Source organism: Cetorhinus maximus, chromosome 7, assembly GCF_964194155.1.
Source record: "Cetorhinus maximus chromosome 7, sCetMax3.hap1.1, whole genome shotgun sequence".
NCBI classification, from domain to species: domain Eukaryota; kingdom Metazoa; phylum Chordata; class Chondrichthyes; order Lamniformes; family Cetorhinidae; genus Cetorhinus; species Cetorhinus maximus.
The window spans coordinates 112,249,268-112,537,625 of record NC_135885.1 but is presented as its reverse complement, the minus strand read 5'-3'; the positions used below and the strand labels follow the sequence as shown (position 1 = coordinate 112,537,625).

The 288,358-nt window shown below is 43.9% G+C and overlaps 2 protein-coding genes across 6 annotated transcripts; one reads left to right on the top strand and one right to left on the bottom strand.

Annotated features, from left to right (window-relative positions):
* Positions 1–45,168: 45,168 nt before the first annotated feature.
* On the bottom strand, positions 45,169–138,630 carry tgds (TDP-glucose 4,6-dehydratase). 3 transcript variants are annotated; one of them, XM_078545925.1, is made up of 12 exons: positions 138,536–138,630; positions 126,756–126,822; positions 126,555–126,623; positions 125,083–125,173; positions 121,498–121,640; positions 113,685–113,783; positions 112,188–112,247; positions 108,299–108,342; positions 100,814–100,979; positions 77,427–77,485; positions 52,880–52,977; positions 45,169–50,920 (listed from the first exon to the last, which is right to left on the bottom strand). In XM_078545925.1, the coding sequence occupies exons 1-12, from the start codon at positions 138,616–138,618 to the stop codon at positions 50,826–50,828; spliced, it is 1,074 nt and encodes a 357-aa protein (XP_078402051.1). In that variant the 5' UTR covers positions 138,619–138,630; the 3' UTR covers positions 45,169–50,825. The 3 variants fall into 3 exon arrangements, with proteins under 3 accessions (XP_078402051.1, XP_078402054.1, XP_078402052.1); XM_078545928.1 differs by lacking the exons at positions 45,169–50,920; positions 52,880–52,977; positions 77,427–77,485 and adding an exon at positions 81,779–82,461; XM_078545926.1 differs by lacking the exons at positions 45,169–50,920; positions 52,880–52,977; positions 77,427–77,485 and adding an exon at positions 81,779–82,468 and having other exon boundaries at positions 100,815–100,979.
* Positions 138,631–138,784: 154 nt separating this feature from the next.
* On the top strand, positions 138,785–283,758 carry gpr180 (G protein-coupled receptor 180). Of its 3 annotated transcripts, XM_078545922.1 has the most exons (9): positions 138,789–139,243; positions 189,924–190,082; positions 207,496–207,714; positions 238,435–238,615; positions 244,207–244,256; positions 252,916–253,073; positions 265,790–265,981; positions 278,374–278,451; positions 281,738–283,758. In XM_078545922.1, the coding sequence occupies exons 1-9, from the start codon at positions 139,105–139,107 to the stop codon at positions 281,897–281,899; spliced, it is 1,338 nt and encodes a 445-aa protein (XP_078402048.1). In that variant the 5' UTR covers positions 138,789–139,104; the 3' UTR covers positions 281,900–283,758. The 3 variants fall into 3 exon arrangements, with proteins under 3 accessions (XP_078402050.1, XP_078402048.1, XP_078402049.1); XM_078545923.1 differs by lacking the exon at positions 265,790–265,981 and having other exon boundaries at positions 138,791–139,243; XM_078545924.1 differs by lacking the exons at positions 238,435–238,615; positions 244,207–244,256 and having other exon boundaries at positions 138,785–139,243.
* The last annotated feature ends 4,600 nt before the right edge of the window (positions 283,759–288,358 follow it).

Here is a 288,358-nt window from a genome sequence, read left to right as displayed (position 1 = left end):
AGGGTTTGTTTATTCAGTTGTGCAATGAAATCCCATTATGAATGCTTAGTTGAGCTCTGAGCCCCAATAAATAGATTTAGCTCAGCATGGATTATTTACCTAGTTTGGAGGGGACTGTGATCTTTGTTTGATTGACAGCTTTATGACCAGTTAATAGGATTAAAGTGTTTTGAAGAGATTTTGAATGGCTGTTTGTTTATTTTAAAATATTTATAAACACTTGCAAGGAGTGAGGTTTTTTCCCAGGGGAGTTTGAATGGTTGTGTGTTTGACTGACAATTTTATGAGCTCCTAAGAGGAGCAATTTTCTCTTCAATTGGAGTGTGAATGGATGATTGTTCATTTTTTTATTCATGAGCATTTCAAAGACTTCCCAGTATTATCATAGGGTTCATGAGTTCTGTTCATGATGGATACTGGGTGAGTGGGTATGGAAGATGCAAGGGGGCATGGTAGAGGGTATGGAGGCAACATGGAGGGTGTATGGGTGTACGGAGATGGCATGAGGCATGGTAAGGGTACAGAGGGAATGGAGGGAATATAAGGGTTGGCTGGGAGCAAGGGAGATATGAGGGAGTATGGAGAGGGTATGGGGGCCGGTTGGGGGAGCATCAATCTGTGAGGGCTAGGGGGCCTAATAGTCATCCAGAGACCTGGGGTAATGTCCCAGCGAACAGAGGCAGGCCTTCTAAATGAACTGGCCTCAGCATCTGCACACCTCTGCTCCCACATTGGGCTTGCTTGGTGGCAGCCTCAACTCTAGCGCAGCCCGACACCCCAGGGTGAAAATTATATGTGCATGTGCGCTCATTCAGAACTCATGAACACAACATCAGGAAATGGTCCGATTTGTGATTTCTAAGTCAATGATGAAAGTCCAGCCCTTAGGCCAGGATTTTCCGGCTCTGTGGCGGGCGGCACCCAGCCAGAAGATCCCGGCAGCAGGTAGGTGCGGAAAATTCCGCCCTTAGTCTCTATAACCTGTATTCAGAATTTAACCCTTTGAGCCCCTGTGTTATTCTGATACATCTGCATTGAATCCCCCCAGGTTCAATGCCTCCTTCTTGTGGTGCACTGCCCAGAACTGAATCCAGTGTTCCAGATGTGGTCTAACCAGATCTCTGTTCAGCTGTAACATCCAACTCTCTATATTCCAGCTCCCTTCAGATAAAGTCCAACATTCCATTAGCCTTTTTTAATTATTGTTTGGATTTGTAATCTGGATTATAGTGATTTTGGCAATTGGAACCCTAATTCTTCCTCCTCCTCTACAGTTCCTGTCTTCCAACCATTTAGAAAAAACTTGGGACTATCTTTCTTGGATCTAAAGTGCATGACCTCACACTTTCCTACATTAAACTCCATCTGCCATAGTCTTGCATGCTCACTTAATCTATCAACGTCCCTTGGAAATTGTCTACACCTATCTGTACTTTTTACAATGTCACCTAACTTAGTGTTGTCAGGAAAATTAATTGTACAGCCCTCTATTCCTTCATCCAAGTAAATTATAAATATGGTGAAATGCTGAGACCCCAGCACCAAACCCTGGGCGACATCACTAGTTACATCCTGCCACATTTGAATACATATCCATTACCCCTTTTCTCTGTCTCCTACCTCCTATTGTTTTAGATTTAAAAGAAAGAGATAACTCAAGAGACTTTCTGCAACATGCACAGAGTGACACAAATGCATTGTAAATGTTTTTTGCTCAGTTCGGAGTTTTCATTCAGTAATCTGAGGGATACAACAGAACTCAAACCCTGATTTATGAGTGAGGGACCAGCTTCTGAATGGAAATGCACCAAAGACATTGCGAAAAAGAAAAATGAAGGAACTTGCATTAATTTAGTGCCTTTTATGACCTGAGGATTTCCTAAAGTGTTTTAAAACCATTGAAGTACTTTTGAAGGGTAATCGCTATTCTAATGTAAGAAACATGGCAGCCAATTTCTGTACCACAAGGGCCACAAAGGGTAATGCATAGTTAATGACCTGGTCATTTGCTTAAGGTTTTGAGAGATAGATGATGACCAGGACTAGGGAGAACTTCTCTGCTCTTCTTCACATAGTGTTGAGGGGTCTTATACATCCACATGCTAGGGCACAAGGTGCCTTGTTTAACATCTCATCTGAAAGATAGCACCACCAACAGTGCTTTGCAAGTATCCAGTAAAATCAGGAAGACTCCGACATGTTGGAATTGTGGGATGCTAACAAGTATAGAAAAACTATTGTTTTAATTTCAGTGGTACATTGGGTTGTATTGTCTGAATCAGTTTGCTTGAATGGACAATAAATTAGTCCAAAAGCAATTTAAAAAGCACAGTGCTCTCTGGTAGACTGGAGATAGTTGACTATTAAGAAATCTGTACATGGGACAAACAGCAACAATGAGAGTAGCCAATAGGGAGGTTGGATCGGAAGAGGAACTCAACAAATGTGTTGTTTATAATGAGTTCCCTTCAATGTCTGTGCAGAAGCAATGATTAAGGAAGAGTTTGAAGACACAATCTGGCATTAAGATTGGGGGAGTGTCAAATTATAACATCAATCAGATGACAAAGCATTCATAGCAAGCACAGAATAAGGATTACAAACACCAGTAGATAGACTAGTAACAGCAGGCATGAACTTTAGAATGAAAGTGAACATTGGCAAAACCAAAGTGATTCACAACTCAAAATCACCAAGAAATATTCAAAGGTTCACAGAAGGAAGAGAACTAACACAGGTACAAGAATGCGAGTATTTAGGAAGCACAATATCTGTAGATATCTGCGGACGGAAGATGCAACCAAGAAATTAGAGCAAGGATAGCAGTGGGAAAGGCTGTATTTGGCAAGAAGAGGCAGTTGCTAACTAGAGAGCTGAATGAACAATTCAAGAAACGACTTGTAAAGTGTTTGATTTGCAGTGTTGTTTGGTATGGATGTGGGAGTTGGACCTTATGGAAAGAGAAGGTGAACTTGCTAAATAGGTTTGAAATATGACTTAAGAGGAGAATGGAAAGGATCTGCTGGACAGAAAAAGTAACAAGTGATGGGAGTGCTGAGGAGAATGAACAAACAAAGGAATTTGCTGAATTAGGAAAAGGCAGAGACTGGGTAGAGCACATCTTAAGAAGAAACGGAGTAGCAAGCAACGTTATGGAGGGAAGATTTTAAGGAAAAAGAAGAAGACAAAGTAAGAGAATATCATTGCTCAATGGCTTGAAAATTGAAGGAAGTTATTGGCAAATGAAAAGAATGGCACAGGATAGAGAGACAGGGAAAGGCTATTATAAGCAGAGAAACCTGCCTTCAGGTAAAGCACACATGATGATGGTGATTATAAGTGTTCTCTAATGTAGGACTGAACCAAACAAAATGTGGAAAGCTCCAGATTTTAACATAACTCAGCATATTCCTCATTCTATCATTACCATTAAGCCAAGGGATCAACCCTGGTTAAATGAAGGGTGCAGGGAAGTATGCCAGGAGGAGCACCAGGCAGAACGAGGGATCAACAGTTGGTGTTTCTTTTGTGTTAGCACAATAGCAGTGGGAGCATGATTAATTACTACACATCACCACTCCTGGCTTAGGGAGGTAAAATGAGACAGGGTTTTCCTTGTGATTGAGATTCAATTACCTCTGCTCCAAAGTGCAATTATACGGGGATGAAAGTGAAGGTGGAATTGGACTCATCTGTGATGTGATCCACACTGAGCTAACACAAAGTATTGCCTCTTGGATGAGGTATTGAAGGACTGTCAGAAGTCATAGAACTGGATCCCTGCATGAGTCAGTGTCTTCAAGTGATAATGGAAGAAAACTGGAGCAAAACCAAGTTGTTTAAGGTTTCTCTGAATAGTTTCACCTTTTGGCCAGTCCCTTTCAAAATCTGGTAGCTGTTGACAGGATGCTGGCATGTGAGCTACAAAGTAGATTGCTTTAGAAATGCAGCACATGGAGATTATACTCACCTTTCCCTGCACATTCCTTGTTTGTGGCTGTATTTTCAAAACTGTATTCAGTAGGAGTAATTCTCGGATTTTGAGGAACCTCATTCACCAGCAGCACATGTCAACTGTGGTCAGAATATCAAGCACTGTGGCTCAGGAATTGCAAAGTTAAAAAATTACCCCAAGGGAGCTTGAATATTTGTACATCTCATAGGGCAGAATGCTCCCCCCTGTCGAGGGGGGTTGTGCGGGGGTGGGCAGGAGCGGGTGCGAATCGATCAGGCCAGCCCAGCGTGACGCACACCTGGAAGCGCTGTGTGCTCCCTGAAGTGCCTCAGGGAGATTAGTTAAAGTTTTTAAAAGCTAAATACAGAAAAGAAAACATTATAAGACATGCCCCCTCATGTGACAGTGTCACACGAGCTGGGACATGTCAAGGATCATTAATAGAAAACTTAATTTAGTTTATAAAAACTTCATGAAACCTCATCCCGCCCGTGAATGAGGTTTCATGAAAAATGCGCCTGGGCTCTTCGCCTGCCCACCAACCTTAAGGCTGGACGGGCAGCTCATTTAGCTATTTTAATTAGTTTTTAACAGGCCTTAATAGGCCTTCGACAGTTTGGTGGGCGCGCAGCCGAGTCGGTTGCACGCCCGCCGGACTGAAAATCTAAATGACGCGCAGTGACGTCAGTGCACCCTCCCAACATCACCACACGTCATTTTACACGTTGGTGAGTGGGCCCCACCCCTGCTTGCCAACCAGAAAATTCTTCCCATTATCAACACATAAAGGCCAGTTTTAGACTCAAGAGGGTGTCACCACACTGCCCTCTTGGCCAATGTAATTTACCTAACCTAAATAGAATAGGATAAATATAAATTAAAATGGGGACTCCTTTTTTACTCAGAGTTGAACTTCAAAAAAACCTCATTCTCCTCTGTGCAGCTTTCAGCTTCTGTTGCACAGTTATACTGGAGATTTGCGCTGCAAGAAAGGAAATGTACTGAAGATAATAACCCCTTGATGATAATCACGCGCATATAATATCACGATGTTTGAAGAAGGCATATTCCAAGATTTTTTCTGAGGACTAGCTTTATTAAGTTTCTGTTGTAAGCCATAAGTTTCTAACAAAGAAAATGTTACTTCATTCAGTTCAGATGTGCTGAAGTAGATCTTCAGGAAATACACCTTGTGAAATCTCATATATTTTAATGTCATTCTTCTTTTTGATGGCAATTAAAATATAATTTTCACTTTCAGGACACATCAAATAAAACGATCAGGGTCATTTCAAAGTTAAATTGTTTGCAGTATGAAGTGCACTCTGTTTCCACAAGGTGTCTCTGCAGTCTACTATATTGCATGCAGCTAACAGCAGAACAACAAAGGTTTTGTTCTGTATTTTCAGAATCACATAGTTACAGCAATAATTGCTACTGGCATCAAATTGGCTACTACATACTCTTTGCGGAGATGCAGACACACTGAGGACTTCTCCCATCATGCTGCATGGCATGACTACCATGTCAAATGGAATGGATTCACAATAGATCTAGCAGCTGTTCTGTTCTGTGAGCCATCAGCAGCAAATGAATTGGATTTAACCACTAAGGTAAAAGCAAAAAACTGCGGATGCTGGAAATCCAAAACAAAAACAAAAATACCTGGAAAAACTCAGCGGGTCTGGCAGCATCTGCAGAGAGGAGCACAGTTAACGTTTCGAGTCCAAATGACCCTTCAACAGGTATCTGCAGTGTGAAGGAGGGACTTTGTCTCCACAAGGACTGTGCGGTGGTCACTCCTACCAATACTGTCATGGACAGATACATCTCTGACAGGTAGATTGGTGAGGATAAGTTCAAGTAGGTTCATCGCTCATGTTAGTTCCCTCACCACCTGCTGTAGGCCTGGTCTGACAGTTCTGTTGAAGGGTTATTTGGACTCGAAACGTTAACTATGCTCCTCTCCGCAGATGCTGCCAGACCCGCTGAGTTTTTCCAGGTATTTTTGTTTTTGTTTTGGATTTAACCACAATGTGTAACCTAATGGCTTGGCATATTTCTCACTCTACCATATCAAGTCAGTGAACCAACCAAACACTAGTTTGGCCTCAACTGGGGTACTGCATCCAGTCCTGGGAACCACACTTTAGGAAGGATGTGAAGGCATTAGAAAGAAAAGATTCACAAGAGTATTTCCAGGGATGAGGAACTTCAGTTACGTAGAAGCTGGTTCTGCCTGGTGCTGCTCTTAGCATGGTTTTCTACACTCCTCATTGAACCAGTGTTGATCCCCTGGCTTGTTGGTAATGGTAGTGAGGAATATGCTGAGGCATGAGGTTACAGATTACAGCTGAATATAATTCTGCTGTTTTGATGGTCCACAGCATCTCACAGTTGCCAGTTTTGACCTGGTATCTATCCCATACGTATTGCCACATGACACAATAGAAGGTATCCACAGTGTGAAGGAGGGACTTTGTCTCCACAAGGACTGTGCGGTGGTCACTCCTACCAATACTGTCATGGACAGATACATCTCTGACACGTAGATTGGCGAGGATAAGTTCAAGTAGGTTCATCGCTCATGTTAGTTTCCTCACCACCTGGTGTAGGCCTGGTCTGACAGATTTGTCCTTCAGCACTTGGCCACCTCGATCAGTAGTGGTGCTACCAAGTCACTCTTGGTGATGGGCAGGATAAGAAGGAAAGAGAAGGGAGAGAGAAAGGGAAGGCAAGAAGGGAAGAGGATCGACAGGGGATGGGTGGAGAAGAGAAAGAGAGTGACGGAAAAAGGGATAGGAAGATGCAGAGGGGGGCTTGACAGGAAGGGAAGGGGTCAGAGATGGGAGGGATGAAAATAGATGGTGGTGGCACAAGGAAGGAGGAAGCCAGGGGATTAGGTCAGAGGGTGGACTGATAAATGGAGGAAAATAAGTGGAGGAAGGGGGTTGGCTGATTGTTGTTGAACATCCTGGAGAATTTTATGTTGGACAATTGGGGAGTTAAGGGTTAATGATTGCACTTGCACCTTGGAGCAACAAGCTTTCTAAGATAAACAGGATACCCTTGAAGCATCATGAGAAGAAAGCATAGCTTTTCTCCTGCTTTTAGTCGTTAAGTGTTGTATATGAGAAGTACTTGTGCAAAGGAATAGGTAACAGCAATGGTACTAGTCATGAGTAATAAAGGTGAAAGTTTAGTGACTTGGATAATAAATATAAGATAGAAAGATAATGGTTAACAAAACTACACTTCAAATGACTTGAGAACAGTCAAGTCACGAAGACTTGTTAGAGAGAAGTGTATTTTGTTCCGATCTCCATACAAACTGATAACTTTTAAAATAAATTGAAACTTCCAGTTAATAGCTGAAAGGATAATGCAAAGCATTTACATTTTAAGACTTTAACTGTAACAAAAGACTAAAAGGACTATTGACTAAACACTATCTTTGTAGGCAACTTATACTTTATACTTTAGATTATTCCCCAATCACCCCATGGCCACCACCAGCCTCACAATTGCCCCTCATCTCATGCCATAAAACAGAACATTTCCCTTTATTTTTAGCATAACCAAAAACACACTTCACAAATATACTTTACGCTTTGTAGGCATTCAATTCTTACGGAATCGGATTCTTAGCTCCCCAGAGTTTACTTCTGACCTTTTCCTTTCTCAGCCTGGAAACTTTTAATCTCACAACAGTCTTTCACAGTGAGTTTTTTTTTTCCCTTGGAGAGTCTCTCTCTAGCGCAAGTTGGGCAAATCATCCAGCCTCATTTCAAATCCTCATGAATTTAATCTTATCAAATCCCAGCATGAACTCCCACCCACATTCCTGAGTGAAGAATCATAGGCCAAAATTTTCCATTTGGCGGGCGGGTGTGGCAGGAGCAGACACAGGCAGGCAGGGATCCGATCGGCACCTGCGATCAGGGCTGCGCTGCCATTTTGCGCGGGCAGGCCAATTAAGGTCCGCCCAGCGTATTTCCGACTCCCGTGGATAGTGGGAGTGTGCGGGTTGCGGTGGGCATGCACAGACCACCGGGTCTAATGGCAACCCGGCTATCTGTTTAAAAGGCCTGGCAGCCTCCTGTAGGTTGCTCACAATGGCCACCTGGAGATCCAACCGCAGGGGGTCTGCTCAGCAAGGCACTCTGGAGGGAAGGGCAGAGGAGCAGGGCAGGCTGCAGGGTCTGGCCCAGGAGCAGGGCAGGCTGCAGGGTAGGCCATCAGGGGGCCAATGTGCCCCTCACTTTTCTGATGATTGCCTTGCTGCCCTCCTCGAGGAGGTGGCAGCGCGGCGGGAGTGTTGGTCCCACAGGATGGGAGGAGGAGGCACCCTTACATGACCAAATGTGCCTGGGAGGAGGTGGTGGAGGTGGTGAGCTCCCGCGACGTAGTGCGGCGCACCTGGATCCAGTGCCGCAAGCGCTTCAACGATTTGTTGCGCTCTGGCAGGGTGAGTACCATGTTGCCGTTGGGCATTTAACCCAGCAGGTAGCCTTAGCCTTTGAACCACCCCCCACTAAGTCTAACAGTCGTGACTGCATTGAATCATGTTGGGCATTTTTCCTTTGCTGGGTGGTCAAGCAGATAGTGCCCATGCTTACATCAGCCTGCGTGGTTCATGAGGAGATGGGTTCTCCCCCACACCATGTGTTACTCTTAGTCGCACATGACCAGTCTGGGGGCAACCTGCAGGAGATGCAGCTAGGCACATACTCAGAACTCCAACACATGTTCTATTCATGCTGATGAGATGGTGGAAGGGGAGCCTCAAGGTCTCGTGGCTAAGAGCCATCTGCTGCCCTTGGCGCCGCACCTAGTTGCTATGGGAGCTAAGACCGTGTGTTTCCTAAAGTGATGGATGCAGAATGTGTCCAAGGTGGCCATTGTGGGGAGTGCTGGGAGCAGGCGTACTATCTTTGTGTGAGTGATCAGCAGTAGTGTGGAGAGGAGGCACTGGAGGCCTGATATGGGCCACTGTGGTTGGGGTGCGGTATGCGCGTGCAGAGTCCATGTGTGATTGGCCGCAATGAATGGTCTTCTCTGTTTTTCAGGAGAAAAAAGCTCACAATGCCTGTGAGCGTTCGCGGACTGGATGCAGCCAGGCCCAGCTGATAATTTTAAGCTGATTCGAGCAGGAGGCTCTGGAGCTTGAGAGGCGCCATGTGCCCAGGTCCACAGGTGTCGGTGAGGCTAGGGTGGAGCGGCCAGGTATTTGAGGTCCACATCCCACCATCCAAAGCACTGATGATTGTTGGAATCATTAATGTAGCAACGCTGCTCATTCACAGACTGAGAGAGTCAGACGTGTGGGTCATAGACAAAGGTCCCTCGGCCCTTCAAAGATGCGCGTGTCCAGCACCTTCCAAAGTCGCTTTATCCCATTTCTGATCACTATCTTCATGGCCTTGTAGCCATGGCATCGCTACTGCACATCCAAATACTTGTTACATGTTAGGAGGGTTTCTGCCCCCACCACCCTTTCAGCCAGTGCATCCCACATTACTGTGTGCAAAAGTTCCTCATCACCTCACCTGTCAACCTCATGTCCGTTACCTTAAATCAATGCCACCAGGTTACACATCGCTCCGCCAAGAGGAAAATTTCCTTTCTATCTACCCTATCTGCGCCCCTCATAATGTTATAAAGCTCAATAATGTCACCCCTCAATCTCCTCTGCTCCAGGGGAAATATCCCCAGTCTATGCTGAGTCTCCTCATAATTCCAACTCTCCAGCCCTGCATACATCCTGGTCAGCGACCTCTGCACTCTCTCCACTCCAATCACATTCCTCCCGTGAAGAGTACATCACAACTGAACGCAGAACTATAGTTGTGGCCTAGGCAGCATTTTCTGCACTTGCAACATGACCTCCCTGTTCTGATATTGTATTCCTCATCTAATGAAGGCAAGTATAGCATTTACCTTCTTAAACACTTTATGTACCCGTCCCGCTACCTTAACGGGCCTGTTGACATGCCCAGCAAGATCTCTCTGATCCTCCTTACTTTCCACGGTCCTACCATTCCTCGTGTATTGCTGTACCTTGTTTGTCCTGCCCAAGTGCATCACCTCACACTTATCCACATAACATTCCATTTCGCATTCCTTAGGCCATCTGACCAGCCCGTCTGTATCCGCCTGTAAAGTTTGGGTCTCCTCCTGACTATTTGCCACCCCACCAATATTCATCTCCATAGGTTCTGGAAGGTTGAGCACATTATGAGCCAGGGGGAAAGGGATGAAGTGTGTCACTTTGTGGATGCAAACTGATCCACTGTCCTTGTTGTTAATTTCAGCATCATCAGAGCCTGTCCACCAGAAGCAATTGCAGGTGCCCCATCTCACAGGACCCTCAACTGTCACCTGCGTCACACCATTTCAGTGAGGCAGGCACCAGCGCAGATACTAGCACATTGGTGGGAATTGCAACATCGACTAGTGTCCTGGGGCACGGTAGAGAGGGCACTTCACAATCGCTGGAGGAGATGGCAGAGGCAGAGAGTGCCGATGGCGCCAGCTGCTGGAGGACTGCAGGGGACCAGGCACATAATGAGTCAGGGTGTGATGATGTGCCCCTGGAGTTGTCCGCGACACAGCAGCTGCAGGAAACATGGCCGGGTGTGCGGGGGCATCTGGGAGTGTTGCATGAGATGATGCTTTGTTTGATGATCCTTGGATAAGGAATCCACACGGAGCATCAGTGATGCAATAAGCCTCATGTCAGAGCGTCATGCTTCCTCCATGGAGAGAGTGGCGACTCACCTGGAGAGGGGCTTCCAGGAGAACAAGCAGCTTCTCCTGGGGTTATGCTCGGACCTGCAAGCCCTCACAGCGCCAGTGGCCACAGCTGGTCATTGCCAGTGTGGGAGATGGTCTGGGCTTCAAGCTTCCCAACTCGTTGCCCATCCATGCATGGTGAGCAGGGGGGTCCGGGGCGACTTCGCGTTGGCGGAGCAGCTGCCTGTCCTATCTATGGGTTCCTCTCATGGCGCTCCGGATGAGGGCAACAGCTGCTTCGCCCCTCTCCCAGTGACCGCTTCATCGGGTGAAGCTACGATGACTGGGTAGATGCCAGCTGTGGACCTGGCAAATCCCTCCCAGGCGGGGCCAGCACAGGGTCCACGGGCCAGAGGATGGCCTCCAAGGTCATCGAGGCCAACGGGACAGCAGAGTCAGCAGGCTGTCTCAGATGGCACTCCGAGCAATGGGGCGGCACCAATACGTAGCACCCGTAAACGTAAACATAAGGCACCTTAGGCACACCACAGGTTTCTCACTGGTGCTTTTGTGCTGGCCCTAGATTAGGGAATTATTATTTGTTTATGGTTGAAAAACATTTTGCTTTCATTTTGTGTGACCTTATGATGGAGGAAATTAAAACCAGATGTGTTACCATTGCTGAGGGTGGCTCCTTTGTGCTGCATTTGTATGTTTCACATACATGTCATGAGTGTTTGAGTGGACATTGAGGTTTATGTCCAAAGCCCTTAGTTGCAGCTGATGAAGTGGCAGAATCAGCACTTAAGTGCCGAGTATGGAAGCGCCAGGCAAGGCTGGTCCTCCTGATCCATTTGTGTGGAGCTAGCTGAAGGTTCATTGGATTAAAGTCTCCCAGATGTCCCTGCCTCCTTGGTGTAGACCTGGGTCAGCGTTTAGCCCCTCATCATTCCCCTGTGCTTCCTCATCCTCAAAATCAGTGCTGGACTCATCGTGTGCAGCCGCATCCGCTGCGTCAATGTCTTCATCGTCCACAGCGTCGCCCCTTTCCAGCGCAAGATTGTGGAGAGCACAACATGCAACCACTACCGCCGAGACACGATCTGGGGGGTACTGGAGTGTGTCCCCTGAGCGGTCCAGGCATCGGAAGCGCATCTTGAGAAGACCGATGGCTCTCTCCACCACAGCCCTTGTGGAGGCGTGGCTCCTATTGCACCGCTGCTCAGCTTCTGTTCTTGCATGGTGGAGAGGCGTCATGAGCCACCTTCTGAGGGGATAGGCCTTGTCACCCAGCAGCCAGCCGTCAAGCCGAGCCAGAGCACTGAAGAGCCCCGGTACTTGGGAGTGTCTGAGGATGTAGGCGTCGTGGGAGCTGCCTGGGTACCTTGCACAGACTTGTAAAATCAGCATCCTGTGATCACACACTATCTGCACGTTCATGGGGTGGAAGCCCTTCCTGTTGACGAAGGCACCGGGCTCACCTGCTGGTGCCTTGATGGCCACATGTGTACAGTCTATAGCACCCTGGACGCGGGGGAAGCCAGCAATGGCCGCGAAGCCTCTGGCCCGCTGTGCCTGACTTGCCTGGTCGCAGCGGAAGTGGATGAAGGTCAATGCACGCCTGAACAGAGAGTCTGTGACCTGCTTGACACAGGTGTGCACAGCTGATTGGAAGGCACCGCAAAGATCACCCACTGAGCCCTGGAAGGAGCCAGAGGCATAGAAGTTGAGGGCAACTGTGACCTTCAGAGCCATTGGCATGGGGTGTCCGCCCACACAGTTAGGAGAGATTTCAGGGTCAATCATCTGACAGATGTAGTTGACTGTCTCCCTTGACAGTTGGAGCCTCCTTTGGCACTGTACCTCAGTCATATTGAGGTAGCTGCTTCGCCACCTGTATACCCTGGCAGCAGGATCATGGCATCTTCTGTGGCCCTTTCCACCTTGGACTACCTCTTGTCCCTGCGCCCCTTGTGCCTGCGCCTGTACTCCCAAATGTGGCTCCCCTGGAGGCTGAATGTGCACTCCTGGCCTCCTCCTTATTCTAGTTCTTCCTTCCTCCTCACAGGAGCTGCTGCCAGTGGACATATCAGAACCCATACCTAGGCTAAAGGGAGGCCTCCGGAAAGCTGCAGGCCCGATAAAGATTCCTGACTAAAGAATGCTGACCTCAAGGTTCAAAGTACACAGAAAGCTGCTGAAATACGACAGATCACACAGGCAAATTTAAAACACTTTCTGCAATAAATACTCACAGGCCAGATTGACAACCCCACTGAGCCCTTTTATCCCACCCGTGGATGAGTTTCATTAAAAAGTCACTTACCTGCCTGCCCATTGCGCCTGTGCGTCGAACCGAAGATTGCACAGGCACCTGAAAATCGGTGTTGATTGCCAGTTTTGGGGCCTTGACTAGCCCGCTAATTAATGGCGAGTGCGCATCGAACTTCATTGCCCGCCCACCCAGTGAAATATCGCGATGGCGCACGGTGATGTCAGGACGCTCGCCCGAAGTCACCTTGCGTCATTTTACACGCCGACATGCAGGGCCCGCCCCCCTCATGTCAAGCACAAAATTCTGCCCATACAAACTTTCAGCCTCTAGCTGCTCTTTCACCCCCTGGATCTTGGCTGACAGCCTGTGTCTGTGAGTTTTAGGGATATCTTAGAAACCTGTTCTCTCTCGAAGCCTATCTCCAAGGCAAAGTGAATCACATGGGCCTTGTAACCAGGTAGAGCTGATAATTAGTTATTCTTTAGACCCCAATACTATTTTTTCTTAGAATTAAATGGACAATTTAAAGCATGTCTGTTTACAACCTGACATTATCAACAACCTCTAGGGGCTTTGAAGACTAGGGACTGGATTTTTTGCCAAGTCATATGACTTGGGAGCCCTTTAAAAATGGTAGGCAGGTTCCAATTTTGGATTCCTAACCCCATTTCCGGGGTTTCCGATTCTCGGGAATGCCTTTTAAGGGTATGGGCTGGTTTGGGTCAAAAGCCAACACCCTACACTCCTGACCAGGCCAGCTGCTTTGCAGGGACAGGCACACCCTAATGCTCAATAATTTTAATGGAGTTGGGTTAGCTTTACAGAGAGTCCTAGTTCATGGTACTTCGGGGTTGTCGTGAACCATAGTCTATATGTGGGAACCTTTTGAAAGATAAGTACAAAAGTTTTTCTTCATGCCCCCATGACAAACTGTGCCCCCTTGCCCCTTACACATCCCCATGACCCCTCATGCCCCCATGCGAGGCTATGCCCCCTCTACCCATCCTCAAGACCCCTCATGCCCTCCATGCCAAGGTATGCCCCCACCCATCCCCTATGGCCCCTCAGGCCCCACGATGTCAAGGAATGCCCCCACCCCTATGTCTCCTCATGCCCCCATGTCAAGCTATGATACTTCCATGCCTATTCACCCACTATACACTATATGAAACCAATGAACCCAAGAGTGACAATAAGATGTTGTGCATTATGCATTCTTGGCTGAGAACCCAGACACCCATTAGAGCATTGAAACAACTGAGCTCCAGGGAAAACATCGTTCAATTGACATCTCTGGCCCTCTGATCTCTTCTGTCAATTGTGCAATGTTTATTTATATAAGATAAAAATGTGTCAAGTGTTTTCAGTTTCAGCTATTGATACTTTAAAGGATCTGATACTAAAGAGATTGATACTGTTATTGGGCTGTAGTAAAAACTAGTTCTTTTTTAAGGAAGTTGCAAGTTATCAATGAATGACTTTTTTTTAAAGTTTATTTTACACATCCTACTGTTTCTATCAGGTTCATTGGTTCTGCACAGTGTATAGTAGGTGACTAGGCATGGAAGTGCCATAGCTTGGCATGGAGGTCATATGGGGCCATAGGATTTGTAAAAGTGGTCATACCTTGTCATGAGGGGCATGAGGGGCCATAGTGTGTGGATGGGTGAGGGGGTGTGAGTGGTGAGGACTAGATGGCCTTAGTTTTTTTTATTATAAATGGAATGAAGTCCCTCAGCACTGAGGTGGGCCTTTTAATTAGCCCACCTCAGCACCCGACAGACCCTGTGGCTGCCTAAAAACCCTTTACCGGGTCCGCTGGCCCAAATGCAGCCTGCTGTCACCACCCACTAGCCACCCACCCCCCCACCCCCACCACCACCCTTCCCCCCACACACCCCGCTCAACAATAATTCCTCTTTCTTGGCACTTTCTCCCAAGGTGGCCGAGCCAATCAGGGAATTTTCCCAACTCCTCCTACCTGCCTGAAAGATGAAAATTCAGCCCTAGCAGTCTAACCACTGTAAACACAAATGTTGCTGCCATTGTCTCCCAGTGTGAACACCTTACACCTTCTTCCCAGCAAAACAATCTGGGCCTTCCTTTAATCTTTAACAGCCCCTGACCCAGGCCTAGCTGTGTACAGTTTAGAGTGCTCACCTATGCTGGATATCAATAAATTGTGTTGTGTATACTCCAGTATCAAGAAGCATATTGTGAACCATAGAAGAAGAAAGATGACTGAATAAGGACCAATAATTGTGCACCGTGGAGCATAATGATTCTCCCTGCATTATTGACCAATGAGGCTAAAGTTGAATATATATTTCTCTGTTAAATGGAGATACTTAAGAAGAGAGCTGCAAAAATATTGCAGGAGTCCCTGAAGGAAAGTGCATTCAATATTGACTCGGATTTAGGAGGTTTAGCTCAGAAAATTGCAGGCTAGCTGGTGCTCACCATTTCTGTGGAGATAAGGATCACTTGCAACCTCATCAGTAGTGAATTTAACAATAGTTTCTATAGTCAGGAGATCTGGGCATTCAGGAGAGCACGGTTACATTTCTTATCATCAACACATTTTTTATTCATACTGCCAGTTTACCTATGGAAAACAGTCCCAGAGGGTACAGATTTAACGTGATTTGCAAAAGAAGCAAATGTGATGTGAGAAAAAACTTTTTCACACAGCGAGTGGTTCGAGTCTGGAGTGTACTGCCTGGAAGTGTGGTGGAAGAAGGTTCAATCGAGGCATTCAAGAGGGCATTAGATGATTATTTGAATAGAAACAGTGTGCAAAGGTATGGGAAAAAGGCAGAAGAGTGGCACTAAGCCATAATGCTCATTTGGAGAGCTTGTGCAGGCACAATGGGCCAAATGGCCTCCTTCTGCACTGCAACAATTCTGTGATTTGGTGATTCACTTCCCATCGCAACCTTGGATGTAAGCCATTTGAACCAGGTGACGTATCCACTCTAAACACAGCCTTTCCAGTAAATCCTGCCTATCAATTTTCACCCGATCCATTAGCTCCACTTCTCCCATCCATCTTCACTTCTACTAATATTTTGTCAGCATCCACTTCCTTAGTAGATACCAATACAAAGTACTCATTAAGTATATTAGCCTTGCCTTGCACCACTCAACACATATCACTTTCTTTGTCCCTAAAAGGCCCCACTCCACCTCTTACCTCCCACTCACTATTTACATGCCAGTAGATGATTTTTTGGTTCCCTTTTAAGTTAACTGCCATTAGGTTCTCATTTTCTCTCTTTGCCAGTCTAATTTTCCTCTTCTCCTCTCAACTTATTGTATTTGGTCTGGTTCTTGATTGAAGAATTCACCTGACATGCATCATACAACTTTTTTTGTATTGTTATATTTTCTATCTCCCTTGTCATCCAAGGATTCCTTTCTTTGATTCTCCTGCCTTTCCCTTGTGATGGAATGTAGCCAGCCTGAAACATCTTTTCCTTAAGGATCACCCATTGTTCACCCATACAGTTCTTCCTGTCAAATTTTGTTTTACACATATTCAACCCCCTTCCCCATTGAAGTTAGCCCTCTTCTAATTTAGAAGTTCTATTTTAAATTGGATCTTGCTCCTCTCTATTACTAATCTAAACCTTGTGATACGATGATGATCATTCTTACCCAAGAGTTCCCCCACAGACACTTGGGCTGAGATTTTCTGTGCCCACTGGTGTCGGGCGTGTTTGGTGGCACGTGCAGGCAATATGACAAGAAGGCCAAAAATAGGCTTCACGATGTTGCGAAACCAGTTTGCGATCGTCCACTCAGCCCGTTGATGGTGGGCCGTGTTTCCCGCCATCGGACATTGGGAGCCTCATTGGAATACATCAGCATATCATTATAAGGCCAGCCCGCCAGACTCATCCCCCTCACTGCTGGATTGTCCGCCCATGTCGGCGGGAAAACATACCAATGTGTTTCACAACAGCATATATAAGGCATGCACTTGGTGGACTGCACTTCACTTGGGACTTCGAGGTTTGTTTGCCTACCTTGCTTCGGTCAGCACTCGCAGTTATCAGCGCCAGACTTCACAGATAGCACCACATCACTTTTAGGGGGGCTCACAGCAGGTCTCTACCTATCAGGTCAGCCATTTGTGGGTGGATTTTCAACAGCTGCAGGGCCAGGGTTTGCTTGGGGAAGGGGGAGAAGTGGCCTCAGGCAAGGGAAGAGGCTGCAGGACAAGGGCTGTGCTGGGGAAGGAGGGTATTCCAGGGCGTGTGTGGGAGCACATGTTGATCTGTGCAAGTGGCCTCAAGATGTTGAGGGCTGAGGATGCAGTCTCCAGAGAAGATGGTGCCAGATGGACATGTGAGGGTATGTGTGTGAGAATGGGTGGTGATGCCCTTTGAACTGGCAGTGAGTGAGATGCCAGTGAATGTGTGATGGGCTGGAGTGTGTGAGTTTAGAGTGATGAGATAGTTGCCTTACGCTGGCTGCACAGATGAGATCATTCATCCTCTATCTGCATTAGATGGACAACCTCTTCTGTGCAACTTTAGCACGGATCATCACTGCCATCACCTCCAAGCCGGAGTGGTAATGTTACTGCCCCTCCTGCAGCCAGAGCAGGGGTAAAGGATATCACAGTGGGCCTCCATGGTGTCCAAAAGGTGCTCGAGAGCTGCAGTCTTCTTGCCTTTTGGGACCATGTCTTCTTTGCTGCGGTCCTGGGCTGGAAGCACTGAGCGCAGCTGTACTTTAAATTTGGTGCCTGGCGTGATGAAGTGGCGAGGTGATGGCGTGGCAGGTGAATTGGAGCCCACCTGCCATCGAAACGTCGTGTATCCTAGGAATGCATAATTAATGCGGTGGGTTTGGGATGATATAGCTTGAAAAGCCATCATTGCAGCCAACGGGTAAAACGTCATTTTTTCCACCCACTACCGCACTTAGTGCAAATCTGGGACGATTCCACCATTGGTCCATTTGACCAACCTCATTCCCCAGCACAAGATCTAGCAATGCCTCATTCCTAGTTAGACTAAGAGCATACGGGTCAAGGAAGGTCTACTGAACATATTTCATAAATTCATCCCTCTCTTTACCCTTTACTCTAACATTATCCCAAAAGCACCACTCTATAGTTCTTGTACATCTCTGTGATTTCCCTGTAGATTTGCTCCTCTACCTCTCTCTCACTATTTGGAGGCCTAGAGAATACTCCCAGTAGTGTGATCATACCCTTTTTGCTTCTCAACTTTAATCAAATAGATTCTGTCCTCACCCTCTCATGGGCATCCTCACTTTCCAACTCTACAATGTCTTCCCTAATCAATGCTAATCAGCACTTCCCTTCCTTTTTTCACTTTCTTTTCTGAACACTTTGTATCTGTGAATTTTAAGCAGCCAGTCCTCACTATTTTTAAGCCATATTCCGTTATTGCCACTACACCATATTTCCACAAGTCTATTTGTGCTTGCAGCTCATCAATCTTATTTACCATGCTTTGTGTGTTTACATACAACAGCAGCCTACATTTATATAGCACCTCTAATGTACTTTAATGTCCCAAGGCTCTTCATAGGAACATTATAAAAGCAAGTATGACAACAAGAAGCCTAAGAAGTTCTTAGTCCAGGTGCCTAAATGCTTGGTCAAAGAAATAGGTTTGAAGGTGAGTCTTAGAGGGGGAAAATGAGGCAGGGTGTAGGGAGGGAATACCAGTGCTTGGGGCCTAGGCAACTGAAGAAAGAGCCACCAATGGTGAAGCAATTATCACAGGAGGCCAGAATTAGAGGAGCATTGATATCTCTGAAGGTTGTGGGGCTGAGATAGAGAGGAGTAAGAGCATGGAGGGATTTGAAAACAAGGATGAGATTGAGCTGGATGCCATCAGCCTACCACTGCGAAAACTACCACTATGCCTTCGGATGATGTTGCTGAGGAGCAACATGAAAATGAGGAATAGGAAGGGGCCAAGAATAGATCCACCAGAGATAATGGTGCATGCACTCTAAACCCGTCTTTGTATTCCTTGTGGTCCTGCTTAGTCTGCTACTATCTAATATGATAGCACTTCCTTCTCTAGTACAATCCTACACTCTCACTCCTTTATTCCTCTTTTCAATTATGTTTAAACCCTCCACAACCACATTAGGGAATCAACCTGCAAAGACATTGGCCCAAGTCCTGTTAAAGTGCAACCTGTCCCTTTTGAATAGCTGCCTCCTGCTCTAAAGCTCATTCCAATGTCCCAAGAATCTAAAGCCCTCCCTCCTGTACCATGCCTCAAGCCATACATTGATCCTCCCTATTTTTCTATTTCTATTCTCGCTTGGTGCAATCCAGTGATTGTTATCTTTGGGGTTCTACTATTTAACCTCCTCCCTTTCTCCTGAAAGTCAAACCGTGGGACCTCAATACCTGTGCTCTTTATGTCATTGGTACCAAAATGTACCACAATTTCTGGCTCACTTTCTGATGAATATCTTGCACTCTCTCCATAATATCCTTTAACCTGACATCAGGGAGGTTACATACCACGTGGGATTCACAATGACAGTTACAGAAATGTTTGTCTTTCCTGCTAACTATGGAATCACATATAATGACCACATTTCTACTCCTTGTTGTTCCCATCTGTTCAGTCTCTTGCCAATTGGTGCTGTGGTCTGGACTGCACTCCTTCATGGTGTCATTACTCCCAGCAGTCTCCAATGTTGAGTATCAGTTTGAGAGTGACATGCACCCTGCATACTCCTGTATTTCCTACCTCTTTCTACTTTTAAGGATGGCCAACCATCTACTATCCTGAACTCGCCCTGCCTGTGGGGTGACCACTTCCTGGACCATATGATCCAGGAAGCTCTCAGAATCCCTGATGTTCCTTATGACTCCAATTCCCTCTCAAGCTGGGAACACTGAGGTCAAGCTCAAGTATCTTGAGACACTTCCTACTTGCCTCACCCCCCTCAAGATACATGATATGCCCTGAAGATCCTACAAGATCCAACTTACAAGCAATAGGTCTGAGCTGAACTATCAATTCTCTCTTTTATAATCTAGTTAGTACTTTGTTTAAATTATTGATTTTAATTAATGCCTCTAGACCTCAGCTCTCAGGTCTCATTTTCTCCCAAACCCTTCCTTGCATCTCTCCTTGTTTTTTTTTAAATATTAGAACTGTAACTCTCCCCTCAGTGCACTGAATTCCCTCATTCACCAAATACCCTGAGTTTGGTACTCTGTAGAGCAAGTACTCCACAGAACTGGACTCAATGCTACCCTGTAGATGCCTAAGGCTTCTGGCAATCAAATGTGCTTCTTGCTCATCCTTCCACTTGAAATAAACTAATTAGAAGGGAATTCCAAAAGGAACTAATGTTGTGGACAATATCTGCAAGCTTTTTCTAAGAGGTTGATTCAAATTTTTCAGGCCACCTTACAGCCAAAAGTAAACTTCTACCAGCAGTGAGCAAAATCCCATGGAAGGACATTTTAAAAAATGAGCCTCTGTACTTTCTTTCCAAAAATTCTGCAGAAGTGTTACAGTTAGAAATCCTGTATCCTATTCTTATGGGTGGACCAAGTCCTGACTTGTGACCAGCAGAGGTGCAACAAAGCTTGTTATAAGCAGGAGTGACATTTCCATCTCATTTCAATTGCTTGCCTATTTCATGCATTTTTAATGGCAGGTACAGCAGAAACAGGCAGAAAAATAGATTACTCGGGGGTGGGGCAAAATTCCAGGGCTGCCACTCAACACTGAAATTTCCTGGGTTTTGTATTCCCGAGATAATTGTACTTTAGGCGATGGCCTAACAAATTTGACCCTGCTATTGTGCTGAAATAGTTGCAGATGGTCGCCAGCAAGTACATTAACATGTGAAGAGAAAAGAAGAAAAGTTGGAAAGTGCAAAATAAAAGTTATAATACTTCCTCAGCAAGAACGAAAATTTCCAAAGTCAAGATTAAACAAAAATGAACTTTTTGGAGAGCCTGTGATGAACACATGGATTAGAATAATAATTGCTGTTTAGTTTGAATGTAACACTTGAACAAATGTAAAATTCCCATTATCACTGAAATTTAGTTGTAACCAGGTATACAGTATCACTCTTGGCTGGAAACTTGCATTATTTGTCATAATCTAATTGAAAGTCATATCATTATCTTTGATGGCACTGTATAGTTGAATCAAAAAGGCCTCTAGATAATCAGCTAGACCATCAGAAGACGTGACAGCAATACAAGCTAAGTGAAAATTGAATGTGTTATCTAGTGCATCTATATATAGCCTTTACAATCACAGATCTTCATTTCACTGATAATCAGCACAGACAAGCTAGTAATGAACCTGCCCTTCCCTACATGTTTTTGAGGTAATGTGCTAAATTTTCCTCTCCAAGAAGCAGATTGAAGAAGCTAGATATGGGAATTCCACTTTTGCTGACACAATAGGCCATTGATAAATAGTATAATTTGCTGTAGCAAGCAACAAACTATTATTTAGAGATTTTCACATATGCTATTAGTGCATATGCTGCATTTATTCTAATGTAGGATCAGTGTGCATTTTTAACCATTTCTGATATTATAAATCAGACATAATCCATTGGGTATCAGGTGTGAAAATCTTCAAATTAAATGGCTATGACCTTGGTTCAATGGATGTTTGAAGCAATTTGCAATTTCACAGAAAACGTATTGATATTGAATTGTAATATTTTTTGAAAGTGGATAGAATGAAAAAAAAATCAAAAATGGATTGTGGGAAGCAACAGAATGATTTTTTTCATTCAGGCAGATGATTGTCAAAATACCTCATAGATGCTATTCTCCACCCAAACAAGACAGCATCCTATAGGTGCTTGAAATTGTTCAGTGTGCAGTGGAATACCAATAGAAAGGCAATACCTTTTAACTTGATACTGCAGTGACGATGTGGAAGTTTTCTTCATTTCTTTAATGGCATAGAGGCCATACCACTACACTAAATAGAGTAGGAACATCTTGGAACAGAAGAGGTCTACGTGGACATTGTCCTAATTCCTGAACAACCAAATGACACAGTTGCTCTTTCTCCATTTATCCTTGTGAGAATTATTCCACTGTTCAGATCAGCAGGAGCAGCATTTGTTAGCATACTTTGCTACTTTCTATCTTATTCATCTCAGCTTCTCTTTGAGGGAATGCTTGAAATCTACGAAACTTCTTCTAAACTTCCTTTGGGGTTTGCAGCTGCTTAATTCTTCAATGAGGCAGTGAAGAGTATTACTTCCCATGGTGTGATACCCTATCATCACAAACCTTTTCTTAAAAATATTATCAAAAAGAAAGCATCTGGAAAATAATTGTTTCAGCTGTCCTGCCAATGTACAAATTAGCCTCGCATATTTAAGTATCTTACAGCATATCCTTACTGATCGTACTGGGTAACAGGGTCATTTGAGAGCCCAGGGGGTGGTTGTCCCTGTCCTTTGGTGAGTCGCTCCAGGCCCAGCCAAGGGTCCCATGCTCAGGGTTATGAGCCATGGCCAACAGCGGAACCAGTGAATTTTTGTTGGTGATGGGCAGAAGAGCTAGAACCTTGAGGGACAACAGTTGCTTACAGAAAGGGGATCCTTTGAGAAAAGGGCCTGTGGTTCCTTTAAGCACACATGAGGAGGGCAATGGGAAACCACCTCAAATGTTGTTTTCTCTAGTTATATTGCTCATTGAAATTAAAAATGGGAGGCTCTTGAGAGCAACTGAAGAGGAAAGTACAGGACTGTAAGGCATGGAGAAATGAACAGAGGACCTTGTGTGAGGAATATACCTTTTTATTTCTGTTGGACTGTTGTAAAGAACATATCTTTTTATTTTCTGTTCGACTGTAGTAGAATTACAATGGATGCATGTTGAAAAACATGTCCACAGGGACAGATATGTACAATGGGAAGGACTTTTCAGTCGGCGTGCGGGGGCGGGCCCGACACACTGACGCATAAAATAATGCGTGATGACGTCGGACGCACGCCTGATGTGACACAGCCACATGAGGCGACATGTTTAAATAAATTTTTAAGCCTTTCATTTCATAATTTCACGAGCCCTTCAATCTCTCTGAGGCAGCTCTGTGCCTCAGGGAGATCGAAGCGGTCTTTCGCGTGCATGCGTGAAAGAGCGCTGCCCTGACTCTCCCTCCTCCCCACAGATAGCGATTAGCACCACCAGTCATGTCTTACGCTTGCTGGGCCTTAATTGGCCCACCTGCGTAAAATGGCGGCAGGGAGCTGATTGTGGGCGGCGATCAGCTCCGCAATTGCCCCTGCCCACTCCCAGCAAGCCCGCCCGCCACCTGAAAAATTTAGGTCAATGTTGCAGTCCTGGAACAGAGTGTGCCATGAATGGTCCTGGGCCAAGAGGGCTGCCTGACAACAGCATTTTAATTGACTCCTGACCAGGTGACCAGGGTTTTGTGTGGTAACAGTGCAGCAGAAAGCTTCTGGCCTGCAAAAAGAAAGCATCTAAAAATCTCTCTTTCTCATATCTCTATAACCTGCTCTCTGTCTCTCTGAAAACCGCTGTCAAGAGGCAAAGGGGAAAATCACTGTTAGAGACATTAAAACGTTCTCAACCAGTGAACTAAATACTGTAATACTAAATAGTGCTGGAAGACCACCTTGCGTCATCAACAAGAACTGAAAGGAATTTGGAAGACATCGATCAAAATCAACCCATCGAATCCTGTGCTCCGGAATTGGTGCTATTGAGCTGTTTTACCCCACCCTTAAAATCCACGTTTTGTGTGTTTTATGTGTCTTGTGTGTGTGTGTATAGGAATTTAAGAAGGGGGTAGAGTTTAAGTTATAGTGTTAGAAGTTAGCAGTGCATATTTCTTTCTTATGCCACTAGTTGAAGACTATTTGTTCAATAAACAGTTATTTACTTATTAAGTATACAAACCTGGTGCTCGTATTCTGTTAGCCTAAATTAAACGGTTAGGTAGAATTGGGGTGATCTGGTGGTTTGATCAAACTTTTTCACATTTGTCACGGCTCGGGGAACAGTGGGGCTTGATATTACAGCGAACTATCCCCAGTGACACTTAGGAAGATCAACACTTCACTGATGATGAACAGCACACCAATGCTTAACAAATAGGAGAATGATAAACCGAGAAATCATGTACAGCACCATGGAGACATGGGCAGAACATTGACAACATGGCTACTCATGCCTGTGAAGAATCTTCACACTGCAGAAGAGGAGAGGTACAATACCTTCCAGTCCACCTGAACAACTGTTGAGCAGGCCGTGGGTTGCTGAAGATGAGATTCATGTGCCTGGATTGATTCAATGGAGCCTTCAGTATGCCCCAGTGAGGGTTTCTGTATATCATGGTAGTTGTTGTGATACTGTATGGATGCCAATGCAAACAATGACATGTACCTTTAAGAAGCTGCATAGGTGACATTGCTATGTGTAAGGCTGGAGGATAAAAGGTACAGCCTCCATGTTAAATGTTCACTATTGCCAATGATCTCCGCTGAAGATGTTCACCACTGTCTGTGATTCTGTATCAGTAAGATTTTATGTATACCTTATGAGTCAGGCATATAGTCAAGTAATCAACCTACATAACTGTTAGGACCCAGGCTAGATCAAGGCCTGTGCAGAGCTATATATAGTTGTTGCCAGTAATACACTTCATGTAATTATGTTTGACCAGGACCCTTGTCAGTCTCAATATCTTGCTTAGCATAGATCACATAGAGACAGATCTCTTGAGGTCTACATTGAGACCATCAACATATATGGTGGCAGCAGACCGTAAGAGACCACGACAGTGGTCAGCACTGCTCTTCACAAACTAGTGCTGCAGAGGGTGGAAGCATTGAATAACAAGGACATCATCGATCACCACCCTCATCCAATGAGGAGGATGAGGAGGAGGCTGATGAGCAGATGGCACAGATGAGGAACCCCTTGCACCAGAGGCAAGGGGAAATGAGAGATGCGCAAGGGAGGTTCGGGCGATTTCAAACTCTTTCTTATGACCCTCTTGCCCTTTCACAATCAGTACAATAAAAACCCACCATTATGTGGACCTGCTGTCATCTCCTTCATCTCACACTCCATCACCTAGTGGCTCAGGTTCACAGTGCACACTAGCAAAACTGAGAAGCAGACCATATGCGGCCTATGCCAACACTCATAGTCCATTGAGTTTCCTACTTTCTTGAATAGAAGTGTTACATTTGTAGTTTTCCAATCTGCTGGGACCTTCCCAGAACATAGGCAATTTTGGAAGACTACAATCAATACACCCACAACCTCTGCAACCACTTATTTTAAGACCTGAGGATGCAGGTCATCAGGTCCAGGGGATTTGAGTTCTTTAGTTCTTATGGTGAGTCTAACATTTATTGAATGGTACAATATAATCAAACCTTTACCTGTACAAAATTGAAACACCCGTGAACCTCAGTGCAATTAGGTGCATTTCTTAATTTGATTACTTGTGCTCTTACGAGGCACCACGCCTGTGCTTGCAGCTGATGTGAAAGTAGCCTGCTGATCGGGCTGCTCCTTGGCTTGGGATGACCTTAGCAGCCATCATCTGGCTGCCTAAGGCTTGCAGGGGAGAGCCACTGCATGTTGAGGGGGTCCTGCACAGGTACAGGGCACTCTTCTAACGTTGTGGCCACTGGAGGCACTGGGGTCACTGGCAGAGGCCTTGTCCACACTTGGAACAGCCAGAGAGGAGCCCCCAGATGTGGAAGGCAGCCATCTCTCTTCCCTTGTAAGGCACAATTGCACCTCCCTGCTCATCTGAGATGGATGAACACTTGGTGGATACTCCAGGTGCCTTTTTCCCCTTTTGCCTTGCTGCTGCATAGAATTTATGGACAAAGAGATGGTATGCAAATCTGTGTGCATCTCCGGCATCCATTGAGTGGTCTGCTGGATTTGCCTCTCCATGAGGGTCACCAATCTCTCGAAGAAGGAAGTCATGTGCACACATGTCTGAGACATGGCAGCGCTCATTGTCTGGATGGACTCCTCCATCGTTAGTGCATAACCTCTGACAGCTCCACCATACGTTCCTTTACTTTTTGTTGCACCTCCAGCAGGTGCTATGTTGCTGCTGACTCCAGAGGCACATCACAAGCCTGGGACTCAGCATGTGCCTGGCCTCCCATACTCCTCTGATTGTCAGTTGCGTAAACTGTTGAGGTTTGTATGGAGGTGACACTGGAAGCTGATTGGGCCTGTGTGTGATGTGCACACCAGCTTATGACCTTGAATCTACTCGCAAGCACATACCCACTAACATGAGAGTATCTGCCCTGGTGGAGGGTGCACCTGCTGAAGATACCTTCTCCTCCCTGGTGAATGGATGGTCCCCACTCTCTTCAGCTCTGCATACTTTAGGATTACTGAGACCTGCATTAGAGAACATGAACATTTAGGGGTCAAAGTCTTCCCATCTCCTCAACCAAAACATGCCTGATGTGGAGCTCCAGATGTCCTGTGATGGGCACTTGAGCACTATGCCTCATATGTGGCCCAGATGCACCTTTGTGCCCCTGTACCCAAGCACTTACTCTCTTGGGTTGACGCCCCTGTCTCATCATCAGCGATCAACCGGCTGCCCTAAAACCAATCAGGCCTTCCCCTCTGCCGGGGTCAGAATACACAGAACTGGGAAGCCTCCACTCGTCTTGGACCTCTCTTTAATATTGAGTGTCCATTTCTCCTGCAACCCCAGAAGAAAACATACTGGTAATCTCCTCATGAAGACTGGCACAACATTATGCTGGTATCAGCCCTTTTGCCCATGATGGTGGCTGACGAAGGGCTCCTCCATACGTCTGCTCTCAAGGGAGTGGATGGGGGTCAGAACCATGCATCTGACAGAATATACTGCTGGCTGACATCATGCTACAGGATGGATGTTCACTCCCTCCCCACCTAGCACACCACCTCACATTGCTACATACAAGCCCCAAAGAGGGGAGCATTATGGAGTACGCATCTTGACGGAACAAAGTAGGTCATTGATCTTTTTGTGGCACTGCACCCATGTTCAGGGGGTGACTCCATGCCTGCTGACTTTCTCTGAAATCTCCATCCAGGTTTGCTTGACTAGGGAGGACTGTTTCTTCTCCCCATCCTTTGGGATGGGGACATCCTACCTTACCCTTGCAGCCTGGAGTAGGACCAGCAGGGAGACATTCCTAAACTGTGGGGCCACCTGCTGCCTTCCCTCTGCCATGGTTGCAGCAGGCTCCCATTCAGCTGTTTTGATGTCTTCTGTACTGTTAGACAGGAGGAGGAATCTTCTGAACAGTAGGTTAAACAAACATTTAAAACGAGGCAGCAGTGAATGCAGGGCAGGCAACTCTGTAAATATGGTGCGAGCACCTGCCAGTTGAGTTAGCTGGAGCTGCCATCGACACCTCATTTTCCACTTCTGCTCTTTAATTAATTGGCCCCATGCCTCCGAAAGAACCATAGAAAAGTTACAATGCAGAAAGAGACCATTCAGCCAATTGTTTTCGCGCCGGCCAAAAAGAGAAAAAAGAAACTAGCCGCTCATTTTAAACCCACTTTCCAGCACCTGGTCTGTAGCCTTGCAGTTTACAGCACTTCAGAAGCAGATCCAGGTACCTTTTAAATGAATTGAGCATTTCAGCCTCAACCACCAATTTAGGCAGTGAAGTTAGTTAATCCCATTAGTCCCGTGAGTTAATTGTTTAGCCGCTGCATGATTGTGTTTGGGCAGCAGCATGACACTTGAGCGAAATGATACCTGCTTCTAATGTTACCACCAGAACCTGGCGGCCTCCATACAAACTTCAACCCAAGTGTGCCAATACTTTTGATGTTATGTCCACCAAAAGGACATGGTGCAATGGGAACAGGGGGATGTTGCAGACTTTGTTTACTTATTAAAGTAAAATAAATGATCTATCAAATAAATTCTTCCTTAGTGAAACCATTTAAAATGCAACACATCATATAATGTCTACAAATGTTATTTTATTGCACCATTGAAGGCTATGGTCTACCTGATATCCACAGCCTATAAAAGACTGGATCTTTTTGCTGCTTGGTTTAGTCATTTCAGTAATCACACTAATTTCAAGTGCAGAGGTCCAAAGATCATTCAATGTTACACGTTGTTGTAATTCTGAAGGCTCTGGCAAAAGAAATCCATTTGTTACTGATTCACAGGAATCCCAATACAGAAATGTAAATGGCAAATTAAAAGGCAAGATTTACTGAAGTAGAATTGAAATACTGCAACAGCACTTTCATTGTTCCAATCATCTTCAGTAGCAATGTGATCTTCCTCCCTCTTAGGTAGTTCCTCGGGATCTAGGATGACTTGATTCCAATCCAGTTCAATGGGTTCTAAAATGGCTGATAAGACCAATACATGGTCAGCAGACCTTGCCACATGTGGGGCAGGTGATGCTTGAAAGGTCAGGTAGAAGAGTTGTTTGGAGGTTTGTGTGTTTTCTCCGATGCCTCCAATTCATCTCTCCGTGCTCCTGACAAAGTCTCTCAATGTTTGCAGTACCTTCTCAAATAAATCTTTTCCATTTTGATCGGTCACAAGCTAGGGGCTCCCATGAGTTGGTGGGGATGTTTGACCTCTTTGATATATATTTGTGGATAACAGTGCTTAATGGATTTGTATTCTAGTTATTATATTGGCTATTAAACTGATCTGTGCTTTAAGATAACTATTCTAAGCAGCAACTGCAGATAGTCACAACTACTTAAATTGCTGAGGAAGGTTGGAAGTTGCTTAAAGTTCAGATACCAGATCAAAGTCTGGATTTCTACTTTTTACCATTGTTTTCCATCTGTGTGATGTATTGCCGGGTGGAATTTTTAAATATATTTTTTATCTTGTAAATTTGTTATGCGATATGCGATTTCTAAGCAAGAGTAAGCCTCACTCACAACCTTGCAATCTCTGAAATTTCATGATCTTCACAGTTATTCTGTAAATATGCCTTTCATAGCCGACAACATCCTACTCCTTCCACTGGATGGATCATGTGATCGCATCCAAACTCACAATAACTAGCTGAAGGTTTCCGTTGCATCACAGGGTGAAACTAACACGCGAACATGGATCTGCAGCAAGCTTGGTGGGTGCAGCCAGTGGAGTACTCTCCCAAAGCATCTTCCCTCAGCCGTGGTGTGAGGCAGACCTGGCAATTGGTATTGGGCAGTACTGAGCCCGAAATCTCAGCTCACAGCAGCAACTGGCACTCTCAGCAAAGTTTGGGTAAACTTTTGGCAAAGCTGAGAGCCCCTCCCTCTTTTGGTTTGAAATGCAATCAGTTCTACATATCCTATCTGGCTTGCTGTAGTCATGTGACTATGCCATGAGGCAATCTCTCCGGAGACTGGCATCTTGAGATCAGTTCAATAAAGACTTACAATGAGAAAGCACTTACGAAGTACTGCTGTCTGTAAACATGAAACATAGTGTTAGGAAGTGGACTAAATAGAGATTTAAAATCCTGAAAGAGCTAGAGAAGACACAGAGAACCCAGGCATGTAGAAATGTTAAAACCTGCAGAAAGCAGGAGAAAAAGGACGCGGAAATGCAAACAAACTGAAGTCTGCAAGATACTGAATGAGATAATATTGCTGCTGTAAACATTCCCCTCTCAGCTCTTGTCAAAATGAAAGGCGACATGTGGAAGAATTAATACTTCTTCCACTTGCAATGGCAAAACTGCGAGCTAGCAACAGATTTAATTAACAGACCAGGACTGATAAGAGTAGCCACGCTTCTAACACTGCTAGCGAAGGACTGCTAATAAGTGTATGCCACTCTAAAACCAACTGACAAAGAAAAAAGACAGCAGAGATTTTGGAAGCCTTGAATGAACGCTTTGAACCCCAAGCGAATGTCATGTATGAACACTATGTATTCTATACTAGTGAAAGTGAAACAGAAACCATAGATCAGTATATGATTGCAGTAACACAGCTTGCAGCATCATGTGAATTCGGGCAGCTAAAAGCTGATCCAATTAAAGGTTGAATAGTTTTAGGCCTACGAGACCCTCGCTAAGCGCAAGTCTACTGAAAGATGAGAAACTTACGCTCAAGAAAGTGATAGACATGTGTAAAAATGCAGAAGTTGTAAAACGTCAGCTAGAGGATTTATATGGCAGAGCAGACCAGGAGATACATTAAGATGAGAGACATCCCAGGCCGAAAGAGCAGAGCAATTGCTGACAAAGGTCAGGATGCAAATACTGCAGAGGATATTATACAAAGGAAAAGAAGGATTGCCTAGCGTGGGAAAAGCAGTGTTTTAACTGGAAGAAGCAGAATCATTTTGCACACAAGTGTTTGGCTGGAAAGAAGCAAAACAAGCTTATACAGATGGCAGCTGGAGAGATATCATAACAGTCTGATGAGGAACAATATATGATACAACAGGTTGGTTCTGTGAAGTCTATAGGTGATAAATGATTTGTGACTATTACAATGATAACTGCAGAAGCAGCGTATCGAATGACCAAGGAGTGTCGGATAGATACTGGTGCATCATGTAACATCATGATCTTCACAGACCTGTGCAAAGTAGCTCAACATGGCAATCCAAAAATGAAGCCTCGAAAGTTAGATTGAGGCCATGTGATTATGCGATACTCATACCGAGAGGACAAATTAGTCCAAGAGCCAAACGAAACGGCAAGAAGGAAGATCAAGAGTTCCAGATCATAGATGGGACGCGACAGCCAAACATCTTAGCAGAAGCAAATCTAAAATTTGGACTGGTAACCCTGAACATGCCAACAGAAAAAGGATAACAAAAGACCCCAGAGAGAGGGTGACAGAAAACCCCAGAGAGAGGGAAACAGAAGATTCCAGAGAGAGGGAGACAATATTCAAGTAAACCACAAGATGGTTGCCAACCAAGTCAGTGCAATGAAATGCACGAGCCGAAGGAAATGAAGCAGTTCTATAGGAAAATGTTCACATCAGAGCTGAACTGGAAGCGCAAGATTCAAGCTGAGTATATACCATTGAAAATGCATGATAAACTGAAGTCTTCAATGAACCAAGCTGTGCAAGAGCTGAACAAACAAATTTCAGAGACGACACATGATTTTGAACACCTTTATCAAATGTTCTCACAACCTTCTTCTCTAAGGAGAACAGCCCCAACTTTTCCCAGCTCCCCATCCCCAGAGCCATTCTTGTAAATCTTTTCTGCTCTCTCTCTAATGCCTTCACATCCTTACTGAAGTGCAGTGCCCTGAATTGGACACAAACTCCAGCTGAGGTGAAAGAAGTTCACCATAACTTCCTTGCTTTTGTATTCTATGCCTCTATTTATAAAGCTCAGAATCCCATATACCTATTTAACCACTTTTTCAATCTGTCTTTATACCTTCAACAATTTCAATGAAACCCCATGTTTCTTTGTTTCTGCATACACTTTAAAATTGTAATTTTATTTTATTTTGCCTCTCCTCATCTTCCCACCAAAATGCATCACTTCACATTTCTATGCAGTAAATTTCATTTGCCACATGTCCACCCATTTTACCAGCCTGCTTATGTCTTCTTGAAGTCTATTTCTACCCTCTTCATAGTTCAAACTACTTCCAAGCTTTGTGTCATCTGCAAAAATTTTGAAATGGTGCCCCTTACACCGAAGTCTAGATCAATAACATATATCAAGAAAAGCATTGGGATTAGTTCTGACTTCTGGGGAACGCCACTGTATAAGCTCCTCCATTGTTCACCATTACTCTCTTTTTTCTGTCATTCAGCCAACTTTGTAGCCATGTTGCTACTGTCCCTTTTATTCCATGGGCTTCAACTTTGCTGGCAAGCCTATTTTGTGGCATTTTATCAAAAGCCTTTTGGATGTCCGTGTACATCACTTCAACTGCATTACTCTCATCAGCCTGATCTGTTAAGTCATCAAAAAAACTCAAACATTCCCCAGTCTCCCAAGCCCCAGACCCCCACTGCCCAGTCTCCAGAGCCCCGACACCCATTCTCCTGTCTCCCTCTTTCATCCAAATCCTCATCTCCATTCCCCCTCTCTTACCCCACCAACTCCCAACACCCCCATGGATCCTGAGTGCACCCAACACATCTGCCTACCCCAACTCTCTGTAGTGGGGATGATATCACTGAGTTGATGACTTCATGGAGGTTAGCTGTTCGATGGGAAGTTTAAAGCACAACAATGTCTTGGGCTGCTAGTTCCGGCACCTGGGGAATCCATGCTTCATTCTGGGAAACAAATAGGAATCCAGTCAACATACCTATGAAAAACAACATGATAGTGTTACAAGAAAAACAGGGAACCCATTTCATGAGAATAGAGGAGGAGCTTATGGGGTGATTTGACAGAAGTATTTAAGATTATGAAAGAATGGAACAGAATGGACAGAAACAGTCTCTTTCTAGTGGTTGAGTGGTCCTAAAGAAGAAAATTTAATATGAGAGCTTGATGACAGAGAATAGGAGAATCCGTAGACTTTGAGGCTATGAAATGTTCTATCTGAGCTAGTGATTGAAGTAGTGGCCATTATCAACAATTAAAAAGAGGTAGATGGTTGAAGAAAGGGAATAAAGAGATATGGAATAGGGCAGGTACATGGGATTTGGAGTACTGCTTGTGGGGAGAATAAACTCCAACATGGACTGGTTGGGTTGAACAGTCTGTTTCCATGTTGTAATTCCTACATAATTCAATGCACCTTTATTAATTGCCACCAGACCACAATAGCAATGAATGCTAGTATTATCAACAATTCTAAATGCTTTTACAAAAGGAACAACTTTACAAATGCTTTTACAAAAGGAACTGTATTGTCTATGTGGAAGCAGACCAGGGACTTAAAGTGACAATTTGGCAGATTTTGTTACTGATACATAACTCCTAATGATCTTTGAGTGCCACTGCCATCAACAGCTGTTGCCATCTGTGTGCATATCATACTGACATGGAGCTAGCAGTACAGGAGGCAGCACTAACACCAATCTGAGGACCCGGAAAAATTACAGGGGTTAATTCAGCATTATCAATATACAGAACAATGCAAGAATCAAGGCCAGGATTTTACAGTTGCGTGCGGGGGCGGGCCCGACATGCATGTGCATAAAATGACGAGTGCCATCACGATATTTCGGAAGGCGGGCGCTATGAGTTAGGAGGTGCACCTGCCATTAATTAATGGTCCAGTTAAGGCCCTTGAGGCAGCAATTGATTTCCATTTTGCGCAGCCCTTGCGATTTTCAGGGCGTCGCACGGGCTCAACGGGTAGGCCACACTTTCAAAAACCTCATCCATGGGCGGGATAAGAGGGGTGAGTGGGCTCACTAATGCAAGTAGTTATAACTTTAGATTATTACTTACTGCTACTTGCTTGTGTGAACAGGACAGCTTCATTTCACTTCAGAGCTGCTTTGACAGAAATGATAGGCTTCAGTTCAGGACTCCAGAGGAGTCATAACATTTGGGACCTTGCAGATATTAGGCAGGCTTCCCTTACCCTGGGAATGGGGATTGTGGTCTCTGATGGAGGCACCTCGTCTGAGGAGGAAGAGAATGCCAGAACGGGGAGGAGGCCAGGTGTCCCTATTCAGCCTCCAGGGGAGCCACCTGTGGGAGGACAGGTGCAGGCACAAGGAGCTCAGGGCCAACAGGAAGTCCAAAGTGGAAGGGGCCGCAGAAGATGCCACTATCCTGCTGCCAGGGTTTACAGGTGCGATACAGCTACCTCAATGTGTCTGAGGTGCAGTGCCGAAGGAAGCCCCGCCTCTCAAGAGAAACAGTGACCTCCATCTGTCAGATGATTGGACCTAAGATCAGCTCCAACTGTATGGGTGGACACCCCATATCAGTGGCACTAAAGGTCATGGTGGCCCTCAACTTCCATGCCTCCGGCTCTTTCCAGGGGTCGGTGGGTGATCTTTGTGGAGTCACCCAATCAGCTGTCCACAGTTGTGTCAAGCTGGTGACAGATGCTCTGTTCAGGCGTGCATTGACTTTCATAAGCTACCGTACGGATGAGGTCAGCCAGGCAGAGCGAGCCAGAGGCTTTTCCACGATTGCTGGGTTCCCCTGCGTCCAGCACACGTGGCCATCAAGGTGCCAGCGAGTAAGCCGGGAGTCTTCGCCAACAGAAAGGGATTCCACTCCATGAACTTGCAGATAGTGTGTGACCATAGAATGTAGATTCTGCAAGTCTGTGCAAGGTACCCTGGCAGCTCCCATGATGCTTACATCCTGAGACACTCCCAGGTGCCGCGGCCCTTCAGTGCTCCAGCCAGGCTGGATGGATGGCTGCTGGGTGTCAAGGGTTTTCCCCTCAAAAGGTGGCTCATGACGCCTCTCCGCCATCCAAGAACAGAGGCCAAGCAGCAGTACAATAGGAGCCACGCCTCCACAAGGGCTGTGGTGGAGAGAACCATCGGTCTTCTCAAGATGCGCTTCTGATGCCTGGACCGTTCAGGGGGCGGACTGCAATACCTGTGTCTCTGATAGTGGTTGCATGCTGCACTCTCCAGGATCTGGCACTGGAAAGGGGGGACGCGGTGGAGGAAGAAGATGTTGACACAGCTGCTCTGGTAGCAGACTATGAGTCCAGTAGTAAGTCCGAGGATGAGCACGCTCAGGAGAATGCTGAGGGAATAGACGCTGACCTGGGCAACCTCCAGGGAGGCAGGGACACCCGGGAGGCTTTGATCCAATGCTCCTTCAGCTAGCCTACCAAAGGTGAACCACTACCTCGTGCCAGGGCTGCAGGCTCCATACTTGATACCTGACAGCAACATTTGCTTGGTCAACAACATGCACTATGTGCCATTTCAAAAAAGCTCAATGACAAACAAGTCACTCATAACATCATGGGTTCCCCTTCACCTGAAGAACTAATGAAGCACCCAGAGGCTTGATGAGGCAAACATATTTATTGCTTTGGAGCCTGGCATACAGAAATCAAAGTACATGAAAAGGTGTTCAATATCATATCAACTTAAAAAGAACTTAAACGTTAAAGAATAACACCAGTGATAAGCCCGTGTTGTGCCTAAGGTGATTTACATTAATGTTTGCGGAGGCTATGTCTAGGTGCTCCCCCCTCACTGGCACTGGCATTGGAGACAGCCTGCTCACTCTGCTGTCTTGTTGGCCTTGATGGCCTTGGTGGGCGTCCTCTGGCCCGTGGAGCCTGTGCTGGCCCCGACTGGGAGGGAGTGGCCAGTGGCATGGCTGACATCTCCCAGTTGCAGCAGTCTCAACAGATGCAATGGTCACTGGCAGAGGGGCGGAGGAGCTGCTGCCATCATCTGGAGAACCCTGAGAGGAGTCCGCAGAGATGACAAGCAGCTCGTGCGCCAACGTCAGGTCGCTTTGGACGTGCCTGCTCACCATTGATGGATGGTCACCTAGCTGGGATACTAGGTGCCCAATCCATCTCCCACACTGACACTGACCACCTGAGATCATTGTCGCTGTGAGGGCTTGCAGATCCGAGCGCATCCCCAGGAAGCCCTGATTAATGTCCTGGAAGAGCCTCTCCATGAGAGTTGCCATTCTCTCCATGGAGGAAGCAGTGAGTTCGACCATGAGGGTCATTGCATTGCTCACTCCTCCATCACGGAGACCATGGCACGCATTCTCTCATGTATCTCCGCCACCCTGCTGGACTTCCAGGATCTGCTGCCTCAGGGACAACTCCAGAGGCACATCATCAGCCACTGACTGAGCATGTTCCTGGTTCCCAGAAGTCCTCTGAGTGCCGGCGCCCTGTGCACTTTCTGCCTCTGTCTGCACCGCAAGTGAGTGTGAAGTGGCCTTACTGTTGTGCACCGAGATACTAGTCGACGATTTTATTCCCACTGAGGTGCTGGTATCTGTACTGATGCCTGCCTGACTGAGAGGGTGTGACGCCGGTGAGTTCATATCATCCGTGTCCTCAGGGGTGAGCGGCAGTCCTTCAGGCTCCTGGGACCGAGGGTGTTCTGGTGAGCCTGAAAGGAAGAACAAGGACATGTGATTAGTTGAAGTAGTTACACTGTTAATGTGCATGCCTGGCACCCGGATCAGAGTCCCTCGTTTTTCCATTATCAATGGGGATTTCATGTTGGAGGCTGAAATCAATATAAAGATAACAATGGAATGATTGCAATGACAAGCATTCTGACCTCAGTGCACTGCACCCATACCTCCCTGTGGTATCGCAACCTCACCATGGCCGGTTGATCTAGGCGCATGGTACCTCTCCAGCTCAGTGCCTCCTGCTCGTATTTGGTAAGGATTAAAAGGTGGGGCTGCCCTCTGCCAGTCTGCAGCCTCTCTACCTTATTGTGGGCTGTCTTCTCCTGAAAGGAGAGAGGAGCATTGATTAGTTCACCCTGTACCTGCATTGCCATTGCAGCCTTGCCACCCCCACCTGAGGAAAACCTTGCTGGGCTCAGCCGATTCGTGACCCTGGAACCACATAACACTCATTTCAAGCAGCCAGGGCTCATCCCCTTGCCCAGATGCTGCCTCCATTACATTTGCCACTCACACTCTAAGAACTCTGAGGTCCATGAGGGTGGGAGGGGCACCTAACTGCTGTGCTAAGTGACCCATGCCAACACAGTACCCACCCTTCCCGATTACAGGAGGTTATTAAACTGCTTGTGACACTGCACCCATGTGCGTCTCACCACATCATGGGAGCTGACCCGTGATGCCACCTCCTCCCAAGCATGTTTGGTTAGGTGGTGGGGGGGCCTCCTCCTCCCATCCCTTGGGACAAGGATATCTCCCCATGCTGCCACCTCCTCCAGGAGGGCAGCGAGGCACTTGTTGGAAAACCTCGGGGCCAACTGCCCCGCTGACCTGCCCTCCCGCCTGCCCTGTTCTCTGACAACGTTCTGCGTTGCTGATCTGCAAAGTCAATGGCAGCCTTAGCATGTCTGCCTGCGCTGTTATTGAATAGGCCACAGGGTCAACAGCTTCAATTTCAGTTTCGATTTTAGTTTGTTTCCCCAGAAACCTGAATGTCCAGTTTCCCTTTCAGATAAGGTCTGATCCAAAAAGTGCAAGCTTTGATAAACCAGGGCGAGTGCACCCAATGTGTTGCCTCTTTACCTCAAGGGTTGACAATTGACTTGCCTGCCTTACGAGACAAATGTGGGGACACTTGACTCTCAAACAGAAAACTTTTATATTTTTCTGCACCCTGATTCACTCTCTCAGTGAACATGGGAGAAACTACCTGCTTGTCATGAACTTTACCCACTTGGACATTATTTCCTGGGGGAGATGTGACACCTTATTTTTCCATTTCTAACAGTCGGCTTTCACAAGTCCTTTTTTATGATAGAAGTGGCATGTCGGTGCCCTCAACCCAATCTCATCCCCCAGGCTTTCTGTTTTGAGTGAAACCTTCATCGATCTATATCACCTATTGAACATCATTTCCTTCACTCTAGAAAATCCAACAAAGGTCTGACCCTGTTTCCTTTCCAAATTCCTGAATTTTTGTAGGCCTCTGCTACCAACTCATAGGTATTAAGAACAGCAGTCTTTATTCTGTCAAAGTCACCTTTGAACAATGTTGTACATGAATTTCAATGCTGGTGCAGCGCCAGGTACATAGGCCGTATTTCCCAATAATTGGCTGATCGAATCAAACAGCATCTTCCTTCAGTTGTTCGTAATAGGCAGAGTACAGGTCGTACTCAATCAGGCTGCACTTGCAAAACCTAAAACAAAACATCTACTATTAGATGTGATTCTGTGATTGGGCAGCACTTGCTGAAAAATCTTGAGTGTGCTAGTAGCTGCACCAACAACCAATTTAAGATAATCAGTCGAGCTTGTAATATGGCTCATTTACGCTTGCCAGAAGTGACATACATTCATATGCAGGGACCTGTTCTCTGCAAACATAAGGCCTCGTGCCTTTTATGAATTACCTGGGAGCTTGGGGAGCCCATTGCTTTCTCCATGGCAATGCCTCAGCCAATTAGTGTTGACTTGCCACCCAATCAGCACCCTTTTCTCCTGTACTATAAATTGTTGTAATCATTTGAAATTTGGTATTCTTTTGTTTGACCTGATGAGTACAATATGAAAAGTTTCGGTAACATGTTTCTCCTTTAGCAATATTCACCCTTCTCTTTTATTAACCTGAGGAGTGTCCGAGTCTTTAGTCTGCCATCTTTCTCAACAGAGACAGGCTTCTTTTCATTATTAAACTTCCTATCTCTCCAATTTCTGTGGAAGTCTCCAAACTGGGCCCTGTTACTAAAATGCTCGTGGGTCAATTCATAATCATTAGCCACCATTGCAGCTTACTTTACTTTGTGAACTGTGACCTGTGGTCTTCGTCATTGTCTTGATGATACTATGAATGGTGATGAAAGACAGGTCCCTGCATGCCAGTAGGCCTGCAATCATGAGATCTGTGGTATCCACAATATAGAATATCTGGGGTGACCAGGGTGAGTTCTAGCGACACTTCAGTGTAATAATGGATCCCAGGGATGGGATCTCTGAGCCATTATACACAGTAAGTTTGGCAGTAGTTAGCTGAACAATCACTTGCCAATTCCATGGTTACATATATTTTAGCATGCGAGGTGGAAGGATGTTTGCACCTGCACCAGCATCTAGTTTTGTGTATAATTTATGCTGTCTCTGCATCTGTGGGCATATAATCTGGGTGGTGGCAAAGGCTTATGATGGTACCACTATGCCAATACATTCTTTGATGGAATGTCTGTTCACTTTGTGTATTGATGTTCTGGTCAAGTCTGGGCAGTCAATTATTTTAATTAACAGAAACAACTGCAGCAATCCTGTATTTCTCTATTGTCAGCTCCTGGATCAAGCTTTTGTTTTCTTCAGCCTGCCTGCACTGCAACACTGGGTCATCTGAACTCAGAGGGCTCTGCGTCTTTTATCTCATTTCAACCAGCTTCAGTTTTAGTTTCAATTTTAGTTTTAGTTTCCCCAGAAACCAAAAGGTTCAGTGTCCCTTTTCAATTAGGGTCTGACCGAAAACATACAAACTTTGAAACCAGGGTCAGAGTACCCAACAGAACATTCGACAAGTCACACACACACTCCGACCCCCGGTCCTGCAAACCATGATTCCACACTACCAAAATGCATCAATTCATACTGCTTTGTATTAAATTTCATCTATCATGTTTCGGGTCGATTTCCTCTTGAAGTCTGTTACTATGTTTTTCACTGTTTATTGTATTTACTGTGTCACCTGCAAACTTTGAAATTTGGCCCTGTATACCTTAATCCAGGTAATTAACATGTTACAAAAAAGCAGAGGTCCTAATATTGACCCCTGGGTGGAAACCACTGTATACCTCCTTCTAGTCTGAAAAACAACTGTTCACCATTACTTTCTACTATGTGTCTCTTATAGAATTGGTAGAGTGGATACAAAATTGTCTAAGATTCTTGGACTTGACAAAGAAAGTCAACAGAGGGACAGATCAATTCATGGCAATTCAGGAGAATTTATTAAGAATAAAAATATATTAACAAACCAGGCAGAAATTTACAGGTCCCTACAGGCTTTACTCCTGTGTTAACCTTGGATGGGAGCATGACACTCGGCTCGGGCCTCGTTGCTTCTCCTTCTCTTTGTCTTGCATAGTCTTTACATGGTCATGAAGCTATCTGCTGTGGTGTTCCTCTTCTCCATCGTAAAAATCAATTTTTTGGCCATGGTCTTTTATCCTGCTTTGGAAGTGAGGGCTCCCTTGTACACAATACATTTCTACCTGATGATTAGTTCTGAAGGTGCGTAATAATTTTGTGACTGGTGCAAGTTGGCAAAGGTCAAATGAGCATAAGAAATCTCTACTAACCCCTGCGTCCTTGATCCCATCCATATGCAGCCCCGATTATAATCAATAATGGCTCCATAGTGTTTCAAAACATCAGGATCCAATATTCCTCTGCCATCCTGGGTAAATCATTAACATAGGTGACAATACTATACAGATGAAGCCTCCCAGCTGGAGATCGGAGGTCTTCTCTATATGCACAGCACCAGTATTTCCATGAAATCCTTTTAAATATTAAGGATCCTTTGCTCACTGCCACATAGCGTTCTGGTTGTGGGGTATGAATGATGGTAATAGTGGAGCTGGTATCAATCAGTATGATCTGTTGCCGTCCCTCTTGTAAAACAACAGGAACTATCAGTCTCCTGTCACATCACATCAGAACCCCACTTCCAACTAGATGGAGGGGACCAGACCCCTTCATTGGCACACTTCTGAGGGTCCAATTGCGGGAGGTTTTCTACCACCTGCTAGCACACATGCCTGTTGGTTTTCCTGCCCTGCTGTGGTTATTTGAGTTTTCATGAGGACAATAAGCTGGGCCAGTTGTTGCTTTATCCCTGAGGTCTTCTCTCAAGGTGTACTTGGATAGCAGTTCTCTTCTGAGTACCTGCTTAGATCTGTGCCATTCTCTTGCTACATGGCAGGTCTTCCCGCAGTTACAACAGAGGCCTGAAAGTCCTCTGGGGGGTGGTGGGGTTTATGCCTTGTCCCTCAACAACCACCACTGGTTTCCTAGGTGCTTGTGGCACCTTCACCCTCAAACCATCTCACACCATCTCCCATGCTCTAGAGGCATTGGACTCTATTTGCATTCACTGATTTGTGGGTCAAGTAGAAATCCATAAAGTTGTCTTAATCACAGTGTGAAGTTAGTTCAAAAATAGTGTCTTAAGTTTTTCTTGCTCTTTCCCTACCATGGCATTTGCCAGGGCCTGAGTTTGGGGGCAGTCATACATGTCAGAAAGGAGATCGGCAAAAACCTGAGGGGCTTGTCCGGGCGTGATATAGTTTGGCTCATTAGTGCAGGCAAACTTAACTCGTGAATTCCGAGAATATTAAGGACGTGGGTGGCAATGTCTGCAGGAATTGTAATGACTAGAAATACTGCATAATATAGTGTCCCCTTCAATGTATTGGAACATGCCTTGAGGACGAATCATTTGAGGTTCGCGTCCTCCAACTCTGGGGGGCCTCGCCTAAAGTCGGCACATCTCCTATTGACCTCTAATCATTCTTCATGATAGCCCTTAACTCATATTGACATGTCTCTGCCTCCATCTGTAAGGGGAGCATGAGCGATTTTCCCTCTCCTGTTAATGGCCTGCTGCAGTGCCTCGATATCACAGCCACTGGAAGGCCTCCGCAATTCCCTGTCACGTTCCATCCTGGCCAGTCATTGTACTTACCAATTTCAGCCCCTTTTGAAGATGGGAGAGCCGTTGTAGTTGGCAGAGCTACGGGGGCCTCATGACCCTCATTCCTTAAGAGAGGCACGGAAGGTGGGTTAGGGTTATCCCATTCCTCCAGCCAATTATCATAATGATTTTACCGGCCTACTTCTGGCCCTAAATGGTTCCAATCTATTGGCTCTCCGGGATCCATGTCCATGGCTATCCCTGTCGTTACGGCTGACACCACTGTCTGTTGCTTCCCCAGTTTTCCCTTCAATTCCAATATCTTAATGTTACGCAGAGAATGAGGCCATTTAAATGCCTCCCTCAAAGCCCCCCAGAATCTGCAAGATCCTATGTAAGTTTTTCATTCTCCCTCTGACACACTGTTAGCTCATGTTTTACTTGTCATACTTCCACCGGAACAGCTTACGTCCTCAGATTGGAAATACTCTTGTTGTAATGGGGTGGCTGACTGCTCAACTCCCCTCCCTACGATATGAATTTGCCGAGTTAGCTTGTCTATCTCCTGATCCTTCTGGTGCTTAAGACTTTCAGTTTCTTGTTCCTTTTGCTTAAATAACTCATCGTCCTTCCGAGTACAGTAATATCCTCCGTAGACAGGAAGGTTCTTCATCTTTTCGACCATTACCCTCCTGTTGTCTAGCCGTTCTTGGATAAACACAACTACTTCATCGAAGGGCGTGCGTTCACCCTTGATTTAGCATCCCGCTAATAACTCCTGTACCTTGCTATCAGGTAACTATCTAACTCCGCCCTAGAGGCTGTCACTATGCCTTTGGATGCCATACTACCGTTCTCGAGTTTAATAAAGCATCTTGAACTACCAACATGTTTCACACTGAGTCTCCACACTGTCTTAGGGTTCTCTTCCCAGATCGCATGTTGGCCAGGCAATGATGATCCCAAGATCCCTACTTGCTACGACAAATGAACCAACCTGTTTTAGTGAAGTCCAGTTGTTGTCACCACTTACAAGGGTTCTTGGACTTGGCAAAGGATATTGACAGGTCAACTTGTGGCGATTCGGGAGAATTTAAGTATAGGAAGGTATATAACTTAAACCAGGCAATCGTTTACAGCTCGCTACAGGCTTTACTTCCCATGTTAACCTTGGACACGGAGCACGCTACTCGACTTGAACCTCATTGCTTCTTTTTGTCTTGCTATGACATCTTTACGTTGTGAAGCTGTACGCTGTGGTGTTCCTCTCCTCTGTCATAAAGACCAGTTTTTGGCTGTGCTCTTTTATCTTGCTTTGGATATAAGGGTTCCTTTGTGCCTGATTCATTTCCACTTGCTGATTGAGTCTGAAGGCGCTTAATAGCTCTGTGATTGGTCCAAGTCGGCTTAATTCTGTCCATGTGACTGACACTCGCATACCATTTATGACCCCAATCGCTTTTTTTACATGATCCCTTGATTAATTTAAGCTGTCCTCCTGTGTCAGCAGTACTGGGTTTCAAAAGGTTACATTTCAAGCAAAGTCCACATAGCTTTTTGATAATAGTTAGATCAGGTTTGCAAATCATACTTTAGCAACTGTAGTCCAAACCAATACTTTGTCATTCTGGTTACCTGAATTCGTTATACAGACAAAACAGTTTAAAACGCAAAAATCTAATCACCCTGAGGTCCCTTAGTGGTCTCTGGTGGATGTTTTCCTCTGCCAATCCTCCAGCGTAGGTCTTCAGCTGTTACACCTCGGTATGGTGGGTTTACCCATATTGGGTGATGTGAGGGAAGGTGTACTGATGGTGGGTTGAGGATGTCATTGAATAAGGGTAGTAGCTTGCCTGTTACAATTACCATCCGGATGCATGTATGTGTGTGTGGGGGGGGCGGTGGCATTGGAGTGCAATGTTGCTCAGGACTGGGAGCCGGGGGTGGGGCGGGTGCTGGGGAGTGGGTTGGACGAAGAGTACCTGTCATGATGTGCACTGTTGAGTTTGAGTTGCATATCAATAAGTTTTGTGTGGACAGATTGGTACCACACTGGGATGCAGTATTCTGCAGTTGAGTACATGATTGCAAAAGCAGAGGTCGTTAGGGTCTTGGCCTGTGATCCCCATGAGGTACCGGTCGGTTTACTGAGGAGGTTGTTGCGGGTTTTATTTTTTTTCTACAGTCTTGATGAACTACTATCTGTACGTGAAGGTCCTGTCAAGAGTGACGCCTAGGTAAACAGAGTGGGAAATTGTGCTGCAGTCTCTGGCCATCCAGGGTGATGTTTAGTTTCCTCTTAGTGTTGGCAATGTGAAGCTGGAATGTGCTAGAGTTTTACTGGTGCTTGGTTGTAGGCATCATATCTTGCAGTAGTTGGCCAGCTTTGCAATATCATTGTTTAATGTGTCTTGCAGCTCCAGAAAAGTCTGAGCCTGAAAGCCACAGCAGATGTAGTCTGCATAAACTTCCAGGGCCGGTTTGGGGTTGGTCATTGGTGTACAGGTTTAACAGGGTTGGGGCTAAGACAGGCCCCTTGGGTAGCCCATTCCTCCAGGCATTCCTCCAAGTCAACCATATGCAACCTGAACTATCTGTCCTGGAGTAGCAGTTCAATGTCAGTAACCTAGGGAGGGAGAACTCGATATTTTGATGTATAGGCCAATCTGCCAGACTGCCGTGAAGTCAAGGAAAATTGCTCCTGTTTTGAGATTCCTTTGAAAGTCATTTTCAGTGAAAGTGGTTAATGTGAGGTTCTGATCACGTTATTCCTCCTTATTGAAAGTCTGTTTGGTCCACACTCAGGATGTTCTCCACTTCTGGCTTGATCCACTTGAGGATTAGGCATGCTGCCACCTTGAAGCATGGATATTGGCCAGTAGTTTGATGGTAATTTTGTGTCTTTGCCTGGTTTTGGGAGGCTGATGATTTTAGACATGTGCCAAGATTTTGGCAGTCTTTCCTCGCATGTGACCCTTGTAAAGAATTGGGCCAACGAGGAGCAGGCCTGTGGGCCTAGATGTTTGAGGAACACAGGGAGGATGTTGTCAGGGAGGAGCAGTGCCCAGCTTGATGGTTTGTAGTACTTGGTCCAACTCCAGGGTGGCAAAAGGTTCAGATCTGGAATTGTGCTGCCGATGGAAGGTTCTCCATTTGCTCCGGATTTGCTCCTTCATTCTTTTTCCAGTGGTGCCTTTCCCCTGTAGAAGAGGATGACTCGCTAATTGATTGGCATTTACAGATGGGTGGCTTGGCATTAGTGGTTGCTGGGCTGTTCCGAGGTGGCGTAGGAATTTCAAAAATGTCTGACTTGAGCGGGTGAAGTCCAGGTTCTTTGTTGTCTCTTCCCATTTGGCCTGGCGTGCACAATCCATGGATTCAATCAGATGGTCTGCCATGTCTGGGTCACTGGAGGACTCATATTATTGGAGTAGGGAAGCAGACTCCTTCCAGACAAGGTATATACACAGGGCAGTGCTTCCTTGGAATGGCTGCTTTATAGATGGCTCTGCAGAAGTGTCTGTATGCCAGCTTCATGGGGATATCTTGGGATAGTAGCATTATAGCACTTTGTTCCAATATCTTGCTGTATTACTCCCAATTGGCTTTTCGCAGGTTCCACTGCTTCTTCTTGGAGCTGGTGATGATTAGTAGTTGAAGTCCAATATAAATCAGAGATGGTTTGCGCTGATTGTGTGGAAAGTTGGGCAGGGCTTGGCATTATGCAGGAAATGGATTGCTGTGCACTTAACTGGCAATGGATCAGTGTTCCTGTCACGCCACCCATCAGTACGCGGCCTACACTGGGGAAGCCAATGATCCTCCAAGCAAACCAAAATCAACAAGTGTGCGCTTGAAGAATCCCAATATCACAGAACGAAAAAACAGCAGCAATATGAAGTCCTGTGGCTCCCATGTCATTGGATCCGTGCCCAGGGCAGTATGTGATTATTGCTATTTGGGGAGGGCAATAACATCAGCAGGGGACACAATCAAGGATGAATCTTATTTTAATTGAGAAATCAATGTAAAGGGCATAAAGGTTAAAAAGTGATGTTTATATAGCTTATCACATCCTTCAGAAATGTCTTAAAGTGTTTGATATACAATGAAATACAATGACTTTTATGAAGACAAAGGCATACAAATAAAGCAAATAACTAATTAATTGACTTTTGGTGATGTTGACTGATGGAGAAAAACTGGCTGCACCACCACATGAACTTCTTTAAACAGTGTCCTTTAAAAATCTAACTATTGAAATAAGCCAACAAAGCCTCCGTTTAGTGTTGCAGCTATAGGACAGCATTCACTAGAGCGACATGCAGCCCAGAGCAAGTGCTGCTGAGTATTGAGAGGGAAAAATATAGATTTTTAAAAATAAATCCACCAACCACTGAGGGCACTGGAACATCCTTTTCAGATTTAGTAGAGCTATGAAATGTGACAGTGGTAGTAGTCCAGATGATAGATAAGTTTAGTTATTTTAGGAATTAAAAAATATTTGCACAACCTGCTCTTCGGAAATTAAATAAATAGAATTAGAGTCATAGAGGTCTACAGCACAGAAAGTCTGTACCGGTCAAACAAGTATCTAACTATTCTAATCCCATTTTCCAGCACTAGGCCCATAGCCTTGTATGCAATGGCATCACAAGTGCACATCCAAATACTTCTTAAATGTTATGAAGGGTTCTGCCTCTACCGCCCTTTCAGGCAGAGAGTTCCAGATTCCCACCAGCCTCCGGGTGAAAAAATTCTTCCTCACATCCCCTCTAAACCTCCTGCCCCTTGCTTAAATCTATGCTCCTTGGTTATTGATCCCTCCACCAAGGGGAAAAGTTCCTTCCTGTCTACCCTATCTATGCCCTTCATAATTTTATATACCTCAACCATATCCCCCCCTCAATCTCCTCTGCTTCAGGGAAAATAGCCCCAGTCTATCCAATCTCCTCATAACTAAAACTCTCCAGCCCAGGCAACATCCTGGTGAATCTCCTCTGCACTCTCTCTCGTGCAATCACATCCTTCCTTTAATGTGGATTCCAGAACTGCACACAATATTCTAGCTGTGGCCTAACCAGCATTTTATACAGTTCCAGCATAACCTCCCTGCTCTTATATGCTATGCCTCGGCTAATAAAGGCAAGTATCCTATATGCTTTCTTAACCACCTTATCTACCTGTCCAGCTACCTTAAGGGACCAGTGGACATGCACACCAAGGTCCCTCTGATCGTCGGTACTTCCCAGGGTCCTACCAATCATCGTGTATTCCTGTGCCTTGTTTGTCCTGCCCAAGTGCATCACCTCACACTTTTACAGATTGAATTCCATTTGCCACTGATCAGCTGATCTGACCAGCCTGTCTATATCCTCCTGTAAACGAAGGCTATCCTCCTCACTGTTTACCACCCCACCAATTTTCGTGTCATCAGCGAACTTACTGATCAACCCTCCTACATTCAAGCCTAAACCGTTTATTTATATCACAAACAAGGGACCCAACACCAATCCCTGTGGAACCCCACTGGACACAGGCATCCAGTCACAAAAACACCCCTCGACCATCACCCTCTGCTTCCTGCCACTCAGCCAATTCTGGATCCAATTTGCCAAGGATCCTATGGGCTCTTACCTTTGTTATCAGTCTCCCATGCGGGACCTTATCAAAAGCCTTGCTGAAGTCCAAGTAGACTACGTCAAATGCATTGCCCTCATCTACATACCTGGTCACCTCTTCGAAAAATTCAATCAAATAGGTCAGATATAACCTTAACAAAACCATGCTGACTGTCTTTGATTAATCCCTCCTTCTCCAAGTTAGATTAATTCTGTTCCTCAGAATTGCTTCCAATAGTCTCCCCAACACTGAGGTTAGACTGACTGGCCTATAGTTCCCTGGTTTATCCCTTCTTGAATAACGGTACCACATTGGCTGTCCTCCAGTCCTCTGGCACCTCTCCTGTGGCCGGAGAAGTATTGAAAATTATTGCCATCACCCCTGCTATCTCCTCCCTTGTCTCATTCAACAACCTGAGATACATTTCATCCAGGCCTGGAGATTTATCTACTTTTAAGCCTGCCAGACCACTTAGAACCTCCTCCCTTTCTATGCTAATTTCTTTAATTATATCACAGTCCTTCTGCCTGATTTCCATAAACACATTGTCCCCCTCACTTGTGAACATCACACAAAGTATTCATTTAGAACCCTACCTACATCTTCCAGCTCCACACACAAATTACCACTATGGTCCTTAATGGGCCCTACTCTTTCCCTAGTTATCCTCTTACTCTTAATGTACTTGTAAAATAACTTTGGATTTTCCTTTATTTTATCTGCCAATGTTTCTTCATGCCCCCTTTTTGCTCTCCTAATTTCCTAAGTTCCCCCCTACACATTTTATATCCCTCTAGGGCTTCCAATGTTTTGAGCCCTCAGTATCTGCCATTAGCCTCCCTTTTTCTCTTTATCCAATCCTGTATATCCTTCGACATCCAGGGTTCCCTGGTTTTGTTGGTCCCACCCCTTTGTCTTTACTGGAATATGTTGGCCCTGTACTCTCCCCATTTCCTTCTTGAATGCATCCCACTGCTCTGACGCAGATTTACCTAAACATGGCTGCTCCCAGTCCATTCTGGCCAAATCATATCTGATCTTATTAAAATCGGCCTTCCCCCAATTTAGAGCTCTGATTTCTGGCCCATCCTTGTCCTTTTCCATGACAACCATGAATCTAACGGAGTTTGATCACTAGCTGCAAAATGCTCCCCCACTGACACCTCTACCGCTTTCCCGGCTTCGTTCCCTAAAATTAAGTGCAGGACCTCTCTTGTAGGACCTTCTACGTAAAGGCTTAAAAAGCTCTCCTGGATGCATTTTAACAATTCCACTCCCTCTAAACCTATCACACTATGACTAACCTAGTTAACGTTGGGGAAGTTGAAATCCCCCACTATTACTACCCCATTATTTTTACACTTCTCTGAAATTTGCCTACATATCTGCTCTTCTATTTCTCTCTGACTGTTCGGGGGCCTATAGTACACTTCCAGCAATGTGATTGCTCCTTTTTTGTTTTTAAGTTCTACCCATATGGCTTCATTTGAGGAGCCTTCTAAGATCTCATCCCTCCTTACTGCTGTAATTGATTCCTTGATCAATATTGCGATACCCCCTCCTCTTTTACCTCCTTCCCTGTCTCGCCTGAAGACCCTATATCCTGGAATACTGAGCTGCCAATTCTGTCCCTCTCTCAACCATGTCTCTGTGACAGCAATGACATCATACTTCCATGTGTTAATTTGTGCCAACTCATCTGCCTTATTTGTCAGACTCCTTGTATTAAAATAAATACCATCCAACCTTGCCAAACTCCCTTGTGCCTTAACTGGCCTATAATTTCTATGCCTTCCAGACTCACTTGCTCTCTCTTCTAATCTTGGCTGTGCATCTCCCCCTGCTGAACCTCCTCTCAGGATCCCACCAAGTTAGTTTAAACCCTCCCCAATAGCACTAGCAAACCTCCCTGCAAGGATTTTGGTCCATTCCGGTTCAGGTGCAACCCATCCGCCTTGTACAAGTCCCACCGCCCCCAGAAACAGTCCCAATGTCCCAGAAATCTAAAGCCCTCCCTCCTGCACTGTCTCTCCAGCCATGCATTCAGATGGACTAACCTCCTATTTCTATACTCATTAGCATGTGGCACTAGAAGTAATCCAGAGATTACTACTGAAGTCCTGTTTTTTAATCTGCTTCCGAGCTCCTTAAATTCTGCTTGTAGGACCTCATCCGCCCCTTTGGGGGGGTGGGGGGGAGGTGGATTGTGAAGTGGAAGAATGAGGTTTAATGTCCTGAATGTTGGTTCCTGTGCTATATTTTCAAGATGTTGAACAGCAAGGACATAGTATCAAGGTGTGAATTAGAAAGGGAGAGTGAGAGAAAGAGACAGAAAAAATGACAAATAGTAATAGTTGTAATTGAACAATAATGGAGAAAAGACCATGGGCTGGATTTTGTGGTCAGTAGTAAAGTGATGGCATTTGCTGGTGTTCTTGAAGAAAGTTTCCCACCTGTGGCATGGATTATACCTTTTCCAACATTAATTTGATTCTGGTGCCATCTATAAGGGACTCTCAACATCCAGCAACAGTGATATAATCAATCAGGCCAATCACATTGAAGAATTCTCACAGCTCAAAAAACAGGAAGTAAATTTTGTATTGATTACCCTTCTTAATCATTTTACAGAGGGCAAAATAAAGATTGGGACATACACATGGGATTATGGGAAATATCATAAACACTCAATTGGTACTACAGAACCTGAGTATTGTTGAAAAGAGAGACATGTGGCCGAAGCTTTTTGTCTTGCCCTCACCGGACAAATGCAAGAATGCCAAGCTTTAAATGATCACAACAATTTATACTCTAGGAGAAAAGGGTGCTGATTTGTTGGCAAGTCAACTTTGATTGCCTTCTCCATGGCAATACCTCGGCCAATCAGGGTCGACTTGCCAACCAATCAACATCCTTTTCTCCTGTAGTATAAGTTGTTGTGACTGTATTAAATTTGGCATTCTTGCATTTGTCTTGATGAGTACCAAACACTCAAAAGATGCATAACACCACAAAGCATTCATTTTACAAAGTTCATTTCCTGATTCTGCCCATGGTGGAACACCTGGCCTGCTGTAAGCAAGCTGCTGCCTGTGTTATTTCTACTGGGGCCATGTGCAGCTAAATTCTTAGTTCTTTAAAGAAAACACTACTTCCTTGAAATTATTTTGATAATTACTGGTTTAACAGAGCTCAAAATAGTACATTGATTTAAAATATAATAGATAATAAACTAAACATTCTACAATATATAAAGTACTAAATATTAAAATACATGTGATTCCTATCCAAAAACATTGCAACTAAAACAATTATATAATTAGATTTTATTTGGTAAACTATAAAATACAACACATTTTGTTTCCATTCTCAGGATGTGAGCACCACTGACAAGGCTGGCATTTATTGCCCAAGTGGGCAACACTGGCAGTGCTGCATCTACTGACCTTCCCTGGTGCTTCTAATGGCCTTAAAGAGCTAACCATGCAATGTGTAATGGACAGTCACACACTAGAGATGGCAGATTTCCTTCCCTGAGGAACATTATTTAGCCAGTTACTTTTTATGACAATCTAACAACTTCATGATAATTTTATCTGATGCCAGCCCACAAATCGTCAGGTTTTTAATGAATGTGATTTCCCACTTTCCGCAGTAGAATTTGAATTCTCTGGAGTGCTAGTATGGTACCATAACCATTAGGCTACTGCGCCCTTACAAAGCTTACAGATCACATTAGTAAAAAAGATTTTGCATATAAGGGCCCACCAATGCTAGTTGGTACTGGAGAAAATTACTCATAAAAATAGCATATATTTTAAAGGACTTAAATTGTATATCATTTGGCTAGGACAAGTCCTTCTTACACATGAAACCATAATAAATTGCTTTCAAGTATTAACTTATTTAATAATTTACAAAGTAGGGTACTCCCACGTTAATTATTTCTTTGCCCTTCTATGACAAACAACAAGGTCCATTTGAAGCTTCAGATGAGGTAGAGTTGCTGTGACCTTAGCCAAGGTACAATCACTGGCATCTTTTATAAAGTGCTGATGATGGAAAAGGAGCCAATGCTTTTTCTGCATTTGGCCAGTTGTAGAAGTTTTCTTCATACCATTCAACTAACGGGAAAAAGAACAAATTTATTGAAAACAATAAAAAAAGTCTGTACATGCAGCTGCCAGAATGTTAGCATCTATTCAAGAAAGAAAAGGGTGAAAATGAATTTAAGCCACCATAATAGATTGTTCTTTGAGACCTGAAAATTTTTTCCTATAATTTTGCTCTTGAATGCATATCCAGAATTATATGTGGAATCAAAATCCTTTCACTTTCACCACCTCCACTTTTATAAAACCTAAAGCATTCTTGTTACTTGTTTCTCTATTTCTTGGGTTCCACTGTACATTTTAAGGATGCAGCTAGCACTGAAATAAAAATAACCTCTAACTGGTTAAAAACTAACCCGAGGATACGGATTTTCGTGGAGGAGGCGGGAAGGTTGAGTCAGGAAACTTCCAGACCCAATAGACCAGTCTCCTTTAAAAGGGCCCCTGCCTGACATATTTTCATCCTGGAAAGGTAGGGTGGGATGAATCAGACCCACTACCTCTGGAGACAGGTCTGAGGCAGGCAGATGGCCAGGCTGACAGGCTGGAATGTCCAGCTTCCGTTTACAGGGCATTGGCCCAGTTTTAATGATCAATGTCAGGCACTCAAACTCTCACCCACCCCACATGCCACTCCATGGCCCCCATGCCCCAGTACTACCCATATCCTCCATGTCGATCCTGCCATGTATCCTCCATAGCCACTCATCCAGTGTCCACTATGAACAGAACCCAGGATATCTTTGAAATGGACATTAAAAGAAATTCTAACAATCCAATAGAACTGTCATATTGAAAGACATTTCATACTAAAAAAAACCTCTCATTCATAAAACCCATTCAAAAAATGTAAATCCCCACAAATGGGAAATCAGTCAAAAAAAGACACAACCACTTACAGCATCATAGAGATAATCCTTTAATAACCTTAAAACTATCAAAATGTGAACACTACCCTCACTGAGATAAGTAGTTCTGGAGCTTTTGATATTCAGTCAAACATTCATAATAACTCCAGCTATCTAAAAGAAGCATGGGAAATGTCAACAAGGGAGCCCATTGAAACTGAAACGCCAAACGATGATTTCTTTAAGATGAAGCTACTGACTCATTTCCATTTCAAAGCAGATTAACTGCCAATCAATGCATTGTAGAAGCTGCTTGAATTTTTTTTATGGTTCAATAGCAGGGCCGTTTTATTCAAAACCAAAATCATTATACATTTAAATCTCAGTTCAAAACATGACAGGATAGTTTCTCAGCACATTTTTCTACAGTTTTGACTGCATTATGGCACTTTTTTCCATTGGGAAAAGTACTGTAATGCATGTCAACACTTATACAATAGTGCTCAATGTAATGGTCAACTTACCGTTGTAGGAGAAAGTCCTATAATTAATCACTGCAGTGAAAACACATCTAACTTACAATACAGCATAGCTGAAAGAACAAATGTTTTTTTTGTATTTCAAAGCCTGTCAATGGAATAATTCCAGGGCAGCAAATGCATAGGAACACCACCACCTGCAAGTTCCCCTCCTAATTTGTTCCACCATCCTAATTTGGAACTGTATCTCAACTCCTTCACTGTCGCTGGTTCAAAAACTTGGAACTTCCTCCCTAATAGCACTGAGTGTACCTACATCACATGACTGCAGCGGTTTAAGAAAGTACCTCACCATCTTCTCAAGGTCAATTAGAAATGGGCAATGAATGCTGGTCTTGCTAGCATTCCATTCCATGAATGAAGAAAAAAATGACGTTCAATTTCTCTGTATCACTGAAAGTATCCACCATGCAATAATAGAAGCATGCTAGATAATGCATCAGTACATACATGAAGCTAAAATAATAAGATAATTGGAGTCATTTAATAACCAACTTAATTATCCCAGTTGTTATTTGGTTTAGCAAAATTGCGGGATGTTTTAATGTGTAGTAGTTAAAAAATATTTCAAAGAATAACCATACTTGTTTTTCTAATTCCTTCTTCCCAAGCTACTTTGGGTTTCCAACCAAGTCTGTGCAGTTTTTTTGAATTCATTGGATAATTCAAATCATTGGAAGGCCTAGGAAACAAAAATAAGTTTTAAAATAGCATCAAGGTGTATAACTGAAGTACAACATCCTATATTTAGTCACATTCCTGAATTCAATCAGATTATTTTATTAAATCATATAATCTGTGTTCCTTGTTGCTATTCTGTTGAACAAAGGTAAAAAGGTTTACCCAAGATTCTTTACTCCTACAAACTTGATCGATACAAGACATATTCTACAACTACAGCCAGTGCGTGGCATCTAGTTCCACAACTTATTGTGTGTGGCTTACAAAAATAGTTTAATGAACCAGTTTGTGCATGTAGAATTGCAGCTACACTCTTAGAGATGCAAAATATTTCCCAGCACAACCATTGTTCATCTAAGAAACATTCTAGCAGGCTAATTCTTAATGTTAAACAAAAACAGAATTACCTGGAAAAACTCAGCAGGTCTGGCAGCATCGGCGGAGAAGAAAAGAGTTGTAATGACCCTCATGACCCTTCAGCAGAACTGAGTAAAAGCGGGTTTTAGTAAACACCTTGTCAAACACCAGGAGAGAAATGGAAAGCAATGAAGGTGAACAAGGCAGAAGAGACAGGCGGAAATCCTGTCGGAGAGCAGAGCAGTACTTCTTCAAGGTAGGCATTTCTTGAAGAGGAGTGGCAGTCAATTAAACACAGAGATAAAAACAAAAAACTACTGCGGATGCTGGAAATCCAAAACAAAAACAGAATTACCTGGAAAAACTCAGCAGGTCTGGCAGCATCACTGAAGGGTCATGAGGACTCGAAACGTCAACTCTTTTCTTCTCCGCCGATGCTGCCAGACCTGCTGAGTTTTTCCAGGTAATTCTGTTTTTGTTTTGGATTTCCAGCATCCGCAGTAGTTTTTTGTTTTTAATTTTTAATGTTTTTGTGTTTGCATACAGATGACCTGCATTAATTGCACGCACAATTAATATAGTTAGAACTGAACCATTGTCAGAAACTATTACTACTATGACCTGCATTTATAGAATGCTGATAGTATTAAAAAAAGCTCAAGGTACTTCACACAAGAAAGAAAATGGAGCTGGAGCCAAGAAAAAGTAGGATGGGTGATAAGTTTTGAGATTTTTTTTAATGAGAGAGAATTGGAGAGATAGGACAGTTTAGGGCCTGAATTTCAATTGAAGCCTTTGCCACCAATGGTAGTATAAAGTGATCAGGTGCACAAAAGGCCAGATATAAGGGGGTGGTATGTTCAGTGAGGAATGTGTTGCTAAAGAAGGTAGGATGGAGGGAGATCATGGGAGCAGTGAAAGACATTGATGAGAATTTAAAATTTAAAATTAAGATGCAGAGTCTGGGAGAAAATGCAGTTCAGGGAGGAAAGGCAGGACTGATGGGTGAGTAGGACTAAGTGCAGAGTAGGATAAGGTCAGTAAATATTTGGATTTGTAAACTTCATGGAAGTTGGAGGATGGGAGGTCACCAAGAAAGGTTCAGAGCAGTCAAATCTGGACAATGACATGTCTCAGCAGATAAGGGGTTCAGGTTAGGGCAGTGACAGACATTCTGCAGAGGTGAACATTTTCGTAAAGTTGGATTGGAGAATCAAGATTATATCATGGAGGGACAGAAACAGTGCTGGGAGGTAACAGCGCTTTTAAGAAGCCTTGGGGAAGGAAAAAAAGTTGGAAAGGAACAACAAATGAGAGAATAAAGGGAATGATGGAAGGGGAGATGGAGAAAAGAGTAAAGATAATAAATGGAGGACACCTGGGGGAATTTTTTTTTAAGTTTGAGAAAATAGAAGGACAAAAACACCACTCATGACCTCGGGATATCACACAGCACTTCACAAGCAGTGATGTACACCTAGGGCAGAATTTTGCCCTTGGCGGGGGTGCTCAGCTGGGTGGTGGTGGGGTGGTTGGGAAGCAGCCGCCGCCCGCGATTGGCACCACACCGTGATTTTATGCAGGCGGGCCAATTAAGGCCTTCCCAGCGTGGAACATGATCGGCAGCACATAGTGCTGCCTGTGTGAGCGGGGGGCGGGGGGGTGAGCGGGCCTAGCATGAAATTTGTGCATGCGTGCACAAGAGCGCTTCAATCTCCCTGAGGCATGGAGCTGCCTCAGGGAGATGAAGCGCTGTCTAAAAATGCTAATGAACAAATTAAAAATGTCATAAAACATGTCCCCTCATGTGACTCTGTCACATGAGCAAGGGCTTTTTTTAAATTCAAGTGTAAAATTTTTATTTTATTTTTATTTACTTCAGGAAACCTCATCCCACTTTTTCGCTTGCCTGTTAACCGTTAAGTTGAACGGGCAGTGAAAAATTCAGCATAATTGTTAACTTAATGGTTTTAGTAGGCCTTATAATTGTTGGCAGGCATGCTGCCGGCTCCAGCACGTGCCCGCCAACCTATCGCGAGAGTGCGCGCTGACGTTGGCACGTTCGGCCAACATCAACACGCTTTATTTCACGCTCGGGCGTGTTAGCTACACGTGGAGCAAAGAATCCTGCCCCTAGAATGTGGTCACTGTTGTAGTTAGGCAAACATTTGCACAGGTGCAATAAATAGTAATGAGATGGATTATCAAATAATCTGTTTCAGTGGTGTTGGTTGAGGAATAATTTTTGTGAGGAGAGTTGACCTGTCCTTTAAACAGTGCCATGGAATTTAGTACATCCACCTGATCAGATTGTTGGGGCCTCAATTTAATGAGTCATCTGAAAGGCACCTCCATCAATGCAGCACTCCCTCAGTGTCGTACTGAATTCTGTCTAGACCAGGTGCTTAAATCTCTGGATTTAAACTTGAACCAATGACCGTTTAATAGAGACAAGCATGTGAGCACCGAGCCAAATGAAGAGATTCAGGCACTTAAGAGTTACATTTTGTGGAGGACTGGGGTTTCCTGGAACCTAGGAGTTAGGGAAAATGGAGGATTTAGCAGAGACAGCTGCAAACATGGTCTGGGCCATGGTGATCAAGATATTCTTAAAGTTCTCTCAGTTTTTCCTTGGTGAGGGTGGAGTGAGCAAGGTACAGGGATTTAAGGAGTCAGTTGGTTATACAGGAAAGAAGAAACCCAGCTCTCCATGTTGACTCTAGAAAAGAATTTGCTGAAAAACTGTGCATCTCTAATTTCCTTCAGTTCTGATGAAAGATCATCAACTATCATTAACTCTATTTCTCTCCCCACATGTGCTGCCTGACCTGCTGCGGGTTTCCAGCATTTTGTTTTTATTTTATGAAGAGATTAGGAAACTGGTTCAGGAATGAAACGTCAAAGCTTATGAAAATGTTGACATGTAAAGATCTGCTGGTCCGCCCATTCATCCAGCCTGTCTGAAACAGTTCTGATGCCTCATGTGTTTTTTGTCTGCACTGCTGTGTCTGGCTTCAGTAGAGTGCTTCAGTTGGAGTTTGGTGACAGGGGGTTCAGTGAGAAGGTGCTCCTTTCTTTTTCTACCTTTCCTCTGAAAGAAGAGCGGCGGCCTTGGTAAGTGGGAACTGGAGAGTAAATTAGAAAGGTGTAATGTTTTTAAAGTTGCTATACTTTGATTTAACTGAGAAGCATCAGGAATAAGGGAAATTTAGGGCCAATATAATCAAGTAATATAAATAATCCAAAGTAAAATAAAGTTAACGTAAGGGAAGTAGAGTTAAGGCATGGCAGGGCAGCTAAATCAAGTGGAATGCGTGTCCTGTAATATATTTTTTTTTATTCATTCACGGGATGTGGGCTTCACTGGCTGGGCCAGCATTTATTGCCTATCCCAAGTTGCTCATGAGAAGGTGGTGGTGAGCTGCGTTCTTGAACCGCTGCAGTCTATGTGGTGTAGGTACACCCACAGTGTTGTTAGGAAGGGATTTCCAGGATTTTGATCCAGTGAAGGAACAGCGATATATTTCCAAGTCAGGATGGTGAGTGGCTTGGAGGGGCACTTCCAGGTGGTGGTGTTCCCATCTATCTGCTGCCCTTGTCCTTCTAGATGGTAATGGTTGTGGGTTTGGAAGGTGCTGTCGAAGGAGCCTTGGTGAATTCCTACAGTGCATCTTGTACATGTTTGTGGATGTGGTGCCAATCAAGCAGGCTGCTTTGTCCTGGATGGTGTCAAATTTCTTGAGTGTTGTGGGAGCTGCACTCATCCAGGCAAGTGGGGAGTATTCCATCAAACTCCTGACTTGTGCCTTGTAGATGGTGGACAGGCTTTGGGGAGTCAGGAGGTTAGTTACTCGTTGCACAATTCCTAGCCTCTGACCTGCTCTTGTAGCCACAGTATATATATGGCTAGTCCAGTTCAGTTTCCAGTCAATGGCAACCCCCAGAATGTTGATAGTGGGGAATTCAGTGATGGTAATGCCATTGAACATTAAGGGGCAATGGTTGGATTCTCTCTTGATGGACATGGTCATTGCCTGACACTTGTGTGGCCTGAATGTTACTTGTCACTTGTCAGCCCAAGCCTGGATATTGTCCAGGTCTTGCTGCATTTGGACATGGACTGCTTCAGTATCTGAGGAATCACGAATGGTGCTGAACATTGTGCAATCATCAGCAAACATCCCCAATTCTGACCTTATGATGGAAGGAAGGTCATTAATGAAGCAGCTGAAGATGGTTGGGCTGAGGACACTACCCTGAGGAACTCCTGCAGTGATGTCCTGGAGCTGAGATGATTGACCTCGGGCAACCACAGCCACCTTCCTTTGTGCTAGGTGTGGCTCCAATCAGCGGAGGGTATACCCCCTGATTCCCAAGGACTCCAGTTTTGCTAGGGCTCCTTGATGTCACACTCAGTCACTCTCACCTCACCTCTGGAGTTCAGCTCTTTTGTCCATGTTTGAACCAAGGCGGTAACGAGGTCAGGAGTTGAGTGGCCCTGGCGGAACCCAAACTGAGTGTCAGAGAGCAGGTTATTGCTAAGCAAATGCCAGCTGATAGCACTGTTGATGACCCCTTCCATTACTTTACTGATGGTCGAGAGTAGACTGATGGGGCGGTAATTGGCCAGGTTGGATTTGTCCTGCTTTTTGTGTACAGGACATACCTGGGCAATTTTCCACATAGCCGGGTACATACCAGTGTTGTAGTTGTACTGGAACAGCTTGGCTAGGGGCATGGCAAGTTATGGAGCACAAATCTTCATTACTATTGCTGGAATATTGTCAGGGCCCATACCCTTTGCAGTATCCAGCTGTTTTTTGATATCACGTAGAGTGAACTGAATTGGCTGAAGACTGGCATCTGTTATGCTGGGGACCTCCGGGGGAAGTCAAGATGGATCATCCACTCAACACTTCTGGCTGAAGATTGTTACGAATGCTTCAACCTTATCTTTTGCACTGTGGTGCTGGGCTCCTCCATCATTGAGGATGGGGATATTTGTGGAGCCTTCTCCTCCTCCAGTGAGTTGTTTAATTGTCCACCACCATTCACAACTGGATGTGGCAGGACTGCAGAGCTTAGATCTGATCTGTTGGTTGTGGGGTCGCTTAGCTCTGTCTATCATTTGCTGCTTATGCCTTTGGGCACACAAGTAGTCCTGTGTTATAGCTTCACCAGGTTGACACCTCATTTTTAGGTAGGCCTGGTGCTGCTCCTGGCATGCCCTCCTGCACCCTTCGTTGAACCAGGGTTGATCCTCTGGCTTGATGGTAATGGTAGAGTGGGGGATCTGCCGGGCCATGAGGTTACATGTGTTCAAGTACAATTCTGCTGCTGCTGATGACATCTCAGCCTCAGTCTTGAGTTGCTAGATCTGTTCGAAATCTATGCCATTTAACGCGGTGGTAGTGCCACACAACATGGTGGAGGATATCCTCAATGTGAACGTGGGATTTTGTCTCCACAATATGCGGTGGTCACTCCTACGGATACTGTCATGGACAGACGCATCTGCAGCAGGCACGTTGGTGAGGATGAGGTCAAGTATGCATTTCCCTCTTGTTGGTTCCCCCACCACCTGCCACAGACCCAGTCTAACAGATATGTCCTTTAGGACTCGGCCAGCTCGGTCAGTAGTGGTGCTACCGAGCCACTCTTGATGATGAACATTGAAGTCCCCCACCCAGAGTACATTCTGAGCCTTTGCCACCCTCAGTGCTTCCTCCAAGTGATGTTCAACATGGAGGAGCACTGATTCATCAGCTAAGGGAGGGCGGTATGTGGTAATCAACAGGAGGTTTCCTTGCCCATGTTTGACCTGATGCCATGAGACTTAATGGGGTCCGGAGTTGATGTTGAGGACTCCCAGGGCAACTCCCTCCCGATTGTCTACCACTGTGCCACCACCTCTGCTGGTTCTATCATGCTGGTAGGACAGGACATTCCTAGGGATGGTGATGGTGGTGTTTGGGACATTATCTGTAAGGATGACTATGTCAGGCTGTGAGACAGCTCTCCCAATTTTGGTAGATGTTAGTAAGGAGGACTTTGCAGGCTCAACAGGGCTGCGATAGCCGTTGTTGTTTCCGGTGCCTAGGTCGGTGCCAGGTGGTCCGTCTGGTTTCATTCCTTTTTTGTGACTTTGTAGCAGTTTGTTACAACTGAGTGGCTTGCTAGGCCGTTTCAGAGGGCATTTAAGAGTCAACCATGTAGGGCAGACCAGGTAAGGATGACAGATTTCCTTCCCTAATGGAGATTGGTGAACCAGATGGATTTTTACAACTATCGACAATGGTTTGATGGTCACCATTAGACTTTTAATTCCAGTTTTTTATTGAATTCAAATTCCACTATCTGCCGTGGCAGGATTCAAGGTCCCCAGAGTATTTCCTTGGGTCCCTGGCTTACTAGTCCAGTGATAAAACCACTACGCCATCGCCACCTCCTGGATGGATTAAAAGTGTGAGGTGTTACATTTTGGAAGGTCAAACCAAGGTAGGACATACACAGTAAATGGTAGGGCACTGAGGAGTGTGGAGGAACAAAGGGATCTGGGAGTTCAGATACATAATTCCCTGAAAGTGGCGTCACAGGTAGACAAGGTTGTATAGAAAGCTTTTGGCATACTGGCCTTCATAAATCAAAGTATTGAGTATAGGAGTTGGGATGTTATGGTGAGGTTGTATAAGACATTGGTGAGGCCAACTTTGGAGTATTGTGTGCCGTTCTGGTCGCCTAACTACAGGAAGGATATCAGTAAGATTGAGAGAGTGCAGAGAAGATTTACTAGGATGTTGCCGGGTCTTAAGGAGTTGAGTTACAGGGAAAGATTAAACAGGTTAGGACTTTATTCCTTGGAGCGTAGAAGAATGAGGGGAGATCTGATAGAAGTTTACAAAATTGTGAGGGGTATAGACAGAGTAAATGCGAGTAGGCTCTTTCCACTTAGATTAGGAGAAATAAACACGAGAGGACATGACTTTAGGGTGAAAGGGGAAAGGTTTAGGGGGAACATTAGGGGGAACTTCTTCACTCAGAGAGTGGTGAGAGTGTGGAATGAGCTAACATCTGACGTGGTAAATGCGGGCTCACTCTTAAGTTTTAAGAATAAATTAGATAGATACATGGATAGGAGAGGTCTGGAGGGTTATGGACTAGGTGCAGGTCAATGGGACTAGCGGAATAATATTTCGGCACAGACTTGAAGGGCCGAATGGCCTGTTTTCTGTGCTGTAGTGTTCTATGGTTCTATGCCACCGGTGTCCTAGATGCCCACATGTGTAGGAAATGCTATCAGCTGCAGAAACTTGAACTCCGGGTTTCAGAGCTCGAGCGGCGGCTGGAGTCACTGTGGCGCATCCGCGAGACTGAGAGCTACATGGATTGCACGTTCAGAGAGGTGGTCACACTGCAGCTTAAGGGCCTGGAGATAGAGAGGGAATATGTGACCACCAGGCAGTCCAAGAGATGTAGTGCAGGAGTCCCCTGGGGTCCCGCTCACAAATCAGTTTTCCATTTTGGAAGCTGGTGAGGGAACTGGTTCCTCAGAGAAGTGCAGTCAGAGCCAAGTTTGTGGCACCACGAATGGCTCGGCTGCATAGGAGCGGGGGAAGAAGAAAGGAATAGTGATAAGGGATTCATTGGTTAGGGGAACAGACAGGTGATTCTGTGGCTGTAGATGTGACTCCAGGATGGTATGTTGCCTACCTGGTGCCAGGGTCAAGGATGTCATAGAGCGGCTGCAGGGTATTCTTCTGGGGGAAGGTGATCAGCCAGAGGTCGTGGTCCACATTGGAACCAATAACTTAGGTAGGAAGGGGGATGTGGTCCTGCAATCAGAATTTAGGGAGCTAGGTAGAAAATTACCAAGCAGGATCTCTAATGTAGTAATCTCTGGATTGCTCCCAGTGCCACGTGCCAGTGAGTACAGAGATAGGAGGATAAGGCAGATGAATGCGTGGCTGGAAAGATGGTGCAGAAGGGAGGGCTGTAGAATCCTGGGACACTGGGACTGGCTCTGGGGGAGATGGCACCTGTACAAGCCGGACGGGTTGCACCTGAACAGAGCTAGGACTGAGTTCCTTGCGGGGCATTCTGCTAGTGCTGTTGGGAGGGCTTTAAACTAACTTAGTAGAGGTGTGGGAACCAAGAAAAAATATTAGACAGGAATACCAGGGTGCACAAAATACTTGGGGGGGACAGATAGCACTAGTAGAGAGAATGGTAAGTTAATAGGTAAAGTTGGAGTAAGGGAGAAAGTAACAAAATCTAAATCATGCATGAATGTGAATGTACGGAGTGTAGTAAATAAGATTGGGGAGTTACAGGCGCAGATTGCAATGTGGAAATATGATGTTGTGGCGATAACAGAGACCTGGCTGAAGGAAGGGCAGAACTGGGTGTTAAATATTTCCAGGTACAAGATGTTCAGAAGAGATAGGGAAGGAAGGAAAGGAGGGGTGGCAGTAATGGTTAAGGAGAGCATTGCAGTGCTGGAGAAAGAGGACGTCCCAGAGGGTTCAAGGACAGAATCAATTTGGCTGGAGCTAAGGAACAAAAAGAGTGCAATTACATTGCTCGGTGTAGTATATAGACCGCCAAATAGTGAAAGGACATAGAAGAACAAATCTGCAGAGAAATTACAGAGATGCAGGCATTATAGAGCAGTTATAATGGGGGACTTTAATTACCCAAATGTAGACTGGGACAGTGGTAGTGTAAAGGGTGGAGGGGCAAAAGTTCCTAGATTGTGTTCAGGAGAATTTTCTACAGCAGTATGTGTATAATCCAACAAGAAAGGACACACTGTTGTACCTGATTCTTGGAAATGAGGTGGGCCAAGTATATCAAGTGTCAGTGGGGGGCATTTAGGAGACAGTCATCATCGTATTGTACATTTTAGGATGATGATAGAAAAGGACGATAGGCAATCCAGAGTAAAAATAATTAACTGGACAAGAGATGACTTTGATGGGGCAAGAACGGAGCTGGGCCTGATAGAGTGGAACGAAAGTTTGGCAGGAAAAACTGTAGATTAACAATGGGTTACCTTCAAAAATGAATTGGTTCGGGCAGTCAAGGTATATTCCATCAAAAGGGAAAGGCAAGGCAAACACACCCAGAGCTCCCTGGATGAAAAAGGAGATTGAAATTAAGATAAAGAAAAAAAAGTGCACTTATGACAGGTGTCAGGTAGAAAATACAATTGAGAACCAAGAGGAATACAGAAGGTTCAAAGGGGAGGTGAAAAAGCATTTTACAGAAGCGAAGAGGGGTTATGAGAAAAGACTGGCAGTCAACATAAAGGAGAATCCCAAAGTCTTCTATAGGCATATAAATAGCAAAAGGGTGGTAAAAGGGGGAGTAGGGCCAATTAGGGACCTAAAGGGAAACTTACACATGGATGAAGGGGTCAAGGCTGAGGTATTAAATGAATACTTTGCATTCATCTTTGCCAAGGAAGTAGATGTTACCCAGGCCAAGGTGATAGACGAGGAATCTCTGTCACTAGAAGGATTCAAAATTGATAAGGAGGAAATGTTGAAATGACAAGGCACCGGGACCTGATGAGATGCATCCATGAATATTGAAGGAAGTGAGAGTAGAAATTGCAATGGTACTGGCCATAATCTTTCGGTCTTCCCTAGACTCAGGGGTGGTGCCAGAGGACTGGGTAATTGCAAACATGTTCAAAAAACGTTATAAGGATAAGCCCAGCAATTACAGACCAGTCAGTTTAACTTCAATGGTGGGCAAGATTCTAGAGCAATTATTCAAGATAGAATTAGTAGTCACATGGAAAAATATGGGTCAATAAGGAAGAGTCTGGGTTTCTAAAGGGGAAATCGTGTTTAATTAACTTGCTGGAGTTTTTTGAAGAGGTAACAGAAAAGGTCGATGAGGGTAATGCTGTTGATGTAGTGTACATGGACTTTGAAAAGGCATTTGACACAGTGCGACACAACTGACTTGTGAAAGAAGTTATTGCTCATGAAATAAAAGGGACAGTAGCAAAGTGGATACAAAATTGGCTGAAAAATAGGAAGCAGTGTGTAAGGTTCAATGGATTTTTTTGGGCTGCAGGAAGGTTTGTAGTGGAGTTCCCCAAGAGTCGGTATTGGGACCCTTGCTTTTCCTGATATATATTAATCATCTAGATCTTGGTGTTCAGGGGACAATTTCAAAGTTTGTGGATGATATGAAGCTTGGGTGTGTTGTGAACTGCGAGGAGGACGGTGTGGAACTTCAAGAGCGCATAGACAAGTTGGTGGAGTGGGCAGATAGATGGCAGATGAAGTTCAATATGGAGAAGTGTGAGGTGATGCATTTTGGTAAGAAGAACATGGACAGATGATATAAAATAAGGGGTGGAATTTTGAAGGGGGTGCAGGAGCAGAAAGGCTTGGGTGTCTATGTGCATAGATCATTGAAGGTGGCAGGACAGGTGGAGAGAGCAGTTAATAAAGCATATAGTATCCTGGGCTTTATTTATAGGGGCATAGAGTACAAGAGTAGGGAGGTTATGCTAAATTTATATAAGACCCTCGTTAGACCTCAGCTGGAATATTGTGTACAGTTCCGGGCACCATATTATAGGAAGGATGTGAACACATTGGAAAGGGTGCAGAGAGATTTACAAGAATGGTCCCAGGGATGAAAAACTTCAGATATGAAGATAGATTGGAGAAGTTGGGACTGTTTTCTTGTGAGAGGAGAAGGCTGAGAGGAGACTTGATACAAGTTTTCAAAATCATGAAGGGGGCTGGACAGAGTAGATATGGAGAATCTGTTCCCACTTGTAAAAGGATCAAGAACGAAAGGCACAGATTTAAAGTGATTTGCAAAAGAAGCAAATGTAACGTGAGAAAAAACTTTTTCACACAATGAGTGGTTCAGGTCTGGAAAGCACTGCCTGGAAGTATGGTGGAAGAAGGTTCAATTGAGGCATTCAAGAGGGCATTAGATGATTATTTGAACAGAAACAAGGTGCAGGGGTACAGGGAAAAGGCAGGGTAACGGCACTAGGTCATAATACTCATTTGGAGAGCTGGTGCAGACATGATGGGCCAAATGGCCTCCTTCTGTGCCATTAAGATTCTGTGTCACAATATATATATACTCCTAATCTATCAGAGCTTTGTGATCTGATTGAAACAAAAAGAAAAAGAAAAAAAAAATAAAACAAGCCAATTAGAGGGGAAAAAAGATGCCCTTAAGTGATCTAAACTAGGCCCTGAGACCACCTGGGCTGATTAACATCATCAGATACCTAACTCTTGTAAGATCATAAGAAATAGCAGGATAGGCTATTCGGTCCATCAAGCCTGCTCTGCCATTCAAAAAGATCATGGCTGATCTGATTGTGGCCTTAATTCTACTTTCTTGCTTGTTTGCCATGATCCTTGACTCCCTTGTCAATCTATCACCTGTCTAACTCAGGCTTGAACAGATTCAATGGCCCAGCCTCCCCTGCTCCCTGAGGTAGAGAATTCCAAAGATTAAATGATCCTCAGGGAAGAAATCCCTCTTCATATCCTTCTTAAGTGGGAGACACCTTGTTTTTAAACTATGCCCCCTAGTTCTAGATTCCCCCACAAGAGGAAACATTCTGTCAGCATCTATCCTGTGAAGCCACCTCAGCATCTTATGTTTCAATAAGATCATCTCACATTCTTCCAAACTCCAATGAATACAAGCCCAACACTTTTCATGCCAGGAATCAGCCAAGTGAACCTGCTGTGAATTGCTTCCAATGCAAGTATATCCTTCCTTAAGTAAGGAGACCAAAACAGTATTCCAGGTATAGCCCTGAACAGTAGCAGCAATTATCCTGCTACTACCTCATTAATAATGGATTCTCAGATTTTCCCAATGACAGATGTTAGACTAACTGGCCTATAGTTTACTGCTTTCAGCTTTCCTCCTTTCTTGAATAGTGGTGTTACATTTGCGGCTTTCCAATCCGCTGGGACATTCCCAAAGTCCTGGGAATTTTGGAAGATTATAACTAATGCACCCATTATCTCTGCAGCCACTTCCTTTAAGACCCTAGGATGCAGGCCATCATGTCCAGAGGATTTGTCAGCCTTTCATCCTATTAGTTTTCCTAGTACTTTTTCTTGAGTGATTATGATTGTTTTAATTTCCTTCCTCCCTTTTGCCTCTTGCTTATATCTTGGATGTTTTCTCTGTCTATGAAGACAGATACAAAATACCTGTTCAAATTTTCTGCCATTTCCTTGTTTCCCATTATTAATTCCCCAGTTGCACCCTCTAAGGGACCAACACTCACTGTTGTTACCCTTTTCCTTTTTATATACTTGTAGAAGCTTTTACTGTCTGTTTTTATATTTCTGGCGAGTTTACTCATACTCCAATTTCTCCCGCATTTTTTTGTTATCCTTTGCGGGTTTCTGAAGTTTTCCCAATCTTCTGGCCTACCACTAATCTTGGCAGAATTGTACATCTCTTCTTTCAATTTGATTTCCTTAGTTAGCCTCGGATAGTGCATCCTTCTCATAGAGTCTTTCTTTCTCCATGGAATATATCTTTGTTGTATGAAATATCTTCTTAAATGTCTGCCATTGCTTTTCTACCATCTTATCTTTTAACCTATTTTCTCAGTCCACTTTAGCCAACTCTGTTTTCATGCCTTGTACAAGGTGGTCTCTGTCCAGCTAGAAATAGGCACAACTCTTGAAGGAACACAATGAATCGATGTTCACTGCATGAACCATCAACACAGGTACAGTATCCTTTAACCTATTCAGTTAAGATATTGGTCTACATAAACACAATCTAATACTATCATTATTTTATAAATCCCGATCAAATCACCCCTAAATCTACGCCCCTCTAAAGTATACAGAGAATTACATAGAGGGCAGAATTGTCCCAGATTTGCACTAAGTCCGGCAGCAGACGGGAAAAAGAATGTTTTCCCCACTGGCCGCAAAGGCGGGTTTTTGCGCCGTCTCGTCCTAATCCCGGCTCGTTAATCATGCATTCCCGGGAAACATGCTGTTTCGATCACTCGAGTGCCTTTTGGACTCCGTGGAGATCCACCGTTATGACCTCTACCCCTGTTCTAGCCACAGGAATTGCAGCAACATCAATAATCCAGCATGGGAGGTGGTGGCAGTGGTGGTCAGCGCCAACACCCTGCAAAAGCGGACAAGTTGTCCAGTGCAGGAAGAGGATGAAAAGTCTCATTCATTCTGCCAGGGTAATTCACTCTTCTCATCACTCTCAACTCACGCACTCACAAACCCATCACAAATCCACAGGGATCTCACACCTCAAAGGGACAACACCACTAACTCTCACATACCTTCACATCTCTATCAGACTCATATCCTCTGGAGCTCGCGTCCTTATCCCGTCCATGTCTCTGCTCACCACACAAACATTCCATGCAGTGCTATATGTCCTGGTCACACTCTCTCCATCTGTTTTCATGCAAGAGAAGTTGGCTCACAACAGCAGGGAGAGGTCCGTCACCGGGGATGGAGTGACCCACATTAGGTCCTTCGCTCACTTTGAGGAGCATGTCATCGCACTGACTGGTGAAAATGTGGACCGTGCCTGCTGCGATGGTGAGATTGGTGGTGAACACCCCCGTGAGATCCTGCACCACATCATCCCTCTCTCAACGCAAACGTGAGTGTTCTCTCTCCTGCTTTTGAGTGTGGTGCCATGCACTAATTATCTCTCCTTTGGTTCACAGGGAGCTCTGACAAGCGACCGACACCCTCAGCCAACCAGTCCCTCAGCTCCATCCAGATCCTAACCTCCAGCAAAGAGTACTCCTCCTCCATTGAAGAGCTGGAAATAATGCCACAGTGCTTACTTACACCCTCCACCAGCATAGAGAAACACACCTTGGTGGGACCTAGATCTAGAGAAGGCTCGGGTTCAGAATCTGGTGGTCACCACACGGACACATGTCCGCAGCAGGAGGAGGTAGGTTCAGCTGAGCTCCCTGAAACTCGGAGGACTGCTGAGGCATCTGTGAGGTCTGAGTCAGATGACGAGCCTCTGGATTTGGCCTTCCAACTCAACCTGGAGTCAGCAGAAGGCGGGGCAACATCATGCAGAGCTATTGGAAGTGGCACGTGAGTCGGAGGAGTGTGCCCGCCTGCTCTCTGATGAAGTGGTGCCCACATCTGCGCGTATGGAGGACTCCATGGGGAGGATGGTGGATGCTATGGAGACCCTGGTCCAGCGGAACACGGAGATACACGCAGACCTGCACTCCATCGCGGTTGCCATGGGTGAGTTCCTGCAGTGACGACAGGAAAGAGAATCGGGTCATCTTGGCATCCCCACAGTTGCTCCTTCCCCTCAAGGAGTCAGGCTAGGGCACTCGGTTACCTGAAGGGAAGATGAGTGGCAGCTGGACACCCCTGTGTCATCCACTCAGGAATCTCAGAGGCTGTCAGCTCACTCCGAGTCCTCTTTGCCTGTGACCACTCTCCCATGCACGCAGATACTTCCCGCAGCACAGTCATCTCAATGTCCTGGACAATTTGAATGCTGCCTGCTGGGCTCAGTTCATAGCACCCTTGCCTTTGAATCAGAGGGTTGTGGGTTCATGTCCCACTCCTGGAAAACCAAGAACTGTGATTGTACTCGAAAGAAGTTGCAATCTGTGACTGTTGGTAACTCGAAAGAGTTTCATACTTCACCTGAGGTGTCAGCTGTGGCTCAGTTCATAGCACCCTCGTCTTTGAATCAGAGGGTTGTGGGTTCCTGTCCCACTCACGGAAACCAAGAACTGTGATTGTACTCGAAAGAGTTGCAATCTGTGACTGTTGATAACTCAAAAGAGTTTCAGTTGACCATTTGAGCTGACCTGCATCTCCGCCCACCCACCAAACACACTCCCATGCAGCACCTGATCTTGACCACGACTTGTTTCACTTTCGATTTAGCAAGCATGGTCCTGCTATGTTTTTTCCTGTGCTCCCCTGTCCTTTCCCCTACCCCAGTCACCCATTTTCTTTCCCCCATCGCTGTCGACCCCCCCCCACCGGCATCACCTTTCACCTACCCTTTGTGACCTACCAGCCACAACCCTTTTTTTTCGGAGATGTCCAGGTGAACGTGCATGCTCGCTTCCTTCCAAAAAATCCCACCCCCATCCACATTAAGCTCCCCGACCTCCTCCTTCCCACCCCCAGGGTCCGTGTCTGTCTTCGAGTCCACACCAACTGCCTTCGCGGTCCCTTCTACAGATACCGTCGCACCCTCACCCTCTCGCCTCACTCTGCCCTCTGCCATTCTCACCATTCCTTCGTACCACACCCACCCTCAGTTCGCTCCCCAGGAGGCAGTCTTGGACTCATCAGAGACCTCCCTTGCATGTTCACTTGGCTATCTCCCCTTCCAGACTCCTTCCCACCTTGGAACTCCTTCTCCTCTTAGTCCTTCTCTTCGGACAACCTTACTCCTTCCTCCCCCTGGACGTCTTCACCCCACCGAACTCCTTCCCCTACACCTTCCTTCCCCCTTACACATATCACCCGGTTGCTGTCTTCTCCCCCATTACACGCTCCTTCCCCCAGTCCCTCCCCCCTCTCAATCTCACCCCCGCCCCCAACACCTTTGGTTTCCCCCTCCCAACCTTACCCCTCCCTTCTTCTTCGTTCGCCGTTCCCAACCTCACCCCTCTGACACCTTCGTTCCCCTTTCCCAACCTCACTGCCCCCTGACACCTCTTCCTCTCCCAGTCGATCCTAGACCTTCCTCTCCCACCCCACCCAGGTACATCTTCCTCTCCCAAACACAGATGGACCTTCCTCACTACCCCCTCAATGACCACCTGTTGTGAGTGGACCCTCAAAGGTGATTTTCCACCTTCCGTGAGTTGCTTCGCGGCGAAGCCTTGTCCATGAGGATCCACCCAAAATTCCTCCAAGGTCCCGTTGTTGTCGTGCTCCAGCATCTCCTGCTCTTCGGATGTCCACGATGTGAGCAAGGCCTTGGCGGTAAATCCCGACTTCTGCACGTCACACTTATCAAGACGTGTTCTGCACTGGTGTGTCTTCCCGCCGACGTGGGCGGATGGTCCAACGTGGGGGGGATGGTTCTGGGGGGCTGGCCTTATAACGACAGTATAATGGGGTTCCCAATGTCCGACAGCGGGAAATGCAGCCTGCCATTGATGGGCAGAGCTGACGATTGCAATCTGGTTTCACGACGTCGTGAAACCGATTTTTGGCCTTCCCCCATATTGTCCGCTCACGCCGCCGAACATGCCCGGCATCAGCGGGCACAGAAAATTCCACCCAGAATATACAGCACTATTCGCCTCCAACCAGTCCCTGTCAGTATTTGCATTCCACTTGACCTTCTTCTCATCTTTCCTTACCTAGATCTATCAGCAAACCCTTCATTCCTTTCTCCCTCATGTGCTTATCTAGCCTCCCTTAAATTCATCTACTCTATTCACTCCCTGGGTAAAGATGTTTATTTGGAGTTCCTTATTTGATTTTTTGGTGGTTATCTTATATTGATGTCCTCCAGTTTTGCTCTTCCTCACAAGGGGAAACACTCTCTCCATGTCTACTTATCAGCCCTTTCATAATTTAAAGACCTCTATTAGGTCACCACTCAGCCTTCTTAAATAGAAATATAACATATTTCTAGCACCATGCTTGTAAATCTTTTTATAATATGGTGACCTAAAATGTCGTCATTGTCAGCTATCCCTCGATTCGAGGATGGCATATACTCAGATTTGTGAGTTTCTGTCATGGGTTTTCATGTGATTGAACAGGTCGATTGTTGACCCACAGATCTTTCGACACACAGGACAGGATGTTCCATAAGGTATTGGGATCTACAGTTCAGGATTTGTTTCCTTTTCTTTCCTTTGGTGCTGTCGCTCTGCCTCATCATTATCATGTTGGGAGTTGAAGTGCGATGGAGCTTGATGAACAAGTTGTAGTCATTCTGATTGAGTGGTAGCAAGCTCCTCCCATTAAGAACAATGCTGTTGTCTAGGAGAGCTTCTGAGTGTCTCTGAAGTGATTTCTTAGTCCTCCCCAGAACCTAGGCCATTTTGGAGTTGAGAGAACAAGACCTGGTGTAGGACACAGTGAATAGTCCATCGAAGTCGATTTTGCAGGAGTTTAGCCTGAATGCTTGTAAACATGGCTTCAAGGACACCAGCATTTGGTTAACAGTTCTCCCATTGAATCCAGAGGATGCAGCAGGTGCATGCTAATGGAATTTCTCTAGCATTCTTTTGTGGCATTGATACACAGTCCAGGTCTTACTGCAGTACACGAGCGTGGTGATGAAAGCTGCTCTGTACACTAATACTATTGTAGACTTGCAGAGTTCTTTGTTGTCAAACATTCACTGCTGTAATTTATAGAAGGCTGAAGTGGTGCAGCTGATCTGGTGTTGGATCTCCTCGCCAAAGCTGGCCTTTGAGTGCCAAGGTATGGCAAGTGCTCAACATATTCCAGAGTCTTTATAGTTTTCCAGTACTATAGTATGCAGTATGTTAGGGTACAGTATTTATATGGCTGTTCCAGTTCAGTTACTAGTCAATGGTAACCCCCAGGATGTTGATAGTGTGGGATCCAGTGAAGGTAATGCCTTTGAATGTCAAGGGGAGATGACTGTATTCTTTCTTGTTGGAGATGATCATTGCCTGGCACTTGTGTGGTGCGAATGTTACTTGCCACATATTAGCCCAAGCCTGAATGTTGTCCAGGTCTTGCTGCATTTGGAAGTGGACTGCTTTAGTATCTGAGGAGTCGTGAATGGTTCCAAACACTGTGCAATCACCTTCTGACCTCAAGATGGAGGGAAGGGCATTAATGCAGCAGCTGAAGATGGTTGGGCTCGGGGCACTGCCCGGAGGGACTCCTGCAGTGAGGTATTGGGTCTGAGATGATTGACCTTCAACAACTACAACACCTTCCTTTGTGCTAGGTATGACCGTAACCAGTGGAGAATTTTCCCCCTGATTCCCATTGACTCCAGTTTTGCTAGGGCTCCTTGATACCAGACTCAGTCAAATGCTGCCTTAATGTCAAGGGCAGTCACTCTCACCTCACCTCTTGAGTTCAGCTCTTTTTTCCATGTTTGGACTAAGGATATAATGAGGTCAGGAGCTGACTGACACTGGAGAAACCCAAACTGAGCATCAGTGAGCAGTTTGTTTCTGCTTAATAGCATTGTCGATGACACCTTCCATCATTTTACTGATGATTGAGAGTAGACTGATGGGGCAGTAATTGGTTGGGTTGGATTTGTCCTGCTTTTGGTGGACACGGCACACCTGTGCAGGTTTCCACATTGCCAGGTAGATGCCAATGTTGCAGCTATACTGGAACAGCTTGGCTAAGGGTGCAGCTAGTTCTGGAGCACAAGTCTGCAGTACCTGTGCTGGAATGTTGTCAGGGCCTATAGACTTTACAGTATCCAGTGCTTGAGCTGTTTCTTGGTATCACGTGGAGTGAATAGAATTCTTTTTTCTCCTAAATCCATTGGATGATTGCATGGAATCCTGAAGTCAGCAAAAGTCCGCCAGCTTCAAGACCTCAGCTGAAATAACATTGGGAATGCAGGCTTCATTGTTTTTCATTTGTCTGATTGCTTACTGCATCTCTCCCATTGGGTGGTTCATCCATGGATTCTACCACAGGGCACTGTGGGACATCAACTGGCACTGTAGATTCACAGTTGAGGTGTTGTTCAAAATCTTCTTTACAGCATTGACGGATGGCATTATCATCTTTAAGAAGTATTTTTTCATTTACATGATATGGGCATCGCTGGCTAGGCCAGCATTTATTGCCATAATTGCCCCTGAGAAGGTGGTAGTGAGCTGCCTTCTTGAACTGTTACAGTCCCTTTGTGTAGGTACACCTACAGTGCTGTTAGGGAGGGAGTTCCAGGATTTTGATCCAGCGACAGTGAAGGAATGGCCATGTAGTTCCATATCATGATGGTGAGTGGTTTGGAGGGGAACTTCCAGGTGGTGCTGTTCCCATGTGGCTGCTGCCCTTTTCCTTCTAGATCATAGCGGTAGTGGGTTTGGAAGGTGCTACCTAAGGAGCCTTCGTGAGTTTCTGCAGTGCATCTTGTAGATGGTACATACTGTTGCCACCTTTCGTAGGTGGTGGAGTGAGTGAATCTTTGTGGAAGGGGTGTCAATCAAGTGGACAGCTTTGTCCTGGATGATATTGAGTTTCTTGAATATTGTTGGAGCTGCACTAATCTAGGCAAGTGGAGTATTCCATTGCATTCCTGACTTGTGCCTTATAGATGGCAACAGGCTTTGGGAGTCAGGAGGTGAGTTACTCGCCGCAGGATTCATAGCCTCTGACCAGCACTTGTAGCCACAGTATTTATATGACTAGTCCAGTTCAGTTTCTGGTCAATGGTAACCCCCAGGATGTTGATAGTGGGGAATTCAGTGATGGTCATGCCACTGAATGTCAAGGGGCAATGGTTAGATTCTCTCTTGTTGGACACGGTCATTGCCTGGCACTTGTGTGGTGTGAATGTTACTTGCCACTTGTCAGCCCAAGCCTGGATATTGTCCAGGTCTTTCTACATTTGGACATGGACTGCTTCAGTATCTGAGGAATTGCAAATGGTGCTGAACATTCTGCAATCTTCAGCGAACATCCCCACTTCTGACCTTATGATGCAAGGAAGGTCACTGATGAAGTGGCTGAAGATGGTTGGGCCTAGGACATTACCCACTGGAACTCCTGCAGTGATGTCCTGGAAATGAGATGATTGATCTCCAACAACCACAACTATCTTCCTTTGTGCTAGGTATGACTCCAACCAGCAGAGGATTTTTCCCCTGATTCCCATTGACTCTAGTTTTGCTAGGGCGCCTTGATGCCACACTCAGTGAAATGCTGTCCTGATGTCAAGGGCACTCACTCTCACCTTAGCTCGGAGTTCAGCTCTTTTGTCCATGCTTGGACCAAGGCTGTAATGAGGTTGAGAGCTGAGTGACCCTGGTGGAACCCAAACTGAGCATCAGTAAGCAGGTTATTGCTAAGCAAGTGCTGCTTGATAACATTGTTGATGGCCGCTTCCGTCATTTTACTGATGATCGAGAGTTTGATGGGCTGTTAATTGGCCAGGTTGGATTTGTCCTGCTTTTTGTGTATGGGACATATCTGGGCAATTTTCCACATTGCCGGCTAGATGACAGTATTGTAGCTGTACTAGAACAGCTTGGCGAGGGGCGTGGCGAGTTCTTGAGCACAAGTCTTCAGTACAATTGCCGGAATATTTTCAGGGCCCATAGCCTCTGCAGTATCTAGTGCCTTCCGCTGCTTGATATCACGTGGAGTGAATTGAATTGGCTGAAGACTGGCATCTGTGACACTTGTGACCTCTGGAGGAGGCCGAGATGGATCATCCACTCGGCACTTCTGGCTAAGGTTTCTGCAAATGTTTCAGCCTTATCTTTTGCACTGATGTGCTGGGGATGGGGATATTTGTAGAGCCTCCTCCTCCAGTGAGTTGTTAATTATCCCCCATCATTCACGGCTGAATGTGACAGGACTGCAGAGCTTAGATCTAATCTGTTAGTTGTGGATTCACTTAGCTGTATCATTTACTGCTTATGCTGTTTGGAAAGCAGGTAGTCCTGTGTTGTAGCTTCACCAGATTGACACCTCAATCTTAGATATGCCTGGTGCTACTCCTGGCATGCATGCCTGCACTCTTTATTGAACCAGGGTTGATCCCCTGGCTTGGTGGGAATGGTAGAGTGGGGGATATGCTGGGCCATGAGGTTACAGATTGTGGTTGAGTATAGTTCTTCTGCTGCTGTTGGCTCACAGCGCCTCATGGTTGCCCAGTTTTGAGCTGCTAGATCTGTTGACAAGGTGGTAGTGCTACACAACACCACAGAGCGTATTCTCAATGTGAAGACAGAACGTTGTCATGGGGTAGTAATGCCAGTGTGACAGGATTTACCCAGGGATGGTGATGGTGGTGTCTGGGACATTATCTATAAGGTATGATTCCATGAGAACGACTGTGTCAGGCTGTTGCTTGACTAATCTGTGAGACAGCTCTCCCAATTTTGGCACAAATGTTAGTAACGAGGACTTTGCATGGTTGACAGGGCTAAGTTTGCAGTTGTCCATCCGGTTTTATTCCTTTTTATTAGCGGCTTGCTAGGCCTTTTAGACTCAACCATATTGCAGTGGGTCTAGAGTCACATGTAGGCCAGACAAGGTAAGGGCAGATTTCCTTCCCAGAAGGTTGCTATATGACGATTGACAATGGTTTCATGGTCATCACCAGGGTTTTAATTCCAGGTTTTTATTGAATTCAAATTCCCCCATCTGCCGTGGTGGGATTCGAACCCAGGTCCCCAGAGCATTACCCTGGGTCTTTGGATTACTGGTCCACCGCCTCCTCCATGTTCCTATGAATGAAGGGGATTTTGTCCATTTGACCTTGATCTACAGATGGCACTGCTTCATAAAAGCTTTGCCTATAGTGATGATATATATATATAGTACTCCAAGCACAGTCTAACCAAGGTTCGGTACAAGTTTAGCATAACTTCTCTACTTTTTACTTCTATCTCTCTAGAATTAAACCCTAGTGCTTGGTTTGCTTTTTATGACCTTACAAACCTGCTCACTACTTTTAATGATTTGTATATTTGTATTTGTGCATTTGTTCCTCTACACTACTAAGGTCATTATTTTCCAAGTAATGTGTAATGCCCTCATTCTTCTTCTAAAAATGTGATACTTCATACTTGTGCCGAAATTCATTTGCCTCCTATATGCTCATTCAGCAGATAATAATGAATTTTAAAGACATAATGAATATCTTTTGGAATTTACACATTTGTTAACTGCTAAAAATGATTTTTCCTTCCACTGTTTTATTATGAGTTATCCAATTTGCATAAGTGCAGCTCTGCAGCAATTTGCATTTAATACTGCATTTAATATTGAATATAATATTATTTTATTAATGTCTTATTGTAATTTGTTGCAGTCCTCTTCATATTTGCTGTATCCCACAATTTGGTGTCATCTACAAATTTAGAAATTTTGTTCTTGCCTCCCAAGTCAAAATTGTTAATATATGTTGTGAAGAACAGTAGTCTCAGCACTGATCCTTATGGGACACCACTTTCAACCTTCTGCAGCACTACACAGCTACCCTTTACCTGTATTCTCTGCTTTTGGTCCTGAAGCCAGCTAGCTATCCATTCTGCTACTTGTCCCCACACCCCTCAAGCTCTAACTTTATTCATTAATCTATCATGTGACACCTTATTGAAGGTCTTTTGGAAATCTAGATAAATTGCATCTACTACATTACCTTTGTTTTAGTCTTCAAAGAATTCAACGAGGTTAGTCAAATGAAACTTTCCCTTTTGAAATCCATGCTGATTATTCATTATTATCGTTCTGGTTTCTAGCTGTTTTTCTAGTTTCTCCTTTAGTAAGCATTCCACTATTTTTCCTATCACTGACATTAAACTGGCTGGTCTATAGTTCCCTGAACATATATTATCTCCCTTCTAATATTAGGTATTGTGTTAGCTATCCACCAGTCCTCCAACAATACATCTTTTTGTAATGAATTATTAAGTATTTGTAATAGTGCCTCTGCTATCTCTTCTCTGTATTCTTCTTAAATGTGAAGACTATGGGTTTTATCCTGTTAGTGTTTTATCAATTTATTTAATATTTCTCCTTTTTATTTTAAATGTGGTTATATCATTTCTAATTTCATCTTTTAATGTCATGTCTACCTGATCTGCTTCCTCAGAAATACTGAAGCAAAATAATTAATACTTCTGTCATTTCTAGCCATCTCTTGGTGACCCTATTCCCACCCCGACTTTCCTTTTTAATTCATGTACCTAAAAATATTTTACAATTTTGTTTCATGTTTCTTGATAATTTAATTTTGTAGTTCTTTGCCTAATTGTGTTTTTTTTTACTTCTCACTTTGTATTCTCCTTTGTCATGCTCTCCTGACCTATACATGGGAATTCTGCAAAGGCTAACTCATCTCCTGACTCCCAAAAGCCTGTCCACCATCTACAAGGCACAAGTCAGGGGTGTGATGGAATACTCTTCATGTGCCTGGATGAGTGCAACTCTAACAACACTCAAGAAGCTCAAAACCATCCAGGACAATGTAGCACTCTTGACTGGCACCACCACCTTAAACATTCACTGTCTCCACCACTGACACACAGTGGCTGCAGTGTGTACCATCTACAAGATGCACTGCAGCAACTCACCAAAGCTCCACTGACAGCACCTTCTAAACCCGCGACCTCTACCACCTTGAAGAACAAGGGTGGCAGACACATGGGAACACCACCTACCTGCAAATTCCCCTCCAAGCCAAACACCATCCTGACTTGGAACTATAATCGCTGCTCCTTCACTGTCGCTAGATCAAAATCCTGGAACTCCCTTCCACTGTGGGTGTACATGTACTAGATGGACTGCAGTGGTTCAAGAAGGCAGCTCACTACCACCTTCTCAAGGACAATTAGGGATGACAACAATCGCTGGCCTTGCCAGCAATGCCCAGATCTCATGAAAGAATAAAAAAAAATACTAGGTTAGAAAGGAGTCCAGTACACATTGTAGGAACTCCATTCCATTTACATACCTCTTTGGCCTATGTTTAATCTATTTTGCACTCTACCATTCTGGTAGTTGCATGATACAATGATAATGAAGTTTTTGACTGCTTATAGCAATCAATCTATTAATTAGTCCACAACAGACTCAGACATTACCTCAGGGAAACCTCAATGTTGGAGAGCTTTGGGAACTATCGTTCTAACTAATGTCACCTGCTCCTCCCATGTTTTACTTAATGCATGTCATCCTCCACTATTGCTTGACTGGAGGACCAACACATTGGGAGATCAGCCAGTTTCGATGCTGTTATTTCCAAGTAATTCTGTTTGCAATGCAACTAGAGTTTTCAGCAACCAATATTTTCCACATGCATTTGCCAATGCATATAAGAAGCTAAAAGAAAAATCAAATACTAAAGCATTGTAATAGCTTATGGTTTTCAAACATTAACACTGACCTGTCACTGACATGTTCAATCCAAAGTTCTAGCTCAGACTCTGAAGCCGTCTCTTTAATCTGTAAATTTAAACTCATATTCAAAGCAAGCTCAGAAAAGTATTATAAACAGAAAGCAAAAACATTTGTTGCAAATCTGAAGCAAGAGCAGAAATTGCTAGAAACATTCAGCAGTTTAAGCAGCATCTGTGAAGTGAACAGGCAAATTAACACTTGTGAGTTTTAAGAAGAATCCACAATCAAAACATTAATTCATCTGTTAAGAACATTGGAATTACTAGATGCAAAAAGGCCAGTTCATCTAATTCAATTTCTACCATCTTGGTAGAATAATGCAACAATAAAGGAGTTGTTGTCTAATCATAGCAATTAATCTCTACCAATTAATTTACAACAGACCCAGATATGATAGGAAAACCCCAGTGGTCCATAGCCATAGGTCTAAAGTTCCTCCCAAGCATCCTACATTTGCCATGCCATATCACACATTACTCATGTACCGTATCGCAAAATGCTACTTTCTGAAAGAAAACTATTTAATTTGCATTTGAATGAATCATTATCAACTGCTTTCACCCTCTCCCTAGGGATCCTGTTCCACAAGTTAACTACTCACTCAATGACTAAAATATTGGCCCAATATTAACACGGAGATGAGTCAATAGTGGGCGACAAACTGCAATATAGTGAGACACATCAGAATGTCCAATTTCATTATCATTTTCCTCCTGGGTTTTATGTATCCACTGTGCATGAGTGGGATGGTGTGGACCTGCATAACAATGAACGAGGAGGTTTGGAGTTCATTACATTGGTTTGTAAGGAATACTTGCACAGGTATAGAAGAAAGGAGGGGAAAGGCTGCATCCAGATTTAATGAGGCGTTCCTGGATACTGGTTAAAGTATGGGGAAGAAAAGAGCTCCTATTACCCACCACAAGGGTGGTGTGGCTGGAGGTGGACCAAGAAAGTAGCAGCAACGTGATTATAAAGATACGAATTCAGGGCAGATGTTTTAATAACCTAACAAGCTTAAGAAAAATGAGCAAAGCTGCAGATTTATTCGGTAGTGTACCCCTGTTACTTTGTCTTACAAGCATACTCTACTCACATAATTTTCACATCTACGTAAATTTCACGCAGCATTAATTTCATTTTTCTGCAATTTTAGTCCTCACTGTTGTGCAGAACACAGCGCACCATGATTATTCCGGAGATCTCTGCTGGTGAGTACTGAAGGGTTCCTTCTGACCTGGCCAGGTACCTGGAGTGAAACTTGAGGATGCTGATAGCTTCCTTGATGATATATTACGTTGTCATATGGCACTGTTTTAGAGCTCCTGGTGTTAATCAGTAGGGTTCTGTAGAGTTATCATCAGCCAGGTTTGAAGGTTTTAAAAAAATTATTCTTGGTATATGGGCATTGCTGCTAAGGATAACATTGGTTGCCCAAGCCTAATTGCCCTTGAGAAGATGGTGAATTACCTTCTTGAATACAATTGAGTGGCTTGATAAGCCATTTTCAGAGGGCAGCAAAAAGCCAAACACATTGCTTTGGGTTTGCAGTCACAGATAGGCCAGACTGGGTAAGGACAGCAGATTTCCTTCTCTAACAGATGTTAGTAACCAGTGTCATGAAAATATAATAATTTTCATATTATTGTGATTTATTGTAAAAGGTTAACAGTGGGGTTTGGATTAGTTTCTCTGTGTGGATGTGTGTTGCGGTGGGTGGGTGGAGGGGGTGGATTTAATTGAATTGGAGGCAGCTGGACTGGAGCTTTTGAGTTATCAAAAGGGAAGCTAGGTTTGAAATGCTAAATACGTAAACATAGCTGAAGTTTTAGAATGTGAGGTCTGAGGGACATTTGCATTTTTAGATAAATTAGGTTAGTTTGAATTTCAAAGAGATGGTAAGGTGTTACACCTAGCCATAAGAACTAAGCCAAACAGTGTGTTTATTTTTACCAGAGGGTACTGATAATATGAGTACTATGAAAGATTTATATTATGAGAAAAGTAAAGTTGCAAAAATATTTAGCAACAACGGAATTTACATTAAAGAAGGAGAATATGTATAAAGGAGATGAGGGAAGGCATTCTAAGATCTAACAAGTGTGAAAACTTTCCAGCCTCTAAGCATCAAATTGCTGTCTACAGGAACTGAAGCTAAGAAAACTCACTGAGAATATTACTGTCCAGGGTATTGTGTGCTTTGCGTGGGTCTGAAACTTATTTGTTTTTACTGTTGTCTTAACGGAGGTGTAACTGGGAGTCAGATTAATTAGGGGATTTAGGAGTTATTATAGCAGTAATTTGTAGACCTATGTATGTGCTTAAAATCTTTTATTAATAAATGTTTAATTTAGATTTGTTAAAAAACCTCTAAGGCTCAGTGGGCTTATTACTATTGAATTCAAGGCATGCATCTCGAAATAAAATACAAATTGCAAAACAGTTGTGGTAGCTGTTTCAAGTTTGCCTCTGGGTTTGAGCAGCTCGGCATTTACCATCCACTGTGCCATAACACCAGATAGATTTTTACGATAATTGGGTAAGTATGCTACTTATCACTTAGCAGTCACAGATCCCAGAGAATCTGGCGGAAACATACATTTTTTTTGTGGTTGAATGGAATGAAATTACTTATAGTTGATGAATACTTTTGATTGATCAGGTGGTGCGCGGATTACCGTATGTGTACATTTGATGCCACACTACACCTGTGAAAAATCAGCCAGGTGCAGAAATCCAAGTGCTTGCTTATTCTGGCTACTTCCATCACAATAGCTAAAGTTTCTATACCTTCCAGCCCTGGCAAACAATCTGTCCATCATCTGCACATAAATGCATACTTCTTCTCAGGCAGTGCCTTGGGACTGAGGATGACTTTCTCCACTAATTGGAGAAGTATCTGCACAGGTGCCAACCATTTCAAGTTTCTTCAGCAGATCCAGGTGGAGGCTAAGCGCAAATAGCGGAAGGAGCGTACCAAAACCCGAGCTTTCCACCCACCCGCTTCATCAAACACCTGTGGCAGAGGGTGCTGATCCAGCTTTGGACTTTTTAGCTACCTTAGGACCCACAATCCCAGAGTGGAAGAAAGTCATCCTCGGTCCCGAGGCACTGCCTGAGAAGAAGTATGCATTTATGTGCAGGCAACTGTGAATTCTTTGCTCTGTCTCCAGTAGCTTCTTGAAAGGACTGCCAGGTCCAGCAAGTGTTCTTCTAGGTGAATTCTGCAACTACTGGACATGACAATCTTAGCCTTCAACATTAATGCTCCTCCATCAGGTCAAGAAAGCTGAACCTCCATCTGTAGACCTCTTCAGGAGGGAAGTGCCTCCTGTGATCCTGACCCCTCTGTTACTCCCTTTTCTGATGGCCTCCTACAGCTTCCTCAGCACCACAGCGTTCCTGCTGTTGGTCATTTCTTTCTGAAGCCCGATCAAAAGCAGCCATGGCACCATTCATCGGGTTAGTTTTGAATTTACCCCACTTCAAGTGCAGGACATGACCTCCGGTTCTTCTATTCTGCACAAAGTGAAATAGCTTTCTGCTCACAGATGCTTGACCCAAATGTTTCCAGGACTTTTTAATTTTACTTCAGGAAGCTAAGCAGCTTAATTTTATTAGTTCTACTTTTAGTTCAGAATTATTTTAGATTCAAAGCTTATGGAAAAAAGCTTAAGGTAATGTAGCAAGAATGGTTTCTTAGAAAGATAAATGTGGTAAATTAAGTGAGACCCTGTCTCTGGTAGGGAACCTCGCTTAATAGGAGTACAAATTGAACAATTAGGTGGTGAGTGGGTGATTGGAGTGTCGGAATGCAGTTTTACTGAACTGGGGGCGGGTAGGGAAGTCCAGCGGCCACTGGACCTTAAAGGGAGTCCGCAGTTAGAAGAGGGCTCCACTCCATGACTTCCTGCTTGAAGCCTAAGCCCGATCATTTTCAGGCTTCCCCCATGCCTGCGAAATCCTCCTGCCAGCCTAAAAATTGAGGCTGGGCAGTTAACGGCCCTTGGGCCTCAATTGGGGCAAGGGTGGGCTAGGCCTTGCCTGCCCCAGAGTAAAATTGCTGTAAGGTTGCGGCGGGCGGGAACTCAAGAGCGTAACCCATTCCTTCTATTTCACGTTCCCCCGCCTAAAAACCCGCCGGCGGGGGAGTGTAAAATTCAGGCCATAACCTCCATTTTCTATTTCCTCACTTCTGCTTCCATTGGGTGATGCTCCTTGCTTGAAATGTAGTTTTACTGACTCGGTCAGTGCCTACATTTATAGTGTGTTGGCTTCAGTGATAAGTTGTAGAAAACTGCTGAAAGGTAATGCATTTCAACTTTCAATTCTCATAAATTACCATGCAAATCAAAACCAATTTATTAATGTACGATAACAAAATGTTCAAACCATATGGACAATTACTGCAACAGTGCATATTGCAGATTTACTGTTGATATGAAGTAGTTTTGACTGCATATTAATGCTAAACTCATGCAATGTTAATCAGTGTAAAGGCCTGAAATTACTCCGAAATGAAACAGTGAGGCTGTCTCGTCTAAACAGTGTCCTCTTCAACCAGTGTCTGGTATGATCTTTTTCTGATCTCGCCCCTTTAGGCATAAACCTTGCTGGGGTGCCCGGTTTTCTGGGGCAGCAGTACAGCCTGGATGTTGAGCAGGACCCCATCCTGGGCTATGGTGACCCCTCCCAGTGGCTTGTTGAGCTCTTCGTCGTTGTGGATGGCGAGCTGCAGGTGGCGAGGGAATGATGCGGGTCGTCTTGTTGTCCCGGGCTGTGTTGCCAGCCAGCTTGAGGATCTCGGCCATCAAGTACTCGAGAACGGTGACCCGGTGACAGGGGCTCCAGCCCCGACATGCTCGGCATAGTGACCCTTGCGCAGCAGCCGGTGGTTACGGCTGATGGGGAACTGGAGACCAACTCTGGAGGTACGAGCCTTAGCCTTGGCTCGCCCTTTGCCTCCAGTTTTACTGCAACCAGGCATCTTGTTGTTGCCCCTGCTGAATATCTTCATGATCCTGAACCCAAATTTAGATTGTAATTACAAAGTAACCATTAAACCATTTTGCAACAATGTTAGTTAGAATGTAAATGCATCTTCAAACCATCAATTTCAAAACTGCTTTGGTGTAATTCAATAATGAAGGACAATTACTTTTGAAAACTTGCATCATAGCAAGAGTAGCCTCTTTTTTAAGTGGTGAAGATGAAAAATTTGTAGTATTAAAACTCAGATGAGATTAAACACCCAGGATGTCCATGAAGGATTTCAAATTGAGTGAACAAAGGGCACTATCTCAGGAATGTTAACCTGACCAGCTTCAAAGTTTATACTCCCAAGTTGTCTGAATTTGAATACTAAATTAATTTCCTCAATACCCGATTAAAAAGAAAGACTTGCATTTATATTAAGATTGTGAAAGGTACTTATAAGTCCCAAAGCACTTTACAGCCAGTGAAGAACATGTGAAGTGTAGTCACTGTTCTAGTGTAGGAAACACAGCAGCCAATTTGTGCACAGCAAACTCCCACAAACAGCAATGCAATAATAACTGCATAATCTGTTTTGTGTGAAGTTAATTCAGTGATAAATATTGCCCAGGACATCAGGGATAACTCCCTTGCTCTTCTTAGAAATAGGGCTATAAAATCTTATATGCCCAGCTAAGAGGGCAGATGGAGCCTCAGTTTAACGTTTCATCTGAAAGATGACACATCTATCTAGCAGTGCAACACTCTCTCAGTGGAGCACAAAACTCTAGGTTGACACTCCAGTCTTCAGAGTGGGATTTCAATCTCAGCCTGAATCAGAAGCAAGAGTGCTACCAACAGAGCCATGATTAAGACACAAAAAATATTTTTAAAAAAACCATTTAACATAGAATGGGATAGAAAGAAAGGGTATTTTTGTATTATTAGGACCAATAATTAAAAACTATGGGCTTAATTTTGTCAGGGTGGTGGCAGCTCCCATCCCTTTTAAAAGCGGAGATCCCACCTCCAAGAGCTGCTGGCCAATCGGAGAGCTGGCAGCTCTTTAGTCCCAGCAGGGTCACTGGGAATGGTGGCCATTGCTGGAACTGCACCCTGCCTGGAGCAGCATGATGGATGCCAGCCTGGAAGCAAGGTAAGTGGAGTCAGGTCACCATGGCAGTCAGGAGGCCCTGGCAGCTGGGGGGTGTGGAGGGGATTGTGCTCTTGGGGGTAGGATTGAATGTTTGCATGAGGATGGCCCTTTTGATATGGGGGCTCCTTTTTGGGCCAAAGAGTGCCCCTTCAGGAGACCCCTTTCCCTGAGCCTGCAAGATTTTTTTTGCATGGTCTCCCCACACTGTGGAGGGTCCCCATGTCCCTATCAGAATGTCAGTGGCAGAAAGAGGCCTTTAAATGCCCCTTAAAATTGTGCACTTAAAGGCCTCATTTGGCTTCTGGGCCGGAAGGCCGTTCTCAACCTTCGCCACCACTGAGAGAATTGCACAGCGTCAAGAAGGCAACAGGCATTTCAGTCGCCTTCTGCCTTTCCTCCTGATTCTATGAGCACGCTCACATCCCCTGCAACCTCCAAACTGCTTCCGAGGACCACATTAAATTCCACTCGATGTTACCATTTCAAAATCTTAAAAGAAAATTCTGCAAGAAAAGGTAATTATATCCAAGTAGCATGAACATTAGTGGCTAGATCTCTGAAATAGCCTCCTGAGGAAAACTTTTTTCAAGCCTGCGCATCATCAATTCAATTCCTCAATTTCACTTTACTGTCCATACAAAAATTCATTTTGAATATATTGCTTGTATGTTAAAAAATTATATATAAATGAATAATAACAATAAAATAAAGAAAATTACCCTATTACAGAGATGTAACTTTAATTAAAACAGCTATTAAAAACGATTCCAATGCATTAAAATAATCAGTCAGTGAGTCCCACCCTGACTGCATATCCTCATCCATACATTAACATCATGTTAAAAGTTCTTATAGAGAAGAATACAAACGAGTTCAGGAACTGATTTGTCCTGTAGCTGAGGGATTGTAGCCTTTTCCCTGAATACATTCAACAGAAATACTGATTGTTCATGACATTCCTTACTTTCGTCAAAATTGTTCAAGATCAGATTTTGTCAAAGAAGATCTGCTCATCAAATATGCTTCCTGCCTGATTGATGATATAACAACTTACGATAGTTGTGCTCTTATTTATATCCTCATCCTCCATAAAAAATATCCCAGTGCGTGTTATTAAAGCAAATTTGCAGATCTTGAATGGCCACATTATCCCCAACTTTACTCACTTTCTTACCAGGTTTTACTGTTTTCAGTTTTTGTTGATATTTAGGGAGGAGATGCACAAAATTATGATCTGAATCTCCAATCCCTGGCTGAGTCAAAGACTAAGGGCGGAATCATCCCAGATTTGCACTAAGTGCAGTTACGGACGGGTAAAATGACGTTTTCCCGCCAGCCATGATGGCGGGTTTTCACACTATCATCCCAAACCAGCCACATTATTTATGCATTCCCGGGAAACACGCCGTTTCCATGGCAGGTGGACTCTCATTCACCCACCCGGTATCACCTTGTTGCTTCATCACGTCGGGCGCCATATTTAAAGTGCAGCCCTGTGCACATATCTCAGTGCTTCCAGCCCAAGACTGCTGCAGGGAAGATGTCCACGAAAGGCAAGAAGATTGCAGTCCCCAGCTTTAGCGACGCGTCACTGGAACGCCTTTTGGATGCCATGGAGGCCTGCCACAATGTCCTCTAACCTGCTCTGACCGCACGATGGGCAGCGGCGTTACCAATCAGGCTTGACAGGCAGTGCAGGGGTGGTCAGCGCCAATGACTTGCAAAAGAGGACAGCCACCCAGTGCCACTAGAGGATGAAAGGTGTCATCCACTCCACCAGGCTAACTCACTCTTCTCATCACTCTCAACTCTCACAAACCCATCACACACCCACAGGGATCTCACAACACAAGGGATAACACCACTAACACTTATACACCCTCACATCTCCATCAGGCTCTTATCCTCTGGAGCTCACATCCTCATTCCTGTCCATGGCGCTGTTCAACACACAAACATTCCATGCAGTGCCATGTGTCCTGCTCTCACACTCTCCATCTGTTGTCATGCAGAAGAAGCCTGCTCACGTCAGCAGGTAGAGGTCCCAGACCAGGTTGGGGGGGGGGGGGAATGGCCCACATTAGGCCCTTCACTCACCTTGAGGAGCGTGCATTATGCTGACTGGTGAGGATGTGGACCCTGCCTGTGGTAACAGTGAGGTCGGCGGCGAACACCCACCTAAGGATCCTGCACCATATCATTGCTCCCTCAATGCTCACTCCCTCACTGTGAGTGCTCTCTCTCCTGCTTTTGACTCTGTTGCCATGCACTACCTATCTCTACTTTGGTTCACAGGGAGCTCTGCGAAAGGACCAACACTCTTAGCCAGCCAGTACCTGAGCTCCAACCACATCCTCATCTGCAGCCAAGAGGACGCCTCCTCCAGTGAAGAGGTGGAAATAAGCAGCTTGGAAGCCCCATCGCCACAGAGGGAGCAGCCAGCCCAAGAGTGATTCTGGAGGGAAAAGTGTGTGCCCGGCAGGGCCTTTTGGAGCCTCATGCAAGCACTCTCCCATGCACACGGATCCTTCACGTCTCAAACTCAAAGTCCTGAGCATTTTGAATGCTGCCTGCTGGGGTTTGCTTTCAGTTGTCCATCTGAGCTGACCTGCATCTCCACCCACCCACTGATCACATTCCCATGCAGCACCTGATCTCGCAAACCACGACTATCATTTCACTTCCGATTTGGACAGCATGGTGCTAGATCGGTTTTACTTTTGCTCCCCCATCCTCCCATTTCCTCTCCCCGTCACATTTGACCCCCTTGGCATCACATTCCACCTCCCCTAAGTTACCTACTAGCCCCAACCCTTTTCTTTTGGGGATCTCCGAGTGAGCGTGCACGTCCCCTTCCTTCCCAAAAATTCCACCCCTATCACATCCCCAGCCTCCTCCTTCCCGGCCTCCTCCTTCCCACCCCCAGGGTCTGTGTCTGCTTCTGAGACCCCACCAACCACCCGTGCTGTCCCTTCTATCGCTACCATTGAACCCTCACCCTCCCACCCTAATGCCTCACTCCCTCGGTCATTCTCACCCTTCCTCCATATCACACCCACCCAGTTTGCTCACCAGGAGGCAGACATGGACCTATCCGACCCTTCCTGTGCAAGTTCACCTGCACATCCCCCTCTCTGCACCCCTTCCCCCTTTCGGACCCTTTCTTCCCCCCACAAGTCCTCCCACCCCAATTAGTACCCCCCCTTCCTGACTCTTTCCTCCAGCCTTACCTCTTCCTCCAACCTCACTCCTACCCCCTTCATGACTCCTTCCTCCACTCTTACCTCTTCCTTCATGCTTACTCCCTCCCCTCTCTGTACTCATTACCCCCCCCCCACCCCCCACCCAACATACCCTCCTGTCTTTGCACCACTTCCTCCCTGTGGATACCCAACCATCTCCAAACTCCTTCCTCCCCCTGGACACCCTCCCCTCTCTGCACTCCATCCCTTGCATCTTCCAACCCCCTTACACCTACCTCCCCAGTTGCTGTCTTCTCCCCCATAACCCAAACCTCCCCTCATTCTCCCTTCCCCCCTTCTAATTTCCCCTTCCTGACACCTTCAGTCCCCCCTCCCAACCTCACCCCCTGGATGACTCTTCCTCTCCCAGCCAATCCTAGCCCTTCCTCTCCCACCCCCTCGACCATTATCTGTTGTTAGGATCAACGGTGACTATCCAACTTCCGTGCGCTGCTACGCAACAGAGCTATGTCCATGAGGATCCACCCAGCAAGCCATGGATGTTCCAGTGCGCTGTTGGTGTCAGGCTCCAGCATCTTCTGCTCCTCGGATGTCCATGATGTGAGCAAAGCCCTGGCAGATAAGTCCCAACTTCTGCACTTCACAGTTGTCATGACGTGTTCTACACCTGCATGTTTTGATATGCTGATGTATTACAACGAGATACCCGATGTCCAATGGTAGAGAACGCGGCCCGCCATTGGCCGGCTGAGCAGACGATTGCAAACTGGTTTCACGCTGTTGCCACCGAACGCGCCCGACGCCAGAAGGCACGGAAAATCCTGGCCTAAGAATCAAGAATGGAACAAAAACATTGATCCAATGCCTCTCCACGCATTGGTTTGTCAACACACCTAGGGATGAAATTCATAGTCTCCCACTGGTGGGTTTTTGGGCGGTGGGGAGCATGAAATAGATCAAATGGGCTTCCCGCTGGGTTCTCGCCTGCCCCGACCTCTGTGATTTTATGCTGGGGCAGGCAAGGCCTCGGATGGGCTGCCCACCCTTGCGCCAATTGAGACCCTAAAGAGGCCATCAAAACTTCTAACTTCAGGCACCCCAGCGTTACGACCTCCCTCCCCCAATGCCCTCTATCCACTCCGACAGGCCTTCCCTACTCTGTCTGACCCGAGACCCCCGAAACTAACCTTTTCGTCCAGTATGAGGACTTAGGCTCTGTCGTCTTCATGAAGTTCCTCTTCTATCCACTGCAACTTCTGTCGCTGCAAGGACTAGAGAGCTGCCGGCCAAACAAGCCATGGTTTATTGGAATTTGTGCTGAATTGCACAATGCTGGCTGCATTAATTATGCAATCGGCGGTTGGGTGGGCTAGATGGCGAGCATAATTAAAACGCACCCAGACATCAAGCTACCCACTGTTCAAGGAGCAGATGGCCTGCCGTTCCCAGGGACTTCTGGCCCCCCAGGTTCAGTGATGCCTCCCTGGAAATCCTGCTGAATCGAGGCAAGGAGGGGTGTCCTCTACCCAGAGGAAGGGAGGAGAAGGCCGAGCCGACAGACAAATCTGGCATGGGAGTAAGTCTCAATGGCGGTCAGTGCTCAGGGCCTCCACCAGAGGACTGCCCTGCAATGCAGGAAACACATGAATGACCTCGTCTGCTCTGCCAGGGTAAGTGAAACCTTAACTGCTCACACTCACCTCACTAAATGGTAGAGGGGACATGGTCTTCAGTGGAATGCAATTGATGTACTGTACATGGATTTTGAAAAGGCATTTGACACAGTGCCACACAACCGACTTGTGAGAAAAGTTATTGCTCATGGAATGAAAGGGACAGTAGCAACGTGGATACAAAATTGGCTGAAAAATAGGAAGCAGTGTGTAAGGGTCAATTAATATTTTTCAGGCTGGAGGAAGGTTTGTAGTGGAGTTCCCCAGGGGTTGGTATTGGGAGTCTTGCTTTTCAGATATATATTAATGATCTAGATCTTGGTGTACAGGGGACAATTTCAAAGTTTGCAGATGATACAAAGCTTGGAAGTGTTGTGAACTGTGAGGAGGACGGTGTGGAACTTCAAGAGGACATAGACAAGTTGGTGGAGTGGGCAGGTAGGTTGCAGATGAAGTTCAATGCAGAGAAGTGTGAGTTGATGCATTTTGGTAGGAAGAACATGGACAGACGATATAAGATAAGGGGTGGAATTTTGAAGGAGGTGCAGGAGCAGAAAAACTTGGGTGTATATGTGCATAGATCATTGAAGGTGGCATGACAGGTGGAGAGAACAGTTAATAAAGCACACAGTATCCTGGGCTTTATTAATAGGGGCATAGAGTACAAGAGCAGGGAGATTATGCTGAATATATATATGACACTTATTAGACCTCAGCTGGAATATTGTGGACAGTTCTGGGCACCATATTATAGGAAAGATGTGAACACATTGGAGAGAGTGCAGAAGAGGTTTACAAGAATGTTTCCAGGGATGAGAAACTTCAGATATGAGGATAGATTGGAGCGGTTGGGACTGTTCTCATTGGAGAGAAGGCGGCTGAGAGGAGATTTGATAGAGATATTCAAAATCATGAGGGGGTTGGAAAGAGTAGATAGAGAGAAGCTGTGCCCACTCGTAAAAGGATTAAGAACGAGAGGGCACAGACTTAAAGTGATTTGTAAAAGAAGCAAATGTGACGTGAGAAAAAACTTTTTCACACAGTGAGTGGTTCAGGTCTGGAGTGCACTGCCTGGAAGTATGGTGAAGGCAGGTTCAATTCAGGCATTCAAGAGGACATTAGATGATTATTTGAATACAAACAATGTGTAAGGGTATGGAGAAAAGGCAGGGCAATGACACAAGGTCATAATGCTCATTTGGCGAGCTGGTGCAGACATGATGGGCCTTCTGTGCCGTTAAGATTCTGTGGAACGTGATAAGGTGAATCATCATAGTCCCACTGCAGTTCATCTAGTCTGCAGGTGGAGAACCCACAGTGGGTCCCTGACCCTTCCACACAGGCAGCTCAGATGCTGTCTTGGGGGAGGTGGGAGGGGGACGCGGTTACAGGGAAGGTGCTCATGCATTGAAGGCACCAGCAATGACATGCCTCTGTGAGCCTTATCCAGAACATATGAAATAGGAGCAGAAGTAGGCCATTCGGCCCCTCGAGCCTGCTCTGCCATTCAATAAGATCATGGCTGATCTGTTTATATTTCGAATTCCATAGTTCCAGCTACCCCTGATAACCTTTGATACCCTTGCCTAACAAAAGTCTATCTACCTCTACCTTTAAAATATTCAATGCCCCCACCTCCACCGCCTTCAGAGGCAAAGAGTTCCAAAGTCGCACAACCCTCAGAGAAAAAATTTCTCCTCATCTCTATCCTAAAAGGGCAACCTCTAATTTTGAAACAGTGCCCCTGGGGGTTACCATTGACCAGGAACTGAACTGAATTGGAGTAGCCATGTAATTACTGTGGTTACAAGAGCAGGTCAGAGGCCAGGAATCCTGCAATGAGTAACTCACCTGTCCACCATCTACAAGGCACAAGTCAAAAGTGTGATGGAATACTCTCCACTTGCCTGGATGAGTGCAGCTCCAACAACACTCAAGAAGCTTGACACGATCATCAAGGGCAAACAGCCCGCTTGCATGGCACCCCATCCACAAACATTCACTCCCTCCACCACTGATGTATAGTAGCAACAGTGTGTACGATTTACAAGGCGCACTGCAGAAACTCACCAAGGCTCCTCAGACAGCACCTTCCAAATCCATGACATTACCATCTAGAAGGGCAAAGGCAGCAGACACATGGGAACACCACCACCTGGAAGTTCCCCTCCAAGCCACTCACTATCCTGACTTGGAAATATATTGCCTTTCCTTCAGTGTAGCTGGGTCAAAATACTGGAACTCCCTCCCTAACAGCACAGTGGGTGTACCTACACCACATGGACTGTAGTGGTTCAAGGAGGCAGCTCACCACCATCTTCTCAAGGGCAATTAGGTATGGGCAATAAATGCTGGCCTAGCCAGTGAAGCCCATATCCCTAGATTAAATTTTTAAAAAAGTTCTGGGCTCACCCACAAGAAACATCCTTTCCATGTCTACCTTGTCAATACTGTTCAGGATCTCATGGAAATAAGCCCAACCAGTCTAACCTTTCCTCATAAGACAACCTGCTCATTCCAGGTATCAATCTAGTAAACCTTTTCTGAACCCCCTACAATGCATTTACATCCTTCCTTAAATAAGGAGACCAAAACTGCACACAATATTTGAGAACAAAAACAAAAATACCTGGAAAAACTCAGCAGGTCTGGCAGCATCTGCGGAGAGAACCTTCAGCTTAGCACTCTTCAGTTAGGAATCTTTATCGGGCCTGCAGCTTTCCGGAGGCCTTCATTTAGCCTGGGTATGGGTTCTGACATCTCTACTGGAGGCAGCAACTCTGAGGAGGAAGGGAGGGCTGGTATAAGGAGGAGGCCAGGAGTGGATAATCAGCATCCAGGGGAGCCACCTTTGGGTGTACAGGTACAGGCACAAGGGGCGCTGGGCCAAGAGGTAGTCCAAGGTGGAAGGGGCTGCAGAAGATGCGACTATCCTGTTGCCAAAGTATACAGGCGGAGAAGCAGCTACCTTAATATGACTGAGATGCAGTGCCGAAGAAGGCTCTGACTGTCAAGGGAGACAGTCAACTATATGTGTCTGATGATTGGCCCTGGGATATCTCCTGTGTGGGCTCTGAGGGTCACAGTTGCCCTCAACTTCTATGTCTCTGGCTCCTCCCAGGGCTCGGTGGGTAATCTTTGCGGTGTCTCCCAATCAGCTGTGCACACTTGTGTCAAGCAGGTCACAGATGCTCTGTTCAGTCTTGCATTGACCTTCATTCACTTCCGCTGCGACCAGGCAAGTCAAGCACAGCGAGCCAGAGGCTTCGTGGCCTTTGCAGGCTTCCCCCACGTCCAGGGTGCAATAAGCTGCACACAGGTGGCCATCAAGGTGCCAGCAGGTGAGCCCGGTGCCTTCTTCAATAGGAAGGGCTTCCACTCCATGAACGTGCAGATAGTGTGTGATCACAGGATGCTGATTCTACAAGTCCATGCAAGGTGCCCAGGCAGCTCCCACGACGCCTACATCCACAGGCATTCCCAGGTGCTGGGGCTCTTCAGGCTCCAGCTCAGCTTAATGGATGGCTGCTGAGTGACAAGGGCTATCCCCTCAGAAGGTGGCTCATGACGCCTCTCCGCCATCCAAGAACAGAAGCTGAGCAACGCTACAATAGGAGCCACGCCTCCACAAGGGCTGTGGTGGAGAGAGCCATCGGTCTTCTCGAGATACGCTTCTGATGCCTGGACCGCTCAGGGGGCGCACTCCAGTACCCCCCAGATCGTGTCTCGGTGATAGTGGTAGCATGTTGCGCTCTGCACAATCTTGCGCTGGAAAGGGGGGACGCAGTGGACGATGAAGATATTGACACAGTGGATGCGGCTGCACACAATGAGTCCAACAGTGATTCAGAGGATGAGGCAGCACAGGGCAATGCTGAAGGGCTGAACGCTGACCCGGCACTACACCAAGGAGGCAGGGACACCCGGGACACTTTAATCCAACGAACCTTCAGCCAGCTCCACACAAATGGATCTGGAGGAGCAGCATTGCCTGACGCTTCCATACGTGGCACTTAAGTGCTACATCTGCCACTTCATCAGCTGCAACTAAGGGCTTTGGACATAAACCTCAATGTCCACTCAAACACTCATGACATGTCTGCAAATGCAGCACAAAGGAACCATCTTCAGCCATGGTAACACATGTAGATTTTATTTTGATCCATCATATGGTTCAACTAAATGAATCCAAAATGTTTTTACAACTGCAAAAAATAATAATTCCCTAATCTAGGGCCAACACAAAAGCACCAGTGAGAAACTTGTGTTGTGCCTAAGGTGCCTTATGCTTACGTTTACGGGTGCTACGTCTTGGTGCCGCCCCATTGTTAGGAGCGGCTTCTGAGACAGCCTGCTGACTCTGCTGTCCTGTTGGCCTTGATGACCTTGGCAGGCGTCCTCTGACCCACAGAGCCTGTGCTGGCCCCGCCTGGGAGTGGCCAGTTCCACGGCTGGCATCTCCCCAGTTGTTGCAGCCTCAACGGATGTAACGGTCACTTGCAGAGGGGCGGAGGAGCTGCACCCTCATCCGGAGCATCACGAGAGGAGCCCGCAGAGACGACAGGCAGCTGCTGCGCCGTGGGGCCGCTTCGGACCTCCCTGCTCACCATAGATGGATGGGAAACTTGGTGCCCAGACTATCTCCCACATTGCCAATGACCAGCGGTGGCCATTGGCGCTGTGAGGGCTTGCAGGTCCAAGCATATCCCCAGGAGAAGCTGGTTGTTCTCCTGGAAGCCCCTCTCCACGAGAGTCGCCACCCTCTCCATAGAGGAAGCATGACGCTCTGACATGAGGCTCATGACATCACTCATGCTCCGCGTGGACTCCTCCACCACGGACACCAAGCGAAGCATAGTCTCATGCAACACTCCCAGATGCTCCCGCACACCCGGCCGCATTTCCTGCAGCTGCTGCATCACGGACGACTCCAGAGGCACATCATCACGGCCCGTGATGTGCCTGGTCCCCTGCATTCCTCCGGCTCCTCGTGTCATCGGCACTCTCTGTCTCTGCCATCTCCTCCAGTGATTGTGAAGTGCCCTCTCCGCTGTGCCCCGGGACACTAGCCGATGTTACAATTCCCACCGCTGTGCTAGTATCTGTGCTGGTGCCTGCCTCACTGAAATGGTGTGACACAGGTGACAGTTCAGGGCCCTCGGGTGTGAGAGGGGGCATATGTAATGGAGCCTGGTCGCCAGCCTCTGATGATGCTGAAAATAACAACAAGGACAGTGGATCAGTTAGCGTGCACACAGTGACACACTTCGTCCCTTTCCCCCAGGCTCATAATGCGCTCAACCTTCCAGAACCTAAAGAGACGAACATTGGTGGGGTGGCAAATAGTCAGGAGGAGGCCCAAACATTACAGGCAGATACAGACGGGCTGGTCAGATGGCCTAAGGAATGCCAAATGGAATGTTATGTGGATAAGTGTGAGGTGATGCACTTGGGCAGGACAAACAAGGTACGGAAATACACGAGGAAAGGTAGGACCGTGGAAAGTAAGAACGATTAGAGGGACCTTGCTGGGCATGTCGATAGGCCCATTAAGATAGCGGGACAGGTACATAAGGCATTTAAGAAGGTAAATGCCATACTTGCCTTTATTAGCCGAGGAATAGAATATAGGAACAGGGAGGTCATGTGCAAGTGCAGAAAAAGCTGCTGAAGCCACAGCTATACTTCTTCATTTAGTTGTGATCAGTGCTTCATGGGAGGGATGTGATTGGAGTGGAGAGAGTGCAGAGGTCACTGACCAGGATGCATGCTGGGCTGGAGAGTTGGAGTTTTGAGGACACATAGCATACACTGGTGATATTTGCCATGGAGCACAGGAGATTGAGGGGCGACATTATTGAGCTTCATAACATTATGAGGCGTGCAGATAGGGTGGACAGAAAGCAACTTTTCCCCTTGGCATTGATTTAAGGTAAACTGCATGAGGTTGACAGGTGAGGTGATGAGGAACTTTTGCACACAGTAATGTGGATTGCATTGGCTGAAAGGGTGGTGGAAGCAGAAACCTTCCTAACATGTAATAAGTATTTGGATGTGCAGTTGCGATGGCATGGCATACATGGCCATGGGGATAGTGGTCAGAAATGGGATAAGGCGACTTTGGAAGGTGCTGGACATGCGCATCTTTGAAGGGCCGAGGGACCTTTGTCTATGACCCACACGTCTGACTCTATCAGTCTGTGAACGAGCAGCGTTGCTACATTAACGCCACGAGACCTTGAGGCTCCCCTTCCATAATCTCATCACTGCGAATAGGACATGTGTTGGAGTTCTGAGTATGCACCTAGCTGCATCTCCTGCAGGTTCCCCCCAGATTAGTCATGTGCGACTAAGACCAACACATGGAGCGGGGAGATCCCATCTTCTCATGGACCACTGAGGCTGATGTAAGCATGGTCACTATCTGCTTGCCCACCCAGTGTGTGACAAATGCCCGACATGTGTCAATGCAGTCATGGGGGGGGCCCCTCAAAGGCTAAGGCTACCTGCTGGGTTAAATGCCCAACACCAACATGGTACTCACCCTTCCAGAACGCAACAAATCGTTGAAGCGCTTACAGCAGTGGATCCAGGTGCGCCGCACCATGTCGCCGGAGCTCACCACCTCCGCCCAGGCATGCTTTGTCATGTGGGGGGGCCTTATTCTCCCATCCTGGGGAAACAACACCTCCTGCCATACTGCCACCTCCTTAAGCAGGGCAGAAAGGCAATCTTCAGAAAAGCGAGGGGCACATTGGCCTACCCTACAGTCTGCCCTGCTCCTGGGCCAGACCCTGCAGCCTGCCCTCCTCCTCTGGTCTTCCCTTCAACATTGATCTGCTGTGCAGACCCCCTGCAGTACGACCTGCAGCTGGCCATAGCGAACAGCCTAAAGGAGGCAGCCAGGTCTTTTTTTAAACAGACTGCCGGGTCGCCATTGGTCTGTACGCGCCAGCCGCAAACTTCAGATTCCCATTCCCCACTGGAGTCGGAAAATGTGCTGGGCGGGCCTTAATTGGCCTGCCCACGCAAAATGACAGCGCGGCCCTGATCGCAGGCAGTGATCGGGTTCGCGGCCGCCCGCTGACCTGCTCCACCTGCCCGCTAAAGGAAAGTTCCGATCTAAGTGTCTAGCTTTAACCTCCTTAATGATCGATTCTAACACCTTCCCAACAACAAAACATCAAGCTAACCAATGGTTTCATGTTTTCTGCCTCCCACACTTCTTGAATAGAGGGGTTATATTTGATACTTTCCAGGCTGATGGAACCTTACCAGAATCTAGCGAGTTTTGGAAAATTAACACCAATGCATCTACTACTTCATTAGCGACCTCTTTTAAGACCCTATGAAGTCCATCAGGATCCGGAGGCTTGTCAGCCTGCAGCTCCATCAATTTGCTCAGTACTGCTTCCCTAGTGATTGTAATTTCACCAAGTTCCCCTCTCCCTTCTACCTCCTGATTTACAGCTATTACTGAAATGTTTTTTGGATTCTCTACTGTGAAAACAGAAGCAAAATATTTATTCGTTCCATCCGCCATTTCCTTATTATCTACTATTAACTCACCATTGTCACTCTCTTGAGGACCAATACTCACTTTACTCTTTTCCTTTTTAAATACCTGTAGAAACTCGTTATCTGTTTTTAATATTTCTAGCTAGCTTCCTCTCATACTCTAATTTCTTTCTCCTGAATAACCTTTTAGTCTTTCTCTGCCGTTCTTCATATTCTGACCAATCATCTGACCTGCCACTCATCTTTTTGTGCAGTTATATGCTATTTTTTCTGTAGTCTGATACTTTCCTTAACTTCTTCGTTAACCACGGATGGTGGGTCCTCCCCTTAGAATTTTTCTTTACAGTATATACTTATTCTGAGTACTCTGAAATATCCCCTTAAATGTCTGCCACTGCTTCTCTATTGATTTATCCCCTAGCCTAATATCCCAAGTCACTTCAGCAAGCTCAGCTTTCATACCCATATAGTTGCCCTTATTTAAGTTTAAAATGCTAGTCTTAGACCCGCTCTTCTCCCTTTCAAACTGGATGTAACCCACTACTGCGCTTGGTGTTCCAGGGTCCAGTTGCTGGAAGCCTCCATCTTCCCTTTGGATCTCCCTGAGCTGGCCCAGGTCTTCTTCAGGTAAGTGCCGACATGTACACGCCACGTTGGCCTAGGTGTGTTCTGGACCGGCATGATGGTGGTGTGGATGATCGGACAGAGGTTGGCGATTCCTGTCTGGCCTTCATCTGCATCCTATTAACGGGATGCAAATTGGTTTCAGGCAGGAATGGCGGCCTGCCATGGTGGGCAAGTTCCCGCCATAATTTTATGCCGACAGGAAATTGATTTTTCAGCTCCTGCCACATTGTTCCCCAACCACCACCCCCCCCACCCCCCAGCGCCCACCAATAAACCCCCCCCGTGGCAGAGTTGGGGGGAAGCTGGAAAATTCTGCCCTAAGTAACTGAAATCATGTTCCATAAGCTAGAAGTAAAGATTGGAGACTGGGCCATTTTTATGCTTTCTCTCCTTTGTTTCAAATGGAAATAAGAGGGTTTAATTAGTAGCTAACAGATATGCTAATGGAAAAGAAGCATTTGTTTGCATTTTTCTGGGAGAGGAGAGGGAGGAGAATGTCGTGAGGAATGAGGAATACTGGAAAACAAAAACCAGTTAGGTGTTGCTGCTCATTTTAAGATCTTCTTTAAAACCAAATTGATTCTTGGAATTCATTTGCACTTCTTCTTTATAAGTTGGGTGAAGAGTCCCTGTCTGAATAGGGATCCCCAATTTATTACTGTCCTGTGGCACACATTGGTCAGCTGGATAGGGAAAGGGGTAAGGAAAACTTAAGAGGGAAGCATAAATCAAGTGGCCAGCATTATAGAAGAAAAAAATCTACAATAGTAGAAGCAATGAAAGGTTAAGAACATGGATAAACCATTGTATATTAATCAAGAAATTAAAACCTTGTATTCTCTTGCATTATTTCAGAGGCAAGACTGGCATTCACAAACACAATCATTAGCTCGACAGCATGTAATAAAATCAGTTAATAAGATGAGCTCTGATGATGTAGCAACACGTGATCAAATAAAACAAGTCTTTACAAGTCTGAGGAAACTAGATGTTATCCAAGAACTATCTAGTGCTGCGGATGTTGGAAATCTGAAATAAAAACAAAATTGCTGGAAATATCAGCAGGTCTGGGTTCATCTGTGCTGAGAGAAACAGAGATAACACTTTGAGTCAAATGTGGTTCTTCCTCAGAACAGAATAAGTCATATTTACTCGAAATGGCAACTCTGTTTCATGCTCCACAGATACTGCTGGACCTGCTGACTATTTCCAGCACTTCGTCTTTATTTTGGATACATTACACTAAGTTCTGTCATTTAAGTTATTGGTATAGATTGTAAATAGCTGAAGCCCAAGCACTAATCCTTAAGATACCCCACCTGCCAATCCATAAATGACTCATTTATTCCTACTCTCTGTTTTCTGTCCATTAACCAATCCTCAACCAATGTTAATATAGTACCCAGAATCCTAGGAGCTCTAATTTTCTGCAATAACCTCTTGTGTGGCACTTTATTGAATGCTTTTTGAAAATCCAAATTACATCCACTGATTCTACTTTATCCACACTACTAGTTACATCTCAAAAAAACTCTAATAGATTTGTCAAACATGATGAACAGAACTTTAACTGATCTGACCCACAAAGGAGGGGTTGGTCAGAAAGTTGTGTGAACCTACAATTCTGTATTGCCCACATGCTGTGGAGCTTTAACTTGCTGACATCACTGATCAGTTGCTCGCTCAAAGGCCAGCTTGATTAACAGTGATGGTGACAACAGCAGATAGGTCCACGGCAGTGGCGGTGGGGTCGAAGATGCCAGATGTGAAGACAACCACCTCCTAAATCCAAGTTCTCGTCTCCAGGTTGCCTGATGCTCAGGAAACCCAGCTGACAGCAGTTAAAATTGAAAAGCTGCATGACAATGAAGCTTGCAGCTCATTTTCTTATTTAAAGTTCTAATCCTTGGATCACCTACCCAACTTAATGCCAGGAATGGGTGGGTTGGAGGTGAGTTTGGGTCAGGAAACAGGTTTTTGTCACTTTAAACCTTCATCCGACAAAACTCGCCCATTTTAAAAAAAATTAAATTCAGCACAATTTCCCTTGCATAAATCTGTGTTGACTCTGCCTAATCACAGTATCTTTATGTTTTGTTACCACGTCCCTAAAATAAGTTCTGGTATTTTTCCTAGTCCTGCTTTAGGCCAACTGGCCTATAGTTTCCTGCTTTCTTGAAAAACTATGTGCTACATTCCAATCCTTGGGAATTGTTCTCAAATCAAGGTTGTTCTGGAAGATCAAAACCAACACATCCATTAATTCTGCAGGCACATTCTTTTAAATCTTAGGACGCAGGTCATCAGATCCAAGGGATTTGTTGACTTTAGGTCTCATTAATTTCTCCAGTACAATTTCTTTGGGAATGATATCCCCTAACTTCCTTGATTTATAAGTAGAATTAAGAAATGGGAAAAGGCTTAAGACTGTGCATTAGGAGTTCTGAATAGGTCCCCTAGTAGCAGCTGTGAAGTAATCCTGTGAGGATGGGTGGGATCATTGATCCAGGAGTAGGAGGATGGAGGGATAGGGTCAAGCCCGTCACCCTTGGACGCAAATCAGAGATGGTCACAGGGTCTGCCAAGTACTGAAGTGGGCTGGTTAAAAGACCCACCTCAGTTCTCTGGGACTCCATCCCAGTTGTTTTCTTATACATTGGGCCCTCTAGGCCTCACTCCTCAACACCCAATCCCCATACTCATGCTCCCAACCATCCCCATGGCCCCTTATAACACTATGCCATCTTAGTGCCAACCCATGCCAGCTTACAAACCCCCACCCACTCCCATAGCCACTTATAGCCCCTATGCCTATGTAGTGCCAACTTATGAACCCCACCTACTTTCATGGCTATTTATAGTCCCTCTGCCAACTTCATGCCAACCCATGCCCCCATCCATCACCCTTTGCCCTTACACACTGCATGCCAACTCACCCACTATCCACCGTGGGCAGACCTCATGAGCTAGGCTGAGATGAAATAAAATAAAGTTATAAACATCTATGCCAGACTTCACTTTGTAAAAAACACTCATTCACGAAAGCCCATTTTTAAGGCAGAGGTGGGTAGATTCTTGGTAAGCAAGGGGGGTGGTGATAGGCTATCGGGGGTAGGCGGGATGCAGATTTCAGGTTATTATTGGGTTAGCCATGATCTTATTAAATGGCGGACAAGGCTCGAGGGGCCGAATAGCCTACTCCTGTTCCTTGTTCATAAGTATGTTCAATCCATTTAAATCCCCTCAGATATGTAATTCCTTATTAAAAACAGACATCTGTATTTATAACCCCACATCAAAGACAGTTAAATCATTTAGTAATCTCTTGGACCTGTCAATCAAACTGTGAACTTACAGTTCCTCACTGTGTTAATGCTGGTTGTGGAAGCAGTCAAGCAGCAATAATGATAGGTCTCAGGGTTATGTCAACAAACAGATATTGAAACTGCAATCATAGATATTTTTCAACTCGCAGAGACAGGAGGGCTGTTTTCTTTTTCCAATATTTTAAAGGGCAGGTCATTTAAATAACTTGACAGTCCCACAGACCTTATCCGCCCTTTACGAGCATTTATGTCTACTCTAAAAATTTATAGCACACACAATGGGTCAAGTCCCTTGTTCCAGTGAAAATAGGGTCTGTTAAATTCAGCACTGAGTTCAAATGGTCCTGTTGAGTTCGAGTTTCTCTCGTGTTTATGTCACATCCTGCTCCCATTCCTCCACCAGTGAAAATAGGATCTGGAGGAAATGGGGGTGGGACTTTCAGATCTAGGTTCCCAGCACCATTTTGGATATGCCGCGTAGTCTCCACGAAAATCAAGATCACAGAGAATCAAAGAGAATCAACTCTCTTGACATGTTTGAGTACCAACACCTCAGGCTCTCAATTGCTGCTGACATATGCAGTCTTTTTCCCAGCAAAGTAGGTAGGCATGCATTGCCAATAACCGACAAGGTGCCTATCACAGGAGGCAAGTTTATTCTTTCGGTGCAAATTCTCATCCTTCCCCCCAAACTTGTACTATGGGGGTTGGATGAGGATTTGCACTGAAAAAATGAACTTCCTACACTACTTCACTCACGCAACCTCCCAGTGGCTAGATCAGGTTGGCATTGAAGATACTGCCCCATCTCAATCAACGTGACATATAGGTTACCAGAAGAGACAAAAGCAAAGAAAATCATTTGGGAAACACAGCACTGTCTGAATTTCACCTACCAGATGAACTAACTCCTTTGCAAGTTGAATTACCGACATCTCAAAGTTTGTGCCAACGTTGTAGACCTCACCAGGTTCACCTTTCTCAAGAATTGTGAGGAAAGCCTCAGCAACATCCGTAGCATAGAGAAAATGACGTGCTTGAATGCCTGTTCCATGAATGCAGCTAACAGGGTAAAAAGAAATAAAAACAGGTTTTCAAAATTAAGTTAATTCTAAAGTATAATGATATTTCAAAAACACTGTAAACTGTCCACTCCGGAATGCTTGGGATTAAGACTTATCAGGATTTTGGATTATAGAATAATGTTAGAATGCTGAACCACAAGTGTGTGAACCTTATATAAATATGTATCTAAGACATAAAACCTGCCAAAACTTGTGTTAAGACATGAAAATGGATGTTTTCACATCCATTTATTTGAAAATATGGGCTGATGCACTAATGCACAGGGATCCAGAATAAAACTGAGCATCTACACTCTTTGCTGTACATGAAGTTGCCAAGTGATGTTGCGGGTTGTTGTTTTTGGCATTGGCACCTGTTGCTAAGCTGGTACAGCTACTGGTTGTCATGGTAGTGCACACCAGCCCACAAGAGGTGTCACTATTCCCTCTTTTGCTAGCTAGTAACCCTGAGATGCGATAGTCAATGTTTGGGGCCTTCATATCACGCATGCAAGCATCCTTGAAGTGCAGCATTGGGCTACCTCATCATACAGAAGGTCCTTGGGTTTCCGACCATCTTTCATCCTGTGGACGTGTCCGATTCACCAAAGCCACCTCTGTTTGATCAGTGCCAACAGTGGGGAACTCTGCCTTTGAGAGGACTGCCACATTTCTGATTTTGTCCTGCCAGGATATAGCCATAATGCGCCACTGATAGTGAATACAGAAATTATTGAGCTTTGTCTCCTGGTAGCTAAGTCATCCATGCTTCACACCCATACAAAAAAGTGCTGCGAACATAGACCTTATGAACCATTAGCTTGGTTCTAAGGGTCAGCTTGGTGTTATCCTATGCGCGTTTTTCAAAATGTCAAAGGTGGTAACTGCTTTCCATATGCGTGTATTGAGCTCTGCATCAAGGGACAGCTTGCCTGCCTCCGTGGATCCAAGAAAGCAGAATTTGCTAACCACTTCCAGTGGGTTTTTATTTAGTGTGATCAGGACGGAGATGTAACACCTTGTCCCATTACCATGGCTTTCTTGACATTTATTGTCAGTGAGAGCAAGATACAGGCATGGGAGAGACAGTCATGAATCTCTGTAGTTGAGTTGCTGTGTGGGTGTTAGCCCAGCATAGAGGAGTTCCCTGAACAGGATGCAATGTGTTTTGTCTTCACTTTCAGTCTTTATAGGTGGTAGAGCTTGTCATCTGACTTAGTGTGCAAGTAGACTCCTTCCATATCTGCAGGGAAGGTGGAGGTCAGGAGCATGGCGAATAAGAAGTCAAACAGACTTCTGAGGGCTAGGACACAGTCCTGTTTCACTCCATTCTTCACTCCAAAACTGTCAGAAGTGGAGCCATCAAACTGTACAGTGCAATACACTTTGGCATGGAAGGAGCGGATGAGATTGAAGACCTTTAGTGGGCAGCCAATTTTTCCAAAATCATGTAGAGCCTTGTACTGCTGATGGTATTGAATGCCTTAGTGAGATTTATGAAATGTAAAAGGGGTATACACCACCACCACACATAGACACATACCGTAATCAGCCCCTTTCCCCCATACACCGTAATCAGTCCCTCTCGCCCCAATACACACACACACAGAATAATCAGCCCCTCTCCCTCGTACACACACAGTAATAGCCCCTCTCCACACACACACTGAAATCAGCTCCTCTCCCACCGCACAGTCCCTCTACACTCCAGCACTCGCACAGTAATCAGCTCCTCCTTTCCCCCCCCTCAGCATACACTATAATCAGCCCCTCGCCCCACAAAACACACTGTAATCAATCCCTCTCCAGGGCAGTTTTCAAATAAGGGGTCTCCTATTTAAGACTGAGGTGAGGAGGAATCTCTTCTCTCAGAGGGTCCTAGCTCTTGGAATTCTCTTCCTCAGAGAACAGTGTAGGCTAGGTCATTCAATATGTTCAAGGCTGAGTAGAGGCAGGCAGGAAAATGGAATTAAAGCCAGAACCAGATCAGCCAGATCTTATTGAATGGCAGAGCAGGCTCGTGGGGCTGACTGGCCTATTTCTCCTATTTCTTAGGAGCTTATGGAGTATTGTGGGCACCACACTTTAAGGAAGGATGTGATGGCATTAGAAAGGGTAGAGAAAATATTTAAGAGAATGGTTCCAGAGATGAGGTATTTCAGGTAAGTGGATAGATTGGAGAAGCTGGGGTTGTTCTTCTTGGAGAAGAGAATAGTTGAGAGGAGATTTAATAGAGGTGTTCAAAATCATGAGGGGTCCAGGGTGGACAGGCAAGAACTGTTCCTGTTGGCAGAGGTGGAGAAGCAGAAGACACAGGTTTAAGATGATTAGCAAAAGAACAAAAGGCAACATAATATAACATTTTTTTACACAGTGATTAATTAGGATCTGGAATGCACTACCCAAGATTATGGAGTGATAGATTCAATTGTGGCTTTCAAAAGTGAATTGGATAAGCACTTGAAAAAAAATATTCAGAGTTATGGGAAAGGTCTGGGGAGTAGGACTAGTTTATTTGTTCTTGCAGAACTGGTGTAGATTTGACAGCCTAATGGCCTCCTTCTGTGCTGTAATAATTCTATGATGCTAGGGCAGCCTGTTGTCATAAAAGTCTTCTTTTTGCTGGTTAGGTGCCCTTAAATTCAATTTCAAGTGAGTGTAATTCCGCAGCATAAAATGACATATCATTTGGTCCCAATTATCAGTCACACTCAAAACAAAATGTAAGCGTATGCAGAACAGAGAAAAAAAATGTTAATGCAGTCAAGGTTGTGATTCTGATGCTAAGGCTAAGTTTAGTTTACGCTGTAGCCAATTCATCTTCTCCCTAATTTGGGAACATTTAATGCTGACAGTAAAGGGGTACATTAATGAATTTACAATTTCAGCACAGACCTTCATCTATTGAAAGTATAGGGATTTAAGTGTTCTGCCCTGATTTTCTGTCCACAATTATCCATACAATTGTATACAAAATTTTGATATGCACCTCCACCAGACAAAGGTCTGCCCTGTGAAAGTAAATTCTTCAATTTTGTCTTGGGTGCCAAACATTGAACTAATTTTATTTCACTGATCTCATATTCTCACCTTTATCAACAAAAAATTGTAATCCAAGATTTGTTATCTCTAGATTTGACTATTTCAAGGCACTCCTGGATGGCTTCCTTCTATGAACCTAAGGTCATCCAAAGTTCTGCTGCTTGTATCCTAGCTCCCACCAAGTCCTGATCACCCATAGATTCTGTGCTTGCTGACCTACACTGGCTCTAAGTATGGCAAAACCTCTATTTTAAAATTCTCATTTTTGTTATCAAATCAGTCCATAGCCTTCCCCACTATCTCTGTAACCTCTCCAGCCCTAAAATCCTACAAGATATCTGTGCTCTAATCTTGGCCTCTTGCATATCCTGATTTAAATTGTTCCACCACTGGCAACTCTGGAGCTCCCCAGCATCACCGATGTCAGTCTTCAGCCAATTCAATTCACTCCACATGATATCAAGAAACAACTGAAGACAGTAGGTAGTGCAAAGGCTATGGGACATGACAATATTTCTGCAACAGCACTGAAGACTTGTGCTCTGGAGCTTGCTGTGCCACTAGCCACGCTGTTCCAGTAGAGCTACAACACTGGCGTCTGCCCGGCCATGTGGAAAATTGCCCAGGTACATCCTGTACACAAAAAGCAGGACAAATCCAACCCGGCTAATTACCGCCCCATCAGCCTACTCTCCATCGTCAGTAAAGTAACAGAAGGAGTCATCAACAATGCTATCAAGTGGCACTTGCTTAGCAATAACCTGCTCACTGATGCCCAGTTTGGGTTCCGCCAAGGCCTCTCAATTCCTGACCTCATTGTAGCATTAGTTCAAAGATGGACAAAAGAGCTGAACCCCAGAGGTGAGGTGAGAATGACTGCCCATGACAACAAGGCTGCATTTGAAAGAGTGTGGCAACAAGGAGCCCTAGCAAAACTGGAGTCAATGGGAAGTAGGGGGAAAACTCTCCACTGGTTGGAGTCATACCCAGCACAAAGGAAGATGGTTGTGATTGTCGGATGTCAGTCATTTCAGCTCCAGGACATCACTGCAGAAGTTCCTCAGGGTAGTCATCGGCCCAACCATCTTTAGTTGCTTCATCAATGAAGTCGGGATGTTCACTGAAGATTACACAATGTTCAGTACCATTCATTAATGTCCATGTCCAAACGCAGTGACCATCTCCAACAAGAGAGAATCTAACCATCATCCCTTGTTGTTCAATGGCATGACCATCACTGAATCCCCCACTATCAACATCCTGGGGGTTATCATTGACCAGAAACTGAACTGGACTAGCCATATAAATACTGTGGCTACAAGAGCAGGTCAGAGGCTAGGAATCCTGCAATGAGTAACCCCTCTCCTGACTCCCCAAAGCCTGTCCACCATCTACAAGGCACAAGTCAGGATAGGAGTGTGATGGCATACTCCCCTGGAATACTTGCCTGGATGAGTGCAGCTCCCACAACACTCAAGAAGCTTGACACTGTCCAGGACAAAGCAGCCTGCTTGATTGGCACCACATCCACAAACATTCACTCACTCCACCACCGACGCACAGTAGCAGCACTGTGTATCATCTACAAGATGCACTGCAGGAATTCACCAAGGCTCCTTAGACAGCACCTTCCAAACCCACGACCACTACTATCAAGAAGGAGAAGGCCAGCAAACCCATGGGAACACCATTACCTGGAAGTTCCCCTCCAAATCACTCACCATCCTGACTCACTGTTGGTGGGTCAAAATCCTGGAACTCCCTCCCTAACAGCACTATGTGTGTACCTACACCACATGGGCTGCAGCGGTTCAGGAAGGCAGCTCACCACTACCTTCTCAAGGGCAACTAGGGATGGGCAATAAATGCTAGCTCAACCAGCAAAGCGCACATCCCATGAATGAATAAAAAAACTCTGCCTTCACCTGACAAGAGGAATTCCCTCCTTAAGCTTCTCTACAGCTCTTCTTCTAAGATACTCCATAAGACCAAACTCTTTGACCAAACTTTTTGGTCATCTGCCCTAATATATCTTTACGTGGCTCAGTGTCAATTTTTTTTGATAATGTTCCTATGAAGCACCAGGGACTTTTTACCATATTAAAGGTGCTAAATAAATACAAGTTGTTGTTGTAACAGAAGACAACGAAGAGCAGAATCTTTAAAAATCATGCTGTACGTGACAGCCTTGAATTGAAGTCCTTGCTGGTGGCCCATAGTCTCCCAAGGAGGGAGCCCCATGCCTGGTCAATTTAAGTGGAGCTTGTGCAACATCAAGAAGAAAAGAACAATGACTGGATATTAATGAGATGCATATACTGAGATGGAGTAATGAGAAAGGACAAAAATCTTGAACCAATACCTCAGGGGGTCAGTGAAGATTTTGGGAGCATCAAAGAAAGTAGCCGAGAAGAGATTGAAATGGTATGGTTATCTGTTGAGGAGAGAGAGGAGTATGGTGAGGTGAGGAGATGGGATTGCCAGGAAGGAGAAGAGGAGTCCTGAGATCAGATGGAAAGATGCTGTGGTGAAAGGCTTAAACACAACGGGATTGACTGACAGGAGGAGATGCAGAAGGGTAATCAACCAGTATTGCGGACAGTCCAAGTGAAATGGGAGCAGGGGAGGAGAAGGAAAAGGAAAAGAAGAAGAGCACAGATTTGCATATGCAAATAACACAGAAAAGTATCCCAAGGCAAATTTTTCATATCCAAGTAGAAAGTTTGGCAATAGTTTGAACCTTGAGAATAAAACGACAAAGGGAAGAGCTCAAAGCAGATCTGTTGAAGTTGACTTTCTAAAATGGCTTTTTCATTGTGTCTTATTTTGCATTTTTATACATCCTTCACTGCAATTTTTTCCATACATTAATTCATTTTCTGGGGTAGTCCTCCATTTTTGATTTTCTTTTCTGTTTGTGAATTTTTTGCTTCAGTATTCCTGTTTGAACATCACAAACAACAATTAGTGGAAGGATTAGTGGAGAGTTGAGGAGAAATTCTTTTCACCCAGAGGATCACAGGGGTCTAGAACTCACTGCCTGAAATGGTGGTAGAAGTAGAAACCACCATCGCATTTAAAAAGTACTTGGACACACAGTAGAAATGCATTAACCTACAAGGATACGGACTAAAAACTGGTAAGTGGGATTAGGCTAGATAGCTCTTTATGGCTGGCACAGATACGATGGGCTGAATGGTCACAAATTTCTATGATTCTCTCCAGCTGAGGCTGAAACAGTGTTCTGTAAAGGGGTTAGCATGATGTTTTTGTGTCCAATACCATTATTTACAAAACTACACATCCCATACACTTTCTCAACTTTGTCAACTAGTCCTACCACCTCCAAGAATTTGTGAAAGTGCATCCCCATGTCCTGCTGCTCTTGCACCACCCACTATTTAGTACAATTTACATAATACTGCCTCTCCATGCTGTTTCTCCCAAAATGCATCAGTTTACCCTTCTTTCCATTAAATTGCATCTGTCATGTATTTGTGCATTTTACCAGTTTCTGAACATATACATGAAGGAAAGTATGGTCCCAATACCAATGCCTTGGGGATCTCACTGCAAACTTCTCTCCAGTCATAAAAAATATGTTCACTACTGCTTTCTGACTGCCAAGCCTTAACCAATTAGGTACCCAAGATACACTGCTCCAAGACCTTTAAACGAGAGGCCGAAAGGCCTACACCTATTCCTATAGATGGTAGTGCCAAATGAAGGTGACATTTTAAAAACGTGTGAAGTTTATAAAATTCCCATTATAACAATGGTAAATTGACTATGCTACAGCCATTTATATTGTAACTCTTTCAAGCCCAAAGTACACTGATGTTCACAACACCCATTACTCCTATTGCATAAGTTACGATGAAAGATGTCATCTAACTACTTGCCTCTTATTATAATATACATCCATATTTGAGCTGATGCATTCAATGTCACTTTCAACTAAAAATCCCAGAAAGAGTGTTGGTTATAAGAGTCTGCAGAACGGCTCCCAACCCAATTACTCTCTTTCACACACCCAGGTTATGCCAAAGTGGGATCCAACAATCTATAATGCCTACTCTCAGCTTCAAAGGTACAATGATGCCCGTGACCCATCAGGTCCAAAATGTTGCACTTTTCAAAACATGAATTAATAAAAATTTTCTATTGCAAATTCAGAAGAACCCATATGTAACAATAAAACAAGAAGTTAAGCCCAATCCAATAGGCAACAAATGTAAACCTTGCCACAGCCTCAATTTCCATGAAATGACTTACCATTTTCGGTTACGTTGCAATAAAGCTATGAATTTTGGAATAACCTAAAGAAAAATTAAAGCAACAGGATCACATTTAAAGATTTAAAAGAACTGTTCATCTATCACAAACGCACCTTACATTACTTGTTAAAAACAGCTATATATAAATACAAATGCATACATATGAAGTCTGGTGCATTTAGCAAATTTGTGCCAGACTACTTGTAAATTTACCATATTTTAATTTATATTAATAAATTTTCCATACTTCAATCTAAATTATTTTGCAGATTGACCAATAATTGTTTTAAGAATATTACAAATGCAAAGTTTAGCAAGCATCAAAAGGCAGCTCATTAAAATTACAAAATCCATAAGGCAGCATTGTGAATTGTCCTGTACACAAAAAGCAGGACAAATCCAACCCAGCCAATTACCGCCCCATCAGTCTACTCTCCATCATCAGTAAAGTAATGGAAGGAGTCATTAGCAGTGCTATCAAGCGGCACTTGCTTAGCAATAACCTGCTCACTGACGCCCAGTTTGGGTTCCGCCAAGGCCACTCAACTCCTGACCTCATTACAGCCTTGGTTCAAACATGGACAAAAGAGCTGAACTTCCGTGGTGAGGTGAGAGTGACTGCCCTTTGACATCAAAGCCGCATTTGACAGAGTGTGGCATCAAGGAGCCCTAGCAAAACTGAAGTCAATGGGAATCAGGGGGGAAACGCTCTGTTGGTTGGAGTCATACCTAGCCCAAAGGAAGATGGTTGTGGTTGTTGGAGGTCAGTCATCTCAGCTCCAGGACATCACCGCAGGAGTTCCTCAGGGTAGTGTCCTGGGCCCAACCATCTTAAGCTGCTTCATCAATGACCTTCCTTCCATCATAAGGTCAGATGGCAGTTCACCACCACCTTCTCAAGGGCAATTAGGGATGGGCAATAAATGCTGGCCAGGCCAGCGAAGCCCACATCCCATGAATGAATTAAAAAAAATAGACTACATAAAATAGTGTCTTTCCTCATCTGTATTTCAATTGTTTTAAAATGGATTTTAACAAGAAATGCAATACGAACCAAATAGGTCTTTACTTTCTACACAATATAAATAAAAATCATTTGGATTGTTTTAAAAAAAGCAGGTTACCTTTTTGAAATTTCAATAAAGTGAGAAATGTGTTGCCAAAGCAAAAATGATATATAAATGATACCCACAATAAGAAACTAACCCTGAGCAAACAGGGATCCCAACTGATACAAATCGTAAGAGTTGAAACCAAACTGCCCCAAAATCATCTACATGTATTTTTGATAATGTTGGAACAGTGTAGTTGCAATTATTTTCAGAATAATGAATAAAGAGACGTAAAGAATAACAAACTACAAAATTATGTGGTGTACAAAAAGTAGATTGCTGTCTTATAATTGTTGTTTTTAAATATGTAAGTACACTTTGGTTTCAACTCTGCTTTATTGTGCACTCTTTTCCACTCAAACGTTGACTATAAAACTTCTGGCTATCCACCCCCATATTATGCAACTTTCCCTGAAAGTACTAAATCTCTTTGTCACCTTCCTTAACTTCCTTCTAACCTTTAGTTGGGTCTTTTGTTACATTAAAAGGCACTTTCTTTATTCTTTCACAGAACGTGAGCATTGCTGGCTAGGCCAACATTTGTTGCCTAAACCTAAATGCCCTTGAGAAGGTGGTGGTGAGCTGCCTTCTTGAAATGCTACAGTCCATGTGGTGTAGGTACACCCACAGTGCTGTTAGGAAGGAAGTTCCAGGATTTTGACTCAGCGATAGAGAAGGAACAGCGATAGATATAGTTCGAAGTCAGAATGGTGTGTGGCTTAGAGTGGTGGTTGAAGGTGGTGCTGTTCCCATGCATCTACTGCCCTTATCCTTCTAGGTGGTAGAGGTCACAGGTTTGGAAGGTGCTGTCAAAGAAGTCTTGGTGAGTTGCTGCCGTGCGTCCTGTATATATTACACGCTACTGCCACTGCATATCGGTAGTGCAGGGAGTGAATGTTTAAGGTGGATATGGTACCAATCAAGTGGACTGCTTTGCCCTGGATGATGTCGAGCTTTTTGAATGTTGTTGGAGCTGCATTCATCCAGGCAGGCGGAGAGTATTCCATCATACTCCTGACCTGTGCCTTGTAGATGGTGGACAGGAGGTGAGTTAATCACAAAAAACTACTGCGGGTGCTGGAAATCCAAAACAAAAACAGAATTACCTGGAAAAACTCAGCAGGTCTGGCAGCATCGGCGGAGAAGAGTTGACGTTTCGAGTCCTCATGACCCTTCAGCAGAACTGAGTGAAGTACTTCACTCAGTTCTGCTGAAGGGTCATGAGGACTCGAAACGTCAACTCTTTTCTTCTCCGCCGATGCTGCCAGACCTGCTGAGTTTTTCCAGGTGAGTTAATCACCACTGGATTCCCAGTCACTGACCTGCTCTTGTAGTCACAGTATTTAAATGGCTGGCCCAGTTCACTTTCCGGTAAATGGTAATCCCCTGGATGTTAATAGTGGGGAATTCAGCGATGGTAATGCCATTGAATGTCATGGGGAGATGGATAGATTTTCTCCTGTTGGTAGAGATGGTCATTGCCTGGCATTTGTGTGCTGCAAATGTTACTTGCCACTTATCAGCCCACGCCTGAAGGTTCTCCAGATCCTGCTGCATATGGACCACGGACTGCTTCAGCATCCGAGTCGTCGCGAATGGTTCTGAACATTGTGCAATCATCAGCGAATATCCCCACTTCCCACCTTAAGATGCAGTGAAGGTCATTGATGAAGCAGCTGAAGGTGATCGGGCCCAGGACACTATTCTGAGGAACTCCGGCAACAATGTCCTGAGACTGAACTTCCTTTGTGCTAGGTATGGCTCCAACCCAGTGGAGTTTTCCCCGGATTGCCATTGACTCCAGTTTTGCTAGGGCTACTTGATGTCACACTTGGTCAAATGCTGCCTTGATGTCAAGAGCAGTCACTCTCATCTTGCCTCTTGCATTCAGCTCTTTCATCCATGTTTGGACCAAGGATTAATGAGGTCAGGAGCCAAGTGGCCCTGGCAGAACCAAAACTGAATGTCAGTGAGGAGGTTAATGCTGAGTAAGTGCTGCTTGATAGCATTGTTGATGACATATTCCATCACTTTGTAGATGATCTAGAGTAGACTGATGGGGTGATAACTGGCCAGGTTGGATTTGTCCTGCTTTTTAAAAATATAAATGTAAGCCGTTTCCATTTAATTTTAGTTCTATTTTCATGCTTACAGCCAATTGTTAGTTTGATTCACATGTCCAGTAATGTTAGCACTCAAGATTTGTAACTAATACCATTCATACAAAGTTATTGAGACATGTTCTGCAGTGATCATGTGTATTGTCATTTAAACTTCCATACTAGTCAAAACATTTGGTTAACTAACTAAAAATTCAGAGAAATCCATAACAGTCAAATAGCAATTTCATAATTCACCTCCAAATTTACTACTTCAATATTACAAATATTACCACGTAATTTTTTGCCAATTGTGTCTGTGATTTTGCTAGTGGCAAAAATGCTCAGTAAGGTACATAAAGTATTTTCAGTGTTCTCTAATTTTTAAAAAAATTTGTAACAGCAAGTGCAGAAGCATTGGTTAGATTCTTAAAAAAAACAGAGGGTACTCAGAAATCTCAGCAAGTTCTGAAGAACAGTCATATTGCACTCAAAACATTAACTCTGTTTCTCTCTCCGCAGATGCTGCCAGACCTGCTGAGTTTTTCCAACATTTTCTGTTTTTATTTCATATTTCAACGACCTTCCCTCCATCATAAGGTCAAAAGCATCTACATTATTTTCATTTTATTTTGATCAGATTCTTGTTAGGTTGAAGAACAACAAAGGGGCTTACTTTTTCTGGATATTGATGAGGTCCATAAACATTACTACTTCTTGTTACAATGACTGGGAACTACAGAAAATATAGTTTAAAAAGAAAAATTAAAACAAAGAAGTTCAAGTAAATTCATGCATATACTAAACAAAGAGAACATGTATTTTATACATTTTATATGTTATATTTATATAGCCCTCATCATGTGTAAGAGCAGCATTGTACAATTAAAAAAAAGTTAGGGCTGGATTTTACCTTCCCTCACCAGTGGGTTTGAAGGCAGGGGGGCATGTAAAATCCAGTGCCACCTTTCCATCTGTTCCCAACCTGTGTGAAATTTTATAGGGGGCAGGGGAGACGTCAGATGGCCCACCCGTGCTTGGGCCTGTTGAGGCCCTTAAGTGGCCAATTAATGGACCTCATCCCGCCGCTGCAAGTACTTTACCTGCAGTGGGGGTGGAGGGAGACCCATGCCATGTGTGGGAAACCCGGCAGCTTTGTGGGCCCCTGGGCCCATCTGAGATACTCCTCGCCTCACACCCGTTCTCCACCCACCCCGCCCCCCCAGGTCTGGTGCTTTCCTCCCAAGATAGGGGCAGAAGTCTCTCTTTAAAGCAGTTAACCTGCTCTCAATGTTGAATTGATGCAAGGCAGCCATGGGTGGGCTATCTACCAACTTTTCAGTTAGGGAGTAGGGAGGCGAGGGAACCATGGCGCCCCATAAAATCCGGCCCTTACAGCAGGCACTAAGGCCCAGATATTTGAGCGAATGATCTCTGTGCCTGAATTGATAGGCTCTCAAGTGCACTTACTATAGCGCCAATCATCGAGCCAATGAGCTGCAGACATCTAATGGGCATCCAGCCGGAGAGGAGGACTTAAAGATCACGACATTAACAGCTGCTGTCGAGTAACTCCATAAAGGGGATGATTATGAGGGAGGGTAGCAGTGATCAAGAAGAGTGGGAAGTAATAACTGGAAAGGGTGAACAATAGCAATGACATGACCTTCATTAACTGACTGAAGAACTCAATGCATGACAGACATGATTTGCATTTAACAAATTCAGGTTGGCAGGCGTTTATTAACCCATGTTCTTCCAAGTGACAATCAATTTTGCTTCTTTGAAATAGTGCAGTGGGATCTTTTACATCCACCTGACAGAGCACCTTAGTTTATTGTCACATCTGAACGATGATGCCCCTGGCAGTGCTGTACTGAAATGCAAGCCTGGATTATGTGCTCAAATGTTCAGAGTGGGACTTGAACTCACAACCTTCTGACTTCCAGGAGAGAGTGCTGCCACTGTGCCAAGGCTGACACACTGAATGCATAGATAGGCACCACCAGAAAATACTCCTTTTACTAGAACCTTTCAGCCAGAACTCACCCAGGAAGTCAGTCAAGAAAGATTTATACTTTACACCGGATTCCAAAGTACTGGCCAAAATTACTTTGAAAAAATATCAGTAACTCTTTCAGTATATTTTGGTAAAACAAATATATAATCTTACCCTGAAGCTTTCCCAGTAGGACATTACTATGCATTCAGATGCGGCTTTTGATGCTGCGTAGGGATTGGTGGGATGCTTAGGTGATGCTTCATTAAATTCCTAAATCAAAGAAGCAGTTTTATAAAAAAACATACCACAGTAAACTTGCATGTTCAAGCAATGTTACAACTGACAAGTCAACTTTAAAGTGGCATTTGTATAGTGTTGTTTAAGGTATAATTATTCATCACGTTAAAAGCAGTTCTTTGGCGTTCCCATTCCTTCAATCATAGAACTGATCGATAGCATTCAGATTGATATGTTTTGGAAAGAACTTAAAATGCCACTCCTGTTAACACCCAGCAATTTGTCATTTGAGTATTAGGCACATGATACTATGAACTTCCATCTGCCTGGGGAACTGCATTTTCAAAGCTAAATAAAATACATCTAAAAGTATTAGTTGATGTGGCATCAAAACATATATATTCACAAATATTACTTTACCTGATATAATTCTTGAACATGCTAGGTTTGCTACAAAATAGAGCATCATGGGAGCTCATCATTTTCTTTTGTTTTCTGTAGGAAAGGTATGTCCATTGGGATAGGGAGCATGCTTGGCAGGTGAAATGCATTGTCTGAACCGCCATCATATGAACAAACATACAAAGGAACATACAATTAGGAGCAGAAGTAGGTCACTGTGCCCCTTGAACCTGCTCTGCCATTCAATAAGATCACGGCTGATCTAATTTTAACTCAACTCCACATTCTTGACTATCCCGATAACCTTTCATTCCCTTGCTTATCAAGAATCTATCTGCTTCTGCCTTAACAATATTCAAAGACTCTGCCTCAACCACCTTTTGAGGAAGAGAATTCCAAAGTCTCACAACCCGCTGAGAGATAAAAAATTCCTCATATGTCTTAAATAGGCAATCCCTTATTTTTAAATAGTGACCTCTAGTTCTAGATTCTCCCACAAAAGGAAACATCCTTTCCATATCCACCCTATCAAGATCCCTCAGGGTCTCATATATTTCAATCAATCATCTCTTCCATCCCTCAGGTCTGTCTGGGGTACTAGTTATTCAAACACTCAACTTCTGTCAGGGGTACCACTCATTCTGCAGATGTCAACAATTATTTATCTGACTAGTTTTATTTTGCTCATTTACAGCATTATTTTATCCGATTAAAACCACTAATTTTCTCTTTTCTTCTTACCAAATTCTCTTTAAGCTTGCTCTTGTGTCCAAAATATCATGTCAGTGGAAGAGGGTCACTTGGATATGAAACAGGTAACTCCAGGCAAATTACATCCAATAATACAGCTTTTAGAGACCTTTTATGGAAAGTGTCTTTCTAGGCTGAAAAACTCAGATAAACATTATGTACCGATGCTTTATTTAGTTTTATACATATCTTAACAAATTAACACTTGTTGAAATACAAGCAAAACAAGTCCAAATCATGGCTTAATCAGCTCAAAAAAGCACAACATTCTTTTGAATAGTATTGAGGAAGCCAGGAGACAGCAGAGCAGCCAAATCAGAGGCTGAGAGGGAGTACATTGTCCTAATCTGGGTTCAGGAGAGATCAGGTACATAGAAGGTTGAACAATAATGACTGGGAAGATTGACAACTGGCCAAGAGAGAATGCCTCAAAAGGACAAAATGAATTCTGGTATAGGAGCAGCACACAACATTAAGCCCCTCCATAAATGACAGGTCCATGATGGAATTTGTAGACCTAAGGCCAGCAAATGGATGGGAAGGAAGTGACAGGGTCCAGGAGTGACGTTCAAGATGGCTAGAGTTAGTAAATGGGTCAATGAAATGATAGATTGGTGAACAATCACAGTAGCTAAAAAAGGACTGTTTTTTTTTTAATGATTATCACCAAAGACTGATGTTTCATATATTTTGCAGCTAAAAATCTTAATGCCCAGGATCTTCTAGTCTCCGGATAGTTGGAGGCTGGTCATAACCCCAAAGGTGTGCTATGGGACCCCACAGAAATCCCAAAGCAAGGACTCTGTGGGAATTGCCTGGGAAGTTCCAACTTCCAATGGGCCTGCTCCCCAGGACCCTCCAAAAAATTCTCCAACTCTGAGTTTGAGTCAGAGGCTTCAGACAGTTACCTGGATGGTTACCCAGGAAATTTTAGACAGAAAAATCCGAGTCTAACTCTTAGGTGACTATACAAATAACTCCTCCAACAACCCCCTACACGTCCCAAATCCCCCCTGACCCCGAATGTCCCCAACTCAACCCAACCTGGCCTCATCACCTGACTTTTCCTCGAAACCCCGAATCCCCCTCCAACCCAGCCCCACAACCTGATGCCCCGACTCCAGCCCCCCCAGGATCTGACCCCCAACACCCGACAACCCAACTGCCCCCTCAACCCAACCTGACTAAGCTCACCACCTGACTTCTCCCCACCCTGTCTAGCCCCCACCATCCGACTCCCCCACTGAACTGACCTGACCTGATCTCACCACCTGACTCTCCTCCGAAATCCTGACTCGCACACCTAATCCCTGACCTCAGCTACCACCCTACCTAGCTTAACTCTACCACCTAACCTCACCACCCTATCCAACTGCAACCCCACCCCCTTTTACCACTTGTCTTACCCGACTTACCTCATCGACCATACCCCCTTACATTCCCACCCTACCCCCTTACCTCACCCACCCTACCCCATTACAGACTCACCTTCTATCTGTAGCTCTTCAAAGTTGTTTTGGGACATATAAACTCTTTGCTCATCAGAATACGGCAGCAAGTGCCATAAAAAGTTGCTACAAAAATGCAGTTCCATTTCAGGGCCACTCTGCATTTCTGGAGAAGCCAGGATCGGAAGTCTCCAGCTCGGTGCATAAAAGCAGAAGTGGAGTGGCAATCACCTTCGGATTGAAGATCTCTGAAGATTCGGGCCAATGTGTTATTATACATAGATTGTTTTAATAATGAAATATCTTGCTTTTGCATCTATTTCCTCTGAGCCATGACTTCCTGCTGTCACATTTTTATCACACATTTTGTGTTATCTTTTTCTATTATACATTCTTATGTGCACAATTATAATGGAAACGCTTCATGCTCTTAAATGCACAATTTGACCACAGGGTGGCTTATGCTCAGCACACCTTTACAGTCCCTTGCTGAAGAATTTCAGGCTCTGGCTACCAGTTTCTCTTACCTTCATGTTTTGTTTCAGTACTTTGCTTCTTCCTCAGAATTTTAAAAAAAATAAGTTTTAGTTTTATTAATTTTGTTCCTTTTACATACTATTTCAGTCTGCTGCACATACAGCGTTAACACTTAAATCACCTTTTTCCCTGATTTTTCATTACACTTGTCTTTCCCTCACATTAATCATTTTCTTTTGTATACACAGCCCTTCACAGTTTTGTTGGGCATTTGTGGCTGCAACAACAAACTTTCTAATACTTTGAATGACTAAAAGGTAAATAATTTAAACACATAAGGTTGGATTTTTGATTTCAAGGTGGGTATCGGGAATTGGGATAATCCCGTCTCTGCCTACCTGCCTCAGGAGAAAGTGCCAGAAAAGATGGCACTTGTGGCGTGGTGCGGGTGTAGGCTGTGGCCGGGCCAGCCAATCCGGGAAAGAATTCAGAGGCAGCCACAGGGGCTGCTGGGTGCCAAAGTGGGCTGATTAAAAACCCTACATCAGTGTTGTGGGGCTTCATCCCAGCTATAATTAAAAAAAGCCATCTAGCCCTCACCCCTCACACACCCCATCCATGCCATTGTATGCCCCTTCATGCCCCAATGCCAAACTATGGTACTTTTTCATGCCATTTCACCCATTATACACTATATAGAACCAGTGAACACTATAGTGACAATAGCTTTAAAAAAAAATCAGTCGCTCATTGATAACTTTCCACTTTCTCAAAAAAAAACTCTTTTTTACTCCAGGCCAATAAAAATCCAGACCCTTTAAAGTGTCAATAGCAGAAACTGCTAGCACTTGAAACCTCTTTATCTTGTGTAAGTAAACACTGTACAATTGACAGAAGAGATCAGAGAGCTAGAACTGTGAATCAAGCAATGTTTTCTCCGGGGCACAGGTGTTTCGGTGCTTTAATGGATGTCTGGGATCTCAGCCAAGAATGCAGACATTGAGGGCATACCTTGGAATGGGGGGCTTGAGGGGCCACAGGGGGTGAGTGTAAGGGCGTACCTAATCATGTGGAGCATGAGGAGGACCTTTTGAACTTACCTTTCAAAAGGTTCCTTCATGCAGACTATGGCCATGACTCTCTGAAAACCCTGGCCCAAATCCACGAAAATTGTGGAGGACTAGGACATGCCTATCCCCGCAATGAAGCTGGCCTGGTCAGGAGTGTAGGATGTGCGTTCATGACCCGAACTAGCTTGCACATTTAAAAGACACTCCTAAAAATTGGAAACCCAGGAATGGGGTCAGGAATCCCAGAATTGGGTACCGGCTCCATTTTCACCCCACCACAGAGTCTCCCCAACTCCATGAAAATCCAGCCCATAATTTTCTGCTCTGTCGTTCCCTGAAGCTTCTCCCTATCCAAGTGAACATATCCCACCAATTTTGCATGGGCCATACTCTCCCATGATGTGATATGACCCAAAAGGAAAACTCGTCTATCAGACATCAGTATATTGCACATCTCAACTAGGGTCAAGGACAGAAATGCTTCCTTTTGAACTTTATGTGTGAAAGTTTTATTGCATTTGTCGAAAACAAACATCGATTTACCTTGCTCTAGGAAAGAAAGATGGAATCTGGGACAGAAGTATTGTAGTGCTCGTTAACAGGCACTACCCCATGCCGCTCCCCTTGCCCAATAGGTTATACTCCTTCATGTTCATCCAACCAGCTACGGCAAAGAAAAAAAACTGCATCCTGGATTTGCGTTTAACATTTACGAGGGTCCCCACCCCATGATCCACCGCTCTTTGACTGCAGGAAGAACACAAATCTCACCAAAAACACAATTTCCCTAAGCTCTGGGTTCCCTCCATAATCCTCCCTACCTCCCTTTCCCCCTTAAAACACTCCTCTTAAAATCTCTTCACGCATTTGCCCTATTATCTTATGTGGCTCAGTGTCGTATTTTGTTTTATAATGCACCATGAAGCATCTTGGGATGCTTTATTGCATTAAAAGTGTAATATAATATGTTGTTTAAGCTATCTCTTTTCCTCTCTTCTCAAATCCCAAGGAATTAACATGCAATCTAGACTGAACTCTCCAGAATACCAACACCCTGTGACAAGTAAGGGGGTTGTGGGGGGGTGCGGTGTGTGTGCGCAAGAACAAGGAAGAAAGGAAGGAGGCTAAGATCAGAAAGAGAAAAGCGGAGTGGGGAGAGGGAGAAGAGGCCATGGCAGACAGAGATAGATGGTGCAGCCCAAAGAGATGGGGAAGAGGGCATGTGGCACAAAATATTGCTTTTCTTGAGACTCTGGAAGTTTATAACCTTGTTTGTGAATAGAAAGGAAAAATCTATTTCAAGTTGCAACATTCGCAGAATTGCAAGTTTCAATTAATGGTGATTATACTTATGTTTTATGCCATTCATCATTGCTATTAATCACTAACATTGAAATTCCACAATCAAATAATATTGCAAACAGACACTGCACCAAGAAACTGATAAACTCACCATCACCTAATCCAGCATACATAACAAATACTGCATCCAGAAGCTGACAAACTGACCATGTCTAACCCAGCATGAGTCACGTGAACAGACAGGCATTTCTGTAACTGCCATAGTGTGTCCCGCATGATATGTTGCCTCTCTGGCGCTAGGGTAACGGCAGGGATAAGCAGCTAGAAGTTGAGGTATATGTGGTACCAACAACCTAGAGAAGGCAAGTATTGAGGTCCTATGGTCAGATTTTCAGGAGCAGGGAGTAAGTTAAAAAGTCAGACCTCAAAAGTAGTTATCTCTGGATTACTCCCAATACCAGGCAATAGTGAGATTGGAAACAGGAAGATAGGGAGGATCAATGCGTAACTCGAGGCATGAGACCAGTTCTGGGCAGGAGTCACCTATTCAAAGAGGACGGGTTGGTACCTAAACAGAACAGGGACCAGTGTCGCAATGGGGAGGTTCACTAATGTGGTTGGCGAGGGTTTACACTAAATTGGCAGAGGAATAAGCACCAGCATATTGAAGTAGAAAAGAGGAATAAGGTGCATAAACTGAGAGTGTTGGGTAGTTCTAGAGAAGGGAGTAGCATCATATTAAGAGAGGAGTGGACTAAGAAGGACTACAAGGAGCATAAAGACTGGTTTACAATGCAATAGGTAAATGCACAAAGTGTGGTGAATAGGGTTGATGAGCTACAAACACAAATATTTTTATGTGAATATGATGTTGTGCCAACAAAGGGAAAATGGCTTAAAATAGTTAGGACAGAGCACTTAATATTAAAGGATATAAAATGCCCAGAAAAGATAGGGAAGGTAAAAATGGGGATGGGGTGGCAGCACTGATTAGGGAATATATTGTAGTATTGGAAAGAGAGGATATCCTTGAACAAGAAAGAATCCATTTGGTTAGAGTTGAGAAGCAAAAAGGGTATGATCACACTACTGGAGGTATTCTATAGGCCTCCAAATAGTGAAAGAGAGGTAGAGGAATAAACTTGCAGGGAAATCACAGAGATGGGCAAGAACTATAGCTGATAATATCTGGGACTTTAATTACTCAAATATAAATTGTGAGTGTTAGAGTAAAGGGGGAGGAAATTATGAAATGTATTCAAAACTTCTTTGAACAGTATATTCTCAGTCCAATTACGAAGGAAGCATTGCTAGATTGGGTGCTGGGGAATGAGGTGGGCCAAGTGGACCAATGTCTGTGGGGTAAGAGTGATCATTGTACCATAAGGTTTAGACCAGTAATGCAGATGAGTAAGGAACAATCTAAAGTAAAACGTCTAAATTGGAACAGGCCTAATTTCAATGCAATGAGAAGGCATCTAAGCAGGGTAAAATGGAACCAAAGGCTGAGAGGAAAAATTATAATGGAACAATGGGTGATCTTTAAGAAGGAGATGTTTTAGGTATATCCTTAATATTCCAACAAGGGCAACAGGTAGGGAAACCAATGCCAGAGTTTCTTGGATAACGAAGGAGATAGGGAATATGATGAAACAAAAAAGAGGATGTATAATGCATGTCAGATGAATTCTTCAAACGAGAGCCAGGTAAAATACGATAGGTTGAAAGGGGAAGTGAAGAGGAAAATAAGACTGTCGAAGACAGAATATGAGAATAGAATGGCATTCAACATAAAAGAGGACCTAAAAATCTCCTACAGCACAGAAGCTAATAGGAAGAGGTGGAGTGGGTCCTAGTAGGGACATGTGCTTCGAGATGCAGGGCAAGGCTAGAATTCTTAATGCATACTTTGCATCAGTTTTAATAAGGAAGATAAAGCTGACAAAATATCAGTAGAAGCAGAGATGGTGGAGGTAATGGGTGGATGACAGTGGAGGGGCAGAAGTACTGAAAGAGCTGACTATGCTGATAGTGAATAAGTCGTCTGGTCTGCATGGCAGATGGCTTGCATCACAAATTGTTAAAGGCAGTAGGGGTGGAGATAGCACATCTTCAAATCTTCTCTTGATATGGGGGGTTTGAGGGAGGGGCCGGAGGATTGGGGTGGCAAATGTGACACCCTTATTCAAGAAAGGGTATAAGGGCAGTCCCAGTAACTACAGGCCAATTACTTTAACATCAATGATGGGTAAGGTTTTAGAAACAATGATCAGGGGAAAAATTATTAATGTTAGTTACCTCTTTAATACTTCCTCCATAGACTTCATCAGTACTAACATGAATAAATTTCTCAATATTAGCCTGATAAGCAGCTTCCACTAGGACTTCTGTACCATAGACGTTCACATTTGTGAATTCTGAAGAACAACAGAAGGACTTATCTGAAAAAAAAAGTTAAAACATTTTTGTGGGCTAGCAGCATGGAATTCTGGTTCATGTAAACAGGCAAACAGAGCCGAACCACTGTCAAGCGAGTCCACCTTAACACCAATAATAACATTTTGGTCACATATTTTATGTTTTGGTTAAAATATTTTAGAGTACAAATCAGAGGAAGTTGCACTCAACCTTTATAGCACTCTGCTCAGACCAACCCTTGAGTACTGCATCTGATTGTCAAGAGATTCAAGAATTGGGAGCATTTTAGAGAAGAGTCATGAGATTGAACCCTCGAATTTTGCCACTTAAGTTATGAGGGGAGACTAGAGCAATAAAGATGGCTGATAGGTAAAGAGTAGAGAAAAGGTAGATCCAGAATAATACCAATCTGTGACAAATGGGATCAAAGGTTTAAATGAGTAAACAGACCCTTGTCGGGAAGCTGCTTTTCACAGAATGATTAACATATGGGATGAACAGGCAGGGTCATGGATGCAAAGCTTTAGAATCAAGTTGGATGACATGACAGGGAACTATAGGCTATAGGCCTAGTTATATTTTGCCTATATGAATATAGGTCATTTCTCATCTGTATGCACCCGGGTATGTCCAGCATTTGCTATATACAATGGCAGAGAATTTGTGATCAGTGCGAAGGAATGGCTGTTTACAGAACTTTTGTCGGCTTTTATGTGATAGCTTGCCGTCATGAGGCACCTGTGCCCTCTACAGGGCATCTGTGGTAAGTGTAAGTATGGCAAGCAACAACATTGGTCCGGATTTTCATGGAGTTGTGAAAACTCTGTGGAGTTTCCAAATTTCTTGGATGTTGAAATTCCACCCCCATTTCCAACAGGTCACATTTTTGCCAGTGGTGGAAAAGGGGTAGAACGTAATTCACACGAGGCAAACCCAAACTCAGGAGGGCCATTTGAACTCAATGCCGAGTTCAAACAGACCCCATTTTAGGCAGTTGCAAGGGCCTTAACCCCACAGTGTGGGAGTCAAGTATTTACGGAGTAAACACCCTTGAAGGGTGGATTGGGTCTGTATAACTGTCATGATATGAAGTTATCTAAATCCTCAGCCCTTTTAAAATAAAAATAAACAGGCTGCAGGTGACAGTGAGAGTTAAACAAAACCCTGTTCTAGTAGTTTCAAAGGCTGTTTGTTGACATTTACCCAAGGGATATTTATCAATGCTTGGCTGATTTCCAAAAGCTAAGTAACTCAACTGGGGTGTTCTGAGTTCAGTTTTATTGACAGCTTGATTGACAATAGGATTAGCTGTCTTTGATGTGGGGCATAAATAGAAGCTTAATTTTATGAGGTTAGCCAATTGAGATTTAAAGGGTTTGAATGGGCTTTTAAGAATGGGAGTTTTTTTTAATATAGTGAAGGCTGCATTAGATTTTTAGAACTCTATTTTATTTCATCTCAACATGACTTGTGAGGTCTGTCCATGGTGGATACTGGGTGAATTGGCATGGAGTACCATGGGGGAAGGCAGGGTGAGGGGTTGCTTCTGTGGGGAATGCTGTGTTATAAGCTTGCTTGCTATTGGAGAAATAAGATGTTAGGAGATGGTGTGCAATTATTCAAAATAATCTTTTCTATTAATTTATTTTTAAAAGATTTTCTAGGCACCTGGGTGCTACTGACAAAGATGCTTTGACTACCTTTTGATGAGGGTTAAAATATCACAATACAACTGGGATGAAGTCCCAGAGAACCTGAGCCAACCTGCCTCAGCACTCAGTCACCCCCACCTGCACTCTGTTTCTGAGGGCAGTGGGCCCAATTCCACCCCTTACTTGCCACCCCTGGAGCAAAGATCAGACCATTCAGGAGTCTTTCTACTGAGGTGGGTCCGATGAGTTGGGAAATTTCCCAAATTGAGCTACCCGCCTCGATATCAAAAATCTGGTCCATAGTCTTCTACAAGGCCAAGCCAGAATTATAAATTTAACTATTTAATATATTGTAAAATCATGCGGAGAAAGCAAAATAATGTGAGGGAAAGGGAAAGACAGATGGGATGAAGAGACAAACAGACAAGTAAAAAAATAACTCTCCAACAATCACATTCTGAAGGAATGAGACTCCACTGTTGATTGTATTAATTGAGGTTAAGTACATACAGGTGGAGGGCATTGACTGGATGGTTAGTTGAGCACAGAGGTGTCAGCTGTGGCTCAGTTCATAGCACCCTCGCCTTTGAATCAGAAAGTTGTGGGTTCATGTCCCACTCCTGGAAAACCAAGAACTGTGAATGTACTCGAAAGAGTTACATGCGATCTGTTGATAACTTGAAAGAGTTAAAGAGACACTTATTGACACAGGGATAGTATGAAGTCTGGAGATATGTTATACATGTAATGTTTCCGTCTGAATAAATCTATTCCAAGTAAAGACTGGCTCTTGTTTCTTCATTCACCAACTGAATGTGCTAATCCTCCCTCATCCCGACAATATCAAGCCCCTCCCTCGCCTCAATTGTGTCCTCCTCCCTCCCTCAACCCGACAGTGTTCAGCCCCCTTCACACCCCGACAATGTTCAGCCTCCCTCACCCCCGACAGTGTTCTGCTGCCTCCCTCACCACAATGTTCACCCCTGCTCACCCTACAAAAATGCTCAAACCTTTTCCCCCGCACTTCCCGACAATGCTGACTATTCCAACATCAGCCAGACAGCAGCCAGGGATTCCAAAAGGTGAGTTTGGAGAGGTGTACAGGAGTGGGTGAGCACTGTCCCTGATGCAGGCCAGGGTGAGAACTGTCCCAGGTGCAGGATAGGGGATGAGTATTGTGCTTTGACTCTCCAACTGATTTACATAAGAATTTTGCTGGTTTTATACCTAAGTAAATCCATGTAAAAGCCAGGGTTAGTACAGGGCAAACAGACCAAAGCTACTTGGTTCTGGCCAATCACACAGCAAAACAGACAGGGTAGTTTAAACATCCCGCGTAAGTATCAGGGATGTGCTAATGTCGGGGCCTCAGGTATCCTTCGGGGTATCTCCGGTCTCCGATAATGCTGGAAGAGCTGGGCCACGGAATCTTGCTGACAAGCTTGTGCCAATCAGGGGTGTACAAATTCTATCCTTGGGTTAGTTGAAGATAGACAAGGAACTTCCAAAAAGGTTATGGATTTTGGAAATTCAGATGATGTTGTTTTATTGTTGAAGTAATTCTAAATGGGGAATAAACCTAAATTGTTGTTTGATTCTAATATCAATTTTATAGTCAATTAATAAATGATTGTTTTATTGATAAAGCCACAGTTTGTGCTTTAAGTTCTTTTAGGAAAAGTTTCCCCAAATTAAAGTGTACAATCATTCTGCACTTTTTTGCTCCTACAAAGGACACAAGCAAATAAACATTCTCTGTAAAACAATAACAAGAAAATAAAATACAGAAAGGTTTGTTACTGAAAATCCTTACCAACGTGAGTCTGAGCTGCAAAGTGTAGAACTATGTGAATTTTTTCAGTTTCAAACAATAGTTTCAGAAATTGTTCATCACAAATATCACCCTATGAATAAAAAAAAATCACTGCAATTATATATTGTTAACATGCTTAATAAGTCAAAGAGATGCAGAATTATGTTTTATTAAATTCATTATTAAATAAAAACAAATATTCATTTCAAATAGCCCATCCAATGTGTGGGACCTATACTTTTAAAACTGTTCCTACTGCTGAGCTTACATTAAGCAGCTATGTAGAGTGGTATTCTGAAAAATAAAATTCTGTTCTTTCAAACCACATCACTTTTTGTATGAATACAAAAGATCCCGTGGCACCATTAAAAGACGAGGAGTTCTGGTGTTCTGGCCAACATTCATCCTTCATCCTCCACGGCCACCAAAACAACTAAATTGATTTTTAAAAGTAGCTAAAAAAACAGATAATTAAATTTGCTTTGATCTTTTCCATATCCCGTTTTGGTCTTGTTTGCTCACTTGGGTGGATGTAAAAGATTTCATGCTACTTTCTGAAAAGCAGAGTTTTATGGCCAACATTCAGCCCAGATTAACTGGTCATTACCTCACTTGCTGCGTACTAACCGGCTGTTATTTTTGCCTACAATTCAACAGTGGCTACACTTCAAAAGTTATTCATTGGCTGTAACAGGTGTTTTATAAATATGCTCTTCCTTTCTAACTATACAGGCAATCAGGTCACTAATGCTGGATTTATATTAGCGTAGCTACTAGAGACAGCCTTGACTTTGGTAGCAACACTGTAATATCATGGCAGTATTTACATGTCCTGTAGTACACTTTCTTACGGAACACTTATTCCTCTCACAATGGCAGCAACACAACAATGTAAACATAAAAAGCCACTAATTACAGCACCTGAATATGGACTGACATTTTTCATGACTATTGGTTGAGAGCGTAGCCCACCTATCTGTATGACTGCAATATAAGAACCTTTTCTGGTCTGCAAAAACACCCTGCTCCTACCGTGAAGAGGCTCAGTCATTTCCCAGCTGCTGCTTGTGCTCTGAAATCTGTTCTCCAGTGTGAATGAAGTGCATTCCAGAGCAATCTCATCATTTGCTCTAATAATTAGAATGTAATATCATAATATTTAAAATCTTCAAAGGAAATTACATCATCACATGTAATAATGGTATCAAATGGGGCATATTGCTAGGCTGGTTGACACAGACAATGTGACCTATGGCAGTATACCACTCACATTGTGCACTTCTCTGTGGTTAAAGGCAGTGAGTGTACTTTTTGAGGCCTATAAAGAAGCATTTTCCCAATGAAATAATCATTTCATAATTCAACGTTGTCAGGAATTTATTTTTGGTCTCCTTCAAAAACCTTTGAACTGACAATGCAAAGGCAGTTAGTTATCAGTAGTTATCTTAGTGATTTGGAAATTATTCAAATACCTGTATAAATCTGTAGTTTGTCCTGTTAGAAACAGACTGCAAGTTCTTTAAGCTTGCACAATAATCAAGCTGTAGGGAGGGAAAAAAATGTGATCAGGAAAACCCCAAATATTATATTTCAGATATTACTAAATTCATATCAGAATAACTTTCAGTTTATCAAACTTACTTAATACAATTTCAGTGCTTTAGCAGACTCACCTTGTCCAAATTTATGATCAAATAATCTGGATATCTTTCCAGAAGACAAATAATGACATGCGAGGCACTTCAAAGAAAAAGCACATAGGATTACTTGCTTAGTAAAAGCTACTTATCCTCTGCAAAAAGTCCCATAAAATCCAAGTTATGCAGGACCTGTACATAATCATCACACTGTTTGGCTGAAGGTTTACTAACAGAAGTCTGATGTTTAAAGGAGACAAATACATCTAAAACACACAAATCACATATCTGGTTTTGAAATCTAGGGCAGAATCTTTTAGCTAGGTATGAGGGCAAGAAAGGAGGCAGGGAGCATGTAATTTTGCATCGCCAGCCAGTGTACTGGTTTGCCAGCACCAGCCAACCCATGAACCACTTTGTGAAGCCACTTCAGGGGCTGACAGCAGCCCAGCCGCAAGCGGCAGGTAACTTAAGATAATTTTAATTTAAAGCCCAGTTAAGGCCAATTATCAGAGGCTGATTGCAATTTTCCGGTCCGCCTGCAGGACCCTGAAACGTCGTGAGCCAGGCAGCTATCTGAAGGCAGCTTCCTGCGCTGGACCATGGAGTCACTACACCAGATGCTTTTGAGGCCCTCCCCTCTACCTGGACACAGCTGCTGCCGAAGCCAGCCTTTGGAGGGTTAACCTATTAGTTGTGGCTATTTTTAAATTCAAATTTGTTAAAGTTTCTGAGAGGGCTTCTCAAGATGGAGGCCCTCTAGCTTCAACAGCTGGCCCACCACCCTTAATTGGTCGACAAGTGCACTCTCTGGCCACTAATTGGGCAATTCAGGCAGAATCACTGTCAGGTGACTGCTCCAGACTCAGTATAAGGTTGGTACCCCTATTTGACTCTGGTATCAGGGACCCTATTGAAAACTCAAAATCCTGCCCCTATTGTTCATCATGAGTGCTAGAACTGAACACAGCAAGGTCCTTACACACCTTAGTCAATAATACTTATTTGGCTTGATGATTTCATACAGTTAAATGATTTGACATTTTTATTTGTACCACAAATTCACATGCAGAACCTCTTCACCATGGATGTCCAATCCCTCTACACCTCCATCCCCCACCAGGATGGTCTGAGGGCCCTTAGCTTCTTCCTTGAACAGAGGCCCCAACAATCCCCATCCACCACTACTCTCCTCCGTCTGGCTGAACTTGTTCTCACACTGAACAATTTCTCCTTTAACTCCTCTCACTTCCTCCAAATAAAAGGTGTGGCTATGGGTACCCGCATGGGCCCCAGCTATGCCTGTCTCTTTATGGGGTATGTGGAACATTCCTTGTTCCAGTCCTACTCCGGCCCCCTCCCACAACTCTTTCTCCGGTACATCGATGATTACTTCGGTGCTGCTTCATGCTCTCGTCGGGACCTGGAAAAATTTATTAATTTTGCTTCCAATCTCCACCCCTCCATCATCTTCACATGGTCCATCTCTGACACTTCTCTTCCCTTCCTTGACCTCTCTGTCTCAATTTCTGATGATAGACTGTCCACCAATATCCATTACAAGCCTACCGACTCCCACAGCTACCTCGACTACAGCTCCTCACACCCCGCTTCTTGTAAAGACTCCATCCCATTCTGTCAGTTCCTTCGCCTCCGTCGCATCTGTTCTGATGACGCTACCTTCAAAAACAGCTCCTCTGACATGTCCTCCTTCTTCCTTAACCGAGGTTTTCCATCCACGGTCGTTGACAGGGCCCTCAACCGTGTCCGGCCCATATCCCGCGCATCCTCCCTCACACCTTCTCCTCGTTCCCAGAAACATGATAGGGTCCCCCTTGTCCTCACTTATCACCCCACCAGCCTCCGCATTCAAAGGATCATCCTCCGCCATTTCCGCCAACTCCAGCATGATGCCACCACCAAACACATCTTCCCTTCACCCCCCCTGACGGCATTCCGTAGGGATCGTTCCCTCCGGGACACCCTGGTCCACTCCTCCATCACCCCCTACTCCTCAACCCCCACTTATGGCACCTCCCCATGCCCACGCAGAAGATGCAACACCTGCCCCTTCACTTCCTCTCTCCTCACCGTCCAAGGGCCCAAACACTCCTTTCAAGTGAAGCAGCATTTCACTTGCATTTCCCCTAACTTAGTCTACTGCATTCGTTGCTCCCAATGCGGTCTCCTCTACATTGGAGAGACCAAACGCAAACTGGGCGACCGTTTTGCGGAACACCTGCGGTCTGTCCGCAAGAAAGACCCAAACCTCCCTGTCGCTTGCCATTTTAACACTCCACCCTGTTCTCTTGCCCACATGTCTGTCCTTGGCTTGCTGCATTGTTCCAGTGAAGCCCAACGCAAACTGGAGGAACAGCACCTCATCTTCTGACTAGGCACTTTACAGCCTTCTGGGCTGAATATTGAATTCAACAACTTTAGATCTTAAACTCCCCCTCCCCCCATCCACACCCCGTTTCTTCACCACCCCCCCCACCCCTTTTTTTTCAATAATTTATATAGATTCTTCTTTCCCCACCTATTTCCATTATTTTTAAATCTAAACTAAAACCTTGTTAGTCTTTCCACCCCACCCCTAGAGCTGTACTTTGAATATCCTGTCTTAGCAAACTGAGGATTATTTAGCAGATGTTGTCCAATTGTGGAATCACATCGAATGTTGGACACTGTGTTTTGAGTTTTGCAAGCAAGGGCTGTTTGGGTAGGGTCTGTACCCTGCCCATTGTGAACAGCAGCTGAGACATGCTGTTTGATATGATCTACCAGTCTTTGAGATGTATGACTTACATACCTAGCATCACACTGGCATTGAAATGCATATACCACATTACTCATTTGTGTAATAGATAGAACGTCTTTTTGGCTTGACTGCAACATCCTATTAGTGGTGAATACCACTCTTGTTGCTACTACATAGTAGCAGCATGGAACAGTTAGCTTCACCTGTTGCTCACTTTTTTGAGGTACCTTGCCCTTCCAGAGTAATCTGTGGTAGACTAGGCACTTTTCAGGGCCGAAAATGACAGCCTTAGGCTCGTTCATGAGTTTGTGCGATATACAGTACAAAATTATCTGATCGGGGTAGCCATTGTCCCACAGGATGCCTTTGATGCGCCCTATTTCAGAATCAAGCTTGCATGGTGAGCAAATAGCTTGGGCCCTATTCACAAGGTTGCCAATAAGACCAACCTGATAGCGTGCAGAACTCTAAGAATCCCAATGCCAGTGAAGGTAGGTTTGTGGTAGACCATGATAGAAAACCTCTGGTAGATTTCTCAACTAGTACATCAAGCAAGGGGAGTTCATTTGACTGCTCCATTTTAAAGGTGAAATTGAGCGTAGAATGGAGCCCATGAAGACATGTAAGGAAATTATTACATGCAGCTGCACATTTAAATATAGCGAACATATCACCTACATATCGGAAATATATGAGGAGTAGGAGGTTAGGTGTCATTTCATTGAAAACATCCTTCTCATGGAACCCAACTGTCATGAAGCTAATAATGTACATAAGGTTATTGGAATTTTTTTTTAAATAGAGATCCGTCATCAGGAGTTGAAGCTTAAAGGAAAATTGGGCATTTTTAAAAACATGGGCACTGAACTGGAGTGAAGTGATTTCTGTTTATACCAAGGATTTGTGTATATATATATGTTAATGCATGCATCAGGTAGTGTAATAAGTATAGGAAATAGTGTGAGATGGGTTATTAAAATTATCTTTTAGAATTATGACAATTCATTTCTTGGTAGGAAGGGGGATGTCATGAAGCTATGAACGTATATAATGTTATTAGAAATTAATTTTGTGTGCTTTTTAATTGGATTAAATCCAGCTAGTCTGGGTGCTTTGATGTATAGTAGTTTTGAGATGTAAACACAGAGATAGAGGACATTTGTATTTTGTTGAATAGAGCATTCAAAGACTGGGGGTGAAATCTTGCACCTAGCTAGGAGACACCAATTAATGTTTATATCACTAATAAAATTGGTACTATTAAAGGGGTTTTATTGTTAGAAGAGGTGGAGTTCCAAGGGCCTGATGATGCAATGAGAATTTGCATTCAAAGGGAACAAGTGCTGGTAATAACAGAAAGCAGTTTTGTATGTGCAGGGTAGAGGCATGTAACATCAAAGCAGTTGTACGCCTACAACTGCCTGCAAAGGAACCAAAGTGAAAGGAACCGCATCTTGAATTTGTAAGGTGAAAATGCTTTGCCTGGTGTCTGCTTAAAGTCTATGGGTTGTTGTTGCTTTACTGGAGATTATTTTGGGAATTTGTTAAAAAGCTATGATAGTAGTAATCTGTAGCCATGTTTATATGTTTAACTTGTGCAAATTAATAAATGTCTCATGCAATTTGATATAGAAACCTTTTGAGAACTGGTGGTCTTATTCCTGAATTTATAGCTGCAACTCAAAACATACCACTTGAAAATATAGGTTAGGACAGTTATTTAAAATCCCAGAAGGAAACTTTAAACAACAACCTGACCTACTGCTGTGTCATAACACCAATAACTATGTTTGCAAGAGTTGGGCCTACAGGGGATCCCATGGCAACACCATCTATTTGGGAATAGATGGACTTCATTAAAACTGAACTCAACTGCTCGAGTCACTGAGTTCAGAAGTTCATACTTGTTGTTTTCCCCTTATATTGGTATTCTTGCAAAGTGTCCTGGTGAGTGCAAGGGAAAAGCTTCGCCATTTCTTTTTTCAGCAATATTCACGAAAGTAAGAGCAGTAGTGATAGGGAATTCATTAGTTGGACAGGCATTTCTGTGGCCATAGATGTGACTCCAGGATGGTACGCTGCCTCCCTGGTGCCAGGGTCAAGGATGTCATGGAGCGACTGCAGGACATTCTTCTGGTGGAGGGTGATCAGCCAGAGGTCATGGTCCACATGGTACCAATGACATAGGTAGGAAAGGGGGTGAGGTCCTGAAAGATTGAAAAGCAGGACTTATAAAGCAGTAATGTCAGGATTACTCCCAGTCCCACATGCTAGTGAGATAGGAGAATTGAACGATTGAACATGTGGCTGGGAAGCTGGTGTAGGAGGGAGGGCATCAGGTTTCTGAGGCATTCGGACTGGTTCTGCGGAAGGAGAGATCTGTACAAGCTGGACAGTCTACACCTGAACAGGACTGGGATGAATATCTTCATGGGAAGTTTGCTAGTGTTGTTGGGGAGGGTTTAAACTAGATTGGCAGGGAGATAGGAGCCTGAGGATTGATTCAGGTAGGACAAATTCAGGGCAGGGAACAGAAGACAGAAAATTAATGAATGACTCTGAAAGACAGAAGAAGCAAAGGTTAAAACATAGGATTTTGGCAGTGTTCAAAGGTATATAGGTAAATACAAGGAGTATAGTAAATAAAGCTGATGAGCTAAGGACACAGAGAGACACATGGCAACATGATGTCACTGCTATGATGGAAACTTGGCTTAAACAGGGGCAAAAATGGCAGCTCAACATCCCTGGATATAGAGTTTTCAGGCAGGAAAGAGAGGGGGATAAAAAGGGTTGGCGTGTAGCATTATTAGCTAAGGAATCAATTACAACTGTGAGGTGGAATGATATACTAAATGAAGCATCAAATGAGAACTTATGGGTTGACCTCAGAAATAAAAAAGGGACAGCCACACTGCTAGGACCCCCAAATAGTGAGTGGGCAATAGAGGTGGGGAGGCAGTGGCATAGTGGTATTGTCACTAGATTACTGTTCCAAAGATGCAGGGTAGTGCTCTGGGGACCCAGGTTCAAATCCCACCATGGCAGATGATGAAAATTGAATTCAAAAAAGATCTAGAAATAAAAGTCTGAAGATGACCACAAAACGATTGCTAATTGTTGTAAAAATCCATCTGGTTCACCAATGTCCTTTAGAGAATAAAATCTGGCCCACATGTGACTCCAGACCCACCAGCAATGTGGTTGTCTCTTAAATGCCCTCTGATGGGCAATAAAATGAAAGGTGCAGAGGGCACAAAATTCTTGAACTGCATTCAAGAGAACTAGTGCAATTCTAGTCTTAGGAAATGAAGTAGCAATGGGTGACCATTTTGGAGATAATACAGTTAGATTTAGCATCATAATGGAAAAGGACAAAGATAGAACAGGAGTAAAAATTCTAAATTGGGGGAAGACAAATTTTACAAAGCTGAGATGTGATCTGGCGAAAGTGGACTGGATACAGCTACTTGAAGGAAAATCAGTGACACATCAGTGGGAAGCATTCAAAATCGAGGTTCTACTGGAGCAGTGTAGACATGTCCCCAAAAGGAAAAAGGGTGGTACTGCTAAATCTAGAGCCCCCTGGTTATCCAGAAGCATACAGGGTAAAATAAAGCAGAAAAAGAAAGCTTATGACCGTCACAAAAAACTTAATACTGTGGAAAGCTTAGAGTATAGAAAGTACAGGGGTAAAATAAAAAAGGAAATTAGGAAAGCAAAGAGAGGATATGAAAAAATATTGGCAAGTAAAATCAAGAAAAATCCAAAGATGTTTTATCAGTACATTATGTAGAAGAGGATAACTAAGGAAAGGGTAAGGCCTATCAAAAATGTACAAGGTAACTTATGCGTGGATGCAGAAGATGTGGGCAGGGTTTTTACTGAGTACTTTGTTTCTATCTTCACAGAGAGGGATGAATCAGACATTCCAGTCAAAGAGGATTTTGGAGGCAGTGGCATAGTGGTATTGTCACTGGGCTGGTATTCCAGAGACCCAGGGTAATGCCCTGGGGACCGCAGTTCGAATCCCACCGTGGCAGATGATGAAATTTGAATTCAATGAAAATCTGGAATTAAGTCTGGATGACCATGAAACCATTTTCGATTGTTGTAAAAACCCATCTGGTTCACTAATGCTCCTTTAGGGAAGGAAATCTGCTGTCCTTACCTGGTCTGGCCTATGTGTGATTCCAGACCCACAGCAATGTGGTTGACTCTTAATTGCCCTCTGAACAAGGGCAATTATGGACAGGCAATAGGGATGGGTGATGCCCACATCCCATGAACGAATAAAAGGAAACAATCTGTGATTGGAGGAGCAGCGAACAGTATGAAAGTGTGGGGCCTCATTCAGCCTGAGGCTTGAACACCGGTGGAGCGGTGAATCTGCTGCGGAAGAAAAGAGGCTTTCGGGGGGAAGAGAGAGATTGCCTGGCTGAGATGGGGGGGGTGGCTGCAGTCTTCAGAAGCAATTATACTGCAGTCCAGCTTTGAAAGACAATCCCACATGTTGCCAGGACACTCAAACCAAATCTATGATAAGTTGAATGTCGTTGTGTTGTTCACCACACCAGGGACTGTCATAAAGCCCACACCACAGACCTATGATTTGCACTATGTTGCAGCTATAGCAACTCTTGCACTGTGTTGCAGCTATAGCAACTCTTGCAAATTGATTGTGATAGACAGACATGATTCCAGTAAAATTAAGCCTTACTCATGACCTTTTTCCACTGGCCTGCAATAAACTGAAACCTTTGCAACAGCTACAGAAAATTGCTAAACGCACAACAATCCAGCAGCTTATATTCCAATCACTGCAATTGTAACCTGACAGAAAGTAGAAATTTTTAAAGGTTTTTTTTATACAGCATTTTCAAATGTAACATTCTATGAAGATCTGTTAGAAATAAATAAGCCACAAATGATTTTTATAAATAACTCTCAATCTACAAAAGCAAAGTACTACAGACGCTTGGAATCTGAAATAAAAGCAGAAAATGCTGGAAATCCTCAGCACATCAGGTAGCATTTGTGGACAGAGAAACAGCTAACATTTCAGGTTAATGACCTGTTGTTAGAATTGAAAAAAGTTAAGAGATGTAACAGATTTTAAGCAAGTTCAGATGCAGGGAGAAGGAAAGAACAAAAGGGAAGGTCTGTGACTGGATGGAAGGCAGGATAGATTAAATGAAAAAAGAAAGATGGCGCAGGGCAAAAGGAGATGGCAATGGGACAAGAAACAGAAGATGGGTCCAGAGATGTATATGGGAAATGGCAGAATTAATGCCATGAGCTGCCTTCTGAAGAAATGGAGGTAAAGGTTATGATATGAAATTGCTGGACTTAATGTTGAGTTTGAAATTCTGTAAGGTGCCTAACTGAAAGATGAAGGCCTTCCTTGAGCTTACATTGAACTTCATTGCAACAGCCAAGGAAACTGAGGACAGAGAAGTCAGAGTGAAAGTGGGGCAAAGAATTAAAGTGAGAGGTGACCGGAAATTCAGGATCACTCTTGCGGACTGAGAATGATGTTATCTACAAAGCGGTCACCCTGTCTGCGTTGGGCTTCACTGGTCTCCTCTACATTGGAGAGACCAAACGCAAACTGGGCGACCGTTTTGCGGAACACCTGCGGTCTGTCCGCAAGAAAGACCCAAACCTCCCTGTCGCTTGCCATTTTAACACTCCACCCTGTTCTCTTGCCAACATGTCTGTCCTTGGCTTGCTGCATTGTTCCAGTGAAGCCCAACGCAAACTGGAGGAACAGCACCTCATCTTCCGACTAGGCACTTTACAGCCCTCCGGGCTGAATATTGAATTCAACAACTTTAGATCTTAAACTCCCCCTCCCCCCATCCCCACCCCGTTTCTTCCCACCCCCCCCCGCTTTTTTTTTCAATAATTTATATAGATTCTTCTTTCCCCACCTATTTCCATTATATTTAAATCTAAAACTAAAACCTTTAGTCTTTCCGCCCCACCCCCACTAGAGCTGTACTTTGAATATCCTGTCTTCCATTCTTAATTAGCACTTTTCTCAGACAAATACCACCACCTTCAACACCTCTTTGACCCTTTTGTCTGTGACATCTTTTGATTATCTGCTCATCTCCACAATCACCACACCCTCAATGTGTCTCTCTCCACCACCCCCCCGACCCCCCCACCACCCACCCCCCCCCACCACCCACCCACCTACCTTAAACCAATTTATATTTCTCCCTTCTTCTAACTATGCTCCAGTTCTGCCGAAGGGCCATGAAGGCTCGAAACGTTAACTGATTTCTTCTCCGCCGATGCTGCCAGACCTGCTGAGTTTTTCCAGGTAATTCTGTTTTTGTTTTGATCTATCTATAATCAGCTGCATGTGTCTATAACCCACACAGTGTCTATGGATCTACACAGTGTTGATCTATCTATAATCAGCCCTGTGTATTGATAACTTACAGTGTCTATGATCTACACGGTGTTGATCTATCTATGATCAGCCCTGTGTATCAATAACTCTCAGTGTTTATGAGCTACACGATGTTGATCCATCTATAATCAGCCCCATGTGTCTATAACCCACACAGTGTCCACGGATCTACAGTGTTGATCTATCTATAATCAGCCCCATATATCCATAACTCAGAGGAAGTGACCATAATATGATAGAATTTACCCTGCAATTTGAGAGGAAAAAGCTGGAATCAGATGTAACGGTATTACAGTTGAATAAAGGCAACTACAGAGGCATGAGGGAGGTGCTGGCCAGAATTAACTGGGAGATGAGCCTAGCAGGAAAGACAGTGGAACAGCAATGGCAGGAGTTTCTGGGAGTAATTTGGGAGACACAGCAAAAATTCATCCCTAGGAAGAAGAAGCATACTAAAGGGAGGACGAGGCAACCATGGCCAACAAGGGAAGTCAGGGACAGCATAAAAGCTAAAGAGAAAGCATACAATGCGGCAAAGAGCAGTGGGAAACCAGGGGATTGGGAAGCCTACAAAGACCAACAGAGGACAACTAAAAAAGAAATGAGGGAGAAGATTAAATATGAGGGTAAACTAGCCAGTAATATAAAAGAAGATTGCAAGAATTTTTTTTAGATATATAAAGGGTAAGAGAGAGGCAAAAGTGGACATTGGGCCGCTGGAAAATGACGCTGGAGAAGTAGTAGTGGGGAACAAAGAAATGGCAGAGGAACTGAATAGGTACTTTGCGTCATTCTTCATGGTGGAAGACACGAGTAACATCCCCAAAGTTCAAGAGAGTTGGGGAGCAGAGGTGAGTATGGTGGCCATTACCAAGGAGAAGGTGCTAGGAAAACTGAAGGTGGATAAATCACCTGGGCCAGATGGATTACACCCCAGAGTTCTGAAGGAGATAGCTGAAGAGATAGTGGAGGTGTTAGTGGTGATCTTTCAGGAATCACTGGAGTCAGGGAGGGTCCCAGAGGACTGGAAAATCGCTAATGTAACCCCCCTGTTTAAGAAGGGAGCGAGGCAAAATACAGGAAATTACAGGCTGATTAGCCTGACCTCGGTCGTTGGTAAGATTTTAGAGTCCATTATTAAGGATGAGATTTCAGAATACTTGGAAGTGCATGGTAAAATAGGGCAAAGTCAGCATGGTTTCATCAAGGGGAGGTCATGCCTGACAAATCTGTTAGAATTCTTTGAGGAGGTAATGAGTAGGTTAGACAAAGGAGAGCCAATGGATGTTATCTACTTGGACTTCCAGAAGGCCTTTGACAAGGTGCCGCACAGGAGGCTGCTCAGTAAGATACGAGCCCATGGTGTTAGAGGCAAGGTACTAGCATGGATAGAAGATTGGCTGTCTGGCAGGAGGCAGAGAGTGGGGATAAGGGGGTCCTTCTCAGGATGGCGGCCGGTGACTAGTGGAGTTCCGCAGTGGTCAGTGTTGGGACCACAACTTTTCACTTTATACATTAATGATCTAGATAAAGGAACTGAGGGCATCCTGGCTAAGTTTGCAGATGATACAAAGATAGGTGGAGGGACAGGTAGTATTGAGGAGGCAGGGAGGCTGCAGAAGGATTTGGACAGGTTAGGAGAATGGGCAAAGAAGTGGCAGATGGAATATAACATGGGGAAGTGTGAGGTCATGCACTTTGGTAGGAAGAATAGAGGCATAGACTATTTTCTAAATGGGGAGAGAATTCAGAAATCTGGAGTGCAAAGGGACTTGGGAGTCCTAGTCCAGGAAAGGTTAACTTGCAGGTTGAGTCGGTAGTTAGGAAGGCAAATGCAATGTTGGCATTTATTTCGAGAGGACTAGAATATAAAAGCAGGGATGTGCTGCTGAGGCTTTATAAGGCTCTGGTCAGACCACATTTAGAATACTGTGAGCAATTTTGGGCCCCATACTTCAGGATGTTCTGGCCCTGGGGAGGGTCCAGAGGAGGTTCACGAGAACGATCCCAGGAATGAAATGCTTAACATATGAGGAACGTTTGAGGACTCTGGGTCTATACACAGTGGAGTTTAGAAGGAAAAGGAGGGATCTGATTGAAACTTACAGAATACTGAAAGGCCTGGATAGAGTGGACGTGGGGAAGATGTTTCCATTAGTAGGAGAGACTAGGACCCGAGGGCACAGCCTCAGAGTAAAGGGGAGACCTTTTAGAACAGAGATGAGGAAAAACTTCTTTAGCCAGAGAGTGGTGAATCTATGGAATTCATTGCCACAGAAGGCTGTGGAGGCCAGGTCATTGAGTGTATTTAAGACCGAGATAGATAGGTTCTTGATTGGTAAGGGGATCAAAGGTTACGGGGAGAAGGCGGGAGAATGGGGTTGAGAAACTTATCAGCCATGATTGAATGGCGGAGCAGACTCGATGGGCCGAATGGCCTAATTTCTGCTCCTATGTCTTATGGTCTTATAGTGTCTATGATCTACACAGTGTTGATCTCTCTATAATCAACCCTATGTATCGATAACTCACAGTGTCTATGATCTACACGGTACTGACCTATGTATGATCAGCCCCGTGTATCTATAACTCACAGTGTCTATGATCTACACGGGGTTCTCTGGTACCTACATGAAGCCCGCTCCCCCAGTCACGAGCAGCCGCTTTTTGAATTCTCCTCGCTCCTTCGCATTCCAACCGCCATTCTTCGACATCGTCACCCACCGCTTTACGGCTGTCGTAAAGCACACACGTTTGCAATTTTATAAAATGTTATACCTTGGGCTGACTCAAAATAAAAAGTCCCTTTTACTGTCAAGAATGACAGATCCAAAAATTAAAACAATTATTGGCTATGGAATTTATTGAAGTCCTGCCTCTTCTGGATGCATTTAGTTGTCTTTACGATAGTTGTTTTGCAACCAATTTATGGCTCCCTTTGACACGTAGAAAAACACCGGCAAAGCTGCTCACAAAAAAGATGATCAAACTCGTAGCGTCCCGGTCATATTTGATGCCGATTGGTTATTATTTGAACGCAGGGCCTATCCACGCTTTCTCTGGAGTTAGGAATGGTTATCTTGGGTGTCAATTATCCGCAGTATCAGGTTGAAGTGGAATGCAGGGCTTCAGCTGCCGGACCGACAATAGATGAGCCGCAGGAGGTGGAGAGTTTGGGTTTTTAAACAACAACTCAAACAATGGCGCTTTTATTCCTTCTGACCACCTTCGCAGAAGTGATGATGCTGATGTGCGAGGGGAAAACAGTGAATGGATTTTTCAGTAGTGATCTCGCGAGACAGCGCGGAGGGCAGCAAGTTGCTAAATTTCTGTTTCACGGTAGGTGCTGGTCAATGATCTGTATATCCAGTACCTTCAGAGACATTTTTTATTTTGCAACGACTACGTTTTGAAGCAGCCACAATAATCCAATTTTTGTAGCGCTCACGTCTCAAGGAGTTTCGTGTTACCTGTGTACAAGGTGCACGACCGGAAATAGCTCGGCGGCAGCCTAAATTAAAGCAAAATGTTAAGATGTGAAAAATTAGTTGGCATATATGGCTAAAGGTTAGCGGCAGGTTGCCTTTAACGGTATTCTGACTGAATGTGAATGCATTTATTACTAATTTTTACCCTGAATAGTCCAATGAAAATATAATTTTATCATGCATGGACAAGTAGTAAAATATTTTTAACACTTTTAAAAAATATTTTTCAAGTAGAAGGATGCAGGGTCATTCGGACTCGAAACGTTAACTGTGCTCCTCTCCGCAGATGCTGCCAGACCTGCTGAGTTTTTCCAGGTGTTTTTGTTGTGAAGGATGCAACACAGGAGGGAATTCAACCCATTGTGCCAGTTCTTTGGCAAAGCCATTCAATAAATCCCACTCTCCTGCGCTACTTGTTTTCCCTTCAAGTATTCATCCAATTGAGTGTACCATTGAATCTGCTTCCTCCACCCCTATTGCATTCCAGATCATGAATTAATTTTAAAAAGTATCCTGATATCATATTTAAATTAGTGTTTGCTAGTTACAGTACTCCAGCTTTTGTACTGTATTCCTCTATTAATAAAGCCAAGGATCCAATATGTATTTTAGCAGCCTTCTCAACTTGTCCTGACACCTTCAAAGGTTTGTGCACAAACGACCACAGGTCTGTTACTGCACCCCTTTTAAAATTGTACTTTATATTGCCTCTCCTCATTCTTCCTACCAAAATGAATCATTTCATATCTCTATGTATTACATTTCATCTGCCATGCATATTCCTATTTTATCAGTCTGCCTATATCATCCTGAAGTTAGTACTGTTCTCCTCAATGATACAAAACATGGAAATGTAGTGAACAAACTACAAAATTATTCCCTATACCCAATTCTTGGTCAATAAAATACAACAAATAGAGCAGTGGCCTTAAGACCAACCTCCCTCAATACCTGTATACCTCCTTCTAGTCTGGAAAAACTACTTTTTTTGTTTTATGTCCCTTGGTTAGTTTTGTATCCAGGCTGTCACTGATCTTTTAATCTTCTCAGGTTTAATTTTGCTAACATGTCTATCATGTGGTACTTTGTCAAACACCTTTTGAAAGTCCACATAAATCACAATGCCCTCATTGTCCCTCTTTGTTACTTTATCAAATAACAAAATCAGGTTAATCAAATATTAACAAATCTATACTGAATTTCATTTATTATTTTCTACTTTTCTAAATGCAAATTTAATTTGGACCCATGTTATTGTCTCTAAAAGTTTCTCATCGCTGATTGCCTGGCCTGTAGTTGCCAGTTTTATCCCGTTTCCCTTTCTTAAACAGGGATGTAACGTTTGCAATCCTCCAGTAATCTTGCCTCATCCCTCCCCGTAGGCTTGGTAAATTGTGGGCAAAGTCTCTGCAATTTCCACCCTTGCTTCCATAAAATTGCCAGTAAATGCAGCAAGCTTGAGGATTGGGAACAGTTTAGAATTCAGCAAAAGTGGACAAAAAGACTGATCAAGAAGGGGAAAATGGAGTATGAGAGTAAACATGCAAGGAACATAAAAACTGACTGTAAAAGCTTCTATAAATATGCGAAAAGAAAAAGATTAGCGAAGATGAATGTGGGTCACTTACAGTCAGAAACGGGGGAAATTATAATGGGAAACAAAGGAATGGCAGAAGAATTGAACACATATTTTGGTTCTCTCTTCACAAAAGAGGATACATTTCTGAGAAATTTTAGGGAGAGGGAGGAATTGAAGAAAATCAGTAATAGTAAAAAAAATGGTGGTAGAGAAATTAATGGGGTTAAAGGCTGAAAAATCCCCAGGGCGTGATAATCTACATCCCAGATACTAAAGGAAGTGGCCCTGGAAATACTGGGTGTATTGCTGGTCATCTTCCAAAATTCTATAGACTCTGGAGCAGTTCCTACAGATTGGAGGGTGGCAAATGTAACCTCATTATTTAAAAAGGAAGGAGAGAAAAAACAGAATTATAGACCAGTTAGCCTAACATCAGTAGTGGGGAAAATGGTAGAGCCTATTAAAAAAAGACGTGGTAACAGAACACTTCGAAAGCATTAACGGGATTAGACAAAGTCAGTATGGGTTAATGAAAGGGAAATCATGCTTAACTAATCTACTGGAGTTTTTTGAGGCTGTAACTAGTAGAATAGATAAGGGAGAACCAGTGAATGTGGTGTATTTGGATTTCAAGAAGGTTTTTGATAAAGTCCCACATAAGAGGCTCGTGGGCAAAATTAAAGCACATGGGATTGGGGGTAATATACTGGCATGGATTGAGAATTGGTTGACAGACCGGAAACAGTGAGTGGGAATAAATGGGTCTTTCTCCGGGTGGCAGGCGGTGACTAGTGGTGTACCTCAGGGATCAGTGCTTGGGCTCCAGCTTTTCACGATATATATAAATTACCTGGATGAGGGAGCCAAATGCAATATTTACAAGTTTACTGATGACACAAACAGGGCGGGGTTGTGAGGAGGATGTAAGGAGGCTTCAGGGCAATTTAGACAAATGTGTGTGGGTAAACACATGCAGATGCAGTATAACGTGGATAAATGTGAAGTTATATGCTTCGGTGTGAAAAACAGAAAGGCAGAGTATTATTTAAATGGTGACATATTGGCAAGTATAGATGTACAAAGGGATCTGGGTGTCCTTGTACACTAGTCAATGAAAGTAAATAGGCAGGTGCAGCAAGCAATTAGGAAGGCAAATGGTATGTTGGCCTTCATTGCAAGAGGATTTGAGTTCAGAAGTAGGGATGTCTAACTGCAGTTATACAGGGTTATACAGAAAGAAATTGATACATTTTTGGATATTAGGGGCATCAAGGGGTATGAGGTGAAAGCAGGTATATGGCGTTGAGCTAGAGGATCAGCCATGATCATATTGAATGCAGGCTCGAAGGGCTGAATGGCCTACTCCTCCTAGTTTCTATATATGTATCAATATACTAAGATGTATCTCTCCAGGACCAGGTGACTTTTAGACTTTTGAGGATGGCCAGCTTTTTAAAAAACTCATTCACAGGATTTGGGCTTCGCAGGCTGGGCCAGCATTTATTGCCCATCCCTAGTTGCCCTTGAGAAGGTGGTGGTGTGCTGCCTTCTTGAACTGCTGCAGACCATGTGGTGTAGGTAGACCCACAGTGCTGTTAGGAAGGGAGTTCCAGGATTTTGACCCAGCGACAGTGAAGGAACGGTAATATATTTCCAAATCAGGGTGGTGAGTGACTTGGAGGGGAACTTCCAGGTGGTGGTGTTCCCATCTATCTGCTGCCCTTGCCCTTCTGGATGGTAGTGGTCATGGGTTTGGAAGGTGCTATCTAAGGAGCCTTAGTGAGTTCCTGCATTGCACCATATAGATGGTACACACTGCTGCCACTCTTCGTCGGTGGTGGAAAGAGTGAATGTTTGTGGATGGGTGCCAATCAAGCGGGCTGCTTTGTCCTGGATGGTTTCAAGTTTCTTGAGTGTTGTTGGAGCTGCACTCATCTAGGCAAGTGGAGAGTATTCCATCACACTCCTGACTTGTGCCTTGTAGGTGGTGGACAGGCTTTGGGGAGTCAGGAGGTGAGTTACTCGGTGCAGGATTCCTTGCTTCTGACCTGCTCTTGTAGCCACAGTATTTATATGGCTAGTCCAGTTCAGTTTCTAGTCAATGGTAACCCCCAGGATGTTGATAGTGGAAGATTCAGTGATCGTAATGCCATTGAGCGTTAAGTACATCCTCTTTAACTATTTTTATCCTATCCATTATTGTTACTGCCTTCTCTTTTACTGGCATCTTTAGGGAAGACAGATACCACATACTTATTTAATTCCTCAACCAGGCCTCCGCAGAAATAGCTCCCTTTTTGTCCCAATGAATGGCCCCACCCTTCTCTTCACTACCCTTTTACTATTTGTATGTTTAGAAAGATCTTTGGGTTCCCTGTTATGTTAGCTGCTAATCTATTCTCCTACTATTTTCCCCTCTACTTTTATTTTAGATTTCATCTATGCTTTCTTTGTTCAGCTTGATCCACCACTGTTGTTAACCTTGTGATTAATATAATCATTTCTCCGTCTCATTTTAACCCTTTTTATCTTTAGTCATCCAGGGAGTTCCAGCTTTAGATGTCCCTCCTTCCGCACCCCCCCACCCTGCCCCCCAACACCTCATTGGAATGCATCTACTCTATGCCCAAACCACCCCCCCCCCCCCCCCCCCCCCCACTTTGATTTTGCCATCAAATATTTGATTTTAATCCACCTGGGCAAGATTCCTTTTCAATTCACTGAAGTTAGCCCTCCTACAATGAAGAGTTTATATACTTGATTGTATCTTGTCCTTTTCATGACTATTTTAAACTGGGTAATACTATGGCTGCTGCTGTCCAAATGCTTTCCCACTGAAGCATGATCCACTTGCCCCACTTTGTTCCCCAGAACTAGATCCAGCACTACTTTCTTCCTTGTTGAACTGGAAACACAATGATCAAGAAAGTTCTATTGTACACATTAAAGGCATTTCTCCCCTCTTTGCCCTTTACATTGCTACTATCTCAGTCTATGTTAGGATAATTAAAGTCACCCATTATCGCTACTCTGTAGCTCTTATATCTTTTTGGAACTTCCCTCTTTTCCTTACACTATTCCTGTATGCCACCAAATAGTGGCAACAGTTCCTGTAATGCTCCTTAATTTTTTTAAAATTCATTTACAAGATGTGGGTGTTGCTGGTTAGGCCAGCATTTATTGCCCATCCCTAATTGCCCTTGAGAAGGTGGTGGTGAGCTGCCTTTTGAATTGTTGCAGTCCCTGTGGTGTAGGTACACTCAGTGTTGTTCGGCAAATAGACTCTGGCCCATATTTTCGCCACGATGGAGTGGCTCTCCATTGTGGAGAAAATCATGGAAATGCTTGAACACGGCACTTCCCATTTTCGTGGGAGCAGGAATAGGGGCATTTTGCACCTGTGCCTAAGGCAACTGGCCATATAAATCATCAGCTACCTCCTCTGAAATGGCATTTCGGTAGGCCAGGCACGTGAAACTGACTTGTACAGATTAGACCAGGTGAGCGCAGGTCTGAACTTGGTGGATATGTTTGGATAGCCAGGGTACCCCTTTGGGGAGGTAAGGTTCCCCTTTGGATCTGGCCCCGGGACAACTTTGGCGGAGGTCAGGTGCCCTTTGGGAGTATTAAAATCAGGCATAAATGTGTGTAAAAAGTGCATATACTCATTACTGTCAAGCTCATTAGAACTGTCAACAGACTTGTCAAAATCAACTGTCAAAACTGACAGAAGCACCTGCCAAAGGGAGCTAAAGTCCAGCCCTTTAAAACTCTCCAGACCTTATTTTTAAAAAAATAATTGCTTACAATTTCACTCAAGTTGACAAGCCTGGGGACTTCCATTACTGCTGCATGACTGATTTCACAACTATATTATCACAGTAGGATGCCTTCCATTTCAGTTTGACAGCTACAAGACATTTTAGTGGGACTTTGAATTCTAATGCTTGTTGTTATAAGGAATGTGCACCTGAATAAAATGTTTGTTGTTATAAGGCTTTATTTAGTTGAAGGAATATAAATGTAGTAAATGTTTTATATGAATGAGTTTTTTCAATATAGTCAAGTCTGCAATAAACAGTTGGGTTGACATGAGTTAGCACTAAGTTGGCATGGGGGCTATAAATGGCCATGGGGTGGGTCCAGGGGCAAAGGTTGGCATAGGGGCTATAAAGGGCCATAGTGTTGGGTACAGAGGCATAGGTTGGCAGCAGGTCCATAAAAGGCCTTGGGGATGCATATATTAATGAAGTAGTATGGGTTGGCATGCATGGGTCATGGGGAATTTGTAGAGGAGTGAAGGCATGTGAGGGCTGGGGAGATGTTTTATGTTTTAATCTTTTAAAAAAATTTTCAACACACAATGCAGGATATCCGAGGCAGGCCTTACACCCAGCTCACCCAGTAGCTTCGTCACTTCTTGCTGGGTCACCCACCCCAACTCCTATTCTAACTCACACCCCCCAGACTGAAAATATGACATCAGGGCAGCCATTTTTAAAGGTCAGATTCGTGGAACTGGGAATTTTCCCATCTCTGTGCACCATTGAATCATAGAAAAGTTACAGCACAGAAGGAAGCCATTTGACCCATCTTGCACCAGACCTGGGTGCAAAAATCTGGGTCTCTGTCTTTGGATCCTCAACCACACCAAACTTCTCCATGCTATAATAATTCATTGGATCAATACTGCCACCCAATTTTTTTCTCTGAAATATTTAGTTCCCAGTCCTCCCCTTCTTTGAGTCAGGTTTCTGCTCTTGCCAATATCGTTTTCCCAAGAAAGAACAGCACCTCGCCTTTCAGTTTGGCACTTCACAGCATTCTGGACTCAACATTGAGTTCAACAATTTCAGATCATGACCCCTGCCCCCAGTTTTTTGGGGCAGTGGCTGCTGGTAATAATTGTGCTATTTCCCATTTACACTTGCTTTAGACACATTTTTATTTCCTTACTTTTCTCATTACCATCAAGTCAGCATTTGACTGAGTGTGGTGGCATCAAGGAGCCCTAGAAAAACTGGAGTCAGTGGGAATCAGGGGGAAGACTCTCCACCTAGCACAAAGGAAGATGGTTGAGATTGTTGGATCAGTTCCAGGACATTACTGGAGGAGTTCCTCAGGGTAGTGTCCTAGGCCCAACCGCCTTCAGCTGCTTCACCAATGACCTTCTTTCCATCATAAGGTCAGAAGTGGGGATGTTCTCTGCTGATTGGTGCTGAACATTGCACATTCGCGGCTCCTCAAAAAGTGAAGCAGACTATGTCCAAATGCAGCAAGACCTGGACAATATCCAGGCTTTGGCTGACAATTGGCAAATAACATTCGCAACATACAAGTGCCAGGCAATGATCATCTCCAGTAAGAGAGAATCTAACCATCGCCCCTTGACATTCGATGGCATTACCATCACCCCCACTACCAGTGTCCTGGGGTTACCATTGACCAGAACTGAACTGGACTAGCCATATAAACACTATGGCTACAAGAGCAGGTCAGAGGCCTGAAATCCTGCAATGAGTAACTCACCTCCTGCCTGTCTGCCATCTACAAGGTACAAGTCAGGAGTGTGATAGTATACTCTCCACTTGCCTGGATGAGTGCAACTCCAACAAGCTTGACACCATATAGGACAAAGCAGCTCGCTTGATTGGCACCCCTTCCACAAACATTCACTTCCTCCGCCACGGACGAAGAGTGGCAGCAGTATGTACCGTATACAAGGTGCACTGCAGAAACTCACCAAGGCTCCTTAGGCAGCATCTTCCAAACCTACGACCACTACCATCTAGAAGGACAAAGGCAGAAGAAACATGGGAACACCACCACCTGGAAGTGCCACACACCATCCTGACTTGGAAATATATCACCGTTCCTTCACTGTCGCTGGGTTAAAATTCTGGACCTCGCTCCCTAACAGCATTGTGGGTGTACCTACACCACAGGGACTGCAGCGGTTCAAGAAGGCAGCTCACCACCACCTTCACGAGGGCAATTAAGGATGGGCAACAAATGCTGGCCTAGTCAACAATGCCTACATCCTGTAAATGAATAAAAAACTTCTATTTTTGCCTTGCGCCATTATCCCTTCTTACATTTGTCTCTCCTGTTTTCCACTCTATCACAGGCCTTTCCTTTTGCTCTTCTCCCTGCCCTCTCCTTTTCCCTGCCCTTGTACTTTCTTAAAATCTCTCTAGCTTCTTCCAGGAAGGACAAATGAAGGACTAATGAAATATTAACTGTTTCTCTCTCCACAGATGTTGCCTAACCTGCTGAGTAATACATTTCCTGTTTTTATTTTGGGGAGGGCATATAGAATGCTTGTGCAGATGATAAACACAAACATGTACTGGCTGGACTGAATGATCTGTTTTCTATGGAATTTTATAATCCTGCACTTGCCTGACATCCAAAATTGACACCCACAGTTGACTAGCAATGAGTGTTCAGTAGGTTGTCTGATTCCTTCCTTATACTTCGACTGGCAACACCGAGGTCAATTGAAGCATCTGCACTGCACATTTAGGATTGACAAATAAGTGCAGAACTGTAACTACCAATAATCTTGATCTGTATAGCTCAGTACCTCATGATACAGTTTATATACCCACTGAGTCATTTGGGAGCTTTTTATGTTGGAAAAAAACATTTATAATCATTATCAACTATTATCATAGAATCTTTCATTAACATGTGTTTTTTAGTGCATTTTTCTGAAGGGGTAGTAGAAATACTGCATATTGATATCTGCTGCACTGTCTTTTGCAAAACTAGAAAATTCAGAATTTTGTAGTCGATAGAATGACTTACTTTGCAACCTGTAAGAGGGAACTTTAATCCAGATATAAACATGCAGATTTTATTTGATCTCAAAAATTGGTGCAAACATTATCCACATTAAAACCTATATTTTATGTGCTGTTGTGATTTTATTATTTAAGTTCAGTTCCGGCACATCTCCTGTTAAAGCACTAATCATTAACGAGCAGCGGATCTTTAATGATGTTGCTGTAAGTTAGTTGATGTACTGTTTTATAATCATAGGAGTGTTATACCATCTAATACGCAATATATTAATATGGAAATGAGATGGAGCTGTGCTGATACTGGCCAGTCACTTAAGCCAGAAAATCTGATTACCACAAGTGAATACCTTCCCATGCGTTTTGAGGTTTAACTATTCAGCCAGTGAGCTTTAAAAATTTGAAATGTCAGTTTCAAAATCACAACTCAGAAGCTCATGCTGCTTTAAGATTGTTTGTTTGTTTGTTTGTTTGTATCTGTGGCAAAGCGTTTATGCTTATTGATGTACTTGAGGTAATATTCAACTTTGGGGTGGTAGGTAGGTAGTAGCGGATGAGCCATCTTTATATAGCTTTTCAGAATGAAAACGGAAAATCAGCAACGTATATAATGGGGGCTGATTCATGACAGCCTATTTTGAAGTTAAATTTTGTCCCCCTTTTATTTGTATATTATACTGGCATTGTTCGTGGACATCTAATATTTTATAAGGAAGTTGACTTGCTCTTGCTTTGTTGTTGACAAATGATGGGATTTGTCATGTAGAAGGGTTCATGGAAGTGGGTTGGAGCAGTTTATGGGAGGGAAGTGAGGAGTTTTGGTGGGGAGATAGTCATATAGTAGTGATAATTGAGGAGAGAAGCAGTGAAGTTTGGAGGTAGATAGTCTTAGTTGAGTAGGAGTAATGAAGGGGCACGGAGTGGCTGAAGGGGAAAAAAGTACTGTAAATAGGGAGTACTGTTTTGATGCATGACAGTATTGCTGAGGCAGTTACAGTGGCTAATAGGGTGGTGTGCAGTTTGGTGAATGAGTGATCTGTCATGCTCATTCAAAATCACATGATTTGCAGCAGCCATCATAACATGTCAAATTATGAACTTTCAGTTAATACTTTTAAAAATTGGACACAATTTTAACTCTGTGGAGAGTAACTCCCCTCTTGACTCCCCAAAGCCTGTCCACCATCTACAAGGCACAAGTCAGGAGTGTGATGGAATACTCCCCACTTGCCTGGATGAGAGCAGCTCCCATAACACTCAAGAAGCTCGACACCATCCAGGGCAAAACAACCTGCTTGATTGGCACCCCATCCACTACCTTCAACATTCACTCCCTCCACCACAAATGCACAGTGGCAACAGCGTGTACCTTCTACAAGATGCATTGCAGCAACTCACCCAAGGCTCCTTCGATAGCACATTCCAAACCCATGACCTCTACCACCTGGAAGGACAAGGGCAGCAGATGCATAGGAACACCACCACCTGCAAGTTCCCCACCAAGGCACACACCATCCTGACTTGGAGCAAAATCCCTGTTCCTTCACTGTCACTGGGTCAAAATCCTGGAACTCCCTTCCTAACAGCACTGTGGGTGTACCTACGCCATATGACTGCAGCATTTCAAGAAGGTGACTCACCACCACCTTCACAAGAGCAGTTAGGGATGGGCAATAAATGCTGACCTAGCCAGCAATGCACATATCCTGTGAACGAATAAATAAAAGAAAACAAACTGTTAAAATAGCTGCTGCAAGTCATGTGACTTTTGACATTTAGGCTACAGACAGTATTAAGTCTCTGGCAACTACCAAATTAAATATGGATAAAGGTGAGGTACCGCACAGCCAATTGTGGAATTCTCACATATCATTGTTTAAAGATGGGCCAACACCTACAGACTGGAGTTACAGACTGCCTGTCTCAATATTTCATACTGGACAAAAGGGAAGCTCAACTCAGTGGCCACAATCAACTTGCTATTGTATCACTATGACCTCCCCTGTGCAAAATAGACTGGGTGGGCCTCAGAAGTGTTAACCCAGTGGCCATGTCATTGAAACTAGGTTCAGCGACTGCACCCTTATTACCCCAGGGCTCAGCAGATCCATCAATCGTCAGCCAGTCTGAGAACCAGACTCTGAAACTACCTGGAAATCATCAAGCAGCCAAAGTACTTAACCTATTCCAGTTTCAAACTTCATCTGAGAACCAACCTCCTCGATATTCAACTATAAGAAGCCTTACAATCGGTTGTGAACCCTTCGCTTTACAAGTCCCTTATTAAGTCATCGCATCCATTCAAGAAACCACAGGCCTGCCATGGAAATTGGAAATCAGAGACTGAAGTAACTTGTAATTTGTAATCAGTATCAATCCAATCTTTGTGTGTGCATGCGGGGGGGAGACAGAGTCTGTGACGTTGCGTTAATGCGGGGTGTGAGAGAATAAATGACCTTATTTATTTTAAACTCGTGAAAGCTTGCTGTTGAAATATTTAATTGGAATGCACACTAAAGGTAAGAAAAGATGCACCTCTTTCAATACAAAACATACTGATTACGGACAGTAAGCGAGCACATGCATTCTGTCCATGGCAAATCTGAATGGTGAACCAGTAAGCTGTAGGAAATTGGCTTCCCTTGCAACAAATTTGTCTTAAGTTTGACAATTGCATGCTATATTTTATAATAGATCTCATGATCAGCATTTTATATTGGTGTTAATATCATGCAGTGAACAATATATTGTACTATATGTCTACAGTGAATATGTCAACTGTTTCTTATTCCAAAATATTGCTGGCATGTTGTGAGGATTGGATTTTGGAGTTGTCATTTTTTTTTGTAAATTAAGAGGCTTAATTATCACAGGTTCCTTTCTTGATATGCTCTGTATTATCTTCCACTTTTCTAGAACCCAGATACACAGCAAACTAATTGGTGAAATGTTCTAGGCTGGAGGTAGGTACCCCAAATTTTGGGGGAAAAGATGAGAAAATAGACCACAAAGGAACTGTTTGTGGTATATAATTCAATGGAAGGAATCTAGTGAATAAGGCCAATGAGCTGAGAGCACAGATATACTTTAGAAGAATGATAGCATAGATATTGAAATGTGGCTTAAAGAAGAGCAGGAATGGCAGCTCAACATTCCTGGCTAGTGTTTTTTAGACAGGATAGGAAAAGTGATTTTTTTTTTTAAAGAGTGGAGGTTGCAAATTTGGATAAATAAACAATCACAGCTGTGAGGAGGGATGATATGCTGGAAGGAGCATCAAATGAGACATTGAGTGGAACTGAGCCACAAAAAAGGGGCAAACACACTGCTGGAAGTACACTATAGGACCACAAAAAGAGAAACATAGAAGAGAAGCTGTAGAATGTGATCTGTCTCCTAGTCTCAACTGACAGGAGTATGATGTATTTATGTTTTTAATGCCACCCCACAATCTGTGATTGGAGCTGGGGTTTATTACTGTTCAACAAAAAATATACATTCAAAGCAATGTACAGCTTGAATCTGTGCTCCCTAAAAGTACAGACAGCATTGCCCAGTGTAGTTAAACCCCAGGTACTTCCCAGCAGTACAAAACCACAGGACTTTCAGTGCTAACACACTTCCCTTAGTTTTTTGCCTTCTATTTCCAGCTTTACCTCAGTCTTCTGAATCTATGCTAGGGTTCCCACCCTGCTGTCAAGATAATTTGAACCCTTCCCAACAGCACAAGCAAATCTCCCCATATCAATATTGGTTATGGCCCTGTTGAGGCGCAACCCATTTGGCTTGTACAGGTCTGGCCTTCCCCAAAACTGTTCCTACTGCCCTCGTAATCTAAAGCCCTTCCTCCTGGGCCATCTCTCCAACAACGTGATTAGCCGCATTATCCCCATATTTCTGTGCTCATTAGCATATGGCCTTGGGGGTAATCTGGAGATCATTACCTTTTGAGGTTCTGTGTTTTAATTTCTTTCCCAGCTCCCTGAAATATGCCTACAGGACTTCACCCCTCCTTCTACCAATGTCATTGGTACCAATATGGACCATGACCTCTGGCTGTTTACCCTTCCCCACCCTTACCCCCAACGTCAGAATGTTCAATGATTCAATGACATTCTTGATCCTGGCACCAGAGACACTCCATCCTGGAGTCACTTCTGTGGCCTCAAAAATGCATGTCTGTTCCCCTAACGATTGAATCACTTATCACAATTGCATTCTTGAGCAGCTCTCCTGCCACCCCTCTGCCATTTGGAGCTAGGAGACAGATCACATTCTACAGCTTCGCTTTTATGTTTCTCGCTGGCTGAACCATGGAGGGTGCTGTGGCCTTGGCTCTTGCAATGTACCCCAGAGGAACCATTGCCCTCACCAGGACTTGGAACTGTATTCTGCTATGTTAGCAGATTCACTGATTTGTGGTGGGGTGGGTGGAGGGGGTGGGTGTGCTAGAGAAAGAAGGATGGACAATGTTCGCAACCACAGACACGCATAGGCAGAGAGAGGCACACGCGCATACACACAGACACACTACAAGAGAGGGAGTTTTGACAACTATGGATAACAATTGTAAAAGAACAACAGAAATGAATATTAATTCACATGATTTCCAGCGTCTGTTTCCTAGGTAGTGGAGTTCAGTCCAAACTAATTCCTGGTTGGAGATAGCTATATGAAAATCCTTGAAATGAATCTGTTGCATAATCAATGGGATTTCTGTGCTTAGAATGCTTGATCAGCAATGATCAGAGACGTTTTAAATCAAACTGCTTTCAAGAAGTTGAGACACGGTGATCAGCTGCTTGGTCAGCTGGGAGTCCTGCTGTAAGTCTGTTTGATTAGTTGGTAATTCAGCAGACTGAGGGTTTCTCAGTTTTCGAAGGAATATAGAGATTTCAAAATGGTCACTTGAGACATGTGACCTTTCTCCACAATGATTTTGAAAGGGATGTATATCTGGTGTCTGAGACTGGCTTTGGTTTCGGGACTGATAATGTCCCAGCCATTAGCTTCTCAAAGAGTTACCATCCATGTTGAGTATCTCGTGTCAGGAAGCCATTGTCTAGGCAGACCTTCTGACTCCGCTGGACAGGTATGTTTATCAAGATGCAAATGACATCTATTGTCCCCTCAATGGCCCCTTTTTGAAAAGGACCTGGACAGACCCAGGTGTGAGATGGGTGTGTTAACAACTCTGCAGGAATAACGAGTTTCGATCTGTGAGTCCCTTGGTTTTGTGATTATAATGTCTTTATAATTGGGTGTGAGATGCTGCAATGCTGAGAGGAGGACTCTTGATTTTGTAACTCCTGTTGGGAGCTTCCAGAACAAAGAGCCAATCCTGTAGTCATGTGACTTGTAGCAGCCATCTTGTTGGGTTCAGCAGAAAGTCCAATTTTACAAAAGCAAAAAGAATAAGGTCAGTTTGAATTTCTTTCATGACTAGTGACCTGTCAATAAGACAAGAATTTGGTGGAGTGGAACTGGAATGCCAGAACAGGTGGGGCACCAAAGGATTGGTGGTACCAAGAACTGGGATCTATGAGTGGGGAGACATGGGTGTAGGAAATGGTCATGAGTGGGGGCGAAGGATCATGATGGCTGCTACATTTCAGTTCCCCTCTTGTACTTCTGGAAGGTTAAAAAGGGCTTCAATGTGATTTTACTGGGAAAGCCACTGATTTAATGTCCTTTGGGTAATTCATGACTGAATATGGCTTCAAGCTGTTTAAGCAGCATCTATGTTTCTTCTGCTAATCCACTGCAGTGGTATTGTTTGTCACCTTAAAACTACAAAATGTAATTATAAACATATACATAATTAATTTTGCAATTAATCTTTCAATGAATTTACATTCAGGCTAGAGATGAGGTGTTTGTGTGAAGAACTGAAGGTCTTGTATGTGCCTGGGAGAGCTTTTCTGTACATTGCAAATGAATGCCTTTGTTTTGGCACAAGCATTTATCTCATATATTGTGTTTGAAGTATGAAGGCAGGGCAAGTATGTGTTCATGAAGTGTTTGTTATTTAATGTCCCATGATGTTCCCTGTAGTGAATTTTAGGATATAGTCTGTCCATTATGCATAGCTGATGTCCTGGTAGAGCCATCACCAACTGTTACCACAATGCTATTTACCCTGGATACTTTCACATTGCGTTGTAGTCTCGAACACCAACCTGCCCAGAATGATTAAAATTGTAAAATGACAAAATAATGTGATTCAGAATAAATAATAACTGGAAAATTGAAATAATGTGAAGCATTTTACTGATATTAAAATAACTGCAATAATTATGTAAAGTGTGGAAACACAATCTACATGGGGGAAAATATAAAAACTAGTCATCTAATGTAACTCGGCGAAATGTTCATTTACTTTACATGTTATAGCACAGCCAACGGTAAATGCTGAGTTGTTCAAATTCCAGAAGGAAACTTGAAACAACTGCCACAACTTGTTTTTCAATTTGTATAAATTTTTAAATGCTTGCCCTGAATTCAGTAGTAATAAGACCACCAAGTCTTATAGGTTTTTTCAAAACTAGATTAAACAATTATTAATAGAAGAAATGACTTTAAATACATACATAGATCTACAAATTACTACTATGATAACTTCTAAATCCCCTAATCAATCTAACTCCCAGTTACACTTTTGTTAAGGCAACAGTAAGACACACAGATTTTAAAAGACCCAGGCAAAGAAACATGATACCCTGAACAACTCGACTTCCAAGTGAGTTTTCTTAATTTCAGTCCTTTGAAGACAGCAGTTTGAGGCATCGATGCTGAAGGTTTTTTCACATACATGTAAGATCTTAAAATTGCCTTTGCTCCTTCTTTATACATATCTTCCTCTTTGAATGCAAATACCCATTGTTTCACCATGCCTTTGGACTTTATCTCCCTGATAATAGAACCCTCTCATAGCACTAAGTTTTACCAGTAATCTTTATGAAAAATAAACACACCATTTCTAAACTTCACGTGGCTTGGTTTAGTCTGGTTTATTTCAAAATGCAAATGTTCCCTTGATACCTATGTTTCTAAACTTCCCCATGTTTATCTAATTAACATTTCAAACCTAATCTCTTTTCTTAGATCAAAACACCGAGACTAGCTGCCTCTAATTCAATTAAATCATACATGCACATGCACACACACGCACATCCCACTATTACTCTATTTTACAATAAATTCCAATAATATTGTGAGAATTATTATATCTTCTTGACATACATTTTTTAAGATATCTTAAAATTGCTTTATATTTGTTTTGGGGAATTGGGCATCACTGGCTAGGCCAACATTTATTGCCCATCCCTAATTGCCCTTGAGAAGGTGGTGGTGAGTCACCTTCTTTAATCTTTGCAAGTCCATGTGGGATAGGCACCCCCACAATGCTGTGAGGAAGGGAGTTTCAGGATTTTAATCCAGCAACAGTGAATGGTAATATAGTTCCAAGTCAGGATGGTGTGTGGCTTGGAGGGGAACTTGCAGGTGGTGCTGTTCCCATGCATCTGCTGCCCTTGTCCTTCTAGGTGCTAGAGATGGCGGGCGTGGTAGCTGCCATCGAAGGAATTTTGGTGAGGTGCTGCAGTGCATCTTGCAGATTGTACACATTGCTGCCACTGTGTCAGTGCTGGAGGGAATTAATGTTTGTGGATGGGGTGCCAATCAAGCAGGTTGCTTTGTCTTGGATGGTGTCAAACTTTGTGAATGTTGTTGGAACTGTTTCCAGTCAAGCAGAGAGTATTCCATCACACTCCTGACTTGTGCCTTGTAGATTGTAGACAGGCTTTGGGGAGTCAGGAGGTGAGTAACTCACTGCAGAATTCCCCACCACTATTTATATGGCTGTTCCAGTTCAGTTTCCAGTCATTGGTAGCCCCCAGGATGTTGATAGTGGGGAATTCAATGATGGTAATGTCATTGAATGTCAAGGGGCAATGGTTAGATTCTCTCATGTTGGACCTGGCCATTGCCTTGTAATTGTGTGGCATGAATGTTACTTGCCACTTGTCAACCCAAGCTTGAATGTTGTCCAGGTCTTGCTGCATATGGACATAGACTGCTTCATTATCTAGGGCGTTATGAATGGTGCTGAACATTGTGCAATCATCAGCAAACATCCCCACTTCTGACAATGTGGTGGAAGGAAGGTCATCGATGAAGCAGCTGAAAATAGTTGTGCCTAGGACACTACCCTGAGGAACTCCTGCAGTGATGTCCTGGAACTGTGCCAAGTGGTGTTCATCATGGAGTACTGATTCGCTAGCTGTGGGGAGGTGTGGAAGGTGACATTCAGCAGGAGGTGTCCTTGCCCATATTTGACCTGATGAGACTTCATGGGGTTCAGTGTCAATGTTGAGGACTCCCAAGGCAACTCATCCCAACTGTATACCTCTGTGCAGCCACCTCTGGTGGCCTGTCCAGCCAGTGGGACAGGACAGAACAAGGGATGGTGATGGGACATTATCTGTAAGGTATATTTGGTAAGTATGAGTATGTCAGGCTGTTGTTTGACTAGTCTGTGGAACTGCTCTCCCAATTTTGACACAAGCCTGCAGATGTTAGTTAGGAGGGCTTTGCAATGTTGACAGGGCTAGGTATGCCATTTCGTTTCTGGTGCCTAGGTCAATGTCGGTTGGCCTGTCCAGTTTCATACCCTTTTTTTTGTCTTTTCTGTAACGGTTTGATCCAACAGAGCGGCTTGTTAGGCCATTTTAAGTGCGTGTGCGTTTGCACGCGCATGGCATGTGTCCGTGTGTGTTCGTTCGTGTGCTTGTGTGTGTGTGTGTGTGTGTGTGTCCGTGCGTGTTCACGGGTGTGTGTGCGAGTTCGCGAGTGCGTCTGTGTGTTCGTGTGCCTAGGAGAGGAACACCAGAGACATCTGATACAGATGAACCATCATAGCTGAAAGTCTTCTAATACAGCCACAGTACTGTACTTAGTCGTTTGGTATTACAGAACTTGAGTATTGCTGAAAAAAGGCACATTGTGGAAGCTTTTCATTTTGCACTCATCAGGACAATTTGCAAGAATACCAACACTAAAGGGAACAACGTTTTACAGTGCATGAGAAGCAAGTGCTGAGTGGTTGGCAAGTGGGAACTCTGATAGAGGCATTGCCATGGAGAATGCACCAGGTAACTGATGATTGACAGTTAACTGCCAAGCTTTGTTTAAACTCAAACCAGACAGATTGACTCTAGTCAAGGCATTGTTCTGGGGAAGGAACCAGAGATTGGCTGTTGCCTATTTTGTTTTGTTGAAATAGGCGCAATGTGTGCATACATGTTCTTTCTGTCTGCAAAGAACAGGGCCCCATGTATCAATATATGTAGCTTCTAGAATGCGTAAGTGAGCCACACTGTGAGCCCAAATGATAATCTTAAATTGATTGTCAGTGTAATTCTTAGCACACTTAGGATTGTTTAGCAAATGTTGACCAATCGTGGAATCACATCTAATGTTACGCACTGTTTTCAGTTTTCCAAGCATGGGCTGACTGGGTATGATCAGTACCTTTCCTGTTGTCCCTTCAGCTGTTCACATGCTGTTTGATATGATCCACTAGTTTTTGAGGGACAGTCTACATACCTAGCATAACACCGACACTCAAATTCACATACCACATTACTCAGATAAAAGCAAAATGCTGCCGATGCTGGAAATCTGAAACAAAAACAGAAAATGCTAGAAAAACTTAGGAGGTCTGATAACTCTGTTTCTCCCTGCATAGATGCTAACATTTCGAGTGCCTATGACTCTCTTCTTCAGAGCTCTGAAGAAGAGTCATACGCGCACTCTCCATAAATGCTAACATTTTGAGTCCGTATGACTTCTTCAGAGCTCTGAAGAAGAGCCATACGAACCCTTAAACGTTAACTCTGTTTTTCTCTCTCCATAGATGCTGTCAGACCTGAGCTTTTCCAGCATTTTCTGTTTCTATACTATGTTACTCATTTGTGTGATAGGCAGACGTTCTCTGGTTCCATTTCTCAGGCCAATACCTTGACCAATCAGAGCCAACCTGCCTGGTTTGAATTTAAACAAAGCTTGGTAGTTAACTGTCAGACATCAGTTAACTGGCGCATTCTCCATGGCAAAGCCTCTACCAATCCCTTTAAATTCCCTTTACATTTGGTATTCTTGCAAATTGTCCTGATGAGTGCAAGACGGAAAGCTTTGTCAACATGTCTTTTTTCAGCAATACTCAAGTACCGTACTTGTTCCAGCTTCCAAGTCCACCTCAACCAATCTCCCGGCTATTCATCTACAAAAGGCTTCACAGCTTCATGAGAATTCTTTGTTTCTAAAAGTCCTTTACTCCAACTAAAAGATCAACTTAACTGAGAAAACATAAGGCTTGCATCGACTTAGAGACTGAGTTTATAAAATCCATTTTTATAATTATGACTTTAGCTTCATTTAATCTTCACGCGTGTAATAGTGCAAGTGAGACAAGTGATTGAGATGTTGCATTTCAAACATCTGGGGCAAGTGGTTGATAATAAATAACCTCCTTTTATTGTTAAAATTGCCAAAAAACCCTGCTGCTGGAACTTATTTCAAATTAAGGGGAAATAAATCACTCTGCGGGTAAGGAAATACACACCCCTTACATACAAACATCCTGACTATGGACTGGAAGGGACCACACAAATTCTGTCTGTGACGCTGGGGTTGCAAAAGCTCTACAGCTATTTGATGGCAGTTTAGTTATGAGAATTTGAACTCCTATTTCTCCATCTAGTGGTAGTTGTGGAATCATCAGTCCATCCTTCTAGGTTGGGCTTCCATAGGATTCCCTTAAGCAAGCAGCTGTTCTCTGTCATGCGTATCAGTCACACCAGTAGCTCCACGACTACCACTAGATGGGGATATAGGAGTTTGAATTCTCATAACTAAACTGCTATCAAATAGCTGTAGAGCCATTGCAACCCCAGTGTTACAGACATAATTTGTGTGGCTCCTTCCAGTCCATGGTCTGCATAGTCACATTTAAAATAAATTCCAGCAGTAGGTTTATGCCTCCCACCTACACCCATGGCCCCTCATGCTCCCTATGCTAGCACACCCCCCCCCCCCCCCCCCCCACCCCCACCATGGTTTCATGGTCATCATTAGACTTTTAAATCCAGATTTTTATTGCATTCAAACTTCGCCACCTGCTGTGGGATTCAAACACAGGTCCCCAGAGGATTACCCTGGGTGTCTAGAGTACTAGTCTAGTGGTTATGCCACTACCCCACCAAATGTTTCAACAGCGTAATGAATATCTGCGTTCTCAGCCATGGATGAGGCTGACCGAGTGCCCAGACAACCAAAAGATTGTTGGAATTGCTGAGCCCCAGGGAAAACGTTGCTTAATTGACATCTCTGGCTCTCTGATCCCTGCTGTCAATTGCACAATGTTTATTTGCATAAGATAAAGAGGTTTCAAGTGCTTACAGTTTCTGCTGTTGGTACTTTAAAAGGTCTGGATGATTGACACTTTTATTGCCCTGTAGTAAAAATAATTTTTAACATAGTGGAAAGTTATGAATGAATTACTATTTTCTAAGGAATTTTTTACACTTTTGTCACTATAGGGTTCATTGGTTCTACACAGTGTAGAGTGTGTCAATGGGCTTGGCCTGGGGCATGAGCCATGGGGGATGGGTGGGGGCATGGCCTGGTATGAGGTGGCATGGATGGAGCATGCTGTGTGCGGAGGTAGGGTAAGGGAGAGTGAGGGCTAGAGGGCCTTATTTTTTTTCATTACAACTGGGATCAAATCCCTCAGCACCCAGCAGCCCCTGTAGCTGCCTCTAAACTGGTAGGGTAGGCTGTCCCAACAGTAGCCCACACCCACCCCAGGCAATGAAGATCCCATCTTTGTGGTCATTTTATCCTGAGACGTGTGCGCGGAGCCAGGTATTTTCCTGACTCCTGCTACCTGCCTTAGAGGTCAAAACCCAGGTCCATTTGAGGGGGCAGAACCAAGGAGGTGGCTGTGGTAGGGTAGGAAAACCTATGGGAAGGGAAAGGTTGAGAACAACGATTTTAAAGGAGAAGTGAGAGGGATGGAATATGGTCAGTTGCTTGAAGGAGGGGAGGTGCCAGAGGAGTAGGAGGAGAAACCAAGGTGATTTGATAAGGGCCATGTCACCAATACAGTGGTTTGGGTGGGACTGGTGGGGATATGTGTAGCCAGTTGGGGAGGCTTCAGGGCAAATTATTGCTACTTGTGAGCCAAGTTTCAATTGGTCATGATGAGGGCAGTTGTTCATAAGACTCTGAATGGCAGGGATTCTCTTCACATTGAACTGCCTTCTCGACCCCTGTATGCTCCACTAGTCCTTACTCCAGAATCGCTCATCTCATCCTCTACTCTCTGTTCATTCCCCCTACTCCCATTTGCTGTCTGCAAGGGAAAATAATTAGAGGCCCCCTTAACCTGATTCCTTCAAAGTATCTTTGCTGTTAAAGTTCAACTTATTTAAGCAAAAAAATTAGAATGAGGAAAGAAACTGCCTGAAATAAAAACATGAAATCCTGGAAATACTGAGCAGATCAGGCAGTATCTGTGGAAAGAGAAATGGAGTTAATATTTCTGGTTACCTTTCATCATAAACTGCCTGTTTGTTTTTCTCTTTCCCTGTTTTTTAGATGTCAGAAATTAGTGTCCATGCTTATGTTATGGCACAGCGGATATAAATGCTGAGCTGCTCAAATCCCAGAGGGAAACCTGAAACAGCTGCCACAACTGTTTTGCAATTTATATTTTTATTTCGAGATGCGTGCCTTGAATTCAGTAGCAATAAGTCCACCGAATCTTAAAGATTTTTTACGAAGCTAAATTAAACATGTATTAATAGCCGAAAAGATTTTAAGCGCACACACAGGTCTACAAATTACTACCATAATAACTCCTAACTCCCCTAATTAATCTGTCCCCCCAGTTACACCTCTGTTAAGGCAACAGTAAAAACAAATACATTTCAGCAGATCAAGGCAAAGCACACAATACTCTGAACAGTGATATTCACAGTGTGTTCTCTTGACTTCGGTTCCTGTAGACAGCAACTTAATGCACAGAGGCTTTTCACACTTCTGTTAGATCTTAGGATGCCTTCCCCTTGCACATAATCTCATCTCTTTTATACAGGTTTCTCCCTTTTTAAAGTAAATTCCATTGTCCCAATGTGTCTTTGCCACTTTACTTGTTCCATAAAATTAATCTTTCATAGCACTCATATTATCAGTAATCTTTGGGGAAAATAAACACACTGTTTGGCATAACTTCTTATGACTAGGTTTTCTCAATCCATTGTCTCTTTCAAATTCAAGCTACTCTGGTATATCTAAAAATGCAAATGTTCCTCACACCTCACATCCGATAACTTCAGCCATGTTTACGTATTTAGCATTTCAAACCTAGCTTCTTTTTTGATAACTCAAAAGCTCCAGACTAGTTGTCTGCAATTCAATTAAAACCCACACACACACACCCCTACACACAGAGAAATTAATCCAAGCCCCACTATTAACCTACCTTTACAATAAATCACAATATTATGAAAATTATTATATTTTCATGACATTTAACAGTCACCTTTGCTAGCTGTCATAAAACAGGTGAGGTAACTGGTTGGCTTTTGAAATTTAACTGGTGATCTTTGTTTCGATAAATTGTAGTAATAAATAACATAATCCTTCTTTCTCAGTCTGTCTATGCCTACCCCTATTTATAAAAGTTTATGGAACAAAAAACAGTGGTTACATCAGAACGTTGTAATTTTTTTTATATCTACACCCATGCACACTTGCAGAAAACACTTAAGAATTTTAACTCGGGACAAACTTCAAAAAGCTTTACTTAACCTCAGGTGGAGGAAGAGATTACTGAAAATGGGGGGCAGGGGGGGTGGGGTGGTAGAGGAAATAAAGAGGGAAGGGGGAAAAAAACTGGCAGAAAAATGGATAGGAGGAGTTAGAGGGCCTTTTGAAACCAAAAGTGGACTGAGAAAAATTATGTAAATGAAAATGGTGATTTGAGAAATTTAAAGCAACTTGCACTGGGGAGAAATGGCAACAAACAAATAAATAAAATCAGCAATGCTGGGGATAAAACCCACCTGGTTCACTGATGTTCTTCAGGGAAGGAAATCAACCTCCTTATCTGGTCCAGACTCACAACGTGATGGCTGACTTTTGACTACCCTCTGAAATAGAATGGCTGTATTTTATGGGATTGACCCATATTTTTAACACTTGTTCCACATCCCGTAGGAAATCTCCCCAGGACGCCATTTGTCCCATACACTATAATCTCTCCAGCCCAGAACTCTGAAATCTGGAAATGACAGTTGTCTGGTATTTTTCCAGCTGGCCCCACAATTCTCAGACTCGCCACTTGTGGCACTGCTACAGCTCTGGATCGATAGGACAGAAGGAGGCTATTCAGCCCTTTGTGTCTGTGCTGGCTCTCCGATGGAGCATTTCAGCTAATGCCACTCCCTTGCATTCTCCCCTTGGCCCTGGACATTCTTCGTTTTCAGATAAACCAACTCCCTCTTGAATGCCTTGATTGAACCTGCCTCCACCACACTCTCGAGCAGTGCATTCCAGATCTTAAGCACTCACTGCATCAGAGAGTTTTTCCTCCTGTTGCCCTTCCTTCTTTTGCCAAGTACCTTCAAAACTTGTACTGTCATCTTGATTTCTTTCACCAATTAGAACAATTTTGTCCTTATCTACTCTGATCAGACCCCTCAGGATTTTGAATACCTCTATCATATCTCCTCTCAACCTTCTCTTCTGCAAGGAAAACAATCCCAACTTCTCCAAGCTCTGTACATAAGTGAAACTCCTCATGCCCGGAACAATTCTTATGAATCCTTTCTGTACTGTCTCTAATGCTTCACATCCTTCCTAAACTGTAGCACCCAGAACTGGATGCAATACTCCTGTTTAGGTTGAAGAATACAAGTTTTTAACACAACTTTCTTGCTCTTGTATTCTATTGCCTCAATTTTATAAAACCGATCAATGTTGGGAGGTGATATGGCTAAGCCAGGATTAAGCCATTCAGTTGTATTGTAGTTCTGTATAGCAGTTTGATAAGAAGAAAGCTAGACAGACCACCTGGCATTGACCTATGCACCAGACTCAGGTGCGACAAGAGCACATCCAGCCAGCCCAGTTGATCCTCCTTACAAACATTTGGGTCTTGTGCCAAAATTGGGAGAGCTGACAGATTGGTCAAGATTGACCTGACGCTCATACTCATCTTTCAGCTAATATTGCAGTCACCCCCACACCAATCCTGGGTGTGTAACGTCCCACTGGCAAGAATAACCAGCAAAAGCAGTGGCACAGTAGTGTATAGTCCAAAGTGGTATTATAGTCCAACGCTTGCTCCAGACCCCATAAAGTCTCATGGCATCAGGTCAAACATGGAAGGAAACCTACTGCTGATTGCCACCTGCCACTGTCCTTCAGCTGATGACTCTGTGCTCTCCCATATTGAACACTATTTGAAAGAAGCAGTGAAAGTAGCAAGGGCACAGAATGTACTCTGCATAGGGGACTTCAGTATCTATCTGCAAGGGTAGCCCCATGACTACAGAATTTACTGAGTCCTGAAGGACAAAGCTGCCAGACTGGGATTGTGGTAGATAATGAGAGAACCAAAATCTACTTGACCTTATCCTCACCAATCTACATGTTATAAGAACATAGGAACATAAGAAGTAGGAAAAGGAGTAGGCCATTTGGCTCTTCAAGCCTGCCCTGCCATTCAATAAGATCATGGCTGATCTGCCCCAGGTCTCAACTCCTCTTTCATGCCAGCTCCTCATAGCCCTCAACTCCCCGATATTTCAAAAATCTATCTACCTCATCCTTAAATACTTTCAGTGATCTAGCCTCCACAACTCTCTGGGGTAGAGAATTCCAGACATTCACTACCCTCTTCGAAAAGAAATTCCTTCGCATCTCAGTTTTAAATGTGTGTCCCTTTACTCTGTAACTATGTCCCATGAGTTTGAGATTCTCCCACTAGTGGAAACATCTTCTCAACATCTACCCTGTCAAGCCCCTCAGAATCTTGTATGTTTCAATAACGTCACCCCTAATTCTTCTAAACTCTGATGAATAAAGGCCTAACCTGTTTAGCCATTCTTGATAAGTCAATTCCTTCATCCCAGGAATCAGCCTAGTGAATCTCTTTTGAACTGCATCCATTGCCAGTATATCCTTTCTTAAATACGGGGACCAAAACTATACACAGTACTCCAAGTGTAGCCTCACCAACACCCTGTACAGTTGTAACAAGACTTCCCTATTTTTAAACTCCAATGCCCTAGCAAAACAGGCAAAAATTCCATTTTCCGCCTGAATTACTTGTTGCACCTGCATGCTAACTTTGTGTTTCATGAACGAGAACATCCAGATCCCTCCACTTTTTTGGAGTCTCTCTCCATTTAAATAATAGTCTGCCTTTTGATTCTTCCTACCAAAGTGCATGACCTCATGCTTTCCTACATCAAACTCCATCTGCCAAGTTTTTGTCCACTCACTCTATCCCCTTGCATATTCCTTATGCCCTCAACACAATATGCCTTCCCACCTATTTTTGTATCGTCAGCAAATTTGGATACATTACACTCTGCCCCCTCCTCCAAGTCATTAATATAGATAGTAAATAATTGAGGCCCTAGAACTGATCCTTGTAGCACTGCACTAGTTACCTGAAAAAGACCCATTAATCCCAACTCTGTCTTCTGTGTGTTAACCAATCCTCAATCCATGCTAATAAATTCCTCCCAATACTATAATATAATCCTATAATAATATACTATAATATTATAATACAATACTATAATATAATATCCTATCTTGTGCAATAACCTTTTATGTGTCACCTTACTGAATGCCTTCTGGAAATCCAAATGCACTACATCTACTAGTTCCCCTTTATCAACTCTGCTTGTTATATCCTCAAAGAATTCTAGCAAATTTATCAAACATGAAGAGGCAGCTCTCCATGAGGATATTAGGAGTGTCCATTGCATAGGACTTTGACTCCATAAGAGGTCTATCTTCAGACAGAGGACACCCTCCATCATATTATGGGGCAGAAGGAGGAGGCCTCATGAACATCTCCATTATCAATGATGGCAGACCCCAACTTGTCAGTGCAAAAGACAAGGATAAAGTGTTTGCAATCATCTTTAATTAGAAGTACTGAGTAGATGATCCATCTCAACCTCCTCCTGAGGTCCCCACCATCACAGAAGTCAGTTTTTATCCAAATCAATTCAGTTCACAACATATTAAGAAGCAGCTAAGCACACTGGATACAGCAAAGACTATGGGCTCCAGCAGCCTATGACTGAAGCTGCAGAACTAGCTGTGTCCCTAGCCAAGCTGTTTCATTACAACTACAACACTGGCATCTACCTGACAAGGTGGAAAATTGCCACGGTATGTCCTGTTCACTAAAAGCAGGGCAAGTCTAATCTAGCCAATTACTGCATTGTCAATCTATTCTCAGGCAACTGATGAAAGATGTCATCAACATTATGTCAAGTGGTGTTTACTCACCAATAGCCTGCTCACCAATGCTCAGTTTGGGTTCTGCCAGGACCACTTGGCTCCAGACCTCATTTCAGCTTTGGTCCAAACATGCTAAGATGAGAGTGATCGCCTTTGATATCAAGATAATATTTCCAAGTGTGATATCTAGAGGCCCTAGTAAAATTGAAGTAAATGGGAACCAGCGGGGTGGGGTGTGAACTAAGTGGAGAAGTTCTCCCATGGTGATATTCAGACCTAGCACAAGGGAAGATGGTGGCTAATCATCACCGTCCTTGGACATTGCTGCAGGAGTTCCTCATGGTAGGGCCCTAGGCCCAACCAAATTCAGCTGCTTTACCTTCCATTAAACTTAAGGTCAGAAGTGTCTGCGATCATCAATGTTTAGTTCTGTTTGGAATTCCTCGGATAATGAAGCAGCCCCTGTTCTCATGCAGCAAGACTTGGGTGATAAGTGGCGAGTAACATATATAGAAACAAAAAATTCAAGGCACAGAAAGGGGGAATTTGGAACTCTTGGTCTGTACCCTGTAGGTTATGACACTTAGATCTAAGTATTTTTAAATGCAGTGAGATTTTCCAGCTCTACCATTATTTCAGGCTTTGAGTTCCAGAGCCCACCACCCTCTGGTTGAAAAAACTTATCCTCAACTGCACTCTAATCCTTCTTCAAGTTACTTTAATATCTATGCCCCAAGGTTATTGACCACTCTGCTAAGGAAAACAGGAACCTCAGGAAATTTGTTAGGAAGGACCTCATAATTTCCCACCTCAATTAAATCTTCCCTTGGCCTCCTCTGTTCCAGAAAACAACCCCAGATTATCCAATTGTTCCTCATAGCTAAATTTCTCAATTTCTGGCAATACCCATGTAAATCTCTTCAGAATCCTTTAGTGTGATCACATTCTTCCTGTAATGTGGTGTGTTGCCTAACTAGCATTTTATTCCATACTAGAATAACCTTCCCACTTCCAGCCAGTAAAGGAAAGTATTCTGTATCAAAAATAAAAATAGCTAGAAAAACTCAGCCGGTCTGACGGCATCTGTGGAGAGGTATACAGTTAACGTTTCGAGTCCGTATGACTCTTCATCAAAACTGTATTCCTCTCCGCAGATCCTGTCACACCTGCTGAGTTTTTCCAGTTATTTTTATTTTTGTTTTTGTTTCAGATTTCCAGCATCTGCAGTATTTTGCTTTTATCAAAGTATTCTGTATGCCTTCTTAACCACCTTATCCACCTGTTCTGCTACCTTCAAGGATTTGTGGGTATGCATGGTCCATCTGTTCATATACAATTCTGTGTATTGTACCATTTATTGTGTAGTCCCTTGCATTGTTTGCTATCCATGCCTTACCAGATGACAATTTACACTGTTCCTCAGAACTTTTTTGCACTAATTTGACCACCACCGAGGTCAGGCTGGCTGACCTGTAATTACTTGGTCTATCCCTTTCTCCCTTAAACAATGGTACAATGCTAACAGTCCTCAGGCAGCAGACCTGCAGCCAGAGCGGATTAGAAAATGATAGTTAGATGCAATTTCCTTCTTTGCTTATTTTAATAACCTGGGTTATATTTAATCCAAGTACAAACAAATTAAGAACAGGAGTAGGGCGCTTGGCCCCTTGAGCCTGCTCCACAATTCAATAAGATCATGGCAGATCTGATTGTAACCTCAACTCCAAATTCCCACCTACTCCTGATAACCTTTCACCCCCTTGCTTATCAAGAATCAATCTAGCACTGCCTCAAAAATATTCAAAGATTCTGCTTCCACCGCCTTTTGAGGAAGAGAGTTCCAAAGACTCACAACCCTCAGCGAGAGAATTTTGTCCTCATCTCTATCTTAAATGGGCGACCCCTTATTTTTAAACAGTGACCCCTAGTTCTAGATTTTCCCACAAGAGGCAGCATCCTTTCTACATCCACCCTATCAAGACTCTTCAGGATCTTATGTTTCAATCAAGCCGCCTCTTACTCTTCTAAACTCCAGTGGATACAAGCCTAGCCTGCCCAACCTTTCCTCATAAGACAACCCTCCCGTTCCAGGTATTAGTTTAGTAAATCTTCTCTGAACTGCTTCCAACACATTTACATCCTTCCTTAAATAAGGAGACCAATACTGTACACAGTACTCCAGATGTGGTCTCACCAATGTCCTGTATAATCGAAGCATGACCTCTCTACTTTTGTATTCAATTCCCCTCGCAATAAACAATAACATTCTATTAGCTTTCCTAATTACTCGCTGTACCTCTTTACTCGCTTTTTGCAAGTTCATGCATTAGGACACCCAGATCCCTCTGCATCTCAGAACTCCGCAATCTCTCACCATTTAGATAACTTGCTGCTTTTTTTATTCTCCCTTCCAAAATGGACAATTTCACATTTTCCCACATTATACTCCATATGCCAGATCTTTGCCCACTCACTTAACCTATCTATATCCCTTTGTAGCCTCCTTATGTCTTCTTCACTACTTTCCTACCTATCTTTGTATCATCAGCAAATTTAGCAACCATATCTTCAGTCCCTTCTTCCAAGTCGTTTTATATAAATTGTAAAAAGTTGAGACCCCAGCACTGATCCCTGTGGCACACCACTCATTACATCTTTCCAACCAGAAAATGGCCCATGTATACCTACTCCATGTTTCTTGTCAGCTAGCCAAGCTTCTATCCATGCCAATATGTAACCCCCTACACCATGAATTTCTATTTTCCACAATAACTCTTGATGTGGAACCTGATCAAATGCCTTCTGGAAATCAAAGTATAGTACATCCACCGGTTCCCTTTTATCCACAGCACATGTTACGTCTTCAAAGAACTCCAATAAATTGGTCTCAAAACCATGTTGACTCTGCCTGATTACCTTGAATTTATCTAAGTGCTCCGCTATAACGTCTTTAATAAGAGCTTTTAACATTTTCCCTATGACAGATGTTAAGCTAACTGGTCTGTAGTTTCCTGCTTTCTGTTTCCCTCCCTTTTTGAAGAAAGGAGTTACATTCACTATTTTCCAGTCTAATGGAACCTTCCCCGAATCTAGGGAACTTTGGAAAATTAAAACCAACACATTAACTATCTCACTAGTCATTTCTTTTAAGACTGTAGGATGAAGTCCATTAGGACCCGGGGACTTGTCAACCTGCAGGTCCAACAATTTGTTCAGTACCACTTTCCTGGTGATTGTAATTTTCTTGAGTATCTCCCTTCTTTCCATTTCCTGATTTACAGCTATTTCTGGGATGTTACCTGTATGCATGAAGACCAATGCAAAATACCTGTTCAATTCATCTGCCATCTCCATATTTTCCATTATTAATTCCTCAGACTCACTTTCTATAGGACCAATATTCAATTTGTTAACTTTTTCTCACTTAAATATCTATAGAAACCCTTACTATCTGTTTTTATATTTCTAGCTAGCTTCCTCTTGTATTTCATATTTTCCCTCCTTTATTAATCTTTTAGTCATTCTTTGTTTTTTATGCTGTATTCTGTCCAATCTTCTGACCTTCCATCCATCTTAGAGTAATTGTATGTTTTTTTTTAAAGTTTGACACTATATTTAACTTTTTTAGTAACCACAGATGGTGGGCCCTCCCTTGGAATTTTTCTTTCTCATTGGAATGTAACTTTTCTGTGTATTAAGAAATATCCCTTTAAATGTCTGCTACTGCATCTCTATTGACCTATCCCTTAATCTAATTTGCCAGTTCACTTTAGCTATCTCTGCCCTCTTAATTGCCCTTAAATAAGTTTAAAATACTAGTCTTGTACCCACTCTTCTCTCCCTGAAACTGAATGTAAAATTCAATCTTATTATGATTGCTGCTCCCTTGGGGCACCTTCTCCATGAGTCATTAATTAATCCTATCTCGTTACACAAATACCAAGTCTAGTATAGCCTGGTTGGCTCCAGAACATGCAGTTCTAAGAAACTATCCTGAAAATATTCTATGAACTCCTCATCTCGGCTACCTTTGCCCATTTGATTTTTCCAGTCTATATGTAGATTAAAATTCCCCATGATTATCATCGTACCTTTCTGGCAAGCTCCCATTATTTCTTCCTTTTATACTCTATCCTACCATGTGGGTACTGTTAGGGGGCGTGTGCTCCATCTGACAATTTGTCTACTTTCAAAGATGCTAAATCCCTTAATATTTTCTCTCTCATAACCGTTTTTATGTTGTGAAAATATTTACTTTCATGATTCATATGTTGTAGAAATATAACTTTTAGTTTGGGTGAAAATAAATTTTCAAATGTAGGGTAATCAAAACTCTGGAATTGAGAAGTTGCCAGATCACCTACACCTAAGTTCCTTTCGTGTGTACTTACAAGGTCAGGGTTAGAAGGGTGAGAGCCATACAATGGCTAGGGACCTGAAGATAGTAAGTCTGAGGAGAATTATTCTGTCTTAGAGATGTGAATTGTTCTTGTAATTCCCCAGATCAAAGAAAGGTTGAAAAGCAACTGGTAAACAGGGGAAGTAGTAACCATTTACTATTCAGATCAAAGGACAGGTTTAGAAGTTGCGGATGATTGGTTTAAATCTCTATCTGGGGCATCTCAGGGGTGTCACATTGCCACGGGGATAGGCTGCATGGGTGGTACTTTCTTTTCGTGTTGGGTTTAACTGTGGGGTTTTTTTTCTCGGAAACACAAGCATAGAGAGAGAGAGAGAAAGCTGCCAGCAGTGAGATGCAACTGAGACCAATAGCAAAGGGCTGTCAGAAACAAGGGTGTTCTCTGGTTTTTGAAATCACTGAGCAAGAAAGCAGTGAAGCCCGTGCATGATTTTGGGTGTCCACAGGCTACCTGGCTGAATACCAGTGGAGGGACCCTAAGAAATCTTGTACTTTGGAGAATAGTAAGAACATTGAGGAGTATCAACATGAATTCATAAGAGCTGTGGCACACTTTGGTTTGGCCTCAGGAGAATCGGAATTCCTCTCAAGATCCTGGAATGTACAGGGGAACTCGTGGATGGAAAGATAAATAGAATTGGGAGTGACCTGTTGGGAATTTTGAGCTGAAGGGATAAGGGTTTACGAAATATAGGGTGGAATCATCCCAGATTTGCACTATCACCCCAAACCCGCCACATTACTTATATATTCCCGGGAAACACGCCGTTTCCATGGCGGGCGGGCTGTCATTTGCCCACCACGCATCACCTCGCTGCTTCATCACGCCAGGCGCCACATTTAAAGTACAGATGTGCTCAGTGATTCCAGCCCAGGACCGCAGCAAAGAAGACATGGCCCCAAAAGGCGAGAAGACTGTAGTCCTTGAGTGCCTTTTGGACACCATGGAGGCCCTCTGTGATGTCTCGTACCCCCACTCTGGCCACAGGAGGGGCAGCTACATTACCACTCAGACTTGGTAGGTGATAGCAGTGGTGATCAGTGCCAATGTTGCACAGAAGAGGTTGGACACACAATTCAGATAGAGGATGAATGATCTCATCCGTGCAGCTAGGGTATGGCAACATCTCATCACTCTAAACTCACGCACCCAAGCCCATCACACATTCACTGTCACCTCACTCACTGCCAGCTCAAGGGATATCACCACCCATTCTCACACACATACCCATATACCACATATCCATCTGACCTCATCTCCTCTGGAGACTGCCTCCTCAGCCCTCACCATCTTGAGGCCACTTGCACTGATCAACATGTGCCACCCCATACACCCTGGGGTACTCTCCTTCCCCAGGACAGCTCTCGTCCTGCAGCTTCTTCCCTTGCCTGAGGCCACTTCTCCCCTTTCCCCAAGCAAGACCTTGCCATGCAGCCAATTGAAAAGCCATTCACATATGGCTGATCTGGTAGGTAGAGACCTAACTGTGGGCCCTCCTAAAAGTGATGTGGTACTGCCTGTGAAGCCTGGAGCTGATGACTGCGAGTGCTGACCGAAGCAAGGTAAGCAAACAAATCTTGAAGCCCTGAGTGAAGTGCCGCCCATCAAATTCACGCCTTATATATGCTGTTGTGAAACACGTGGCGTGTTTTCCCACCAATGTGGGTGGACAGTCCGGCGGACTGGACTTGTAGTGATATGCTGAAGAATTACAAAGAGGCTCCCAACGTCTGATGGCGGGGAACATGACCCACCATCGGTGGGCGGAGCGGACGACGCAAACTGGCTTCACAACGTCATGAAACAGATTTTTGACCTTCTCGCTTTATTGTCCGCTCACTCCACCAAACACACCAGATGCCTGTGGGCATGGAAAATCATAGTACTTGCTTTGTTTAATTCTTGTACATCGAAAGATTTTGTTTAGAATATGAAATGTTATGGCGTAATTCTTTCAGTTAATAACTGAGTCTTCCTCCATCATAACATTTATCCCATTCAGTATTTTACATTCCTCCTCATTAACCAGAATTTCTGCATCATCTCCCTCCTTTGTGAAGACAAATACAAAATATTCATTAAGGATCATGCCCATGTCTTCCGCCTCATCCCACAGATTACCTTTTGGCTTCTAGTAGGCCCTTCTGTTTCCTTAGTTATTTTCTTGTTCCTTATGTATTTACAAAATAACTTTGGGTTTCCTTGATTTTACTTGCCAATAATTTTTCATGTCCGCTTTTTGACTTCCTAATTTCCTTCTTCATTTCTTCCCTGGATTTCCTATACTATAGGCTTTTTACAGTATTGAACCATCTGTATCCAACATAGGCTTCCCTTTTTAGCCTCATCCTATCTTTTGTATGCTCCTTGATATTCGGAGGCATATAGATTTGGGAGTCCCACAATTTTTCTTTGTGGGAACATTTTTCGCTTTGTTCCAAACCTATGAATGCTTCTGACCACTTCTGCCAAATCACACGCATCTTAGCAAAATTGGCCTTCTCCCAATTGAGAACGTTTATTCCTAGCCTATCTTTGTCTTTCATTAAAACTGCTAAACCAAACTGAATTGATCACTACTACCAAAATGCTCTCCCACCCTCACCCATTCTGCCTGACCAGGTTCTTTCCTGAAACTAAGTCCAGGACTGCTCTTCCTTTTGTCAGGCTTGCTGCGTACTAGCAAAAAAATTTCTCTTGAATGTATTTTGAGAATTCTATGCTCTCTCAACCTTTTGCACTGAATTTATCCCAGTTAACATTAGGGTAGTTGAAATTCCCTACTCTTTCACCCCCATTGTTTCTACAGTTTTCAACGATTTGCTTAGATTTTGATCTTCTATATCCTTCTGACTATTTGGTGGTCTATAGTACACCCCCAGCTGTGTGATATTCCATTTCTTGTTCCTCATAATGTCCTCATTTACTGATCCTTCTCGCACATCACTGATTCATATTATTCACACCATATAAGTGCCAGGCAATGGCATCTCGATTGAAAAAGACTACAAGGTTGGATGTTCTGTGACAAGTGACTCACCTCCTGACTCCACAAAGACTTTCCACCTTCTGCAAGGCACAAATCAGGAGCGTGATGGGAGAATATTCTCCACTTCTGTGGATGAGTGCAGCTCTAATAACACTTGATGCTATCTGGGAGCCTGCTATATTGGCATGCCATCCATCCTCTTAAATATTTACTCCTTCCACTACCAGTGCACTGTGGCTGCAGTGTGTACCATCTACAAGTTACACTGCAGCAACTCACCAAAGCTTCTTCGAAAACACCTTGCAAAGCTGTGATCTGTACCATCTGTAAGACAAGGGCAGCAGGCTCATGGGAACGCCATCACCTTCAAGTTCCCCTCCAAGCCACACACCATCCTGACTTGGAACTATATCGCCGTTCCTTCATCATCACTGGGTCAAAATCCAGGAACTCCCTACCTAATAGCACCATGGATGTACCTGTGCCATACGACTGCAGTGGTTTGAGAAGACATTTCACCATCGCCTACTCAAAGGCAAATGGGACTACACGCGTGCCATATAGCATAAGCAGCAAGTGATTGACAGAGCTAAGCGATCCCACAACCAACGGATCAGAGATCAAGCTCTGTAGTCCTGCCACATCCAGTTGTGAATGGTGGTGGACAATTAAACAACTCACTGGAGGAGGAGACGGCTCCACAAATACCCCCATCCTCAATGATGGAGGAGTCCAGCACAGCAGTGCAAAAGATAAGGCTGAAGCATTCACAAGAATCTTCAGCCAGAAGTGCCGAGTGGATGATCCATCTCGGCCTCCTCCGGAAGCCCCCAGCATCACAGATACCAGTCTTCAGCCAATTTGATTCACTCCACATGATATCAAGAAACAGCTAAAGGCACTGGATACTGCAAAGGCTATAGGTTCTGACAATATTCTGGAAATAGTACTGAAGACTTGTGCTCCAGAACTTGCCGCACCCCTAGCCAAGCTGTTCCAGTACAGCTACAACACTGGCATCTACCCGACTATGTGGAAAATTGCCCAGGTGTGTCCTGTGCACAAAAAACAGGACAAAGCCAACCTGGCCAATTACCACCCCATCAATTGTCAGTAAAGTAATGGAAGGGGTGATCAGCAGTGCTATCAAGCGACACTTGCTTTGCCATAACCTGCTCACTGATGCCCAGTTTGGGTTTCGCCAGGGCCACTCAGCTCCTGACCTCATTACAGCCTTGGTTCAAATATGGACAAAAGAGCTGAACTCCCGAGGTGAGGTGAGAGTGACTGCCCTTGACATCAAGGCAGCATTTGACAGAGTGTGGCATCAAGAAGCCCTAGCAAAACTGGAGTCAGTGGGAATCGGGGAAAAATCTCCGCTGGTTGGAGGCATACCTAGCACAAAGGAAGATAGCTGTGGTTGTTGGAGGTCAGTCATCTCAGCTCCAGGACATCACTGCAGGAGTTATTCAGGGTAGTGTCCTTGGCTGAACCATCTTCAGCTGCTTCATCAGTGACTTTCCTTCCATCATAAGGTCAGAAGTGGGGATGTTCGCTGTGCAGTCATCATTGTTCACCATTTGTGACTCCTCAGATACTTAAGCAGTCCGTGTCCAAATGCAGCAAACCTGGACAATATCCAGGCTTGGGCTGACAAGTGGCAAATAATATTCACGCCACACAAGTGCCAAGCTATGACCATCTCCAACAAGAGAGAATCCAACCATCGCCCCTTGATGTTCAATGGCATTACCATCACTGAGTCCCCCACTATCAACATCCTGGGGTTACCATTGACCAGAAACTGAACTGGACTAGCCATATAAATACTGTGGATACAAGAGCAGGTTAGAGGCTAGGAATCATGCGACGAGTAACTCACCTCCTGACTCCCCAAAGCCTATCCACCATTTACAAGGCACAAGTCAGGAGTGTGATGGAATACTCCCCACTTGCCTGGATGAGTGCAGCTCCCACAACACTCAAGAAGCTGGACACCGTTTAGGACAAAGCATCCCACTTGTTTGACACCACATCCACAAGCATTCACTCCTTCCACCACCAATGCACAGTAGCGGCAGTGTGTACCATCTACAAGATGCACTGCAGGAATTCACCAAGGCTCCTTAGATAGTACCTTCCAAACTCACTGCCACCTAGAAGGTCAAGGGCAGCAGATAGATGGGAACACCACCACCTGTAAGTTCCCCTCCAAGTCACTCACCATCCTGACTTGGAAATATATCACAGTTCTTTCACTGTCACTGGGTTAAAATCCTGGAACTCCCTTCCTAACGGCATTGTGGGTGTACCTACACCACATGAATGCAGTGGTTCAAGAAGGCAGCTCACTACCACCTCTCAACAGCAACCAGGGATGGTCAATAAATGCTGGTTTTGCTTTATGGATCCCATGGTATTATTAAATTGAAAGGGCACTTGCAGTTCAGCAAGTTCCATACATGTCTTTTAGTTTATTTAAGCAACTTTCACCCTATTTTTTATAAATTCATTCAGGGGATATAAGTATCACTAGCAACAAAACCAAAGGATAGCGTTTCACTGGGGAAAATAATTTAAAGAAAGATTGCAGGTATTCTGAGATTTTACTGTGATAAAACTATTGCCTGGAAAATTGGTTTCCTACATGAGACAACTGGGGATCCCAATGCAGCTTGCTGTATGTGGCTTCTCCTACATCGATTGGTTTGTACGCTGAGCCAGCTTGTAGGTAGGTTGTGCAGCAGATGGTGGTGAGAATGGACCCACCAGACACTCCTGCTCCTTCAAGCCTTGACGTAAAAAAATTTTTTCAAAATTAACATTTACCTATTCTTCAGAAATCTCTGCTGGTTTCTTTTTGAGGACCGCTACTTGAGCAATTGTAGTCCCCAGAAAAACTGGACAAAGCGTACAAGATGCATGCTGGGCCAAGTTTTGGGTTTATTTGACAATGGGGTTCTAAAATTGTCATTAGACCCTGATTCACATATTTGAGAAGTCTTGCATTTGATTCAGACAGGCACCTAAGACACTTGGGCAGAATCTTGTGCTCTCGCTGGTAATGAGCTCAGAGGCAGGAAGAGCATTTTCTTGGGCGAAATGGTGGCTTACCTGAACTTTCCCACCTCCACCCGAATTAAGACCGAGGCAGGAAGGCCCATGGTCGATGTTCCTGCCCTCCCACCAATTGAGACCCTTGATTGGCCAATTAAGGAGCACCTTGGGGTCTCATCCCATCACCACTGGGATTAATGTAGCTGCCGGAGGGCCTATCACGACAGATGTTACCCTGTAGGCACTTATCACCTCTGGGGGAGAGGGGGGGATGGCCAAAGGCACTCGGTGACTGATCGAGTGACTGGACGTCGGGAAGGTCGGTTTGTTGAGACCCATCACTTTGCTTCCAACATCCCTACCCCCGCCCTCCCAGTGACCCACACCCTGTGAAACCACCCCCACATTATTTATCTTTGTCCTGGGTTGCTCCCTGATTCTGGGACTCTGGGTGTGGGGGGAAGGGTTAGAATGTTAGCAGAATAAAGACACATCATAATACAGTAAAACAATCAAGTCAGAGGGTGTACAGCTGCATTAAGTTTCAAGGGAGTAAGGCAAGGCTAGATGGCCTCTACTTTAATGCCAGGAGTATTACAGGTAAAACAGATGAGTTAAGGGTGAGGATTGACACGTAGAATTGTGATATAGTAACCATCACAGAGACGTGGTTGAGGGAGGGGCAGGATTGGCAGCTCAACATTCCGGGACATAGAATCTTCAGGCAAGACAGGGGAGGGGGTAAAAGAGGAGGAGGCATTGCACTATTAGTTAAGGAGTCGGTTACTGCAGTAAGGAGAGATGATATCTTGGAGGGTGCACGAATGAACCTTTGTGGGTAGAGCTTAGGAATAAAAAAGGGGCAGCCACATTGTTAGGTGTTTATTGTAGACCCCCAGATAGTCAGTGGGAAATTGAGGAGCAAATATGTGCACAATTCGCAGAGGTGTGTAAAAACAATAACAATAGTGGGTGATTTCAACTTTCCCAACATTAATTGGGATAGAAATAGTGTTAAGGACTTGGATGGAGTGGATTTCTTCAAATGTGTACAGGAAAACTTTTTAGGTCAATATGTAGAGGGTCCAACAAGGTACGGCGCAGTGCTGGACCTAATTCTGGGGAATGAAGCCGCTTAGGTGGCTGAGGCGGTAGTGGGGGAGCATTTTATTGATAGCGACCACACATTGGTACAATCTAAGCTTGTTATGAACAAAGAAATAGACAAGTTGCAAAAAAATGTTTTGGTTTGGGGGAGAGTGGATTTTAGCAAAATAAGGCAGGATCTGGCCAAGGTAGACTGGGAACAGCTACTTGTGGGGAATTCTACAGAAGAGCAGTGGGGGCTGTTCAAAAAGGAAATGGGGAGGGTACAGGCTCAACATGTTCCCTCTAGGGTGATAGGAAGGAGTAACAAGCCCAGAGAACCATGGAGGACCAGAGATATTCAGGATATGATGAGAAGGAAAAGAGAGGCTTCTAGCAGGCACAAGGGGAGCAAATCAGTGGAGGCATTAGTGGAGTACAGAAAGTGCAGGGTGGAGCTTAAGAAAGCAATTAGGAGAGTAAATAGGGGATATGAGAAAGCTCTGGCTGGCAAAAGTAGAGAAAATCCCAAGATACTCAATAAGTATATCAATGGAAAGAGGATAACCAGGGAAAGAGTAGGGCTCATTAGGGACCAAGGGGGCAATCTATGGGTGGAGCCAAAGGACATCGATAGAGTGTTGAACGAATGCTTCACATCCATCTTCACCCAAGAGAAAGGATGAGGGTATGGAACTCGAGGATGGAGACTGCGAGGTTCTTGAGCAAATTGATATAGGGAGTGACGAGGTGTTGGCACGCTTAAAAGTGGACAAATCTCCAGGTCCGGATGATTTGTGTCCCAGACTGCTGAGGGAGGCAAGGGAGGAGATCGCAGGGGCTCTGACCCAAATTTTTAATTCCTCTCTGGCCACGGGGGGAGGTGCTAGAGGACTGGAGAATAGCTAATGTGATTCTATTTAAGAAGGGTTGTAGAGATAAGCCAGCGAACTACAGACCAGTGAGTCTCACGTCAGTGGTAGGGAAACTATTGGAGAAAATTCTGAAGGAGAGAACCTATCTCCACTTGGAGAGGCAAGGTTTGATCATGGATAGTCAGCATGGCTTTGTCAGAGGGGGGGTCATGCCTAACAAATTTGATTGAATTTTTTGAGGAGGTGACCAGGTGTGTAGATGAGGATAGTGCAGTTGATGTAGTTTATATGGATTTCAGCAAAGCCTTTGACAAGGTCCCACATGGGAGACTTATAAAGAAGGCAAATGCACATGGGATACAGGGTAATTTGATAAGGTGGATTCAAAATTGGCTTAGTTGTAGGAGGCAGAGGGTGATGACAGAGGCTTTAGTGACTGGAAGCCAGTGTCATACCACAGGGATCTGTGCTGGGTCCCCTATTATTCGCCATTTATATAAACAACATAGATGACTATGTGGGGGTAGGATTATTAAGTTTGCGGATGACACAAAGATTAGCGGGTGGTTAACAGTGAGTTTGAGCATCTTGGGCTACAGGAAGATATAGAAGGGATGGTCAAATGGGCAGATAAGTGGCAGATGGAATTTAGCCCTGAAAAGTGTGAGGTGATACACTTTGGTAGGAGTAATTTGACAAGGAAGTATTCAATGAATGGCATGACACTAGGAAGTTCTGAGGAACAAAGGGACCTTGGCATGTGTGTCCATAGATCGCTGAAGGCAGAGGGGCATGTTAGTGGGGTGGTGAAAAAGGCATATGGATCACTTGCCTTGATCAATTGAGGTATAAATTACAAAAGTAGGGAGGTCATGTTGGAGTTGCATAGAACCTTGGTGAGGCCACAACTGGAGTACTATGTGCAGTTCTGGCCACCACATTATAGGAAGGATGTGATTGCACTGGAGGGGGTGCATAGGATATTCACCAGGATGTTGCCTGGGATGAAACATTTAAGCTATGAAGAGAGGTTGGATAGACTTGGGTTGTTTTCATTGGAGCAGAGAAGACTGAGGGTCGACCTGATCGAGGTGTACAAGATTATGAGGGGCATGGACAGGGTGGATAGGGAGCAGCTGTTCCCCTTAGTTGAAGGTTCAGTCACGGGGGGACACAAGTTCAAGGTGAGGGGCAGGAGGTTTAGGGGGGATATGAGGAAAAACCTTTTTACCCAGAGGGCGGTGGGGGTTGGAATGCGCTGCCTGGGAGGGTGGTGGAGGTGGGTTGCCTCACATCCTTTAAAAAGTACCTGGATGAGCACTTGGCACATCATAACATTCAAGGCTATGGGCCAAGGGCTAGTAAATGGGATTAGGTAGGTTGGTCAGGTGTTTCTCACGTGTCGGTGCAGACTCGGTGGGCCGAAGGGCCTCTTCTGCACTGTGTGATTCCGTGATTCTGTGAAGGGAATTGTTCTTTTGGTATCAGCCATGGCCTCCTCCATGGCATTGCTGTTCTGCAGCTCTTGCAAGGTGATACTTCAGTCCCGGGGACCTTATTCCAGAGGAAACCCCACCACTGCCTGATTGGTTTGCGGTTCGGTCGGCCTTCCAGAAAAAAGGCAGTGTGGGCCTCTTGCTGTCTTCCCAGCTTCAGCCGAGACCCTCAACCCCTCAACAAGTTTCTGCTCCTGGGAGTCATCAGCTGCTAATTTGACAGCTAGCACACTTGCATGATTGGAGCTGAGTGTGCAAATCGTGCCCGGAAATTATGGTGCTATACTATTTATTTTTGTAATTGCATTTGTAATTTTCCAGACACACATTTTCTCATAGAATCAGCTATCTCAAATTAATAGACAAGAATGGATTTATTTATAAAATTAGAGTAGCTTATAGGTCAAACATTGTTCATGTAAATTAGAAGATTTTTGGAGAAGTTTGTAAATGAAAACCTTTGGAAGATTTTGAGTGGTAGTGGGCGGGCAAAATGGCATCCTACCTGCTGACGGCAATGGCAGGTTTTCACATCATATCGCCTTAAACCCACCTCATTATTTATGGACTTCCGGGAAACACGCCGTTTCCATGGTGAGTGGGCACTCAATTGACCTCCCGTAATCATCCCGATGTTGCAACATGCTGGCCGCCATGTTTAAAAGGCAGCCGCCAGCACACTGCTCATCGCTACCAGCTCACCCCCACTGCTTGGGAGACGTGGCCAGCAAAGGAACTAAGACTGTGGCTTCCCGCTTCAGTGACCGGTCCCTCGAGCGACTGCTGGATGCCGTGGAGGCCCGCCAGGATGTCCTAACCCCTCCTCTGGCCACAGGATGGGCAGCAACGTGACCAATCCAGCTTGGGAGGTGTTGGCAGCGTTGGTCAACGCCAATGCCCTTCAGAAGAGGACAGCCACCCAATGCTGCAAGAGGATGAATGATCTCCTTTGTTCCTCCAGTAAGTCACTCTTTTCATCACACTCACGCACTTGCAAACCCAGAACACATCCACAGGGCCCTCACTCATTGCCAGCATCACATCATCATTTACTCTCTCAACCACGCCTTCATTGTCCTCAGCCCATCCATTCACCACATGCACAGGCCAGGCACATTTATTATCTGGCCCTGCAGGTGTCCTGTTTACACTTTCTCCATCTCTATCCATGCAGGATAAGCTGGCACACAACAAGAGAGAGAGGTCGCAGACTGGTGGCGGAATGCCCGAAGTCAAGATTCTCACGAACTTTGAAAACAGAGCCATCCAGCTGGCTGGTAAGAATCTGGACCAGCCCTGTGCTGACGGTGGGGTCGGTGCTGCTCTACCAAGTGATGACCCAGCAGTGTAACATCCATCAGACAACCATGCCATGAGTGATGTGTCCTCTTTTTCACAGGCCACTGCCATGCACTAACTATTTCTCCTTGCTTTCGCAGGCACATCTGCCAAACAGCCGACAGAGTGCATGACCCAGGGCCTCCAATCAAGCCCCAAAGACACTTCGGAAGGGAAATCTGAAGTCCCATCATAGCGCTCACCCACACCCTCCACTAGCGCAGAGACAAACACCTCGGTGGGACCCAGCTCTAGAGTAGCCCCTGGATCACAATCTGGTGAGCACATCACACTGTCTGATCCACATCAGGCAGCAGCATGGACATCCCTGATCCCCAGCATTCGGAGGCCTGCTGGAGGCCAGAAATTTGCTGAGTCTGAGTCAGATAATGAGCCTCTGGAGTCGGTCGCATCACAGTTGCTGGAGCTGCAAAGGCAAGCTCGGGAACACTATGAAGGGATGTCCGCTGCACTCCTCAGATTGCAAAGCATGATGGAAGAGTCTGTCTGCCTTCAGGCTGAGCTGATAGCGCTGGCATGCCAACACAATGAGGTCAACACCGGTAGGATGGCAGCTGCCATGGAGACCTTGGTCCAGGACGTCACCCCTGCATTGCTGTGTGGGTTCAACTCATCACTGACGCCATTGTTGTACACAACAGTGTGTATGCTAGAGGGGTGTGGGGCAGCTCGGTCTCACTCCAGCTACCCCTTCCCCTCAAGGAGTCAGCCAGGGGCCTGCAGGCGCCCATAGGGAGGAGGATCAGCAGGTGCACACTCCGGGCCCATCCACCCAGGTGACTGGGAGTGACCGGGCCATCCGAATCCCCTTTTCCTGTGACCTCAGCAGCTCTAGCTTCACAGGCTGAGGAAGGTTCAACTGCCACACTGCAGGACCGCGAAAGCAGTCTGGAGCCCTTAAAGTCTCGGCCCTCCAGAGAATGGCTGCCAACGTCATCACAGACAAGACATCACAGTCAGCAGGCTGCCTCCACCTCCGCTGTGGATGCCAGGGGAGCAACAAGATGTAGCGGCAGGGTTAGGAAAGTTAAGGAGAATTAGTTGCACAGCCTGGGCACGGGTGTTAATCACTTGTACATACTGTTCACTATTGTCAATAAACTCTCAACAATGTCTCCCTGCCAAAAGCTCCTTGTTCTGATGAGCAGTGTTCTCGTCACCCAAATGTGAAACCTTTCTACACAAGATTAGAGGAGGTGTCTCAGTCCAGGGCCTCTTCACTGTGCTCTGTGCAGTCTTCAGACCAAAGTGATAGTTCGGCCGCACACTCCCTGGAAAAATTACTGATGCCTGCACCTCGGCGGTGTTTGTCATTGCTGCCAGGATGTAGTGGGCAGGCGCCACAGAGTTCTCTCATTCTCTCGATGTGCTCTCAGCACCTTTTAAGGAGGGTCTGGCCCCCATCACATCAACACCTGTGACCACTGATGCTGTGGTTCAGCTCCTGAAGGGCTCAGCTGCTGAAGGTGGACAAAGCACAGATGCTTCTAAAGTTTCTTGGTTGCGTTTCTATGATATGACCCTGATCACGGAGCGCAAGTGAGCTGCCCTTGGCCAGACAGGAGTCTGATGTTCTTAAAGGCTATGTGAAAATTTATGGAGTGTCTTCACTGCATGTCGTCATAATCCTCCTTCAATCGGGCGACTGTTGGAGCCTCTACCACTGCATCTCGATGACAGGAGCATTCCCACAGAGGGTATTGGTGCTGCCATAAGCTAGACTGGAGTCAAACGTTCACAAATGCGATGTGAGGAACCTTAGGGTTTCCTCACTGTATCATCATCCTCCACAAATCTAGCAGCTATGAGGGCCTCCCGAGTGCGTTTGCCTCGTCTAGCCAGTGTGAGTGCCTCATCTCCGTCATCGCCTCCAGCACTCCCTCACCCTCATCCCCATTGATGCCCTCCTCATCGGAGGAGACATGCAGCTCCTCCTCAGCCAGCTCGTCTCTCCGTTGGAGTGCCAGGTTGTAAAGGGCACAGCAGACAACAATGATGCTTGACACCCTCTGCGGACTGTATTGTGGACTCCACCAGACCAGTCCAGGCACCAGAGCCTCATCTTCAGCATCCCGATGGTTTGTTCCACCAAGTTGCGAGCTGCAGCATGAGCCTCATTATACCATCACTCTGCTGCAGTTGGAGGCCGCCGCGTGGGTGTCATCAGGGTCATCTATGGAGCCCTGAAAGGAGCCACTGGCATAGAAATTGAGTGCTGCAGTCACTTTCACAGCCACTGGCACTGGATACTATCCATGTACCCTTGACGCCAAGCCCTGCAGCATGTGGCAAATGTGAGCGACCAGGTCCCGAGATATGCGTGGTCATCAGCGACACCGGTTCTCGGTCATCTGCAGGAATGACAGATGGCATCCCTAGACCCTGGGTGTTGCTAGGCGCCAACCAGCCATAGCTCGCTGTCGCTCCTGGGCATGCGGGAGCCCCAGCAGCCCCTTCTTCCTGAAGTTGCTGCTCTTGCCTTTGCGCGGCCAGGCGGCTCAGTCGCTCTCTCCTCTGTCTTCTTCGCTCTCTGAAGGCCATCAGGCATACGGCTAGGTAACCAGGCTCCATGCCCCTGATGTGGTCCTCCTGCAACATGAAAGGGAGGAGACGTGGTAGCATGGGTGAACTTAGCACTTTTCCAGGCCCTGTGTGACTGCCCCTTTAACACTTCCTGGAGATTGCTGGCCACCCCCTAGATGGCCACAGATGAGTGTGCTGCATGTCTGCCCTGTCAGCCTGCGGACATAGGGGAGTCAGCTCCTAACCGGGTTGCTAAGATTGCACGGGGCTGTGAGCTTCTCCAGCAGTGATTGCTACGTGGCCAGCGTTGTCGAGGAGATTGTAAAACGTGTGCAGTCCAACTGCTCCATGGTCCAGTAAAGTGGTTGCGGACTCGCAGCCTGTGCTGGGGGTGGTGGGTAGGGGGTCGGGGGGGCGGTAAGGTCTGGAGCACTTGGTGGCACTTTGGTGCCTCTGCATTGCTTGCGTGGGCGAGCAGGCTAGGAGCCGGACCCCAATCATATATATCTCTGTGGCTGCACCTGAACTGTATCAGTTGCAGAGGAATGGCCAGTTTATAGAGGTGCCCCTACTGTATGGCCACATTCCTCGCCTGCCCTGCCTCTCCCACCTTGATTCCTTGTGTGCGGGATCGCAGCAGCTGCCTCCCCCTCCCCAACAACAGCAACAGTCGCCTCTGAGGCTGGGCAGCAGTTGACCCCTACCTCCTCCCCCCTCCTCCCCCCTCCCCCCTCCTCCCCCCTCCCCCCTCCTCCCTCCTCCCCCCACCAAGACAACAGCAACAGTCGCCTCCGTGGCAGGGCAGCAGTTGCCCCCAGACACCATCACAGCCACCCCCCCACCCCCCCACCCGAAAACAGTCACCTCCGAGTTAGGGTGGCACTTCACCCAAGCCCCCCAAAGCCCCTGAAGCCTGCAAAGCAACAGGCGACCCTGGTGAGCTGTGGAAAACGATGCTGTTCACTCCGATCCAGCAGGGCCCAAGAGCCTGGCAGGATGGCCTTTTCATGATATGCTGATGTATTACAATGAGCTCCCCGACGACTGTTGGTGAGAAACACGGCCCTCCGTTGGCAGGCTGAGCAGATGTTCACCACCTGCCTTCCTGCCATCGTGAAACCAATCGCGCCATATTGCCTGCACATGCCACCTATCGTGCCCACTGCCAGTGGAATCAAGATGTTAACAAAGCAGAAACTGACGCAACAATTTTTGAATTAGTATGAGCTGATCAAACTGTTCAATATATAATTAATCTGCTATATAATTAAAGAGGTTGCATCTTTTGCAATTAAAAAAAGCAATTGAAAGTTAAGAGACTCAACCTGAAACCATTCTGGTGCTACTTAGCAATTTTGAACTTTGTCAAATGTATATTGTAACATTGAAAACTGAATTTTAATATTAGGACTGAGTTAAAGCCAACTAAAACTCTGATATTGCATGACCCAGATTCTGTCAGTAGTACTAAATATTGCTTTCTTTTACTGTAGTCACTAATACTGAACTTGCTGATATAATTGCAATGTTCTAGATATAGTTAAATAAATTAGTTCTTACTAGTATATTGAGTTTTGTAGCATGTTTCCAAAGTCTTCCACATGTGATCGAGGTTAATAGTAAATCTTTGTAATACTGCATTATAATGCATCACATCTTGTGACAATTTCTTTGGATCAGTTTATATAGGAGAACTTTCTAAGCAAAACAATATTACATATTTAGCCCTAGGTATAAATTATGAATTCTGGTATAAATTTTCCTATTGTAATTCTGATCCTATTTTTTTCTACAATATACAAAAATAAATAACTAGGGTGAAACCTTGTTGCGTAAGAATAATAACAAATACTTATTTATTCAGTGAGGAATGTTTTTGAACAACCTCCTGTGTCAGGCAATATAAACAGAAACAATTAGGTGCATTCAGAAAGGCTAGTTGCTACATTGGGAGTTATAATACCGAAGAGATGAGCTTTGATGGGCTGAACAGTCTTCTCCTTTTCTGGTCTTTTGTTTATGTTTCATTGAATGCCATGATGACATTGAGGAATCTGTCCATACTGTCTGATGAGAACCTTTATTAATAACTCTCTTTGAAGTCAGCCAATTTAGAATAGTTATTTTTTCCAGATAAGCCAGAATTTACAATCCATGTGGTTGAGGGAGATAATTCTTCAGCTGCCACATGACAGTCAGTCCTATCTGATTAATGGAGTGACTGGATAATCCCAAGCCCACATATTAACAGAACAGTGTTCCTGCTGGGAACCAAAAGGGCTCTGCTCCTATAAAAATTCAATGTAAATGATGAGCCAGTAGCCACCCAGATCCGATTTCCTCAGTTAAACCATGAGTAATTTTTGTAAGCTGAAGTTTGTTTTAACACCACTGTGCATTTACTTCCATTGGCACAAGATTCACAACTGTTCATTTGACTCACATTTGGGGCACAAATCTTTTGAAAAATTTAGCTCATTTTCAGTTGTGGGTTATATAGCTAGAACCATGTTTTCAGTCAATGATTCTATGATACCACCTGCCACTGATGCAATGAGGGAATATTCAGCTAGTTTTATTTATCAAAATTTGTGTCAGATTAACAATTTTGGAAGGACCACAAAAATGTAGGTTATATTTAGAAAAATTATGATTAGATGTTGGAGTCAGGAACAGCAACTGAGTGTCCTCACATGAGGACATGGCCCTCTCCTCGCTCTGCTCAGCTGGACATTGATGAAGAGGGATTTATTAAGTAGCAGCTGACAACGTGTGATGAACTGACATGACTTCAAAGTGAAATCACCACAGTAACATTTGCACCACACAAGTGCCAGACAATGACCATCTCCAATAGGAGAGAATCTGACCAACTCCTCTTGACATTCAGCAACATTGCCATTGCTGAATCCCCAACTATCAACATCTTGGGGGTTACCAATGACCAAAAACTTAACTTGATCAGCCATTAGTGGCTACACGTGCAGGTCAGAGGCTAGGAATTCTGTGGTGAGTAACTCACCTCCTGCCTCCCCATAGTCTATCCACCACATACAAGGCACAAGTCAGGAACATGATGGAATACTCTCTATTTGCCTGCATGTGTGCAGCTCCAACAACACTCAAGGAGGTCGACACCATCCAGGACAAAGCAGCCCGCTTATTTGGCACCCCATCCATCACCTTCAACATCCACTCCCTCCAACACTGAAGCACAGTGACAGCAGTGTGTACCATGTACAAGATGCACTGAAATGATTCACCAAGGCACCTTCAGCAGCACCCTCCAAACCCGTGACCTCTACCACCTAGATGGACGAGGGTAGAAAACCCATGGGAACACCACCACCTGCAAGTTCTCCTCCAAGCCACACACCACCCTGATTTGGAGCTATATTGCAGCTCCTTCACTGTTGCTGGAACAAATTCCTGGAAATCCCTTCCTAACAGCACTGTGGGTGCACCTACACCAGATGGATTGCAGCAGTTCAAGAAGACAGGGGTGGGCAACAAATGCTGCCCTTGCCAGTGATGCCAAAATCCTGTGAAAGAATTAAAAAATGAATGCAGAGAGATTCAAGGAGCTAACCTCAAACATAAGGGGGTGTGAAGTCACAGACAACTGAGATGGTGTCTTCTTCCATGGATAGGCTGGCCAGACACTGAGTTCATGCATGCCAACTTAAATAGGTTGACAGATAACTTATAGCCTTGGCCTTACAGGGCTGCTCTGGTCTGCAGAGTGGTAGCAATGATGAAGCCCAGTCATGAGGTAGATGATGGCAAAGAGGGTCATGGAAATGAGCACTCCACTCAAAGCACTTTGATTTCTCACCTACAGCCCAAATCTCAATCGATAACCCCCATGCTTCCTTGTGTCCCAATGACCAAGCCTGTTCTTGCACAGGCAGAGGTGCAGCAGTCTTTCATGGGCCCCCATGAACATCTCAGCAGGTCAGAGCAGGAATATAAGCAGTCTGCTTCTACCTCTGCTGAAGCAACACAGATTGCACCACCTAGGAATAGCAGGAAAGGAAAAGTAAGATATTGTAGCTGCACAAGGGTATGCATGTTTGTGCCTGAGAAAATGTTATTTTGATATGTTTTTGTTCTTCTATTTAGCTCACATCAATGTTATTCTTCTTCACCACTTTTCTATCATATCCATTATTGTGTGCTTGGTGATGTGGCTGTTTTACTTGTTTGATGTGAAAACATGAATTGATGGGACTAATTGGGGATGTCGAAGTGGTGGTTGGCTGCTTGCTGGATTGTTTAGTGTCAGTGGCATTAGGAGGGGGATGGTGATCCCCATGGAGACTTGAGTCTCCAATTAATAGCTGAAAAAATCGCACAACAAGATTTAAGACGTTTACTGTAACAAAAAACTAAAAGCTCCATTGATGAAGCACTATCTTTGTAGGCAAGTTATATTTTAAACCACAGAACAGAATATCCTGCTTATTATTTTAGCACAACTGAAACAACACACTTCACAGATATACGTTACACTGTCCTTTTAAGTAGACATTCAATTATCTAGAAATCAGTCCAAAGTGATATTTAGCCTCCAAGAGTTTACTTCTATTTGTTTCCTTCCTCAGCCTGATAAATTTTTTACCCTAGAATTATCCTTCACAGTGAATGTATTACTGGAGATCCTCCCTCAAGCGCAAACTAGGCGAATCTTCTAGCCTCATTTTAACTCCTCACAAATTTGGTCTTTTCATTCTGAGCACAAGCTTCCACCCACATTCTGGCATGATGAACCATAGAGACTTTTGGCCTCTAGCTGCTCTCTCTCTCCTTGGCCCTGGCAAACTAAACTGTCTATGACTTATTTGTGGTTTGTTTTGTGTCTGGTCCGGTCAGATGAAAACGTAATTGATATCTTAATGGAACTGGGAAGAATTCAGTTTTTTTATGTCAAATATCTAACCTTCAGCACCTAAACACCTTGCACGACCCATGTGCCAGCTCATAGTTACCTAATGAAAAAAGGTTTTTTTTATATTCAGATCATGACCTGGCATTGTGAGAGCATTAAGTGGTAACAATAACATTGTGCACTTATATACTGTATTTTAATGTAACAAATATTCATCTCACTGAAATGTCTCGAATCAGATTGTGAACAGTAATAGAATCGGAGAAATTGACCGACAGTTTGGTTGAAGAGATATATTCAAGGACGCTTTGTGGATGTAGAAAGAAGTAACTTTAATTTTTAATTTCCACATTTTCTCCATCCAAACTCTCCCATTAACTTAGTATAACTCTTCTCTATCCATTTCTGGCCAGTTTGTAGCCTCTAGGAACAACGGAACAAGAGTAGGCTATTTTAGTCCTTTGAGCTTGTTCAATTAGATTTATTTTTATTCTTTCACGGGATGTAGGCATTACTGGCTAGGCCAGCATTTATTGTCCATCCCTAATTTCCCTTGAGAAGGTGATGGTGAGCTGCCTTCTTGAACCGCTGTAGTCCATGTGGTGTAGGGAGACCCACAGCGCTGTTAGGGATATCATAGTTGATCTGCGACCTAACTGCACATAGCCACCTTTGCCCCATATCTGTACTACCTTTGGTTAACAGAAATCTATCAATCTCCAATTTAAATTAACAATGGCACTTGCATGAATTCCCTTTTCTGCAAGAGTTCAAACTTCTATCAACCTTTTATGTGTTGAACTGTTTCCTAATTTTACTCCTGAAAAGCCTGGCTCTAATTTCTGGACTATGCCCCTTGTCCTAGACAACTCAAACAGCAGAAATAAATTCTCTCCATCTACTTGCCCTAACTGTCATGACATCATGACTTTGATCAAACCAACCCTTAACCTTCCAAATTCCAGGGACTACAGACCTAGTTTGTGTAGTCTGTCCTCGCAATTGGAGTCCAGGTATAGTGTCCCAGCCTCTTCCATCATCATCCTTGGGTATGTCCTGTCCCACCAGCAGGACAGATTCACCAGATGAGGAGGCACAGTCGTATACTATCGAGAGAGAGTGACCCTGGGAGTGCTCAACCTTGTCTTCAAACCCCACAAAGTCTAATGGTATTAGGTATAAGGAATTTAGGCTCCAACTGGACAAAGGAATCAACAGCGAGACTTGTCAACTTGTAACAAGTTGGAGAGATGTATTAAGTATAAAAGTATGAAACTTAGCAAAACTAGGCAGTAACTTATAGGCTCAGGAAGCTTTATTTCACATTTTAACCGTGGAAGGCAGAGCACGTAAGGACTTGTATTGTGGGCCTGAATTTCATGTTCCCCTGCTGGCGGCTTTTAGGTTGGGAGGTGGAAGAACGTGAAATAAAATGAATGGGTTTCCTGCTGGGCTACCGCCCTCTCTGACCTCTCAGCGATTTTACGTTGGAGCATGCAAGGCCTCTGATGGGCCATTCCGCCCTTGCTCCAATTGAGGTCCTTAAGTGGCCAATTATTGGCTGTTGGCCGTTTCCCACCCAGCCTCAATTTTTAGGCTGGTGGCCAGATTTCCCAGTTTTGGGGGCAGCCCAAACATGATGGGGCTTAGGCCTCTGGCGGGTGGGGTGGGGGTGCCTACATCAGAAGCCCGCTTCTAATTTTGGGTGCCCCACCCCGACCCCACCGGTCTAAGGTGCAGTGGCCGCTATAGCTTCTGTCATTGCAGGTACTAGAGAGCTGCCGGTCAATCAGATTTACATTATGTTTTTTGCTCCCAATTAAGATGTACAATTTCTGTATGCTTATGTGGACATTTGGTAACTTTGGGTCCTTAAAGTATGATTACATGTTTAATCCTTAGGTACGAATGCTTTACTAAGCTGTCAAATAGGCAACAAAACAGTGGCTGTGGATAAAGACGCCAAGCTTTACCTCTTCCATGAGCAGGACTGGTTGAAGCTACAAAAGGAAACTGAAGGTGTTAACTGTTTAGTGAAGTTTTCTGAAGCCCGGCTAACAAGTAAGTGACCTCATAACTCTTGCTAAAAATAATAGTTTTGCAATCCAGCTAATCACACCACTTTGTTAACAAATTTATTCCTAATACTTGGATATTGAAAGATTTGAAATAACAATCTGTGTGGCTTTTAATGTGCCATTAATAAATAATGGCTGCCCTGATATACGAGTTGGAAATGTTGTGACATTGAGCTATTTGGAAGTTTGATCTTCCTGATCTTCCAGTAATTGCTGTCCAGTGACTACTGTTAGAAATAACACCAATGGATATTTGGTCAAAATGTAAGGGGGCTTGACTTGTAACCTCTTGCATGGTTAAATAGATTGCCAGTCGTAATGCCTAGGCTCGCACCTGAACAATAGTCACTGGAGGTATGCGGTTTCCCAGTATAAGATATTATTATCTGGATCAGAAGCAAACAAACAAGCAGGGGAAGAAACTGTAAAAGTAAGTTACTAAGCAGGTATGTTTAACAAAATATCATTCAATTTTAAAAAAAAATTCATTCATAGGATGTGGGCATCACTGACTAGGCCAGCATTTATTGCCCATCTCTAATTGCCCTCGTTCAGAGGGCATTTAAGAGTCAACCACATTGCTGAGGGTCTGGAGTCACATGTGGGCCAGACCAGGTAGGGACGGCAGGTTTCCTCCCCTAAAGGACATTAGTGAACCAGATGAGTTTTTACAACAATCGACAATAGCTTCATGGTCATCATTAGACTTGCTGTTGAATAACAAGAAGACAGTATAGAAATTTTTTAAATCTTAAGCACCACAGTAATGAGAGAACACTATTTGTTGGTCAAATATCTTGAAAAGATTATGTTATTCAGTGGAATGAAGTACTGCACTAGGGCATAAACAATATATCAGTTCAGTGGCATGAATTTTTGCTTTCTTCACAATGCTGCATTGGATTAAGTTGCTTTATATGACACAATCTAAGTAATGGTCCCATTTCGTATTGTTTAAAATGACCACTTTCGAAAATAAAACTGAAAAACCAAAAATAGCTTGATGTATGCCTTCATCATTTTCATTTTTAGAAATTCTTCAAATCACTAATAGGTATTCACCATTTCTATGTTGCTATAAAGTGGTGGAAGGAAGGGCATGGCAACCAATGACTCTAAAATTTTCAATAAAATAGCATTCTTGTCTATCTGCTTATTAAAATATACATTTTAGGTTGAGCGTATGAATATTGACACTGCAAGATATGGGGATTTGTGAATAATCATACTGTACAGAAGAGAGCTCTGTACTTGTGTGTAATGAACCAAGTAATGTCAATCAGTACTATATAGATGAAACCCAAATGCTTATTTTTTTTAAAAAACAGCCAAATTACATGTATGGAGAATTACAAGTAGACCAGCAATGCTTCTTTGAGGTTTTGTTTTGATTCATTTGTGGGATGTGAGTATCTCTGGCAAGGCCAGCATTTGTTGCCTATTGCAAATTGTCTTTGAGAAGGTGGTGGTGAGCTGCCTCCTTAAACTGTTGCAGTCCACATGGTGCATCTAGACCACAGTGCTTTTTGAAAGGGAATTCCAGGATGTTGACTCAGCAACAGTGAAGGAGCAGTGAAATGGTTCCAAATTATTTGGAGGGGAACTTGCATGTAGTAGTGTTCCTATGCATCTGCTGCCCTTGTTCTTCTAGGTGGTGCAGATTGAGGGTATGGGAGGTGCTGTCTAAGGAGCCTTGATGAGTTGCTGCAGCAAATCTTATAGATGTTAATAATGCTGCAATTGTACCCTGGTGATGGAGGCAGTGAATGTTTTAAAGTGGTAGATGAGATGATGATCAAGTGGGCTGCTTTGTTCTGGATGATGTTGAGTTTCTTGAGTGTAGTTGGAGCTGAGCTCATCCAGGCAAGTGGAGAATATTCCATCACACTCCTCACTTTCGCTTTGTAGATGGTAGACAGTTCTTTGGAGACTCAGGAGATTAGTTACTTGCTGTGAAATTCTCAGCCTCTGACCTGCTCTTGTAGCCACAGTACTTATATGGCTGGTCCAGTTCAGTTTCGGGTCAATGGTAACCTTCAGGATGTTGATGGTAGGGATTCAATGATAGTAACGCCTTGAATATCAAGGGAAAATTTTTTACTTCTCTCGTTGCAGATGGTCATTTTTGACATTTGTGTGGCATGAATGTCACTTGCCACTTATCAGCCCAAGCCTAAATGTTCTCCAGGCCTTGCTGGATACAGGCATGGACTGTTTCAGTGTCAGAGGAGTTGTGAATGTTAGTGAACATTGTGCAATCATCAGTGAACATCCCCACATTTGACCTTGTGTTGGAGGAAAGGTCCTTGATGAAGCATAGACCTAAGGCGGTACCCTGAGGAACTTCTGCAGTTATGTCCTGTGGCTGAGATGGTTGATGTCCAACAAGCACAACCATCTTCTTTTGCGCTAGATATGACTCCAACCAGTGGAGAGTTTTCTCCCTTATTGATGTCAATAATTGATGTCAACTTTCCTAACTGTCCACATTGATGTCAACTTTCCTAAGGCTCCTTGATGCCACACTCAGTCACTTTGAAGTCGAGGGCAGTCACTCTTCCCTCACCCTTGGAATTCAGCTTTTTTGTCCATGTTTGAATCAAGTCTGTAATGAAGCCTGGAGCCAAGTAGCCCTGGTAGAACCCAAACTAAGGCAGATGTAAAGCCAGGTGTTGATTGACGTGCTTCCAGCATGACAGATTACTGGGGCAGAGTAGAAGAAATATTAACTATCCCTTTTCTGCTGGTGCTTTTGCTTGAAAACTGGGAAAATGTTCCAGTACCCAGCATTGATATGCCTCAACTTTTTTTTTTAAAGAAAAAGCAGTACTTCCAAGAAGCAGAAAACTGCTAATTATAAATTTTTGTGGTAGCAAAGGGTTTAATAAACACAGTAATTGTTGGAGATTGGTGGGATGTAGAATCCAACAAAGAGTTGAATCATTTTTTTCAGGGGTATTTGATGTGCAAATCGAGCCATCTGAGTAGAAGAAAAATGCAGACAATAATGTTGCCTGATTGAAAGTAAGTTAGTTCCTTGGTATTAACTGCTTTCGTCAGTTCTTCAGCGTTTATTGTTTGAGGAGACTTTTGTCATTATTATTCATAATCCTAGTCTAGAATTAGTACTAAAATTAGGATTGGTGGGGCCTTTGACTTTTTCCCAAACTTTCACCCTTACTCCTTTCTCCCTCCCACCCGTGAAAGGATTCTCCTTATCACATCTTTCATCACACTAGTCTATGCATTCCATTGATGATTCTCCAATGTGATGCCATCTCCATTTTCTCCTCCCCTCCTCTATCACCCCCAACACGTGATCCATTTCTCCCAATAACTTTTCTTGTAAGCATAGGAGCTGCAACACCTGTCTTTTCACCTCCTGTTTGACCATTCAGAACTCAAATACTCCGTCCGGGTGAAAGAAGTGGTTTCTACATTGAGGACATCAAACGTAGATTGGATGATCACTTCATTGAACAATTCCTTTCAGTCTCTAAGCGAGACCCGGACTTCCACTCGCTTGCCACTTTCATTCTTAATCCCACTGCCACTCTCTCCTCACTGTCCTTGACCTCAGACTCTGTTCCACTAAGTTGAGGTGAAAACTTAAGGAACAACACCTCATTTTTCTACTAGGCCCTTTAAAACATTTTGGACTTAACATTGAGCTTGACAACTTTAGATCTTAATCACTAAGCCTATTTTCTATCAGACATCACATTCTGGATGGCTGCACCAATGTCATTGGAAGAGGAAGGGCTATGGGCTGGCATTTTCAATGAGGACCCCTGATTGGCGCACTGCTGACGTGGTGGTTTGTACCTTTTGTGGATGCATTGGTGGTCACCTTCCGAGATTCTATAGACTCTGGAACAGTTCCTACAGATTGGAGGGTAGCTAATGTAACCCCACTATTTAAAAAGGGAGGTAGAGAGAAAACAGGGAATTAAAGACCAGTCAGCCTGACGTCAGTAGTAGGGAAAATTCTAGAATCCATTATAAAAGATTTAATAGCTGAGCACTTGGAAAACAGTGGCAGAATCGGACAGAGTCAGCATGGATTTATGAAAGGGAAATCATGCTTGACCATTCTACTGGAATTTTTCGAGGATGTAACTAGTAGAGTTGATGAGGGGGAGCCAGTGGACTTTTATTTGGACTTTCAGAAGGCTTTCGACAAAGTCCCACAGAAGAGATTGGCATATAAAATTAAAGCGCATGGGATAGCGGGTAGTGTATTGAGATGGATAGAAAACTGGTTGGCAGACAGGAAACAAAGAGTAGGAATAAACAGGTCTTTTTCCGAATGGCAGGCAGTGACTAGTAGGGTACCGCAGGGATCGGTGCTGGGACCCCAGTTATTCACAATATATATTAATGATTTAGATGAGGGAACTAAATGTAATATCTCCAAATTTGCAGATGACACAAAGCTGGGTGGGAGGGTGAATTGTGAGGAGGATGCAGAAATGCTTCAGTGTGATTTGGACAAGCTGAGTGAGTGGGCAAATGCGTGGCAGATGCAGTATAATGTGGATAAATGTGAGATTATCCACTTTGGTAGCAAAAACAGGAAGGTAGATTATCATCTGAATGGCCATAAATTGAGAGAGGGGAATGTGCAATGAGACGTTGGTGTCCTCGTACACCAGTCGCTGAAGGTAAGCATGCAGGTGCAGCAGGTGGTAAAGAAGGCAAGTGGTATGTTGGTCTTCATAGCCAGAGGATTTGAGTACAAGAACAGGGATGTCTTGCTGCAATTGTACAGGGCCTTGGTGAGACCACACCTGGAATATTGTGTGCAGTTTTGGTCTCCTTATCTGAGGAAGGATGTACTTGCTATACTTTACCAGACTGATTCGTGGGATGATGGGACTTGCATGTGAGGAGAGATTGAGTCGATTAGGATTATATTCGCTGGAGTTCAGAAGAATGAGGGGGGATCTCATAGAAACCTATAAAATTCTAACAGGACTAGACAGGGTAGATGCAGGAAGGATGTTCCCAATGGTGGGGGAGTCCAGAACCAGGGGTCAGTCTGAGGATACAGGGTAGACCATTTAGTACTGAGATGAGGAGAAATTTCTTCACCCAGAGAGTGGTGAGCCTGTGGAATTTATTACCACAGAAAGTAGTTGAGGCCAAAACATTGTATGTTTTCAAGAAGGAGTTAAATGTAGCTCTTGGGGCAAAGGGTATGGGGAGAAAGTGGGAGCAGGCTATTGAGTTGGATGATCAGCCATGATCATAATGAATGGTGGAGCAGGCTCAAATGGCCGAATGGCCTACTCCTGCTCCTAGTTTCTATGTTTTTGAGGTCAATCTGCTTTTCTTGTGGCACATTCCTATGCCACAAGAACTTCCTCTTTGCCAGATTTTTAATGCCTCCCATCTATTCTGCTGTAACCATTTGTACCTCCTCCAGAGCCATCATGTGTTTTGCCTCATTATCACTAAACTTTGCCTTGCACCATTGTCATTTTTATAAGAACATAGGGTGGAATCTTCTGTTTTGGAGTCCAAGTCTCGCGGCAGGCGGAAAATTTGGAGTGACTTCAGCTGGAGAGCGTGGCAGCTGAACGTGCGCAATCTTGTACTGCTCAACTCATCAATTATGCATCCGCGAGGAGCATGTCAAATGTCTGGGCAGGCAGGAAGTTGCCCGCCCCCGCAGTCACCACTTGGGTTCCAACGTCTGGTCGCCATATTTAAACGGCACCAGCATAGCCATTCACTCACTGCAAGCCAGGACCGCTAGATCCCGTTAAAAAAAAATATATCCAGGAAAAGACAGCAGCTTTCAGCCCACAGTCCAATGATGCCTCCATGGAGATTCTCCTCCAGGCCATCGAGGAAAGGCGGTGGGTCCTCTTGACCGATCTAAACATCGGAACCGCATCTTCAGGAGGCCAACCGTTTGCTCATTCATGGACCTTGTGGAGGAATGTGCTGTGTTATACCTCTCTTCAGATGCAGTCTGTGGGTGACAAACAGGCATCATTGCTTTCTGGGGGTACCCTTTATCACCAAGGAGCCAACCCTCTAAGTGTTGAGGCCCCTCAAAGATTTGTGGCACCTGGGAGTGACTCAAGATGTAAGAGTCATGAGAGCTCCCTGGGTACCTGGCATATACATGCAGGATCTGCTTCCGATGGTCACAGGTAATCTGTACCTTGAGAGAATTAAATCCTTTTCTGTTAATGAATCTGGCAGGTTGCTGCCAGGCAGCTTTCAAGCTACATGTGCGCAGTCGATGGTGCCCTGCACTTGCAGGAAACCTGAGATTGCAGTGAATCCCACAACTCTGGCTTGCTTCATCCATGTGGAAACTGCATGTAGTGGTGAGCTTTATTGTAAAGGGCATCGGTCACCTCCCTTTATACATTTGTGTGTGACCGATTGTGAGATTCTGCAAAAGACACCAGTGGAGCCCTGGAAGGATCCTGTGGTGAAAAAGTTTAGTTCAGCCATAACCTTCAGAGCCATCAGCGTAGGATGCCCTCCAAGTGCTCACAGCATGAGATCATCACGGACAAGATTGCAAATATGCGCTACCACATCCCTGGACAAGCGAGGTCGCCTGCAGTAGTCTTTCACTCATCTTCAGGTATGAGCCACATCTTCTGTAGACCCTTGGTCATGCCAAGCATCTTTGTAGATGATGCCCCTCCTCAGGAACATCTGGGGCTTCCTGCGGCCTTGCTGGTACTACCCCCTCAGGGCGATGTTCTTGCTGGAGCTGTGCCAATTGGAGATGGGCCCTTTTCTTCTCCTCCTTATCATATCTACCAACAAGACAGCATTGCGTAGAGCTTGCATTCTGCACTCCTCCTTGTGGACAGATACAATTGAGCAATCAATGGTAACTCAATGTGAATAGTCTCCTTCCATCTCCAAGGTAAGAATCCAATCTGTAGCCCTAGACCTGCCCTCAGTGTGTACATGGCATCCCCAGCCACCCCTTGCAGAATGGTTGATTACATCCTGGAGGTTGTCAGGTGGCTGGGCATCCCCCTCGGACTGCCTGCATATTTACAACGAGAGTATTCATTAGGCCTAATAGACCCATGTGTTGTAACCCTCAGTATTGTCAGTTCTCCAGTAGCCTAGACACTAACTATTGAGACCCAGTCCTTGTACTTATGTCGTGACTGTGGGCATGTATTCATGGACGAATGGGAGGAATGCCCATCTCTGGTCCTCCAGGATATCCTTTACCTGGAAAAGGGTGGGGTGGGGATGCCATCTTTGCATTCGGTGATCAATGACGCAGTTGGAAACTGGTATGCCATGATCAGTACACTGGGAACATTGAGGCCTGTAGGGTCCATGTTGCCTCTGTGAGGCAGCCCTGGCCCTCGATTGTTTGATCAACCTTCCCTTTTGGCATGCCTCTGCAAGGATCAGACGGTCATTAAGACCAACTGCACTGCAGCACCAATACCTAATGGATTCTCACCTGAATGCTCAGCATTAGTAAAGAAGCACAGCAGGTCCATTGGACCCATGAGTCCAGCACTCGGCAGAGCAATGCTCTCCATGCTTGGAGCAAGAAATTAACTTCACTCTGCCCAAATTTGTTGTGCTGAACCCCTCCCACAAACCCTAAGTCCCCTCCCCTCCTGGTTTTCTCAAACCTGTTTTTCCAACTGTGTCACCCCCTTTCCAGGCAAAGGTCATCCTGGAGGACCAAAGATGGGTGTTCTTCCCATTCATGCATGAATGGAGACATTACTCTTTGACTATGAGAGCCATGTGCAAGAAGCCTCATGCAGACACTTTTCTGCTTGCCTCCAGTACCCTCAAAACTCGACAGACCATTGTCTCGGCAGCACAGAAGACCAACTGCATGATCCCTTGTCAGCCATGACCCTTCACTTGTGAGGATGGAGGTTTGGAGTCACGAATTGACTGCTCTCCAAAAGCCGTGCCCCTTGGTGGTATCCACCTCCCTCCCTCACTTCATCTTTGTCCTTGCGTGCAGCCGATGGCAAATAGCTCAGAATGAATGGCAGCTCCACACCTTGCTGGGATCTCGATGTTATGATACCCATGATTCCGAAACAAACCTGCTGCCATGTGAGCTTCACCATAGAGTAAGGATCACAACTGAGCATTGTTCTCAAACAGTTCCCGCATGATTATTAGGGTGTCCCTTTAGTCAGCCAATTATGCTGACCTTGAACTCCGCCCACCCTAAAAGACCATCCTCCCAGTTCAAGGTATTGCTGTTTCGCGTTGAATGCGTTGCCTTGCTGAAAAGATGGTGTGTGTTAGTTTCTAGATCCTGTCACCATCCGCCTCCACATGCCTTTCCTCCCCTCACAGTCCACACCCGTTACCATCCTCGTGCCCACCCTGACCCTTCCCCCCCCACCGTTATCGGTGCCAGCTTTCTTGTTCCCTCCGTGCCCCACCCGATAACACCTACACCTGTCAGACACACACCCTGAACCTCCCGCCTTACTGCATCCCACTCCCCCCCCTGACTGTGACTGTTCCCTCCTGCCACCAGTACTCTGAGTTCTTCCCCAGAACCCCACTGTCTTCACCACTGTCCCTGCCCTCCTAAGACACTTAGCCCTCCCCTTTCCAGACGCACCCTGCCCCCCTTCACCGGACACTTTTTTCCCTCCTCTCCAACACCCCCCGCACCTTTCGCCTGTCCCCTGTTTGCAGCCACTGCTCCACACATTCACCCCCCACTTCTAGCCTTCACCTGCCTCCACTGCCTAACCTCCAACACCACCCCACCCATCACTTGCCCCCCGTTTCCGGCCTTGGTGCAGCTTTGGCTACTGGCACCCGATATGAGTGAAGATTATGAGCAGTCCCCAAGAAGCGAAAGCAGCGTCTGCTGACCTGAAAGTCTAGGAAGAAGTCTACCTTGCCAGGTGCACGCCACTTATGTAGTGTCATAAAACTGAACGTTCTATATTCCCGCTGGTGGGCATTTAATTTGGAGGGGAACAAGGTTCTGGTGTGTTGCACTTTTAACGAGCATTCATGAGATGCAATTGGGGTTCTAAACATACCTCTACGGGACACTTGACCCGCCTTTAAGTCCCCTTGCAAGGCGGAAAAACGTGATTCCAAATTAATTTCTCGTCATGAGGAAACTGATTTTTGGCCTCCTGCCAAATCTTACTTCCCCCGTCCGCCATGATTCCTGCTATTGTCAGAAGATTCAACCCATAGGAACAGAGCAATTAGGAGCATGAGTAGGCCATTCAGCCCTTCAGGCCTGCTCAACCATTCAATAAGATTATGACTGATCTGATTGTGATTGATTTTTTTTTTTGTCATTTAATTATTCCTTCTCTCCATCTCATCACAGACCTCTTATGCTCTCCCTAGCTCTGTACTTGCTGAAAAGCTGTTTATTGCTAACACCTACTAGTTGTGATGAAAGATCATCAGTCTGAAACATTAGGATGGATTTTAAAGGAAAGCAGGAAGATGGTCACAAAAAATAAGGTGCTATGCCTGTAAGCCTAAGGAATGATTCATAAAGTTTATTAAATTCTTTTAAAAAAAGGCCCAACACAAAATGTTGTTGGATGCTGAGTTCTCATTCTCAAAGCCAGAGAATATTGTAAGGGAGTGGGAAAAAGAAAAAAAAATTCATTTATTAAAATTGTTTATGCTTCAAATTTACTTATTTCCTAACAAAATTAAAACCAGTATTTGAATAAATAAATATTTGATGTCCTTTTTATAATTCACACAGATCTACTTCAGAAAGCTGTAAGCAAATGCAATTGTTTTGTTTTTCTCCTGCTTCTTTATTTGATATTCATTGACAGAATTTCATTGTGTAATTGTTTATAGACAATGTGTATTAAGTTCAATTTCTTTTGCACTGCTTTGATTGTGAAATTAGTTTTTGAACACTGAATGACGGTGTTACTCAGGAGTTGTCATGAACTGCTAATTACACCAACATAGAATATGCATGCCATGTTGTCTTTTGTTTTGCCACAATAATACTTGGCCTTGTCAAGAGGTCTTTTTTCAACTGTGATTGAAATGGCATTGTTTAAAAGGTTACAACAGAAAATGAAAGGCCAACATTTCTTTTCAGGAAGCAAAAGATAATCAACCTTTGATGTCAAGAAATTGAGAAGCCTATTTAATAGAATTTCAAAGCTATTGATCAAGGTGATACTTAATTATATAGAACTGATGAATTGAGTTATTATCATACACATGCTACTTGCACAAAACAAAACTGTACAATTTAGCAGTGTAAAAAAATAATCCCTAACAGTTTACTGCAATAAAACTAATGCTTTCTAATCTCAGTCCTATTTTGTATGTATGGGCACCACAGTGATGTAATTGTGGACATTAAGTCCCATTGCAGCAGATATGTAATTTTGTTTTCTATTCCAATTTTTAAGATAAAACCGTACTGAACTACAACAATTAAGTTATTTTTCAGAACTTTGTCTAGCTAATTTTGTCACTAGTATTATCTCAAGTATCCAACTTTATTGCTTTTGATTCTTTTGCAATGCACCCTAAAGCAGTGTCTTCTAGTTCTTGTTCCTTCTACTAATGGGAACAGTTTTTCTTTAGATCTACTCTGTCCAGACCCCTCATGATTTTGAGCAGCTCTATTAAGTCTCCTTTCAACCTTTTCCCCTCCTCCAAGGAAACCAGCACCAGCTTCTCCAATCTCTCCATATAACTGAAGTTCTTCATCCCTGGAACTATTCTCATAAATCTTTTCTTCACTCTCTCTAATTCCTTCACAACTTTCCTGAAGTGTAGTGTCCAATTTTGGGGACATTATTCCAGTTGAGGCCAAACTTATGTTTTATAAAGATTCACCATAGCTTCCTTGCTTTTGTATTCTGTTGCTGAATTTATAAATCCCAGGATCTCATATGCTTTATGCTTGCCTGGATGAATGCATCTCCAACAAAACTCAAGAAGCTTGACACCATCCACGACAAAGCAGCCTGCTTGATTGGCACCCCTTCCTCAAACATTGACTCCCCCCACCACTGATGAATATTGGCAGCAGTGTGTACCATCTACAAGATGCACTGCAGAAAATAACCAAGGCTCCTTAGGCAGCACCTTCCAAACCCACGACCACCACCACCTAGATGGACAAGGGCAGCAAATATTTGGGAACGCACCATTTGGAAGTTCCCCTCCAAGCCACCCATCATTCTGACTTGGAAATATATCACTGTTCCTTCACTGTTGCTGGGTCAAAATCCTGGAATTTCCTCTGTAACAGCACTGAGGGTGTACCTACACCACAGGGACTGAAGCGGTTCAAGAAGGCAGCTCACCATCACTGCCTCAAGGGCAATTAGGGATGGAAATAAATGTTGACCTAGCCAGTGACGCCCAAATTCCATAAATGAATAAAAAAAAACCTTCAACAATTTGTGCGCATGAACCCCCAAGTCCCCCTGTTCCTGCACCTCCTTCAGAATTGTACGCTTTATTTTATATTGGCTCTCCTCATTCTCCCTACCAAAATGCATCACTTCACTCTTCTTTGCATTAAATTTCATCTGCCACCTGTCCTCTTGAAGAGATCAGTATCGTCCTCACAGTTCACAATACCTCCGAGTTTTGTGCAATCTGCAGATTTTGAAATTGTGTCCTGCAACCCAAGTCCAGGTCATTAATATAGATCAAGAAAAACAGTGTTCCTCATTTTGACCGCTGGGGAACCCCAATATGTATATGCCTTCCTCCAGTCTGAAAAACAACCATTCACCAGTAATCTCTGTTTCTGATCATTGCGCCAACTTCGTATCCATGCTGCCACTTGCCCTTTTATTCCATGGGCTTTAACTTTTGTGTGGCAATTTATCAAATATCTTTTGGAAGTCCAGGTATACCACATCAAGTGCATTGCTCTCATCAACTCTCTGTTACCTCACAAGAAAAAACTCATGCAAGTTAGTTTCAACATAATTTGCCCTTAACAAATCCCTGCTGGCTTTCCTTAATTAACCACATTTGTCCAAGTGTCTTGTTGATTTTGTCCCGGATTATTGTGTCTGAAAAGCTTGCTCACCACTCAGGTTAAACTACTGGCCTGTAGTTGCTGAGCTTATCCTTGCATCCTTTTTTGAACAAAAAAGGTGTAACATTTGGAATTGTCCAGTCTTTTGCACTTCCTCTGTATCTAAGGGGGATTGGAAGATTTGGCCAGTGCCTCTGCAGTTTTTACCCTTACTTTCCTCAGTATCCTGGGATGCATCTGATCCAGTCCTGTGACTTACCAACTTTTCAGTACAGCCAGCCTTCCTAATATGTCCACTTTATTGATATTTTGCTAAGTAGTGTATCCTCTATGCCCTCTTTCACTATGACTTTGGCAACAGCTCCTTCCTTGGAAAAGACTGATGCAAAGGACTCATTTAGTTCCTCAGCCTTGCCCTGTGCCTCCAGGCATAAAACTCCTTTTTGGTCTCTAATCGGCCCTGCTCCTCCTTTTACAATCCTTTATATGCCTATAGAAGCCTATTGGATTCCCTTTAGCTGCCAGCCTCTTCTTTCTTTGGTGCTCTTATTTCTTTTTTCCCCCCGTCTCTGAATTTTCTATATTCAGCCTGGTTCTCACTTGCATCATCAACCTGACTTTGTGTCATATGCACCTTTTTCTGCTTCATCTTACTCTCTCTATCTCTTGTCAAACAGGGAACTCTGCCTTTTGTTTGCCCTATCTTTTCCCCCTTGAGGGAAGGTATCTCGACTGTATCTGAACTATCTCCTGTTTAAAGGCAGCCCGTTGTTCCTTTACAGATTTGGCTTTCAATCTCTGTTTCCAATTTACCTGTGCCAGATCCATACTCACCCCATTGAAACTGGCCCTCCCCCAATGAACTATTTTTACTCTGGATTGTTCCCTGTCCTTTTCTATAGATAATTCAAACCTTATGATACTATGATCACTGCCCTCTAACTATTCCCTTGCTGACATTTGATCCATTTAACCACCTCATTCCCTAAAGCCAGGTTCAGCCAATCCCTCTCTACCCTCTCAAGAACAAGAACAAAGAAAAGTACAGCACAGGAACAGGCCCTTCGGCTCTCCAAACCTGTGCCGATCATATTGCCCGTCAACTAAAACACTTTGCACTTCCGGGCTCCGTATCCCTCTATTCCCATCCTATTCATGTATTTGTCAAGCTGCCTCTTAAACACCACTATCATACCTGCTTCCACCACCTCCTCTGGCAGCAAATTCCAGACACTCATACCTTCTGCGTAAAAAACTTGCCCCGCACATCTCCTTTATAGTTTTCTCCTCTCACCTTAAATCTATGTCCCCTAGTAATTGACTCTTCCACCCTGGGAAAAAGCTTCTGACTATCAACTCTGTCCATGCCACTCATAATTTTGTAAACTTCTATCAAGTCGCCCCTCAATCTCCGTCGCTCTAGTGAGCTTCTGAATCTGAGCTTCTCCAACCTCTCCTCATAGCTAATAACCTCCAGACCAGGCAGCATCCTGGTAAACCTCCTCTGCACCCTCTCCAACGCCTCTATATCCTTCTGGTAATGTGGCGAGCAGAATTGCATGCAATATTCCAAGTGTGGCCTAACCAAGGTTCTATACAGCTGCAGCATGACTTCCCAGCTTCTATGCTCAATACCCCTGCCAATGAAGGCAAGCATGCCATATGCCTTCCTGACTACCTTATCCACCTGCGTTGCCACTTTCAGTGACCTGTGGACCTACGCTTTACACTATAATTATCCTAATATAGACTGGGTATCAAAAGTCCCCCATTTTAACTTCTCTAGTTTTTGCATCTCTAACTTTCTTGTAAATTTATTCCCTATATCTTTCCCTCTAGTTGATGGCCTGTAGAATATGCCCAGTAGCATAACCTAATAGATTCTGTCCTTGACTGGCCCTCTCTAAGACACCCCCTATCTCCAGTACTGTAATATTCTCCTTAATCAAAACTATCATACCTCCTCCTTCCCTATCCTTCATGAATATCTTGGCCAGGATCTTCACAGAGTTGTGGAGACCTTTAAAAATGGTGAACTGATCTGGATCCTATCCAACAAACAGTCCTGTTTTTACTGGTTGAGGAAAGAAGGCAGGATGATTGATTCACACAGGAGGGAAACTCAAACTCAGCAGAGCCATTTGAAATCAGTGCTGAGTTCAAACAGACCTTATCTTCACTGTAACAAGGGTCTTAACCCACAGTGTGGGAGTCACAAATTTTTAGAGTAGCTGTAAATTCTCTCGAGTCAATTATGAACTTTTCTTCAAAACCGAAGGAAGGTAGAATTGTGATAGGTTATATGCCGACGAATGGGGGCAATACCTGACAATACAATGTCCTTCTTACTGTAGTCTTATGACCAAAGATGCTCTAGCAATACAATACCCAGATTTGTCCTGAGAGAAGGCGAGGATATGAGGTTGGAAGCACAGTTCAGAATCAAATAGGATAGCAATGTTGTAAATTGCCAGGTGCAATCTAATTAACTTTTGAAGTTACTATTTAATCTGCTTTCTCCACCCTTTCAAGCAATGTATTGCAGATCATCATAGCTCTCCTGAATAAGTGGCTTCTTTGCCAATTATTTTAAATCTGTATCCTCTGCCTACTGACCATGGTGCCTGTAGAAACAGAGTAGATAGGGAGAAACTATCAAACCCCAACATAATTTTGAATACCTCTATTAAATCTCCCCTTAATCTTCTTTGCTCCAATGAGAGCAATCCCAGTTTCTCCAATTTCTTCAGATAACTGAAAGACCTAATCTCTAGCACCATTCTAATAAATCTGCTCTGTACCCTCCAAAATCTTGACATCCTTTCTGAAATCTAGTACCTGGAGTTAGACACAGTGCCCTAGCTGAAGTCTATACAGTGATTTATAAAGATTTAAAATAATTTCCTTTTGTACTCTATATGTCCATTTATAAAGTTTAAAATTAAAGCAACATACTGCAGTTGTTGGAAATCTGAAATAAAAACAAAGTGCTGGAAATATTCAGCAGGCCTGGCAGCATTTGTGGAGAGAGAGACAGAGTTAACATAAAGGCCACAAATTAGTGGATTTTGATTTTTGAAACAATCTTGAATCTTTTAGGATGTCATATAGATCCATAGAATAAAATCTAAAATATTCGAATACTAACTCATGAACCATACCCAGTCACGATCCAGCTTGGCCAGGAGGTTAAATTGCTCTGTAAAAGGAAATATCATTAAATTGTAGTGCAATTAACTTTTCAAATTTATAACCAAACACATTTTGTATAAAAAGCCATTGCGAGAGTGCTTTATTAAAGGTACATAGTTTTGATGGAAAGAAGCTCAAAAAAAAGGCAGGCTTCTGACCTGCAGCTTGAACGTTAATTAAATTCTGACCTCATTTAGTGTTTTCTTCAGAAAAGCTAGACTTTGTGGCCTTATTCATCTCAACAACAGAATAGTACATGTGTATGACAAGGTGCAACACTGCTTTTTTTATATATAAAATAGTATACATGCAACTTATCATGAATAATGCAAAGGAGATCCACTAATGTAATTGTTCTATAGGTTTCTGTCATTCTAATTATATCACATTCAACATTACAACATGCAGCAAATCATTTTTAACTGCTACTACTAGGATGAAAAAACTGAAGATTTTTCATTATATCCTTGTAGCTGTTTCACTTGCATTTTCCCATTTAGAGTTACACAAAACCAAAGATTGTACAAACAGAATCCAAGATCTACAACATGTAATGGATTGGATTGCTACTTATTTGTGAGCTATTTAATTTAGAGATATAAATACATAGTAGCATTGGTACTATCTCATAATGTACAGTTCCAAAAATATTTTTACGTAAATTTGAAATTTCTTCCTAAAGAAAATGAATGTTAAAGATACCATGTCCAAAATTATGGTTAACAGTGAAGTATTATCACTTGCTGACCAGGAGGATTTAAAAACTAGTGTTCTTTAACTAGCTATAAACAGCAACATCCTTTTAAACTTAATTATAAAGAAAATTAATGTTAATTTTCAACTATTGTTCACTAAAGCCATTGTATTACAGCAGGGTGTTTCAGAACAATAACAACAAATTGCATTTATACAACATTTTTTAACATAAAGCATCTCTCACTACTTCACAGGTGATTTATAAAACAAAATATGACACTGAGCCACAATTGAGCAGATGACCAAAAGTTTGGTCAAAAAGTTAGGTTTTAAGAAGTTTCATAAAGGCGGAAAATGAGGTAAAGAGGTGGAGAGGTTTAGAGAGATAATTCCAGAGCTTCGGCCCGAGGTAGCTGAAGGGGGAGCACTTAAAATTAGGGATGCTCAAGAGGACAGAATTAAAGAAGCATAGATATCTCAGGGGTTGTGGGACTGGCGGAGATTACAGAGATAGGGGAGGGCGAAACCATGGAGGAACTTGAAAACAAAAATTTTAAAATCAAGCTGTTGCTTAACTGCAGGCCAGCATTGGTGAGTGAGCACAGGAGTAATGGGTGATCAGACTTTGTGTTAGGATATGGGCAGCAAAGTTTTGGATGACCTCAGGTTTACAGAAGGTATAATGTAGAATGCCGACTATTGGGATAATCAAGTCTTGAGGTAATAAAGGCATGGTTGAGCGTTTCAGCAGCAGATAAGCTGAGGCAGAGGCAGAATCAGGTGATGTTCTGGAGATGAAAATACGTGGCCTTAGTGATGATATGTGGTTGACAGTTCATCTCGGTCAAATATGACACCAAGATTGCAGACACTCTGGTTCAGTCTCAAGATAGTTTCCAGGGAGAGGGATGGAGCCGGTGGCGAGGTTGCGAAATTTGTAGGGATCAAAGACAGTGGCTTATTTCTTTTGCTTGGTGGCTATTTATTTTTAATTACACCTCTCTGAAGTCCCTTCGGACACTTTCTATGTTAAAAGTGCTATATAAATGCAAGCTGAATATATCACAATAAAGGAACTGTCATGAATCAGATCCTTGTGCCATAGTAATTGCAGTTTTACAATAACGAAGAATTAGAGTAACGCAAGGTACTTAGAAGTGGACTTACAATTGTAATTCACTATATATTGGCCAAATCCTAGTCACAGTTTATTAAGAGAAGTCAGGTGGCACCAAGTCCTACTGCACAAGGAGGAGTTCAACATCTGAGAATAGTCACCGCTCGACTGTGCTTGAAACCTCTTAGCAGCCAATTTTAGACTAATGTATAGCAGAAGGAAAGGGGAGAAAATATGAATTATTAATTGCTTTAAAATGCTATAATTAATTGGTATAGTGTACACTTTAGCTGAGAGAAAACTAATAATGAATTCCACAATAGCACTTCCAATTGTACGGCATTGTTCCAAATGAAAAAATACTGAATGTTTTTTTTTCTTGTGATTCAGTTTCATTGGATGAGGTGGAAAACAATCAAACTATTTCCCAGTTTCTACACCCTCAAGCTTGGTGCATTGTGTATGCAGACAAGATGACCTGTCTAGAAGATGAGGAAGATAGACGAGGTACTGAGGGCTTTGTTGCAAAGGCTATCAAGTTTCAACTTTTGTTACTGAACCCAGATGCAGCTAACAATCCGCTGGATCACTTCAGTGCAGAGGAGTCTGGTAAGTAGTTGTGCCTTCCTACTTTAGAACTATATGCTCTGCTGTACTAAGAATCCCAGGCCTCTGCCAATACTTCTGAAATTGAACATGGATGAGAGCATTCAGGTTGACTCTTTTACCCAAATTTCATTTTTTGCCCTATGTGAAAGCACAAAAGGATGTTTGAGATCAGGGAATCTGTTTTGGGAGAATCAAAGACTCAGCCTATGTTCCACCAGTCTATGATGGTACTGCACAACTAACCACGGCACTTTTTAATAAAAGAGACCAGTAGATCTTTAGTGATATTTCTTACCAGCAGTTTGAAACATGGAGGGATGTCTTCTGTAGCTGTCACCTGTACCAAGCTGACCTCTAATTAAATTCTAGCACTTGCCTCAAAGGCTCTGTTTTATCATGAAGGGATTGAGAGCAGTCAGGGACAGGCTTTGGACAGATTGAATCAGAATTGTCCTGCTGGATCACTTTTGGGTTTCTGGGTGCCAAACATTTGCTTTAAATGGTAGAGCTGTCGTATTTGAGTCAGAAGGTTGTAGATTCAAACTCACAAGACTTCATAATCTTGTGTGACACTTCAGTGCAGTACTGATGTGAAAGAAAGTTACATACTTGCATTTTTATAATGTCATTCACAACCTTCAGATGTCCCAAAGTGTTTTACAGCTAATGAGATACTTTTGATGTGTATCCACTGTTCTAATGTAGGACACACTGAAATTTGAGAGAGGGGAACCAGGCAACAATAGATGAGTTAGCCGAACATCAATTGTTGGGAAATTACTAGAGTCTATAATTAAGGATAGGCTGACTGAACACCTTTTAAAATTTCCAGCTGATCAGAGAATGTTAGCGTGGATTTGTGAAGCAGAGGTCACACCTGACACATCTGATTGAATTTTTCAAAGAGCTGATTAACATAATAGAGAGGGAATGTCTATGCATGTTGTTTATGTGAACTCTCAAAAGACATTTGATAAAGTTTCTCATAAGAACCTGTTAGCTAAAGCTCATGGAATTGAAGGCATATTATTAGGAAATTGGTTGAGCAGCAAGACACAGAATAGGCATAATGGGCAGGTACTCCAATTGGCAGGATGTGACTCGTGGTGTTCTCGTGTCACAGGTGACCTGTGGTGGGGCCTCAACTATTCACCATATTTATTAATGATGTAGATGATGGAATAGAAAGCCACTTATCCAAATTTGCTGATGACACAAAGACGACATTGTAAGCATTATAGATGGAAACATAAAATTACAAAGAGATATTGATAGTTTTGCCCATTCATTTAATCCATCATTAAAATGTAATTTTGATAATTTAATTGATAATTTAAATCAATGAACTGTTAAACAGACATGGAGGATCACAAAGCTACTTTTGATGTCCTTGAGCTGGGGGAAGGGGGAATTAGTGAGGGTTTTGGCAAAGCCAATTTTTCCACTTACCAGAAATGTCATTGCAGTGAAAAGTTAATCTAATAGTAGTGCGGGGGCTGTTAGCTTTATATAATGCTTTGCAGAATGAATTAAAACCACATACATAAGACTTGATTTATATGTTTTTATTTCAGTTTTACAGCATCCGCATTATTTTGCTTTTATTGATTTATCTGTGATTCTTTAAACTGAATGTCTGGAAATCTAAACGGCCTTTTTTCCAATAAGCAGTGGATAATCCAAAAACCTTGCAACCCAAATGCAGATGAAATGAAAACAAACATTGCAGAAGCTAGAATTCAAACTGGTTACTATTCAGCAAACCCCAACCTGTTCTTGAGGAATAAAAATAACCTGCAAAGGTTAAAACAAAAACAGAAATTGAAATTAAAATGTTGAAAATACACACAGATGATCAGCATCTGAAAACTGAAAGGCATTTGTTTTCCATATAATAAATGCATTTGCTGTCATTCCAAGCTTTCCAGTAGCTGTCTTGTCTCTTTCAGCAAATATGAATGCAGTGCTGTTCACATTTTTATCAGGCTACTCTTTTATCATACTGTCTAAAATTAAGACTCAAAAGCAACTAACCATAACAAAACAGAAAAAGTTAACAGAAAACAAAAGCTTCTTCCATAGTCCCCTAAAATGCAGGTGTTGATTGCACTTTGCAGGCCATGACTCAGACCTGTCAGTCCATGTCAGTTTATTACTTTACAAACATATATAATTTTGCATTCTGGGATGTTGATGTTAAGCCCTGCCAAAGACCCTGTCCATCGCTTTCTGTTATGGTATGAACTTAAAGTTTGTGCAAATTAGCAAATTTCCGGAAATTATTGCCTACAAAGCACGCATTCATAAATAATATACTGACATTAAATGGCACAATTTTATTTGGTGCAGAAGAAAATGCTAACACGACAGCAGAAAATTATTTCTGTGACATTTTTACAGTACAGGCAGTACTGTACCTGATTTTTTTGAGTCCATTTTGGTGCCAGTTTTTTTATGAAGTCAAACAGATATATGCTGCTTCTGTTCCTGCATGGCTGGAATAAATTTCTGCCATGAGGTGGCAGTGCAGCACTGAGCAGTGGCATAAAAACATGTATTGCAGATTAATATCTGGTCTTCAGTTACAGCAGCTTTAAAAGCTGAAAATAAACATAAGGGTATGATGGAAATCATAAAAGTGCAGTAAACAATAGGAAGGAAAATGTTAAAAGAAAATCAATCGAGAAAAAAATTAATTAGCTTTTTTGTTTTAGCAATTTTAAACACCAGTGATGTTGCACATGGAGAACAGAAGTAGCTTTCTAGTGATAGACGGTGATAAGAAGTGATCAGATTGACTTCCGGTTACACACCCTGGCGATTTTTCTTGTTGTCGACTTCAATTAGCTGGGTTTTGGCCACGCAACTAATCTGTAGATGCCAGTTTTCCACCCACATCAAAGTAAAAATGGATCCCTTCGAGTCTATAATGAAAACCAATTGCTTCCTGTACCAAGATATGAATAGGCGATAAACAAACAGAATATTTCCATCAGTGTAAATATATAAAAATACATAAAATGCCAATAACTCAAAAATATCCATAACAAATAAAAATGATGTGAAAAGGATAATTTATTGCTGCATTCAACTTCTATGTAAATGTCTGATTTAATAGCTGAGTGTGGACAGCAGTCAGCAGGATTGGGGACTACAACAACAACTTTATTTAGTATTGCTAAAAAAGAGACATGCTGTCAGAGCTTTTCATCCTGCATGCATCATGACAGAATTGCAAAATTCAAAATACCAAAATTCAAAGGGAACAACAATTCATACTGCATGAGAAAAAAGTGCTGATTGCTTGGAAAGTGGACTCTGATGTAAATGAGCAATGTGGTGTATGAATTTCAGTGCTGATGCAACGCCAGGTATGTAGGCCGTACATCCAAACGTCTGGCGGATCGTGTCAAACAGCATGTCCCTTCAGTTGTTCACAACAGATGTGAATGCTGACTGTACTCAATAGCCCATACTTGCAAAACTCAGACATAGTGTCCAACATTAGATTTGATTCCGTGATTGAACCACACTTACTAAGCAATCCCGATTGTGCTAGGAATTACACTAACAGCTAATTTAAGAGAAAAGCAAAGTACTGCAGATGCTGGAAATCTGAAACAAAAATAGAAATGCTGGAGAAACTCAGTGGACAGAATTTTATGAGTCGATGAGCAAGGCCCGCTCGCCAATGCGTAAAATGATGCACCATGACGTCGGGTGGAACTCCCGATGTCACCGTGCTCCATTTAAATTTTCAGGAAGGCAGGGGCGCAGCAAAATCAGCTGCGCACCCGCTGACCTGTCGATGGCCAATTGAGGCCATTGACAGAGCAATTAAAGTAATTCGTGGACCTGCCCGTCCAACCTTAAGGTTGGTGGGCAGGCCAGGAGCCCTGGCGGGAAGTAGAAAAAACATGAAACCTCATCCACAGGCAGAATGAGGTTTCACATAGGGTTTTAAAAATTTTAATAAATTTTTTTTGGAAATTATGAACTTGTCACATGAGGGGACATGTAAGGGAAATTTTTTTTTTCTATTTTTAATATTTTTGAAAGTAGAGGCGATCTCCCTGAGGCAGCCTCAAGGAGATGAGTGCACTCTTTCGTGCGCATGCGCAAAAGAGCGCACTCTCGATTTTAGGCATTCCCCCCCGCCCGCACAGGAAGCTATGCGCGCTTCCCTGTGCGCTTCCCTGCAGACGTCACGTAAAATGGCACCACGCCCATCAACCCTCCCCCCCCCCCCCCGCCCCCCACAGGGGGGAAGATTCAGCCCATCAAGTCTAACAGCATCTGTGGAGAGGAAAAAAACAGAGTTAACGTTTTGAGTCCGTATGACTCTTCTTCAGAGTCATAGTCAATTTAAGAGTATCAGTTGGGCTCACCATGAGGCTCACTTCTCCATGCTCAAAGCTACGTATTTTCATAGTCAGGACCGTGTCCTTTGCAAACGTAATATGTCCAGGAATTGCACCTTTTTCAACTAAACAAAAGTTTTGGGGCAACTATTCCCTGATACATTCCCCATGGCAATGCCTCAACCACTCAGAGTTGAGTTGTCTGGTTTGAATTTAGATAAAAGCTTGGAGGGATAACTGTTCCCTGGTGTACTCTCCATGGAAGCGTTTATACCAGTCAAAGCCCACTTGCCAACCAATCAGCACCCTTTTGTCATGCAGTATAAATTGTTGTTCCCTTTGAAATTTGGTATTCTTGCAATTCTGTTCTGATGAGTGCAAGATGAAAAGCTTTAACAGCATGCCTCTTTTTTTTTAACAATACTCAAGTTCTGTACTACTAAGCGACTACTTATATTTATCGTGCCTGTAATATAATAAAAGAACCCAAGGCACTTCACAGGAGCATTATAAAACAAAGTATGACACTGAGCCACATAATTGAGATTTTAGGGCAGATGACCATAAGCTTGGTCAAAGAGTTAAGTTTTAAGCAGTGTTTTAAAGGAGGAAGGCAAGGTAGAGAGGTGGAAAATTGTAGAGAAGGTATTCCAGAGCTTGGGCCTAGGCAACTGAAGGCACAGCCACCAATGGTGGACCAATTAAAATCAGGGATGCATAAGAGGCCAGAATTAGAGGAGCACAGATATCTCTTGAGGGTTGTGGGGCTGGAGGAAATTACAGAGATAGGGAGGGATGAGACCATGGAGAGGTTTGAAAACAAGGCCCAGAATTTTAAAATCAAGGCATTGACAACAAGCCAATGGAGGTCAGCGAGCATGGGGGTGATAGGGGAACGGGACTTGGTGCAAGTGGGAGTCCAGCCAGAACTGCATTGAAATAGTCGAGTCCAGCTGTAACAAAGGCATGCACGAGGGTTTCAGCAGGAGATGAGCTGAGCTGGGGTGAAGTTGGGTGATGCTACTGAGGTGGGAATTGGCGTTCGTAGTAATGGCACAAATATGAGGTCAGAAGCTTATCTCTGGGTCAGATGTGACACCAAGGTTGCAAACAGACTGGCTTAATCTCAGACTCTTGCCAAAAAGAGAATTGGAGTAAGTAACTAGGGAATGGAGTTTGCAATGGGGACTGAAAACAATGGCTTTCATCTTCCCAATATTTAGTTAGAGGAAATTTCCACTAATGCAGAATAGGATGTTGGATAAGCAGCCTGATAATTAGCAACAATGAAGAAGGCAAGAGAAGCGTAGTCAGGTAGAGATGGGTGTCGTCAGTGTACCTGTGAAAATGAACACTGCCTTCCGATCATGTCGCCAAGGGGCAGCATGTAAATGAGAAATAGAAAGGGGCCAAAGATAGATCCTTGGGGAGCATCAGAGATAACACTGAGGGAACAGGAAGAGAAGCCATTGCAAGTGATTTTCTGGCTATGAGTAGATAGATAAGAATGGAACCAGGTGAGAGCAGTCTAACGCAGCTAGATAACAGTGGAGAGGCATTGGAGGAGGATGGTGCAAACAGCCATATCAAAGATTGCAAACAAGTTGAGAAGGATGATGGGGGGAAAGTCTACCTTTATTGCAGTCACATAGGATGACATTTGTGGCTTCATTAAGAGCTGTTTCAGTACCGTAACAGGTATAAACCTCATTGGAAGGTTTCAAACATTGAGTATCAGGAAAGTTGGGAGGCAACAATACAATCTAGGACTTTGGAGAGGGAGGTTGGAGATGGGACTACACATGTAATATGGTAAATGTTTACATCCAGCAGGCTGAGGGAGTGCCACGGAATAAGCACTAAGCTCAGGAGCGAGGTGGTCACTGATAGCCTTGTCATTCAGTAGCCACTATCTAGTTTGATATGAGGGCTCAGATACGGATGTTACAGTGGACTGACGCAGAACAACTACTGCCAGGATACCAGGCATTCATTTGCATGATATGCTGAGTATGGTTACATAAGAAATAAGAGCAGAAATAGGCCATTTGGCCCTTCAAACCTGCTACGCCATAAGATCATGGCTGATCTCATTGTGGCCTCAACTCCGCTTTCCTGCCTACATCTATAACCCTTGATGCCCTTGCAGATCAAAATATGTCTAACTCAGCCTTAAATATATTCAATGTCTCAGCATCTGCTGCCCTGTGAGTTAGAGAAGAAATTTCTCCTCATCTCCATTTTAAATGGGAGACCCTTTATTCTGAAACTATACCCCTAGTCCTAGATTCCCCTATGAAGGAAAATATCCTCTCAGCATCTACCCTGTCAAACTCCCTCACAATCTTGTATGTTTCCATAAGATCACATCTCATTCTTCTAAACTGCAATGAACATAAGCCCAATCTGTTCAGCCTTTCCTCATAAGACAACCTCTTCATCCCAGAAATCAACCTAGTGAACCTTCTCTGAACTGCCTGCAATGCAAGTATATCCCTCCTTAAATAAAGAGACCAAACTGCGTGCAGTACTCTAGGTGTGGTCTCACCAACACCTTGTGCAGTTGTAGTAAGACTTGCCTTTTATAAAACTTCCCATTTATATTCCATTCCCCTTACATTAAAGGCCAACTTTCCATTTGCCTTCCTAATTACTTCCTGTACCTGCATTGCTAATTTTTTGTGATTTATGTATGAGGACATCCAGAGCGCTCTAAGTGCAACATTGTGTGGTCTTTCTCGATTTAAATAATAATCTGCTTTTCTATTCCTCCTACCAAAGTGGACAGCCTCAAAATTTTAGTCTACTCACTTGTTTGCTAACTAATCATACATGTAGTGAGTGGGGCTGTTTGCAGATGTGGTACTTCTCTGTATTTAAATTTGGCAAACAACATGTATGCAGTCAATGAAACCCTGAACCAATGAGAAGTCCGCTATCCAAACAAAGCAATGTGCATGTTCTGCCTGCTTTGCTCTGGAAATAAAAAAAATCATCAACTTCCCCTCTCCAGATGTGCAGACTGTCCCTTATACAGCAACCTGTGAGATGGTAGAGATGTTGCCTGTTGCAGCCTGGAAGAAGTCTGATGCAAAAAGGTTCATGGCCATGGTCACCTTTACAGCTGTTGACAACGCCATCATTGCCCTACTCTGAGGCTGCAGGTCTGCTTGCAACGGGTAGCAGATTTCATTCAGTACTTGCTTCTTGAAATGAGGTTGTCTAATACACTGTTCCTTATATTGAGGCTGTTAAGTGAATTGCTCCCTGAAGACCCTGAACGAGTATCTCCTGCTGAGAGCCCTTCATTGCCTTCTCCTCCTCCTTCTTAGAGCAACTTCTGCTCAATCTCCCTGTCACGCAGAAGGCCAAGGGGGTTAGTAGCTACAGCATCCATGATGAAGAGCAAGAGGCCCAAGCAGAACCCTTGAAATGAGGATTAAGACCTTCACCATGTGTACCACTCACTGTAGACTTCACTACTTTAAGTAACAATATAAAGCTCACAACATTTCTACAAACTCAGCAGCAGCCATTAAGAATCAATCAGCAACTAACCTGAAAGTATTTGCTGATCCCCTTAAATAGCGCTGGTGGGGTTTCTTCTTGTTGCTGAACAAGTGTTCAACCATATGAGGTTTAGCGAGGTTGTTAGCTGGAGCATTGAAGTTCAAAATGGCATCACTACGAACATTACTGATATCACAATTTACATAATAAGCATACTTCCGGCACACACTCCTAAATGTCCAAACCAATGCCCTCACCAGAAGTGCACAGTGTGCACCATTTTGCACTGAAAACAGTACCCAAAGCACTGAAAAAAGACAGGCACTATGGAATCAAATTTTACTGCCCTAGGGTGGAATTGTCCAGTCCTGTTGGCAGCGGGCATCATGGCGAGTGTGAGTGGGCAATGTGGTGAGAAGGCCAAAAATCAGTTTTATGCCGTCATGAAACCAGTTTGCGATCGTCCACTCAACCCGTCAATGGTGGGCCGCGTTTCCCACCGCTGCATGTCGAGAACCTAAATTCAATACTTTCTCTTAGGCTGACAGGCTGAGACATGTAGAAGCCACTGGGTTGCGTCGCTTTCCCTTACCTCGCTGTCCTGATTTTATTCACATCCATTTCCTGTTTCTTTTCCTTCCCCGAGTGCTGCCGACTCTCCCTAATGTTCCATCTTCTCTCTCCATCAAAGCGCTGATGTGGGTAGGGCAGTAGACTGACCCGAGACACTTTAAATTTCACAGGAGATCATCAAGAGAGAGATAAAGTTTAGGTCTTATGGTATATCCAGTGTAGCCCAGAGCAGAAAATGTTGAGTTGATATTGAGATGAATCCGTGAATTAGAAGCCAAGCTTGAAAGATGGTGTGGGTCTAGGTTTTTCCAGAGGTTGCAGATCAGGAAAGAAGAGAAAAAATTACAGCAGATTCTGGTCATAAGAAGGGCCTAACTTTTCTTTACCAATATAATCGAGTGCAGAATTATGATCTAGATGCCTGATGAAGCCGAGGAATTTAAAACCAGTTTTGAGAGAAAATCCGCAGCGGATCTTTTCCAGATCTTTAGCAAAGCTCACATCAAGGGATGGGCTTTGAACCATGAAGCAGAGGCTGTTTAAAATAACAGTTAACTTGAAGTTTGTGTTAAAATGTACCCATGGTTAGAAAGAGAGGAACTTAATCAGCAGAAGTGAGGATTTAGATGGGTGAAACAGCAAGAGATGGCAGCAGATGGCCGTGGATAGATGAGCATGGTGAGGAGCTCCCTAGGAAACTTGGAAGAAAATTTAGCATTCCATCATAAGCCCTGCTCGCCGGAATCATCCCCCCACACTGGATCATCTGGGCACAGAACTGTACATAAGCAACGTGCACCTGGCAAGCTGCACTTCGCTCAGAATTTCAAGATTTGTTTGCCTACCTTGCTTCAGCATTCGTAGTCATCAGTGCCAGGCTTCGCAGGGAGCACCACATCACTTTTAGAGGGACTCACGGGCAGGTCTCTACCTACCAGGTCAGCCATAAGGTGGGGGATGCTTTTCAACAGTTGCAGGGCTAGGGCTTGCTTGGGGAAGGGGGAACAAGTGACCTTAGGCAAGAGAAGTAGCTGCGGGCGAGGGCTGTACTGGGGAAGGGGGAGTATCCCAGGGTGTGTGTGTGTGGGGGCACATGTTGATCTGTGCAAGGGGCCTCAAGATGGTGAGAGCTGATGAGGCAGTCTCCTGAGGAGATGGGGCCAGATGGAGATGTGAGGGTGTGAGAGAAAGAGAGGTGATGTCTCTTGAGCTAACAGTGAGAGAGATGTCAGTGAATGTGTTATGGCCTCTTGAGTGTGTGAGCTTAGAGTGATGAGATGATTGCCTTAGCCTGGCAGCACGGATGAAATCATTCATCCCCTTTTTGCACTGGATGGCCAACCTCTTCTGTGTAGCTTTGGCACTGACCACCACTGCCACCACCTCCCAAACCGGAGTGGCGAGGTTGCTGGACCTCCTGCAGGCAGAGCGAGGGTGGAGGACATCATGGTGGGCCTCCAAAAGGCATTCCAGTGACGAGTCACTGAACTCTTCTTGGCTTTCAGGGCCATGTCTTCACTGGAGCAGTTCTGTGCGGCAAGCATTGAGAACTGTGTATGCAGCTGCAGTTTAGATATAGCACTCTGAGTGAGGAAACAGTGAGGCAATAGCGTGATGGGTGATTCAGAAGCTGCCCGCCAGCGAGATGATGTGTTTCCTGTGGCTGCGTAATTAATGAGGCGGGAAGCGATTGATACGGCGCGAAAACCCGCCATTGCAGCCAGCGGGTAAAATGTTGTTTTTCACATCCACTACCACACTTAGGGCAAATCTGGGGCAATTCCGCCCCTAGTTTCTACCCAAAGCTGGGACTGATCTCTGAGCATTTAGAGCAGGATGCATTAGCATTGCAGTTACTGTACAATTAATTAGCCATGTTTCACCAGTATGGGCAAAATACACTGTCACACTCCCTGTTTTTGTAGTAACTAATGGTTCTGCCTGCTTAGCCTGCCATTAACACAAGTACACAGGCAGGATGCTGATACCATCAATGATACAGCAGCTTATATTTTCTAATCATGTTCTTTTAATTTCAGCATTGACATTTTTGGTGTTAAAGTTGCTAGGACACTCGAGGCATCTGTATCTGGCTTTAACAAAGATAAATAACTTGGTAATCTCTCCATAATGTCCTTAATCATCACATCACCCTTGTGCTGCAAACGTCACAGGAAAACACTGATGGTCTGTTTTCCTGAAACAGCAAAATCGCACCAGAAATAGACTGAAGGAACAATGATGTATAACAGGATTTGATGTCATCAAAATACTAATATGTGTGTTTTGTTCTTTACCAAATATCGATATTAATGCAAATTCTTCTGTCTTTTCCCTTTATTTATTTATTCAGAAGCTCCTTCCAAACTTGAATAATAGTAGAGCCCAGAGGTTGACGTTGCTAATATGAACAATATGATTTTTGAATTCTGAGCATGAAGATAAAACAAATGTACTTCTTTAGAATGTACAACAAAATATATGAATCCACTTCAAATTCTTTATTGAGCCTTTGTTATTTTCCATTGTTTTACCTATGTTTGACACATTATATTTATGTACTGTCGTTGCAAATGATCAGCCAGTATATAATGTAATATATAGCGACCAGGAACCAAACTAGACCAGCCATATAAATATTGTGGCTACAAGAACAGGTCAAAGGTTGGATACCTGTGGCAATTAATTCATCTACTAACTCCCCAAAGTCTTGTTACCATCTGCTAGACCAAAGTCAGGAGTGTGATGAATGGGTGCAGCTCTAACAACGCTCAGGAAGCCTGACATAATCTTGGACAAAACAACCCCCTTGATTGGTACCCTATCCACCAACTTAAACTTTCATTCCCTTCACCACCTATATATGATACTACACTGAATATTATCTACAAGATGCATGGCAGCAACTCACCAAGAGTTCTTCGGCAACACCTCCGAATTCTGTAACCCTTGCAAACTAGAAGGACAAGGGCAACAGGAGCATGGGAACACCACCTCTCAAGTTAAATACTCTGCAGGCCTGCCACATCCAGTCGTGAATGGTGGTGGACAATTAAACAACTTGCTGGAGGACAAGACTCGACAAATATCCCCATGCTCAATGATGGGGTAGCCCAGAACATCAGTGCAAAAGTTAAGGCTGAAGCATTCGCAACAATCTTGAGCCAGAAGTGCCGAGTGGATGATCCATCTCTGCCTCCTCCATAGGACCCCAGCATCACAGATGCCAGTCGTCAGCCAAATCGATTCACTCCACATGTCTGAAGGCACTGGATACTATAAAGGCTTTGGGCCCTGACAACATTCCAGAAATAGAACTGAAGACTTGTGCTCCAGATCTTGCTGTGCCCCTATCCAAGTTGTTCCAATACAGCTACAACACTGGCATCTACCTGGCAATGTGGAAAATTGCCCAGGTATGTCCTGTACACAAAAAACAGGGAAATCCAACCCGACCAATTACTGCCCCATCAGTCTACTTTCGATCATCAGTAAAGTGATGGAAGGAGTCACCAACAGTGCTTAGCAATAACCTACCCACTAACGCTCAGTTTGGGTTCCAACAGGGCCACTCGGCTCCTGACCTCATTACAACCTTGGTTCAAACATGGAAAAACGAGCTGAACTCCTGAGGTAAGGTGAGAGTGACTGCCCTTGACATCAAGGCAGCATTTGACTGGGTGTGGCATCAAGGAGCCCTGGCAAAGCTGAAGTCAATGGGAATCGGGAAAAACTCTCCACTGGTTGGAGTCATACCAAACACAAAGGAAGGTTGTTGTGGTTGTTGGAGGTCAATGATCTCAGCTCCAGGACATCTGTGCAGGAGTTCCTCAGGATAGTGTCTGAGGCTCAGCCATCTTCAGCTGCTTCATCAGCGACCTTCCTTCCATCATAAGGTCAGAAGTGGGGACGTTCGCTGATGATTGCACAATGTTCAGCAGCATTTGCGACTCCTCAAATACTGAAGCAGTCCATGTCCAAATTCAGCCAGACCTGGACAATATCCAGGCTTGGGCTAACAAGTGGAAAGTAACATTCGTGCCACACAAGTGCAAGGCAATGACCATCTCCAACAAGAGGGAATCTAACCATCACCCTTGACATTCATTGCCATTACCATCACTGAATCCCCCACTATCAACATTCTGGGGGTTACCATTGACCAAAAACTGAACTGGACTAGCCATATAAGTACTGTGGCTAAAAGAGCAGGTTAGAGGATGGAGATCCTGCGGCTAGTAACTCATGTCCTGACTCCCCAAAGCCTTTCCACCATCTACAAGGCACAAGTCAGGAGTGTGATGGAATGCTCCCCATTTTCTGGATGAGTGCAGCTCCCACAACATTCAAGAAGCTAGACATCATCCAGGACAAAGCAGCCTGCTTGATTGGCACCCCATCCACAAACATTCACTCCCTCCACCACCGACGCACAGTGGCAGCAGTGTGTACCATCTACAAGATGCACTGCAGGAACTCACCAAGCCTCCTTAGACAGCACCTTCCAAACCCATGACCGCTAGCATCTAAAAGGATAAGGGCACCAAGATGGGAACAACACCACCTGGAAGTTCCCCTCCAAGACACGCACCATCCTGATTTGGAAACATGTTGTCATTCCTTCACTGTCGCTGGGTCAAAATCCTGGAACTCCCTCCCTAACAGCACTGTGGGTGTACCTACACCACAAGATTACAGTTGTTCAAGAAGGCAGCTCAGCACCACCTCCTGAAGGCCAGTTAGGGATGGACAATAAATGCTGGCTTAGCCAGCAATGCCCACAACCCATGAATGATTAAAATAAATATATAAGACCATAAGAAATAGGAACAGGAGTAGACCATTTGGCCCCTTGAGCCTGTTCCGCCATTCAATAAGATCATGGCTGATCATCTTGTGTTTTGATTTCCACATTGCTATCTAACCCCAATAACCTTTGATTCCCTTGCCTAACAAGAAGCTATCTATCTCTGCCTTAAAAATATTCAATGACCCCGCTTCCACCACCTTCTGAGGCAGAGTTCCAAAGTCGCGCAACCCTCAGAGAAAATTTGTCTTCATCTCTGTCTTAAAAGGGTGACCCCTAATTTTAAAACCGTGTCCTCTAGTTCTGAACTTGCTCACAAGAGGAAACATCCTTTTGACGTCCACCTTGTTAAGGCCGTTCATCATTTTGTATATTTCAATCAAATCACTCCTCTTCTAAACTCCAGTGGAAACAAGCCCAGTCTGTCCAACCTTTCCTCATAAGACAACCCACTCATTCCAGGTATCAATCTAGTAAACCTCCTTTGAACTGCTGCCAATGCATTTACATCCTTAAATAAGGGGACCAAAGCTGCACATAGTATTCGAGGTGTAGTCTCGCCAATGCCCTGTATAACTGTAGCATAATATCCTTACTTTTATGTTCAATCCTTCTCGCAATAAAGGATAACATTCCAATAGCCTTCTTAATTATTTGCTGTACCTGCATACTAATTTTTTATGACTCATGTACTAGCACACCTAGATCCCTCTGCACCTTAGAATTATGCAGCCATTCTCTATTTAAGTAACATTCTGCTTTTTTGTTCTTCCTACCAAAGTGAACAACTTCATATTTCCCCACATTAAACTCCATTTGCCAGATTTTTGCCCACTCACTCAAATTATCCATATCCATCTGCAACCTCCTCATGTCCTCTTCACAACATACTTTCCCACCTATCTTTGTGTCATCTGCAAATTTAGCTACCAAATCTTCACTCCCCTCATCTAAGTCATTGATGTGAATTGTAAAAAGTTGAGGCCGCAATACAGACCCCTGTGGGACTCCACTTGTTACTTCCTGCCAATCCAAAAAAGACTCATTTGTGCATACTCTCTGCTTTCTGCCAGCCAACCAATCTTCTATCCTTGGTTATGTGTTACCTCCTACACCATTTGCTTTCATTTTCCATAATAACCTTTGATGTGGCACCTTATCAAATGCCTTCTGGAATCCATGTACAGGATGCCTACAGGCTCCCCTTTGTCTACTGCGCCTTCAAAAAACTCCATTAAATTGGTTAAGCATGATTTTCCTTTCACAACCATGCTGACTCTTTCAATTGCCTCGAGTTCTTCTTAAGTGCCCAGCTATAACCTCTTTAATGATTGATTCTAACAAATTTCCCATGACAGACGTCAAGCTAACTGGCCTATAGTTTCCTGGAAGCAATACCAACAGGAAGGAAGTTGAGGAAAAAAAGTGTGGCTGGCAGACAAAAAGGAGAGCTACAAGTAGAGGAGCTGGAGGGTGAAGGCAATCAGATGTAGACACAAGGAGAAAGCGGACAGAGACAAAGAGGAATGCAGAATTCCTGTCAGAAGAAGGTCACTTTTTCTGTTTGGCAGAAAATGAGACAGGAGCACTTGGAGGCAATGTGCAAGCTGGCCAGAAAGGTCTAAAACTTGGAATGTTGCCTCCCTCCCTTCTTGAATAGAGGGGTTATATTTGCTACTTTTCAGTCTGATGGAACCTTTCCAGAATCTAGCAAATTATGGAAAATTAACACCAGTGCATCAACTACCTCATTAGCCACCTCTTTTAAGACCATAGGATGTAATCCATCGGGAGCCAGAGTCTTGCCAGCCCACAGCTCCATCAATTTTCTCAGCACCATTTCCCTAGTGATTTTGATTTCACCAAGTTCCTCTCCCTTTCAGCTCCTGATTTGCAGCTATTACTGGAATTTTTTTCTATCCTTTATCGTGAACAGAGAAGCAAAATATTTGTTCATTTCTTCCGCCATTTTCTTATTATCTACCATGAACTCCCCGCTGTCACTCTCTAGAGGACTAAGACTCACTTTACCTAGTCTTTTCCTTTTTAAATACCTGTAGAAACTCTTGCTATCCGTTTTAAGATTTCTAGCTAGTGTTATGACACAGCAATTGGTAAAGGCTAAGTTGTTTAAATCCCAGAGGGAAACTTGAACAACTGTCATAACCTATATTTTCAATTGGTATGTTTGAGATGTAGCTCTGAATTCAGGAATAAATCCACCAAGCCTCAAGAGATTTTTTTTATGTAAAACTAAATTAAACATTTATTAATTTAACAACAAATTTAAACACATACATATGTCTACAAATTACTACCATAATAACTTTTACACAAATCCCCAAATTAATCAATCCCAGGTAAATGTTCACCAAGGCAGTAATAACCCATAGACTTTACACACACACCAGGCAAAGCACATTTGATCTTACGAATTCAAAATGAGGTCCCTTGCAATTTGGTTCCTTTGCAGACAGTTGTAGGCTTACAGGCTGGTTAGATCTTACATGCCTCTGACCTGCACACATAAAACTCCTTTCTGTTTATACCTAGCTTCTTATACCTAGCCCTTTGAGTGTAAATTTTTCATTGTATTAGTAGGTTTTTTAAATTTTACCTCTCCGAATAATAATCCTTTCATTCCGCCAATTTTATTAGTAATATAAATACATTGCTTGGTGTCTCCCAGCTAGGTGCAAGATTTTACCCATTCTTTTGAATGGTTTATTCAATAAATGCAAATTGCATTTTACCTTTTATTCCTTGCGTTTATCTAATTAACATCTCAAACTACTATGCCTCAAATCCCCAAACTAGCTGGCTTTAATCCAATTAAGCCACACACATAGGCACACACATAGACACAGACCCTACTACAATTCCAATTTAAAAATAATTTCCAATAACATTGGGCAGAATCTTTCCCTTGGCGGCAGGTGGGCAGCCAACCCCTGCCATTGAAACGGGGCCCGCCACCATTTTAAGTGGGCGGGCCAATTAAGGCTATGCGTTTCCTGTGCGGGGAGGGATTCCCCATCTGTCAAAGTGCGCTCTTTCATGCGTGTGCACGAAAGAACGCACTTCTCCCTGAGGTAAAGTTCTGTCTCAGGGAGAATACTGACAGTGTCAAAAACATTAAAAATAAAACATTAAAAAATTATTAACATGTCCCCCTCATGTGACAATGTCACATGAGATGGGACATGTTAATAAAGACCACATAAACTTTATTAATTTTTTACAATACGGACATGAAACTTCATCCCGCCAGTGGATGAAATTTCATCAATAATCTGGAGCCCGCTGGGGCTCCTGGCCTGCCTGCCAGCCTTAAGGTTGGACAGGTGGGTCTTTAATTACTTTAAATAGCCTGTCAATGGCCTCAATTGGCCATTGACAGGTCGGCGGGCAGACAGCTGATTTCGCTGTCCGCCCACCTTCCCAAAAATTTTAATGGACCTGGATGATGTTGGGGATTTCTCCCGACGTTATCCCGCATCATTTTCCCCTCGGGGACCAGGTCCTGCCCCCAAATCGCCGAGGGGATCATCCTGGCCTTTATAGACATTAATCTCTTCATGACACTAGCTTCCTTGCACACTCTAATTTCTTTCTCCTGATGAACTTTTTAGTTATTCTCTGCCATTCTTTATATTCTGTCCAATCATCTGTCCTGCTACTCATCTTTGCAGAGTTGTACTCTTTTTCCTTAAGTTTGATGCTTTCGTTAACTTCTTTAGTTCACCACGGATGGTGGGTCCTCCCCTTAGAATTTTTCTTTATAATAGTAATGTACTTATTCTGAATACTCTGAAATATCCCCTTAAATGTTTGCCACTGCTTCTCTATTGATCTATCCTTTAGCCTAGTTTCTCAGTTCACTTCAACTAGCTCAGCTTTCATCCTCACATAGTTTCACTTATTTAAGTTTAAGATACTAGTCTGAGACCCACTCTTCTCCCTTTCAAACTGGATGTAAAATTCAATCTTATTGTGGTTGCTGCTACCTAGGGGTGCTTTTACTTTGAGGTCATTAATTAATCCTGTCACATTTCATAATAACAAGTCTAATTTAACCTGCTCTCTGGTTGGTTCCAGAACATGCTGCTCTAAGAAACTATCTCAATAGCATTCTAAGAACTCCTCATGCAGGCTACTGCTACCAATCTGATTTTTCCAGTTTATATGTAGATTAAAATTACCCATGATTATTGCTGTCCCTTTATCACAAACACACAATATTTTCTCTTTAGCCACATTGCAGGGCAAAGTATTCCTGTTAGGGGGCCTGTAGACCACTCGCACTAATGACTTTTTTCCCTACTATTCAATGCGCTCTTTGATTAACAGTGCTACTCTTCCACCTTTACCTAGCTTCCCATTCTTCTTGAATGTCATGTACCCCTCAATATTAAGGACCCAATCTTTGTCTTCCTGCAGCCATGCCTCCGTAATTGCTATCAGATCACATTTATTTACTTCAATGTGGGCCATCAATTCATTTACTTTGTTATGAATGCTACGCGCATTCAGATAGAGAGCTTTCAGTTTTGTCTTTTTTTTAACCTTTGTAACATCTAGTCTTGACTGTTGATGCATTCTTAGGTTTTTTTTTTACCTCTGTCCCTTACTGCCATTCTCTGACCCTCATTTCTCATACTATTATTTTGCTCTCCTGTCTTGACTCTACATCTTGAATTGCTACCTCTACCCAAGCTTGATTCCTCACCCCCCCCCCCCCCCCCCCCCCCCCCCCATGTTTAGCTTAAAGCCCTCCCTACTTCCCTAGTTATGCGATTTGTGAGGACACTCGTCCTAGCACGGCTCATGTGTAAACCGCAGCAATGCTACAGCCCCCACTTCCCCTAGTACTGATGCCAGTGCCCCACAAAACAGAACCCACCTCTCCCACACCAGTTTTTGAGCCATGCATCCACCTCTCTAATCTTACTTGCCCTATGCCATTTTGCAAGTGGCTCAGGTGATAATCAAGAGATTATTACATTTGAAGTTCTGCTTCTTAATTTGGTACCTAGCTCCTCATACTGGCTTTGCAGAACCTTTTTCCTAGTTCTACATATGTCAGTGATATCTACATGGACCACGACAACTGGATCTTCCCCCTCCCACTGCAAGTTCCTCTCCAGCCCTGAGCAGATGTCCTGAACCCTGGCACCGAGCAGGCAACACAGCCTTCTGGACTCTCGCTCTTTGCTGCAGAGAACAGTGTCAATCCCCCTCACTATACTATCCCCTACTACCACTACATTCCTTTTTGCTCCCCTTGCTTGAACGGCTTCCTGTACCACACAGTCAGCTCATCCACCTTACAGACTTCGCTTTCATCCACACAGGTTGTGAGCACCTCAAACCTGTTTGACAATTGCAAAGTCTGAGGTTCCTCTACTACAGCCTGCTCGGTCCATTTACCTGCCTCACTGACTGTCACATCCTCCTGTCCCTCGCTGCTACCAAAGTAGATGACCCTCTTCTAAGAGGTGTGACTGTCTTCTGGAACAAAGTGTCCAGGTATTTCTCCCCCTCCCATATGTCGCGCAGTGTCTGCATTTCAGCTTCCAGATCAATAATCCCGATCTGGAATTGCTCAAGCTGCTTACACTCCCTGCAGACGTGTTTGTCATGAATCGCCTTGGCGTCCAAAAGCTCCCACATCGCACAGCAACAACATAACACCTGTCCTGCCATTCTAACTTATGTTATTTAGTTAATTTACATTAAGTACTTTCTTCCTATGTATGCTACGATTTACTGTGTTTACTGAATGCCAGTACCATTGACAACTAAAGGTTACAAAAACAAGAATAACTGGAAAAACTCAGCAGGTCTGGCAGCATCTGCGGAGAGGAATGCAGGGCAGAATTTTGCCCTCGGTTGGCGGGCGGTCAGCCAAACTCCGCCGCCGAAGTGGGCCCCGCCACCACTTTAAGTGGGTGGGCCAATTAAGGCCTGCCCGATGGGAAACACTATGCGCTTCCTGTGCATGGGGAGAGAGATTCCCCCATCTGTCAAAGAGCACACTGCTCCCTGACACTAAGTGCTGTCTCAGGGAGATCAGTGAAAGTGTTACAAAGTTAAAAAATAGAAAAATAAAAAAATTATTAACATGTCCTCCTCATGTGACAATGTCACACGAGATGGGACATGTTAATAAATATCACATAAAATTTATTAAAGTTTTTAAAAACTGACATGAAATCTCATCCCGCTAGTGGATGAGGTTTCATGTATTATCAGAAGCCCGCTGGGGTTCCTGGTCTGCCCGCCAGCCTGAAGGTTGGACGGGCAGGGTCTTTAATTATCTTAATTACCCTGTCAATGGCCTCAATTGGCCATTGACAGGTCGGCGGGCGGACAGCTGATTTCGCTGTCCGCCCGCCTTTCTAAAGATTTAAATGGACCGGGATGACGTCGGGGGTTCCTCCCGACATCATCCCGTGTCATTTTCCCGTCGGCGAGCGGGCCCTGCCCCCAAATCGCTGACGGGAAAATTCAGGCCACAGTTAACGTTTCGAGTCCATAGAAATGAGGTGAAATATAAGCTGGTTGAGGGGGGGGGTGGGACAGGTAGAGCTGATTAGAGGGCCAGTGATAGGTGGAGGCAAAGAAGAGATTGCCACAGAGGTCATAGACAAAAGGACAAAGGGGTGTTGACGGTGGTGATATTAGCTAAGGAATGTGCTAATGGTGACATTAAGGGTAGAAAGCAGGATGAGCAAGTGACAGCCCCAGTGGGGGTGGGGTGGGGGGAAGGGATCGAAATAGGCTAAAAGGTGGAGATAAAACAATGGATGGAAATAAATGTAAAAATAATGGAAATAGGTGGGAAAAAAATATACATTAAAAAAATTATAAATTATTGGAAAAGGGAGGATCGGAAAGGGGGTGGGGATGGAGGAGTGATAGAGGATTGGACCAGGGTGTCCCGGAGGGAACGATCCCTGTGGAATGCCACCAGGGGTGGGTGAAGGGAAGATGTGTTTGGTGGTGGCATCATGCTAAACAATTTCCAGTTCCCTGGCCCCTGCTGCCTCCTCTTCACCATGGACGTCCAATCCCTCTACACCTCCATCCCCCACCGGGATGGTCTGAGGGCTCTCCGCTTCTTCATTGAACAGAGGCCCGAACAATCCCCATGAAGGTGTAGAGGGATTGGACGTCCATGGTGAAGAGGAGGCGGTTGGGGCCAGGGAACTAAAAATTGTTTGGCATGATGCCACCATCAAACACATCTATCCTTCACCCCCCCCACCCCCCCCGCCCTCTGGTGGAATTCCGCAGGGATTGTTCCCTCCGGGACATCCTGGTCCACTCTGCCATCACCCCCTACACCTCAACCCCCTCCCACGGCACCTTCCCATGCAACCGCAGAAGGTGCAACACCTGCCCCTTTACTTCCCCCCTCCTCACCGTCCAAGGGCCCAAACATTCCTTTCAAGTGAAGCAGCACTTCACTTGCACTTCCCTCAATTTAGTCTACTGCATTCGCTGCTCCCAATGCGGTCCCCTCTACTTTGGAGAGACCAAACGCAGACTGGGTGACCGCTTTGCGGAACACCTTTGGTCTATCCGCAAACATGACCCAGACCTCCCTGTCGCTTGCCATTTCAACACACCACCCTACTCTCATGCCCACATGTCCTTCCTTGGCCTGCTGCAATGTTCCAGTGAAGCTCAACGCAAACTGGAGGAACAGCACCTCATCTTCCGACTAGGCAGTTTATAGCCTTCCGGACTTAACATTGAGTTCAACAACTTCAGATCATGAACTCTCTCCTCCATCCCCACCCCCTTTCTGATCCCCCTTTTTCCAATAATTTATAATTTTTTAAATATATTTTTCTTTTCCCATCTATTTCCATTATTTTAAAATTGATTTTCATCCATTGTTTTATTTCCACCTTTTAGCCTATTTCGATCCCTTTGCCCCACCCCACCCCCACTAGGGCTATCTGTCACTTGCTGGTCCTGCTTAATGTCACGATTAATACATTCCTTAGCTAATATCACCACCGTCAACACCACTTTGTCCTTTTGTCTATGACATCTTTGGCAATCTCTTCTTTGCCTCCACCTATCACTGGTCCTCTATCCAGCTCTACCTGTCCCACCCCCCTCAACCAGCTTATATTTCACCTCATTTCTATACTTCCTTAGCTCTGATGAAGAGTCATATGGACTCGAAACGTTAACTATTCCTCTCCGCAGATGCTGTCAGACCTGCTGAGTTTTTCCAGCTGTTTTTGCTTTTGTTTCAGATTTCCAGCATCCACAGTATTTTGCTTTTAACTAAAGGTTACATGCTTCTTAACTACAAAGGTATGTCTTTTAGATGTTTGTTTAAATTACTTTATTGCTTTTTTATTTTGATTGTTTTATTTTAATTTTAAAGTTTTCAAATTTTGGTTTATTATTTTAAAGTTTTGTTCTTTTTATTTATAGATCTATCTGAACTCACCTGTCCCAAGCTGTCTTCACACACTGTACCTTAGACTGAGCACTTACCAGCCAATCAACTTACTAGCTTCCTGTAATGTCACAGTTGCTTTTTTCCTCTTTTTTCCAAATGGCTGCCTCTCAGCAGCTGAAACAGTAAAACAATGCGCTCCTCAGCTCCACCCCTCACTCGAATCCCTGGCCTGTATTTATAAGCGCTCCCCAGCTCCCGACTGTCTCCTGCAGATCCGCTCCTCAGCTGCGCTCCGTCTCTCAGCAAGGTAGGCTGCTCTGCAATCCCTGGTCTGTCTTTATAGGCACTCCTCAGCTCCCGATTGTCTCCTGCAAGTGTGCTCCGCTCCGACTCCCAGCCAATACTACCCTGACTTGGAAATACATTATTGTCGCTTCATTGTCACTGATCTAAAATCCTGAAACTCCGTGCCTATCAGCACTGTGGCCATAATGGCAACACACGAACTGCAGTGTTTAAGAAAGCGGCTCACCATCAACTTCTGAAGGGTAATTGGTGTTGGCAATAATTGCTGGCCTTGCCAGCGACACCCACATCATGTGAATGAATTTAAAAATAAAAATTTGGAATTCAATCTCCATCTCCACTACAGACTTAATCACTTAACTGGATAAGAAGTTAAATTAAGGATCTATCTATGTGCATAAGTGCAATCAACAAGAAAGCATGGGCAGAATTTTCTGCCTGTCGGGAGCGGATATGGGCACGTACGGAGCCAATCGCCACCCACGATCGGCTGCGTGCCGCCATTTTATGTGGGTGGGCCAATTAAGGCCCGTCCAGCACACACATGGCTGATAGTGCTTAGCGCTACCTGTGCGGGCGGGGGGGAAGAGGGAGAGTTGGAGCCTGTGCAAATCTCCCTGAGGCAGCTCTGTGCCTCAGGGAGATTAAGTTCATATTGAAAGTTTTAAATAAAGAACGATTAAAATTATTTAGACATGCCCCCTCGTGTGACAGTGTCACATGAGCTGGGACATGTTTTTTAATTGCGGAAAAAATATTTATTTAGTTAATAAAACCTTTAGGAAACCTTTGAGGTTTCCTGAAAAACGGGAAGGCCACTTGGGCTTTTTGCCTGCCTGCCAACCTTAAGGTTGGACGGGCAGCCCTGTTAATTATCGAAATTAGTTTCCTAATGGCCTTAACAGGCATTTGACAGTTGGGTGGGCACGCAGCTGCCTCCGGCGTGCGTCTGCCGAACGATAGATCTAAATGATGCACGGTGACGTCGGGACTCACGCCCGACTGACCACATGGCATTTTATGCGTCTGCGTGCCAGGCCCACCCCTGCATGCCGACGTCAAAATTCTGGCGCATGAGGAGGCTGGAACTCTCTTCTTTGGAAAAAGAGAAGACGAAGAAGAGGACTTTAAAGTTATGGAAGAATTTGATCAGGTACAAAAACTGTTGCACTTGAGGGTGAGTCTGGAACAAGGGGGCATGATACAGGATAAGCACTAGCTTAACGAATAAAGAATTTGGAAAGAATCTCTTGACACAGAGTGATAAGAATGTGAAACTCACTGTAATATTCGTTGAAGCAGATAGCATTGATACATTTAAGATGAAACTTGATGCATACATGAGGAAGAAGGAAATAAACGGTTAAGTGGGAGGAGAAGAGGTAATTAGAAAGCGATGAGGCTTGTGTGGAACATAAACATATACTTAGATGAAGAAGCAAAATACTGCAAACGCTGGAAATCTGAAATAAAAACAGAAAATTCTGGAAAATCTCAGCAGGTCTGACAGCATCTGTGGAGAGAGAAACAAATTTAACGTTACAAGTCTGTATGACTCCAAAGCAATTTCGGTTTTTATATTATATGTGTAGATGAGTTAGGCAGAATTGACTGTTTCTGTGCTGTAGCATTTATGTAGTTGTATGTAGAAAATTCTGTGGAGCTAGTCAAAGAAGAACAGTTTTCCTGGCTTTCTAGTCAAGATTCTTTTAAAGAACAAAGAACAAAGAAAAGTACAGCACAAGAACAGGCCCTTCAGCCCTCCAAGCCAGCGCCGATCATATTGCCCGTCAACTAAAACATTTTGCACTTCTGGGGTCAGTATCCCTCTATTCCCATCCTATTCATGTATTTGTCAAGCTGCCTCTTAAACACTCAAGCTGCCTCTTAAACTCTGCTCTGACTGTCAGTGCTTAGATAAATTTGGCTAATCCGGAGTTACCAGTGTGGGATTTCAGCTCATCACAGGTATCATTCTATGGGATTTTCTATTCTGCCGGTGGGAATGATTGCCGACTTTGACATAACCAGAATTATGTCATCCAAGTTTGACTCATCATAATTTCACTGCACTGTTACAATATACTAATTTGACCATAACAGTTTTGTGGGTCTCTGCTAGTTTATGTGAATTGAGGGAGTGTTACAAAGCCAAGCAAATAATTTTCAGTTATACAGGGGAAGTGTGAGGATCATATGCTCATGCTGATAATGGCCCACCTCCTTTTCATGGGCATATGCTTTAAAGTTTCATTCACGTAACAAAGTAATGCTGTATTAAATAGGTTACATATTTAAGACTATAGCTAAAGGCTGTCAAGTTTCTGCACCAAACACACGCTAACAAAACCTTACACCTATTTTTGCTAATTCGCAAGTGGATGTGTCCTTTCTTAGAAAACAATGAACTCTTTCACTGACCATTGGTATGTTTGTATTATGCTCCTGGATTATACATCTACTTTTTTTGCAGTAGAACTGTAAAGGAATTTCACCTGAGATTAAATTTATAGGCTCATTTATTGTTTCCCTCAAAGTCGTGATTTCCAGGAATGCAACCATAATTTTAAGTGAGGACTTACTGTATAAAATAAGTCTCAGAACTTTGGAAACAAATATACATTTTGGTACCTAAAAACAAAAAATTGTTGAAACCAAATGATTAAAGATCTTATGATTATAATTTTTGACCTTAAGACAACTACAGAATACATTTGATATTGCAATGTTTTAGATGATTCAACAGAAGCCATCTAAAAGTCATCTCCTAAAGGAAGGAATGTAACTTCAGGTGCAAATTTGACTCGAAACTTCATATCACATGAATAAACATTTAAAAGAAAGAAGTTAAACTGATACTAACATTTTACCCGATGTCACCCTTGACCTGTACCCATTTACCTGGACCTTGAACTGGAATGAGCAGTGGAAGGAGATGAAGATCGAGATAGCGTGACTTGGAACGACTCCTGCTTTTGGGAGGTTTCTTTTCATCTTCACTTGCATCCAGATTGTACTTTGAGAGATCCCCATCTTCTTCATCATCTTCATCATCATCATCGCTCAGTACACCACCAAAAACTGATTATTTGGTCATTCATTCACTTAAAAAAGCAGTTGAGAAGCACCCAACTATGACGTAACTAGTTGAACCATGGTTGACAGACTTTCTGATTGGAGATCATATGGCGACTTAGAGGAACATCTGTCTGCTTCATGTCAGTAACTTGGTGTGGAAAAGTCATTGGCATTAGGAAGATGTGACCATACTGAATTTCTCGTAGAGAGACACCCTGTTGGGGGACAGAAACAAATCGGAATGAATTGGCAACATGATTTTGTCATGACATACGTTCGCCAATTTTGCTACTGCATCTGAATGCCAAAGATGTGAAGGGACAGAGGACACATGAGAAGGGAGTTGGGTGTGATCTGGTTGAGTGCAGAGGGATCTGGGTGTACAGGTCCACAGGTCACTGAAAGTGGCAACGCAGGTGGATAAGGTAGTCAGGAAGATATATAGCATGCTTGCTTTCATTGGCAGGGGTATTGAGTATAAAAGCTGGGAAGTTATGCTGCAGCTGTATAGAACCTTGGTTAGGCCACACTTGGAATATTGCATGCAATTCTGGTTGCCACATTACCAGAAGGATATGGAGGCGTTGGAGAGGGTGCAGAGGAGGTTTACCAGGATGCTGCCTGTTCTGGAGGTTATTAGCTATGAGGAGAGGTTGGAGAAACTTGGATTGTTCTCACTAGAGCGACGGAGGTTGAGGAGCGACTTGATAGAAGTTTACAAAATTATGAGTGGCATGGACAGAGTTGATAGTCAGAAGCTTTTTCCCAGGGTGGAAGAGACAATTACTAGGGGACATAGATTTAAGGTGAGAGGAGAAAACTATAGAGGAGATGTGCGGGGCAAGTTTTTTATGCAGAGGGTAGTGAGTGTCTGGAATTCGCTGCCAGAGGAGGTGGTGGAAGCAGGTACGATAGTGGTGTTTAAGAGGCAGCTTGACAAATACATGAATAGGATGGGAATAGAGGGATACGGACTCCGGAAGTGCAAAATGTTTTAGTTTGACAGGCAATATGATCGGCGCAGGCTTGGAGGGCCGAAGGGCCTGTTCCTGTGCTGTACTTTTCTTTGTTCTTTGTTCTTTGAGTGTATCCACCAGCTTATTTTACAGTGAGTGAACTGAGACAGTTGTGCAGTATTCAGAAGAACATAGAAATGTGGATCAATTAGCCTGTTCCAGTGAGATCATGGCTGACCTGTGACCTAACTCTATATACCCACATTGGCCCCTATCCCTTAATACTGCTGGTTAACAGAAATCTGATAATATATTTAAAATTAACAATTGACCTAGCATCAACTGCCATTTGTGGAAGAGATTTCCAAACATCTATCACCTTTTATGTGTAGAAATGTTTTCTAACTTCACTCCTGAAAGACCTGGCTCTGATTTTTAGGCTATGTCCCCTTGCCCTAGATTCCCCAAGCATTGGAAATAGTTTATTTTCATCTTCCCTATCAGTCCCATCATATCTTGAAAACTTCAATCAAATCACCACTTAAACTTCTAAATTCCAGGGAATAGAACCCTGGTTTCTATAACCTCTTCCGGCAATTTAGCCAGGAATAATAATAATTTATCCAGGTATCATTCTGGTGAATCTACACTGCACTCCTGCCAAAGCCAGTGCATTCTTCCTAAGATGTGGTGGCTAGAAATTAACACAGTACTAAACGTGTGGCCTAAAAGGAGCTTTATATGGGTGTAATATGACTTCTCATCCCCTTGTATTCTATTCCTCTAGACATTTATCTTTTTGCTTATTTATGTTACTGTCCATTGCATTTTAGCGACCTGTGAACATGGACCCCTAATATATTTTGGACTTCCACTGCTTCTGGCTTTTCACCATTTAGGAAGGACTCTGGTCAATCCAAAGTAGGTAATCTCACACTTGCCCACATTGAAATCTATTTGCCAGCAGTTTTTTTCATTCACACAATCCATTAATATCCCTTTGTAATTTGATGCTTCTATCTACACTGCTTTCAGTGCTGCCTATTTTGTGTCATTGGCAAATTTGGATTTGTGGTTTTCTATTCTACCATCAATAAGGGCCTAAATCTTCTGATCAGGATCGGACCCCCTATTTCCAACCCTGTTCAGACAAAAGGAAACGACTTGCCTTCCTCTGATTTTTCTGGGCAATCTTCCAATGGAGGATCCTTCCAAACTGACTTAGCGCAGGAAACCTCAGAGTGAGCAGTGGAGAGAATCAGTGCAGAAGCCACACCCCTTTTTATGGCAATAGCTGCCTTATTCTGATAAGTAATGAGTTTAAATATTCCAAACCTTCTTTGAAAAGCTACAGAGAGAAGCTAATTGTGAAAGGGGTACAGTGGGTGAGGTAAGGGGATAGGGTGGGTAAGTTAAGGGTGTACGGTGGTAGGTTAAGTGGGTAAGGGGGTAGGGTGAGTGAGGGAGTAGGGTGGCAGTTGGGTAGGGTGGTGAGATTGGTTCAGGCCAGTTGGGGGCACGGAAGGGTCACGTTCAGGGGATCGGGGAGTCGAGTGGTGAGGTCGGGTCGGGAGAGTCGGGTAGAGGGCACTAGTCAGGTCGGGTCAGGTGGTAGTCGGGGGATGGGTGGGGGGGAACGGAGCTGTAGTCAGTGGTGGAAGGGGGTCAGTCGTATAGTTACCCAGGAGTTAGACTAGGATTTTTCTGTCTAGCATGTCATGGGTAACTATCCAGGTAAGTAAGTCAGATCTGCCAAAGCCTCCAACTCTAACTTGGAATTGGAGACTATTTGGAGGGTCTCGGGAAGCAGGGGAATTGCCCATTGAAAGTTCAGTCTTCCCAGGCAGTTCCCATGAAGTCATTGCGTTGGGACTTCCGAGACCTCCCATAGCACATCTTGGGGGCTATGTAGAGTTTCCAACTATCTGGAGACCGGAATATATGGGCCAAGGTGAATATTTGAGTTCCCAATAGAGAACCATATGGGGCATCAGCAGTCATATCTTTCCAATTTGAGTATCTGTCCATTATCCCTACTCTGCCACTCAGCCAATCTCCTAACCAGGATAATAATTTGCCCTCAATTCCATGAGCTTCAACTTTAGTCCCTTTTTATAAGGGACTTTGTTCAGCAACTGAATTGCATAGTGCAAGATCAAAGGAGCATAAAGTGGAGATGTTTGCTTCCCTGGTAGTGCAAGTAAATTTGGCAATTGAGTTGTTTTAAGTTTTGACTTTCTCAGCAGTTTTCAGGTGATGTTGTTGGGGAGAGGAGTTGTTGGAGCTCCCCTTCACTTCCCCAGATTTTCTCACCAGGTTGGGGTTGTGAAAATGTCACCTGATTCCCCTAACCCCTGATCTTCAGGGCTGGGGGTGGGTGGGGGAGTAGGAAGAGATGCCAAGTGGGAAGGCAGCCTTCATGCAGCATTCCCATTCCTACCCCTGCACCCTGCCCCACCTGAATTGATTGAGCAGTAAGGAGCATTGTCAGGATGTGAGCATGATTGAGGAGCTGGATGCATGTTTAGGCAGGTGCCACTAGGTGTGGACTAAATTAGTATGGAAGAAGATATAGGGTGGGATTTTCCATCCCCGCCTACCGCCAGTATCGTCTGATCCCACCAAAAGTCAATGGACTTTAGGCTGGACTGCCCAATCTCCGCGGCAGGTCCACCATGATAGGGCCAGTAAAGCCCAGCCATAGGCTAGGTTAACATAGAACTTTTTAATGGAATAATGACAGGACATACCATTTTTTAGTAATATATAGACATTCAGCAACATAAAATTACATGTCATGTTATTGTATAGATGCCATAAATTATATTGGATAATAAATATAGCTGATTACAGACCAACTTATTGTAAATGTATATAATACTATGAACTTAATGTATCACTACTGTAGACATATAAATATTAGAATATGAAGTATCAATAGGCATATAAATAAATTTATTTAATTAAAAATATATATTTATCTACTTGAATTTGGTATCTGGATTTGGTATGGTGACAGATCAAACTGCAGGCTTGGCTTCAGTCTAGCTGGGTCAGTTCTAGATAAAAGGGAGAATGATGTGGATAATTGCATGTGGGAGGCCAAGATATAGCCTTAGGACGGGATTTTCTGCACCCACCCGCTACCGGGATCTTCCGGTCCCACCGCAAGTCAATGGACTTCTGGTTGGGGCACCGCTTCGCCTACGACGGGTCCCGCCCATGACGAGGCCGGAAATTCCCAGCCTTAGGCTGAGATTGGGGCGTGGGTTGATAGAGTGATGACTGGGCTGCGATGGAGAATGAAACTGTTGTTTAAAAACAGGTTGGTTGCTGCCAGAGTTGAGGGGAATGATGCTGGGTGGTAATCAGGGAAGGCCAAAAGGCCGACTGGAAGGTTAGGTGGAAACATATAAGTTGAGTTGAATGAGTAGTAAAAAATGGCATGGGTCATTGTGGGTGGAAGCTGAAACTTAGAAGTCTGGTAAAGAGGTAATGTTCAAGCTTAGAACAGGCAAGGGAGAGGCTGTATGAATAGTTAAACAGAAGCTGGTGTAACATGGAAACAAGGCTGCTTTCTTGTATTGTTAATCTGATTGGTCTCTGTTAACAGCATGATTAAGAACATAAAAAATAGAAGTTGAAGTAGGCCATTTGGCCCTTCGAGTCTGCTTCATCATTCAATACAATTATAGCTGATCTTGTACCTTAATTCCACCTTCCAACATTATCTTCAAATCTCTTAATTCCTTTAGTATCCAAAAATCTATCGATCGCTGTCATGAATATACTCAACAACTGAGCATTTACAGCTCTCTAGGATAGACAATTCCAAAGATTACAATCCTTTGAGCGGAGAAATTTCTCCTCATCGCTGTCCTAAATGGCTATCCCATATTCTGCGACTGTGACCCCCCACCTAGTTCTAGACAGGAGAAGCACCCTTCCAGTGTCCAGCCTTTTAAAAATTTAATATGTTGCAATGAGATAATTCTTCAAAATTCTGGGGCATATAGTTCTCATCTACTCAATCTCTCCTCATCAGACTATCCCCTCATCCCAGGAATCAGTTGTTGCACTCCCTCCAAGATGAGGAGACCAAAACTGTACACAGTACTGGGTGTCATCTCACCAGGGCCCTATAAAATTGCCAAAAGACTTCTTTACTCTTATACTCCAATCTCTTTACAATAAAAGTTAACATACCATTTACTTTCCTGATTGCTTGCTGTACCTGGATGTTAGCTTTCTGTAGTTCTTGTACAAGGACATCCAGGCCCCTTGGAATAGCAACATTTCTTAGTCTCTCACCATTTAAAAAAAAATCTATTTTTCTATTTTTACTTCAAAAGTGGATAATTTCATACCTCCCAACATTATATTCCATTCCATCTTCTCACTCACTCAAACTTTGCAGGTTGTCCATATTCCTTTGCAGCCCCTTTTTACATCCTCCTCATTGATTATTTCCCACCTAACTTTGTATCGTCAGCAAACTTGGATGCATTACCCCAGGTCCTCATCAAAGTTATTGATATAAAGCATTCTAAATTATCTTATGAGACTGATGTACATTGTAAGTGTGTTTGCTGTAACATGAGGATTATTGAAAGGTTGGAAATGTTCATATTAGCACTGCCTTATTTGATTTTAGCATTCTGCTCACATGTGAACTGTGAATTGTCTTTATTCTTTTCACAGGGTTACATGATTTCTACTTCCTGCTAGTATTGGCTTACTTCGTAGTAGCCTGCATATATACTCAGCCAATCTGGCGATCAATTAAGAAAGGTGGACCTATGCACACTGTACTGAAGGTTTTGTCTATTGGATTGTTGCTGCAAGCTGGTGCAGCGTTCACTAACTATATGCATCTGTCAAGGTAAAGTAGTCTTAATTTAATTACGCATAAAACCAAAATTTGATAGCTTTATGTATCCAACATATTTTTTAAGGTAAATTGAATATTGTGGTGGCAGTGAGTTCTTTCTGCATGCGCCATGTCAAATGCTTTTTTAGGGGCCTGCCTAGCACATTGCTTGAGTAATGGTATGCAAAGAGTATGAGAGGAAATATAAATTAAAATTGGGTATGATGTGATAGCTATTAGCGCACAATTCTTTGGCCAGCAAGGCAATGTCATCTGCGAAATCCAGATCCGTCAACCGGTGGTGTTGCCATGGGATGCCGAAGTCTGCATCCACCATTGTCTTCCTCATGTTGAAATCGATGACCAAGAGGATAAGGAATGGGGAGAGTATACAGCCTTGTCATATTCCTGCGATGATGCTTAAGGAATCCATGATGCCCGTACTGGTCTTGACAAAGCAGCTGGAGTCACAGAAGATGTTAATATACCACTCCCGGATGCTGTACTGTCTTGCGATGTACCAGAGTGCTGATGGATGCTATCGAAAGCCGCCCTGAAATCAATGAAGTTGATGGCTCTTTGGACCTCTGATCTGATGAGTTCTCTCAGGTTGATTTTCTGCTGAGGTGCTGTGCTGTTGCTGCACCCGAATGTGGAGTTTATGTTGGGCTGGTTGAGGATCTCCCTAAAGTGTTCCACCCTCCTGCTCCTTGTATGTCAATTGTATCCTACTGTCCTTGCCCTTCATTGGTAGTGGTTTTGCTTCTTGTACCTGTTAGTTCCCTTACAATCCTGTACAGCGTCTTGGAGTTGATCTGATTTGCTGCTGCTTGTGCCTCCCTGCCGTTTAGTTCTATCCATCCTCATTTGTCTCTCCTGCAGCGCCTCTTCACAGCTATAATCCAGTCGTCTATAATTCTCATTGTCTTCTCATCTTTACTCAATGTTTTTTTCCTGGTCCCTCTTGCTCATTGCTATCTTTCTTTCGTCAAACTCCATATTGGATTAATGATCCATTGTTCTTTGTTGGTTTCTCTCTGCCCAATGGTGACTTCTGCACTCTCTTTAATCCCCTTTTGAAGATTTCCCACTGCTCCTCAGTGTTGCCTGACTTCATTAGTACTTTGAATCTGTTGGAGAGGGCCAGCTGGAAACTATCAGACCTGCCTTTGTCCATCAGTTTCTCTTTGCAGATGGCCTTTTTGACTTCATGATTGTTCCCTTCTTCAGTTTCAGGTGGATCTTGCCTAATAGGTGGAGGTACTACATCAGCACCTCTACACATCCAGGCTTTTTGTATGAATGTCCTCCCTTTGCTGCTAATGCATATATAATCAATCTTGTTCAGGGTGCCACCATCTTGAGACCTCCATGTCTTTTTGTGGATGTCCTCTGGTTTGAAGAAAGTATTCCCAATGCTGAACCCATTGCTATTACAGAAGGCCAGCATACACTCACTATTTCCGTTGAGCATGTTTCTTGACCCATTGGGCCCGATCGTACTGTGCAGTCCTTGCCGGTTGCTATTGAGCTTGGCATTGAGGTCACCGATCAGTAGCTTGATATTATAGCTGGGTATGTCATCCAGCGTGTGCTGCAATTTGTGGTAGAATTTCATCTTTCTCCTCCTCTGTATCTGCCTCTGTTGGTGTATAAAGGTGATGGTGGATGGGATACGTATGAACAACCGAATTAGGAGCAGGAATAGGCCACTAGGCCACTCGAGTCTGCTCCGCCATTCAATAAGATCATGGCTGATCTGATTGGAACCTCAGCTTCACATTTCCACTTACCCCCCGATAACCTTTCACGCCCTTGCTTATCAAGAATCTATCTAGCTCTGCCTTAAAAATATTGAAAGACTCTGCTTCCATTGTCTTTTGAGAAAGAGAGTTTCAAACACTCACGACCCTCTGAGAGAAAAAATTTCTCCCCATCTCTGGGTGACCCCTTAATTTTAAACAGTGACCCCTAGTTCTAGAATCTCCCACAAGAGGAAGATTCCTTTCCACATCCACCCTGTCAAAACCCCTCAGGATCTTAAAGGTTTCAATTAAGTCAGCTCTTACTCTTCTAAACTCCAGCAGTTTTTAAAAATTTATTCATTCAAACAATTTGGGCTTTGCTGGCTAGGCCAGCATTTATTGCCCATACCTAATTGCCCTTGAGCAGGTGTGGGGAGCTGCCTTCTTGAACTGCTACCTCCATATGGTGTAGGTACACCCACAATGCTGTTAGGAAGGGAGTTCCAGGATTTTGAATAGCGACAGTGAAGGAACAATGATATATTTCCACGGCAGGATGGTGTGTGACTTGGAGGGAACTTCCAGGTGGTGGTGTTCCCGTGTATCTGCTGCCCTTGTCCTTCTAGATGGTCATGGTCGTGGGTTTGGAAGGTGCTAAGGAACCTTGGTGTGTTTCTGCAGTGCATCTTGTAGATGGTACACACTGGTGCCACTGTTCGTCAGTGGTGGAGGAAGCGCTATTAGAGCTGCATTCATCCAGGCAAGTGAAGAGTATTCCATCATACTCCTGACTTGTGCCTTGTAGATTGTGGACGGGCTTTGGGGAGTCAAGAGTGAGTTATTCGCCACAGGAGTTCTAGCCTCTGACCTGCTCTTATAGCCACAGTATTTATATGGCTAGTCCAGTTCAGTTTCTGGTCAATTGTACCCCCAGGATGTTGGTAAAGGGGGATTCAGTGATGGTAATGCCATTGAATGTCAAGCAGAGGTGTTTGGATTCTCTCTTGTTGGAGATGGTCATTGCCCACCACTTCTGTGGCACAAATGTAACTTGCCCATGCTTGACCTGATGCTGTGAGACCTCATGGCATCCAGTCCATGGCGACTGTATACCACTATGCTGCTACCTCCCGTGAGTCTTTCCTGCCGATGGCACAGGGCATACCCTGGGATGGTGATGGTGGTATCTGATACATTGTCTGAAAGGTATGATTCGGTGAGCATGCCTATGTCAGGCTGTTGCTTGACCAGCCTGTGGAACAGCTCTCCTAACTTTGGCACAAGTTCCAAGATCTTGCTAAGGAGGACTCTGTAGGGTTGATAGGGTTAGGTGTCCCGTTGTTATTTCTGGTGCCTAGGTTGATGCCGTTGGTCCATCCGGTTTCATTCCTTTTTGACTTTTCTGTAGCCATTTGGTATGTCTTGCTAGGCCATCTCAGGGGGCACTTAAGAGTCAGCCACATTGCGGTGGGTCTGGAGCCACATCTATACTAGGTGAGGATGGCAGATTTCCTTCCCTAAAGGGCATTAGTGAACCAGATGGGTTTTTACAACAATCAATGATAGTTTCACAGCCACCATTACTTGGACTAGCTTTTAATTCCATATTTCTTAATCAATTGAATTTAAATTCCACCAGCTGCCATGGTAGGATTTGAACCTGTGTCTACAGAGCATTAGCCTGGGCCACTGGATTACTAGTCCATTGACATTACCTCTATACCGCTGCCTCCTCCTATGAGAGCAAGAAATATAAAAACGGATGGCAAGAGCCTCTACAAGTATATGAAAAGGAAGAAAGTAGCTAAAGTAAACATTGGTTCCTTAGAGGATGAGACTAGGGAATTAATAATGGGAAGCAAAGAAATGGCAGAGACTTTGAACTAGTGTTTTGTATCTGTCTTCATGGTAGGAGACACAAAAATCATCCCAAGAATAGTAGAAAGTCAAGAGACAAAAGGGAGGGAGGAGCTTAAAACATGCACGATTACTAGAGAAAAGCACTAGGTAAACCAAGGAGCTAAAGGCTGACAAGTGCCCTGAACTTAATGGCCTGCATCCTTGGGTCTTAAGACATGTAGCTGCAGAGATAGTGGATTCATTGGTTGTAATCTTCCAAAATTCCCTCGATTCTGGAGAGGTTCCGGCGGATTGGAAAACCGCAAATGAAACACCGAAAGGAGAGAAACAAATTGCAGAGAAATGTAGGCCGGTTGGCCTAACATCTGCCATTGGTAAATTTGCTGAAATCCATTATTAAGGAAGTAGTAGCAGGACATTTAGAAAATAATAATATAATCAGGCCTAGTCAGCATGGTTTTATGAAAGGAAAATCATGTTTGACAAACTTATTAGAGCTCTTTGATGATGTAACAAGCAGGGTGGATAAAGCGGAACCAGTAGATCTCATGTATTTGGATTTCCAAAAGGTATTCAATAGGTATCACTTCAAAGGTTACTACACAAGAATAGAGCTCATGGTGTTGGGGGTAATATATTAGCATGGATAAAGGATTTGCTAACTAACAGGAAACATTTGGGACAAATGGGTCAGTTTCAGTCGGCAAACTGTAACTAGTGGAATGCCACAGGGATCAGTGCTGGGGCCTCAACTATTTACAATCTATATTAATGACTTGGATGAAGGGACTGAGTGCATTGTAGCTCAATTTGCTGACAATGCAAAGATAGGTAGGAAAGCAAGTTATGAGGAGGATACAAAGAGTCTGCAAAAGGATAAGTGAGTGGACAAAAATTTGGCAGATGGAGTGTAATGTGGGAAAATGTGAAGTTGTCCATTTTTGAGAAGAATAGAATAGAATAAAAGTTTAATGGAAAGAGACTGCAGACTGCTGTTGTACACAGGAATCTGGGTGCCTCGTACATGTATCATAAAAGGTTAGCATGCGAGTACAGCAAGTAATTGGGAAGGCAATTGGAATGTTGGTCTTTATTGCACAGGGATGGAATATAAAAGTAGGGAAGTCTTCCACTACAGAACATTGATGATACCACACCTAGAGTACCTCATACAGTTTTGGTCTCCTTATTTAAGGAGGGGTATTCTTGCATTGGAGGCAGTTCAGAGAAGGTTTGCTGGTTGATTCCTGGATGGAGCTGTCTGCTGTCTTTTGAGGAACGGTTGAGCAGGTTGAGCCTATATTCATTGGAGTTTAGAAGAATGAGAAATGATCTTATTGAAACATAAGATTCTGAGGCAGCTTGACAGGGTAGATGTTTGTCCTTATGGGGGATCTAGAACTACGGCCACAGTCTCAAAATAAAGCGTCTCCCATTTAAGACCAAGCTATTTATTCTCTCAGAGGGTTGTTAATATTTGGAATTTTCTACCCAGAGAGCAGTGGGGATTGGGTTACTGAATATATTCAAGACTGAACAAAGACAGATTTTTTGATGTACAAGAGAGTGAAAGGTTATGGGGTGGAGGACAGGAGAAGGGGGGCAGCGGTTGGTGGTGGCAGGCAGGAAAGTGGAATTAAGACCACAATCAGATCAGCCATGTTCTTAGTAGATGATGGAGCAAGCTGGAGGGCCTAAATGATCTACTCCTGTTCCTATTTCTTATGTTCTTATGATGGGGGAAATCAAGCAAAAGTAGATTTAATGTAACATTATGGTTATAAAAGAGGAGATTTAGTGTTTCTGATTTTGATTTTAATGAAATTAGTTAAGAATTAAAAACTAGGGCATTCCAGGTTAATGTCTACATCTTGTTTTTTTTTATTTTCAGCTGAAGGATTTTTAAAATAAAATCTTTCTACAAAATTCTCTGTCTGACTGGAATTAAACATTGTTACTCCCTGATAGCCGTCCTATAATGTCTGTAACTTTTTTCAGGTACTCAGTGGATGGAATTGGAACTCCTTTGTTGGGAAGTTTGGCTGAATGTAAGATGCAACACCTTTCACTGAAAATGCAGTTTCTGCTTATAATTTGGCTCTTAATAAATGCTTTCTTGATCCAGTAATAGAATTTTGAAGCACCAAACATTTTTTCATTCACTCACAGTATCTAGAATTCCTGATCAAAATGTTACACATAAATATATAATCCTCTGCCATGTATAAAAAGATTACCAATTATTCATATTTTCGTTGCTCAGCAAGGTGGACATTGTCTGCCGAGCGTATGTCTTTAAACTTTTTTGGCCTAACAGCTTCTTGAAAATGATCGTATTTTATACAGCAAAATGTTTAAATATAGATTCTGTTGCAGATTGAGAAAATTAAACAAGTCAAGGTAAAAATGTTCTAAACTGATCACTTTTTCTCCCTTATTAAAAGAAGACTTTTGAAATTATGTTCCAAACATAGTGGGCAGGATTTTGGTGCTGATACGGAGGTGGGAAGGCATGGAATCTCCTGATACTGACTAGTATGCCGGTTCCCCACTGCAGTCCCCAGTCCCAACCATTTTGCTGGAGGCCGGATCAGGCGCAAAACAGCTACCCAGCCACAAGTGGCAGGTAGCTTGTAAAGTTAATTAAGAGGGCAATTAAGGTCATTGATCAGAGGCTGACTGGAATTTTCCAGGACTTCCAGGTTGTGGAAGGGCTCCTTTAGTCTGGCTGCTGTGGCCGTTTTTTATTTCAAGTATTTTAAAAGAGCTGAGAGGGTGCCTCAAGATGGAGAGCACTCCCTCTCCCTTACCTTCAACTGTATGCTGCAGTTGCTTCAGTGCTAGAAAATCATTCAATTGGTCCTCCAACTTCAAGAGCCCGCCTGCCATCCTTAATTGCATGGCGCGTGTGCCCTCTAGCCGCTAATTGGCCAATCCTGCAAAAATCACTGTTAAGTTGCTGCTCCTGACACGATGCGGGGTCAGAGAACACGTTTTGATGCCAATGTCTGTGCCCTGATCCAAAATGGAAATCTTGCCCTGTAATTCTGAGCAAAGCAGTTGTGTTTTTATGGATTCAATTGTACATTGCTGTTTTCTTTGACTGCAGCTATAATTTTCAACACATTGGGTCTCAATATGACAAAAGCCATTTGCTACTAGATCTGGTATTGATATATTTGTCAAATTACCTTTGAAGTATATCCTGGCATTAGTGAAATTTATGTTTCTGAAGCAAGGAATGAACATTTCCTAATGTGTCAATACACACAACTGAAGCAACGAAAAATCCATCAGAATCTGGGAATGTCCTAATTAAAATGACAGTGGCTGTGGTATAATAGTAATATTCAAACTGCGGGGAGGAGTATCGCAGCTTCCAATCTGAGATTTGCAGGTGTCAGCAGAGAGTATTTCAGCAGAACAACATCAGAATTACTGGAGAGTTTTTAACCTGAACTGAATTGCCATCATGTGAACATTTTACTTTAGAGAGTCCAAGAGGCTGAATATATAAACACAATAGACACTTTATTACATATAAATGAGTGCAAAAGGTTGAAAATCTTGAAATATTGACTTATGATATAATCGATCTTCATGTCAAAGGCTGGTGATTGCATGGAAACAGGTTGACTGTTTAGAAAGTTAAGGGGGGGGAGGTGGGAGAAAATTCTTTTAAGCAGTCAGCGAGACCAGGGGCCGCATCTCGTCAGTGGCAGTGGTCCCTACTAAGGGTGGCTGTCCAACCCCAAGAGCTGCCAGCCAATCAGAGAGTCAGCATCTCGCCACCATGAGAGTGGGCATTGCTGGGATTGCACCTGGAGCAAAAGGGCATGAGCTCTCACAATCAGGTAACTGGGGTTTTGGAGTCAGGCAGGCCCAGAATGAGGCCACCATTAATTAAGTAATTAAATGCCAGCAGTGTTGGGAAGAGGCCTTTAATTGGCTCAAGTGGCTCAATTGGACCCTCGATGGGAGTACCGTCCACCACCTTCCCCGCCATTGGAAAGATGGCATGGTGGCAGGAGGACAACAGACACCCTACCCACCACTTTCCTGCACCATTTTATTGGCCCTCCCACCTCCCAGCCCAATCCCAAAGGGCTGCTAAAATCCAGCCTCAGTCATGCCAATTGCTGCTGGAACCTATCCCAAGAGTTATTTAAAATCAGAGGCACACCAAAAAGTTTGCTTACTTGCACAATGTACCCTTTCTGTTCTATCAAGGAGTATACAAGTGTAGCATATGCCAAGGACAATTTTAATCATTTTTTAAAGGAGAAAATAAGTATCAGTCTGCCTGGCTCAATCAGTTCCCATCCATCAGTAATGGGGAAGAAATCCAGCAAATACATTAGTTAAAAAACATTTGTGTAAGTCTATGCATATTTGCTGAAAAAGCCTTCACAACAATGTTTGTAATTGTTGCCATAGCAACTGATCACTGTAATGCCATTATTTTTTAAACTACCTAATTGTCTCACAGGGAGTGAGAGATTAATTAATCTGTACAATAGATGCCACTATCATTTAGATGTGACATCTTCATAAAAATGATACCCGATAGTTGGCCATTCAGACTTCCCAAATGCAAAATAGTTCGTTGATATATAGAAAAAAATCAGAGAACAGATTATAACAGTAACAGAATAATAAGAAAATATAGAGCAGAATTTTGCCGTTGTCGTACTGGTGTGTGCCCGACACACCCGAACATGAAATGAAGCGCGTTGACGTCGGCCGAGCTTGCCTAGCTGGGATACTGGGTGACCATCCATCTCCCACACTGACACTGAACAGCTGAGGTCATTGCCAGTGTGAGGGCTTGCAGGTCCAAGCGCATCCCCAGGAACCCCTGATTGAGTCTCTGGAGGAGCCTCTCCATGAGAGTTGCCACTCTCTCCATGGAGGAGGCATTGCGCTCAGCTATGAGGGTCAACGCAGTGCTTATGCTCCGCAGGGACTCGTCCACAACGGACACCATGGCACACATTCCCTCATGATTCTCTGCCAGATCCTCTCGCACACCCTGCTGGACATCCAGCATCTGCTACCTCATGGACGACTCCAGAGGCCCATTATCAGCCATCAACTGAGCATTGTCCTGGTCCCCAGCAGTCCTCCCAACTGCCAGCACCCTGGGCACTCTCTGCCTCCACCTGCACCTCAAGCGAGTGTGAAGTGCCCTCACCAATGTGCACCAAGATACTAGACAGCAATCCCACCAAGGTGCTGGTGCCTGCTTGACAGAGAGGGTGTGACGCTGGTGCGTGCTCAGCATGCTAGTCCTCAGGGATCAGGGGTGGGCCTTCAAGCTCCTCAGAACGAAGGGCTGCTGGTGAGCCTAAAAGGGAGAAGAAGGATATGTGATTAGTTTAACTCATTAGACTGTGCATTCCTGGCACCCTGATGAGACAGAGATCTGCTTCATGGTACCCTCGTCTTTCCATTATCAATCAGGATTCCAGGTTCGAGGCTCACATCAATTATAGAGACTACATTGGAATAGTTTCAAAAACCCACATTCTCAGCTCAGTGCACTGCACTCTTACCTCCCTCTGGCACCCCAACTTCACCGTGGCTGTTCGACTGAGTTGCATGGCGCCTTTCCAGCTCCAGGGCCTCCTGCTCGTATCGACTGAGGATTAGGAGGTGTGGGGTGTCCCCCGCCAGTCCACGACCTCTCAGCATTGTTATGGGATGTTTTCTCCTGAAAGGATAGAGGTGCATTGATTAGCCCACCATCTACCTACAGCGCCATTGCAGCCTGGCCAACCCCACCTGAGGAACACTTCACAGGGCTCAGCTGATTCATGACCCTGGAGTTAAGGCACTCAGTCCAAGCAGCCAGGGCACACCTCCTTGGCCAGATCCTGCCTCATTGACATTTGCCACTCACACTGTAACACCTCTTGGTGGGGGCCAGGTTCTCTTTGAAATTGTTAAAAGTAGGCAAAAATATGTGTAAAAAGTGCATAAACTCATTACCGTCAAGATCATTGGAACTGTCAACAGACCTGTCAAAATCAACTATCAAAAACTGTCAGAAGCACCTCTCAAAGGGACATGTCAAACTGCCAGAAGCACCTGTCGAAAGTAGCTGTCAAATGGAGCTGTCAAGTTTTCAAGGTATTTAAAAGTCCTGCCCGAAAATCTTCGGATAAAAAAGGTCCAGAGCGTTTGAAAAAAAAATTATTGCTTGTTATTTCACTTTGTCTGTTGACATATGCCTGAGGGTTTCCATTACTGGATTAGTGATGCAAGACTGATTTCAGAACCATCCATTCTCACAGTAGGGTGCTTTCTATTTCACAATTTGATTGACAGCTACAAGTGGTTATAGACTTTTTGATGTGGGACTTTGAATTCTAATGCTTGTTATAAAGGATTGTGCACTTGAATGAAATATTTGTTGTTATAAAGCTTTATTAAGTTGAAGGAATGTAAATGTAATAAATGTTTTTATGAATATAAATGTTTTTCAATATAGTGAAGTCTGCAATAGACATTTAGAACTTTATTTTATCTCATCTCTGTATGGGTCCTGAAATCTGCCCACGTGGATACTGGGTGAGTTGACACGGTAGGTGTAAGGGCAAAGGGTGGTGGGTGGGACAGGTACGGGTTAGCATGGAGAATATAAGGAGTTATGGGGGCATGAGGTGGCATGAGTTTGCATCAATGGGGCATGGGGAGTGTGTGAGGGCTGGAGAGGTGTTTAAAAACAAAAAACTACTGCGAATGCTGGAAATCCAAAACAAAAACAGAATTACCTGGAAAAACTCAGCAGGTCTGGCAGCATCGGTGGAGAAGAAAAGAGTTGACGTTTCGCGTCCACATGACCCTTCAACAGAATTGAGTGTAGTTAAGAGAGGGGTGAAATATAAGCTGGTTTAAGGTGGGGGGCGGGTGGAGAGAAGTTGAGGGTGGGGTGGTTGTAGGGACAAGCAAGCAGTGATAGGAGCAGATAATCAAAAGATGTCACAGACAAAAGGATCAAAGAGGTGTTGAAGGTGGTGATATTATCTAAGAAAAGTGCTAATTAAGAATGGATGGCAGGACACTCAAGGTACAGCTCTATTCGGGGTGGGGTGGAAAGACTGACAAAGTATTAGTTGTAGATTTAAAAATAATGGAAATAGGTGGGAAAAGAAAAATCTATATAAATTATTGAAAAAAAACAAAAGGGAGGGGGAAGAAACGGGGTGGGGATGGGGGGAGGGAGTTTAAGATCTAAAGTTGTTGAATTCAATATTCAGCCCGGAAGGCTGTAAAGTGCCTAGTCGGAAGATGAGGTGCTGTTCCTCCAGTTTGCGTTGGGCTTCACTGGAACAATGCAGCAAGCCAAGGACAGACATGTGGGCAAGAGAGCAGGGTGGAGTGTTAAAATGGCAAGCGACAGGGAGGTTTGGGTCTTTCTTGCGGACAGACCGCAGGTGTTCTGCAAAGCGGTCGCCCAGTTTGCGTTTGGTCTCTCCAATGTAGAGGAGACCGCATTGGGAGCAACGAATGCAGTAAACTAAGTTAGGGGAAATGCAAGTGAAATGCTGCTTCACTTGAAAGGAGTGTTTGGGCCCTTGGACGGTGAGGAGAGAGGAAGTGAAGGGGCAGGTGTTGCATCTTCTGCGTGGGCATGGGGAGGTGCCATAGGTGGGGGTTGAGGAATAGGGGGTGATGGAGGAGTGGACCAGGGTGTCCCGGAGGGAACGATCCCTACGGAATGCCGCCAGGGGGGGTGAAGGGAAGATGTGTTTGGTGGTGGCATCATGCTGGAGTTGGCGGAAATGGCGGAGATGATCCTTTGAATGCGGAGGCTGGTGGGGTGATAAGTGAGGACAAGGGGGACCCTATCATGTTTCTGGGAGGGAGGAGAAGGCGTGAGGGCGGATGCGCGAGAGATGGGCCGGACACGGTTGAGGGCCCTGTCAACCACCGTGGGTGGAAAACCTCGGTTAAAGAAGAAGGAGGACATGTCAGAGGAGCTGTTTTTGAAGGTAGCGTCATCAGAACAGATGCGACGGAGGTGAAGGAACTGAGAGAATGGGATGGAGTCCTTACAGGAAGTGGAGTGTGAGGAGCTGAAGTCGCGGTAGCTGTGGGAGTCGGTAGGCTTGTAATGGACATTGGTGGACAGTCTATCATCAGAAATTGAGACAGAGAGGTCAAGGAAGGGAAGAGAAGTGTGAGAGATGGACCATGTGAAAATGATGGAGGGATGGAGATTGGAAGAAAAATTAATAAATTTTTCCAGGTCCCGACGAGAGCATGAAGCAGCACCGAAGTAATCATCGATGTACCGGAGAAAGAGTTGTGGGAGGGGGCCGGAGTAGGACTGGAACAAGGAATGTTCCACATACCCCACAAAGAGACAGGCATAGCTGGGGCCCATGCGGGTACCCATAGCACACCTTCTATTTGGAGGAAGTGAGAGGAGTTAAAGGAGAAATTGTTCAGTGTGAGAACAAGTTCAGCCAGACGGAGGAGAGTAGTGGTGGATGGGGATTGTTGGGGCCTCTGTTCAAGGAAGAAGCTAAGGGCCCTCAGACCATCCTGGTGGGGGATGGAGGTGTAGAGGTGTTTCATGTTTTAATCTTTATTTTTAAATTTTGCTCACAGTGCCAGAGCCCCGAGCCAGGCCTTCTGCCCAGCCCACCTCTGCACCCAGCCTCCTTCTCAGTCTTTCTCAGATCATCCGCCCCAACTTCTAATCCAGACCCCCAACCCCAGACCGAAAATTTGACATCTGGGCAGTCGGGTTCGTGGAGCTGGGAATTCTCCTGTCTCTGCGCACATGACCTGGGAGCAAAAATCTATGCTACTTACTGTTTCAAACCCTCAGAGATGTTAACCCACAGGTCAAAATCCTGGTACTCCCTACCTAACAGCACTGTGGCTGTTCCTACAACACATGGATTGCAGCCGTTCAAGAAGGCAGCTCACCACCGCTTTCCCAAGGGCAATTAGAGATGGGCAATGAATGCTGGTCTAGCCAGCGAAGTCCAAACCCCATGAATGAATAAGAAAAAAAGCAGGATGTGTAATCAACATAAACACCCCACCTTATTTGGAAAAATACTTTGAATTTATGAAAAGCCACATAGTAGCAGCCATGTTGTCTTTTGTCTGGTTTTAAAAATCAACTAAGCATGTTTGTAGTCAGTCACTGGTCGCCAGTTGGTCAGAAAACTAGCTGCAAGTCATCAAGCAGCCAGAGTAATTAACATACAATACTTTGAAAGCAGGAGGTCCTCCAACAAAGAGAAGGACACACCCCTCCTCCAACCTGTTCCAATTTAAAGTTCACATGAGAACCAACCTCCAAGCTATTTGACTACATGAAACATTACAACCTGACGTGAACGCTACATTTTATACGACCCTCGCTTCAACTTTGGATTATCGGAATCATAAGGGACTGGCCTGCCACGTGGGAGACATGAGGTCGTAAATCAAAGACTGAGATAACTATAATCTGTAAAAGTACATTACCTTCACTGTACTCAATCTTTGTGTGTGTGTGTGAGAGAGAGATAGAGAGAGAGAGAGATCAAGTAGGTAACATTCGTTAATCACAGAGTGCAGAAGAGGCCCTTCGGCTCACCGAGTCTACACCGACATGTGAGAAACACCTGACCTACCTACCTAATCCCATTTACCAGCATTTGGCCCATAGCCTTGTGGGAGAATAGATCACCTTCTTTGTTTTTTTAACTCACAAAAGCTTGCTGCTGAATTATTTAATTGGAACACGCACTCAAAGGGGTAAGAAAATATATATCTCTTTCCATACAAAACAGACTGATCACGGACAGTAAGAAAACGTATACATTCTGTCTGTGACGCTTCTGACATTGGTATTATGAATGGCTGTGATTGACAGCATTATGTGAAGGTAAGAGAGCCAATGTATTTCAATGGGAATGTTGAATGACAGTTTTTTTAAATATCGGTTGATGACTCAGGAGTAGGGTTCCACTGTGGTTCATGACTCCTTTGAGATGGTGTGAACTATGTCTTATAATAGAACAGGTCTGACTCTATCAAAATTGCAAGGGGGTTTGAGATGCCTACGCCTGCAATGGAGCCAGCAAGGGCAGGAGAGCTGCACATGGGCTGACCACCTGCACCCTTATCCCTTGCTGGCCAAAATTGCCAGAAGCTGGAATGGGAGGGTAGGCATCACAGAATCGGGTCCTGCCAGCTATTTTTAAAGGCCTCTGAACTCGGCCCGACACAGCGAAAATCCGGGCCCATGTCTCAATTTGTGATAATAGATTGTTATTATCATGACTATTTTTAATTTTCATTTCTCACTAGATTTGCTTGTATCATTTTTTTCTGTCTGGTGTTACGCTCAGTAAAGTGATACAATGTTATATATTCAGTAACTCAGTGTATATTTAAGGGGAAAACATGTTTAGTACTGCAAAAACAAATTTTCAGCGGAAAGTGCAGTATAATATACGATGTACATAATATAATAAATGGTATAATAGTATATGGTATACATTACTTTATCCCCCTTTGCTTTTTTTAGACTTTGCAGTTTTTAGTTTTTTACCTTGCTTTTCAATTTAGATTAAACAGGTTTTTATAATACGTATCCTGCTTTGGACTCAAACCCTAAATTTAAGTAGAAATAGAGAGAGGAAAGACGTCAGTCGTGAAATAACTAACCTGTTGATGCTTCCTTCTCCTTAACAGTATGTGACATGGTCTCCCAGATTCAGATGCTCTATATGCTCCTGAGTTTATGCATGGGATGGACTCTGGGTAGAATGGGAAGAACTCAGAGTAGGCTCCTGCAGTGGGACTCAACCCCAACATCGACTGCCATAGCCATTGTTGCTGTTATTACTCAGGTCAGTGGAATTGTTACCAATACATAAAGGAGTATTTCAAATATTCACTTGATTCCCTCAGTCCTAAATTTAATAATGCATTAAAGAAAAATGAAATGTAGGCGACATTGAAGATATCTTTAATATTGTTTTGCACATTTTTGATACATTTCTGGTGACTTAGCTTTTTCATAAATTGATTTGTAGTTTCAATGCAAATGTTTTATTGTTGATTTATAAAGCAGATCTATTGCTATGGGAAGAGGCTCGAAGAACACTTAAGGTTGTGTTGCTTCTTTTTATGGGTGATAGAAGTCTCCATAGGTGTGTTAATATTTGCAGGAGATCCTCCATACAGAAAAGTTTGAAAATCACTAATTTAAAGCTGCTCCTCAGCGACATCATCTGAAAACACATCAGTTTCCACTTTTTTTTTATGTGTTCATGGCATGTGGATGTTGCTGGCTAGGCCAGCATTTGTTACCCATCCCTAATTGCCCTTGAGAAGGTGGTGGTGAGCTGCCATCTTGAACTGCTGTAGTCCTTGTGGTGTAGGTACACCCACAGTGCTGCAAGGGAGCTAGTTCCAGGATTTTGACCCAGGGACAGTGAAGGAAAGGCAATATATTTCCAAGTCAAGATGTGAGTGGCTTGGAGAGGAACTTCCAGGTGGTGGTGTTCCCATCTGTCTGTTGCCCTTGTCATTCTAGATGCTAGTGGTTGTGGGTTGGAAGATGCTGTCTAACATGTACGCTGATGACACCCAGCTCTAACCATACCACAACCTCTCTCTCTCTCAACCCATCCCTGTCTCTAAATTGACAGGTTCCTTGCTGACAATCAGTACTAGATGAGCAGAAATTTCCTCCAACTAAATAACAGGAAGTCTGAAGCCATTGCCTTTGGTCCTCACCACAAACTCTGCTCTCTCACCCCCAACTCCATCCCTCTCCCTAGCAACTCTGAGGCTGAAACAAATTGTTCACAACATCAGTGTCCTATTTGACCCTGAGAAGAGCTTTCAGCCACATATCCATGCCATCACTAAGCCAGCCTTTTTGCATCTCTGTAAGATCACCCAACTCCGCCACTGCCTCGGCCTGAAGCCCTCATTTGGGCAGATGACCAGAAGGTTGATCAAAGAGGTAGGTTTTAAGGAACCTTGTAAAGGAGGAAAGAGAGGTGGAAATGTTTAAGGAGGAAATTCCTGAGGTTAGACAACTGAAGACATATCCGCCAATGGTGGAGCAATGAAAATCAGAGATGCTCAAGAGACCAGAATTGGAGGAGTGCAGGAATCTCGGAGAGCTGTAGGGCTGAAGGAGGTGACAGAGATAGGGAAGGGCGAAGCCATTACGGGATTTGAAAATGAGGATGAGAACTTTAAAATCAAATCTTTGCTTATCCGGGAACAACGTAGGTCAGCGAACACAGGGCTGTTGATGAACAGGACTTGCTGCGCTTAAGAACAGGGCAGCAGAGTTCTGGAAGAGTTCAAGTCTATGAAGGATAGAATTTTTTTTTATTCGTTTATAGAATGTGGGCATTGCTGTCTAGGCCTGCATTTATTACCCATCCCTAATTGCACTTGAGAAGGTGGTGGTGAGCTTCCTTCTTGAACCGCTGCAGTCTATGTGGTATAGGTACACCCACAGTGCTGTTAGGGAGGGATAACTACAGTGTTGTTAGGAGGGGAAATGTGGGAGGCCATCCAGGATTGCATGGAATAGTCAAGTCCAGAAGTATCAAAGAGTTTCAGAAGCAGATAAGCTGATGTGCTTCATTGACTGTAAAGTGATTTGGGATGTACTGCGGTCATGAAAGGCGCTGTGTTATTAAAAAGCTTTCTTTCTTTCCTTGTTTCAGGGGTGTAGTTGGGCCATATTACGGAGTTGGAAATAGGCATCTTAATGATGGCGTGAATACGTGGCCAGAGGAACAGCTTGGGGTCAAATATGACACCAAATTGTTAGCTCTCTAGTTCAGCCTCAGAGGTTGCCAGGTGAAGGATGGAGTCAGTGGATAGGGAATGGAGTTTGTGACCGGGATTGAAGACAATGAGTGGAATTTTCCACTCCTGCCAGCAGGGGGAATTGTGGTGGGCGGGGGCACTAAATTTGGCATGATGGGAAAAGTCAGTTTCCCGTGGGCGGGAAATAAGTTTGAACTTTTGTTCTTCTAACGTTGATGTCGAGTTAAAGGTGGGTAGAGTTTCCCACTGATCTATGTCAGGAACCACATTTGCATCTCATGAATGCTCATTAAAAGGCCAACCTGTCAGAATTGCGTTCCCACTCCAACTTAAATGGCCCACCAGTAGATAATTAGAAGTCTGTTTCCTGGCTGTCTGTAAGTGGCGCTTACCTGAAGAGCTTCCCTGGCAGGGGGATCAGGAATATCCACATGGACAATGATGGGATCAAGGGTAATGGGGAGGGTAGACAGTGAAAGGAGGAAGGGAATTGGGAGGCGGTGAGTATGGAAGACGATGGGAGGAACTTGATGGATGTTGGGGGGGGGGTGTTAGAAACTGGTCTCACGGATGAAAGTCAGCAGCACCATTTTCGATCTCACCAAAGAATGACGCAGTTTGAAAATAAGCTAGAAAAAAAAATCAACCGAGGATGGGTCTCTGGGTGTGTGGGAGGAGTTCAGCACAGCAATTTTTGGCTGATTGAAGGGTCACCCTATAAATGTCCTGCTCAAACCATGGAGGGCATGGCTCAGCTGAGTGCTGAACTCGAGGGCCTAATGCTCAATAAAAAACCTTTACTAATGGTGCGCATTCAGGCGTGAATCCATTAAGTTTAGGTGCTGAGGTGCATATAGTCTTAATTGGCATCTGATCCTTACAGAGGCATGTCGGAATGGATGTAGGGTCAAACAATCTTCTGCGCAGAGGCAGCAGGAACCCTACAAGTCTCCATTTTCCCAGTGCACTGGTCATGGCATTTAAGGCACCATGCTTGCAGTCAGGACAAAAATATAAGGATTGGGTATCAATAGTTAGTGTCAAGACTATTGCACTGGAGGACAACCACCAGATATCTGACTGTGGATCCTAGGACTCGGGTCTTTTGACCCTAATTAAGACGCTCGTGTGAATGCTCAGTCACGACTGAGGGGAAAGCTCAGCCACCTGTCATCCTCCAGGATTTTATCCCTCTGCAAGGGGTGGCTTTGGTATGCCATGTACAGACTGAAGGCAAGTTAAGAACTAGAGACTGCATTCCTGCCTTGTATTTGGAGGGAGAGCATTAAACGGGAACTACTATTGATTGTTCAAATGTATCCGTTCACAGATACAAGCAAGAGTGGATAGTGCAAGCTGCAGGCAACGCTGCCTTCTTCATAGCTTTAATTAGAACAAGGAGAAGAACAGCCCGTCGCTTATTAGTACAGCTCAGGGAAGACCCATCACCCTGAGGAACAAGAACCAGTGAGGCCCCGAGAAGTCCCAGATGCTGATAAGGAGGGACCAAATCCGCAGACATTTGGCAAGACCAAGGGTCTACAGAAGATGCAACTCATACATGGAGATGAACGAAAGACAGTGCTGCAGGCGCCTTCGCTTGTCTAGGGATGTGGTAGCTCACATTTGCCACATTCTTTGTGAGTAACTCACGCCACGTGGACTTGGAGGGCATCCAGTGCTGGTTGCTATGAAGGTTACTGCCAGAGCTGTGGGATTTGCTGCAATCTCAAGCTTCCTGCAAGTGCAGTGCGCCATCCGTTGCACACATGTGACCTTGAGAGCTCCCTGGCAGCAGCCTCAGATTCATTAATAAAAATGGGTTTCACTCCTAAATGTTCAGCTAATTTGTGATCACAGAAAACATATCCAGTATATTTGTGCTAGGTATCCAGGGAAATCACACAGCTTGTGCATTTTGACTTACTCCCTGGTGCCAGAGATCTTTGAGAGAGCTCGGCATATAGAGGGTTGGCTCCTTGGTGTAAGGGGTACACTATCTGTGTATCCCCAGAAGACATGACTAATGACGCCCGTTTGTCAACCACGGAGTGCATCTGAGGAGAGATACGGTGTTGCACGTTCTGCTATAATGTTCTTAGTAGAGCAGATTATTTGCCTCTTAAAGACATGTTTCTGATGTTTGGGCCGATCAGGGTGGGGCTCTTCAATACTTACCACAGATAGTGTCCCACATCATCGTTTGCTGTGCTCTGCACAACCTAGCGCTGCAAATCTGTTTCCAGAGGGAGACATGGAGGAGCTATACATCTCCTCGGATGAGGAGGACTTGGAAGGGGATGAACCTGAAGAAGGCGAGGATTCAGATGAGCCACATGAGGATGTCATTGCACGGGCATGACATGACAGACATGCCCATGACAACCTCATATCTACAAGATTTTAAGAGGAATAAAGTGAAGACAAGTTTTCATGATCAAAGTTCTCTTCAGGCTTTGAACAAAACCTTCATCATCAGTGTCAACATATCACAAAAGGCTATCAATCTCGCAATGATCATGGAAGCAGCATAAGTTACTTTCATCCAAAATTATGGGATCATCCTTGGAAGGCGCAGTAGTCCAGGGAACATGTTGTAGAATGTGATCAACACTCCATTAGTGCACCTTCTTTTGCAACTACACATAGTGTAGTTTCAACCACGGCTTCAACAAAACAGTGGGCATGGCATCCTTCAACTCTCTGAAACGCCATTGCACACATGGATGCACTCATGCCAATGTGACAGCAGCTTAGCAAGGCGGTGCTAACAGTAGAAACGTTCAGCAACGGTTAGCGCTTGACCATTTTAAGAGGGACATACATCCAACAGCACCATCTCTCCAAATGTTAGATCTCATGCATGAATAATGTAGATGCCTCATCTTGCTACTGAGCCCCAGGATGCCATTGGACATCAGGACACAGTGACCTGACTCGACAGAATACACCCAAAGCAGCGAGTTATATTCGCATTGTCCTCTCCGAGAGTGGCTCAGCAGGACGATTGTTTGATTATTGACAAACATGGATGACCCTGCATTCGTCAGAAATCTACCAAGTCTATGTCTTGCATTGCCTTGGCATTTGGGAGAGGTGTGGCCAGTCAGTATTGACACAGCAGTTAATGACAACTCCTCCCCTTCATTGATCCTGCTGAGCACTCTGGAGATGTGCCGAAGCATCCCTTTCATAGCATTACAACCTAGACATTGCCCATCTCACAAAGGCCAATCCTTTCTATTTACCCTAAGTCAATGAGTACACAGTCAGGCAGCGAATTCCATATCGATTTGCATGCTGTGCCTTTACAGAAGGATTCCATAAAGCATCGCTCGGAAGCCATTCAGGAGCAAAATGTGATCCTCACAGGTAAGTGGACTGCTTCATTAGGGTGAGCACACACTCCTGACATCACACACTCATTCCCCTCTAGCAGACATTTCCACTGTCACAGAGTGGAACTTACTTCCATCGCTCAGCGTCATGCGTTGGAGAGTGGGAACGAAGAAAGGAATAACGTTCAGCCTTAAACATGGAGACGAAAACACGCTGCAGGGAGGCACGAAAGACTATGGTGCTTGATGATGAATACTACTTTTCCCAAAAACTCAGAATCATAAGATAAATGCCATTGCAAAGGACACTTGGGAGAAAAGATTCTAACATTGGTCCGGACGTTGGTTACATCCACAAACTACAGATTTCAGAGCAACAGCAACAGGTTAATCAGTAACTTTGATGAGCAATTCTCATGAGGCCAAATAATGTCTGCCTGAGGTACAAGGTACATGATGGCTGGACATTTTAAGAAGGTTAACAGGGATAATCCAGGAAATTACATGCCAGTGGTAGGGAAATTATTGGAGAAGATTCTTCATGACAGGATTTACTACCATTTGGAAGCAAATGGGCGTATTAGTGAGAGGCAGCATAGTTTTGCAAAGGGGAGGTCGTGTCTCGCTAATTTGATCGAGTTTTTCGGGGAAGTGACAAAGATGATCGACCATGGAAGGGCAGTGGATGTTATATACATGGATTTCATAAGGCCTTTGACAAGGTCCCTCATGGCAGACTGGTACAGAAGGTAAAGTCACACGGGATCAGAGGTGAGCTGTCAAGATTGATACAGAATTGGCTTGGTCATAGAAGACAGAGGGTAGCAGTAGAAGGGTGCTTTTCTGAATGGAGAGCTGTGACTAGTGGAGTTCCGCAGGGATCAGTGCTGGGACCTTTGCTGTTTGTAGTATACATAAATGATTTGGAAGAAAGTGTAACTGGGCTAATTAGTAAGTTTGCAGACAACACTAAGGTTGGAGGAGTTGCAGATAGTGAAGAGGATTGTCAAAGGATACAACGGGATATAGATCGGTTGGAGACTTGGGCAGAGAAATGGCAGATGGAGTTTAATCTGGACAAATGCGAGGTAATGCATTTTGGAAGGTCTAATACAGGCAGGAATTATACAGTAAATGGCAGAACCCTTAAGTGCATCGACGGGCAGAGGGATCTGGGTGTACAAGTCCACTGGTCACAAAGTGGCAACGCAGGTGGATAAGGTAGTCAGGAAGGCAGGGGTATTGAGTATAAAAGCTGGGAAGTCATGCTGCAGCTGTATAGAACCTTGGTTAGGCCATACTTGGAATATTGCGTGCAATTCTGGTTGCCACATTACCAGAAGGATATGGAGACGTTGGAGAGGGTGCAGAGGAGGTTTACCAGGATGCTGCCTGGTCTGGAGTTTATTAGCTATGAGGAGAGGTTGAAGAAACTCGGATTGTTCTCACTAGAGCGACGGAGATTGAGGGTTGACTTAATAGAAGTTTACAAAATTATGAGTGGCATGGACAGAGTAGATAGTCAGAAGCTTTTTCCCAGGGTGGAAAAGTCAATTACTAGGGGACATAGATTTAAGATGAGAGGAGAAAACTATAGAGGAGATGTGCGGGGCAAGTCTTTTACGCAGAGGGTATGAGTGTCTGGAATTTGCTGCCAGAGGATGTGGTGGAAGCAGGAACGATAGTGGTGTTTAAGAGGCAGCTTGACAAATACATGAATAGGATGGGAATAGAGGGATACAGACCCCGGAAGTGCAAAATGTTTTAGTTGACGGGCAATATGATCGGCACAGGCTTGGAGAGCCGAAGGGCCTGTTCCTGTGCTGTACTTTTCTTTGTTCTTTGTTCAATATGGCCATTTTGAATGTCCGGATAAAGCGCTCCGCTTCACCAATTGAGGATGGGTGGTAAGGCGAAATGAGAATCTGCTTGATCCCATTGTTTTTCAGGAATGCTTGAAATTCACATGATGTGAACTATGTGCCATTGTCAGACACAATCCGCTCCAACAATCCAAAAGTAGTGAACACATTCCAGAGAGCATCAGTGGTCTTTATTGAAGTAGCCGACTTCATGGGAATAACATGAGGGCACTTTGTGCAGGAATCCTCCACAATCAGGAACGTATGTCTGAAAAGTGGTCCGGCAAAGTCAACATGAAGTCTCTGCCATGGGTGGTCAGGCCAAGCCATAAAGTCATAGAGGTCTACAGCACAGAAAAAGGCCCTTCGGCCCATCGCGTCTGCGCCAGTCAACAAGTACCTAACTATTCTAATCCCATTTTCCAGCATTAGGCCCATAGCCTTGTATGCCATGGCATCGCAAGTGCACATCCAAATACTTATTAAATGTTATGAGGGTTTCTGCCTGTACCACCCTTTCAGGCAGTGAGTTCCAGATTCCCACCACCCTCTGGGTGAAAAAATTCTTCCTCACATCCCCTCTGAACCTCCTGCCCCTTACCTTAAATCTATGCCACTGGTTATTGATCCCTCCAACAAGGGGAAAAGTTTCTTCCTGTCTACCCTATCTATGCCCCTCATAACTTTATACACCTCAATCATGTCCCCCTCAATCTCCTCTGCTCCAGGGAAAATAACCCCCGTCTATCCAATCTCTCCTCATAACTAAAACTCTCCAGCCCTGGTAAATCTCCTCTGCACTGTCTCTAGTGCAATCACATCGGATGTAATGGGACAGGTGCAGGAGAAGACTTCATTTCTTGGCATGGAAGGTAATCACTGACCATGCCTTCTTCCAGGTGTGGCCACCATGCATGTAGACGAGCCAATTCTTTCATTTTGACGATTCCCAGGTAACCGAGGTGAAGTTCTTCTAACACTCGTGTTTGGAACTTTGGAGGAATAACAACTCTGATTCCCCATGACAAACAACCGTCTTGCAGTCAGCTCAAATCTACGCATGTAGTAAGGTCTAAGCTCAGTAGCCACTTCTTGGAGTGCACACCTACCTTTGTGTGTACAGGTAAACTTTGGAGACACAGCATCCTTCTGTGTTTCAAGTCGAACTTGATCTGCTTTAACAGGTAATGTCTATCTGGTTCACATCGAAAGCGTAGATTTCACTTCAGGTTGTGGTGTAACAGAAGTTTGGAAAGTGCATTTTCATTTCCATGATTCTCAGTAGAGTGAAATGTAATTTCAGACTGGTAAGCAGATAAGGTCAGTGCCCATCTTTGTAGGTGTGCAGTGGCAAGTGTCAGGGTTTGTGACTTTGGGCTAAGCAACCAGGTCAAAGGCTTGTGGCCTGTAATTAATGTGAATTTACGTCCATACAAATTCTGATGGAACTTCTTGACTCCATAGATTAGTTCAAGAGTTTCCTTCTCAATTTGGGCATCATTTTGTCAGTCTTGGACAATGTGCGTGAGGCGTATGCAGTAGGCCTTTCACTGCCATCAGGAAATGTGTGGAAGATGACAGTTCCAACACCATATCCAGATGCATCACAAGCCAGGCTGACGAGCAACTTTTCAGGAACTTTAGCAGAAGTGAGCTCTTGCTTGAGTTCGTTGAAACTTTCCTGACAGGCTTGTGACCATTCCCATTTTACATTTTTCTTCAGCAGATTAGTCAGTGGTGCTGCCTTGGTAGCCAAACTGGAAATGAACTTGCTGTAGGTAATTCACAAGCCCCAAAAACGACCGAAGCTCCTTAACGTTTTTGGGCTTTGGTGCATTGTTGAGAGGCCAGTTTCATCGATCACATATCCCAGGTACTCCACTGAGGGCTTCAGGGACGAGCATTTGGATTTCTTACAGTGGATGCTGTATTTTTCCAGTCTACGCAGGACCCTGCCTAGGTTCTCTAAATGAGTTGGGAGATTTTTCCCGGTGATGACCATGTGTGCTCTTTGGAAGCAGATTACACCAGGGAGGCCCTGCGGTATTTTGTCCATGGCCTACTGGAATAAAGCTGGTGATGACGCGATTCCGAATGGTAGTCTTTTGTATTGATACAGACCGCTTTGTGTGCTGATGGTTGTATTTCACTCAGCTGTATTTGCAAAAATGCCTGTGATAGGTCAAGCTTTGTGAATAATTTACCTCCATTAAGAGCAGCAAACAGGAGCTCAATTTTCGGTAGCAGGCACTGATGAACTTCCAGGACAGGATTAATAGTGATTTTATAGTCACCACATATTCTGATAGACCCGTCATCCTTCACTACTGGGACTATGGGAGCTGCCCACTCTGCATAATCAACTTTGTCAATTATCTGAAAGTTTTCAAGTTGTTCTAGTTCCTGTTCGATTTTCTGTCGCATTGATTAGAGAACTGAACGTGGTTTGAAGAACCTTGGAGAAGCTCCTGCCTTCACAGCAAGTTTGGCTTCAATGTCTTTAATAATTCCAGGACCTTCTTTGAAGACATCAGTATGCTTATCTAACAAGGACTGCAATAGTGTTGCAACGCACTTTAATTATTTTATTCCAGTCCAGCCAAATTTCTTTTAGCCAGTTTTTTCCTATTAGCGATTGACGGTCCCCTTTCATAATGATAAGTGGTAGCTTTGCTATTTAATCTCTATATTTAGCTTGAATGGATATTTTTCCAAGCACATTCACAGGCTCACCAGTGTAGGTGCTAAGCTGGAGGAGGATTTTCTCCAATGGGCATTTCTTGGATATGTTCTCCCATGTCTTCTCTGAAGCAATAGAAACAGATGCTCCAGTGTCAATCTCCTTTTCAACCATTTTACCAATGAAGGCAATGCCAATTTATAGCCCTTCATCTATTTTCAGATTAAACTGAATGCAATACAATTGCTCTTCTGCATTGTCGCTGTTAGTTTCACTTTCTGTCTCGTCTGGACTCTCATTACTTTTGTATTTTGTTTCCAAGTAATTTGCCTTTTTAAACTGCCTGTTTATTTTCAGGCGTGACTTGTCTGTGTGCTCTTTGTGATGCCCTTTTCTTAGCAGTACTGCTTTACTGTGATCAGCCTTTGATCTACATACATGCTGCATATGTCTTTTTTTTTTACAAAGTAGCGACAATCACTGGTTTTCCACTTACAGACTTCTGCATTATGCCCTGTTCCATTACAGCGGTAACATATTTGGAAGCGAGTATTCCCCGACTTTACTATTTTAACTTTGGCATTGTTCGAATGCGCTTTCAAATCTCCAGCTTATTCCTCTGCCATTTCTATGCTTTGCGCAATCTCGAATGCTTTCTCCAGTGTCAACTCTTGCTCTGTTAACAATTTATGCTGAATTATTTCATTTCTTAGTCCACAAACCAAGCAATCACTCAAAGCTTCTTCCAGGTAGCCTTTAAAGTCACAATGATCCGCTAATTTTCTCAACTCAGCCAGGAACTGGGAAACTGACTCACCCTCATGCTGTTCTCTTTGATGAAACTTGAATCTCTCTGAATAATTACTGGTCTGGGATCCAAGTGCTTTTTAAAAACATCCACAAGCTCTTTAAAGCTTTTACCTGATAGCTTGTCGGGTCAATTAAATTTCTCAGTAAAGTGAAAGTTTTCATTCCAATAACTGTAAGAAACACTGAGGCCTGCTTTTCCTCTTCAATCTCAATCGCAATGAAGAATTGTTCCATTTTCTTGACATAAACTAAAAAGCCCATAGTAGCTGGATCAAAAGCCTCTAAAGCCCCAAACAATGATGATCCCAACCTCGTCACCATTTCAAGTGTTTCGTCACTTCTTAACAATTTAGAGTAAAAGCACACACATTTGTCTGCTTCTGAGCCCCCGCTTCTATGTAAAATTGGAAGGTTCCTTTATTAATTTTCTACCAGAGGGCAATACATCTGGGACTTAGCACAGCCGACTGGCAGGTTTATTTTATATAGCACATCTTTTTAACTAAAATGTCCTTTTACAAAGAAGCATAAACGTTAAACACAAACATCACAGTTGGCATATGGGGAGACGAGAGAAAGAGGCAAGTTCAGGGCTAGTGCAGGGTGGAATCTTCGAGCATATTTGGCCTGGTGGGCTAGGGAAACTGAGGGAAGTGACAAAGGCAGATGATCAGATGGGCTCAATCTTAGTAACAAAGAAGCCCATGAGTTCCTTGTTGTTGGAGGTGAGGGTGGAGGAAACAAGAAACAGGGCACAGGTTTAAGAAGACTGTTTGTCGTAGAGGAAAGAAGGTGGGAGTTATCTTTCCTGTCCAGGATGATTCTGGAATAGTGAACCGTTTTAGCAGACAAGAGCAGGGTCTGACAGTGCAACCCAGCCAAATCTGACAGTGAATGTCTATATCAGTTGTCCTCCATGGCCAGAATTTTCCCGTTGGCGATTTTGGGGGCGAGGCCCGCTCACCAACAGGAAAATGACGCTGGATGACTTCGGGAAGAACCTCCGACGTCATCCCGGTCCATTTAAATTTTTAGGAAGGCGGGCAGACAATTTCACATGAGATGGGACATGTTAATAAGAAGCACTGAAACTTTATTAGAGTTTTTTAACCTGTCACTAATCTCCCTGAGACTGCAGTTAGTCTCAGGGAGCAGTGCGCACACTTTGACAGTTGGGGATTCCGCATAGCGCTTCCCATCGGGCAGGCGGCTGGGCGGGCCTTAACTGGCCCGCCACTCAAAATGGCGGCGGGCCCCGTTTCGGTGGCAGGAGTCGGCTGCTCGCCCGCCGCCGAGCTGGTAGGGCCCACCAAGGGCAAAATTCTGCCTCATATCTTTTCAAGTCTGCATTCCTTGGACTTAAGGGAGTGGAGATGAGGGCCATACCAGGGACAACAGCCAGGGTCAGAAAGAGTAATGGTTTTATTGGAGACTAGGGCATCATAGGTAGAGGTAAGTGTGTGGTTGAGCAGATCGGTAGCTGCAGAAAGATTGCTGTGAATAGAGAGCCAAAGGCTAGATGGTTGAAGTTTTGAATGTAAAGTTGCAAATGAGTTGGAAGAATTCATTTCTAAGGGCAGTCACAAAAGAAAGTAGAATTGGGAGGGGGAAAGGGGGATGTGGGTGGAGAGCGATACAAGGAAGTGCTTTATCTGTTTTTGACACAGTGTGAGTAGCAAGGGCACATGAGATGGCAAGGCCAAGAGGGTAGCCATTAATATGAGTTGGGGAGTTTATATGAAGAGGGAGAGATTAAGGGCAAATAGGAGGACAGTAAACTCTGAGTTCAAGCAACATCCAACTGAACATTCAGTTATTAGTTTGATATGATAGCCACATCTTTGCATAACCATAAGCATACTAAGCTACTGAAGTTATTTAAGTGTCTTTATAACAGGACATAGATGGTATTTGCATTGAAGATCCATACAAGAAACTATTTGTAGGCCCCACTGATTTGTGGTTATGAACAGTTTAAAATGGATTCAGAGATATATTACTTGTTTTTCTTTAATACTATTTTAATATTTTCAGTAAATATCTCTTTAATTTTTGCCTCTGCCTTATTTTTGCAGGCTATTTTATTGCTTTGGGAACAGTTTGAAGACATTGATCACCATAGCTACCATGCACACCAGAGTGTGGCAGCTCTGCTGCTCATTGTTTTACGGGTGTGTCTGGCCCTGCTCTTAGCCTCCAGTCTTTACCAGATCATTACCATGGAAAGAAGTGCAGTTAAGAGGGATTTCTACATCAGCTTTGCGAAGGTAAGTATGAGCTTTTATGGTCAGCATCTGAGCTAAGTTGTTAACCTCATATTCCATTTGAATTAAAAGTCAGTTGGAGGATTCTGTGACCAATGGAAGGAAATCATGTGCCTGTGAGGAAAGAATTAACAATGATCTTCAATTAATTCAATACATGCCGTAGTTCCTAATTTACTCAATTTAACATTGATAATTACAGTTCAATTGCAGATTTCAGCATTAATGTTATCCTGGTGTATTTTTAAGCACATTTATTCCAGAGGAACTTGAGATGGTACCTCTGCCTCCCTGATAATGGCAGTACTTGGTAGCTATGTATGAGACAGTGTCAGTACTTTCAAATTTAGGGCATCCTGAAAAACATAAAATTCTACCCATATTTATTAACAGTGTTACAATTAGACAGGACAGGCAAAGTCAATCTGTGTGTGTGTGTGTGTGTGTGTGTGTGTGTCCAACAACGTAAATCTTCAGACTGGTAGTGGATGCTGCCAAAATGTTATGCCCTGTCTGCTGAAAGAAGACAATATAAAAGGAAAGAAAGAAGGAAAAAGGGAGGAGGTGGGATAAGGTGACTCTACTTCTATGCAGAAATGATGTTTGAATATTTGGAAAATGCTAATCAGTCCTGGAGAAACTACATCTTCACTGGCTGCCTATCCAATCCTAAAACCAATTCAGGCAAAACTTTGCCCATAATGTGCTAAAAAGATAAAGGACATGAAGGATACACTTCAGTAATAGTTCAACCATCAGTACTTGGTTTTCTGAACCCACTGGATGTGTTCAAACAGTTATAATTATTTGTCTAAATGCTAAATTTTGCAGTGTTAGAAGTATAAGTGTTTTTGGCTTTTTATACTTTCGAAGATAACTTAAAAATTAATTGAAAATAAAGTTCAATTAAATCTTAACCAACTTCCCTGCTCCAACCTTGTGACAAAAATGTGTAACAATAAAGGCATCGCTGCCCATTTGGAAAGGGGAGTGTTTGATTTGATGCCCACACAAGCATCCAAAGGTTAAAATAATAGAAGTTTATGGCATCAAGTTATAAACAATGAACAAATGCAATTAGGTCAGTTGGGGAAAATGCTCTTTTTCTGTGCTGTAGATTCTATGTAATATGTTTCTTGCATAGTTCTTGCAAGATTGAGTGTTGCATGGTATGTTTTAGAGAAAGACAGTTTAACTTGTTAAGTTGGAATAATGTGATCTTTCCACATTATTCATATAATATAAAGGTGTGATTAGTTTTGGACTGCTCTAACAAAGAGTTAGCACCAAAATAACGCGTTGGTTATTTTGGGCTCAAATGGACTAATTTTATGTTGTAAATTTCTATATTATTCTTTTTAAAAAAACGTTATAAAAATAAACATTGTAGCCAAGGTGATCAGCATCTTCAAACTGTTCCCAAAGTGATAAAATAAACTAAAAATAAGGGCGAGGCAAAAATCAAATAAATATTTACTGAAAATATTAAAATAGTTTTAAAATCAAATTGCCATCAAAATAAATCTAGAGAATGATTTCTCTATATATCTTTTCAGTTGTCAACATGAGGCCTTATCCACCTAGGGAGCATTTCTCTTACCTCAGCCTAAGCCAGGAACAAAGGAGGCATTCACAGATATCTGCTACCTTTTGCATGCATGCCTGCAGCCTCAGAGTAGAGCAAGGATGGCGCTGCTAGTGCTGTGAAGGTTGCTGTGGCCACGAATTGTTTTGCTTTGGGATCCTTCTATGGTGGAGTAGATAGAATTTTGAACATCTCCCAGTCCAGCATCGCTAATGCATAAGGGAGGTATCTAACACACTCTGTGGCAGGAAAAAAGAATCAGGCAGAGCATGTATGTAGCTTTGCCATAATAGCGGACTTCCCATTGCACAGCATACCATTGACTGCACACATGGATTTGCGGGCGCTGCATGTAAAAGCAAAGATGTACCGAAATTGCAAAAGATACCACTCCCTGAATTTGCAGTTATCATGAATCATACAATGATTACAGATAGAAGGTAATTCAGCCCATTGGGGTCTCAACCTCTGCCTTTTACCTGTAACCCTGCAATTTTTTTCTCTTATGATAATTATCCAATTCTCTTTTGAAAGCCACAATTGAATCTGCCTCCACCACGCCCTCAGCCAAGTGCATTGTAGATCCTAACCACTCACTGAGTAAAAATAAGTTTTTCCTTATGTGGCCTTTGGTCCTTTTGTCATTCAACTTAAATCATTGTCCTCTATTTGTCAACTATTTCACCAAAGGGAACAGTTTCTACCTATCTACTTCGCCTCACAATTTTGAACACCTCTTATCACTCTCACAACCTTTTCTTCTCTATGTCTGCAACCCCAGCTTTTCCAATCTGAACTGAATCAATGTAACTGAAAGCCCTCATCCATGAAACCATTCTCGTAAACCTTTTTTGCATTTTCTTTAATGCCTTCATATTCTCCCTAAAGTACACTGTCTAGAATTGGACACAGTTGGCCAAACCAATGTTTTATAAAGGTTCATCTTAACTTCCTTGCTTTTGTACTCTCTGTCTCAATTTAAAAAACAAAGGCTCCGTTAACCCTTCTGAGTTGTATGAGTTGTGCTCTTTAGAGAATGTTGGTAGGTCAGCAAAAGGGGTTGGTAAACAGAGCAAAAACAGAAATACCTGGAAAAACTCAGCAGGTCTGGCAGCATCGGCGGAGAAGAGCAAAGTTGACGTTTCGAGTTCTCATGACCCTTCAACAGAACTATGTAGAAACAGGAAAGGGGTGAAATATAAGTTGGTTTAAGGGGGGGTGGTGGTTGTTGGGACAAGCAAGCAGTCACCCAACAACCCCCCCTCCAAACCAGCTTATATTTCACCCCTTTCCTGTTTCTACTTAGTTCTGTTGAAGGGTCATGAGTACTCGAAACGTCAACTTTGCTCTTCTCCGCCGATGCTGCCAGACCTGCTGAGTTTTTCCAGGTATTTCTGTTTTTGTTTTGGATTTCCAGCATCCACAGTTTTTTTGTTTTTATCTTGGTAAACAGAGCATTGTACGAGGCTAGAGGTTAATTTGTTAAGGATGAGACATTTGAAGATACATTCACTGACCTCGCACGGGTGATTATGCCATTAAACTTCTTCCTGCACTACACCCAAGTCCTTGGCACTAAACTTTCTTTAACAATGATGATGGGGAACAGATATGATATATTGGGAGAAAATATTTCCACTATTCAGTAAATATGGGACTAATGGGCATAGTGAAAAGATTAGAACCAGACTTTTCAGGAGTGAAATACTTCATGCAAAGGGTGGTAGAGGTTTGGAATTCTCTTCTGCAAACATTAATTGATAATAAATCAATTGTTAATTTTAAAACTGAGATTGATAGATTTTTGTTAGCCAAAGATATTAAGGGATATGATCTCATTGAATGACAAAACAGGCTCCTGTGGCTAGCTAATCTTACTTCCTTCTCAGTGCCTGCCTGGGTGCAGGTAAGGGGCCTCTCTGCACATTCTGCACCAAGACCTCCAGTGCTGGTTCAGAGAACCATGCAGCACAGTCTCTGTCCTGCTGTGCTATTTTCACTCTTACTCCTGCTCAGAATGTCTTCTACCACCAGTTCCAGCACATGCACATGCTGCAGCCAGCATGCACTTCCTTTTTTAAGAGGTGCAAGCTAGCCTTAGATATGACAGCTTTAAATGATGCTGACCTCACACAAACTTGGGCACAAACTTAAAAGGTGTGCAGCCACTAAGCGGCGCATTTAGTTCTCAGCTGTAGTTTCAAGTATAAGTAGCACAAAATTTGTGTGATGCCTGCATTGGAACGAACGGATGCAGGTTAATCGCACAGTGCAGTTTTGTTCTTGTTTTCCGGTCACACCCAACTTTTCCCCCATTGTCCATGATGAGCCAAAACACAAACAGAAAAGTGACACGTGTTAGACTATGATGGAATCAATGAATGTTAACATAGCATAGAAATAGGCTACTGTTCAAATCAAGTTTGCACCACTGTTTCTTTCCATGCAGATTTTGTCATCTGCTGCTTTCTCCCCATAATCTTTAATATCCCTCTTTGTCAAAAGGTTACTTATTAGCCTGCTTCAAATTTCACAACCATTTTCCTTCAGATCATAAACCAATTGCATTCCAAAATGCTTTATCGATATCTTTAATGCAGTTTTCTATTGCTGCTGGGGCTTTTACATTGGCATTTATCTAGGAGGCCAGCAACAACTGGGGCTGTGATTCTGTTTTTGGAATACTAGCCAGATTTAGCAATATAAACACAGAGAGCAGCACATGGATGTTGGTCTCCCAGTAACAAAGCATAACAGTACAATGGCATTAAACTGAAGTAGAGTCCTGCCAATACAAAGCCCTGCTGTCCTTTTTTATCCTGCTGTCCCTTTTTTACTATGTCTGCTGTGGTCTTGCTTCAAAGCCAATAAGAGGGGTTAAAAAAAAAAGCAAGCACCCATAGGATTGGGATTCCTGTTAGCTCAGTTTGCTAAATGGCTGGTGTGTGGTTCAGAATAGTGCCAAGAATGTGGGTTGAATTGCAGTTCTGGATGAGGGAGACTTCGGATCTGCCTCCTCATCTTGCCCCTGAGAGTGGAAGACAATGGCAAACCGCTGACAAAAACTACCAAAACAACACTGCTCAGGATGAAGCATCAGCAGACAGTGAGCCAAGGACCTGCCTTTGGGCAGAGCACTCGTGGACCAGTGAGACTCAGAATTACATACACAGGACATAAGGCACGAAACAGACCAGTCAGCCCAACCAATCCATGCTGGCATTCTGGTGTTTATGCTCCACTTGAGCCTCCTCACCTCTTTCCTCATCTCAATCTGTCATCGTAACCCTCTATTCCCTTCTCCCTCATTTGATGTCTAGCTTGCCCTTAAATGCATTTATACTATTTGCTTCAACCACTCCCTGTGGTAGCAAGTTTCACATTCTCACCTGTCTTTGGGTAAAAAAATTTCTGAATTCCTCATTGGATTTCTTGGTGACTAATATTGATGGTCTCTAATTATGCCCCCCACCCCCCAAACCCCCACACAGGAAGAAACACTTTCTCTATATCTACTCTAGCAAAACTTTTCCTAATTTTAAACACTACTGTTAGGTCACCCCCTCAGCCGCCTTTTTGTAAAGAGAAAAAATACCCAGCTTGTTCATCCTTTTCCTGATATGTTTATCTACGCGTTTCTGATATTGTCTTTGTAAATCTTCTCTGCACCCTCTCCTGTGCCTCTATATCCTATTCATAACATGACGGCACAGTATTCTATGTGTAGTCTAACCAAGGTTCTGGTGCTTTTTGTTTTTTTTTTAATGGCCTTGCTAACCTGTGGTGCAACTTTTAGCGATTGGTATATTTGTACTCCAAGATCCCTTTGTTCCTCTAGCCCACCTAGACTCATACCTTCCAAGTAATAAATGACCACCCTGTTCTTCCCATCAAAATGTACTGCCTCACCTTCATGTGTTGAACTTCATTTGCCAATGTTTTGCCCATTCTGCAAGTTTCTTAATGTCCTCCTGTACCTCCTGTAATTTGTTACAGTCCTCCTCTGTACTGACTATCCTCCCTCAATTTGATGTCATCCGCAAATTTTAAAATTGTGTTTTTGATTCCAAAGTGCGAATTGTTAATGTAAATTGTGAACTGTACTAGTCCCAGCACTGATCCTTGTGGTACGCCACTTCCTACCTTCTGCCACTCTGAGCACCTACCCTTTACTCTCAGTCTCTGCTTTCTGTCTTGAAGCCAACTAGCAATCCATTCTGGTACTTGTCCCCTGACTTTGCATTCTCTGACCTCATTCATTAGTCTACTTTGGGGCAGCTTCAAAGGCTTTATGAAAATCCAGATAAATTACATCTACTCTGCCTGTCACCTCCTCAAAAAATTCAATAAGGTTGGTTAAGCAAGATGCAGCCCAAGTTACAGCATCCCTTAATATTGTAACATGTCACTGGCAGCTATCTTCATCAGCATCCTTCCATCTACATAAGATGATGGACATGCAACAAATCAAATGCATTGGGAGTGGGGTAGCTTCATATGATACACTTTTGTTGTTGGTTGAAGAGAGCAATCCATGAGAGGCAGGTTCTGCTACAAGGGCTGCAAATGAATTGCTTATCAGGTTTGGTTGTGGATTGTTGTTTTCAGTGTTGGCGCTTTTGGCCAAGCAGCTTATAGCCACTGATCAACATGGTGGCACACACTAGCCTACAGGAGATGTCGCCATTTCCCTCTGTCTTTGGCTAACGTATCCCCTTCCAGGTGTGAAAGTTGATGTTTAGGGCCTTCATGTCATGCTTGCAAGCATTCTTGAAGCGGAGATTTGGGTGTCCACCTCGCCTTCTGACTCTGGCTTCCTCGCCATACAGAAAATCCTTAGGTGTACGCCCTTCTTCCATCCTGCAAACGTGCCCAATCCATTGAAGTCGCCTCTGCTTGATAAGTACCAATATACTTGAGAGATTTGATTTTGAAAGGACTGCAACATTTGTGGTTTTTTACTTCCGTGAGATGCTCAGAATGCACAGCAAACAGTGACGATGAAAATTGTTGCGCTTCCTTCCTTGATAGCTGTCAGTCATCTATGTTTCACATCCATACAACAAAATGCTGAGAACACAGGCCTCATAAACCAGTATTTTGGTCCAAAGAATCACCTTGATGTTATTCCATGCACATTTCATAAGTTGACCAAAATTGGTAGCTGCTATGACTGTGTTGAGTTTTGCATCAAGAGACAGGTTGTCTGTCACTTGGACCCAAGGTGGCAGATTTTGCTAATTACTTACAACAGTAATTACTTGAGTGACCGAGCGATCAAGGCACCCTGTTTCATAAGCATGGTTTTCTTGATGCTTATAATAAGGGAGAACAAGTTATAGACATGGGGGAGAAAATCCACGAATCTTTGTAACTGAGTTTCCGTGTGAGCGACCAGCGTGGCATCATCAGCGTAGAGGACTTCTCTGATGAAGATGTACTGTATTTTTGTCTTTTCTTTCAGTCTGAATGGATTGTAGAGCTTGCCATCTGACCATATCTGCAGGGCAGGGAAAGCTCAGGATCATGGAGAAGAAAATATCAAACAATAGGACACAGCCCTGTTTCACTCCATTCTTCACACTGAAACAGTTAGAAGTGGTGCTGTCAAATTGTACATGTATGATGCATGTTGTCATGAAAGGAGAGGATGAGGCTGAGAAGTTTTGGTGGATAGCCAGTTTTTCCCCAAAATCTTGTAGAGTCCTTAGAGTGGTATATCCTGTTCCGTATACTGGTAGCTGGCATGTATCTCAGTGGTGCTGAGGAATGAGATGCCCCTGTAGTTGTTGCAATCCACTCTGTGGCCTTTGTTTTTGTACACTATAATAATTTTTACATCATGCATGTCCTGTGGGACGGATCCTACCTTTCAAAAGAGAGCAAGCAGGAGGTCATGAAGGTGTAGCAGTAGATGGGACTTTCAATGCTTGAGCAGTTTGGCTGGAGTTCCATCCTTGTAGGGTGCTTTTTGGCTTGCTAAGCAATCAATGGCCTTTTCGAGTTCAAGTGATGAGGATTCTTCGTCTAACTCAACCATGACAGGAAGCTGTGGTAGAGCATCAAGAGGAGACTGGGAGATGCTTGTTTCACAGAAATACAGATCATAGTAGTGTTCAATCCTGTGGAAAATCTGTTCACTTCCCTCGGTGAGTACTTCACTGCATGCCGAATTTGGGGTGAGGGGCTGCGGGTGCAACTTTGGTAATGGCAAGACCAAGCACTCTCTTGATCCCATCATATATAGTACATAGATTTCCATTGTCATGGGTAGTTTGGATTTCTTGACATAAGTTGATCAAGTGTTTATTTGCATAATAATCTCCCTGTCTTTTGCATGATGGCCTTGGCTACTTTCAAGTCATGCAGTGTTCTAGCTGTTGGGTTTGTGTTGTGCATCAAGTAGGCTTTGCTTTTTGCTTCAATGGCAGATCTCATCTCTGTGAATAGGTCTCAAACCAGTCTGTTGTGGGTTCCATCTTTACCAAATTTTGCTGCTGCTATATCATAAATGATTGAACTCAGCGACTTCCAAGCTTCATCAATATCAACATCAGCATTTCCTGGTAAGCCTTTAGTGGGAAACAATCATTCGGCTGCCAATGCGAAGTGCTAGTATTTGTCATCGTTTCATATGCTAGAGATGTTGATGCATGGCAGGCCATAGAATTGGGAGCTGTGAAACCTATGGGGTTGCATCTTCACTCTGCTGCTGATAAGGGAGTGGTCAGTGCCACAACCTGCACTGTGGTAGGTGTGGGTGTGGAGAACGCTGAGCAGATGTGGTCTTCTGGTAATAATCAGGTCAAGTTGGTGTCAATGACCAGATTTTGGATGACGCCATGATACCTTGTGGTGATGTTTGCCCTGAAAGAAAGTGTTGATGATGCAGAGTTTATTCAGGGCATGCAGCTCAAGAAGCCATTGTCTATTGCCATTGATCTTGCCCAATCCATGATGACTAAGGCACGTTGGCCATAAATCTATGATCCAACATATGCATTAAAATTATCTAGGATGAATAACTTTTTACCATTTGGAATATACCTAAGGACATCATGCAGAGAGTGATGGAATTGATCTTTGTCTGAAATGTTGACATTCAAGGTTGGTGCATTATGACAGATGTCAGGTAGAAAATGCAATTTATGACAGACAGAAAATACAATTGAGAACCAGAGTGAATGTAGAAAGTTCAGAGGGGAAGCAAAGGTGGAGTATGAAAAGATACTGGCAGCCAACTTAAAAGGGAATCCCAAAGTCGTCTTTAGGCATATAAATAGTAAAAGGATGGTAAAAGGAGGAGTAGGGCCAATTAGGGACCAAAAAGTAGATTTATGCAGTGAGGCAAAGGGCATAGCTGCTTCTTTTTCAGATAACAGTCCAATCCCCTTCTGAATGCTTTGATTGAACCTGCCTCCACCACATTCTTAGGCAGGTCATTCCAAACTTTAACAGCTCGCTGCGTGAAAAAGTTTTTTCTCATATTGCTTTTGCTTCTTTTGGCAATTATTTTAAATCTGTGTCCTCTCTGTGTCCTCTCATTCTCGATTCTCCTTGCTCTGTACTCTATGACCCTATTAATAAAGCCTAGGATACTGTATGCTTTATTGACCACACTCTTACCTATCTTGCCACCTGCAATGACTTATGCACCTAAGCACCCAGGTCCATCTGCTCCTGCACCCCCTTTAGGATTGTACCCTTTATTTTACATTGTCTCTCCATGTTCTTCCTACCAAAAATGAATCACTTCACATTTCTCTGCACTGAACTTCATCTGTCACCTGTACACCCATTCCACTAACTTATCTATGTCCAATTGAAGATCTTTACTACTCTCCTTGCAGTTCAAAACACTTCCAAGCTTCGTAAACTTTGAAATTGTGCCCTGTACACCAAGGTCTAGGTCATTAATATTATCAGGACAAGCAAGAGTCCCATCGCTGACCCCTGGGGAACTCCACTACCAACATTCCTTGAGCCTGAAAAGCTAACCACTACTCTCTGTTTCCTGTCACTCAACCAATTTGATATCCATGTTGCTACTGTTCCTCTTATTCACAAGTCTGTTGGGTAGTGCTGTATGAAATGCCTTTTGAAAGTCCATGTACACCATATTACCGTCATCAATCCACTCTGTTACCTCATCAAAATAACTCCAAGTTCGTTAAACACGATTTTCCCTTATGAAATCCATGCTGGCTTTCCTTAATTAATCCACATTTGTCCACGATATGCCAAAGGGCCTCCTTCCATGCTGTAAAACTCTGTGACTATTAATTTTGTCCTGGATTATTGTTTCCAGAAGTTTCCCACCATCGAAGTTAAACTGACTGGCTTGTAATTGCTGGGCTTATCTTTACACTCTTTTTGAACACAGGTGTAACATTTGCAATTCTCCAGTCCTCTGACACCAACCCTGAGTCTAGAGAAGATTGAAAAATTATGGCCAGTGCCTCCACAATTTCCACTCTCACTTCCCTCAGTATGCTTGGATGCATCTCATCGGGTCCTGGTGCCTTGTCAACTTTAAATAAATACAGACAGCCTATCCAATACCACCTCCTTATCAATTTTAAACCCTTCTCCTGTCTGAATTAGCTCTTCTTTCACCATGGCTTGGGTAGCATCTTCCTTGGTGGAGACAGACGCAAAGTATTCATTTGTGCAGGGTTATGGGGAGAAGACGGCAGAATGACATTAAGAAAATTGCTCATTTGGAGAGCTGGTACAGACATGATGGTTCAAAAGACCTCCTTCAGCACTGTAACAATTCTGTGGTTCTGTGATAAGCACAGATGATGTTGACAATGCTTCTATCAGATGATAGTCATAGAGAGATGAGACGTTCAGAAGTTGCTACTGATGGTTCAGTCAATCTGTTGCTGACTGTGAAGCCTTCAGCACGCTCACCATGGTCTTCTGTGCTCTTACCATGCCAACAGAAGGTGCAGTTCGCCTCATGTATTGGGCCTGTGTTTGCTAATCTGGTTTCCTGTAGAGTGGCAATGTCAACATCAAATTTGAGTAGCACGTAGTCAATCAGTGCTGTCTTGCATACATTTGCTGTGGGATGTGATTCATTGTTCACGCCAAAGTGCATAGCCCTGACATTCCAGCTTCCAAGCTGGAAAACTTCCCCCTTCTTTCTTTGCTTACTGCATAGCCTAGGCAATGGTTTTAGGAAAACAGACTTGCCTAGCATCTGAACGCTCCCCTCACTTGACCTCACAGACTAATATCCAAAGGAAAGACGAAAGCCTTTACATCTGCAGCCTAGTCAGTTGGAAGAGTTGCTCAAAGGTGCTTGCTTGAAGGAAACACCAACCATCTAATGGGACTCCACTCCAGATTTTGTCGGGTTTATTCCCTTGGTCTTTAATACTCAATATTGCCATTAATGTTAAAGATGCCATCCAGCAGGGTCTGCATCGCCGAAGACGTAGATATGAGTAAAAAAGAATACAATACCAATAGAGAGTTGCCTTGTGAGGCAATTCCGGTGATGAATTTCATTACCCAGGTGGGTCAGCCCATGACCTCTCCCTGGTGATCAACTTCTGGCGATAGCCAGCACAACCCAACCTGATTACTAATCCCCCTCAATAAAGCCCCACCTCAGCACTAGCCCCCTCAATAATACCTCCCCCTCAACAATTAAGCCCCTCAGTGACCCGCTCCTCGCCACCAAACCCCCTCAATAAAATCCCATCACAGCACAAGATCACCCAACAATCCCCTCCCCTCGGCATTAAACCTGCTCAATAAAAAGCTAATGGAGTAGGGAAGGGAGAGTGGGGCTGGCAGCAATGAGAGTCAGGGACCAGAGTCCTGTGCAAAAACAGAAACAGAAACACCTGGAAAAACTCAGCAGGTCTGGCAGCATCGGCGGAGGAGAGCACAGTTGACGTTTCGAGTCCTCATGAAGGGTCATGAGGACGCGAAACGTCAACTGTGCTCTCCTCCGCCGATGCTGCCAGACCTGCTGAGTTTTTCCAGTTATTTCTGTTTCTGTTTTTGTTTTGGATTTCCAGCATCTGCAGTTTTTTGCTTTTACCAGAGTCCTGTGACTTGGCTGTGGGAAAAATGTGGGTGCATGCACAAGAAGCTGGACTGCAGAAGGCCCTCTTTGTGCTGGGGAGCATTGGGTTTGGCAGTTGGTTTGTGGCAGACCCGGGCCTGGTTTTTAGAAAGGGGGGAAGGTCTCAGGATGTGGCAAAGCGTGAGAGCCAGGGGAGTGAGGGAGTGGCATGTTGCACTGCAGAGAATGTCTAAATACAGGTAGTGTGGTTTATTGATGAGGTGGGAACTTTATTGAAGTGGTTAAATTGTTGAGGTGGAGGTTTTATTAGAGGGTTTTAGTGCTGTGGCGAGAGTTTTATTGCCACTGAAAGTATGGTACAGTATAAAAGGGATTAAAATCATAGACCAACATTTCCCCAATTCCAAACCTACTGCCTGTTGTTTTAGTCAGATCAAGTCTAAATGAATTTGTTAAACTGTTTAATTGCAAACACACTAAAATCATTTCTGATATAGGGAACAGAAAGAAAAGTAAAATAACCTCCCCTTAAAAAGTTAACATTTCAGGCATCCAGCAGGAAAATTTCTATGGCTTTCCAATGATTTACATTATCAGGTATGTTGAAACCAGGCCCTAGTAATTTTTCAATGTACATTGGTTATGAAGCAATAACTCAGATTATTTCTTCACCCTTGGCTTTAAAATATATTATTGTTGGTCTTTTGATGTCTTTAATGAACTTCCACCCAACACAAGGACCTCTTTTTCTTTCTTCTGTATTAGGGCTGCATCCTTTGGTTTCTCTGTCATCCAGCACTAGTAGCTACATCAATGATGTTTGCTGAATACCAGCGTGAAAAGGTATGTACCTGAACAAGGGCTGATCTGAAATTCACATTATTAGCAGAATATAGCTTTTCTTAAAAAAAATAATCAACAAAATGACATGGTTGCAAAAGTATTATTGTGGCTTTATTCAAAACATTACAGCCAGATTTTAACAGTAACTTACACAATGCCTAGGGTACTGCAATTAAATTTCCATTCAGAAAAATTCATTTTGGATTCCCTGACGGTTCAATTTGTTTCGGTAATGTACAATTGAATCGCAGACCAGAAGGTTCCGAACTAAATTCCGAGTCAGTTCCGAGTTCACTGACCTCAATGAGGATGGCGCTACAATCAATGTTCCTTGTGCTAAGAAGGGAAAAAATAGTCAGGGTTTCTGGCTAATTTTCCAAATATATCCCTCCCCCTCCCCACCAGAAACGGTATGTGTAGATTTTTGGTTAAGAAACAGGATTGGATTTGGCTATGCTGCCCCTGCAGCTGAAGAATGGCCAATGGGCCAGTGAAAGCATATACCACAGAAATAGTTGGAGAAGCATCAGAGACAAATGGCAATAAAAATTATATTTCCACTTGCCAACTTAAGGTATAAACTAAACTACAGTCGTCCTGTTACCTTTATTTTGAACAGATGTGTAGGAGTCAAATAGCACAATGGATTAGAGCACTTGTTTGTTCATCACTGGGGCCTGAATTGAAATCCAGTCCAGCCAGATGAAATACGTTTTCTGTTTTAATATTGATAAAGGCCCGAAAGTGAAAATGTTTGTGTAGATCTTAGCTTAAATCTCATTGTGAATATAGAATAACGCACAAGGTTTTCCGATATTTAGTGGTTCTGCACCGAGAAACAATAAAGGTTTGGGAAATGCAGTTGTCACATGGTATTCTTAGAGCTGGAGGACTGAAGTTGATGACTGCGGTGGTGGCCCTGCACACCAGAAAGTCAGTAGCCATTTCCAGGAGCTTCGATAGGGTTAAATTCTGTTCAGGCACTTAACTGCCATCTGTTAGGGTTCCCAGACCTTCAAGATCAGGATTCTGCCTTCAAAAGCCGCCAGCCAGTCAAAAGGCCAACAGTTCTTCAGATTGAGACGCACCACTGGTGGCCAATGCTGGTACTACAGGAGGCCCGGAACAATGATGGAGGACCTGGAGGAGAACCAAGTGGGGCGGCCTCACTAAGGTCAGTCAGGCAGGCACCAGTGAGGAAGCAGCGGCCGTTGTGGTGAAGAGATGGGTCATCTCACAGGCCACTGTCTGGACCCTCAGTTAGCACAGGATGCTTGATCAGGAGGGTGCCTGCAGGCAGGCCACCTGTCAACCTGATAGCCTCTATGTGGACCTCCATTGCTGCTGGAATACCAGCAACAGTGGGATGAGGCCTTTGATTGGCCACTTAGGCCAATAGACCTAGGGACAGGAAGGCAGTCAGTGCCACAAAGCGACACTTACTTACCAATAACTGGCTCATCGATGCTCAGTTTGGATTCTCCCAGGACTAATTGTCTCCAGACCTCACTCATCCAGTCATAGGCAAAAGAGCTGAACTCAAAAGGTGAGGCAAGAGTGACTGCCCTCAAGGCAGCATTTGACCGACTGTGGCATCAGGGAGCCTAAGCAAAATTGAAGTCAATAGGAATCGTTGGAAAAAACTGTCTTGCCTTGCCACTGCTACACTAAGATCATTGATAAGGTAATGGCATGCAGCTCTGTGCATATCACTTGCATCCACTAACTACTCTGCTGCGCCTAGCTCTCCATGAGAATTGCCAATCTCTCAATGGAGGAGGCACATGTGCAGATGAAGTGGAAATAGCAGCACTCATGGACTGGAGGGACACCTCCACGGTCCGAGCCAGGGCACGTATACTCTCTGGAATCTCGCGCCTCATACTGAAATTCCAACATCTGCCACTTTAGGACAATTCCTGAGGCTTGACATGGGCCTGGCCTCCTTTGCGTGTCAGTGGCCTGGCTGTCACAGTTTCTGACAGCTGGTCATGCAGATGTTCTCATCAGGTTGTGACTCCAAATCTAAGCACAAACGCATACTCACTGACATAAGAGTATCTGCGCTGGTGGAAGGTGCAGAAGAATGATGTGACCACTGCATCCTCTGAGGCATAATCCTCCTCCTCAGAGATGGACGACTGTCCCCCAAAGTTGGCAGCTCCTGTTTTTGTGGATGATTTGCATGAGAGAACCGAAAGATTAAAGAGTTTTACACTTCCAAACAGGAGCTTCCAGAATCAACTGCTGTTTGGGTTGATGCATGTATAGTGGAGGACACAGGAACACTATCCCTCATGCTTGTACCCAGTCATGAGCTACTCACCCTCTTGTGCCCTCACTCCAGCTTCACCCTCCACGATGGGGTGGTCGCCATGCTGCTCTACCGGTTGCAGAGCTGCCTCTTCCATTGGTGAAAGGGTAGTGCAAAGTGGGACCCCTGCTGCCAGTCTGGACCCTTTCTCATTGTGGGCCCTCTTCTCCTGCTGGAACAAAGAAGAGGTATGATAATTGTCCCACAATAACAGGCACAATGCCTAAGCAGATGGCACCCCAACTTTTTTTAAATTTATTCGTGGGATGTGGGCTTCCCGGACCAGCTCTTGAACCTTGGGGCTACCCGAGCTATTGTTTCTGCCATGCCAACAGATGCCTTGTTCCACTGACCTTCACAATGCCTGCTTCGCTGACCTCTTGAGCTTCTTCCGCTGGGAGGGCTGCATTGCTGGCTGGATCTTCAGAGAAGTCTGGCTTCAGTCAAGGAGGGCTTTAAGGGGAGAAAGCTTCTAACAGGGAAGGCTTCAGTCATGGAAGGTGCTTGACAGCCATTTAAAAATGGCACCAGCACATCCATCAACATATGCTGACCTTTTGGCCACTGCCTAAATTCCCACCTCCATCCCCAGAATGGTCGTCTCTCTGCCCCACCTAGCAGTTAATTGGCCAGCTGGCTCAAGATAATGGTGCAATCGGGCATTGGGTCAGGAGTGCCAGTGCCACCCACTTCCAGCCCCAGCAGCCACTCCTCAGCTTTGCTCATAAAATTCCAGCATTAACTCTGTTTCTCTCTCCACAGATGCTGTCTGACCTGCTGAGTATTTCCAGCATTTCCTCTTAATGCTTGTTTTGGTTGATTTATAAAGGATACGTGTCTCACATGTCGGTACAGACTCGATGGGCCGAAAGGCCTCTTCTGCACTATGTGATATTGTATCTTGAAAGTTGTGCAAATATTATAAATCATAGTACAAACATGAAGTAAAAATAAAATGTCATTCATCCCCAGATTATCATCATTGCTGTTACTCTGTGTCAATCCATCTCCATGGTTATCTTGTACAGACTCTTTATTTCTCGGAGTCTTTACTGGGAAGTTTCATCACTTTCCTCGGTTACACTACCACTTACTATGTCATCTGGATACAGAAGTCGCTACTCGTCCTCGTGATGGAACTTATGTGGTTTAAGAAAGACTTGCCATTAACTGTATGTAGTGAATTATAATCAGTAAACATATTACTTTGGCAGTATTTTGTTGCAAATGGATTTGCATTCCCTGATTGTTTAGAACAGTTAACGTTAAGTCATTTGCAATACACATTGCTGTCAAATATACTTGAATCAATGAATTCAGGAATTGAACATGGAACTCTCTCCTAAAAGAAAACATTTTTGGAATGGACAGATGATCAGTTGAAGTTTATTGACATACCAAGAATGAGAGACAATCTCTGTAGTATAGTGTATGGGCAGGAAGAGCACCATTTATGTTGCAAATGGAATGTAATAATGTGCTTTTTAGAAAAAACTAACCATGTTTACATTTACATCAAAATTGGTACATAACTTGGTCTCATTCAGAAGTTATTTAAAATTAATACAGAAATGTTTTTGGCTGATTTGGAGTTGTGCTTTTTAACCAAAGCTAATGTATTTTAATGTGATTGTTATGTTGTATTATTGAAGCTGAAAACAACAATTATGCTATAAGCATGTTATCACCTCAGTCCATGGCAAAAATAAAACAAAACAGTAATAAAGTAAAATATTGCTTATCAGAAAAAAATACTTTTAGCTGTTGTAATTCATGGACACTTATTTCTTAAGTCTTTTGAAAATGTTGTATAATTTTTCACTCCTTGATTTCTCCCAGGAGTCACTGCACAGCTTTAGCAGCCAAAGGGTGTGGTGACATCTATCAATGGTGCTACATGGTCAATTGCCAGGAGATATGTATGCTTTCCAACAAATAATTTCTATATTGAAGTCCTCATTCTTGTTATCTAGTTGACAAACATAATTTGTCAATTATGTCAGTAGGTTCTTGGGATCCAGATGGTTACGGGGTGTTTTGTAAGAGGAGAAAATGCACTAAAGCTTCAATTTTGGAACGATGAAACATGAGTTATAATTCTGACAATGAATTTGATCATTTATGGAAATAAAAATACTATTTCCACACTAAAATGCTTCTGCATGTCTTTAATACCAAGTTCTCCAGACTGAAAATCTTTATTTCCCTTTTTTATGATTATCAGCATAGTTGATAACAATATGGTTGAAGGCACATATTCATAGATGTAAATTTGCACATTGGCACCTGAACTGTGAACATGGGCACAAGTTCAATTTTCACCTTGGGTACACCAAGCACTGATATTGTTTTGACGTTTAAATAATTGTGCAGATTAGACACAGTTGAGCTTTCTAATTTAGCTCTATGCTAAGGATGGATGATGACCCCCAACTGTGAGAAGGTCCATCTTCCCATTGACCATTTAAAAAAAAAACTTACTTTGGAATTAAAATTTCATATTTCAATGAAGACAGCAGCCTTTCTCTCTCCCAATATTAATTTTAAGTCATCCTCTTTTTGCAGTGCAATCTTTATTGACGTGCATTGCTCCAGGCCTACATAATATGCATGGTCAATTGGAAGGAGGTTAGGTAAGGGGTTAAACCCAAACCTAACATAGAATAAAAATGCTGATCTTGTTACCTGTTCAGCACATCTTGTGTGTTGAACTAAATCACAGGCTATGTAAAAAAAATTATGCATCAAGAAAAATGTCTTTCAACTATGTTTCAAAAAGTTTATGTTTATTACTCTTGTGACATGTTTAGTTTCTGCTTATGCTCTGTCTGCAATTCGGGTTAATACTCGGTTTCTTGTTAGATTGTGGGACTGGGTCTTGTGATCAACAGTATAGTTCTCTCACATATTTGAGAAATCTGTCAATTAAATAAATACATGTTTCAAGTTTACTGTTGAAATTTAAGTTGGTGAATAAAGACTGTTAGCATCTATATTCTGTTTATTTAATTAATCCAATAATTTGCGTGCAGCAAATAAGACCATAAGACATAGGAGCAGAAATTAGGCCATTCAGCCCATCGAGTCTGCTCCGCCATTCAATCATGGCTGATAAGTTTCTCAACCCCATTCTCCCGCCTTCGCCCCGTAACCTTTGATCCCCTTACCAATCAAGAACCTATCTATCTCAGTCTTAAATACACTCAATGACCTGGCCTCCACAGCCTTCTGTGGCAATGAATTCTATAGATTCACCACTCTCTGACTAAAGAAGTTTCTCTTCCTCTCTGTTCTAAAAGGTCTTCCCTTTACTCTGAGGCTGTGCCCTCGGGTCCTAGTCTCTCCTACTAATGGAAACATCTTCTCCATGTCCATTCTATCCAGGCCTTTCAGTATTCTGTACGTTTCAATCAAATCTCCCCATATCCTTCTAAACTTCATCGAGTATAGACCCAGAGTCCTCAAATGTTCCTCATATGTTAAGCCTTTCATTCCTGGGATCGTTCTCGTGAACCTCCTCTGGACCCTCTCCATAATTGTCCATCAAATACACTGTGTTCAGCCAATGCTGCTAATAGTGGCAAAGTTAAAAGAAACGCAGTCACAACAAAATAGAACTTCTGAAAACTCAACAGCAGAATATGCAAAAAAGTATTAAAGACTCAGGCAGAATCAACTAGTACTTTCACATTGAAAGCATTTGCTTCTGAGAATATAAAATACTGTCAAGAACTCCTACTTTATTCTAAGCTGTCCCTCCTGTTAATTATTGCTCTTCTGGGTTAGTTGTAGCTTTGTCCTCTAGGCTAGGCTAATATGTGGCATTGGAAAGGTTATTCCTTTTGTTTCTTCATCCACACTAGAAGTATATTTTTTGAGTTAACAAGAAAGGCTTGTGATGCCTTATCAAACAATTCTGCCAAGTTATCTGTTCAGTACTATAAATTGCACCCATAGTCAAATAATGTGCCATCACTCAGTACTCAGGCTGCATATAGATGAATAGTTGATTCAGCAAAGGGTTAAAAACACTGATACCTGTGGAACTGCATTCCAGCATAAGTCATTGCTTTCAGGAGAGGAGGGGAGAAAAGTCAGGGGACCAATGAATATCCTACCCCTCAAACTGTAATGTGATGAAAGAATAGAATTCAGGTTTTCATTTGGGTGAGAGAATGGTTTACTGCAAAGTAACAAGTCAGCTGGTATTGCCAACTCAAGTCCTGTGTAGCACTGCTGCTTTTTGCTGTAGCACTGTATAATTCCTGTCATCGAAATTAAAGTTGAGAGCTATAATAAGTATGACATTCTGTAATAGGACATTAGGTTCATCTTTCTCAATCTGTCCGTAGCCTTTGGCAGCATTAATGTAACACCAGGTTCCACGTGCACACTGATGACATCCATCTCTACCTCACTATCGCCTCTCTCGACCCCTACACTGGGCTGACGTTTTGGGCCCCTCCATGGTCGGGAACAGATGCAGATAGGCCCCGAAAATACTAGCGCCAACGGGCTGGTTTTCTGACCCCATTTCCAGCACCGACTGTTTTTAATGAGGCAATTTTGGGGCCAGCAGAGCTACCCACCCTCCTAAGGCAGGTAACCAATTAGGCTCATTAAGAACCTTTTAAGGACTGTCAAAGGAGGCAGTTTCCCAAAACAGCAGGGGACGGTTTTACAGCCTGGATGCCAGCACTCCTGACAGACATATACGTCCTCCCTGCTTAACTGGGTGCAGCTGCGATCAAAGGTCACCGATTAGTGGGATTCGACCTTCCCCACCACCCCTCCCTCAACCCAGCCTCTCACAGTGGTGGCCTGGCTGCTTTTTCTGTTTTATACTTAGGCCTGAATATTTCGGATGGTGGGATTTCCCTTCCCGCAATTCGAAAAGTCGGTGGGGAACACATCCTCACTGACTCTAACTGCCCTGCAGCCATTTTTTTTATTCATTCATGGGATGCAGGCTTTGCTTGAATTGCCTCAAGCTCAAGCAAGTTGAGCTCAAGTTGCCCTTGAGTACGTGTTGGTGAGCTGTCTTTTTGAACTGCTGCAGTCCATGTGGTGTAGGTACACCCACAGTGCTGTTAGGAAGGGAGTTCCAGGATTTGACCCAGCAACAGTGAAGGAACAGCGATATATTTCCAAGTCAGGATGGTGAGTGACTTGGGGAACTTCGAGGTGGTGGTTTTCCCATCTATCTGCTGCCCTTGTCCTTCTAGATGGTAGAGTGGTCGTGGGTTTGGAAGGTGCTGTCGAAGGAGTCTTGGTGAATGTAGATGGTACACATTGCTGCTACAGTGCATCGGTGGTGGAGGAGTGAATGTTTGTGGATGGGGTGCCAACCAAGGGGGCTGCTTTGTCCTGGATGGTGTCAAGCTTCTTGTGTTGTGGGAGCTGCATTCATCCAGGCAAGTAGGGAGTATTCCATCACACTCCTGTCTTGTGCCTTGTAGATGGTGGACAGGCTTTGGGGAGTCAGGAGGTGGGCTACTCATCATACTATTCCTAGCCTCTGACTTGCTCTTGTAGCCACAGTGCTTATGTGGCTAGTCCAGTTCAGTTTCTGGTCAATGGTGACCACCCCCCACCCCAGGATGTTGATAGTGGGGGATTCAGTGATGGTAATGCCATTGAACAATTGAACATCAAGGGGCGATGGTTGGATTCTCTCTTGTTGGAGATGGTCATTGCCTGACACTTGTGTGGTGTGAATGTTACTTGCCACTTGTCAGCCCAAGATTGGATATTGTCCAGGTCTTGCTGCATTTGGACATAGACTGCTTCAGTATCTGAGGAATCGCGAATGGTGCTGAATATTGTGCAATCATCAGCGAACATCTCCACTTCTGACCTTATGATGGAAGGAAGGTCATTGATGAAACAGCTGAACATGGTTGGGCCTAGAACACTAGCCCGAGGAACTCCTGTAAGTGATGTCCTGGAGCTGAGATGACTGACCTCGAACAACCACAACCATCTTCCTTTGTGCTAGGTATGACCCCAACCAGCAGAGAATTTCCCCCTGATTCCCAATGACTCTAGTTTTGCTAGGGTTCCTTGATGCCACACTTTGTCAAATGCTGCCTTGATTTCAAGGGCAGTCACTCTCACCTCACCTCGGGAGTTCAGTCCTTTTGTCCATGTTTGAACCAAGGCTATAATGAGGTCAGGAGCTGAGTGGCCCTGGCGGAATGCAAACTGGGAGTCAGTGAGCGGATTATTGCTAAGCAAGTGCCGCTTGATAGCACTTGATGGCCCCTTCCATTACTTTCCTGATGATGGAGAGGAGACTGATGGAGCAGTAATTGGCCGGGTTGGATTTATCCTGCTTTTTGTGTACAGGACATACCTGGGCAATTTTCCACATAGCTGGATAGGTGCCAGTGTTGCAGCTGTATTGGAACAGCTTGGCTAGGGGCATGGCAAGTTCTGGAGCAGGAGTCTTCAGTACTATTGCCGGAATATTATCTGGACCCATAGCCTTTGCAGTATCCAGTGCCTTCAGCCGTTTCTTGATATCACATGGAGTGAATCGAATTGGCTGAAGACTGGCATCTGTGATGCTGGGGACCTCCGGAGGAGGCTGAGATGTATCATGCACTCAGCATATCTGGCTGAAGATTGTAGCAAATGCTTCAGTTTTATCTTTTGCACCGCTGTGCTGGGCTCCTCCATCATTGAGGATGGGGATATTTGTAGAGCCTCCTCCCCCAGTGAGTTGTTCAATTGTCCACCACCATTCACGACTGGATGTAGCAGGACTTCACAGCTTAGATCTGATCCGTTGGTTGTGGGATCGCTTAGCTCTGTCCAGCACTTGCTGCTTATGCTATTTAGCATGCAAGTAATCCTGTGTTTTGGCTTCACCAGGTTGACATCTCATTTTTAGGTATGCCTGGTGCTGCTCCTGGCATGCCCTCCTGCACTCTTCATTGAACCAGGGTTGATCCACTGGCTTGATGGTAATGGTAGAGTGGGAGATGTGCCAGGCCATAAGGTTTCAGATTGTGTTCAAGTGCAATTCTGCTGCTGCTAATGCCCCACAGCGCCTTATGGATGTCCAGTCTTGACTTGCTAGATATGTTTGCAATCTATCCCATTTAGTACGGTGGTAGTGCCACACAACACGATGGAGGGTATCCTCAATGTGAAGCCAAGACTTCCTCTCCCTAATGACTGTGTGGTGGTCACTCCTACCAATACTGTCATGGACAGATGCATCTGTGGCAGGTAGGTTGGTGAGGATGAGGTCAAGTATGTTTTTCCCTCTTGTTGGTTCCCTCACCACCTGCCACAGACCCAGATTAGCAGCTATGTCCTCTAGGACTTGGCCAGCTCAGTCAGTAGTAGTGGACATTGAAGTCCAAGCCATTTCACCAAGCTATTTCACGTTCCTCACTTGGGAGGAAGTCCCGACTTAGAGAGCTGCTGGCCAACTTGATTAGCTGGCAACTCTCTAGTCCCTTCAGCAACAGGAGCTGCAATGGACAGCAGAGGAAGTGCTTCAACATGACAGAGCCTAAGTCCCGGAGCCAGACGGCAAGGTAAATTTTGGGGGTTCCAGGGTGGGGAGGGTAGGGAAGGCCC

Excerpts from the sequence above, each read along its gene's own strand:
- tgds (XM_078545925.1), bottom strand. The coding sequence starts at position 138,618 with ATGTCGAAGAATGGCGGTTGGAATGCGAAGGAGCGAGGAGAATTCAAA. Across the intron at positions 113,784-121,497 it reads ATGGAGGAAGTATTAAAGAG|GAATTTAATGAAGCATCACC; the intron begins GTAACTAACATT and ends TCTTTGATTTAG. Across the intron at positions 77,486-100,813 it reads CAAAGGAGTTAGTTCATCTG|ATTAAAGAGACGGCTTCAGA; the intron begins GTAGGTGAAATT and ends TTAAATTTACAG.
- gpr180 (XM_078545922.1), top strand. The coding sequence starts at position 139,105 with ATGGCGCTTTTATTCCTTCTGACCACCTTCGCAGAAGTGATGATGCTG. Across the intron at positions 238,616-244,206 it reads AACTATATGCATCTGTCAAG|GTACTCAGTGGATGGAATTG; the intron begins GTAAAGTAGTCT and ends AACTTTTTTCAG. Across the intron at positions 244,257-252,915 it reads GTTGGGAAGTTTGGCTGAAT|TATGTGACATGGTCTCCCAG; the intron begins GTAAGATGCAAC and ends TCTCCTTAACAG.